Genomic DNA, 288,358 nt, shown 5'->3' with positions numbered 1-288,358 from the left:
GGGAGAATGTACAAACTCCGTATAGACAGCACCCATAATCAGGATAGAATCCGAGTCTCTGGCGCTGTGAGGCGGCAACTCTACCGCTGCGCCACTGTGCCATCTGTGCAACCATTAACAGCTGCAATATTTAACCTTGAACAAACAGAGCTGGGGTATTCATAGAAACAGGTGATTGGTTACAGAGGAGCAATTGGCACAGTGGTGCAGTGATAGAGTGGCTGTGTTACAGCGCCAAGGGACCTGGGTTCGATCCTGACTATGTGAGATGCCTGTATGGAGTTTGTATGTTCTCCCTGTGACTGCGTAGGGTTTCTCCGGGTGCTCCTGTTTCCTCCCACACTCCATAGACGTACAGGTTTATTGGTTAATTGGCTCTGGTTAAATTGTAAATTGTCACTAGTGTGTAGGATAGTGCTGGTGTATAGGGAGGTCGCTGGTTGGCACGGACTCGATGGGATGAAGGGCCTGTTTCCGAGCGGTGTCTCTCAAGTCAGATGAACTAAAGAGATATGCTCACTCCTGATGAGATGAGATCAGGGATGGCACTGAGGTGCTAGAGGATGATTAAGTAGTTTACTAGCACTAGTTCTGAATGTGCAGCGTGGAGTCATTGGGTTTATATATTTCCTGAAGAAACCTCAACCAGGGAAACAAAATTGAATCCGTACGCAATTTTTCAAAAGGTTTTTGTGAGCGTAAACAAGACAAAGTTGTGATCCGAAAGGAAAATGTTTTAGTAAATCATTTTTCATTCCTCTGGAGCTCACATTGCTATACTATATTGGTCGTCACTGACAGGAATCATTGTTCAATCTGTCTCGACTTAGATCAGGGCTTTCATCACACTGCTGCAGAAACATCATGAATTACACTCTGCACGGTGTCAAAATGCAGAATTAAGCAGCCAGAAGCAAGGTTATTTGTTAACAACTGGAACAACGCTGCTGCATATGGCTCATGATCATTCATGATTCACTGGCTGTCCTGAATAAATCAGGTAACAGACGGTCTGAGACAGGTAACTGAGGAATAAGAGAGCAACCTGGAGTATAGTTCTTAACCAAGTGCAAGAACCTTTGTGTCTCTTGGATGCACTAGAAGTGGCGTCTAGTTCGGTTTGCTCCGAAGAAGGGTCTCGACCTGAAACGTCAACTGTTCCTTTTCTCCAGTGATGATGCCTGACCTGCTGAGTTACTCCAGCATTTTGTATCTATTTTCAACGCTACCTGACAGTTTGCTTTCTGTGTGTCAGAAGTGGGATTCGAACCCATGCCTCCAGTTGGAGACCAGACCTCCTCAAGGTATGCCGACTTTGCAGAAGTTCTCCTCCTCTCTCCAACGGGAATTCTGCAACACCCTCTCTCACTGCACCCCCTCCGTGATTCCTGACCCACTGAGTTAAGCCCGTCCCACTTTCACGACCTAATTGGCGACCTCTGCCGAGTTTGCCCTTGAGTCATACTCGCAGCATGGTTGCCACGAGGTCGTAGGAGGTCTTTGTAACTCTTCCTCATGCTCGTGAGTGGTCTCCGCGTACTCGTGGCCTCAAGTAGGTCACACCGTTTTTTTGCAGCCTGATAAAAAATGTCCAAGGGAAAAAAAAGGTCGGCATGGAAAAAATTGATACTTTTTACTCGTAGGTAGGTCGTAGTCGGTAACTGGCCCGAGAAAAAAAAACGCAAACATGACATAATTTTATCATTTGATCATTTTCTACTCGTAGCTAGTCGTAGTTGGTCTTAGGTGTGGAAGACTGAGGTCGAGGGGGGTCATAGGAGGTCGTAGACATATCATAGGAGGTTGGAGACACAGTCTTAGGAGGTCGTAGACATAGTCGTATGAGGTCATAGACATAGTCATGAGGTTGTAGGAAGTATTTTACTTTGGCGAGTCAACACGACCTTGACATTTGTTTCAACGCGGCTAGGGTCTTCTAAACCCGTGGATTAGGTCGTCCAAGTGGGACAGGCCCTTTACTCCAGCATTTTGTGTCTATCTTCGATGTAAACTAGCACATGTAGTTCCTGCCTACATATCTGTTTTGGTTTGGTTTAGTTTTATTTAGTTTCATTTAGAGATACAGTGTGGAAACCCCTAGACTAGTTCTATCCTACACTCGTAACATTTTACAGAAGGCAATTAACCTTCGAACTCACATGTTTTTGGATTGTGGCTGAAACTGGAGCACCTGGAGAAAACCTATGCGGTCACAGGGAGAGCATACAAACTCCGCACTGACAGCACCCATAGACAGGAACAAACCCGGGTCTCTGATGCTGTAAGGCAGCAACTCTACCGCTAATCCATTGTGCCATCAGAAAATCTGCAGGTACATTTCCAAGCTAGCTTCATCCATATACCCACCATCCTCTGTGTTGCCCCAAAGTTCCCTTTTAAGTCTTTCCCCACTCCCCCTAAACCAATGTCATGTCCTCGAGTTTTAGACCTCTATCCTGTCGAAAAGACTATGGTTGTTCACCCTACCCATGCCTCTTCTAATATCCCTAAAAGATCACCCCACAGCCTTCTATACTCGTGGGAAAACATTCTTGCCATCCACTCCCTCTTTATAACTCAAACTTTCCACAACTTTCCTCATCAATATTTCTTAACCATTTCCTGTCATGGGAGAGTGGGCAGGAGAATGGGGTTGAGAGAGAAAAATAGATCAAATGGCGGAAAAGATTTGAGGGGCCGAATGGCCTGATTTTTCTCTTATGGTCTTATGATTTATAAATAACCTTGAGGGATATAGATAGGATATGGAGCAATATGAGCAAATACAGGCAATTATAACTAGCCTAGTGACCCAACTTGGTCATCATGGACAAGACGCCTGCTTTAATACTGAACAACTATCACTCCAAGGTTGTATTTTACCGCCTGTTATCTTTCAGTGTTTAAGCACCACTGGCTATGCTTGCATTTAATGCCCATCCCTTACTGCTTTTGAGGTGAGGGGTATCTCATTGAGATCTATCAAATAATGCAAGTCCTAGATAGAGTGGATGTGGAGAGGATGTTTCCAACAATGGGAAAGTCTAGGACTAGAGGGCGTAGCCACAGAATAAAAGACTCTCGTCTTCCCTAATCTTCCGAATGGCTGATTATTTAGTGACTGCCTGGAGAAGTGCGTCTTTGAACCCTTTGGTGCCCAGCATAGGGTGGGATCCAGGATTCAGCTGTGCCAGGTTTGCTGAGGAACATACCGTCTGGTTCTGACACATAAAACACTTTAATACTGTCCAGGATTTCATTTGGACTAATTTCACTATTTGTGTTGTGTTAAGGGCCCATCCCACTTGGGCGACCTAATCCGCGAGTTCTGGCGAGTTTTCCCTCAACTCATACTCGCAGCATGGTCGACATGAGGTCATAGGAGGTCTTTGTTACTCTCCTTCATGCTCGAGAGTGGTCTCCGCGTACTCGAGGCCTCAGCTAGGTTGCAGCATTTTTTTCAATATGTTAAAAAATGCCCATGAGTAAAAAAAGGTCGCCATGGAAAAAAATCAACGCTTTTTTTAACTCGTAGGTTTAGTCGTAGTAGGTCATAGTAGGTCGGCATGTTAGTCGTAGGTAATCGAGGGTCGTTGAAGGTAGTCGTAGTTGTTGAAGGTAGTCTTCATCATAGTCGAAGGGAGGTCATCTTCACAGTCCACTATTCGGTGTCAAATTTTCCCGAAGTTAGTCGTAGTTAGCCATAGCTAGTCGAAGCTGGTCTTCAACATAGTCGAAGGAGGTCTTCAACATGTCATTTTTTCAAACTCTTCTAAACTCGCCTATTAGGTTGCCCAAGTCAGACAGCCCCTTTAGTGCTTTATGCCAAAATAGTGAAGCCCATGAAAATATGATCCAGTCACATCCGACAACACATGTCTAAAGTACTTCCTTCACTTAAACTGTCCCTATAGCAGCATGGTGGTGCAACGGTAGAGTTGCTGCCTTACAGCGCCAGAGACCCGGGTTCAATCCTGACCACGGCTGCTGTCTGTACGAAGTTTGTACGTTTTCCCTGTGACCGTGTGGGCTTTCTCTGGGTGCTCCGGTTTCCTCCCACATTCCAAAGATGTACAGGTTTGTAGCTAATTGGCTTGGTAAAATTGTAAATTGTTCCGAATGCGTGTTGGATAGAGCTGGAACATGGGGATTGCTGGTCGGCTTGGACCGGGTGAGCTGAAAGGCCTATTTCCTCACTATAATCTCTAAACTAAACTCATTATATAGCTCCTGTATTAATTCAGTTCAGAAAAAGAACATTCAGAAGAAAGTGTATTGTCACATTGAGAACATAAGGATCAATGCCATTTAGATTGTTCACCAGAAAGTGACAGAAATCACACTTAAGAACAAGTTTATGTTTGCTGTTTGTTAAGTGCTTCTGCAGATCAATGCTTATTTTCATTTTTCACAGGTTAATACTTGATGGTAGCATATTGACATGAATATTATTTGGAAACAATATGCAAAACACATTTTGCAATGTTATCGTCAAGACACTGTTTTATTAATCAGTGCCTTTTTATAAAGTATGAAAACTGCACCTACCAGGCAGCCAGTGCCAACAGGAACTACAGATGCTTGTGTCTTGGTATCTCCAGGCTCATCGCTTGTTCGTCCCTGAAGACTGGGAACCAGAAAGGAGGGTGGAGAGAGTCGGCGATGGTGGTGGATACTGGACAAAGGGCTGATAAGAAGGACCTGGGGGATATTTTTCGCACCCTGCAGCACGAAGGCTGAAGGCGGCTGGGCAAGGTGAGGGACGACAGATCGCGGGAGGAGACAGCTGGGACTGTGAAAAAACCTGGCCACACTTGCCATGGACCCAGTGGGCTGTTTCTATGCATTCTGTACTTAAACAGGGATTGTACTTATGTATGGCAATAATCTTACTGATCTGTGTGCATAGAAAGAATTTCACTGTACCTTGTGATAATCAAGAACCATTGATCATGGGTGAAACACAGAGTGCTGGAGTAACTCAGTCTGAAGTATTCCAACCTGAAACATCGCCTGTCCATTTCCTTCAAGAGATGCTGTCTGACACGCTGAATTACTTACAGAGTCATAGTCATAAAACATGGAAACATGCTCATCGGCCCAGCTTACCCACACCAACCAACATTCCATCAATGGTACACAAAAAAGCTGGAGAAACTCAGCGGGTGCAGCAGCATCTATGGAGCGAAGGAAATAGGCAACGTTTCTGGCCGAAACCCTTCTTCAGACTAATAGGGGGTGGCGGGGAGAGGGAAGGAAAAAGGAGGAGGAGGAGCCCGAGGGCTGAGGGATGGGAGGAGACAGCCCGAGGGCTGAGGAAGGGGAGGAGACAGCCCGAGGGCTAAGGAAGGGGAGGAGACAGCAAAGGCTAACAAAATTGGGAGAATTCAATGTTCATGCCCGCAGGATGCAGACTCCCGAAGCGGAATATAAGGTGCTGTTCCTCCAATGTCTGGTGTTGCTCACTCTGGCCATGGAGGAGACCCAGGACAGAGAGGTCGGATTCGGGGTGAGAGGGGGAGTTGAAGTGCTGAGCCACCGGGAGGTCAGGTAGATTCTTGCGGACCGAGCGGAGGTGTTCGTCGAAACGATCGCCCAACCTCCGCATAGTCTCACCGATGTAGATCAGCTGACATCTAGAGCAGCGGGTGCAGTAGATGAGGTTACTGCATCTATATACCATAGATGGCACATCTATGGTACATCATAGATATGTCATCTATACTAGTTTCACCTGCCTAGATTTAGCCCATAGCCCTCTAAACCTGTCCTGTCCATGTACCTGTCTAAATGTTTGTTAAACGTTGCAATAGCACCTGTCTCAACTACGTCCTTTGGCAACTCGTTCCAGACAAGCACCATCCATTGTGTGAAAAGTTACTCCTCAAGTTCCTATTAAATCTTGCTCCCCTCACCTTAAACCTGCATCCCCTGCTTAAATGTGTTGTGTTTCACCAGGGAATACAAAAACAGTGCACGGAAAACTAAATCTTTCGTAACTCAATGCATCCAAAGTTGAGGTCTTAAGAAAGGTCTTGACCCAAACTGTTGTCTGTCCATTTCCTCCACGGGTCCTGTCTAAGTTCTTCCAGTACTTTGTGTTTTGTTCAAGTTTCCAACATCCGCAGTTCCTTATGACTCCAGCTGAGCACAGTTCTATTGACAAATACATTGCCTTGTTAATCCCAACATTCTGCAAGTAAAATCATTTGATGATGTCCAGTACTTTTTTTTGACCAATTTCATGATAATTTTAGCACAAATCAATGTTAGCACGATGCAACTACCACAGGTTTTAAGTAACATACAAGGAAAGTTATTCAGAGTTAAAGTGAACTTTACTTTGTTGTTGCACTCCAACTGAGCCATACATCGGCATGTGCATATATTATTGACTTATCTCATGGATCTACATTTTTGGATTCTGTACTGAGTTTGTTGAAAATTCTCAGTGTTCTCACAGTAGATGCACTGGGGAAGAAGGATTTGATGTTGAAGAGACACATGCACAATTCTGTCCAACCTCCTGCACTTTCAACCACAGTGGTGCAGTTGCTGCCTCACAGCGCCAGAGACTCGGGTTTGATTCTGAGTAGCAGTCCTGTCTGTAAGGAGTTTGCACGTTCTCCCTGTGACCACGTGGGTTTTCTCCAGGTTCCACCCTCATTCCAAAGATGTGCAGGTTTGTAGGTTAATTCTCTTCTGTAAATTGCCCCTGGTGTGCAAGATAGAACTAGCATATGGGTCGCCGCGGACTCGGATGGACTAAGGTCCCTTTCCTCACTGTATCTCTAGACTAAATTAAACTAAACCACATTAAAGGCCATTAACACACCGTGATGCTTGATTAGCTTGACCTTTGATAAAGACTTGCTTCGGTAAAAGCAAAATATAAAGGACTGTTGGGCTTTGCAGCATAAGGGACCATAGGTCAACAGGCCTGTATTGCCCACTGCAGATCTAGGAACCCCACCTGAAGAGGGAGCCGCCGAGCCCGGCCTCTGCCCCTCCCCGAAGACCGGAGATTTCGAGAGGAAGGAGGGAGGGTGGAGGGAGTCTGCGACGACAAAGGATGCCAGACAAAGGACTGGTAAGAAGAACTGGGGGTCTCAACTTGTGCGCCCTCAAGGTCAGCTGTGGAAGGCTCCCCCCAGGGCACAAAGACTGAAGATGGCCGGACGACTGTACCCAGAACGATCTGGATGGAGGAGACGGCTGCAACGGACCTTTATGGCCAGCTGTTGTTGGGACTTTGGAAACGGCACCAAAAATTGTCCTCTCTTACGTATGGATAGAGTGGGCTGTTTCAATGCATCCTGTACTTCCTCTAGGATTGTACTTCTCTATGGCAATAATCTTACTGAGCTGTGTGCATAAAAGAATCTCACTGTACCTTGGTACGTGTTATACTAAAGAACAATTGAACCATTGAATTTATACAGTCATAGAATCATCGAGCTATACTACCTAGACCACTCTAGTTGCTAAAAGGACGATTCTGTTGCCTTATAACAGCTGGGAAGAATCTGTCTCTGAATCTGGACGTACAGAAAGTATTCAGACCCCTTCACTTTTTCCACATTTTGTTACGTTACAGCCTTATTCTAAATTATTCACAATACCCCATAATAAAAAAGTGAAACAGGTATTTAGAAATTTTTGCAAAGTGATTAAAAATAAGTAACTGAAATATTATATTTACATAAGTATTCAGACCCTTTACTCAGTACTTTGTTGAGGCACCTTTGGCTGTGATTACAGCCTCACGGCTTCTTGGGTATGACACTACAAGCTTGGCACACCTGTATTTAGGTAATTTCTCCCATTCTTCTCTGCAGATCCTCTCATGCTCTGTCAGGTTGGATGGGGAGCGTTGATGCACAGCTATTTTCAGGTCCCTCCACAGATATTCAATCGGGTTCAAGTCCGGGGTCTGGCTGGGCCACTCAAGGATATTCACAGACTTGTCACGAAGCCACTCCTGCATTGACTTGGCTGTGTGGTTAGGGTCGTTGTCCTACTGGAAGGTGAACCTCTGTCCCAGTATGAGGTTCTAAACCAGGGGTGGAGAACCTGCAGCCGTAAGGCCGCATGCGGCCTTCTAGGCCATGAAATCCAAATTTTGTAGAACAAATCCTTTTATTTTTATTAATATGTTTTTGTTTGTCTTTTATTATTTTTTATATTAATCTTAAAATGAATGTATTTAAAATACCAAAGAGTAAAAGAAAATTCAACATAATAATCCTCCCCGACTGACGGCCACAATTAAAACATTAGTAAGTCGTGAGGGCTATTTTCACAAAATAATGTACATTTTGAAGTATATCAAATTGAATGCGGCTTCTTGGATGCGGCCCTATTAGATTACAGCTAACTTAATGTGGCATTCCAACATGACAAGGTTCCCCACCCCTGTTCTAAACGCTCTGGAGCAGGTTTTCATCAAGAGTTTCTCTGTACTTTGCTCCGTTCATCTTTCCCTTGATCCTGACTAGTCTCCCAGTTCCTGCCACTGAAAAACATCCCCACAGCATGATGCTGCCACCACCATGCTTCACCATAGGTATGGTATTGGCCAGGTGATGAGCGGTGCCTGGTTTCCTCCAGATGTTTTCAGGCCAAAGAATTGAATCTTGGTTTCATCAGCCAAGAGAATCTTGTTTCTCATGCCTTTTGGCAAACTCCAAGCGGGCCGTCACATGTCTTTTACTGAGGAGTGGCTTCCGTCTGGCCACTCTACCATGAAGGCCTGATTGGTGCAGTGCTGCAGATATAGTTGTACTTCTGAAAGTTTCTCCCATCTCCATAGAGGAACTCTGGAGCTCTGTCAGAGTGACCATCAGGTTCTTGGTCACCTCCCTGACCAAGGCCCTTCTCCCCCGATTGCTCAGTTTGGCCAGGTAGCCAGCTTTGTGAAGAGTCCTGGTGTTTCCAAAGTTCCTCCATTTAAGAATGACGGAGGCCACTATGCGCTACGGGACCTGCAAAGCTGCAGCATTTGTTTTATACCCTTCCCCAGATCTGTGTCTCAACACAATCCTGTCTCAGAGGTCTATGGACTATTCCTTCATCTTCATGGCTTGGTTTTTGCTCTGATATGCACTGTCAACTGTGGGACCTTATATAGACGGGTGTGTGCCTTTCCAAATCATGTCCAATCAATTTAATTTACCACTGGTGGACTCCAATCAAGTTGTAGGAACATCTCAAGAATAGTCAATGGAAACAGGATGAACCTGAGCTCAATTTTGAGTGTCATAGCAAAGGGTCTGAATACTGATGTAAATGTGATATTTCAGTTTTCCTTTTAATTACTTTGCAAACATTTCTAAACACCTGTTTTCCCTTTTTTTTTATCATGAAGTATTGTGTGTAGATTAATGATAAAAAAATGAATTTAATCCATTTTAGAATAAGGATTCTAAAGGCTGTAACGTAACAAAATGTGGAAAAAGTGAAAAATGTCTGAATGCACTGTATGCATTTTCTGACTTTTGAACCATTAGTTCTCGACGGCCCCCCCCCACGCCAGGTCCCTCTTTGTTCTCAGCGGAGCGGCTTGCCCCCCGGCCCGACACCCGGGACTCCAACCTCGAGACCCCGACTGCCAGAGAGAGAGAGAGAGAGAGAGAAAATGTGTGAAAGAGAGGAAGAGAGTGAGTGAGAGAATTTGAGTGCGAGTGCGAGAGTGAATGATCCCTCTTGAGATCACACTTGAGAGAGAGAGAGAGAGGAGGCAGAGAGTGATGAGAGAGAGATTAGAGAATGTTTTTTTCCCACAGAGAGAGAGAGAGAGAGAGAGAGAACCCTCAGAGAGATGAGAGAGAGCTGTTGCTGAGTTTGTAGAGAATCTTCTGTTGACACGTGAGAGAATGGAGAATCATTAGAGAATGAGAGCTTCCAGAGGGTGTTGAGAGATCAAACTGAATGTGCAGATGCGACAAAGTGCGAGAGAGAAAGTGAGAGAGAGTCTGGAGAGAGGGTTAGAGAGGTTTGAGGGAGAGAGAAGGAGTGCGAGAGAGTGAGAGGGAGAATGTGAGTGAGAGAGAGAGGTGAGAGAGGGAGAGAGAGAATGTTGATCTTTGAGAGAGAAAGGAAAGAGAGTGAGAGAGAATCACTCCTCGAAGAGCAGAGAGAGAGAAATATAAAGAGAGAGCAATTAATGAGAGAGATCGAGAGAAGTGTTTGAGAGAGAGGAGAGAGAGAACATAGAGAGAATGAGAACGTCAGGTAGGAGAGAGAGAAAATAGAGATTTTAATTCAGAGAGACCTTCTTATCCCAAAACCACAGATGACTAGAGAGAGAGAATGGAGAGAATTGCAGATTCAAAAGAGTATGAACATCAATTTGATTTGTTCACTGTTTGTTCACTGTAATGTTGATCTGGAATAGACTGAGTTGTTGGTGAGTGTATGAGACAAATGCAAGTTTAAAATGTGAGGCAGAGAGACGTGTGAGACCCGAGAGAGTGAGCAGAACTGACCAGCTTTGATGAAAGAAATTGAATGTGTTCGAAAAATAATGTATAGAGAGAGAATGTGAGAGAGGTGAAAAGGAAAGGGGAAAGAATAGTGAGAAAGATAACAAGAGCGAGAGGTAAACAGAATAGAATTAATAAAAGAGCAAAAGAGGGAGAGCTACAGCAAGAGAAAGAGAAAGATTAAGAAAGATTTGGGAAAGATTACATTTCATACTTTTATAGAGATACATTTTATTCAAGATTTCTGCTCAAGTTTGGTTGAAGAAAGTTTAAAGATGAGACACATTTGCAGGTCTGTGGACATTAGAAGGAGGGGGAGGGGGGGTATTCAAATGCCTTGTCAAATGGCTGGCAGTGACGATGGGCCAAATGGTTTCTCTCCCAGCTGGCAAGTGATTAAATGCCAGCAAACAGCAACTGAAGGAAGCAGACCAAACAAATGAGCAGCAGTAAAGTCACTGAGTGAGAGAGATGGTTCGATTGAATCCTGATTGAATCGGGATGTAGGTTGGAGCAGTAAATTCTATAAGAGGGCTTTGGAGAAAAATAATTCAGGAAATTTATGTGCTCTGTCCTGAACCTGGAAAATAAATAAAAAGGATTGGAAAATGCATCAGACATACTGTGCAATTTTGCCGATAAATTGTTTCACATTGCAGAGAATTGAACACCCCAGTCACCTTCTCTCCCACAATCAAAGCTTCAGGGCACAGTAGTGAAGGTTAGTGATTTGGTTACATCAATGGAGTCACTGACTCAGGCATATCCACTAAAGCCGGCCTCTCTGACATTCTCTCTCTCACTCTCTCTGAGATTCTCTCTCTCCAGCCCTCACACTCTCTCTCTTTCTCTCTCTCTCACTCTCTCTGAGATTCCAGCTCTCTCTCTCTCTCTCACACTCTCTCTCTCTCTCTCTCTCTCTCTCTCTCTCTCTCTCCGTGTCTCTCTCTCTCTCTCTCTCTCTCTCTTTCTCTCTCTCTCTCTCTCTCTCTCTCTCTCTCTCTCTCTCTCTCTCTCTCTCTCTCTCTCTCTCTCTCTCTCTCGGCCTGTCGCGTCTCTCCAAAGTCTCCCAAGCCAAGACCCTGGTCTCCTCTCTGCACCTCTCGTCTTTGCCGAGTCCTCACACCGTGTTCCGGATCTTTAAGGCCAAGTCGACTCTTTCAGCCTTTTCTCATCTCACATTGTTTCTATCTCACACCTTCTCTCCCTCACACTCTCCCTCACATTGGCCCCTGATTAGTCCTGGTCTTTTTTCCCGCTACCCCAAACCCCCACCCCCTACTTTAAGTCAGAAGCAGGGTCCCGACTCAAAACATCACCTGTCCTTTTTCTCCAGAGATGCTGCCTGGCCAGCTGAGTTGCTCCAGCACTCTGTATCAATCTTTGTTCTCCACTCAACCTCTTCTGTTGACACGTGACAATAATGTACCATTGAATCATTAAAAGCTTCAATGTGATGCTTCCAGTGGGTGTTGTGAGATCAAACTGAAGCCTCTGCAGATGGACACAAAGTGCTGGAGTGACAAAGTGGGTTAGGCAGCATCTCTGGAGAACATGGATAGGTGATGGTTTGGGTCGAGACCCTTCGTCAGACTGAGTCCAAAGCAGGATCCCAACCCGAAACATCACCTGTCCTTTTTCTCCAGAGATGCTGCCTGACCCGCTGAGTTACTCCAACACTTTGTGGTTATCTTTGTTCTCCACTCACTCTTCTCTGTCCCAAGGAAAGCAAACCCCTCCTCCAATCTCTCCTCGTAACCGAGACAGACCGAGAAAAATATAAACAGTTGCAATTAATAGTATTCAATATCGTTCTCGAAAGTGTTTGTTCCGAATGAATCATCAGAAGCAACATATTGAAAATGCAGCAACGTCAATTATCTTGTAATCAGGGCTTATTAAAATATATATTTTAATTCAGTATAATACCTTCTTATCCCAAAACCACAGATGACTAATTTATCTTAATGGAGTTAATTGCAGATTCAAAATGTGTATGAACATCAATTTGATTTGTTCACTGTTTGTTCACTGTAAATATTTGGTTGATCTGGATTAGACTGTGTAATCTCATTTTTATGTATTAACAATTGATTTACTTTAAAATATTGCTGGCAAGAGCAGCACGTAATCCTTGCACCCGGTTTGTTTGTGAGTCAGAACTGACCAGCTTTGGTTTGTAATGAAAGTATTGCTGATGTTGTTCGAACATAGAACAGTACAGCACAGGAACTGGCCCTTCAGTCCACAATGTCCGTACCGAACATGATGCCAAAATCAACTATTATCTGCCGACACATAATCCCTATTCCTCAATTCCCTGCTTATCCATGTGCTTAGCAGTCTGAAATAGAATCCCAATCCAAAATGTCACCCATCCTTTTTTCCCAGAGAAGCTGTTTGACCCGTTGAGTTACTCCAGCACTTTGTGTCTACCTTTGGTATAAACCAGTTTCTCCAGTTCTTTCCTTCTACATTTCATCGGCTCCACTGTAAAGTCATCTCCAGGAATGACTACTTTGAAGACGTTTTCCTCCTTGCTCTGACGGAAGTTCTGCAACACCCTCTCTCGCTGCTCCCCCTCAGTGATTCCCCTTTTCTTGCCTCCACCTCTTCACTCCTTTCCCCTTACTTTCTGAAAGAAGGATCCAGACTCAAAACATCGCCAATCCTTTTTCTCCAGAGATGCTGTCTGACCAGCTGAGTTATTCCAGCACTTTGTGTCTATCTTTGCCTATTCAAAAGCTTTGTAAACATCACCAGCATACCTGTCTCCATCACCACCTCTGGCAGCGTGCACTGGGCACCCACCACCCTCTTTGCAAAATAAATTGCCCAACACACATCCTTTAAACTTTGTCCCTTTAGCTTTAAAGTTCTGCCCTTTAGTCTTTGGATCTAAGACCCTTTCCACCCTGGAAAATAGGTTCTGAAGGTCTACTCTATCTATTCGTCTCATCATTTTATATACTTCCACCAGGTCTCCCCTCAGCCTCCGACACACCAGAGAAAACAATCCAAGTCTGTCCAAGCTCTCCTTCTAGCTAATGCCCTCTAATCCAGGAATCATTCTAGTAAACCTCTTTTGCACCCTCTCCATAGCCTGCACATCCTTCCTGTAATGGGGCGACATTACATTGAATTGGAGCACGCAATACTTCAAATGCGGTCTAACCAAAGTCCTATAAAGCTGCATCATGACTTCTTGCCTCTAATACTCAATGACATGGCCAATGAAGGCAAGCACACTATACGTCTCCTTAACCACTCTATAGAAACATAGAAACATAGAAATTAGGTGCAGGAGTAGCCATTCGGCCCTTCGAGCCTGCACCGCCATTCAATATGATCATGGCTGATCATCCAACTCAGTATCCCGTACCTGCCTTCTCTCCATTCCCTCTGATCCCCTTGGCCACAAGGGCCACATATAACTCCATCTTAAATATAGCCAATGAACTGGCCTCAAACTACCCTCTGTGGAGAGAGTTCCAGAGATTCACAACTCTCTGTGTGAAAAAAGTTCTTCTCATCTCGGTTTTAAAGGATTTCCCCCTTATCCTTAAGCTGTGACCCCTTGTCCTGGACATCTACTTGTCTACTTGTGTTGTCATTGTCGTGAAACTGTGGACTTGGATCCCAAGATTCCTAGGTACATTAGATTCCACGGTAAATTGTTGGATATGAGTTCCGGGATTTAGATCCAGCGATGATGGCAGACGGGCGAGTTAAGGCCCTGTCCCACTTACGTGTCCTTTGCATGCAAATTACGCAACCTTGTCGTCGCGTTGAGGTGCACGGGCATCGTATGGCCGTGTGGGGTCAGTCCCACTGAGAAATGCGGAGGGGTATGGAGTTGCGTGCGGTATCGCGCGGGGCTCCGAAATTTTGTAGCGAACTAAATCTTTGCGCGCCACCGGCCTGTCGCATAACTGACGGCCAAAGTGGGACAAGCCCAAGACCCTGGTGCGACGCAACGTCTCACCTCCAACAACAGCAGAAGCAGGCAAACGATCGCCGAGTTCAGCCTGGGGCTCACCTCCGTTGTGGTCCGGATCCGCCCCCACTTCTACTCCCAGAGCAGGGACCTGAAAATTGAAGATAGACACAAAATGCTGGAGTAACTCAGCGGGACCCGCAGCATCTCTGGAGAGAAGGAATAGATGATGTTTCGGGTCAAGACCCTTCTTTCAGACTGAAGAAGAGTCTTGACCCGAAACCTCATCCATTCCTTCTCTCCAGAGATGCTGCCGGTCCCGCTGAGTTACTCCAGCATTTTTTGTCTATCTTCAAATGACGTCATGCGCTCCAGACGGCTGTGCGGACGTGGGACCGTCACGCCTCAACGCAACTACGAGGTCGCGTAATTAGCGTGCCAAGGACACGTAAGTGGGACATGGGCTTTATGATGGTCTGCGATTTAAAACAAATCTTAGAGTTTTATGGCCAGTTGCAGGTTAGAATTTGAAAATAGCACCAAAATATAGGTCAAAGAAAGTGGCAATTTCCTCCCACATTAAATAAATATACATGTTTGTAGGTCTCAGTAAAACTGTAAATTGGTCCTAGTGTGTAGGATAGTGCTAGTGTACGAGATGCTCGCTGGTCGGCGTGGACACGGTAGGTCGAAGGGACTATTTCCACACTGTATCTCAAAACTAAACTCAACTAAAGTAAATTATTGTCACATTTGCCTGAGGTGGAGAGAGTGAACGTTTATGCTAAAGAGTAATAATTCTTTAGAGAGTTTAGTGGGATACAGCAAGGGAACAGGCCCTTCAGCCCACCGACTCTGCACCGACTAGCACACACCCTCGTACACTAGCTTTATCCTACACACTAGGGACAATTTACAATTTTACCCAAGCCATTTAACCTACAAACCTGAACGTCTTTGGAGTGTGGGAATAAACTGGAGCACTTGGAGAAAACCCGCGTGGTCACAGGGAGAACGTACAAACACCGTACAGACAGTGCCCTTAGTTAGGATCAATATCCTGTAAACTTTCCCTCTCTCACCTTAAATCTATGACCTCTAGTCTTTGACATTTCTACGACGGGGGAAGAAAAAGTTCCTGACCATCGATGCTATCTATATTTCTCATAATTTGATATACTCATGAATTAAAAATGATTGCATACTGATCCTATGCAAAATTAAAAAGAAAATTAATAATTTATACTATTAAGTCAGGACATGAAGAGTTACTCAAACTGTATTTGCAATAAAGATTTGAAATATTTGCAATGCTCTAAGTTGATTGTAGAGATTAGAAATTAATGTATAGTTATTATTCTTTCTTCAGAGCTTAAGTACATGGGCAGCACATTGGCGCAGTGGTAGAGTTGCTGCCTTACAGCGTCAGAGACCCGAGTTCATCCCAAAGTGTGGATTTGTCGGTTAATTTTGTTTAGTTTAGAGATACAGCATGAAAACAGGCCCTTCGGCCCACCCAGTCCATGTCAACCAACAATCACCCATACACTAGTTATATCCTACACACTATGGACAAGTTACAGAGCCAATTAATCTTTAGAGCATGGGAGGAAACCGGAGAAAACCCATGAGTTCACAGAGAGAAACTGCAAACTCCGTACAGACAGCACCTTTGGTAAGGATTGAACCCAGGTCTCTGGCGCTGTGGGGCAGCAACTCTACTGGATATACTGCACGGGATGTGCCACTATACCACCACTGGCCTCCGTAAATTGGTTTCTATTGTGTTGGCAGTGAATGAGGAGGTGCGATAACATAAAACTAATTTGAATGGGTGATCAATAGTTGGCGAAGAAGGGTCTGTTTTCAAGTTGGATCAATCAATCGATCAAACAATTGATCGATTGATCAATCCATCAATCGATCAATCAATCAATCAAATTACTAACTTTCCTCAACTCTCTGGAGCAGGGAACAAAAACAAATTCTGTCTTAAATGGGAGGTCCGATTTCCCCATGACCATCCTCTCAGTACTGATCTTGCCCAGCCCCTTTCAATCTGATGCAGTTCAATAAGATCGCCTTAGATCCTCATCAATATTTCTCAATTCTCTATATTTCCATATGGTCAGGTTGTTCAGACCGATTAACTAATTGAATTAATCTTTAACTAATTTTAAGGTGAGGAGGTAAGATTTTATAGGAATCTGAGGGGTAACACTTTCAAGCAAAGGGAGGGGGTATGGAACGAGCTGCCAGGGGAGGTAGATGAGACAGGGACTATGTTTAAGAAACATTTGGACAGGTACATGGATAGGACAGGTTTAGAGGGATATGGGCCAAATGCAGGCCAGTGAAACTACTATACATGAGACATGTTGGTTGGTGTGGGCAAGATGAGCTGAAGGGCCTGTTTCCACACGGTATGACTCTATGACTCTATGACTCGCGGAATCATAATGACTAAAACAAAATGTAAAACATTTTCCCCCTCAACCCCATTGCCTTCTCTTCATAACCTTTGACAGCATTCAACATATCAACACATGCTTTAATGACACCTGTGGCATCACAGGTAGATAGGGTGGTCAAAAAGACCTTTGGCACATTAGCCATCACTCAGTCTTAAGTATAGCTGTTGGGAAATCATCTAAATTTCTAGAAGTCAAATCTTGACCACTTCCTGTTTTACTGTTTCATGATTTTAGAAAAAACGCTGCCACTTACAGCTATGATTTTTTGGCCGTCTTACTCAGGGTCCCCCTCCGCTGTGCAGGACAAGAGGATATTTCCCATCAATGAAAAATAATAGAGTTATTAAAGTTTAAATAAATGTTGACATTCTCTCTGCTGCCCCTGCTGGTGGGAGGGGGAAGGGACTATAAAACACAGAAGTGTTGCGCTTCACTCAGTCTCTGCAAGATGGAGGTTGGTGGCTGGTTGCTTTGAAATGCTGCACTGCAAATGGCAGTTGGTGAGTGGTTGCTTTGAAATGCTGCACTGCAAATGGCGGTTGGTGGTGGTTGCTTTGAGATGCTGCACTGCAAATGGCGGTTGGTGGTGGTTGCTTTGAAATGTTGCACTGCAAATTGCAGTTGGTCTAAACTTGACAACTACTGTTTGCACTGTATATTGATTTTAGATAAAACATTACCACTTACGGCTGTGATTTTTGGCCATCTTACTCAGTCCCTCTCCACTCATCAAGTGCAGAGGATTCTTCCCATCAATGAAAAATAAAAGTGTTATTAGGTTTTAAAAAAATGTTGAGAATCTCTCTCCTGTCAATCACGCCATGAAGGCCATGCCCCATCCGGTGGGAGGGGGGAGGAATTATAAAACCCAGATGTGTGGGTGTGGCTCAGTCTCTGCAAGATGGGGGAGAGAGAGGTCACGACTGTCCGAGCTGTGAATCAACTGAACACACTGAATGTCTACTGAACTGTGAGTGTGGTGTTTATGTGGTGTTTTATGTGGTTTTATGGTGGTTTCACCCTGCTTGAAATGGTATGAAACTGCATTTGAATGTGGTGGCCTTGCACCCTGCTTGAAATGGTATGAAACTGCATTTGAATTTGGTGGCCTTGCACCCTGCATGAAATGGTATAAAACTGAACTTCAATTTGGTTGTCTTGCACTCTGCTTGCAGTGGAAGGAAACTGCACTTGAATTTGTTGGCCTTGCACCCTGCTTGAAATTGTATGAAACAGCACTAACATTTGGTGCCCTTGTACCCTGCTTGAAGTGGCATGAAACTGCACGAGTTTGATGGCCGTGCACCCTGCTTGCAGTGGTAGGAAACTGCACTTGAATTTGGTGGCCTCGCACCCTGCTTGAAGTGGTCGAAAACTGCACTTGAATTTGGTGGCCTTGCATCCTGCTTGAACTGGTAGGAAACTGCACTTGAATTTGGTGGCCTTGCACCCTGCTTGAAGTGGTAGGAAACTGTACTTCAATTCGGAAGCCTTGCACCCTGCTTGAAATGGAATTTTAAGGAATAGCTGTGAGTCAACAGCTAGCCCACCAGCCGTGCGTGAGCTGCCAGCACATCAGGCTTGAGTGACTGAGCTGTCACCCAAATAATCAATTTAGCCCACAATGTCCATACTAGCCCTCTGGGAACCAGTCCCTTCAGCCCACAATACCCATACTAGTGTTCAGAAAGCCCCCCCCCCCCTCCCCCGAGGTGGAATATTGTATTGGGGAACCAGCCCTCCCATGTGAACATGGGACCCAATGGATCCCACTTAGTCTAGTGTTACATATAAGACATTAGTGAGGCCACATTTATAGTATTGTGTTCACATCTGGTCACTATATTACAGGAAACACGTTGACAAGCTGGAAAGGGTGTAGAGATGATTTACGAAGAAGTTGCGGGGACTCGAGGGCCTGAGCTGTAGGGAGAGGTTGAGCAGGCTAGGATTTTATTCCTTGCAGCGCAGGGGAATGAGGGGAGATGAGATCTTGTAGATGTGTACAAAAATCAGAAGAAGAATTAGATCAGGTAGATGCACATAATCTCTTGCCCAGAATAGGGGAATCAAGAACCAGAGGACATACAGTAGGTTTAAGGTGAGGGGTTAGTAAGGGAGTCAAAGGTTATGGGGAGAAAGCAGGAGAATGGGTTTGAGAGGGAAAAGTGGGACAGGCAAGGCGTGCACATTGATCAGCTGGAGCGGAGTGCTTTGGTACATTGGATTCACCACGAGGCAGAGTAGATTAGTTTAACTTGGCATCATGTTCGACACAGCCATTGTGGGCTGAAGGTCCTGTTCCTGCGCTGTAGTGTTCTACGTTCTAATTCACGGCTTGCTGTGCTTTGGACTGGCGTGTTGGCAGCGTGCCATGGGATTTCCAAATTGTCGTGCCATGAAAACCCATTAAGGTAATGATTTGAGTGATCCACAGGATGTGATAAAGGAGAAATATTGTGTAATTGCTGTGATTTTAATTGTGATACCCACTGCTGATTTCTCCTAGACTTTATTTCCCATTAAATACCTTTTCATTAATTGTTAAGGCAGATCATCCTTAACGTATATAGGCACACAGTTTTTGTTTTATCTTCCGTGTCAAATACCAAGTCTTTGATAGTCTGCTTCTTGGGATATATCTTAATACCCACTGTTCTGGTAAATCCCTCTCTCTAATCCTACCCACATTCAAAACACCAGCTCGGAGGGAATTGCTTAAGGTCGATTCTGCTTGTTAATCAGTTTTTATTGTGAACAAATACTAGAGAGGTGGTTTTCAGTGTTACAAGTGCGTTAATTCGGCGACCGCAGTTTCAGACATTAATCTACTGACATTACTTGCCTGAAGCAATGTTAGCCCTTTAAGAAGGTTGATCCCAAGATATTTTACAAGTCTGTCGGAAGGAACTGCAGTTGCTGGATTGCACCGAAGATAGACACAAAATGCTGGAGTAACTCGGCAGGACAGGCAGCATCTCTGGAGAGAAAGAATGGGTGACGTTTCTGGTCGAAGTCTGAAGAACGGTTTCGACCCGAAATTTCACTCATTCTGTCCCGCTGAGTTACTCCAACATTCTGTGTCTATATTTTACTAGTCTATTGCATTTGCCAGAACCAATGAAGTAGCAAATGCCAAGAATACCATTTGGACAGGTACATATAGAATGGGAAAGGTTCAGAGGTATATGGACCAAACATGTGGGAGGTGGGACGGGTGTGGATGGAGCATCTTGGTCGGCATGGGCAAGTTGGATCGAAGGGCCTATTTCCTTGCGGTATAACTCTATGACTCTATAAGTAAGGAACCAAGAGCCCTGAATACATCAGCGGCATACAGCAATGCTACTGGGGGAGAGCTTAGTTTAGTTTAGTTTTGAGATACAGCTCAGAAACAGGCCCACTGAGTCCGCACCGACCACTAACACACACTAGGACCAAGTTACAATTTTACCAAGCCAATTAACCTACGAACCTCTACGTCTTTGGGGTGTGGGAGGAAACCGGAGATCCCGAAGAGAAGCCACGCAGAACACGGGGAGAACGAGCAAACTCCGTACAGACAAGCACCCATAGTCTGACACTGCAAGTCTGACACTGCAGAGCCACCGTGCCACCTGTTTATAGGGATATGGGCCAAACATGGGCAGGTGGGACTCGTGTGGATGGGGCATCTTGGTCGGCCTGAGCTAGGTGGACTGAAGGGCCTGTTTCCATTCTAATAATAATAATAATAAATTGAATTTAAATAGCGCTTTTCAGGGACTCAAAGGGGGGGGGGGGGGGGCGGGACTGTGGGGGGATTTGGTGCTGAGGTAGATCTGGGTGTCATCGGCGTAACAGTGGAAGTCCAGATTGAAGTGGCGGAGTATCTGATCAAGGGGGAGGATGTAGATGATGAAGAGGAGGGGGTCGAGTACGGAGCCTTGGGGAACGCCTTGAGTGACTGTGGCTGTAGCAGAGGTGTGGTTATGGAGAGAGATGAAGTGGGATCTGTTGGAAAGGTAGGAATGGATCCAGCTGAGTGCAGTACCTTCAATACCAAGGTCTTTGAGTCTGGTAAGCAGAATGTTATGGCTCACGGTATTGAAGGCTGCACTCATGTCGAGGAGGATGAGGATGTTGAGGGAACCGATGTCAGCAGAGGTGAGGAGATCATTGAGGACTTTGAGGAGAGTGGTTTCTGTGCTGTGGAGGGGGCGAAAACCAGATTGGAGGGGTTTGAATAGGTTATTGGCATGGAGATGGGATTGAAGTTGTGAGCTGACGATACGCTCCAGGGTTTTAGAAAGAAAGGGGAGGTTTGAGATCGGGCGGTAGTTGTTGAGAGAGGAGGGATCGACACCAGGTTTCTTTAAAATTGGGGTGACAGCAGCAGTTTTGAAGGCGGAGGGGACAGTTCCTTGGGACAATGAGGAGTTGAAGAGGTTAGTGAGGTAGGGCAGAGGACGGGGAGGCAGGGCTTCAGCAGGGGAGTGGGGAGGGGGTCAAGGGAGCAGGTAGTGGGTTTGGAAGAGCTGATGAGTTTGGAGATTTCAGGAGGGGTGACCGGGTCAAACTGGGAGAGGAGGCAGTGTGGAGGAGGGATCGGGAGGTCAGTGGAGATGGGGAGAAGAGGGGCCTTCGCAGGTGCTGGAGTAGATGCTGGGGGGGTCAGATACAGGGGATAAAGATTGATAAATGATGTTAATTTCATCAGCGAAAAAGTGGAGAAATGAGTTGCAGAGATCCAGAGGTCGGGAAAGCGATGGTTCAAGGCTTGAGGAGGTTGCCCACTGTGGAGAAGAGGGTTCTGGGGTTTTGGCAGGGGTCGGTGAAGATGGTGGAGAGGTAGGCAGATTTGGCAGCAATGAGGGCGTCTTTGTAGGCAGTGAGGTGGAGTTTGTAGGCTTCATGGTTGACTGTGAGAGATGATTTCTTTGTGAATCATTCAAGTTGGCGGCCAGTCTGTTTCAACTTACGGAGTGCAGGTGTGTACCTGGGAGAAGAGGTGTTAAAAGTTACAATTTTTGTTTTGAGGGGGGCCAGAGTGTTGAGGGAGGTAGACAAGGTGGAGTTGAGATGGTTTGTGAAATCATCAGGTGAGATGGGGGTTGAGTCCAGGGGGAGAGTGGTGGAGAGCAGGTCAGAGAGATGGTGGGGATCGATGGATTTTAGATTACGGAAAGTGATTGCTCTGGGGAGGCGGGGGCGGGGGGTGGTAGAAGGGATGGAGAACTGTATGAGTTTATGATCAGAGAGGGGAAAGAGGCATGGATGGAGGTCGAGCACCAGTTGATTTGTGGAGCAGACCAGGTCGAGGATGTGTCCTTTATCATGGGTGGGGAAGGTGAGAGTTGGGTGAGAGTGAAGTTGTCCAGTAAAATGGTGAATTCAGATGCGAGCTTGCAGGTGGGGGAGTCCATATGAATTTTTGTCACCAAGTAGCAGCAGACATGGAGAGAGAGAGATGAGGCAAGTGTGAGGAGTTCAGTGAAGTCAGATAGGAAGGAGGGGTTTGGTTTAGGTGGCTGGTAAATGAGGATAACTGTCATGGAGGAAAGGGTTTTGAAAGCGAGGAATTCAAATGATGATACTGGGGGGAAGGTGAGTTCTGTGGTCCGGAAGTTCTGATTGAAAATAACGGCGAGGCCACCTCCATGGCGGGAGGGGCGGGGTTTGGAGATGGTGTTAAAACCAGGGGGGGTGTTTGATTGAGGGAGAAGAAGTCATTGGGTTGTTGCCAGGTCTCAGTGAGCAGAAGGAAGTCCAGAGTGTTGTCAAGGATTAGTTCATGGAGGGCAAAGGCTTTATTGTTGAGTGATCGGGTGTTGAGGAGGGCAAAGTTGGCATTATGAGAGGGTGGAGGGATGGAGGCAGGTTGGAGAGATCTGAGGTTGTCCCGGTTAACAGTGCGTGCGGGAGGGGGTGTGTTGCAGTTGAGGGGGGGGGAGCAGTGAGTGGATTTGCAAATGATTGGACAGTGGGTAGTTCAGTTTTATTCAGAGGTGCGACAGAGCGTGCAGGTGACCAGATGGATGGAATGGATTGTCCGTGGTGGAAGTAAACAAACTTGCGGTGAGAGCCTCTGTGGATGTAACAGGGTCGACGTAGAAGTCCGAGCTGTTTGATGACTGGGATGCAAAATGGGATGGAGAAGTTGAAGAGTTCAATCAGCTGCAAAGTTGAATATTTGAACATGATGCCGAGCGGAGGGACTGAGAGCTCCGTGGTAGCGGTTAGCCATGGGCTAGGTGCACAGAGGTGAATGACTGTTGTGAGTGCCAAAATTATCCATGGCATGACAGGAGGAGATGTACATCCAGTCTTGGTCATGGCTCGCATCTGGTGGGGATTGCCTCTAAGAAGGACGGAGGCGATCAGGTTAGCCACTGTAGCAGTTAGCATTAGCCGCCACTCGTTGGCTGAACGAGGGCAGCCAGCAAGCGGCTAACCGAAGATGCAACAGTCTGGTCGAGGAGCCCGAGCGACTTCGGGAAGCAGCTGAGAGGCTGTCCAGTGGTGAAACCCACAGTGTTAGCCAGCTGACACCCAGAGGTTGACCCAGCCGGTGTTTGAGGGCAGCGGCAGCAGGTAACGATGGAATATCGTCGATGTTGGTGGTGTCAGCTGGTATGCACTTGGAGAGCATGTAGAGTTGATCTGGTAGGGATGAGATGAAGGAAAGAAACTTGCTTTCCTTCTAGGGTGCAGAGAACACAAACAAGAACACAAGAGGCAATAGCAGACGGAGAAGCGGCGAACAAACAGCGCCAGCGTCCTCTCCGTGCAGCGTCCTCTCGGCTAGTGGTGTAGGCCGCAGGCCGGCGGTTGGAGAGTTGGAGATTTAAAGTTTGCGCCGCAGCCAGAAGCACCACAGGCCGCGGGACGGCATTTGGAGCTTCTTCTTCTTCCCCCGGGTTCTGTATGACTCTATGACTCGAAACGTTGGTGCTAACTTGTGTTTATTGTATGTTTAGTTATTTATTATTATTGTGTATGACTGCAGGCAGGGAGAGGGAGAGGGGTGAGGAGAGGGAGATGGAGAGGGGGAGGAGAGGGGTGGGGTACGGGAGGAGAGAGGGATGGGGGAGAGAGAGGTGTGGGGGAGGGATGGGGGAGGGAGGGGAGGAGGGGAGATGGGGGTAGGGGAGGGAGGGGAAAGAGTGTGGAGAGGGGGGGGGAGAGGGGTGGGGGGAGGAGAGAGGGGAGAGAGTGGGGAGGGAGGGTAGGGGGAGAGGTGGAAGAGGGACAGAGGGGAAGGGGTGGAGGGAGATAGGGAAGGGGGGGGGGTAGAGAGGGAAGGGGGTATGGGGAGAGAGGGATGGGGTGGGGAGGAGGAGGAGGAGGAAAGGGATGAGGAGAGGGAAAGGGATGAGGAGAGGGGGATGGAGAGGGGGGGGGGAGGGGAGGAGGAGAGAGGTGTGGGGGAGGGGGGAGATGGGGGTACCACCATGAGGTACCACCTCCAGTTTAAATTCCATTTGGAATATTTTGGAGGACCAAGAAACCAAAAAAAACAAAAAACAACCAAAAACCAAAGCGAAGAACCAAGAACGCTGAGTATATCAGCTGCAGACTGCTGGCAGCCACTGATGAGGAGCTGGTTAAAGTTGATTGGAAAGGGACCCTAGCAGGAATGATGATGGAGCAGCAATAGCAGGAGTTACTGAGAGTAATTCAGAAGGTGCAGTATCTTTTCTTCCCAAAGAGGAAGAAAGATTATAAAGAGAGAATGAGTTGACCGTCGCTGGCAAAGGAAGTCAAAGACATAAAATTAAAAGAGAAGGCATATAATATTGCAAAGATTAGCAGTAAATATAAGGATTGGGAAACTTTAAAAAAACCTACAGAAGGCAACTAAAAAAAGCAATAAGGAAAGAAAAGATGAAATATGAAGGTAAGCTCACTAATAACATAAAAGAGAGCGTTTTAGAGATAAAAAAGAATAAAAGATAGAGATTTAGAGATAAAACAGAATAAAAGATAGAGATTTAGAGATAAAAAAGAATAAAAGATAGGCACGAGTGGACATTGGAACGCTGGAAAATAACCATGGTTTAACGGTGGAGGAGACTCAACGGGCTGAATGGTCTAATTCTGCTCATGATTTATGATTTTATGAACTAATGCCAACTAAAGTGGGAATGAACCTCATTCACTCATAGAGGAACACTCTGAGCTGACATACCATTCAATACATGCCTCCATCTTCCATTCATTCAACTCTGTGAGGACAATCAGCCTGCTATAATTAGGCAAAGATGAAGTGCAAGTGGAGAGGACATTTCCACTAGTGCAAGAGGAGCACAGGGCACATATTCAGAATAAGGGGACGTACCTTTAGAAAGGAGATGAGGAGGATATGTAAATGGTGTTTACATATTCACATATTCTGATGTGCTGCAGCAAGTAAGAATTTCATTGTCCCACCCGGGACATATGACAATAAAACACTCTTGACACTTGACTCTTGAAATTCAAATCAAGAGGCAAGAGTATTTTATTGTCATATGTCCCAAAACTGAACAATTAAATTATTATTTGCAGCAACACAGATTTATAAGTGTGTGATTGTGTGTGTATGTGTGTGAGTGTGAGTTTGTGTGTGTGAGTTTGTGTGTGTGAGTTTGTGTGTGTGAGTTTGTGTGTGTGAGTTTGTGTGTGTGAGTGTTTGTGTGTGTGTTTGTGTGAGTGTGGGTGAGTGTGTGTGTGTGAGTGCGTGTGTGAGTGCGTGTGTGAGTGCGTGTGTGAGTGCGTGTGTGTGTGCGTGTGTGAGTGCGTGTGTGAGTGTGTGTGTGAGTGCGTGTGTGAGTGCGTGTGTGAGTGACTGTGTGAGTGTGAGTGCGTGTGTGTGAGTGCGTGTGTGTGTGCGTGTGAGTGCGTGTGTGTGAGTGCGTGCGTGTGAGTGCGTGTGTGTGTGTGCGTGTGAGTGCGTGTGTGTGAGTGAGTGCGTGTGTGCGTATGTGTGAGTGTGTGTGTGAGTGCGTGTGTGTGAGTGCGTGTGTGTGTGTGCGTGTGTGTGTGTGTGTGTGTGTGTGTGAGTGTGTGTGCGTGAGTGTGTGTGTGTGAGTGCGTGTGTGTGAGTGCGTGTGTGTGAGTGAGTTTGCGTGCGTGTGTGCGCGTGTGTGCGTGTGCGTGTGTGCGTGTGTTTGTGTGTGTGTGTGTGTTATATAAATTTATATATAAAAGCCAAACAGACAAATAAATAGCCAGGGTGGTGAATCTGTGGAATTCATTGCAACAGACGGCAGTGGAGGCCAAGTCATTGTGTATTTTTAAAGCGGAGATTGATAGATTCTTGATTAAAAGGGTGTCAAAGGTTATGGGGAGAAGGCAGGAGAATGGGGTTGACAGGGGAAAATAGATCAGCCATGATTGAATGGCGGAGTAGACTTGATGGGCCAAATTCTGCTCCGATGTAATGATTTTATGATTAGTACCCTTTGTATAGTTTGGGTTATGAATTATATTTGCTGTGTTTCATAGTGGCTCTTTTGAACTAGACTCTGTAGACTGTTTGCTACAATGTTTGCTGAGCAAATAAACCATTTTTTAAATAGACTTTGTTTTCAGTGAATCATACTCCTCCTGCTACTGATTAGCAAATAGTGGGGAATAAGCATCCTGGAATATAAAGAAAAGATACAAAGTGCTGGAGTAACTCAGCAGGTCAGGTCGAATCGCTGAAGAACATGGATAGGCGATGGTTCGGGTCGGGAATATAATTGGGACACAAGGAACTGCAGATGCTGGAATTGAGCCAAACACAAAGTGTTGGAGTAACTCAGTGGGTCAGGCAGCATCTCTGGAGAAAATGGATAGGTGACGTTTCAGGTCGGCCAGGTTTTGTCCTTCCCCTCCTCTCTTCCAGCTGTCTTCCCCTGCCTACACACCCCAACTTCCCCTTCCCACTGAACAAGCAGTCTGAAGAAGGATCCTGACCCAAATTGCCATCTGACCATGTTTTCCAGAGATGCAGCCTGACCCGCTGAGTTACAATGGTACTTTAATTGTCACATGGACTGAAGTACAGTGAAATTCATTTTTGTATACAGTTCAGTACGTATCACTATACATACTTTACTCCAGCACTTTGTGTTTGAGTTTGAGTTTTGTTTATTGCTACATGCACCGAGGTACGGTGAGAAGCTTTTATTGCGTGCTAACCAGTCAGTGGACAGACAATACATGATTACAAGCAAGCCATTCACAGTGTGTACAGACATATGATAAAGGGAGTAACGTGAATAACCTTCAGTGCAAGATAAAGCCAGTAAAGTCCGATCAAATTTAGTCTGAGGGTCTCCAACAAGGTCAGACCTGGTCCCAGGAGGTCAGAAAATGGACAAATCTGAGAGGAGATTATGCAGAGCCTCGTTAAAGTAAGAAATGTTGCTGTCGGAGTAGAGATGTAAAAGATTGGAGCAATTGTAATGCGTGATTGCAGATCCACTACTGTCCGCGGCGACCCATATGCTAGTTCTACCTTACACACCAGGGGCAATTTATAGAAGAGAATTAACCTACAAACCTGCACATCTTTGGAATGTGGGTGGGACCTGGAGAAAACCCACGTGGTCACAGGGAGAACGTACAAACTCCGTACAGACAGGACTGGTACTCAGAATCAAACCCGAGTCTCTGGCGCTGTGAGGCAGCAACTCTACCGCTGCACCACTGTGGTTGAAAGTGCAGGAGGTTGGACAGAATTGTGCATGTGTCTCTTCAACATCAAATCCTTCCTCCCCAGTGCATCTACTGTAAGAACACTGAGAATTTTCAACAAACTCAGTACAGAATCCAAAAATGTGGATCTTTGAGATAAGTCAATAATACATGCACATGCCGATGTATGGCTCAGTTGGAGTGCAACAACAAAGTAAAGTTCACTTTAACTCTGAATAACTTTCCTTGTGTTTTAGTTAAAACCTGAGGTAGCTGCATCGTGCTAACATTGATTTGTGCTAAAATTATCATGAAGTTGGTCAAAAAAAAGTACTGGACATCATCAAATGATTTTACTTGCAGAATGTTGGGATTAACAAGGCAATGTATTCGTCAATAGAACTGTGCTCAGCTGGAGTCATAAGGAACTGCAGATGCTGGAAACTTGAGCAAAACACAAAGTGCTGGAGGAACTTAGACAGGACCCGTGGAGGAAATGGACAGACAACAGTTTGGGTCAAGACCTTTCTTAAGACCTCAACTTTGGATGCATTGAGTTACGAGAGATTTAGATTCCCTTGCACTGTTTTTGTATTCCCTGGTGAAACACAACACATTTAAGCAGAGGATGCAGGTTTAAGGTGAGGGGAGCAAGATTTAATAGGAACTTGAGGAGTAACTTTTCACACAATGGATGGTACTTGTATGGAACGAGTTGCCGAAGTATGTAGTTGAGACAGGTGCTATTGCAACGTTTAAGGAACATTTAGACAGGTACATGGACAGGACAGGTTTAGAGGGGTATGGGCTAAATCCAGGCAGGTTAAACTAGTATAGATGGCACATCTATAATGGACCATAGATGTGCCATCTATGGTGTATAGATGCAGTAACCTCATCTACTGCATCCGCTGCTCTAGATGTCAGCTGATCTACATCGGTGAGACTAAGCGGAGGTTGGGCGATCGTTTTGACGAACACCTCCGCTCGGTCCGCAAGAACCTACCTGACCACCCAGTGGCTCAGCACTTCAACTCCCCCTCCCACTTCGAATCCGACCTCTCTGTCCTGGGTCTCCTCGATGGCCAGAGTGAGCAACACCGGAAATTGGAGGTACAGCACCTTATATTCCGCTTGGGGAGTCTGCATCCTGCGGGCATGAACATTGAATTCTCTCAATTTTGTTAGTTCTTTGCTGTCTCCTCCCATCCCCCAGCCCTCGGGCTGTCTCCTCCCCTTCCTCAGCCCTCGGGCTGTCTCCTCCCATCCCTCAGCCCTCGGGCTTCTCCTCCTCCTTTTTCCTTCCTTCTCCCCGCCACCCCCTATCAGTCTGAAGAAGGGTTTCCTATTTCGTTTCCTATACCTGAAATGTTGCCTATTTCCTTCGCTCCATAGATGCTGCTGCACCCGCTGAGTTTCTCCAGCTTTTTTGTGTACCATAGATGGCACATGTTGGTTGGTGTGGGTAAGCTGGGCTGAAGAGCATGTTTCCATGTTTTATGACTCTATGACTCTGTAAGTAATTCAGCGTGTCAGACAGCATCTCTTGAAGGAAATGGACAGGCGATGTTTCAGGTTGGAATACTTCAGACTGAGTTACTCCAGCACTCTGTGTTTCACCCATGATCGATGGTTCAATGGTTCTTTTTTTAATTTTTATTTTATTTATTAGAAGTGAGTACAATGCATTGGCACAAAAACAATGTTAACATATTACATTCTCTGTACAACTTCCCTTTTTTTTAAAGAGAGAAGTGAGAAAGGAGAGAGGAAAATGTGTTTGTGAAAAGTGAAGAGTAGATAAATGAGCGTGGGTGAAAAACCAATAAGGAAAAAGTGAAAGAAAAGGAATAAGTGAAGAAGGAAAGCAGGAGGGAGATTATTCCATTACCACAGTGAGAAGTTTTTTTTAAATATTCTAAATCTTCTTTCACCCATACCTGAAACTGTTGGTTTTCGTGATACTATGTCACCACATGAATCCAACAAATCAATAAATGGGGACCAACTCCTTAAGAATAGGTCTTATTTGTCTATTAGGAGGAGTCTCATTTCTTCCAAATGTGCTGTGTCCAGCATACTACTGATCCACATTTTAAATGTTGGTATATTAGCATTTTTCCAAAATTTAAGTATACGTTTTTTCCCTGTTATTAACCCATAATTGAAAAATGAATTTTGTGTGTATTTAATTTGTTCCCATCTCTACTTACTCCAAATATAATCATTTCAGTGTTAGGTTCCATTATTGTCTTAAATAGCTTTGAGAATATATCAAATATATCACACCAAAATTTATAAAGTTTTGAACAAGAGACAAATGAGTACGTAATATTGGCATTTTGAGAAAGACATTTATCACAAATGGGAGAAATATTTGGATAAAATGTATTCAACCTAGTTTTGGAATAATATAATCTATGTAATATTTTTAATTGAATTAAGTTATGTCTAGCATTGATCGAACATTTATGTATATGTATCAAATATTTTTCCCATGTTTCTTTTGAGATTTTTATCATTAATTCTTTTTCCCAGTCTTCTCTAAATGCCTCTGTTGATGCTAATTCTATATTTAAAATACTGTTATACAAGTATGATATTAATTTTGTTGACTCCGCATTGATATTCATTACTTCTTCCAGTGGGTCTAAAATTATACTTTGGAATCTTGGTATATATTTCTTCATAAAGTCACATACCTGTAGGTATTTAAAATATTGATTGTTATTCAATTAACATTTTGATTTTAGTTGTTGAAATGATAATAAATTTCCCAATCCATACAAATCGCCTACCTTTTTAATTCCCACTTTTTCCCATTGTTTATATGTTTTATCCATGCCAGATGGTTTAAATACTGGGTTATTCACTATTGGTGTTAACGCTGATAAATTTCTTAATTTTAACGTTAATTTTATTTGTTTCCAGATTCGTATTGTATTTTGTATAATTGGGTTCTTCTTATGTAACATATTCTTCAGCTTTATTGGGGAAAAAATGATATCTGCTAGATCGTAGGGTGCGCAATCCTCTTTCTCTATTCTTATCCATTCCAACTGTTGAGCAGAACTGTCCAACCAATAAAGTATATTTTTGATATGCACTGCCCAATAATAATATAGAAAATTAGGTAATGCAAACCCCCCCCCACCTCTTTGGGTTTGCACAAGTGATTTATTTTAATTCTATGTGCTTTATAATCCCAAATAAAATTACGAATATTCGAATCTAATTTTTTTTTAAAGTGTTTTGGTATATATATCGGTATAGATTTGAATAAATATATTATTTGTGGTAGCGCTATCATTTTTATAGCGTTTATTCTGCCAATTAGTGACAGTGGGAGCGTTCTCCAAAATTTAATCAGTGAGTCAAATGTATTTAATAATGGTATAAAATTAGCATTAACTAATGATTTATATCTTCTAGTAACGAATACCCAAATACTTAATTTTTTCCGTTGCAATTTTAAATGGAAATTTTATAGGTGATTCGCTTTCTGGGGTTTTAATGACATAATTTCACTTTTATTCCAATTTATTCTATAACCGGAGAAAGAGCCAAATTCCTCTATTTGATTTAATAAATTTGGGATGCTCGTTTGGGAGTTTGTAATATTTAAAAGTATATCATCAGCATATAGTGATATTTTATTAATAGTATCCTTTGTATTATATCCCTGAATATCTGGATGCCTTCTTATCCTTTCAGCAAGCGGCTCTATCATAAGTGCAAATAGCAGGGGAAATAAAACACAGCCCTGCCTATTGCCCCTCGATAATTGAAATTTTGAAGTTAATCTATTATTAGTTAGTATTCTTGCCATTGGTTTATCATATAGTAATTTCACCCATCTGATAAAATTCTCTCCCATATTAAATTTTTGGAGTACTTTGTATAAATACTGCCATTCTACCTGATCAAATGCTTTCTCTGCATCCAGAGATATAACTGACAAGTCTTCCTTTTCCGTTTTGTATGAATACATTATATTAAAAAGGCGTCTCAAATTGTTAGATTATTGTCTTTTAGGTATAAACCCCGTTTGGTCCGGATTTATCAATTTATTAATGTACTTACTCAATCTTCTAGCTAAAGTTCTTGCTAAAATTTTCTGATCTGTATTTAGGAGTGATATGGCTCTATATGACTCTAACATCAAGGGGGCTCTAACATAAAGACCCGGTGTGCGACCTCGCATCACCCGGCATGGCTTTAATGGCCGCGGGACAATCGCCATCGCCAGCCGGGGGCTTTGACTTTGACTCTGACATGGGGGGGGGGAGAGTGCAGTGGAGAGAAGTTTTTTTGGCCTTCCATCACAGCGATGTGATGGATGTTTATGTAAATTATGTTGTGTCTTGGGTCTATTTGTTTGTAATGTATGGCTGCAGAAACGGCATTTCGTTTGGACCTCAAGGGGTCCAAATGACAATTAAATTGAATCTTGAATCTTGATCTTGATGAGCCCGGTTCTTCTAAGTCCTTATCTTTTTTAGGTATTAACATAATTTTGGATTCGGCTAACGTTTCTGGTAATTTATTTTCGGTAAAGGTATATTTGTATAACTTAAATAACCGTGGTACCATTAACTCCTGGAAACCTTTATAGAATTCATTATTAAAACCATCTGGTCCTGGCGTTTTCCCATATTTCAGCTTTTATTGTTTCACTTATTTCTTCCCTTGTGATCTGTGCTCCTATTTCCTCTTGTTCCAAAATAACCAATTTTGGCAGTTTACAATTATCTAAAAAATCTACAATTATATTGTCTTCTATTTTAGTTTTAGATGTATACAAGTTTTGATAAAATTGGGCAAACCTTTTATTAATATCCTGGGGTAACGTTAGTAGTTTCCCATTCTCTGATTTGATTTTAGTAATCGTCTTTTCCTTCTCCTGTTTCTTCAATTGTCTAGCCAAAGGTTTATGTGGTTTATCACCAAATTCAAACTGTGCCTGTTTTGTGATCTGAAATAATCTTATTACTCTTGCCGATAATATTCGATTAAGTTTAAATTTCAATAATGTGATCTTATTATGTTTATCTATAATTGGGTCTTTTGTGTTATCTAATTCTAATATTTTAATTTCCTTTTCTAAAGTCTCTTGTTCTATGGAGTTCTTTTTATTTTAGTAACTTTGATAAGAGATTATAACTCCACGTATAAATGCCTTAAAAGTTTCCCATAATAAAGATGGTGAGATGCCTGGTGTCTCATTTGTATCAAAAAATAATTTAATTTGTTGTTTTAAATACTCATAACCTTGTGAATTATTAATTAACTTGTATTAAAACGCCAAAATGATTTTATACCTGGCGTTCCCTCTAGTTTTAAAGTAAAAGTCAATGGTGAGTGATCAGAGATAATACTATAGTGATATTTAGGGTTAATCGTATAAGGAATTAATTTTGTGTCCACTAAAAAATAATCAATTCTCGAATAAGTTTTATGTACCACTGAGTAAAATGAGTATTCCCTTCCCGTAGGGTTGCCTATTCTCCATACGTCTGTTATATTAGTGTTTTTTATATATATGTTTAAAAATTCACTGGTTTTAGATTTAACCTTACTCTTCCTTACTTTTATTGATTTATCTAAATATGTATCTATAACACAATTAAAATCCCCCCCTAATATTACATTTTGGTAATTATACTCTACTATCATATCCGTAATTTTCTTAAAAAATTGGGGGTTATCAAAATTTGGTCCATAAATATTTATCGGAGTCAGTGGTGTAGAATAGCAGATCCACTGCTGTGACGAGCAAACACAGAGTTGCCTGGGTTGGGCGCCATCTTGCATCCAGGATTGTGAAGAAATCATTACATCTTCAGCACTGTTAGCAACTACTGGTTTGGGAATGGTTCATTGCTAATCGTATTAACGTGTTACATCTCCCTTTTAGTGCAATGTATAACAGCTACTTTCTTTGATATCTGTGTTGTGCTAATTTAATGTCTTATTAGAAGAGCCTCAAGCAATGCAGTCAATAGAAAAGGTTTGAATGTCTGATTCATCATTCCATACAATGCTTCTTCCTCAATTCTTACTAATTGCTGCAATTCTTACTAAATGACTGGCCTGAAGATAAGAGGTATCTTAGTTTAGTTTAGAGATTCAGCGCGGAAACAGGCCCTTTGGCCCACCGTGTCCACGCCAGTGATTCCCGTACACTAGCACTATCCTACACAGTAGAGACAATTAAAAAAATTACCAAAGCCAATAAACCTGCAAACCTGAACATCATTGGAGTGTGGGAGGAAACTGGAGCGCCCAGAGAAAACCCACCTGTCTCCCAAGGAGAACGTACAAACTCCGTACAAACAGCACCCACATTCAGGATCGAACCTGGGTCTTTGTTGTTGTCAGGCAGCAAATCTACAGCTGCGCCATTGTGCTGATCTGATAAAGTTGCATGAGCGGATTTGAGGACTTAACATATTTCTCTGTGCATTTATGACAAAAATCACCGCGGTGGCTGGAGACACAAATTATACACTTAGCACTCTGCGTCTCTCCTGCCTTAACACCATGATAGAACATAAAACATAGAACATGGAACAGTACAGTACAGGAACAGATTCCATCGGCTCACAATGTTTGTGCCAAACATGAGGGACGTCACGACCGCGGTGATTTATAGACCTCCAAATAGCTGTGACGCTGTTAGTCAGAACATAAATCTGCAAATAGTTGACGCATGTAAAAAGGGAACTGCTGTAATCATGGGGGACTTCAATTTTCATATTAATTGGGCAAACCAAACTGGGCAGGGTAGACTAGAGGAAGAGTTTATAGAATGTATTAGAGACGGGTTCCTAGAACAGTATGTCACAGAACCGACAAGGGGGGAGGCAATCTTGGATCTGGTCCTGTGTAATGAAGCAGGATTAATTAAAAATGTCATAGTTAGGGACTCGTTGGGAACAAGTGACCACAATATGGTCGAATTCCATATTCAAATAGAAGGGGAGCAGGTTGAAACTCAGGCTAGGGTGCTTAGTCTAAATAAGGGGGATTATGAAGGTATGAGGACTGAGCTGATCAAAGTTGACTGGGATAGCAGACTCAAGAATAAGACGGTACATGAGCAGTGGTGTACGTTTAAGGGTATACTGTATAATCTTCAAGAAAAATTTATTCCTATGTAGAAAAAAAGGAGTCAGGGTAAGAACAGTCAGCCATGGCGCAGTAAAACTATAAAGGATAGTATTCAGCTGAAGGCAAGGGCATATAAGGTAGCCAGAGATAGTGGGAGGGTAGAGGATTGGGAAGCATTTAAAGGTCAGCAAAAAATAACTAAGAGATTAATTAAGACGGGGAAAATAGACTATGAAAGGAATTTAGCGAACAACATAAAAACTAATAGTAAGAGTTTTTATAGCTATATAAAAAGAAAAAGGGTGGCTAAGGTGAACGTTGGTCCATTGGAGGGTGAGACTGGAGAGTTGTTGGTGGGGAACATGGAAATGGCAAAGGCATTAAACGAGTATTTTGTATCAGTCTTCACCATAGAAGACACAAAAAATATTCCAACGCTGGATAAACAGGGGGCGGTAGGAATGGAGGAGCTAAATACTATTAAGATCACCAAGGAGGTGGTATTAGGGAAATTAATGAGACTGAAGGAGGATAAATCCCCTGGGCCTGATGGATTACATCCAAGGGTCTTGAGGGAGATAGCGGTGGGGATTGTGGATGCATTGGTGATAATTTACCAAAACTCCCTGGAGGCAGGAACGGTCCCAGTGGATTGGAAAATGGCCAATGTAACACCTATATTTAAAAAAGGAAGTAAACAGAAGGCGGGTAACTATAGACCGGTTAGTCTAACATCGGTGGTGGGTAAAATGTTAGAGACAATTATTAAAGAAACACTAACGGGGCACTTGGATAAACATGACTTCATCGGACAGAACCAGCATGGTTTTGTGAAGGGGAAGTCCTGTTTAACGAATCTGCTCGAATTCTTTGAGGAAGTAACAACCCGGGTGGATAAAGGGGAACCGGTGGATGTGGTATACTTGGACTTCCAAAAGGCTTTTGACAAGGTGCCACATAAGAGACTATTGCTAAAAATAAAAAATTATGGGATTGGGGGTAATATATTAGCATGGGTAGAGGATTGGCTAACAAATAGGAAGCAGAGAGTGGGGATAAATGGTTCATACTCGGGATGGCAACCGGTAACTAGCGGGGTTCCACAAGGGTCGGTGCTGGGACCCCAGTTGTTCACAATTTATATAAATGATTTGGAGGAGGGAACCAAGTGTAATATATCAAAATTTGCGGACGATACAAAAATGGGAGGAAAAGTAGGGGATGAGGAGGATAGGAAGAGTCTGCAAAAGGATATAGATAAGCTAGGTGAGTGGGCAACAACTTGGCAGATGAAATTTAATACTAATAAATGTGAAGTCATTCACTTTGGGAAAAAAAATGATAGGGCAAGTTATTTTCTAAATGAGGAGGAGCTGCGTTGTAATGCAACGCAAAGGGATCTAGGGGTATTAGTACATGAATCACTGAAAGTTAGTATGCAGGTGCAGCAAGCAATCAGGAAGGCCAATGGAGTTTTGGCCTTTATTGCTAGGGGGATTGAGTATAAAAACACGGAGGTCTTGCTGCAGCTGTACACAGTATTAGTGAGACCACATTTGGAATACTGTGTACAGTTCTGGGGTCCATACTTAAGAAAGGATGTACTAGCCCTGGAGGCAGTGCAGCGAAGGTTTACAAGATTAATTCCTGCAATGAGGGGATTGACATATGAGGAAAGGTTAAGTAGGCTGGAACTCTACTCTTTGGAGTTTAGAAGAATGAGAGGCGATCTCATTGAAACATATAAGATCGTGAGGGGCCTTGATCGGGTGGATGCACCGAGGATGTTCCCAATGATCGGGGAAACTAGAACTAGGGGACATAGTTGCAGAATAAGAGGGGGCTCTTTTAAAACTGAGATGAGGAAGATCTTCACCCAGAGGGTGGTTAATTTATGGAATTCACTGCCCCAGGGAGCAGTGGAAGCAGAAACTTTAAATATATTTAAGACTAAAATAGATGGTTTTTTAGCTGCCAAGGGGATAAGGGGCTACGGGGAGAGGGCAGGGATATGGACCTAGGTATGGTTAGTATAGTAAGACCTGAGTGATCTCCTGGACAAGTGTCGATCGCCTGGATTGGGGTCGGAGAGGAATTTCCCAGATTTTTTTCCCGAATTGGACCTGGGTTTTTATCCGGTTTTTTGCCTCCCCCAGGAGATCACGAGGTTCTTGGGGTGGAGAGGGGTGATAGCGGTATAAGGGGGAGGGTAGTGTCTTGTGTTCTGTGTCTTGTGTCTACTGTTTGTGGGTAAGTGTGTCTGTTTAGTGTTCAGCCATGAGCGAATGGCGGTGCGGGCTCGACGGACCTGGTGGTCTACTCTCGCACCTACTTTCTATGTTTCTATGATGAAAGTTAAACTGATCTCATCTGCCTGCACATGATCCTTATCCCTCTATTTCCTGCACTTCCATATGCCTATCTAAAAACCTCTTAAACACCACTATCGTATTTGTCTCCACCACAACCTCTGGCAACGCGTTACAGGCCCTGTGTAAAAAAACTTGCCCCGCACATCTCCACTAAACTTTCCCCCTCTCACCTTGTGTACCCTCCAGTGTTGGACATTTTCACCCTGGGGGAAAAAGGTTCTGTATCTAAGCCTCTCATGATTTGATACACTTTTATCTATTCAAGTTCAAGTTCAAGTGAGTTTATTGTCATGTGTCCCTGTATAGGACAATTAAATTCTTGGTTTGCTTCAGCATACAGAACATAGTAGGCATTCACTACAAAACAGATAAGTGTGTCCATATATCATAATATAAATATATACACACATGAATAAATAAAGTGATAAAGTGCAAATAATAGAAAATGGGTTATTAATAATCAGAGTTTTGTCCGAGCCAGGTTTAATAGCCTGATGGCTGTGGGGAAGTAGCTATTCCTGAACCTGGTTGTTGCAGTCTTCAGGCTCCTGTACCTTCTACCTGAAAGTAGTAGGGAGATGAGTGTGTGGCCAGGATGGTGTGGGTCCTTGATGATACTGCCAACCTTTTTGTGGCAGCGACTGTGATAAATCCCCTCGATGGAAGGAAGGTCAGAGCCGATGATGGACTGGGCAGTGTTTACTACTTTTTGTAGTTTCCTCTCCAGGGCGCTCAAATTGCTGAACCAAGCCACGATGCAACCGGTCAGCATGCTCTCTACTGTGCACCTGTAGAGGTTAGAGAGAGTCTTCCTTGACAAACTGACTCTCCGTAATCTTCTCAGGAAGTAGAGGCGCTGATGAGCTTTCTTGATAATTGCATTAGTGTTCTTGGACCAGGAAAGATCTTCAGAGATGTGCACGCCCAGAAATTTGAAGCTCTTGACCCTTTCAACCATCGACCCATTGATATAAATGGGGCTGTGGGTCCCCCTCCTACTCCTTCCAAAGTCCACAATCAGTTCCTTGGTTTTGCTGGTGTTGAGGGTAGGTTATTGCGCTGGCACCATATGGACAGTTGCTCGATCTCTCTTCTCTACTCTGACTCATCCCCATCAGTGATATGTCCCACAACAGTGGTGTCGTCAGCGAACTTGATGATGGAGTTTGCACTGTGACTGGCTACGCAGTCATGAGTATAGACATTCGAGCTGCCTCCTGGTTTTGCCTTGTAGGAGGTGATTGCATTCAGGCCCCGCCACAGCTGCCAAACATCCGCCACAGCTGCCAAACATCCGTCTCATCCCGTTTGGAGCAGAAGTCCCTTTTGGCCTTTTTGATGGCCTTACCAAGGTCGTATCTGGACTTCATGTAGGCCACTGTATCATCGGAAGTGAATGCCCTGTGTCTGGACTTCAGAAGAGTGCGAATCTCAAAGTTCATCCAAGGTTTCTGATTGGGAAACACCCGGAAGGTTTTTGTAGGGATGCAGTCCTCCACACATTTCTTTACAAAGTCTGTAACGACTGTGGCGTATTCGTTCAAGTTCTTTGCCGAGTCCTTGAACATTGCCCAGTCTACAGACTCCAAACAGTCCTAGAGTTGTTCCTCTGCCCCCCCTCCAACCAGCTCTGTACTGTCCTCACCTCTGGGGGTACGCTCTTCAATTGCTGCCTGTAGGCAGGAAGAAGCAGCATGGTCGGATTTAACAAAGTGAGGGCGAGGGATAGAACGATAGGCATTCTTGATGGTGATGTAGCAGTGGTCGAGGGTGTTAGGTCCTCTGGTGCAGCAGGAGACATGTTGGTGGAAGTTAGGTAGTGATTTCTTTAGGTTTGTCTTATTGAAGTCCCCAGCAATGGTGGTAAATGCCTTGGGGTGTTTGTTGTCCATGGCATGCAGCTCCTCCAGTGCCAGACGAACGTCTGCCTGCGGTGGGATGTAGATCGCGGTCAGGATAATGGAGGTGAATTCCCTTGGGAGGTAGAAGGGACGGCTCTTCATCGGCAGATGTTCGAGGTGTGGAGAGCAGGAGTTGGACAGGACTGCCACATCTGAACACCACGCAGAGTTGACCATGTGGCTGACGCCCCCTCCTCTCCATTTCCCAGATGCCAGGGTATGGTCAATACGGTGGATGTAGAACCCTTCAGGCTGGACCGCTGAGTCTGGGGAGCTGGGGGTGAGCCATGTCTCTGTGAAACAGAACACAGAGCATTCCCTCAGCTCCCTTTGATAAAGCAGCCTTGCCCTTAAGTCCTCCACTTTGTTTTCAAGGGACAATGATCTATTGATCATTTCTGCATGACTCTGCGTCCATTAATTTCCATCAGTGGATTCTCACTCGGGCTTCTATCTATCTCTCAACAGTTAAGGAGCTGTCCCACTGCGGTGACCTAATTGGCGAGTTTAGAAGAGTTTGCCCTCAACTCAAACTCGCAGCATGGTCGACATGAGGTCCTAGGATGTTTTTGTAACTCTCCTTCATGCTCGAGAGTAGTCCCTGCGTACTCGAGGCCTCAGTCGGTCACAGTGTATTTTTCGACATGCTCAAAAATGCCCGCGAGTAAAAAAAGGTCGCCATGGAAAAATCTATATTTTGTTTACTCGTAGGTTTAGTCGAAGTAGGTCGTAGTAGGTCGGCTTGTTATTAGTAGGTAATCAAGGGTAGTCGAACGTAGTCAAAGGTAGTCGTAGACAGTCTTCAACATAGTCGAAGGGAGGTCGAAGGAGATTGAAGGAGGTCGTCTTCACTCTCCACTATTTGGTGTCCAATTTTCCCGAAGCTGGTCGAAGTTAGTCGAAGCAAGTCTTCAACATAGTCGAAGGAGGTCAAAGGAGGTCTTCTACATAGTCGAAGTAGGACTTCAACTTGACACTTTTTCAAACTCTGCTAAACTGTTCTAAACTCGCCAATTAGGTCGCCACAGTCGGGCAGCCCCTTTATATGCTGTGCATGACACCAAGCAGCATGGGCACTGGGATGTTATTCTGCAAAATAAGACATGGTGTGCTGGAGTAACTCAGCGGGTCAGGCAGCATCTCTGGAGGATTAGGATAGGTGATGTTTTGGGTTGGGACCCTTCTTCAGTCGGAAGATTGGAAGATTGAGTTGGAAGGAACTGCCGATACTGGATTAAACCGAAGATAGTCACATAGAGTGCTGGAGTAACTCTGGAGAGAAGGAATGGGTACTGAAGAAGGGTCTCGAACCGAAATATCACCTATTACTTCTCTCCAGAGAGGCTGTTAGTCCCGCTGAATTACTCCAGCTTCTTGTGTCTATCTTAGGTAATAGATCCAGGTGAGTGGGTTTTTTGACAGGCAGATGGTTGGACAAAGGGCAGAGTTTAAAAGACAGAAGTTAAGAGTCAGAAACATGGAAGAGTTACGAACTGTGAAGCTGGAGGAAGGAATGTTGATGGAAAAGGAGGGAGAGGGGAGAAACAAATGCAAGTCAGGCAGCACAGTTGTGCAGTAAGCACAGAGTTTCTGCCTTACAGTGCCAGAGACCCAGTTTCAATCCTTACTAAGGGGGCTGTCTGTGTGGAGTTTGTACGTTCTCCCTGTAATTGCGTGGGTTTTCCCCCGGTGCTCCGGTTTTCTCCCACATTCCAAAGACGTAGGTTAATTGGCCTTGATAAAAAATTGTAATTCGTCCCAAGTGTTTAGGATAGTGCTAGTGTACGGAGTGATTGCCAGTCAACGCGGACTTAGTGGGGGGACAGAGGGGCGCAGGGTCTTTTGGGGGACAGATGGGTGCAGGGTCTTTTGTTCCTGGGGATAGACACAAAATGCTAGAGTAACTCAGTGGATCAGGCAACATCTCTGGAGGAAAAAGTACTGTAGGTGCTTTCCCAGGTTTGGGGAAGAGTTGAAAGGCGAACGTTTAAGATGAGCGGGGAAAGATTTAATAGGAACCTTTTCACATAGAGCGTGGTGGATACAGTCATACAGAGTGAAACAGGCCCCTCGGCCTGCATTGCCCATGCCGACGAACATGCCCCATCTACACTAGCCCCACCTGTCTGTGTTTGGCCCATATCCTTCTAAACCTGTCCTATCCATGTACCAGTCTAAATGTTTCTTAAACATTGAGATGGTACCTGCCTCAACTACCTCCTCCGGCAGCTCATTCCATACACCCACCACCATTTGTGTACAAAAGGTACCCCTCGGGTTTTCATTAAATCTTTCCCCCCTTACCTTAAACCCATGCCTCTGGTTCTCGATTCCTCTACTCTGTCTTCTTCATACAGGAGTGGGGACTAAATCCCGACCATTTGGATTTGATGGTTTTTACAGGTCCTGTCTTGGCCCAGTCAGATTTCCATGTTGTATTTGTTACTCTGACCAGTATTGAGCCTGAAACGTTTCACAAGTTTTACAATAAGTCGGCAATTTTTAAAAATGCCCTGAGGCATCACAAACTTTTCTTGCAAAATCATTACTGGAAGCACGCCTAAAACGTTTTTTGCAAATTCTGCAAAAAATATATGTTGTTTTAAAAATTCATATCAATTAGGAACGTAAATTAGATGCTGCTCCTCCTAATGTGCAATAGTGATTTCATTTCAAAAGTCCTTTGTTGCTTGCTAGGCTTCTCGGGATGTCCAGAAAGGAATATGAGTGGTATTACTGGTAAAGAGATATGAGACCAGGAAGATGGGAGCAAGCGACAATGGACCCGATGGGCGAGGAGCGCGGCCGGTAGGAGAAGAGAGAGAACCTGGGTGCAACAGCTGCCCTAACATTGTATGCCGCTCTAACACTCTACATTAGTACAATCAAGCAATACACAGGTACCACAGGTACGCAGGCAGGTAGGACTAGTGTAGATGGGGCATCTTAGTCAGCATGGGCAAGTTGGGCCAAAGGGCCTGTTTCCTCACTGATTGCCTCCATGACTGTATGACTCCAACGGGTAGTGCAAGGAGAAAATTAGCGGTGTGCAAATATAGTGATACCACATTATAGTGTTACAGCTACAGAGAAAAATTGCAAGATCTGCAATGAGATAAGTTCGAAGATCGAGACTTATGAGAGGACAATACAATGGTCTTATAACAGCGGGGAAGAAACTGTTCTTTAATCTGGTGATACGTGCCTTTGAGCATTTGTATCTGCTGCCTGACGGGAGTGGGGAATAAAGGCAATGACCATTTGTGAAGATGGTCCTCGATTATGTTGGCTGCTTTCACGAGGCAGCGTGAAGTGCAGATGGAGTCGATGATGGGGAGGCTGGTTTGTGTGATAGTCTGGGCTATGTCCACAACTCTCTGCAACTTCCTGCAGTCTTGGGCATAGATATTGCCAAATCAAGCTGTGAGACATCTGCATAGGAAGATTTCTGCAGTGCATCTACAGATGTTGGTATGGAGTCGCTGGACACATGCCAAGCCTCCTTGGTCTCCTAAGGAGGCCGAGACATTACTGTGCTTCCAATGTGGTCGGTCTACAATGAGATCATCTCTTACCTTTTATACAATTCCACCACCGGCAACGCCTCAAATCTAAACAAAATTATGAGAATGCACTTAAAATCCCCCCGGTAGTCCACCCAAATCTCAATCTCAATGTGGACATCCGCACCGATACGATTCTCTGACCTTCTCCCTTTTACCTTTGAGACCCTCACTAATCAAGAACCTGGCCTCCACAGTGCTCCATGGCAATGAATTCCACAGATTCATCAACCTCTGACTCAAGGAATGCTTCCTCATCTCCTACTTAAAGGTAGTTTCTTTTATTCTGAGGCTCTGCCCTCTGGTCCTAGACTCTCCCACTAGTGGAAACATCCTATCCACATCCACTCTATCCAGGCCTTTTACTATTTCAATGAGCCCTCCACTGCCCCCTCATCGACAAGACAGCATGATGTCCTGTTTATAACATCATGAGGAGAATAGATAGGGTAAATGCACGGAGTCTCTTGCCCAGAGTAGAGGAATCAAGAACCAGAGTGAATAGGCTTAATGTGAGAGACAAAGCATGAATAGGAACCAGAGGAGCAACTTTTTTCACTTGGAGGGTAGCTGGACATAAGGAATGAGCTGCCAGAGGAGGTAGTTAACGCAGGTACAGTTGCAAACTTTAAAACACATTTGGACAAGGACACGGAGAGGAAAGGTTTGGATTTCCAAAGGAGAAAGAAGTTGATGTGGAGAGGATGTTTCCACCAGTGGGAGAGTCTGGGATCAGAAGCCATAGCCTCAGAATAAAAGGACGTACGTATGGAAAGGTAATGAGGAGAGATTTCTCGAATCAGAGGATGGTGAGGCCACGGCTGTGGAGGCCTGGTCAATGGATATTTTTAAGGCAGGGATTGACTGATACTTAATTAGTACTGGCGTCAGGGGTAATGGAGATAAGGCAGGGGTATGGTGTATATCCATGCTGATTGACTCTATGAGGCTAAAGCCTCTCCTGTGATTGTCTCCAGCATGATGTCCTGAGGTTGGAGAGAGGACAATAAGTATTTTAGTTTAGTTTAGTTTAGAGATACAATGTGACAACAGGCCCTTTGGTCCACAGAATCCGTACCGACCAACAATCCTCCGTGCACTAATTCTCTGTTATACCACTTTAGCATGCTACACACAAGGGGCAATTTACAGAAGCCAATCAACCTACAATCGCGCACATCTTTGGGATGTGGGAGGAAACCGGAGCATCCGGAGAAAACCCACATGATCACAGAGAGAATGTACAAACTCCATACAGACTGAACCCGTGGTCGGGATCGAATACAGGTCTCTGATGCTGTAGGGAAGGAACTCTACCGCTGCGTCACAGTGCCGTCCTAAGCATAATACTTAATCTTCACACAAGAGGCTGGAAGGAGAAATGAGTATGCAGGAACAGATAAACACAAAATGCTGGAGTAACTCAGCGCCCTATCTATATTACTAAAAGTAAGATCTTGACCACATTTGTCTCATTGCGATGTGATTTCCGAGAGAACGTGCCACTTATGGCTGTCATTTTTGCCACCTCGCTCAGAGCATCCCTCCGCCAGACTGGACTGGAGGATTTTTTCCATTGATGAAAAATCAGAGAGATATTAATGTTTTAAAACATTTTACCATTCTCTCTGCTGCCCTTGTTGGTGGGAGGGGGGAGGGACTATAAAACTCGGAAGTGGTGTGCCTCACTCAGTCTCTGCAAGGTGGAGGAAGTGAGAGAGTCACGTCTCTCTGAGCTCTGAATAACACTGAACACATGTCTACTCAATGGTGAGTGCCCTTAATGTGGTTTGAAAATGAAAATATGGTTGGTGTGAAGTAAAAAGGCACTGCAATTGGCTGTTTGGGGGGTTTTGGGTTGAAGTAAAAAGGCACTGCAAATGGCTGTTTGGGGGGTTTTGGGTTGAAGTAAAATGCACTGCAAATGGTTGTTTGGGGGGTTTTTGGGTTGAAGTAAAAAAGCCACTGCAAAGGGTTGTTTGAATTAAAAAATGCACTGCAAATGGCTGTTTGGGGGGTTTTGGGATGAAGTAAAAAGGCACTGCAAATGGTTGTGGTGGGAGGGGGGGGTGGAGGGGGGGGTTGGGGTTGAAGTAAAAAGGCACTGCAAATGGTTGTTTGGGGAGTTTTGGGTTGAACTGCATTTGAATTTGGTGGCCTTGCACCCTGCTTGAAGTGGTTGGAAACTGCACTTGAATTTAGTGGTCTTGCACCCTGCTTGAAGTGGTTGGAAACTGCACTTGAAATCGGTGGCCTTGCACCCTGCTTGAAGTGGTAGGAAACTGAACCTGAATTTGGTGGCCTTGCACCCTGCTCGCAGAGGTAAGAAACTGCACTTGAATGTGGTAGCCTTGCACCCTGCTTGAAATGGAATTTCGAGGAATAGCCGTGAGTCAACTGCCAGCCCACCAGCCGTGAGTGAGCTGTTAGCACATCAGGCTTGAGGCACTGAGCTGCCACCCCAAGAATCCATTTGGCCCACAATGTCCATGCTAGCCCTCTGGAGACCAATAGTCCCTGCAGCCAACAACACCCATACCAGCGCTCCAGAAAGCCCCCCCCCCCCCCCCCCCCACCACTGACCACCAATATTGGAATTGGTGGAGAGGTGGAATATTGCATCGGGGAACCAGCCCTCCCGTGTGAACATGGGACCCTACGGGTCCCACTTAGTCTAGTTGAAGGATATATTCCTGGGTAGAGGATTATCATTTTATGCATCAGCCAACGATATAGTGAATATAATTTTAATTCATTATTAGCCCGAGCTTACTTTGACATTGAATCATGAGATTTTTGTAGAAAGGTAATTTATAATATGTGCAAAGTAAAATGTTACTAATTATTATAAATGCAATACTATGTTTAAAGTGGACAGTTATTTATTTTACAAACCCTATTAATTGTATATGCTACTTGTCAGCAGCTGTTAGCATTCATTAATATTAATTATAACGAAAAGTGGTTTTTGAAAAAAAAAGTCTTATTTGCCAGCATGGAGCGGTGTAAAGCCATATTTTATGGAGGAGAATCAAAAGAAGAGACATTTGTACAAGACGTTGGTGAGTCCACATTTGGAGCATTGTGTTCAATTTTGGTCACACAGTTTAGTTTATTTAGTTTAGACATTTAGCATGGAAACAGGCCCTTCGGCCCACCAAGTATAGATGGAGTGGATGGGGGGTGTGGGGGTCTAGTCATTGTGATGGACAGGGCTGAGCCCACAGGTCTCTGCAATTCCTTGCAGAATAGGGCAGTCACAACCCAACCTAGTTGGCATCCCGACAGTCTATGCTATCTCTCAGAGAATCCACATCATCTTACTCTCTTGCTTATCCTCTTGCATCTTATTCTCCCTTACATTCTTCCTCCTTCTTGCCGTAGAAAGCATTTTATCGAGATGCATCACAGTATGGTTTGGGAACAGCTCCATCCAAAGCCGCAAGAAATTGCAGAGAGTTGTGGATGCAGCCCAGACCAACATGCAATCCACAATTCCACCCATTCCCTTCTTTCCAGAGATGCTGCCTGTCCCGCTGCGTTTCTCCAGTATTTTGTGTCTATCTTTGGTGCAAACCAGCATCTGCAGTTTTTCCTACACATTCAAAGCAACCTCCCTGCCATTGACTTCATTGCACTTTACACTGGGGAGGCACTAAACATTAAGTACCACCAGGGGCGCCAACAATTGGCAGCCCCGACAACAGTCTGTTTGTTTTTTCGTCTTTTTTTGTGTGCGTTTTATAAGTTTGTGTAAATGTTCTCCGGTTTGGTTTATGTGGGGGGTGTGGGAGGGAGAAACTTTTTATTTTCAGTTTCCTACCTTGCCGAAGAAGCGAAGTTTCCAGGTCGCGTCTCCGGTTGCTTTGCGGCCTATCATCGATGGAGCTGGAGGCCTCCTCTGACTGACCTCGGACTGACCTTGGGTGCGGACTTAATATCGGATCCAATCCCTTGCCTGGGATTGCTCCTGCGGATTGACTATCAAGAGCTTGGAATCTCGGGAGAGGCTCGACCAGCCCCGACGTGGGGTTCAATCGCCCAGCACGGGGGAGCTGACATCCCCTGATGCAGGAGCTGGATAGCCCCGACATGGAGGGCCCAAAACACTGCCGGCCACGGGAATGAAGATCATCCCGTCAATGGATGGCTTGAGGCACCCGACTACGGGAGAGCTAAGGGAAGAGATTGAACTTTGTTTCGCCTCCCATCACACTGAGGAATGTGGAGTTTCTGTGGTGGATGTTTATGTTAAAATGTGTTTGTGTGTTCTGTTGCTTTTTACTTGTATGACTGACTTGGCAAATGAAATTACTCGTATGTTGCAAAACATACCTGGCTTTTTGTGATTATTGTGATTGATTGATTCATGTTATTCCCTTTATCATGTATCTATACACAGTGATTGGCTCGATTGTAATCACGTATTGTCTTTCCGTTGATTATTAGCACACAGCAAAAGCTGTTCCTTGCACGTCGGTGAATGTGACAATAAACTGATCTCAATTAACAACTCCTGATTCCATTGCCCTTCACCTACACTGAGGGCAATTTGTAGCCGAAGGATCCCATTGTCAAAGAGCAGTGCAAATCAACTCCTGCTAATTAAATTAAACTTAGCTTGAAATCTTGGAGATGCTACAAACTCAAGTCTCTCCTTCCTTTCTTAATGGGATGTATTGGGATAAATATTTTGTAAGGTTTTGTTACCAGTGTGGAATCAGTATCTGCACGCCTGCCAGACTCCACAAATAATGCCAAGACTAGGGCTTAGCAAAGGTACCTTGGCCACTGCTTCCAAACTCTTACACTAAGGACTGTGAATTGATACAAAGTTCATTCTTTTTCCAATAATTATTGACTTCCTTTCCACTGAGCTGCTGTTAATTCCATGCATTAAAGAACATCACTATTTCCCTTGGACTTTAGACATTAGAGGTGTAGCGTTGGAACAGGCCGTTTGGCCTATGGAGTCGGCACCAATCAACAATCACCCATACACTAGCACGATCTTACACACTTGGGACAATTTACAATTCCTCCAAAGCCGATTAACAAACAAACCTCCAGAGTGTGGGAGGAAGCCGGAGTGGAGAAAACCCATGTGGTCACAGGGAGAATGTACAAACTCCATATAGACAGCACCCGTGGTCAGGATCGAACCCAGGCGTGTAAGGTTACGCCACCGTGCCACCTTTCTTCTTTGAACTTTAAAAATAAACTCAAGACTGTTACTGTCATCTCCGGCTTTATTTCTCCACAGAAATCGATGAATTCTTTAACAAGACTCCAAGTTGATCCTAAATCTAGCAGGTTGACTGTGATTTTAATCCAGATTCCTTCAATCACAGAACACGGAACAGTACAGGATAGGAGCGGGCCTTTGGTCAACAATGTCCATGCCAAATATGATGCCAAGTTAAACTAATTTCCTCTGCAGCCACGTGATCCACACTCCTCCCATTCCCTGCACTTGCATGTGCCCATCTAAAAGCCGCTGAAATGCCACTATCATATCTGCCTCCACCACCACCATCTCTGGTGATGTGTTTGAGACTCCCACCACCATCTCTGGTGATGTGTAGGCTCTCTCTCTGTAAAAAAGCTTGGCCCACACATCTATATTACTAAAAGTAAGTTCTTGACTGCTTTTGACACTGCGATGTGATTTCCGAGAGAACGCCGCCACTTACGGCCGTCATTTTTGTTCACCTAGCTCAGAGCCCCGCTCCGCGGGACTGGACTAGAGGATTTTTCCCATCGATGAAAAATCAGAGAGATATTAATGTTTTTAAATATTTTGCCATTCCCTCTGCTGCCCTTGCTGGTGGGAACGGGGAGGGACTATAAACCCAGAAGTGGTGTGCCTCACTCAGTCTCTGCAAGATGGAGGAAGCGAGAGGGTCACATCTCTCTGAGCTCTGAATAACACTGAACACGTCTACTCAACTATGAGTGCCCTTAATGTGGTTTGAAAATGCAAATATGGTTGATTTGAAGTAAAAAGGCACTGTAGATGGCTGTTTGGGGGGTTTGGGTTGAAGTATAAAGGCACTGCAAATGGTTGTTTGGGGGTTTTGTGTTGAAGTAAAAAGGCATTGCAAATGGTTGTTTGGGGGTTTTGGGTTGAAGTGATAAGGCACTGCAAAGGTTGCTTGGGGGTTTTGGGTTGAAGTGAAAAGGCTTTGCAAAGGGTTATTTGTCTAAACTTGACAACTTCCTGTTTGCACTATATTGATTTTAGATAAAACGCTACCACCTACGGCTGTTATTTTTGGCCATCTGGTGTGTTTATGGTGTTTTCACCCTGCTTGAAATGGTATGAAACTGCATTTGAATGTGGTGGCCTTGTGCCCTGCATGAAATGATATGAAACTGCATTGGGGGACCAGCCCTCCTGTGTAAACATGGGATCCAACAGGTCCCACTTAGTCTAGTCTTCTCTAAAGTTTGCCCCTATCATTTTAAAGCTATGGCCTCCAGTTTTTTACATTTCCACCCAGGAAAAATGTTCTGATTGTCTAGTATATTTATGTCTTTCATCATTTTATACGCCTCAATCAGGTCTTCCCTCAACCTCCAGTGAAAACATTCCGGGCTTTTTCAACCTCTCCTTATAGCTAATATCCTTTAATCCAGACAGTATCCTGGTAAACGTCTTCTGCACGCTCTCCCCCACATCCTTCCTGTAATGGAGTGCCCAGAACTACATACAATACTCCAAATGCAGCCTAACCAATGTCCTATAAAGTTACATCATGACTTTCGTACTCTTATACTCAATGCCCCAACCGATAAAAGCAAGCATACCATATGCCTTCTTTATCACTCTATTTGCTTGTGATGCCACATTCAGGTAGCTATTCACTTGGTCCCCAACTTTAGTTTAATTTAAAGATACATAGAAACAGGCCCTTCAGCCCACCGGGTCTGCGCTGACCTACGATCACCCGTGCACTAATACTATCCTACGGACAATTTGAAATTTTTACCAAAGCCAATTAACTTGCAAACCTGTACATCGTTGGAGTGTGGAAGGAAACCGGAGCACCCAGAGAAAACCCACGTGGTCACAGGGCAAACGTACAAACTGCGTACAGACAGCAGCCAAAGTCAGGATTGAACCCATGTCTCTGGCGCTGCAAAGCAGTAACACTACTGTTGTGCCACCATGTCACCCCAGTTCATTCAAAAATGATTACATTCCCTTCATTACCGTACTGATGTGCCTCAGATAGACAATTCATTGGTTTGGGTAGAGAAACCCAAAGACTCGGTACAGTAGGAAAATTAAATTATTCTTTAATTCTATCGTCAATGCACAATCCTACACTGGACATCCATAGATCATTAAAAGCACCATTAATATTAAGGGCTCACAGAAGCGCGGCTGGTAGTGCTGCTGCCTTACATCTCTTGAGATGTGGGTTCGATCCTTACCTCGGTTATTGTGCATGTGGAGTTTTTATATTTTCTTAAGCATAGTATTTTCTGATTTTATTGAATAGTTTTGTTTAGTTTATTGCCTCATGTATCGAGATACAGTGAAAAGCTTTTTTGTTGCGTGCCAGCCAGAGGAAAGAATATACATGATTGCAATCAAGCCACCTACAGTGTACAGGTATAGGATGAAGGGAATAATGTTTATTGGAAGAGATAGTCTGGCAAGGGCCGATTAAAGATAGTCTGAGGTTCTCCAATGAGGTAGATGGTAGATCAGGACTGCTCTCAGGTTAGTGATAGGATGGATTAGTTGCCTGATAATAGCTGGGAAGAAACTGTCCCTGAATCTAGAGGTGTGCATGTCACAGTTCAGTACATCTTGCCTGATGGGAGAGGGGTGAAGAAGGAGTGACCAAGTTGAGACTCGTCCTCGATTTTGCTGCTGGCCTTGCCGAGGCAGCGTGATGTGTAGATGGAGTCAATGGAAAGGAGGTTGGTTTGTGCGATTGTCTAGGCTGCGTCCGCAATTCTCTGCATTTCTGTATGGTGTTGGATGGAGCTGTTCCCAAACCATGCTGTGATCTATCGCGATAAACTGCTTTCTATGGCACATCTGTAGAAGCTGGCAGTGGAGCAGTCCAAATATAGAAACACTGAATGCCTTTGACTGTAGTGCAGGTGAATCACTGCTTCAGCTAGCAACACTGTTTAGGTCCATGGATGTGGCAAGGAAATAGGTGAAAGGATAAGTGAAGATGTTAAGTTCCTTGTAAAAGTACTATAGGTCCACCACCGATTTTCTGGCATCCTTGGTTCCAGGGCCTTTCTACATTATTCATTTGGCCGGACCAACAGATGTTGGAGCCTCTGAAAGGAGTCCAACGGTACTGGAACAATCTGCCTAAGCCACTGAGGGTATGAGATACTGGCCCGCAAAGTTGGCCTCGGAAGTGGACTATGGAAACGGATCTGCCATTCCAGGGCCCCGGCAGCAGGGGGCAAGTTTGACCCGCCGATCGGCCGCGGGAGGTCCAATGAGGTCGTGATCGGCTGCCTCACCCGGCCTAGGTGTCACATTTTTTTTGGATGGGAATTTCCGGGAGTGAGGGATTTCAAGTAGATATGTGAAAAGAAAGAGATTAGTTAAAACAAATGTAGGTCCCTTGCAGTCAGAAACAAGTGAGTTGATCATGGGGAACAAGGATATGGCGGACCAATTGAATAACTGCTTGGTTCCGTCTTCACTAAGGAAGACATAAATAATCTGCCGGAAATAGCAGGGGACCGCGGGTCAAAGGAGTTGGAGGAATAGCGTGAAATCCAGGTTAGTTGGGAAGTGATGTTGGGTAAATTGAATGGATTAAAGGCCGATAAATCCCCAGGGCCAGATAGGCTGCATCCCAGAGTACTTAAGGAAGTAGCTCCAGAAATAGTGGATGCATTAGTAATAATCTTTCAAAACTCTTTAGATTCTGGAGTAGTTCCTGAGGATTGGCGGGCAGCAAACATAACCCCACTTTTTAAGAAGGGAGGGAGAGAGAAAACGGGGAATTACAGACCAGTTAGTCTAACATCGGTAGTGGGGAAACTGCTAGAGTCAGTTATTAAAGATGGGACAGCAGCACATTTGGAAAGTGGTGAAATCATTGGACAAAGTCAGCATGGATTTACAAAAGGTAAATCATGTCTGACGAATCTTATAGAATTTTTTGAGGATGTAACTAGTAGCGTGGATAGGGGAGAACCAGTGGATGTGGTGTACCTGGACTTCCAGAAGGATTTCGACAAGGTCCCACATAAGAGATTAGTATACAAACTTAAAGCACATGGCATTGGGGGTTCAGTATTGATGTGGATAGAGAACTGGCTGGCAAACAGGAAGCAAAGAGTAGGAGTAAACGGGTCCTTTTCACAATGGCGGGCAGTGACTAGTGGGGTACCGCAAGGCTCAGTGCTGGGACCCCAGCTATTTACAATATATATTAATGATCTGGATGAGGGAATTGAAGGCAATATCTCCAAGTTTGCGGATGACACTAAGCTGGGGGGCAGTGTTAGCTGTGAGGAGGATGCTAGGAGACTGCAAGGTGACTTGGATAGGCTGGGGGGTGAGTGGGCAAATGTTTGGCAGATGCAGTATAATGTGGATAAATGTGAGGTTATCCATTTTGGTGGCAAAAACAGGAAAGCAGACTATTATCTAAATGGTGGCCGATTACGAAAAGGGGAGATGCAGCGAGACCTGGGTGTCATGATACACCAGTCATTGAAAGTAGGCATGCAGGTGCAGCAGGCAGTGAAGAAAGAAAATGGTATGTTAGCTTTCATAGCAAAAGGATTTGAGTATAGGAACAGGGAGGTTCTACTGCAGTTGTACAGGGTCTTGGTGAGACCACACCTGGAGTATTGCGTACAGTTTTGGTCTCCAAATCTGAGGAAGGACATTATTGCCATAGAGGAAGTGCAGAGAATGTTCACCAGACTGATTCCTGGGATGTCAGGACTGTTTATGAAGAAAGACTGGATAGACTTGGTTTATACTCTCTAGAATTTAGGAGATTGAGAGGGATCTTATAGAAACTTACAAAATTCTTAAGGGGTTGGACAGGCTAGATGCAGGAAGATTGTTCCCGATGTTGGGGAAGTCCAGGACAAGGGGTCACAGCTTAAGGATAAGGGGGAAATCCTTTAAAACCGAGATGAGAAAAACTTTTTTCACACAGTGGTGAATCTCTGAAACTCTCTGCCACAGAGGGTAGTTGAGGCCAGTTCATTGGCTATATTTAAGAGGGAGTTAGATGTGGCCCTTGTGGCTAAGGGGATCAGAGGGTATGGAGAGAGGGCAGGTACGGGATACTGAGTTGGATGATCAGCCATGATCATATTGGATGGCGGTGCAGGCTCGAAGGTCCGAATGGCCTACTCCTGCACATAATTTCTATGTTTCTATGTTTCTAAGTGCACTCATGATAATGTCGGGAGTAAAGAAGGTGCTGGACCACCAGTTGCCGGAACATAGGTGGATGACCTATACAGTCTTTCCACTGGCTGGTCAGCACGCAATAATAAAATGTCATTCTTATGCCACTAATTTTAAGAGGTAAAGGGAAAACTCCACAGAGGATTGTCAATGTTTAGCCCGTGATCAGCATCAGATTCTTAGACCATTATTAAATTGCTTTGTTTTGTAGAGAGTTTACACCAGAGACCTGGGCTTAATCCTGACTGTGGGTGCTGTCTTTACGCAGTTTGTACATGCTCTCCATGACCGCTTGGGTTTTCTCCGGGTGCTCCGGTCTTCTCCCACACTACAAAGGCAGGTTAATTGGAAATTGACCCCAGTGTATAGGATACTTTTTGTCTGCGCGGTGATCGCTAGTCTGCATGGATTCGGTGGGCCAAAGGGCCTGTTTCCACGCTGCATCTCTAAACTAAATTAAACTAAATTAAACTTAACTAAACTACTTCTAAGATTTAATTGGGTGGTTGGTATTTTGAGATGTCCTGAATGGTGTTTTATAATTGCAAATCTTTCCATCAATTAAATTAAATTGAACTAAAATAAAGTCATGAGACAGGTTCTCAGTGAAAACTGGAAAATAAAACTAATTTGAGTGTTAAAATTGAAACTCCAGACTAAATTACTAACCTCAAGTTTTGATAATACTAACATCCGTACAGCACATGCACAATAAACAGTTTAAATATCTGAATGTAATTGGATGCATTTGTAATATGACAACACGATGTGGCCATGTGTCACCATGTTGTGAAGCCGAGTTGGGAAATGTACCTCATTCTCATGTCTAGTTTAGAGATATAGGTTGGAAACACGGCCTTTGGTCCTCCGAACCCGCATCAACCAGCGATCCCCGTACACCTGCACTATGCTGCACACACTAGGGTCAATTTACAATTATACCGAAGCCAATTAACCAACAAACCTGGGAGTCTTTTCAATGTGGGAGGAAACAGGAGATCCTGGAGAAAACCCATGCTGGTCATGTAGAGAACATGCAAACTCCATACAGACAGCACCCATGGTCTGGATTGAACACGGGTCTCTGGCAATGTATGGCAGTAACTCTACTGCTGCGCCAGCATGCCACCCTTGTCAATTGGAAAAAAAGGCAGTCTGATTGTGATCCCTTGCTGATCACAATCTGGCAGTAATGTTTATGTTCACAAGTCACAGGAGCAGAATTAAGCCTTTCGGCCCATCGAGTCTACTTTACTGTTCAATAATGGCTGATCTATCTTTCCCTCTCCATTCTCCTGCCTTCTCCCAGTAACCTTTGACATCCTTACTATCAATCTCCGCTTTAAAAATAGCCAATGACTTGACCTCCATTGTCGTCTGTGACAATAGGTTTTTCAGATTCACCACCCTCTGACTAAGGAAATTCCTCCTCATCTCTTTTCGAATGGTACATCATTTTATTCTCAGTTTATCTACTTCCCCTTCAAAGAAGCAAAGACTAGAGGGCTTTAAGATAAAGGGGAAAAAGTTTAAAGAAGGTGTGCAGGGCAGGCTTTTTACACAGAGGCTGATGGATGCCTGGAATGCCATGCCAGGATTGTGATGGAGGCAGATATGATAGTGGCATTTAAGAGGCTTTTAGATAGGCAAAATGACACAAAGTGCTGCAGTAACTCAGCAGGTCTAGCAGCAACTCTGGAGAACATGGATAGTTGACCCACGCCGGAGCACGTGGATATGCAGGGAATGGATCATGTGGAGACCGATGAGATTAGTTTATACTGGCATCATCTTCACCACACACATTGTGGGCTGAAGGACCTGCTCCTGTGCTGTAGTGTTCTATGTTCTAAATTCTAATTTTCTATTTAAAAGTAATAATTTGAGTTACATTTATCTGGAAAATTGTGAGAGATGTGCATTTCTCCCCACTAATAACATTCAGTTCCACTATAATCAGAAAATGACAATTTTCCTCGTTGTTTAGTTTAGTTTAGTTTATTGTCACGTGTGCCGAGGTACAATGAAAAGCTTTCATTGCATGCTAACTAGCCAGTGGAAAGACTATACATGATTACAATCAAGCCATCCACAATGTAAAGGTACATGATAAAGGGAATAACCTTTAATGCAAGATAAAGTCCAATAAAGTCTGATTAATAATAGACCCAGGTTCTCCAATGAGGTAGATAGTAGCTTAGGAACTCAGTGGGTCAGGCATCATCCATGGAGGGAAATGGAGAGACAACATTTTGCAGTGCCGCTTTCCCTTCTTGGGTTCCCACTACATAGAAACATATGTTGAAACTGCTGATCGACGAAGAGTGAAATCTCTAATCAAAATTCATTCAATAATGAGAAAGATATTCCAAATTCTGGGACAATGCATTTATTTATCTTCGGTCTCAGATGCGTTGAAACGTCAAGTTTGAAGCTGATTTTTCATTGCCATGTAGATTCCCGATGAAATGTCAGCGTTGATGGAATCGTGTTTGCATCCGCTCGGTGCATGTTCTGCGTATTAAGCAAAAATTGAATCGTTTTCCAGTTGGTTCTCAGTAAACAGAAATTATTTTTGACCCAGAATGTATAATTAGTCAAAGTAAGTGTTCTTCCACATTACAGAGATGCGGCTCCAATTAATGCATACAGCAAATCTCAGCGAGGAATTTATTTAATGCTCCGAACTCAAAATGCCTTCTTGAGATGTGGCACTATTAACATTTGGCAGCTGTGTATACCAATTATCACATTCCAAATTTACTCAGCAAGCTATGGAAAGCTGCTACAGAGAAGCTGCAGATATTGATGCACTGTTTTTTGTTTGTCTCTTTGTGAAACAGGGAAACATAGATTAAACCTTAACAGGGAGAGCTTCTATACGCAGTGATGTATCTGGATGATGCCAAAGACTTCTTGACCCACTACATTCTCAGCTTCAAATGCCTGTTTTGTCTTTCACTTGCCAGTAATGGATGTGAAGCTTAGGTCTTTAACATTAATAGCATTTCCTTCCGGCAATTTTTGTTGAACTTGAGACACAAAATCCAACTGTGTAGCCCTAATGTATGGTCAGGGCATCTGAGTGAAGTAATTGATTGTTACAGCCAGCCTTGTTCTCTTTATAGTTCTTTCTCCTTTCAGCTTCTCAACATTTTTCCATATCTTTTGTGGAAAAATTTGTCATGGTAATAGAGGTTGCATAGCAAATGATTAACCCTTGGACTATTATCGCTGAACACAAAGACGCCTCTGACATGTTGGCATTAATGATAAAAGTTATGAGGAGGATATACAATGATGACTATAGTTTTGCGTCCATTAATTTGTCTGAAAACCCCCTAAATGCTAATTGCCACACATTAATTTCGGAATGCTCAGACATTTAGGATGTTTAAGGGTCTGGCATCTGCACAGCACCAATTAATTACTAACTAGATGATTACAAATGATAGTGTGGGGAAAACGATAACTAATAAAGCACTCATTATTAGTTCAATTACATGCCATATCCAGCTAAATATCTCCAATGTAGACACTGACAAGTTCCTATTTCATCAGTGCCAGGTGCATTGCAAATCGTACAAGACGTTGGTGAGGCCACATTTAGAGTATTGTGTTCAGTTCTGGACACCATGTTATAGGATGTTGTCAAGATGGAAAGGGTGCAGAGACGTTTTACGAGGATGTTGCCAGAACTCGAGGGCCTGAGCTATAAGGCGAGGTTGAGCAGGCTAGGACTTTATCCCTTTGGAGCGCAGGAGGATGAGGGGTGATCTTATAGAAGTATACAAAATCACGAGAGGAATAGTGAATCAAAGAACTGCAGATGCTGGTTTATGCCAAAGATCAACACAAAGTGCTGGAGTAATTCAGCAGGTCAGTCAGCATCTCTGTAGAAAAAGAATGGGTGACGTTTTTGGTCGGGACACTTCTTCAGGCTGAAAGTAGGAGGATTAGATTGCATAAATACAGTCTTTTCCCAGATTAGAGGAATCGAGAACCAGAAGAGATAGGTTTAAGGTGCGGGTGGAAAGATATAATAGGAACTGGAGGGATTTTACACAAAGGGTGGTAGGTATATAGAACAGGCTGCCAGAGGAGGTAGTTGAGGCAGGGACTATTGCAACATTTTAAGAAACATTTATCCAGGTAAATGGATAGGATAGGTTTAGAGGGATATGGGCCAAACGCAGGCAGGTGGGACTAGAGTAAATGGGGCATGCTGTTCGGCGTGGGCAAGTTGAGCCCATGCTGTATGACTATGACAAGGTATGATTGTGCTTATGTATAGTAAGTTTTTTTACTGAATTGTATTTGAAACTGAAAGTCACTGTACCTAGGTGACGTAAAGATCCATCGAACCATTGGCACCTAGAATCAAACGCACAGTGTCACGTGTAGGAATGAACTGCAGATGTTGGTTTAAACCGAAGGTAGACACAAAAAGCTGGAGTAACTCAGTGGGTGAGGCAGCATCTCTGGAGGAATAGGTGATATTACAGGTCGAGACCTTCCATTTCGGGTTGAGACCCTTCAGACAGTCTGACGAAGAGTCTCAAAATGTCACCTATTCCTTTTCCCCAGAGATGCTGCATGACCCACTGAATTGCTCCAGCATTTTATGTCTATACACAGTGTCAAGTTTGGGGCAGTCAAGATCTGAAGCAAAGGTTCTGTGAATGCAAAGCAGGATATAAATAACATGACTGAGCCTGCAGAAGGAAAATACTGTTGCACTTGAATTCAAGGAACTTAAGCAATGCAGATCAACACAATCGGGTTAAGAGCAAGAATGAAATGTACATCTGTTCCTCGTGAGGGGCAACATGTTTGGGTGAACTTGGGGGTTAGATGTCATAGGGTTAACTGGAACTAAAGGAGACAGTGAGGGAAGATATAATAGGAGGTTTGTAATTATTATGGCATTGTGGCGCAGTAGTAGAGCACCAGAGACCCAGGTTCGATCCTGACTATGGGTGCTGTCTGTACGGAGTTTGTCCGCTCTCCCTGTGACCATGTGGGTTTTCTCCGGGTGCTCTGGTGTCCTCCCACACTCCAAAGATGTACAGGTTTGTAGGTTTGTGGCTTCTGTAAAAGATTATAAATTGTCCCCAGTGTGTAGGATGGTGCTGGTGTGCAGGGATCGCTGGCCGGTGTGGACACGGTGGACCGAAGGGCCTGTTTCCGCGCTGTATCTCTAAACTAAACTGAGCTGAATCAACTACATTGCAACAAGATTGAATGAAGCAAAGTATTGACCATATCTCTACGGATTATTTTGTTTTACATTTTTTTTGTGTTGGAGCATTACATGAACAATAAAACATTAATGGGTAGCTCTTACCATTTAAAATGTGATTTTATACTGTTACCAGGGGCTGTAACAGAATTGGCGTTGTTATATTTTCTCAGTCAAAACTTACTGTGTCTATCATTTGCTTGTCCACTTCCTGAGACCTGGTCCATTAGAAAATATTCAGAACAGCCCAGCACTGAGAAGATTCAACGGAATACCATTGTAGTCCAGTTATAGAGCCCTATAGCATATTCATTAACAGGCCCTATAGCCCAACTTGCCCACGGACCAACATTCCTGATCTACACTTGTCCATCCTGCCTGCTTTTGGCCCATATCCCTCAAAACCTTGTACCATGTACACCTGCCTCAACTGCCTCCTTCTGCAGCTCGTTCCTTACACCCACCACCTTTTATGTAAAAATGTTACCCGTCAGGTTCATATTAAATCATCCCCTTCTCACCTTACACCTATGTCTTCTTGTTTTTGATTCCTCTGGGCAAAATTGCATTTAACTGATCTATTCCTCTCATGACTCTTGTATACCTGTATCAGATCACCCCCTCATACTCCTGCGGTCCAAGGAATAAAGTCCTAGGCTGTGTAAAATCATGAGGGAATAGGAAGGGTAAATGTACAGAGTCTTTTACCCAGAGTAAGGGAATCAAACCAGAGATCATAACAAATGTTTAAGAAAGAACTGCGGATGCTGTAAAAAAAAAGGTAGACAAAAATGCTGGAGAAACTCAGCGGGTGAGGCAGCATCTATGGAGCGAAGGAATAGGTGACATTTCGGGTCGAAATCCTTCTTCAGACTGATGTGGGGGTGGGCGGGCGGGAAGAAGAAAGGAAGTTGCGGAGACAGTGGGCTGTAGGAGAGCTGGGAAGGGGAGGGGAAGGCGGGAGAAAGCAAGAACTACATGAAATTGGAGAAGTCAATGTTCATACTGCTGGGGCAAAATATGAGGTGCTGCTCCTCCAATTTGTGGTGGGACTCACTCTGGCCATGGAGAAGGCCCTGGACAGAAAGGTCGGATATGGAATGGGAGGGGGATTTGAAGTGCTGAGCCACCGGGAGATTTGGTTCGTTAATGCGAACTGTGCGGAGGTATTGGGCGAAGCATTCGCCAAGCCCGCGATTGGTTGCATCGATGTAGAGCAGTTGACACCTAGAGTAGCAGATCCAATAGATGAGGTTGGAGGAGGTGCAGGTGAACCTCTGCCTCACCTGGAAAGACTGCTTGGGTCCTTGGATGGAGTCGAGGGGAGAGGTAAAGCGACAAGTCTAGCATTTCCTGTGGTTGCCCTATCCCTGAACTCTACCTCCGCTACATTGAATACTACATTGGTGCTACCTCCTGCACCCATGTAGAACTCACTGACTTCATCAATTTCACCACTAACTTCTAACCGGCACTCAAATTCACCTGGACCATTTCTGATATCTCCCTACCGTTTCTTGACCTCACCATCTCCATCGCAGGTAACAGATTACTGACCGATATCTACTACAAACCCACTGACTCCCATGGCTATCTGGACTACACTTTTTCCCACCCTGCTTCCTGTAAGGACTCTATCCCCTACTCCCAATTCCTCCGTCTATGCCGCATCTGCACCCAGGACGAGGTGTTCCAAACCATTCTTTAGGGAACGGGGGTTCCCCTCTTCGAATATAGATGAGGCTCTCACCAGGGCCTCCTCTATATCCTGTAGCTCCGCTCTCACTCCCCATCTCCCCACTTGTGACAAGTGCAGAGCCCCCCTTGTCCTCACCTTCCACCCTACCAATCGCCACATACAACAGATAATCCTCCGACATTTTTGCCACCTCCAACAGGATGTCAGCACTGGCCACATCTTCCCATCTCCTCCCCTTTCGGCTTTCCACAGAGACCGCTCCCTCCGCAACTCCCTGGTCAATTCGTCCCTTCGCACCCAATTCACCCCCTCCCCTGGTACTTTCCCTTGCAACCGCAGGAAATGCTACACTTGCAGCTTTACCTTCCCCCTCGACACCATCCAAGGACCAAAGCAGTCTTTCCAGGTGAGGTAGAGGTTCACCTGGACCTCCTCCAACCCCATCTATTGCATTCGCTGCTCTAGGTGTCAACTGCTCTACATCGGTGAGACCAAGCGCAGGCTTGGCGATCGCTTCGCCCAACACCTCCGCACAGTTCGCATTAATGAACCCGATCTCCCAGTGGCTCAGGACTTCAACTCCCCCTCTCATTCCGTATCCGTCCTTTCTGTCCTGGGTCTCCTCCATGGACTGAGTGAGGCCCACTGCAAATTGGAGGAGCAGCACCTCATATATCGCCTGGGTAGTTTTCACCCCAGCGGTATGAACATTGACCTCCAATTTCAGGTAGTCCTTCCTTCCCCTCCCCTTCCCAGCTCTCCCACAGCCCATTATCTTCGCCTTTTCCTTTCTTCTTCCCGCCCGCCCACCCCCACATCAGTCTGAAGAAGGGTCTCGACCCGAAACGTCACCTATTCCTTTGCTCCATAGATGCTGTCTCACCCGCTGAGTTTCTCCAGCATTTTTGTTTACTCGAGATCACACCAACGTGAGGGGGAGGGGCTGGAGTAGATAGGGCATGATGGTCGATGTGGGCAAGGTGTGCCCAGGTACATTCCCCTGCAATCGCAGGAGATGCAACACCTGTCCTTATACCTCCTCCATCGACTCCATCCAGGGACCACGACACTACTTTCAGGTGAGGCAGAGGTTCGCTTGCACCTCCTCCAACCTCATCCACTGTCTCTAGTATTCCCTTTCCAACTGATTGTCGTGAAGATGATGATGAAGATGATACAGTATTGTCACGTGTACCAAGATGCAGTGAATCTCTTTGTTTTTGCACACAAGGTGCACAGCAGAGTTGCCACAAAGGCATTGACAAAGTTACAAAATGTACTCACCCCTTCTTTATCTACGCACCCCCCATACCAGGTCCCCCTTTGTTCTCGGCGCCCCCTCCCCCACGCTGGGTCTAGCTTTGTTTAGATTAGCTTTTGTTTATTGTGACCTTTATCGAAGTACAGTGAAAAGGTATTGTTGTATGCTAACCAGTCAGCGGAAAGACAATCCATGATTACAATCGAGCCATCCACAGCGTACAGATACATGATAGAGGGAGTAACGATTAGTACGTTAAAGCCAGTAAAGTCCGATCAATGATAGTCCGTGAGTCCCCGTTGAGGTAGATAATGGCTCAGGACCGCTCTCTAGTTGTGAATAGGATGGTTCAAGTGCCAGATAACTGCTGGGAAGAAACTGTCCCTGAATCTGGAGGTCTGTGTTTTCACACTTCTAAACTGTTTGCCTGATAGGAGAAGGGAGAAGAGGGAGCGGCCGGGGTGCAACTCATCCTTGATTATGCTGGTGGCCTTGCCGAGGCAGCATGAGTTGTAAATGGAGTCAATGGAAGGGAAATTTGGTTTGTGTTCTCGGCGGCGCAGCCTGTCCACTTCGGCCCGACCTCGACCCGACTCGCTCCGACCTCGACCCGACTCGCTCCGACCTCGACCCGACTCGCTCCGACCTCGACCCGACTCGCTCCGACCTCGACCCGACTCGCTCCGACCTCGACCCGACTCGCTCCGACCTCGGCCCGGCTCTGACACAGGAACATCGACCTCCGACTGCCGGGTCATTGACCACCCGGGTCAATGCCGCGCCGGCTTCTCTTCCCTGTATGCCGCAGCGCCCTGTGGGAGCATCCCATGATATATGACTCTATGACTGCATGCCAGACCTTGTTAAGAAGGCAAAACCAATGGAACTGAGGTGAAGTCTGGACCCCGGAAGCGGGGCTGATGGCCACTGATATTTTGCCTGCTCTTGGAGATTAGCTTTGGTTTGCAGAGAGAGCCAGTAAAATAATTCCCTGACTGGGTAAGATGTGAGAATTTTTAATTTCCTCTTTGAGTTGGTTATTGAACCATTTGTTGGGAAGAGTAACGGTATCTTCCTCTCTCCACAAATGAACAAATTTGTTGCCTATGAATAATTTACAGAAAGTCGCAGGTACTAAAAGGCAATTTCTTCGGTCTGCCTCCATGACTTGAATCTTGGCCTTTGATTCTTCTGTCATCGTCAATTATGTTAATCCAATTTTAATCACACCATTTAATTACCAGGCCTCTTGTCTGCCGACAGTTCAATTCTTCATGCAGGCTACAACACAAGGTGCCATGGTAAATAAAAATGTTATCTCCACATTTCAGGCAGTTGGGGTCAAAATATTTACTCCATCACTGCAGGGTGTCCTGTGAGGAAGGAATGTTATGTAACTGTGCATGGTCGTCTAACATGTTCAACTGATGGATGGGTCGAAGTCAGTAGTTCCTCAAATGCACATAAAACCACACACTCCTTTGGCATTACAGTTTTGTCTGTGATTCACCTTATCAAACACCTCATTGTTTGCTGACAACGTTAGGCTTGAAGCTACAAGCTGAAATAATGTTATTGTGTCCGGCCTGCTAATAGGCAAAGTCTTATCTCGAAGGTGCAGCTCGCACAATAGCCGGGAAGATATAATTTAGTAATACTGGTTGCAGGGAGAGAGCATTCACATCTTGTTGAGAAATAGTCGTACTAGGAAGAAATTAGGGCAGCACTGTGGCGCAGCGATAGAGTTGCTGTCTCACAGCGCCAGAGACCACAGTTCTGAAGAAGGGTCTCGACCTAAAACATCACACATTCCTTCTGCCCAGAGATGCTGCCTGTCCTGCTGAGTTATTCCATCTTTTTGTGTCTATCTTCGATCCAGGCTACGGGTGCTGTCTGTATGGATTTTGTATGTCTTCCCTGTGACCTCTGCATGCTCCAGTTTTCACCCACAATCCAAAGACGTGCAGGTTTGTAGGTTATTTGAATTCCGTAACATAATTGTCCCTATTGTGTAGAATAGAACTAGTGTTTGCGTGATCACTGCCTGGCATGGACTTGGTGGGTTGAAAGGCCTGTTTCCACGTTGCAGCTTTAAACTAAACTAAACTAAGTTCTTTAATTTGTGGTGTTCAGTGGTATTAATATTAGAAACATAGAAACATAGAAACATAGAAATTAGGTGCAGGAGTAGGCCATTCGGCCCTTCGAGCCTGCACCGCCATTCAATATGATCATGGCTGATCATCCAACTCAGTATCCCGTACCTGCCTTCTCTCCATACCCCCTGATCCCCTTAGCCACAAGGGCCACATCTAACTCCCTCTTAAATATAGCCAATGAACTGGCCTCAACTACCCTCTGTGGCAGAGAGTTCCAGAGATTCACCACTCTCTGTGTGAAAAAAGTTCTTCTCATCTCGGTTTTAAAGGATTTCCCCCTTATCCTTAAGCTGTGACCCCTTGTCCTGGACTTCCCTAACATCGGGAACAATCTTCCTGCATCTAGCCTGTCCAACCCCTTAAGAATTTTGTAATATTGATTTCTGTAATTTTAAGTAACCCTTGCATTCCCTCTCTCTCCATCCCCAACCCCAGTTGTCCTGCTAGTTCCACTGTTCGTATCCCGTCATTATCACCTCTTCCACAGCCAACAATGGACCATTGTGGACACTTTGGTCATCGGTGACAGTTCTGATCAGTTCTGTACTTTTCCAGACCTCGAGTGTCCTTCCCCCTGACTCTTAGCCTGAAGTAGGGTCGTGACCAAAACTTCATCTGTTCCTTTTCTCCAGAGATACTGCCTGATCTGCTGTTACTCCAGCATTTTGTATCTAACTTCAGTATAAACCAGCATCTGCAGTTTCTTCCTACATTTATAATTCCACGTTTGGTTGCACTGTACCACAGGAGATAGTTGCCAGGAGATTCAAGAAACTAAATGCCGCATTTTTGAAAAGTTAAAATACTCAAGATGGCTTTCTAATTAACTGAACAGCATAAGCATTGAATCTCAGTATCACAAAGCGATCTGTTGGCAAAGGTTTGCCTTAGCATAGCAGTGACAGATGATACAGGATAGAATGCAAGGCTTCAGCAAGACAACACTGAACATCAGACGTGTTCACCTAATACATCCTTATAGAAATTCCTCTCAGAATGTCTTCACCTTTGAGGTAACAAGCTTGCAAATATTAGTCTGAAAAAAGGTCTCAAGGCCAAAACATTGTCCATCCATTTCCCTCCATGGATGCTGACTGACCTGCTGAGTTCCCATGAAAACCCATAATATCGCATTCCAGAATCAGGGACTGTTACTTCCAAGCTGTTATCAGGCAACTGAACCATCCTATCACCAACTAGAGAGCGGTCCCGACCTCCCATCTACCTCATTGGAGACCCTCGGACTATCTTTAATCAGACTCGCTGGACTTTATCTTGTACTAAACATTCTTCCATTGACCCTGTATTTGTACACTTGATTATAATCAGCTCAATTGGTAGCTGCGAATTGCCCCTTTCTAGGTGTGGTAATATGGAGAAAATAACATAGGATTTGATTAGTGTAAGATTAGTGTCAATGGTTGGTAGATGGTCAGTGTGGACTTGATGGGCTGAAGGGCCTGTTTCTGTGCTGTTTTTCCCTAACTCTAATAGGTAAATTCTAGTCAACTCTGGAAATGGTACCATGAGTTAAAAAACACTTCACTATTAATTTAGCAACTGCGATGTCAAAAAGGAATTAACTGCTAAATGATTACTGTCATAGGTAACACATGTCAGATTGTCGGAGAGATACAGTGCAGAAATTTTCATTCATTTCAAATGTAATCCTGTTCATCTTTGTAGCTGCCATTTTCATCAGCTTGTTAAGTTCCAAATTAAGTCATAAAAATATTGGAATTATAGACTTCAGCTCAATTACGGAGACATGGGGAACTGCAGATGCTGGAATCATGAGTAAAACACAAAGTGCCGGAGTAACATATTGGGTCAGGCAGCATCTGTGGAAGGGAACTGCAGATGCTGGAATCATGAGTAAAATACAAAGTGCAGGAGTAACATATTGGGTCAGGCAGCATCTGTGGAAGGGAACTGCAGATGCTGGAATCATGAGTAAAACACAAAGTGCAGGAGTAACATATTGGGTCAGGCAGCATCTGTGGAAGGAATGGATCGACGACTTTTCGGGTCGGGATTCTTCTTTAGATTTCTGAGTCTGAAGAAGAGCTCTGACTTGAAACATCACCTATCCATTCTCTCCACGGTCTTTGCCTGACCCGCTGAGTAACTCCAGTACTTTGTGTTTGACCTCAGCCCAGTTAGGGTCGCTGAGATAAAAAGATAAAAAGCTTTCAAAAAGATTTTAAAAAATATCAAAAGCATAAACTGCTGAGAATGCTCAATGGGTTGGACAAGTGTAATGGAACAGGGATGGATGTGGAGAAGATGCAGATGATCTATGATCTGATTCCGTGGTGGCCCTGGGTGAATGGGGCAAAATGGCTTAATCCCGACCTAACAAGTGCATAGCTGAAAGATGAACGATATTTATGAGATCTCAGATGCTGGAACCTGGAGCAAAAAAAAAGATTAGACTTTAAACTTTAGATGCAGCGCGGAACCAGGCCCTTTGCTCCACTGAGATCGCGCCATCCAGCGATTGCCCCGTACACCAGCACTATCCCACACACTAGGTCTTTGCTCCTGGAAGAAGCGGGGGGCCATTGAGACCTTCCTGGTGGGGATGGAGGTGTGGAGTTGCTGGACGTCCATGGTAAAAATAAGCGGACAGGGGCCCGGAAACTGAAAGTTTCTGATTTACAAGTTTTTTCCAAAGCCAATGAACCTATAAACCCACACGCATTTGGAGGAAACCAGAGCACCCACAGGAAACCAACGCAGTCACAGGGAGAATGTACAAACATCGTACAGACAGTACTCTAGCACCATAAAGTAGCAACTCTACCAATGCTCCACCATGCTGGGAATATCTCCGGATATATCTCCAATCTCTATGCCACCGAGTGCATTTTAAAGCAGGAACTTACCTTCCACCACGGGGTAATTTGACCGTTAATTGACAATACCATACCACTTCGCCGGCAAACTCAAGCCCACAAGCTTGTTATTTGTGCAAAAAATCCTTCAGTGTTTATTGAAGAGGTCAACTGGGTAGCTGAAAAATCTTATTGAGGTGCTGATCTTTTAAAGTAACACTTAAATCCACAGAAGACAACAATTCAGATCGGAAAGAGGTTTTCATTGAGCACGACCAGTCAGCACTTGTAGTCAGGATTGAACTGGGTCTCTGGTGCTGTAAAGCAGCAACTTCACCAATGCTCCACCGTGATGGAAATACAGGTTTTGTATCTCTTTACCCCTCAGGATTCTCATTATTATTTTTGATAGAACTTCACTCTTCACTGAAATTGACAGCAGCATTGTAAAACAATCTGATTCAAATCCTACTGTCTTCTGGCGCTGATCCAGTTATTCCTATATATTTTTTTCTGATAACTAATACCTTTAGCTATGAGTCTTCTTACTTTATGCACAGTATTGTACCTAGAGTAGGATAATTAAGAACCAGAGGACGTAGGATTAAGGTGAGGGGGGAAAGATTTGAGTTTGAGTTTAGCTTATTGTCACGTGTACTGATGTACAGTGAAAAGCTTTAGTTGCGTGATAACCAGTCAGCGGAAAGACCATATACAATTACAATAGAGCCATCCATAGTGAACAGATACATGATAAAGGGATATGATGTGAATAACATTTAGTACAAGATAAAGTACAGTAGAGTCCAATCAACAAAGAGTTACCTGAGGGGGTAACTTATTTACATAAAAGGTGGTGGGTGTATGGAACGAACATGTTGGAGGAGGCAGTTGAGACAGGTACTGACACATAGAAAACATAGAAAACATAGAAATGAGGCACATGAGGCCATTTTGCCCTTCGAACCAGCACCGCCATTCATTGGCTGATCATGGCTGATCATCCACAATCAGTAACCCATGCCTGCCTTCTCCCCAAATTCCTTGATTCTGCTTGCCCCTTGAGCTCTGTCTAACTCTCTTTTAAATTCATCCAGTGAATTGGCTTCTACTGCCTTCTGTGGCAGAGAATTCAACAAATTCACAACTCTCTGGGTGAAAACGTTTATCTGCACCTCAGTTTTAAATGGCCTCCCCTTTATTCATAGACTGTGGCCCATGGTTCTGGACACTCCCAGCATTGGGAACATTTATCCTGCATCTAGTTTGTCTAGTCATAGAAACATAGAAATTAGGTGCAGGAGTAGGCCATTCGGCCCTTCGAGCCTGCACCGCCATTCAATATGATCATGGCTGATCATCCAACTCAGTGTCCCGTACCTGCCTTCTCTCCATACCCCCCGATCCCCTTAGCCACAAGGGCCACATCTAACTCCCTCTTAAATATAGCCAATGAACTGGCCTCAACTACCCTCTGTGGCAGAGAGTTCCAGAGATTCACCACTCCATTCCTTTTATAATTTTATATGTTTCCATAAGATTCCCTCTCATCCTTCTAAATTCCAGTGAATACAAGCCCAGTGTTTCAAATCTTTCCTCATATGACAGTCCCGCCATCCGGGGGATTAATCTTGTGAACTTACACTGCACTGCCTCAATAGCAAGAATGTTCATCCTCAAATTAGCAGCCCAAAACTGCACACAATACTCCAAATGTGGTCTCACCAGGGCCCTGTACAACTGCAGAAGGACCTCTTTGCTCCTATACTCAACTCTTCTTGTTATGAACTGAGGAGGATGCTATGAGAATGCAGGTTGACTTGGACAGGTTAGGTGAGTGGGCAGATGCATGGCAGATGCAGTTTAATGTGGATAAATGTGAGGTAGCAAAAACAGGAAGGCAGATTATTCTCTAAATGGTGTCAAGTTGGGAAAAGGGGAAATGCAACGGGATCTAGGGGTCATTGTTCATCAGTCAATGAAAGTAAGCATGCAGGTACAGCAGGCAGTGAAGAAAGCGAATGGCGTGTTGGCCTTCATAACAAGAGGAATTGAGTAAAGGAGCAAAGAGGTCCTTCTGCAGTTGTATAGGGCCCTAGTGAGACCACACCTGGAATATTGTGTGCAGTTTTGGTCCCCTAATTTGAGGAAGGACATTCTTGCTATTGAGTTAGTGCAGTGTAGGTTCAAGTTCAAGTTCAAGTTCAAGTGAGTTTATTGTCATGTGTCCCTGTATAGGACAATGAAATTCTTGCTTTGCTTAAGCACACAGAAAATAGTAGGCATTTACTACAAAACAGATAAATGTGTCCATATACCATGATATAAATATATACACACATGAATAAATAAACTGATAAAGTGCAAATAGCAGAAAGTGGTTATTAATAATCAGAGTTTTGTCCGAGCCAGGTTTAATAGCCTGATGGCTGTGGGGAAGTAGCTATTCCTGAACCTCGTTGTTGCAGTCTTCAGGCTCCTGTCCCTTCTACCTGAAGGTAGCAGGGAGATGAGTGTGTGGCCAGGATGGTGTGGGTCTTTGATGATACTGCCAGCCTTTTTGAGGCAGCGACTGCGATAAATCCCCTCGATGGAAGGAAGGTCAGAGCTGATGATGGACTGGGCAGTGTTTACTACTTATTGTAGTCTTTTCCTCTCCAGGGCACTCAAATTGCCGAACCAAGCCATGATGCAACCGGTCAGCATGCTCTCTACTGTGCACCTGTAGAAGTTAGAGAGAGTCCTCCTTGACAAACCGACTCTCCGTAATCTTCTCAGGAAGTAGAGGCGCTGATGAGCTTTTTTGATAATTGCGTTAGTGTTCTCGGACCAGGAAAGATCTTCAGAGATGTGCACGCCCAGGAATTTGAAGTTCTTGACCCTTTCAACCATCGACCCGTTGATATAAATGGGGCTGTGGGTCCCCCTCCTACTCCTTCCAAAGTCAACAATCAGTTCCTTGGTTTTGCTGGTGTTGAGGGCCAGGTTATTGCGCTGGCACCATATGGACAGTTGCTCGATCTCTCTTCTGTACTCTGACTCATCCCCATCAGTGATACGTCCCACAACAGAGGTGTCGTCAGCGAACTTGATGATGGAGTTCGCACTGTGGTTGGCTACGCAGTCATGGGTATAGAGTGAGTACAGCATGGGGCTGAGCACGCAGTATTGAGGTGCTCCCATGCTGATTGTTATTAAGGCTGACACATTTGCACCAATACGAACATCACAAGGTTAATTCCTGGGATGGCGGGACTGTCATGCTGAGAGAATGGAGCGGCTGAGCTTATTTACCCTGGAATTTAGGATGAGAGGGAATCCTATTGAAACATATAGGATCCTAAGGAGCCTAAAATGGCGCCGGTGAGACGGCAGCCTGTCGCGTGCAGCTGTGTTGTAATTTCCTGTAAAGGATTATTAAAGGTTATTCAATTATTCAATATAAGATTATTAAGGGTTTGGACACGCTAGAGGCAGGAAACATGTTCCCGATGTTGGGGAAGTCCAGAACCAGGGGCCACAGTTTAATAAGGGGTAAGCCATTTAGAACGGATATGAGGAAAACACTTTTTCACACAGAAAGTTATGAGTCTGTGGAATTCTCTGCTTCAGAGGGCGGTGGAGGCCGGTTCTCTGGATATTTTCAAGAGAGAGCTAGATAGGGCTCTTAAAGATAGCAGAGTCAGGGGATATGGGGAGAAGGCAGGAACGGGGTACTGATTGTGGATGATCAGCCATGATCACATAGAATGGCAGTTCTGGCTCAAAGGTCTATTGACCTCTTTATTCCTGTACTCAAATCCTCTCGTTATGAAGGGCAACATGCCATTAGCTTTCTTCACTGACTGCTCTACCTGCATGTTTACTTTCAGTGACCAGTGTATAAGGACACCCAGATCTTGTTGCACTTCCCTTTTTCCAAATCCAACACCACTGAGATAATAATCTGCCTCCTTGTTCTTGCAGCCAAAGTGAATAACCTCACATGTATCTACATTATACTGCATCTGCCATGCATCTGCCCACTCACTCAACCTGTCCAAGGCACCCTGCAACCTCCTAGCATCCTCTTCACAGTTCACACTGCCACCCAGCTTTGTGTCATCTGCAACTTTGCTGGTGTTACTTTTAATTCCATCATGTAAATCGTGAATATATATTGTAAATAGTTGCGGCCCCAGCACCGAGCCTTGCGACACACCACTCGCCACTGCTTGCCATTCTGACAGGGACTCATTTATTCCTACACTTTGTTTCCTGTCTGCCAACCAATTCTCTATCCATGTCAACACCATACCTCCAATACCATGTGCTCTAATTTTTCCCACTAATCTCCAGTGTGGGACCTTATCAAAGACACAATGTTCAAAAGTCATTTGGACAGGTACATGGATAGGATAGGTCTAGAGGGATATGAGCCAAATGCAGGCAGTGGGCCTCGTGTAGATGGAAATTGTTGGGCGGCATGGGCAAGTTGCAGCCACGATGATTTGGGCCGAAGGGCCTGTTATTTGTGTGCTGTATGACTCTATGGGCGCCGAGATCTTCCACGTTTAGCGGTGGGTCTGTAGATGGGTCTCGACCCGAAACATCGCCCATTCCTTCACTCCAGAGATGCTGCCTCATCCACTGAGTTACTCCGGAATTTTGTGTCTCCCTTCGATTTAAACCAGCATGTGGAGTTCTTTCTTACACATGGCGATGGGTCAACTCCATTGCTTCTACACACCCAGCCGAAGTAGGGACCGGTAATTACCCCGTAAACTAGCACTATCCTACACACTAGGGACAATTTGCAATTTTTACCAAAGCCAAATTAACCTACAAAACCTGGACGTCTTTGGAGTGTGAGAGGAAACCAGAGCCGCCGGGGAAAACCCACGCGGTCACAGGGAGACTCCTGTACAAACTCCGTACAGACAGCACCTGTAGTCAGGTTCAAACACGGGTCTCTTGCGCTGTAGGGCAGCAACTCTATCGTTGCACCACCATGCCATGCTTGGCAACATCTTTCCTATAATATGGTGACCAAAACTGAACAAAATACTCTAAATAGCTCCATAAATATCTACAATCTCTATGCCACCGAGTGCATTTTAAAGCGTGAACATGCTTTCCAACACTGGGTAATTTGACCGTTAATTGACAATACGGTACCACTTCACCGGCAAACTCAAGCCCTCAATCTTGTTATTTGTGCAAGAAATCCTGCAGCATTTGCTGAAGCGGTCAAATGAGTAGCTGAAAAAACGTTATTGAGGTGCTGATCTTTTAAGGTAACATTAAAATCCACGGAAGACCTCAATTCAGATCGGAAAGAGGTTTTCATTGTGCATGACCAGGGGATCAATTGCAGTGTCAGTGTTCACTTTACAATATGAAGAAAATGTGAGTGGAGTTGACATGGGAAGGAAATGAAACAGAATTAGTTTGACAGGAAGTCTGAAAAGGTTGGTTCCTATAGATTAGTTTAGTTTAGTTTAGTTTGGAGATACAGGGCGGTAAACAGGCCTTTCAGCCCACCGGTCCTGCGCTGACCAGCGATTACCGATCACTAACACTATCCTACACACACTAGGGACAATTTACACATACACCAAGCCAATTAACCTACAAACCTGTACGTCTTTGCGGGAGTGTGGGAGAAAACCAAAGATCTCGGAGAAAACGCATGCAGGTCACAGGGAGAATGTACAAACTCCGTACAGACAGCACCCGTAGTTGGGATCGAACCCGTGCCTCCAGCGCTGCATTCTCTGTAAGGCAGCAACTCTATCGCTGCACTATCGTGCCGCCTATGAGGCAATTTTAAAGAACCCATGTGCTTTCTTTCTAAAATTATTGTCCTGACTGCCACCCTTCTGAAAAATGTAGAGAAATTCACGATCTGCGTTTGCAGACAAATCATAAAACACCTTCAAAATCCTTCCAAGTATGCCTGTTAGACTTTAGACTTTAGAGATACAGCCTGGAAACAGGCCCTTCAGCCCACCGAGTCCGCACTGACTAGCGATCACCCATACACTAGCACTGTCCTACACACTAGGGACAATTTACAATTTTTACCGACGCCATCTAATCTACAAACCTGTGCATCTTTGGAGCGCGGAAGGAACCTGGAGCACTCAGGTCACAGGGAGGCGTGCAAACTCTGCACAGACAACACCCATAGTCAGGATGCCTTCTGATGTAGTGGCAGCATAGTGGTGCAGCAGTAGACTTGCTGCCTTATGGCCCCAGAGACCAGCGTTTGATCCTGACGACGGGTGCTGTATGTACGGCATTCGTACATTCTCTCTATGACCATGTGTTTTTCCTCCGGGTGTTTCAGTTTCTTCTCACAATCCAAAGACGAACAGGTTTGTACGTTAATTGGCTTCAGAAAAATATGTCGTGTCCCTAGTGTGTATGATAGTGCTAGTGTTCATTTACTTTACATATCTTTGTAAAGACATGGTGACAAAAACTGAACACAATTCTCTAAATGAGGCCTTACCAATGTTTTATGATTTTGTACAACTCTATAAGATCACCCCTTATTTTGCTGCACTCCTAGGAATAGAGTCCTAGTCTGCACATCCTCTCCCTATAGCTCAGGTCCTCGAGTCTTGGCAACATCCTTGATCATCTTCTCTGCACCCTTTACAGCTTGACAATATCTTTCCTGGTGACATGGTTCCCAAAACTGAAACAATACTCTAAATGTGGCTTCACCAATGTCATACAACTGCAACATGACCTCACAGCTGCTATGCTCATTATTGTGACCGATGAAGACCAATGTGCCTCAAGCCTTCTTGACCACCCTATCTACCTGTGATGCCTATTTCAAGGAACTATATACCCGCATTCCTAGATCCCTCTGCTATACAACATCCCCCAGAGCCCTGCTATTCACCGTGAAGGTTCTGCCCTTGTTAGACTTTCCAAAATGTAATACTTCACACTTTGTATTAAATTCCATTAACCGTTCCTCAGCCAACCTGCCTAATTGATCAAGATCCTGCTGTATGTTTTGACAAACAACTTCACCATGCACAATACCAACCACTTTAGTGTCATCAACAAACTCGGATAGGTCTCACACAGACAGCTTTCAAATTGCCTCTCGATATAAACTCATAGTACTCAACTGCCATCTCAACATACCTAGACTATGTTAGAAGGAACTGCAGATGCTGGTTTATACCGAAGATGGAGTAACTCAGCAGGTCAGGCAGCATTTCTGGAGAAAACGAATGGGTGCAATTTCATGGAAACATAGAAAACAGGTGCAGGAGTTGGCCATTCGGCCCTTTGAGCCAGCACCACCATTCAAAATGATCATGGCTGATCATCCAAAATCACTACCCCGTTCCTGCTTTTTCCCCATATCCCTTGATTCTGTTAGCCCTAAGAGCTAAATATAACTCTCTCTTGCAAACATCCAGTGAATTGACCTCAACTGCCTTCTGTGGCAGATAATTCCACAGATTCACAACTTTCTGTGTGAAAACATTTTTCCTCATCTCAGTCCTAAATGGCCTACACATTTTTCTTAAACTGTGACCCCCTAGTTCCGGACTCTCCCAATATGGGGACCATTTTTCCTGCATCTAGCCTCTCTAATCCCTTAAGAATGTTATATGTTTCTATAATAATCCCTCTCATCCTTCTAAATTCCAGTGAATATAAACCCAGTTGATCCATTCATATGTCAGTCCCGCCATCCTGAGAAATAACGTGCTGAACCTACGCTGCACTTCCTCAATAGCAAGTTTTGGGTGAAACCCTTCTTCAGACCCAATCGGAATCATAGCCAGCAGGAATTCAGGATGATGTAGCTGCGACTGGCTTTGAAATTAGTTAGCAATGGATACTGTGTTATGACCAAAGTGGAGAATGATAACCTGTCTGTTATGCAAAGCAATAAAATCCTATGAACAATGCATTTATATTACTTGTCTTTGAAACCTAGATTAAAATAATTTTGTTGACTTCACTCCATGAGGCTATATTGTCTCCGATAAAAGTTTCCAAACTAAACTACGAAAGCATTATTATATATTGCTGGAGCTAATTTACTGGTATCGATTTTACTGTGTCATAGTGGTTGCTTTAATTTTCTATTGGAACATTAATCCCTGGAAAAAATAAGTGGTAAATGATTTAAAGAGGAGCTGAAAGGCAGGGTTAATATGCAGGTTCACAAGCGTAGAAAGAGTTGATAATGTCATTGTTAACAGTGAGACCCTTAACACCATTGGTACATAGAAGGATCTTAGGGTCAATAGACAATAGACAATAGGTGCAGGAGTAGGCCATTCGGTCCTTCGAACCAGCACCACCATTCACTGTGATCATGGCTGATCATCCACATTCAGTACCCCGTTCTCACAATATTCCCTGACTCCATTATCTTGAAGAGCTCTATCTAACTGCTGGGTCCTGGTCCATATCTCCCTGAAAGCGGCAACACAGGTAGATAGAGTGGAAAGAAGGCGTATGGTATGCTTGCATTCATTGGTCAGGACATTGAGTATAAGAGTTCAGGAATTGTGAGCGGCACAGTGGCGCAACGGCAGAGTTGTTGCCAGCGTCGGAGACAATGGTTCGATCCTGACTACGCGTGATGTCGGCATGGCATTTGCACGTTCACCCCATGACCACATGAGTTGCATTCAGGTGCTCCGGTTTCTTCCCACATTCCAAAGAGGTGCAGGTTTGTAATTGAATTGGCTTCTGTAAATTGCCAAAGTGCATAGAGTAGAACTAGCATGCAGGTGATCGATGGTTGGTGTTGGCTCGTTGGGCCAATGGGCCGGTTTCCGCTCTGTATCTCTAAACTAAACTAAACTAAACTAAGCTAAGCTAAGACTCGAGGTCCTCTAGCATTTTGTGTTCAGATCTATGTCACACTTCTTGTACCATCTGTAAAGCTGGAAAAAAAAGATTATTTGTCTTTGCATCTTTGTTTTCTGCCCTTTACCAAGTCTAGCTGTTCAATATAAAGGATAGACACAAAATGCTGGAGTAACTCAGCGGGTCAGGCAGCATAGGGAATAGGGTTTTGAGGTAAGACCCTTCTGCAGACTCAACCCGAAACCACCCATTCCTTCTCTCCAGAGATTATGCCTGACCTGCTGAGTTACTCCAGCATTTTGTGTCTATCTTCGGTGTAAACCAGCAACTGCAGTTTCTTCCGACACATCGTTTCAATATGTTGTCTTCTTCACCCTTCTCCCCCACCCTTTTCTACTTAGCTACCCTCTGAGTGCCTGAAGAAATTGTATGCATTTCCCTGTACTCAATCTACCCAATGTATCTTCAAAAAACTATTTTCTGTTTGACAAATTCAATTTTCCCTTCATAAAACCATATTGATTCCATCTAATCGTCAAAATTTTCCAAGTGCCATGTTAGAATGTCCTTAATGATCGATTCCATCATTTTATTAACAAAAGGTGCCATATTAATTGTTTGATGGCTCCTTATATTTTCTCTCTCTCCGTTCCTGAACAATAGTTTTCCATGGGTTTTTTTAAGGCCAAGATTGATCGATTCTTGATTAGTACGGATGTCAGGGGAAATGGAGAGAAGGCAGGAGAATGGGGTTGAGAGGGAAAAGTAGATCAGTCATCATTGAATGGCGGAGTAGACTTGATGGACTGAATGGTCTTATTCTGCTCCTAGAACTTATGAACGATGAATTCATGAACTAAGTGCTCCCTTCAAATCTGCTGGGACTCCTCAACCTGAAGAAGGGTCTCGACCCGAAACATCACCTATTCCTATTTTCCAGAGATGCTGCCTGACCCTCTGAGTTACTCCAGCATTTTTTGTCTATATTTGGTATAAACCAGCATCTGCAGTTCCTTCCTCCACAAACTTATATTGGAATGCGCGCGGAAACAAGAACACCCAGGCAAGAATCCGCAGTAACATGCAAACTCCATATAAATGGCCACGAGAGACCAGAATTGTCGCTGGATCTGTGAAGCAATAGCACTAGCTGCCACACATATTGGCATGCAGAGAGAACTTGCTGTTCTAGTTCAGCTGACAATAAGGCACGTGGTATTTTGATATTCATTGTAAAGTGTACTGGTGTAGATGGGGCATGTGGGCCAAAAACAGGCCGGTGGGACTAGTGTAGATGGGGTGTGTTGATTGGCATCAGCAAGTTGGGCCGATGGGCCTGTTTCCACACTGTATGACTATGACTATGAGTCCACCACCCTCTGCAGCCTCTTGCGTTCCTGCACTTTGGAATTGCCGTACCAGGCCATAATACGATGAGTCAGGATACTCTCTACAGTATATCTGTAGAAGTTTGTTAGAATATTCATTGACATGCTGAATCTCTTTAAACTTCTAAGAAAGTACAGGCATTCTTCATGTTTATATCTATGAACTGGGACTAGAACAGGTCATCGAAGATGGTGTACGCACCCACCAGCATTGTATTGTATTTTTTTCAATTTATTGTCATTATCTCATAAGAGACAACAAAATGGATTTTCCTTACAGTCAAGCAACATAAAAATAAATAATAAATAAATTGAACATATTAAAAACAAAACAAGCACAGAAGTCCACGACACAACATAACCTCACAGCGGCACCATAGTTAAGGAAGGTACCGTAGTCCAGCCAGCCTCTCCGCCGATCTTCCCAGATGTTCACCCGTGGTCGGGGCCTCCCGAGCACCCGCAGTCGCCGCCAAGGGCGGCCCGATGCTCAGGCCCTCACGCCGGGATAATGGAACACCGATGCTGAACCCTGACGGAGAACATCCTCAGCGGCCCGGACCTCCAGATCAGCCACCTCCCACCGGAGTCTGCAGCTCCCGAAGTCCACAGGCCGAGCCGGGCAGAGTCGCAGGACTCCGCGATGTTGGTCAGTGCCGCCCGCATTGGGAGCTCCGCGAACCACAGCTCCGCGATGTCGGTGCAGCAGGCCCAGCACTCAGGAGCTCCAAACGGCGATCCTCGGTGAGGCATCACCCGCCCCGCAGTGTATCCAGCGCTGCGCCGCAGCTGCTCGAGAGACCATTCCCCCCACAACTCCCTGGTTCACTCATCTCTTCCTACAGAAACCACCTCCTCCCCAGGTACCTTTCCCTGCAACCGCAGAAGATGCAACACCTGTCCTTATACCTCCTCCCTCAGCTCTGTCCAGGGACCCCAACAGTACTTTCAGGTGAGGCAGATGTTCAATTGCACCTCCTCTAACCTCATCTATTGTATTTTATTATGTTTCAGGTGTGGTCTCCTATTTATCGGCGAGGCCTAGTGCAGTTGTTTTGCCAAACACCTACGCGATCTTCCGTTTGCTAAACACTTTAACTCCCTCTCCCATTCCCACACTGACCTTTCTGTCCTGGGCCTCTCCCACTGTCAGAGTGAGGCCACATGCAAATTGGAGGAACAGCACCTCATATTTTGCTTGGGCAGCTTACACCCCAAGCAGTGTGAACATTGTGTTCTCTAATTTCAGGTAACCCCTGCATTCCCTCCCTCCACCCTCTTTGCTTGGTCCATATCCCTCCAAACCTCTCCTATCCATTTACCTGTCTAACTGTTTCTCAAAAGATGGGATAGTCCAAGCCTCAACTACTTTCTCTGACAGCTTGTTCCATACACCCATGAACCTTTGTGTGAAAAAGTCACCCCTCGGATTCCTATTAAATATTTTTTCCTTCACCTTGAACCTATGTCCTCTGGTCCTTGATTCCCCTACTCTGGGCAAGAGACTCTGTGCATCTACCCGATCTATTCCTCCCATGATTTTGTACACCTCTATAAGATCACCCCTCATCCTCCTGCACTCCATGAAATAGAGACCTAGCCTATTCAACCCCTCCCTATAGTTCACACCCCCTAGTCCTGGCAACATCCTTGTAAATCTTTTCTGAACCTTTTCAAGCTTGACAATATCTTTCCTATAACATGATGCCCAGAACTGAACACAATATTCTAAATGTGGTCTCACCAACATCTTATACAACCTCAACATGGCCTCCCAACTTCTATACTCAATATTCTGACTGATGAGGGCCAAAGTGCCAAAAGCCTTTTTGACCACTTTATCTACCTGCAACTCGACCTTCAAGTAACCATGCACCTGAACTCTTAGATCCCTCTGCTCTACAACACTACCCAGAGGCATACTATTTACTGTGTGGGTCCTGTCCTTGCTCGACGTCCTAAAATGCAACACACCACACTTCTCTGTATTAAATTCCATCAACCGTTCCTCCTCCCACCTGGCCAATCGATCCAGATCCTGCTGCAATTTTTCACAACCATCCTCACTATCTGCAAACCCACTCACTTTGGTATCACCCACAAACTAGCTAAACTTGCCCTGTATGTTCTTATCCAAATCATTGATATAGATGACAAACAGTAACGGGCCCAACACCGAACCCTGAGTCACACCACTAGTCACAGGCCTCCAGTCCGAGAAGCAACCTTCCACCATCACCTTCTGCTTCCTTCCATGGAGCCAATTTGCTATTCATTTAGCTATCTCTCCTTGGATCCCATACGATCTAATCTTCCAGAGAAGCCTACCATGCGGAACCTTGTCAAATGCCTTACAGAACTCCATGTATACAACATCTACAGCTCTGCCCTCATTTACCTTTTTGGTTATAGTCATAGTCTTACAGCATGGAAACAGACCCTTCGGCCTATATTACCTACATGTTCCATCTACACGAGTCACACCTGCCTGCGTTTGGCTCATATTCCTCTCAACCTGTCCTATCCATGTACCTGTCCAAATGTTTATTAAACATTGCAAAAGTACCTGCCTCAACTACCTCCTCCAGCAGCTCATTTCAATCACTCACGACCCTTAACATGAAAAGGTACCCCTCAGATTCCTATCAAATCTTCCCCCACACTCCCGCTCACCTTAAACCTACATCCTCTGTATTAAATTTGAACTCACAGTAAATGACGAAGGGCCACACAAAGGTCTACAGCCAATAAGAACCAATGGTACACTGTTGCCCAGCAGAATTACTATGTTTTTGTCAGGTAATTGGATGTTAACCCCTCACCAGTGAAGTAAAGATTTACTGCACCAATTTACCACAAAATTGCTCTGCAGAACAATTGCATTTAAGATTAAAAATGTGTATTTGTGTTAAGTGTGGCTTAGGCAGGAAGCTGTTTTAACAGTTACAAGTATTTAATTATTCTCTGAAATTTTATATAATACACCAGGATTTCTATTATCATTCGTGCCATGTTTAACACATTGTGGTTTCAAAGGAACAGTGCTCCAAACATTTGTGTTCAAGAAGGAACTGCAGATGCTGGAAGATTGAAGGTACACAAAAATGCTGGAGAAACTCAGCGGGTGCAGCAGCATCTATGAACTGAAGGAAATAGGCGACGTTTCGGGCCGAAACCCTTCTTCAGACTGATGGGGGGTGGGGGGGGAGAAGGAAGGAAAAAGGGAGGAGGAGAGCCCAAGGGCGGGGGATGGGAGGAGACAGCTCGAGGGTTAAGGAAGGGGAGGAGACAGCAAGGGCTAGCGAAACTGGGAGAATTCAACGTTCATGCCAACCGGACGCAACCAACCCAGGCGGAATATGAGGTGCCGTTCCTCCAATTTCCGGTGTTGCTCACTCTGGCAATGGAGGAGACCCAGGACAGAGAGGTCTGATTGGGAATGGGAGGGGGAGTTGAAGTGCTGAGCCACCGGGAGTTCAGGTAGGTTATTGCGGACTGAGCGGACGTTGCATTTCTTGCGGTTGCAACGGAAAGTACCCGGGGAGGGGGTGGTACAGGAGGGAAGGGAAGAATTGACAAGGGAGTTGTGGAGGGAGCGGTCTTTGCGGAAGGCAGACCTAGGGGGAGATGGGAAGATGTGGCGAGTGGTGGGGTCACGTTGGAAGTGGCGGAAATGGGGGAGGAAGAAATGCAACACCTGTCCCTTCACCTCTCCCCTCGACTCCATTCAAGGACCCAAGCAGTCGTTCCAGGTGCGACAAAGGTTCACCTGTATCTCCTCCAACCTCATCTACTGCATCCGCTGCTCTAGATGTCAGCTGATTTACACCGGGTAGACTAAGCGGAGGTTGGGCGATCGTTTCGCCAAACACCTCCGCTCAGTCCGCAATAACCTACCTGAACTCCCGGTGGCTCAGCACTTCAACTCCCCCTCCCATTCCCAATCCAACCTCTCTGTCCTGGGTCTCCTCCATTGCCAGTGAGCAACACCTGAAATTGGAGGAACAGCACGTCATATTCCGCCTGGGTTGCTTGCGTCCGGTGGGCATGAACGTTGAATTCTCAGTTTTGCTAGCCTTTGCTGTCTCCTCCCCTTCCTTAACCCTCGAGCTGTTCTCCCATCCCCCCGCCCTCGGGCTCCTCCTCCTCCCTTTTACCTTCCTTCTCCCCCCCCCCCCCCATCATTCTGAAGAAGGGTTGCGGTCCGAAACGTCGCCTATTTCCTTCGCTCCATAGATGCTGCTGCACCCGCTGAGTTTCTCCAGCATTTTTGTGTACCAGCGCTCCAAACATTGCTCTTCAATCTGTCTCAAGTGTGAATTAAGCCAAAGAGATCTGAAGAAGGCTCACAACCCGAAATGTCACCTGTCCATGTCTTCCAGAGATGCTACCTGACCTGCTGAGTTACTTCAGCACTGTGTTTTTTTGCAGCTTGTTAGACTTTAGAGATACAGTGCGGATCCTTGGCCCACCAAGCCCGCGCCGACCAGCACTGTACACTAGTACTTTCCCACACAAAATTTTACAATTTTATCGAAGCCAATCAACCTACAAACGTGCACATCTTTGGACTGTGGGAGGAAAAGGGAACACCCTGTGGTGGATGTTTGGACTTTTGGATTCCGTGCATTTTTATTTGTCTGCACTAGACTAGAATCTTATGGAACTCTTTTCTTATCGGATTCCAGAGCATCATGGATTACAAAGTTCAATACTTCAATACTGGGCTGCACAGTGGCACAGTGGTAGAGTTGCTGCCTCACAAAACCAGAGATCCAGGTTCGATGTATGGCGTTTGTACGTTCTCCCCTTCACCTGCGTGGGTTTTCTCTGGGAGCTCGGGTTTCATCCAACACTCCAAAGACATACAGGTTTGCAGGGTATTTGGCTTGGTATAACTATTAAATTGTCCCTAGTGTGTAGGATGTGTTAACGTACAAGGAAGTGAAGACAAGGAGACGTTTGTATGTTAAAGTTTGTAAGTTAATTAGGCTTTGTAAAATTGTCAATTGTCCCTAGGGTGTAGGACAGTGTTGGTGTACAGGGTGATTGTTAGTCGGTGCGGACTCTGTCAGCTGAAGGGCCTGGTTCCACGCTGTATCTCTAAGCTAAACAAAACCACAAAAGGTCACTTCTCCAACATTAATTGGATAGTTATCGTTATAATTGGTGCATAACATAAAAAAATCCTCCGGACATATTAGCTATTTGAAAGAAACAGCTACATTTTCCTCCCTCTAACAATGCATTCACCCTTAATTTGTTGCTTAAAAGATCAGACAGCTGAGAATCATTTTTCTCATCGGCTGTCGACAGTGATGGTAATTTGTGTGCATCATTAATCGTTTCTCTCAAGGAATCATAAATGCAAAAAGGCTGAATGACTTGTTCACATTAACTCCAAATGGATTTTACAGCAGAGGACATAGAAAAGTGCAGATAAAATGTAGAAACAAAGAACTATGGATAGCCACAAAATGCTGACGTTACTCAGCCATTTCTTGAGAAAAGGAATTGGTGATGTATCAAATCGAGACCCTCCTTTACACCTGAAGAAGGGTCTCAACCCAAAGCTCTGAAGAAGGGTCTCGGCCTGAAACGTCACTTATTCCTTTTTTATCCAGAGATACCTCCTCACCCACTGAGTTACTCCAGCATTTTGCGCCTATCTTCGGTGTAAATGAGCAGCTGCAGTTCCTTCCTACACAAAGAACTGCAGATGCTGGTTTATGCCAAAGGTAGACACAAAGTGCTGGAGTAACTGAACTGTGCAAGTAGTATCGGGTCGATAAACAACGTTTCGGGTCGGAACCCTTTAGACTGAAAGTAGAGGGGGGAGGAACTGGAGGTGAGAAAAGACCAGGACCAATCAGGGCCGACTTCAAATGACCTCAGGCAAGGTACTGCCTAGTAGGTCCATTGTTAAAGCTAGACCCTGTAGTCTAAATATTTGCACGCTGGGGGAAAAAAGTCTACTATTCAGTAGCATTTACATCCATCATCTGCCATTCCATGTTTCTACGAATAGACTAATACTAATGCCAATTAAGTTTAAAGTTGAGAGAACACATTTGCTCCCCAGTTAGACTACCAACCAAGGTTGATTTTTTAATTGACTGTGCTCAATAAACCTTGAAGATCTCTTTGCAAATCTCCAGTGCAAATTAACTTCCCGTGGTACAGTGAGGGTTGTTGCTACCAAGCAATAATTCACTGTGTTTAGTTTATTTTAATTTAGTTAATAAATACAGCACAGAAACAGGCCCTTCAGCCCACCGAGTCCACGCCTCCCAGCAATCACACTAGTTCTATCCTACACACCAGGGATAGTTTATAGAAGCCAATTAACCTACACGCCTGCAGAAATTCTACCACCACACCACTGTGCCGCCTCTGCATGACAGCAAACTGAAGAGTCATCAATATGTGTGGAGATTGGGCAAGGGCTGGATTGAGTGAAGATGTTCTTGAAGGTCTGAACACATGACCACTCATATCCAGGAGGCAAATACAATAGTGGTGATTAAGAGGCTTTTAGATATATGCACATGGGAATGCAGGGAATGGAGGGATATGGATCAGGTGCAGGCAGATGAGATCAGTTTAATTTGGCATCATGTTTGGCACAAACATTATGGGCCAAAGGGGCTGTTCCTGTGCTGTTCCAAGTTCCATTCTTATGCCCCATCCCAAACAAAGATTCAATTGTACTTTACTGCCACATGTGCCATCGATTGACCAAATGGTGCCAGCACAACAACCTGGCTCTCAACACCAGCAAAACCAAGGAACTGATTGTGGACTTTGGAAGGGATAGGATAAGGACCCACAATCCCGTTTATATCAATGGGATGGTGGTGGAAAGGGTCAAAAACTTAAAATTCCTGGGTGTGCATATTTCTGAAGATCCTTCCTGGCCCCAGCACACTGATGTAATTATAAAGAAGGCACATTGGCGCCTCTACTTCCTGAGAAGATTATGGAGATTTGGTATGTCAAGGAGGACTCTCTCGAACTTCTACAGGTGCTTAGTGGAGAGCATATTGACTGACTGCATCGCAGCTTGCTTCGGCAACTTGAACATCCAGGAGCGGAAATGACTGCAGAAAGTTGTGACCACTGCCCAGTCCATCATCGGCTCTGATCTCCCCACCATCGAAGGGTTCTATCGCAGTCACTGCCTCAAAAAGTCTGCCAACATCATCAAATACCCACATCATTCTGGTCACACACTCATCTCTCCACTGCCATCAGGTAGAAGGTACAGGAGCCTGAAATCTGGAACATCCATAATCAGGAACAGCTGCTTCCCCACAGCCATCAGGCTATTAAACATAACTACAAAAAGCTCTGAACAATAACAGTGTATTATTACTATTGCACTTTATCTGTTTATTTATTGTGTATATATATGGACTATGGTATATAGACACATTGAACTTTTATCTCCAGTTCTGTATTATGTTTACATATTCTGTTGTGCTGCAGCTAGTAAGCATTTCATTGTCCTAGCTGGGACACATGGCAATAAAACTCTCTTGACTCTTGACATTCTCATACACTGAAGTCAGGATCGAATTCAAGTCTCTGGTGCTGTGAGGCTGTAACTTAATTTGAGGTATCGCTTTGCCACCTTTTTGCAGCAAAGTATTTATGTGTAACAAATTTACAAGTCAAGCTACCAGTGAGATGTTGTGAGATTTTGCTAAAAATGTAACCCAGCAAAATAGAAAAAATACTCGCGATCCAGGGGACATGAGTTTAAGGTAGAAAGATTACAGGATTTGTTTTTGCCCCCAGAGAGAGATGAGTGTCTGGAATTTGCTGCCTGAATGGGTGCTGGAGGCAAAAGCTCCCATCACATTTACCAAGTACCTGGGGGAGTTTCTGGTATGTTGTAACTACACTGAACAATGGCACAGCGGTAGAACTTCTGCCTCACAGCGTCAGAGACCAAGGTTCAATTCTGACTACGGGTGCTGCTTGTACGGAGTTTGTACGTTCTCCCCGTGACCAGTGCGGGTTTTCTCCGGGTGCCCCGGTTTTCCTCTCACACTCCAAAGACGTGCCGGTTTGTAGGTTCATTGGCTTTGGTAGAGATTGTAAATTATCCCTAGTGTGTAGGATAGAACAAGTGTCTGAGATGATTGCTTGTCAGCGTGGACTGGATGGGCCAAAGGGACTCTATCTCCGCTGTATCTCTAAACTAAACTAAACTAAACTAAACTAAACTAAACTAAACTAAACTAAACTAAACTAAACTAAACTAAGGTAAACTGATTCAAAGAGCATCCATGCAATCACAGAGTGAACATGCAAACTCCTCACTGATATGCAGGAATATGGATGTGCAGGTAAAGGAGGTTAGGTTAATGGCATTATAATCTGCACGGACATTATGGGCCTAAGGGCCTGTTCCTGTGCTATACTATTCTATGTATTGCGGCTGGCATGATAAAATTCTTATTTCATGCAGCTTTGCAGGCACATTAAAGACAACAACACAACAAGTAAACATACAATTAATTATCCATGAATCTAGGTAAACGTGACCACTGTAATGCAAGCTAAAATATGTTACGGAACCTCAATTGATGGGAAAAATGTGTCACTTTGGATAAGTTTGGATGTACTCACCCATTTCACAGTCGGCAAAACTCACCAGTTAAGGAAAGGCTGTGTTAATAAAACACGGACAGTTATTAAATTGGCAAACCTATCTAGCTTGAGTTCCGTGGGAGTCTTGGGACAGTGTAATGTTATTGCCAATTAACATTTATGAAGTTTTACTCTGAAAACTGAGAGGCACTTGGCCTGAGGGATTTGCGATGTTGGTTTTCTTCACGGCACTAACAGTCCCTCATTCGAAGATGCAGAATTTGTGAAATCTAAAACAGGAGGTACAGGTAAAGACAACCTGAGGGAACGTGAGGGGTAACCCTTTTACACAAATGCGGGTGGGTGTATGGACCAAGATGCCGGAGGTACTATAAAAATAATTTCGAAGACATTTGGACACGTACATGAATAGGACATGTCTAGAGGGATATGAGCCAAATGTAGGCAGGTGGGACTAATGTAGATGGAACTTGTTGGTCGGCACTGGCAAGTTGGGCCGAAAGCTAGTTGCCATTCTGTATGACTCAATGACTCTAAATACGCAGAAGGTTAAAGACTCTTGGTGTTAAGAAATGGGGAGGTAACACTGTTGTTTCCTTGAAACAAAGCGTAACAAAGTTCAGTCTAATATGCAACAGAGCAGCAGTAGAGGACAAAGATTGACCAGGGCAACCCAGTGCTGCCACCAGGAAACGTGGTCAAGTTAAGATTCAACAATTTTAATATCTTTGAACTTGAAGGGTACAAGATGGTGCTGAAGACGAACTGGCATTGGAGAGGGTCCAGAGGTGGTTTACGAGAATGATCCCAGGAATCATTGGGTTAACATATGATGAGTGTTTGACCACACTGGGCCTGTACTCTCTACAGTTTAGAAGGAAGAGGGGGAACCTCATTGGAACTGAATAGTGAATGGCCTAGGTAAATTGAATGTGGGGAGAATGTTTCCACTAGTGGGAAAGTCTAGGACCAGAGGGCACAGCCTCAGAATAAAAGAACGTATCTTTAGAAAGATGAGGAGGAATTTCTTTAGTCAGAGGGTGGTGAATCTGCGGAATTCTTTGCCACAGATGGCTGTGGAGGCCATCAATGGATATTTTTAAGATGGAGATTGACAGATTCTTGATTAGTACAGATATCTGGGGTTATGGGAAGAAGGCAGGAGAATGCGGTTGAGAGGGAAAGATAGATCAACCATGATTGAATTGCAGAGTAGAATTGATAGGCTGAATGGCCTAATTCTGCTCCTAAAACATATGAACTCATGACCCTTGTACTGCCTCAATGTAATCTACTATTCTTACCCTCTTGTACATCAGTATGATTGTGCCTAAATACAGTAAGTTGTTATTGAACTGTATGCAAATAGAAATGTAACTGTATTTACTGTAAGTACATTTGGGAATAAAGTACTATTGAACCATTGAAGCATTATCCTTCCATCGGACAAATGTATCCAAATGCACCCTATCATATCTCTTGTGAAGGAAAGTGACATTTTAATATTTGAAAAACTGTTTAAATATTGATTAAAATACATCTACCAATCCATGTATTCACCTTCCGGCTCTTGTCTTTGAACAGTTTGTGTTGTGCTAGTTTGGATGGTTTTGGGAAACAGATTGGTGATTATGATTTTCATCATAATTATTAATTTCAGCCATTAACAATAATTACCTTGGCAGCAACCCTATTGAGTAAAATAGTTGTTGAATGATTTGGCTCAAAATGGATCAATTTCCCTCGTGTAATAAAGCTTGGCCTAATTGCAGTTATTCGAGAGCTGGGCACAATGAGATGCCCCGTTCGAAGACTCCAATGACAGAAATCAAGGAGTAATTGGAAAGGTTCAGAGGGATATGGACCAAATGCGGGCAAATAAGGCTTGCTTAGATGGGGCATCTTTGTCAGCATAGACTGAAGGGCCGGTATATGTGATTTCTATGTTCTATGTTTCTATGTTTTTATTTATGACTCCATGACAAAAGCAAAACACAAAGTGCTGTAGGAATTCAGAGGGTCAGGCAGTATCCATTGACTCCATCTACACTTCTCGCTGCCTCAGCAAGGCCACCAGCATAATTAAGGACGAGTCTTCTCCCCTCTCCCATCAGCCAAGAGGTACAGAATTGTGAAAACGCACACCTCTAGATTCAGGCAGGCACGGAATTCGCTATCAAATTATGGAGGGGACCGGGGGACAGGGGGGACACAATTTTTTGGTGGCCGCGCGCGCATGCGCACGCTCACACACACATTCGCGAGGCTTCGGAGGCTCAATCCAGCGTTAAATGCAGCTCAACTCTGCCTGTCTTGCCGGGTTAACCTACAAGCCCTGACTGGACTGACGGGATACCAGCGCTGCTTCTCCACGCTGGCCATATTTCGCGCAAGCCCAGGCAGGTTAACCTGGCGGGACAGGCAGAGTTGAGCTGGGTTTTGCGCTGCTTCTCTGCGCTGGCTGTGGACCTGGGGGTACAGCTCGCATCTGACTCCCGACCTCTCTGGCCACCCGTGGGGGGGGGGGGCACTCGGGTGGGTACGGGACAGTGCCGGAGAGCTGGCCGGGATTGATCCTGGCTGCGGATGAGGCGCAGGTCTGTGCCACGTCTCCCTCCTCCAATCACCACACTCTATCTTCAGTCCCCCCCTTCCACTCCTCCCTCCTCCAATCATCACGCTGAATCATCATGTCCCGCCCCCATTACCTGCTGAACGACGCCTCTCTCATCCAATCGGCGCCCTTGATCAGGAGTCCCACCTCCACTGTCTCGCGGAAAGCGGAGATTTTAATATCCGGATATCCCCTATTTTAATATCCCCTCTGCACCCCCCCCCCGGGTTTTCCGTCTAGTCCTGCATTATTATCTACCTCAATGAAGGCCCTCATACTATCTTTAATTGGACTTTCTGGGATTTTATTTTGCACTAAACATTGTTCACTTTATCATGTATCTGTACACTGTTAGTGGCTTGATTATAATCTTATGTACACTTTCCACTGAATAGATAGCACAAAACAAACTTTTCACTGTAGCTCGGCACATGTGGCAATAAACTAAACTAAACAAAACTAAACTAAATTAAACCACACTAAACATCTGGGGAAGGAATGGATTGCCAGCGTTTCAGGTTGGGATCCGTCATTTGTGGTTTCCTGTGTCTCCAAAAATGAGACAAAGCTGAAATGATCTTTGAGGTATTGGGCTCAAAAGTGGAAACACACCTGATATTTTTTTTAATTTAGTTTTGCAAGATTTGTTGGTGGTGATGGTGGAAAGGACAATCCCTTGAGATACTCAGTTCAGCTTAGTTTTGATTAACAGCATGGAAACAGGCACTTCGCCCCACCAAGTCCACGCCAACCATTGATCACTAATTCTCTCTCTAGTTCTATGTTATCCCACTTTCTCAACAATTCCCTACAAATGATTGGCAATTTTACAGAGGCCATTTAAATACAAACTCGCTCGTCTTTAGGATGTGGGAGGAAACTGGAGCTGGAGCAGGAGCAGGAGCACCTGGTCCAAACCCCCTGCTTAGCAATGGCCATTTTCCTCAATGTGTTATTCCCTGTCCCTCCTGTTCCCTGTTCCATCTGCCCATTATTCCTCACTTATGGGGTTCTTTCACAAGGATGGCACAACAGTGCAGCCACAGAGCTGCTGCCTTCCAGTGCCAGAGACCCAGGTTCTATCCTGACTACGGGTGCTGTCAGTACAGAGTTTGTACGTTCTCCCCATGACCTCATGCATTTTCCTCGGGTGCTCCTGTTTCCTCCCATGTTGCAAAGACATACAGGTTGTAGGTTAATTGGCCTGTAAATTGCCCCTAGTGCGTAGGATGGGATAACATAAAACTAGCATGATTGAGCGAAACAGCTTGTTTCCATGCTGTATCCATAAACTAAAAACTGAACTGTTGCAACAGGGCAGAACAGCACCTCATATTCTGACTGGGTAGTCCACAGCGCAATGGTAAGCTCCACACACCCTAAGCTGCTCTCTCTTTCCACCTAACTTGGCTCAGTTGCCCCTTTTTTTCTTCTGCTTTTCTGTCTCTATCTATCACCCATCTGTCTCCCAAATCCACCTCCCACCTCCCTCCAGCTCCATAAGGCCATCACCCCTTCCATTTGTTCTGAACCTTTTCAGACCTCTAGTTTTCCTCTCCCCTGACTCTCAGTCTGACAAAAGGTATCGTCCTGAAATACCACATATTCCGTTCCTCCAGAAATGCTGCCTGACCCGCTGAGTTACTCCAACATTTTGTGTCTACCCTCTTCATAAATTGGTTCCACCTATCACCTGCCAGCCCCTGTCTCAACCCTCACTCCCTCCTCTCTATCATGTCCACTTCCCCTCTGCCATCTCAGTCCTGATGCTGCAGGATCTCGACCTGAAATGGTGACCATCCCTCTGCCTCCACAGATGCTGCCTGTCCCATTGACTTCCTCCAGCAGTTTGCTTTTTGCTCCAAATGACCCCAAATGCAGTCTCTTGTGTCTGCACTCTTGAAAGGATGTGCCGGCATAACAAATGGAGAAACCCATTGCAGAATCTTAAGGCATGGACTATTGCACGGCGTAAGAAACAATTAGACAGGTGCATGCATAGGACAGGTTTAGAGGGATACGGGCAAAATGGCGGCAGTTGGGACTAGTGTAGATGGGACATGTTGGCCGGTGTGGGCAAGTTGGGCTGAAGGGCCTGTTTCCAAACTGCATGACTCTAAAAATGAAGAAACCTCTTTATCTTTAATCAAACCTATTAACATAGTCTGGGTTGCATCTGCTTTACAATTAAGGTGTTAATGTAGCTGTGCCTCACCTATTGTGATGTTACTGAGAGATAACGTAATTTAGTTGCTTCCAGCCCTCCTTATTCTGTCACTTGCATTTTGATCCTTTCTCACAGTTTATCATTATCGCCATGAAAATCAACTGAGACTTTTAAAGTCGATCACAGCAATTGCTCAGCCTTAATTTACAGTCATTAAATACACCTTGAACTCATCAAAATATTCATGACTTGCTTGTGTAACCAGTTTGGAGCAGTTTAATTAGAATTTGCACTTAACCTGGAGATAAAATTATGAAGGGAAAGAATATTTCATTTTTTTTCCAATGTGATCATTAAAAGATTAAGATTTATAGGTCTTGGTTTGGAATTGGATGACGTTAACTGGATAGAGTCATGTATAAGAGTCTGATTATTTCCCTTAAAGGAAACTAGGAGGCCATATGACATGAACATTACTAACCGAATTGAACATCAAATCCTCAACCACTTTTGGCGTAGACGAGTTAGGCCAAAGGGCCTGTTTTCATGTTGTATGTCATGTTGTGACTCATTGTTATTGCTTCATGGCATCTTTGGACTTTAGACTTTAAACTTTAGAGATGCAATGCGGAAATAGGCCCATCGGCTCACCGATTCCACGCTGACCAGCGATCAACCCGTACGCTAACATTATCCTACACACTACGAACAATTTACAATTTTACCAAAGCCAATTAACCTACAAACCTGTGGAAGGAAATCGGAGCACCCAGAGAAAACCCATGCAGCCACAAACAAACTCCGTACAGACAGCACCCGTAGACAGGATCAAACCCGGGTATCTGGCGCTGTAAGGCAGCAGCTCTACTGCTGCACCACTGTGCCGCCCTTACATGCAGCATGGAAACAGATCCTCAGCCCCAATTCGTAGGGCAATCACGGTGGTGCAGCGGTAGAGTTGCTGCCTTACAGCGCTTGAAGAGCTGGAGACCTGGGTTCGATCCTGACTACGGGTGCTATCTGTATGTTCTCCCCATGACCGCGTGGGTTTTCCCCGAGATCTTCGGTTTTCTCCCACACTCCAAAGACGTACAGGTGTGTAGGTAAATTGGCTTGGTAAATGTACGAATTGGCCCTAGTGTGTGTAGGATAGTGTTAATATGTGGGGATTGCTGGTTGGTGTTGACCCGGTTGGCCAAAGGACCTGTTACCACGCTGTACCTCTAAATTAAACTGAGCTTGTCCATGCCGACCAAGATGCCCATCAAAGGTAGTCCCATTTCCCTGTAGAAACTAGGAACTGCAGATGCTGGTTTACCAAGAAAAGGCACAAAATGCTGGAGTAACTCAACAGGTCAAACAGCATTCGCGGAGAACATGGACAGGTGACGTTTCGGGTCTGAAGAAGAGTTCTGACCCAAAATGTCACCTGTCTTTTGTCTCCAGGGATGCTGCCTGGAACACTGAGTTACTCCAGCATTTTGAATCTTTCCATTTTCCCTTCCTGTCCCATAACCTTCTCAACCTTTCCCATTCACATACTTGTCCAAACATAATTTAAATGCTGTTATTGTACATTTGCCAACCCTCTGGCTGCTTAATCCATGTACCCATTACCATCTTTGTGAAACCTTGATTCCTGTACCTTGGGAAAAAGTCCTTGTGCATTTACCCTATTTATTCTGCTCATGATCTTATCTCTATAAGATCATCTCTCAGCCTCCGGCTCCAAGAAATAAAGTCTTAGCTTGCTCAATCTCCCCTGGTAGCTAAGGCCCAGCTTCCCAAGAGGAATATGAGGTGCTGCTCCTCCAGTTGCCATGTGGTCTCACTGACAGTGGAGGCTCAGGACATCTTTTTGTGTATATCTTCGGTTACTAAAATAGGTTACTATTTTATTTTATTTTATTTTATTGTAATATAGAATCAAAGTGTTTAATTATATTCAGTAAAATGAAGGTAGTGTTACTCCAGTAATATCATCATTAATTTTAGGTCGATTAAACCTATCTGAAACATTTATCTTCTGAAGGAAAATGTATTCATCGTGGACTGAAATATGCCCATGGCAAATGATTCTCTTTTGAATGACTGGGAGGCCACACAATAGTTTTTTTTTCTAAAAATACTAAACCAAAACTATCTGCATCCATGTTTCGATGGACACAAAACTGCTAGAGAAACTCTGGAGAAAAGAAATAGATGATGTTTCGGCACGAGACCCTTCTTCAGGTTGAGAGTCAGGGGGAGGGAAGCTAGAGGTATGAAAAGGTTCAGAACAAATCAGAGCCGGCACCTATGACCAAGGAAAGGTGGAGCCCACAATGGTCCATTGTTGGCTGTGGAAGAGGCAAAAACGAAGGGATTAGGACAGTGAAAAGCGGTGGTTTGACTCTTGGTACGTGGAATTCGGGTGAGTCTGAAATGGGAGGTCTGGAAGTGGAGTTGGTGGGCCAAGTCACCAAAAGCCTTTGGAGCAAATCTGCTCCAATGACCTCTGAACTACAGCATTTAGATGAACCATATTATTTTTACCCACCCATTTAAGTTTTCTATATGATTCCTTCTCTCCAGATATGCTGCCTGTCCTGCTGAGTTACTCCAGCATTTCGTGACTTTTGTCGATTTAAGCCTGTATCTGCAGTTCTTTCCTACACATCGAACCAGGCCCTTTGGGCCACTGAGTCTACACCGCCCATCGATCACCCAATCACACTGGTTCTATGTTATTCCACGTTTGCAACCTCTCCCTACCAATTTTACAGAAGCCAATTAGGTAACAAACCCACCCGAGTTCAGGATATGGGAGCAAACCGGAGCACTCAGAGGAAACCCACATGGTCATGGAGAACGTGTAAACTCCACACACAGACAATACACAAGGTCAGGATTGAACCGGGGTCTCTGGGAAAGGGAGGCAGCAACTCTACCTCTGCACCTCTATGCAGCCCTTTGGTATCAATAGTTTGCAGAGGGGACCAGTCACAGCAAGGGTGACACAGTGGTGCAGCGGTAGAGTTGCTGCCTTATGGCACCAGAAACCCAGGTTTAATCCTGATTATGGGTGCTGTCTGCACAGAGTCCGTACCTTCTCCCTGCTCTGGTTTCCTCCCTCACCCCAAAGACATGCAGAGTTGTAGGTTAATTGGCTTCTGTAAATTGTAAATTATCCCTAGTATTGTATTGTATTGTATTGTATTGTATTGTATATCTTTATTGTCATTTCCTGAGTATTTGCATACCCAGAGGAAACAAAAAAACGTTGCTCAACCAGTGTCCATTCAGTGTACATGAAAAAATAAATAGAAATAAAAATAAAAAATACATGTCATGAACAAATTTAACACTCTACTAAACATTCAACAGCCGTTCCGACCGGCAGCGGCACAACAGTGGCTCTCCTGCAGTGTGGGGGTTTGTGCGCGATACTTGGCAGGGGGCAAAGTCCATTTAACAGTCTTATAGCCTGTGGGAAGAAGCTGAGGAGCATCCTGCTGGTTTTGCAGCTAATGCTCCTGTACCTCTTCCCAGATGGGAGGATGGAGAAAATGTCATGTGATGGGTGGTAAGGGTCTTTGATGATGGAGATGGCTCTGTTGATACATCTCTTCCTGTATAGTGTGCAGGATAGTGCTAGAGTATAGGGAACGCTGGTCAGTGAGGACTCAATGTGCCAAGGGGCCTGTTTCCACGCTGTATCTCTAAACTAAAACAAAAACTGGTGGATGTATGGATCAAGGAGGTAGTTGCCAGAGGAGGTAGTTGACGCAGGGACAATTGAAACATTTAAGAAACATTTTGACAGCCACAGGATTTACCATCATCCGCCGGGGGCTTTAACATCGGGAGTCCCAGTTCGCCTCAACGCTGCAGTTGGACTGCTGGACCGCAGGAGAAGAACAAAGGGAAGAGATAAGACTTTTTCCTTCCATCACAGTGAGGAGGTGTTGGAGATCCACTGCGATGGATGTTTATGTAAACTGTGTTAAGTGTGGGTCTTGGGGGTTTTGTAATGTAAAAACTGTAGAAAATGCAATTTTGTTCAAACCAAGTTTGAATGACAATAAAAGGCATTCTATTCTATTCTAGGACAGGTTTTGAGGGATATGGGCCAAACGCAGGCAGACAGGATTAGCATAGATGGGGCATAGATGGGGTATGTTGGCCAGCGTAAGCAAGTTAGGCTGAAGGGCCTGTTTCCACGCTGTATAACTCAATGGCTCTTTGGTCTCTGGAGTCTCTTTTGTCTCTTTTGTGGTTATCTGGAGGTCAATCAACAACTGCGATCAGCATGGTTTTTCTGGAGGAAGTTACATGTGACACTGAATTGAAATCTAATCGAATGAGGGGATGGCACTGAGTTACAGAATGTTTTTTGCTTCAATTCCAAAGGTTAACGCAAGAATGATCAGATCACAAACTCTCCTAACAGCTCCAACAAATCATTAGAATAAAGGGAAGAAACGATATGATGGTTAATCCCATTTTAATTGCTTTAAATATAAATGGGATTATGCTCCTGAGCGATGACTCTTTGCAGACACCTTTAGAATTCAGCCAATATTATGGCACCACGGCTTAAATGCAGGTCTCCAGATCATTTGAGAAGAACAACTGTTTTCATCAACTTTTATGGCTTATTAACGATCTCTCAGTCACAGACAGCTTTAAACTTGCGACCAAAGAATGCAATTTGTTCAAGGGAATAGGAAGGAGAAGCTTAACCAATGATAACACATCTGCCGATATAATCCTTTGGGTATTTTTTCATGTCACCAAAGAGCCTCCTTAGCAGCTGAAATTTGCATGGGGTAAGGAAGGTATTAAAGTATTAAAGAGCAGTGATTCCAATTAAGTGCATACACAGCAGAGCGGCTTAGAAAATGTACAACAAGGAAGAAATGGAGAGGGTCAAAGAAGCCTCTTTGTAAATCTCCAATCATAAATGGGGATTATATTCATCAGTCATGTTCTGCGAGTAACATTCTTGGTTCTGACTCCAGGCCGGTGGTTTAATTCTTTGTTGAAAAATTCAAGCTGAATTATCAACGTGCAGGTTCGGGTCACGAGTGGCTTTGTCTTCTGGGCTCAATGTCCGCACTCTTGAATGACATTTGAAGGTGCGGGTCCGCCGCCGATTTTCTGGCAACTGGTGGTCCTGCACCTCCTTTATTCTGGACAAAATGACGAAAGCGCAGTTAAAAATGCTCTGGGATGTTTCCCCACAGTACCAGGAGGATGCCGCTGGAGACAATATACGTGATGAGCAAGGGCTGGTAGGAGGGTGAACCAGGTTCATGTCTCCAGCGCCTTCAAGGTTGGCTGCAGGAGTCAACCCAGGGGCACAAAGTTGGTCGGGCGAGCAGAGGGTCGTCTGTTCGCGGGCTGATCCGGTATAAAGTGATGGAAGAAGGGGCTTACATGGATCGGGAACTGCTCCAGTAGACCGAGTGAATGGGGGACCGGACTTTGGAAATGGCGCCTAAAATAATGGCGCCTGCATGTGTTAATATGCAAAAATGATGTTACCTGTGCAGAAGCGCATGTGACAAATAAAGAACTATTGAACTCAGCCTGTTCCATCACGGGCAGAGCCCACCCCTGAATTGAAAGCATCCACATGAGGATCTTCGAGAAGGCAGCATCTATTATTAAGCAACCCCACCAGCCGGACCATGCCTCTTCTCACTGCTATCATCGGGCAGGAGGTACAGAAGCCTAAACTCCCACACCACCAAGTTCATTAACGGCGACTTTCCTACAACTACAGCTTCTTGAACCAACCTATCCTACTTCAGCAAGGAAAGACTATGGACCACCTCTTGCACTACCATGGACTTGTTTTCTAATTGTGTTTTGTACTAATGTCTTAGAGTCATAGAGTCTGAGAGTCATATAGTGTGGAAACAGGTCATTCAGCACAACTTGCCCACACAGACCAACATGTCCCTTCAACACTGGTCCCACCTGCCTGCATTTGGCCCATATCCCACCTAACCTATCGAACACATCCCAGGGTCCTCAGGGAGGTGGCTCTAGAAACAGTGGATGCATTGGTGATCATTTTCCAATGTTCATTAGATTCAGGATCAGTTCCTGCGGATTGGAGGATAGCTAATGTTATCCCACTTTTCAAGAAAGGAGCGAGAAAGAAAACGGGGAATTACAGACCAGTTAGCCTGACTTCGGTGGTGGGAAAGATGCTGGAGTCAATTATTAAAGAGGCAATAATGTGGCATTTGGATAGCAGTAAAAGGATTAGTCCAAGTCAACATGGATTTATGAAAGGGAAATCATGCTTGACTAATCTTCTGGAATTTTTTGAGGATGTGCCAAGTAAAATGGATGAAGGGGTGCCAGTGGATGTAGTGTATCTAGACTTTCAAAAAGCCTTTGATAAGGTCCCGCACGGGAGACTGGTGACTAAAATTAGAGCACATGGTATTGGGGGTAGAGTGTTGACATGCGATAGAAAACTGGTTGGCAGACCGGAAGCAAAGAGTAGGAGTGAACGGGTCCTTTTCAGAATGACTGGCAGTGGCGAGTGGAGTGCCGCAAGGCTAGGTGTTGGGGCCGCAATGGTTTACCATATATATTAATGATTTGGAAGAGGGAATTAGGAGCAACACTAGCAAGTTTGCGGATGTCACAAAGCTGGGTGGCAGTGTGAACGGTGAAGAGGATGTTAGGAGGTTGCAGGGTGACCTGGACAGGTTGAGTGAGTGGGCAGATGCGTGGCAGATGCAGTATAATATAGATAAATGTGAGGTTATCCACTTTGGCGGCAAAAACAAGGGGGCAGATTATTATCTCAATGTGGTTAGGTTAGGTAAGGGGGAGGTGCAGCGAGACCTGGGCGTCCTTGTACATCGGTCACTGAAAGTTGGCTTACAGGTACAGCAGGCAGTGAAGAAAGCTAATGAAATGTTGGCCTTCTTAACAAGAGGATTTCAGTATAGGAGTAAAGAGGTTCTTCTACAGTTGTATAGGGCTCTGGTGAGACCACATCTGGAGTATTGTGTACAGTCTCCTAATTTGAGGAAGGACATCCTTGTGATTGAGGCAGTGCAGCGTAGGTTCACAAGATTGATCCCTGGGATGGCGGGACTGTCATATGAGGAAAGATTCAAAAGACTAGGCTTGTATTCACTGGACTTTAGAAGGATGATGGGGTATCTTATAGAAACATATAAAATTATAAAAGGACTGGACAAACTAGATGCAGGAAAAATGTTCCCAATGTTGGGCGAGTCCAGAACTAGGGGGCCACAGTCTTAGGATAAAGGGGAGGTCATTTCAGACTGAGGTGAGAAAAAACGTTTTCACCCAGAGAGTTAAATTGAATTTATGGAATTCTCTGCCACAGAGGGCAGTGGAGGCCAAGTCACTGGATGGATTTAAGAGAGAGTTAGATAGAGCTCTAGGGGCTAGTGGAGTCAAGGGATATGGGGAGAAGGCAGGCACGGGTTATTGATGGGGGACGATCAGCAATGATCACAATGAATGGCGGTGCTGGCTCGAAGGGCCGAATGGTCTCCTCCTGCACCTTTTTTCTATATTTCTATGTTTCTATGAATCCATGTGCCTGTCTAAATATTTCTTAAATGTTGCAATAGTCCCTGATTCAACTACCTCCTCTAGAAGTTCCTTCCATACACACACCACCCTTTGTGTGAAAAAGTTATCCCTCAGGTTCTTATTAAATCTTTCCCACCTCACTTTGGTCAGCATGGGTAAGTTAGGTCGAGGGGCCTGTTTCTATGCTGTGTGACTCGATGATTCTCTAGAACAACCATGGTTCCTTACTGCCTGTGGAGAGACGACTATGCAAAATAGATCACCAGAAGGGACCTAGATGTGTAGGATGGAACTGCAGATACAGATTTATACTGAAGACAGACACAAAATGCTGGAGTAACTCAGCGTGTCCAGCAGCATCTCTTGAAAAAAGGAATAGGTGACATTTTGGGTTGGAACCTTTCTTCAGACTGAAAGATAGAGGTGGAGGAGGGAAGGTTGGGGGGGAATAGCTTGAAGCTTCTTTACACTCCTCCAATTTGTACTGGGCTTCACTCTGACAGTGGAGGAGGCCCAGGACAGAAAGTTCAGTGTGGGAATGGGAGGGAGAATAAAAGTGTTTGGAAATCGGTAGATCACGTAGGTTTAGGCACAGTGAGCAAATGAGTGTCCTGCTGTGAAATTGATTATTTCCCATTATTACATTGCCACCAGATCATTTAGAAAGTAGATAATTCCCAGTTATTGGAGATAAACTATTTTATTTTGTACACATATATAAATAGATATATAAATAAAAAAGTTATAAACTTTTCAGATTTAAAGGCAACAAGTATTTCATATGTAACCATATATGTTATCATTGATAGTCAGAAGCTAACAAAATCTAAAATATAAACATAGATGTTCTAAACCATATCATAATATGTTAAATAGTGAATATGTTTTTAATAGACACACATGAACTGCAGATGTGGGTTTACAAAAAAAAGACACAAAATGTTGGAGTAACTCTGCGAGTCAGGCACCATTTCTAGAGAACATGGATGTGATGATTCTGGTCAGGACCCAAATTCATACTGACACAGTGCTGGAGTATTTATCTTTGATCGCTGATGATAGACCACATGGATGATATCCTGGACAAGAGATGAGTTCAAGCAGTAGGTAACGCTCTTGAAGCCGCTGGTAATGGAAGAACTATTTCTTTCCCTGAGAACTAACCAAAAGATAAGCCAAGCCAGTAACAAAGAATTGAAGATGCTGGTTTACCAAAAAAAGACACAGAGTGCAGAAGTAACTCAGCGGGTCAGGCAGCATTTCTAGAGAACATGGACAGGTGACATTTTGGGTCAGGACCCTTCTTCAGACTGACCACAGTGTTGGAGTAACTCAGCAGATCAGGCAGCATCTCTGGAAAACTTGGACGGGTGGGTGACGTTTCAGATCTAAACTCTTTAAATCACTCTGGTAATGATAATCTGTGTATTGCCCATTATTCTGGAAACTATTTGCAATGATCCACTTTTAATTAAATTTAAACTGATGAGTTGGGATATTAATGTCCCCCTTTCCACACCAAGGATCCAAACTTCATACCACAAATTTTCGGTTTATATTTTAGATTATAACTTGAATTAAAAACCAACTTAAGTAAAAACTAAATTGAAGAGGGTTCACCTCAGTGCAGTTGGCAACCCTGCGGAATTACGCTGGGTGACGTGAGAGCATCAGATTTCATTGCTCTGTCTGTATATTCTAAATAAACACAAAATCACCTCTTAATTATAAACCATTCGAACTTATCCATACCGATCAGCAATCATCACGTACATTAGCACTATGCAACACACTTGGGACAATTTACAATTTTTACCAAAGTTAATCAACCTACAAACCTGTACGATTTTGGAAAGTGGGAGGAAACCGGAGCACACCGAGAAAACCCACACAGTTCACGGGGAGGACGTACAAACTCCGTACAGACAGCATCCATAATCAGGATTGAACTGGGGTCTCTGGTGCTGTAAGGCAACAACTCTGCTGCTGCGCCTCTGTGGTGGCCTAATATTGTTAGAATTGAATAAGCTGTGTACAAACTGACTGAAGTCCTTTCATAGCATATCCTTAAACATTTCACATAGTGAAGTCTGATTGTATGCAAAGTGCCTGCCTGGAACTGTGCAATAACAGCAATGGTTGCACAATTTTCTTTCTATTCATCCATTAGTTCAATTTCTGCAGATATTGAAATGATTGTTGGAAATATTTCCACTGGCAGTACTTATAAATGTCAGTTTATGGATTTTTGCCCAGTGGCTTTCTCAATGAATATAACTCCGTTAAAACGACAACTTAATAAAACCTTCATCTCAAATGGAACGTGTAAAGCAGATTCAACACTTTATAAGTGTTCATAAGTTCTAGAAGCAGAATTAGGCCATTCGGCTCATCAAGTCTACTCCGCCATTCAATTATGGTTGATTGATCTTTCCCTCTCAACCCTATTCTCCTGCCTTCTCCCCATAACCCCTGACACCCATACTAATCAAGAATCTGTCAATCTCCACTTTAAAAATATCCATCGACTTGGTCTCCACAGCTGTCTGTGACAATAAATTCCACAGATTCACCACCTTCTGGCATCACCTTTCTAAAGGTGAAACCTTTTATTCTGAGGCCCCTGGTCCTAGGCTCTCCCACAAGTGGTAACATCCTCTCCATATTCATTCTATCCAGGCCTTCACTTCGGTAAGTTTCAATCAGATTTCCCCTCATCCTTCTAAACTCCAGTGAGTAAAGGCCCAGTGCCTTCAAACGCTCATTGTATGTTAACCCAATCATTCCTGGGATCATCCTCGTAAACTTCCTCTGGACCCTCTCCAATGCCAGCACATCCTTCCACAAATATGGTACTTTGCTTAATCTTAGGTAGTTCTCAACTGCTGAGGAAGCCCACGTGGGTGATTCGTGCAAACTCCACACAGATAGCATCCGGTCAGGATCGAACTCTGGCCTCTAGCACTGAGGCAGCAACTTTACCCGCTGCACTAACGTGCTGCCCTGCTTATGCCAAGAATTTAGTTTAGTATAGAGAAACATTGGACAAACAGACCCTTTTTACCCATCGAGTCCGCGCTGAGCAACGATCCCCGCATGCTTACACTGTCCTGCACACAATAGGGGCAATTTACAATTTTACCAAGCCAATTTCCCTACAAATCTGTACATCTTTGGAGTGTGGGAGGAAATCCTGGAGGAGGAGATCGTGGAGAAATCGATGCAGGTTACGGGGAGAAGATACAGACTCCGTACAGACGGCACCCATAGTCAGCATCGAACCCGTGTCTCTGGCGCCGTAAGGCAGCGACTCTACCACTGCGCTGCCGTGCCACCCTACTGCTTATCGCCAAGTTTTCTTTAATAAACGGTGAGAGCGTGTTACCATTGGTTGGATGGACAGCAACAAGAGAGCAGTAAATTAAATCAGTCAGCAAATATAAAAGAAAAAGATTTTGATCAGAAGAGCTGTGAGATGAACAGTCTTTTCTTGTTAACTGTGAGGGCTGCTTACAACGTCAGTTTGTTCAATATCAGTGTTATTTCCTGGCTCGGACATTGATAAGTCATAAGCATCTCTAATAGGGTTCTAATCACTACTAAATTGACATTGTCACAACGGTGCAGTCAGGAGTGGCGTTCGGAGATTGGTTTGGTGCTGAGCAGGTTCTGCTGCAGTCTACGCGAGGCAAGGCCCCGCAATGCATGAGACAGGTGCTTCGTGCTTGAAATGCAAAGCCTCCAGTTCTGCTGAACATGCACAAAACTTCTGCGCAAAAGCAACAAAGCAAACACAACACAAGGCAGGGTGATTGAGAAACTCTGCGGCTAAGGTGGTAAGGCCCTTGCCTCGCAAATCAGCCGGTTAAGGATTTGAATCTCATGCCAGGGTCTACAGGTAGAGCGAAATTGTGTAGGAAGGAACTGCAGATGCTGGTTAATAGACACAGAATGCTGGAGTAACTCAGCAGGTCAGGCAGCATCTCTGGAGGAAAATAGTAAGATTAAACGAGAATTTACCAGTTTGAAGTTTGATCATTATTTTATGAGGAGTAACGTTGAGGGATTAAGTGAAGAACCCCGCCAGGACGCATGCGTGCCATTCTTCAAAGCAGCGGAGTGAAATCACAGATAACTGTAATGACGAAACATAGTAAGATTAGAGAAGAGATACCAGTTATTTATTTATTTATTATTTATTTTTATTATTTTTCTTGTGATTTTTTTTAACGATACTGCTGTACGGGAAATTCATTTCGTTGTCTCAAAGTGAGGCAACGACAATAAAATTTGAATACAAGAATACAATACAAGTTGAGTATGTGATCAAGGGTGGGAGCGGAAGGCACGTAATCCCTCAACGTTATTCCTCATAAAATAACAATCAAACTTCAAACTGGTAAGTTCTCGTTTAATCTTACTATTTTACTTCGGAGTCACATGAGTGACTACGTGAAGATTTTAAAGCTCTGTGATTTCATGCCGTGGAAACGAATCCATGCATCACATCTGCCTTGATGACTGTAGGAGGAATTGTGTCAACATAATTTAGACATGAATTCGACATTGAAATTCATAAAATTTATTAACACAAAATTATAACCCCTATTTATGGGGTAAATTAAATTACAGAACTTAAAATAGTTTCTGCAAACGTTCCAGATTTCATGACTGGTTTATGATAAAATAGTTGGATTGTTTTTTCCCCTGACCATCCTGCTGCCTTGAGGATTTGGTCCATTGGTACATCCAACTGCATAGCTGCCAATGTAGCTGCAGCCTTGGTGGAATGAGATTTAAAAATATTAGTATCCACCCCAGCCTGTGTTAGCACCTGTTTCAGCCATCTTGAGATGGTCTGGCCCATCACTCTTTTGTGTGGTTGCTTATGGCTGACTAAGAGTGCCTTTTCATTGCCTCTGATGATTTTCGTTTTCTCCATGTATAACGACAAATGTCTTACTATACAGAGACGATCATCTGTTGGGTATGACCTAAATTCGATATTAAGGCCTGCTGATCCCTGTCTGTTCTGCTTTACTAATTCATAAATATGAAACGTAATATTTTCAGATGTAGAGGTCATGTTGTCCAGTCTTAATTTATGTAATGACTGTACCCTTTGTGCCGTGACCAATGCCATTAGCATGATTGTTTTTAATGTCAATGTAGGGACAGAGCTGTTGCTGGAGATCAATTCCTGAGCATCTTCAGGACAATACTTACATCCCATATTTGGGAGTACCTGGTTCTTGGGGGATTGGTATTAAAAATTCCCCTCATAAGTTTTGTTACCAGTGGGTGATTCCCAACAGAGTGACGCTCTGTCCCTTGCCATAGGTAAGTTGATAGGGCACTTCTGGTGCAGTTGATGGCACTATAAATGAGCCCCTCATCATAATGGAGGCCTGCCAGATATTCCAGAACAGACGGGATGTTCATATCTCTGTAGGTGATGTTGTTTTTGTGACAGTACATCTCCCACTTCCTGATATAGACCAGATACTGCTTTTTGGTGGACTGTCTTTGGGCCGCCGAGATCATGTTCACTATTCGGTCCATCACTCCCAGCTGTAGTAGTGGTGTTTTTAAATGCTACAAATTTGTAAATTCAAATGGTTATGGCATGGGTGGCTATCCCTTGTTATGGGATGAAGCAATAAATCTGGTCTATGTGGGATGGTGATACATGGTTCTAATACCATGTTTAATACCACTGGGAACCATGGTTGAGTAGGCCAATCGGGTACTACCAAAATACCAGACGCAGAGTCTTGCTGTATTTTCCTTAATACCCGACTGATGAGGCAGAAAGGAGGGAATGCGTAAATAAACAATTTCCCCCAATGCAGCGAAAATGCATCTGTCACCGCTGCCCCAGGGTCTGGTTACCATGAAACATAATTTGATAACTGGTGATTAAGTCTGGATGCGAATAGATCGATATCTGGTGTTCCATATCGTGCTGTAATATCAGCAAATACTTTTTTATTCAACATCCATTCGGTGTTTTCATTAAATTTGCATGACCTGGTGTCTGCCACTAAATTTAGTCTTCCTGGTAGGTAAGTAGCAGATATCCAAATATCTCTCTGGATACACCATTGCCAAATTGTATTAGCCAGATTGTCACATGATGTTGATTTGTTTCCACCCATGTGGTTGATATATGCTACCACGGTGGTATTGTCGATCTGTAGTCTAACATGCTGGTGATATGACCCAGTACAATATGACTTTAGGCCATAGAATGCACCCAACATTTCCAGGTAGTTTATGTCCAGTGTGAGTAATAATGATGCCTCCTGAGCAGTCCATCTACCTCCACAGCTGGTGATGGAATTGGTGGCACCCCACCCAAGTGCACTGGCATCAGTTTGTAGTACCATAGAAGGGTTACTGACAATGATTGGATTGGAACAAAGCCAGATGTTATCTATCCACCATTTTAGTTCCATTTTAGCTTTGATTGATAGCTTCATAGGTCTGTCAAAGTGACCTGCATTGATTTTGAGTGCTTATATTTTTGCTCTCTGTAAGTTTTGGTAATGTAAAGATCCAAATTGTGTGGCTGGAAAAGCAGCCACCATTTTGCCAATTACTTTTGCTACCAATCTGATGGATGGTTTGCTGATGTCAATGAGGTTATTGCAAGCCTCTATTAAGTCTGTTGCCTTTCCCTTAGGCAAAGTCACCGACATGTGAACTGAGTCAATGGTGAACCCCAAATAGTCCATAATAGTGGAAGGCATTAATTTAGATTTAACTGGGTGGATAATAAATCCCAGTTTTTCAAATAACTGTTTTGTGGCTGTTTCAGTTTGTTTGGCCAATTCCAAAGTTTTGCACACAATGAGTATGTCATCCAGATATGCCATGACCATGTGTTTTCATTTCCGTAGAAACGCTAGGGCTGGTTTCAAAATTTTTGTCAACAGCCTGGGGCTGATGATAATCCATTTGGCAGTGCTTTATACTGCCAGGGCTGTCCCATCCAGTTGAATTTTAAGTAACATCTGTGGTAAATGGCAGGGGCCCTTCGGGTTCAAAGGAGGGGAGGCATGCACATGAGTGAAAACATTTCCTTAGAACAGGTTAGTCGGGAAGAATTGGGTAAATTGAATGGATGCAAAGGACCTCGTATAGGCACTGAATAGTAAGCATCTTTTAAATCGATGCTGGCCATGAAGTAACCTTTGGAAATTAATTATTTAGCAGTAACAAAGGTTTCCATTTTGAAATGAATATATTGTACAAATGTATTCAATTTGGTCAGATCTATGATGATGCGACAACCACCATGTTTTTTGTTTTTGGTAAATATATTGGACCCGAATTCAAGTGATTCGTGTTGGGTTTTTTCAATTACCCCTTTTGCGTAAAGCTGCTCCAGTTCAGCTTGCGCCTCCAATTTTTCTTTACCAGAAAGTACGAACATTCGGTTCGGTATATGTTGAACTGGAGGGTTGTACTTGTGTATAAATTCTATTTTATATCCCTGGATACTGCTTAAAATGTAAGTATCGGTTGTTAACATGCTCCATGCATTCAGAAATGAGTGTAATCTCCCCCCAACCTCCATGCTCCCTGTATTTTGTAGGGAACCAGACTCACCTACCTCCATAGTTACCAGCTGAAGGTATACTTATTTTTGTAAGTTCTTCGCTGATGTTGATACGCTGGTGTCTGGATTTGTGGTTTGGTTGGAGTTGGAGCTCCGCGTATCTTCCAAGAAGGACGGCCTGGGCCATGGCCTAAAAAAGACTCATGTTTTATATACCGGGCCTTCGAGCTTTCACCAGGCGGTCTTGCTCTACTGGTGGGTGCGTAGGGGTGCTGTCTATGGCTGTAGTGGGTTTTTGATGGAGTCCGTTTTATTAGTCCCAGGGTTTTTGCTTCCTCATTGAGCTCCTTGGCTTGCTTCGATACGTTGCCTCCAAATAGTAATATCGGTGGTTTTTTGTTTCCAGGTTTGCACAGACCTGCGAATTTTGGATTTAATGTGGGTTGGATGGCACTCTTCCTGATGTTATTTATCTCATATTGAGTGTTGCAAAGCAGTGCCAGTGCATCTTGTTGGACCTGGGACATGTCCTTGTTATCCACTGCACAGGCAAATGCTGTTATCCCTGCTGTTAGGAGTTTCAATACTTTTTGTAGTTTGACATCCACGCTTCTGACTCCTATTCCAATATGCTTCCATATACAGGTATTTACTACTGGAACATTCAGGGATATGCAGTTGCCCGGTGCCAGGTGTCTTGATGTGGTGTCCAGTACAGCTTGTTCTTGTAACTGGTTGAGAGACATATGGTCTATACTGGCAGCTAGCTTTTGCTCCAGGTTTTGGCCAGTCTGGTCTGGCTGTATAAAGTTGGACACCATGTCCAGTAGGTTTTCTTGTTCCTGCACCCCCTGCACACTTGACTTTTCTTCTGTGGCCCCTCTTCCAGGTCAGCTCAGAACTGATCCGCAGTGCTCCCCTCTGGTGAGGTAGAAGCACTGTGCAGCCCTTCAAGAGGTACTGCTGTGGGTTTGCCATAGAGCCCACTGTGACCCGACTCCAACTCCCGGAGCCTGTCACGTTGGAACAAATGCTCCACACACCGCTCCATCCGGCTCCAGCGCTCACGGTCGCTGGCCGCCCGCGGTTGCTCAAAGTCGGACTCCTCTGAGTCCACGACTTTGTTTGTTTTCTGTCTTGCCTTACCGCCCGGCCGCGTGGATCTGGCCAGTGCGGAGGCGACATCGGGCACAGCTGATCCCATTATCGGTGATCCAGGTGCAGCTGGCTGCTGCTGGCTGCCCGCTGATCCGCGTCCCTCCCTCACCAGCTTTATCGCAGCCCTTTTTGCTTTCTTCGATTTGTCCATGTTCCCCACCTGTAAGTTGGTATAGGAAACAAAAAAGACCGCAGAGTAACTCTTACCTGCTGGTTCCGGCTTTTAAACTGCCGCTGCGGGGGAATGCCGTTCCACCGCGCCTGACGTTTCGCAATGCGTGTAGCGATATGACACGCATGCGTCCTGGCGGGGTTCTTCACGTAGTCACTCACGTGACTCCGAAGTAAAATAATCGTTTGCCTTTTGTTCCAGTGAGAGAATGGATAATGCTTCTGTTGAGTTTTCTATTAACAAAACTCTCACCAAGGGTGCCGTAAGGTGACCAAAAAGGCTTTTGGCACACTGGCCTTCATCAGCAAGAGTATTGAGTGTATAAGCTGGGAGGTCATGTTACAGTTGTATAATACATTGGCGAGGCCACATTTAGAGTATTCAGTCCTGTTCATCATGTTATAGGAAAGATGTTGTCAAGCTGAAAAGGGTGCAAAGAAGATTTACGATGATGTTACCAGGACTCGAGGGCCTCAGCTAGAGGGAGAGAATGGACAAGCTAGGACTCTATTCCCTCGAGCGCAGGAGGATGAACGGTGATCTTATAGAGTTTTGCAAAATTATGAGAGGAATAGATTGGGTAAATGCACAGAATCTCTTGCCCAAAGGAGGGGAATGGAGAACAACAGGACAAAGATTTAAGGTGAGGGGAGAAAAGATTTAATAGGAATCTGAAGGGTAACTGTTTTATGCAAAGGACTGTGGGTGTATGGAACGAGCTGCCGGAGGAGGTAATGAGGCAGGTACTATCGCAACGTTTAAGAAACATTTAGACAGGTACATGGATAGGACAGGTTTAGTGGGATATGGGCCAAACGCAGGCAGGGTGACTAATGTAGATGGGACATCTACAGTATCTCAGCAGGTCAGGCAGCATCTCTGGGGGAAAAGAATAGATGACATTTCGGGTTGGAACCCTTGCTCAGGCTGAGAGAAGATGTTGGCAAAGGAGTAGAGGTGAAAAAAGGCCAGAACAAATCAGGGATGGCAACAGATGACCTCAGGAAGTGTGGAACACATTCAGACAGCACCCTTGGTCAGGATCGAATCCGGGCCTCTGGCGCTCTAAGGCAACAACTCTGTTGTGCCAATATGCTGGCCTTGTTGGAGCTGTTGCTTTTCAGAAGAATGGCTAACACAAAGCCAGACTTCTCTTTCAGATGGATCTAAAAGATCTCATGGTACTACTCTAAAGCAGAAAAGGGCAGCTCAGCAAGGTCTCTTGGTTAATATCTATCCCACAGCTGCAATCATACCTGGTTATTTTCACCTTGTTGTTTCCAGATGTTTCCCCTATGTGTGCAAGTTGGCCTTTGCAGTTCCTACATTACAACAGTGGCTTACGACACAAAAATAAATCTGAAGAAGGGTCACCTATACATGTTCTCCAGAGAAGCCACCTGACCTGCTGAGTTATTCCAGCACTTTATAGCCCTTTGTACAAAAATATCTCGCTGACTATAGGGACGGCACAGTGGCACAACAGCAGAGTCGCTGCCTTACAGCGCCAGAGACACAGGTTCGATCTGGATCGCGGGTTCTGTTAGTCCGGAAGTTTATGTTCACCCCTGACTCCAAAGACTTATGGCTTTGTAGGTTAATTGGCTTTGCTAAAGATTGTAAATTATACCCATTGTGTAGGATACTGCTGATGTAAAGGGATCGCTGGTCGGTGTGGTCTCATTGGGCTGAAGGGCCTGTTTCCACGCTGTATCTCAAAACTAAACTAAAAGACTGTAAAGTGCTTCAGGACATTCTGATGTAGTGAACAATGCCAGAAGAGTGTAGGTCATTTTAGAAATTGTAATGCCCCTGTCCCACTTAGGAAACCTGAACAGAAACCTCTGTAGACTTTGCACCCCACCCACGGTTTCCGTGCGGTTCCCGGAGGTTGCAGGTGGTTGCTGGAGGTTGCAGGTAGTGGAAGCAGGTAGGGAGACTGACAAAAACCTCCGGGAACCTCCAGGAACTGCACGGAAACCTTGGGTGGGGAATAAAGTCTCCAGAGGTTTCCGTTCAGGTTTTCTAAGTGGGACAGGGGCATATGGGTCTGTTACTCACTCTGTTATTTTGAGGGGAGAACTGATCGGAGCATAAAATGATGAGAGGCATACACAGGGTATTCAGACTGAACCTGTTCTCCCAGGGTAGAAATTTCAAAGACTAGAGGTCATAGCTTGAAAATGTTTAAATGAGGTGTGCAGGGCAGGTTTGTTTTTAACACGGTGTGTGATGGGTGCCTGTGACACGCTACAAAGGGTGGTGGTGGAGGCAGATGCTACAGTGCCGTTTAAGATACTTTTAGTTGGGTACATGGACAAGGATATGTTTCCACTAGTGGGAGAGTCTAGGATCAGAGGGCACAGCATAAGAATAACAGGACATACCTTTAGAGCGACAATGAGGTGGAATTTCTTGAGCTCGAGGGTAGTGAATCTGTGGAAATCATTGCCAAAGACTGCTGAGGACGCTGTCATTGAGTATTTTTAAAGCACAGGTTGAAAAATTCATGATTAGTACGGGTGTCAAAGGTTACAGGGAGAAGGCAAGAGAATGGGGTTGAGAGGGTAAGATAGATCAGCCATGATTGAATGGCGGAGTAGACTTGATGGGCCAAATGCTCTAATTCTGCTCCTATGAGCTTATTGTTTATGCAAGGAATGGAGAGATACGGATCACATGCAGGCAGAAGAGATTAATTTAATTTAGTAAGAATACACAGAATACTGGAATAACTCAACAGGTCAGGCCGCATCTCTGGAGAACATTGATAGGTGACATTTCGAGTCTGGACCCTTCTTCAGACTGATTGTAGGGAATGCTGGCAGCAAGAAAATGCCAGGACTAATCAATGCCGGCAACAGATGACCTCAAGCAAGGTGGTTCCGTTAGGCCAATTATTGGCTAGAGATGGTGTGATGCCAAGAGGGATACATTGTTGTGAACTGTGGAATTGGTTAACCAACTACAATCAGTCTGAAGAAAGGTCCCGATCCGAAGCATCACCCCTCCATATTCCCCAGAGATGATGCCTGACCCTCTGAGTTACTCCAGAACTTTGAGTCTGCCTTTGCTAAATTAAAGAATGAATATCTCTCCACGCAACTCGAAATCTCCTCAATCTGTCTTCCTTACAGTCATTCATGAACATCACACACAGTGATGTTTTCAATGATGGTGTAACGCCCATTGGTGAAGTTTTTTCCAGTGAGTGAATGGACAATGCTTCTGTTGAATATTGTATCTAACAACATCCTCACCGAGTGTGTCAAGGTAGTTCATGTATACATAACACTGGAGGTTACTGGAACCCACAGCCTTCTGACAAAAGATAGATGTGTCTCCAGCCAGCCATGGCGACTTCTAACTCTTGAGCTTAATGGAATGGAATGCCTTTGAGGAAGTTTGTGATTCAAATCATATTGATGGTCAAGACTTTATGCCAACAAATTCAATAATGGAACAGAATGTGAAATGAATCGCGTCATTCTGTCTTTAGTTTGCAATGTCCCAAGTCTTTGTCAGGTGAGAGCATGAGTCACCAGATCCACATTCTCCATGGGTCCTGTGGATATGCAGGTAATGGAGGGATATGGATCGCTTACAGGCAGATGAGATTAGTTCTTGGGAGTGATCTTGGCATCGTGTTCAGCACGGACATTGTGGGCCTGCTCCTGTGCTGTACTGTTCTATGTTCTATGTAGGTCGAACTGCAGGGCACATTAGCCTAGTTGGTGGTGGCGATGATTTTTCCTTTACCATCTGGATTACACCAAGTATTACAGGTTCAAAATGTTTTAAGATGGAGTAATCTTCTGATTATAGAATGGAGCAGAATTGTGTTTTGTCCTTGGAGAATGTGGGGATTGGCTGAGGATTTCTAGGGGCTTTGTAGGTGAACGTGATGATTTCAGAGGCACCAGGGTATCAGGAGGACTTTCACCGAGATATTTAATACTTGTCACCCCACTCATGAAACTGGCTCACAATTCCCGTACAGTTCTGCCAGCTTGTAGAAGCGTGGTCCCCAGTCTCTGAGATGATCGTAAGATAGGTGTGAAATGGAGGCTAGAGAGGACATGGAGCTCAGGGAGCTTGCCACGGAGCCGCTGCCCTCAAAGGCGTAGGTCTGCAGGGAGTCGAAGGGGAGGGCGGAGGGATCTGTGTCGGTTTCCCGCAACCTTTCCCTGATGAACTCTCGGAAGATGGCCGCGTCCGGGCCCATCCCGAGCGACCGCCTGTATGCCGACCGGACTCCCGCCGTGACATCCACGCGCACCTTGGGCCCTCCCCTGGCATCAGGCCCCCTCAGGGCAGCCATGTTGAAGGCCCGCGTGTCCTCCTCGCCGCCCCCTTCATCGTCGTACCTGACGATGTTCTCGCGCACGTCATCCACATCATCCGTGCAGTCGGGCTCCTTCCTGTGCTGTCGCAGGATGAGAAGGAGGAGGACAATGGCTGTGAGGGGAGGGAGGGAGGAAGCCAAGAGAAGAGACTTAGTCTGATAATAACTTGGTGCAAGATCCAAGAAGCAACAGTGTGCACTCACTTTACTATATAGCAACGTTTCACGGACTTTACATACAGCAACGTTTCAAAGAATGTTGCACAGGTACTGTACATGGAGAGGAAAGATAGACACAAAACGCTGGAGAAACCCAGTGGGTCAGGCAGCATCTCTGGAAAAAAGCAAGAGGTGGCATTTTGGGTCTGAGTTACTCCAGCATTTTGTGTCTTTCTTTGGCAAATCAGCATCTGCATTTCTTTGTTACTGCTTTGTCTTTTGGTTAATTCACTGGAAGAACTGATGTTCTTCCACTCCTACCAGCTTCAAGAGCATTACCTACTGCTTTCAATTTTATACTTTAGACTTTAGAGATACGGCGAAGAAACCCATCCTTCAGCCCACCAAATCTGCGCCGACCAGTAATCACCCCGTACACTAGTTCTATTCTACACCCAAGGGATAATTTACAGAAGCCAATTAACCTGCAAACCTGTACATCTTTGGACTGTGGGAAGGAACCTGATGGAGCATCTGGAAGAAACCCATGCAGACACAGGGAGAACGTGCAAACTCTGTACAGACAGCACTCGTAGTCAGGATTGAACCTGGGTCTCTGGCACAGTGAGGTAGCAACTCTACTGCTCCACCACTGTGCTGCCCCGACACGTCCTTGGTTTCACGGGGAGGCAGTGGGATCGCTCACCTAGTATCATCAGAATGCAGACGACCACCGCGATGAGGGCCCCCGTGCTGAGACCAGCGGGCAGCAGGAATGCATCGGTGTTGCACAGTTGCCCAACCCCATTGTTGCTGCATTTACACACGAGGACAGTCAGTGTGTTGGTGCTGCTGAGGGATGGATCCCCACTGTCCTCTATCACGATGGGCAGCAAGTGAACCGCCTGCTCTCGACGATTAAATCCAACAGTCCGTGTCAGGATAGAGGCGCTGTTATCTGAGACAAAAACAAATTATTTATTAATTAGAGAAGACTTTACACTTTGCAGACACAGCTCGGAAACAGGCCCCTTGGTCCATCGAGTCCGAATCAACTAACAATCACCCGTACACTACCCAGAGCAGTCTGAAGAGGGATCCCAACCTGAAATGTCACCTATTCCTTTTTCTCCAGAGATGCTGTTTGACCTGCTGAATTACTCCAGCATTTGTATCTTCTGTGTAAACTAGCATCTGCAGTTCCTTCCTATCACCTGTACCACTAGTTCTATTCTACATGCCAGGGACAATTTACAGAAGCCAATTAACCTACAAACCTGTGTCTTTGGAATGTGTGGAGGAAGCCGGAGCACCCAGAGAAAATCCACGCGCTCATGGGGAGAACATAAAAACTCAGTACAGGCAGCACCCATAGTCAGGATCAAACCCGGGTTTCTGGCATTGTAAGGCAGCAACTGAGAGTCATGGGAAAGGGAAATGAGAGATATAGAAGGTACATAGAACAAATGAATGAAAGAAATGCAAAAAGCAATGATGATCAAGGAAAGGTGGAGTCCACAATGGTCCATTGTTGGCTGTAGGGTAGGTGATGATGCATTATACAGACAGTGAAACCTACTGCACCTTGCAGAACTTATGGACTTAATTAACTTCACTACAAATTTCCATCCTCCACTCAAATCCTCTTGGACCATCACCAACTCCTCCCTCCATTGTTGGCATCTTGGCATCCCATCCTTATCACCCTGGCGCTATGACCCACGAATGGCCAGCTTGGCCGGGCCCAGGAGCAAACCAACCAGGGCATCCTCTGATCTACCCACTCCCCTACATATTGGGTGCCCAAAGATGAAGATGGTGGGACTAAAGTATAGCCAAAAAGCAAGGAGCAGCCCCTTCAAATACTTGAACAGAGGCTGCAACCTCACACACGCCATGTACACATGGAATACATACACTTCCGGCCCACTGAGATTGCAGCTTCTGAAGTGTTTGGCATCGCCAGCAGCTGAACGTCATGGTGGGTACACATGTCACAATTATTCTCCATCACATGGTGGAAGACAGGTCACTAGTATGCAGCAGCATTCAAAGTGCAATCTTGCACTAATGGTGGGGAGTTGCACGGAAAACCTGTGACGTAAGCAAACCTGATCACGTTGCAATGCCGGGCCGTGCAAGAAGAGGGACGAACGTTCAGGGGACAACCGGAATGGAGGCAACGGCTGCAACAGGCCCTCATAGCCGGCTGCAGCTGGGACTGTGAAAATGCACCAAATTGGCACCTGTAGACTTTAGACTTTAGATGTACAGTGTGGAAACAGCCCCTTTGGCCCACCGAATCCACGCCGGGCAGCGTTCACCTCAGACACTAGCTATCCTACACATGAGGGAAACTTTACAATTTCCAGAAACCAATTAACTACAAGCCTGCACATCTTTGGAGTGTGGGAGGAAACCGGAGCACCTGGAGAAACCCCACGTGGTCACAGGGAGAACGTACAAATTCCGTACAGACAGCACCCGTAGTCAGGGTCGAACCCAGGTTTGTAAGGCAGTGACTGTACCATTACACCACCATGACTTTTAGATTTAAAATAAACGCTTATTGCACCTCTTCTTCCCCCTCTTTGCGTATCTTGCTTAAAAACTCAGTTTGAGTTTAGTTCGAATATAGTTTATTTTCACCTGTACAGTGAACAGCTTGTGTTACGTACTAACCAGTCAGCGGAAAGACAGTACATGATTACAATCGAGCCATCCACAGTGTACAGACACGTGATGAAGGGAATAACGTGAGTAACGTTTCGTGCAAGATAATGTCCAGTAAAATCTGATCCAAGATATCTGACGGTCTCCAAATGTAGTCCGATTGTCTCAAATGCCACAGTGGGCTGTTCTATACATTACGTTCAAACTGGGGATTGTTCTTATACATGATGATAGTCTTGCTGATCTTTATGCAAAAAAGTATTTCACTGTCCCTTGGTACACATGATCAAAAGAAGCCATTGAATGTTGCAAGATCCTACCTTGATTATCGCTAACGGTGAAATTGGGATTACTGCCTACATCTGCCGCCAGTGTGAAGTGGAAATATTGTCCCTCCAGTGGGTCATCTTTGTCCACCGCACTGATGGTCTGAATGAGCTGAAGTGAGAAAGATTAAGAATCAGCTGAGAATCGAAATCAAGAGGCCTCACAAGTTCATGTTTATAAATTCTTGGAGCAGAATTAAGCCATTCAGCCCATCGAGTCTACTCCATTCAATCATAACTGGTCTATCTTTTCCTCTCAACCCCATTTTCCTGCCTTCTCCCCATAACCCCTGACATCCATGCTAATCAAGAATTTACAATCTCTGGCATAAAAATATTAGTTTACTTGGCCTCCACAGCCATCTGTGGCAATGAATAGTAAGATTAAACGAGAACTTACCAGTTTGAAGTTTGATCTGTATTTTATGAGGAGTAACGATGAGGGATTACGTGAAGAAGCCCGCCACGACGCATGCATGTCATTCTTCAAAGCAGTGGTGTGAAATCACAGATAACTGTAATGACTAAACATAGTAAGATTAGAGAAGAGATACCAGTTAAGTATATGATCAAGGGTGGGAGCGGAGGGCACGTAATCACTCATCGTAACTCCTCATAAAATACAGATCAAACTTCAAACTGGTAAGTTCTCGTTTAATCTTACTATTTTACTTCAGAGTCACGTGAGTGACTACGTGAAGATTTTAAAGCTCTGTGATTTCATGCCGTGGAAACGAGTCCATGCATCACGTCTGCCTTGATGACTGTAGGAGGAATTGTGTTAACATAATTTGGACATGAATTCGACATTGAAATCATAAAATTTATTAACACAAAATTATAACCGCTTTTTATGAATTTCAATTAATTTACAGAACTTAAAATTGTTTCTGCAAACGTTCCAGGTTTCATTACTGGTTTGTTGTAAAATAATTGGAATGTTTTTTCCCCAGACCATCCTGCTGCCTTGAGGATTTGGTCCATTGGTACATCCAACTGTATCGCTGCCGATGTATCTGCAGCCCTGGTGGAATGAGATTTTAAAATATTAGTATCCACCCCAGCCTGTGTTAGCACCTGTTTCAGCCATCTTGAGATGGTCTGGACCGTCACTCTTTTGTGTGGTTGCTTGTGGCTGACCAAAAAGTGCCTTCTCATTGCCTCTTAGGATTTTCATTTTCTCCATGTATAACGACAGATGTCTTACTATACACAGACGGTCATCTGTTGGGTATGACCTAAATTGTATATTAAGGCCTGCTGATCCCTGTCTGTTCTGCTTTACTAACACATAGATATGAAACGGAATATTTTCTGTTGAGGAAGCCATGTTGTCCAGTGTTAGTTTATGCAGTGACTGTACCCTCTGTGCCGTGACCAATGCCATTAGCATGACTGTTTTTAATATCAGTCTGTGTAGGGACAGAGCTGTTGTTGGAGACCAATTCCTGAGCATCTTCAGGACAATACTTACATCCCATATTTGGGAGTACCTGGTTCTTGGGGGATTAGTATTAAAAATTCCCCTCATAAGTTTTGTTACCAGTAGGTGAGTCCCAACAGTGCAACGCTCTGTCCCCTGCCATAAGTAAGTCGATAGGGCACTTCTGGCGCAGTTGATGGCACTGTAACTGAGCCCCTCATCATAGTGGAGGCCTGCCAGATATTCCAGAACAGACAGGATGTTCATGTCTCTGTAGGTGATGTTGTTTTTATGGCAGTACATCTCCCACTTCCTGATATAGATCAGATACTGTTTTTTGGTTGACTGTCTTTGGGCCGCCGAGATCATGTTCACTGTTCGGTCCGTCAGTCCCAGTTGTAGTAGAGGTGTTTTTAAACTCTACAAATTAATAAGTTCAAATGTTTATGGCATGGGTGGCTATCCCTTGTTACGGGATGTAGCAATAAATCTGGTCTATGTGGGATGGTGATACATGGTTCTAATACCATGTTTAATACCACTGGGAACCATGGTTGAGTAGGCCAATCGGGTACTACCAAAATACCAGACGCAGAGTCTTGTTGTATTTTTCTTAATACCCGACTGATGAGGCAGAAAGGAGGGAATGCGAAATAAACAATTTCAGGACAATACTTACATCCCATATTTGGGAGTACCTGGTTCTTGGGGGATTAGTATTAAAAATTCCCCTCATAAGTTTTGTTACCAGTGGGTGGCTATCCCTTGTTACGGGATATAGCAATAAATCTGGTCTATGTGGGATGGTGATACATGGTTCTAATACCATGTTTAATACCACTGGAAATCATGGTTGAGTAGGCCAATCGGGTACTACCAAAATACCAGACGCAGAGTCTTGTTGTATTTTCCTTAATACCCGACTGATGAGGCAGAAAGGAGAGAATGCGAAATAAACAATTTCCTCCAATGCAGCGAAAATGCATCTGTCACCGCTGCCCAAGGGTCTGGTTCCCATGAAACATAATTTGATAACTGGTGGTTAAGTCTGGATGCGAATAGATCGATATCTGATGTTCCATATTTTGCTGTAATATCAGCAGATACTTTTTTATTCAACATCCATTCGGTGTTTTCATTAAATTTGCGTGACCTGGTGTCTGCCACTAAATTTAGTCTTCCTGGTAGATAAGTGGCTGATATCTAAATATCTTTCTGGATACACCATTGCCAAATTGTATTACCCAGATTGTCACATGATGTTGATTTGTTTCCACCCATGTGGTTAATGTTTGCTACCACGGTGGTATTGTCTATCTGTAGTCTAACATGCTGGTAATATGACGCAGTACAATATGACTTTTAGGCCATGGAATGCACCCAACATTTCCAGGTAGTTTATGCCCAATGTGAGTAATAATGATGCCTCCTGAGCAGTCCATCTACCTCCACAGCTGGTGATTGTATTGGTGGCTCCCCACCCAAGTGCACTGGCATCAGTTTGTAGTACCATGGAAGGGTTACTGACAATGATTGGATTGGAACAAAGCCAGATGTTATCTATCCACCATTTTAGTTCCATTTTAGCTTTGATTGGTAGTTTCATAGGTCTGTCAAAGTGACCTGCATTAATTTAGAGTGCTTGTATTTTTGCTCTCTGTAAGTTTTGGTAATGTGGAGGTCCAAATTGTGTGGCTGGAAAGGCAGCCACCATTTTGCCAATTACTTTTGCTACCAATCTGATGGATGGTTTGCTGATGTCAATGAGGTTATTGCAAGCCTCTATTAAATCTCTTGCCTTTCCCTTGGGCAGAGTCACCGACATGTGAACTGAGTCAATGGTGAACCCCAAATAGTTCATAGTAGTGGAAGGCTTTAGTTTCGATTTAACTGGATGGATAATCAATCCCATTTTTTCAAATAACTGTTTTGTGGCTGTTTCAGTTTGTTTGGCCAATTCCAAAGTTTTGCCCACAATGAGTATGTCATCTAAATATGCTATGACCATGTGTTTACGTTTCCGTAGAAACGCTAGGGCTGGTTTCAAAATTTTTGTGAACAGCCTGGGGCTGATGATAAACCATTTGGCAGTGCTTTATAGTGCCAGCGCTGTCCCATCCAGTTGAATTTTAAGTACCATCTGTGGTCACCTCGTATAGGCACTTAATAGTAAGCATCTTTTAAATTGATGCTGGCCATGAAGTAACCTTTGGAAATTAATTGTTTAGCAGTAACAAAGGTTTCCATTTTGAAGTGAATTATTGTACAAATGTATTCAATTTGGTCAGATCTATGATGATGCGACAACCACCATCTTTTTTGTTTTTGGTAAATATATTGGACACAAATTCTAATGGTTCGTGTTGAGTTTTCTCAATTACACCTTTTACGTAAAGCCGCTCCACGTTCAGCTTGCGCTTTTGATTTTTCTTTATCAGATACTGCTTAAGATGTAAGTATTGGTTGTTAACATGCTCCATGCATTCAGAAAAGAGTGTAATCTCCCCCCAACCTCCATGCTCCCTGTGTTTTGTAGGGAACCAGACCCCTCCATAGTTACCAGTGGCAGGTTTACTTCTTTTGGTAGGTTCTTCGCTGCTGTTGTTGCGCTGGTGTCTGGATTTTCGGTATGGTTGGCGTTGGAGGTCCCCGCATCTTCCACGAAGGCCGGCCTGGGCCATGGCCTAAAAAAGACTCATGTTTTGGGTGCCGGGCCTTCGAGCTTTCACCAGTTCTGCTGGTGGGTGCGTAGGGGTGCTGTCTTTGGCTGTAGTGGGTTTTTGTTGGAGTCCCTTTTATTAGTCCAGTAGGTTCTCTCGTTCCTGCACCCCCTGCACACTTGTCTTTCCTTCTGTGGACCCCTCTTCCAGGTTAGCCCAGAACTGACCCGTAGTGCTCCCCTCTGATGAGGTAGAAGCACTGTTCAGCCCTTCAAGAGGTACTGCTGTGGGTTTATCATAGGGCCCACAGTGACCCGACTCCATCTCCCGGAGTCTGTCACGTTGGAGCAAATACTCCACACACCGCTCCATCCGGCTCCAGCGCTCTCGGTCGCTGGCCACCCACGGTTGTTCAAAGTCGGACTCCTCTGAGTCCACGACCTTGTTTGTTTTTGTGTCTAGCCTTACTGCCCGGCCGCGTGGATCTGGCCGGTGCGGGGGCGACATCGGGCACAGCTGATCCCACTATCAGTGATCCGAGTGCCGCTGGCTGCCCGCTGCTCCGCGGTCCTCCGTCACCAGCTTTGTCGCAGACCTTGTCTTCTCCACCTGTAATCAGCATGGGAAAACACAAAAAGATCGCAGTTCTTACCTGCAGGTCCTGGTTTAAATTGTCGCTACGCGGGAACGTCGTTCCACCCCGCCTCCTGCCGTTATCGACTTGTCAAAAGTCGACGGCCCCATTCTGAATAGTCTCCCGCCTGGCCGTGGTGTTCTGGACGGCGCGGGATCAGAAATCCGCACAGCTGATCCCTTACGGGGCTTGTGCCTTCAGCTGCTGCTGGCTCCCGCAACTTTGCGGTCCTCCCCAGCCAGCTTCACTCGCAGCACTTGTGGACACTATTTTGTCCAGCTTCCCCCCCCCCCCCTGTGTAAAAACAGCGCGGGGACAAACACTACCGCAGAGTAAATCACTTACCTGCAGGTCGCGGTTTCAAACTTACCGCTGCGGGGGAACGCTCCACCCCGCCTGTTGTTTCGCAAGCGTGAAAGTGATATGACATGCATGCGTCATGGCGGGGTTCTTCACGTAGTCACTCACGTCACTCCGAAGTAAAATTCCACAAATTCACCACACTCTGAAGAAATTACTCATCATCTTTCTAAAAGTATGTTCTTTTATTCTGAGGCTGTGGCCTCAGGTGCTACATCTTCCCATTAGTGGAAACATCCTTTCCACAGCCATTCTACCCAGGCCTTTCACTATTCGGTACGCTCACCTTCCCCTCTAGAACACAAAGGCAGGAGTAACTCAACAGGTCAGGTACCATCTCTGGAGGACATGGATAGGTGACGTTTCAGGTTAGGAGCCTTCTTCAGACTCCTCTGGAGAACAAGGGTCTGAACAGAACAGTACAGCACAGAAACAGGCCCTTCGGCCCACAATGTTTGTGCCGAACATGATGCCTAGCTAGCCAAAAAATGCTGGAGTAATTCAGCGGCTCAGGCAGCATCTCTGGAGAAAAGGAACAGGTGATGTTTCGGGTCAGAACACTTCTTCAGACTGAAAGATAGAGAAGACAAGATCAAAAAAAATCTGCCTATACATGCTCCATATGCCTCCATTTCTATGTGCCTGTCTAAAAGCCTCTTAAATGGAACTATTGTAGCCACCACCACCCTTGGCAATGCTTTCCAGGACCCACTGCTCTCTGTGTAAAAAACATATCCCACATACCTCCATTAAATGTTCTCACTCTCACCTTATAACGATGCCCTGTCATATTAGTCATTTCCACCCTGAGAAAAAGGTTTACGACTGTCTACCCTATCTATGCCTCACATACTCATTTAAGTACTTCTATCTGGTCTGCCCTCAACCTCCGACGTTTCAGAGAAAACAAACCGTCGAATTTCATTGTACCTTAATTGGTACACGTGCCAAACTGACCTTTGAAACTTTGAAGTAAATCCAACTCCCTGCAGCTGAAACAATAGACAATAGACAATTTTCCCCAAACCAGGCAGCATTTTGTTACGCCTCCCCTGCACTCTTCCAAAGCCTCCACATCTTTCCTGTAATCGGGCATCCCAAAGAATGGTCCCGACTTGAAACCGCCTATCCATGTTCCCCAGAGAGGCTTCCTAACCTGTTGAGTTACTCCAGCACCTTGCATCAGCAATTCCTTGGGTCTTCTTTTTGCTCTTTACATGCCACGAGGAAGTAGCCTGGAACATCGAGTCATGAAGCTGTTCAGCACGGGAACAGGGCCTTCAGCCCACTTTGTTCATGCTGGCAAAGTTGGCATTCTGTGCTAGTCCCATTTGCCCTCATTTTCCCTATAGTTGTTTAAATACCTCCTGTCCATATAACTGCCCTCCCATATGTCTTTTAAAAGTCGTATCGGCTTATATAGCTTTCTCTGGTAGATCGTTCCAGTTACCAGAATTCAAATTTAGGGGTAGCACAGTGGCGCAGCAGTAGAATTGCTGCCTCACAGCACTAGAGACCCGGGTTCAATCCTGGCCTCAGGTGCTGTCTATATGGAGCTTGTATGATCTCCCTGTGACCACGTGGGTTTTCTTTGGGTGCTCTGGTTTCCTCCCACAGTAGTTCTATCCTACACTTTAGATTTTAGAGTTGCTGTGTTTAGAGTTTGGCCCACCGAGTCCATGCTGACCAGCAATCACCCCGTACACTAGCATTATCCAGAACACTAGGGAAAATTTACAACCTTTATTGAAGACAATTAATCAACAAACCTGTCGTCAAACCAGCCCCTAAGGATGGAAGAAAAAAAGAGGAAAAAAAGCGCAGTCTGTGGAGACGGGGGTGGGTGGGAGGGGGGGAGGTTAATTCTCGTTGTGTAAAGTCATGAGTGGCTGGGATCAAGGACAATAAGGTCAGCGGCCTGAAACAAGGTCAACAACAAGAACAGATTCCCATGAGAAGAGGGTAGAAGGGTTGGCGGAGGAGGTAGGAGGAGGAAAATGGTCAAGGAGTCATACTGCTTGAAAACAGGCCCTTCGGCCCAACTTTCCTTTACCTAATCTACCAAAACTATCTCATCTTGTCTTTTTTCCATCCTTATTACTCTAAGTGTACACCTACACCTCTTACACTTAACCATGCATCTGATGAAGGGTTCCAACTCGAAACATCACCTACTCCTTGTCTCCAGAGATGCTGCCTGACCCGCTGAGATACTTCAGCACTTTGTGTCCATCTTCTGTGCAGTTCCTTCCTACACTCCTTATAGAGTCATAGTCATAATCTGGAAATATTGGAAATAGGCCCAATTTGCCCACGTCGACAAACATGCCCTATCTACACTTGTCGCATGTGCCTGCATTTGGCTCATATCCCTCTAACCCTGTCCTACCCATGTACCTGTCCAAATGTCTTTTGAATGTTGGTTATAGTATCTGCATCAACTATCTCCTCTGGCAGCTCATTTCATAAACACACCACCCTTTGTGTGAAAAACGTACTCCTCAGGTACGTATTAAATTTTTCTCCTCTCACCTTAAACCCATGTCCTCTGGTTCTTCATTTCAAATCACAAAATTATGTCGCTCCATGAGGGGTGGAACTCACTACCTGAGCTACTATCTACCTCACTGGAGACCCTCAGACAGTCTGTAATCAGCCTTTACTGGACTTGCACTTTACCTTGCTTATGGCACTAAACATTATTCCCTTTATCATTCCGCTGTACACTGTGGACGGCTCAATTGTAATCATGTATAGTCTTTCCACTGTCTGGTTATCACGCATCAAAAGCTTTTCACTGTACCTCGGTACACGTGACAATAAACTCAACACAAACTAATCACAGTGGAGCCTCACTTCATTCCTGTTGCTCCCTTTTAGTGCAGGAAGGAACGGCAGATGCTGATTTACACGGAAGATAGACACAAAATGCTGCAGTTTCTGGGCTTATTTTATTGCCCTGGATCATTTATAGGATTCTCTTCAACAAATGATACATGATAACTCGTGATGAAATTTTTCAGCTTTAACCAATAAAAAGTGATCAAGAAAAACGGCTCAGGGGACCGAACTGGACAAGTATTTTTTAAAAAACGATAAATCTGCTTGCCTGTCTTAAAACATTAACCTTGGAAAATGTTAGATTTTTCTTCCATTTGCTTTAAGAATAAAATGCACAGCTTGCAAAATGTTCAAACAGACGATCGATCCCTTTGGTCAGGGGGAGCGTGGTGGTCTGTGGTGTGATTGGAAGGAGCAGAGGGCAGGAGAGGAAAGGGCAGATGGTGAAGTGGTGAGGAACAGAAACCAATGGTGATAAGTGGAAAGTTTAGTTTAGTTTATTGTCATGTGCACCGAGGTACAGGGAACAGCTTAGTTTTGTGCTAACTAGTCAGCCGAAAAGACAGTCGAGCCATCCACAGTGTACATATACATGATAGAGGGAATAACGTGAATAGTGTTTAGTGCAAAGTAAAGTCCAGTGAAGTCCAATCAAAGGTAGTCCGAGGGTCTCCAATGCGATAGATGGTAGCTCAGGACTGCTCTCTAGTTGTTGGTTGGATGGCTCAGTTGCCTGATAACAGCTTGGAAGAAACTGAATCTGGAGGTGAGTTTTTCACACTTCTATACCTCTTACTTCTTGCTACCAGACAACTGAACAATCCTATCACCGACTAGAGAGCAGCCCTGAGTAACCTCATTGGAGACCCTTGGATTATCTTTAATTGGATTTCATTGGACGTGTTCTTGCACTGAATGTTATTCTCTTTATCCTGTAACTGTACACTGTGGACGGCTCTTTTGTAATAATGTGTAATTGTTGTGTTGACTGGAGAGCATGCAACAAAAAGCTTTTCACTGCACCTCGATACATGCGACAATAATAAACTAAACTAAACTAGTGAGTAGGGAGTGGATGCGAAAGTGGGATAGGATAGAACTGATGGGAAGGGATGATTGATGGTTGTCGTGGGCTGAATGGCCTGTTTCTATGCTGTATCTCTTAGTTTAGTGTGACTCTATGCCCAAAATACACAAAGGCCAAACCGATTTCACTGGCCATGGAACAATTAATGATGGGCACTGATGTCCAGGGGATGATTGGGTTAATGCACGATGATCATTTGACAGCACCGGGCCTCTATTTGTTGGAGTCTAGAAGGATGAGGGGTAATCTCATTGAAACTTACCAAATAGTGAAAGGCCTGGATAGAGTGAATGCGGAGAGCATGTTTCCACTAGTGGGAGTGTCTACGACCAGAGAGCACGTACCTTTAGAAAGGAGATGAGGAGGAAATTCTTTAGCCGGAGCGTTGTAAACCTGTGGAATTCATTGCCTCAGACGGCTGCGGAGACCAAGTCAATGGGTATTTTAAAGGCAGATATTGACAGATTCTTGATTAGTAAGGGTGACAAGAGTTTTGGGGAGAAGGCAGCAGTATGGGGTTGAGATGGAAAGATAGATCAGCCATGATCGATTGGCAGACTAAACTCGATGGCTGAATGGCCTAATTCTGTTCCTTTGACATGAACTTATATCATGACCAAGTGCAAAAAACCTCACAATCTGACGCTTGCATCAACTTCATTGCAACAGGTACAACCTCACAATTCTTGGCACCTCCTACCTGTCCGTACTTTGCATTTTCACATACAAACGTTTCGTAGGGAATGGGAAACACGGGAGGGTGATCATTCTTATCCAGGACGCCGATTTGCACCAAGACGGAGGTAACCTTCTCTGAATCACCTTGATAAATAAAAATAAACAAAAAAATAAATAAAATAAAGCAGCAGATAATATAGTAGGTGTTTACTATACCTGTGTATCTTTGTCAAAGTATAACCATTCAATTTGACTATATTACCCAGTCTGCCATTTGCTGACATTTATTAAAGAAGCAATTGCTAAATGATACTAATGTGTAATGTTTTATGTATCATTCTTAACAGTCACCGTATGTCATGTTGTCACTTGCGGGCGGAGCACCAAGGCAAATTCATTGTATGTGAATACTTGGCCAATAAACTTATTCAAACTTCAAATTCATACCATCAGGGGGAGTCGCACAATGGCTGCCTCACCAATGATCTGTCTTTGTCTTTTCCTTCTTTGTGAGTTTAGTTTGTTGTAAAATGTATATTTTAGTTTACCTTTAGTTTTGTATTTGTGGGGGGTGGTGGGGGAAACTTTTCTTATCTCTTACCTTGACAGAGATGCGACTTTTCCCCTGTGATGAGACCTAACATCGTGGAGCTGGCGACCTGTTGTTTGGGGCTTCCAGTGCTTCGAAACCGCGGAGCATGCGGACTTAAACATTATGGAGTGGGCGATCCCTTTGCCAGGGGTCGGCCTTTGGTGCTCCAACCTGCGGGAACCTTAACATTGTGAAACTCGCAGTCTCTGGTTAGCGGCCGACTTTGGAAACTCCAAGCCGCAGGAGTTTTGACCGCCCCGATGTGGGAGTTTAGACTGCCCCGATGTGGGAGCTTGATCGCCGCTGCTGATGGTTCGACTCCCCCGACCCCGGGAGGAGAGGAGGAAAGAAGATAAGACTTTATTGCCTTCTATCACAGTGGGGGACGTAGAGGAGCCGCTGTGGTGGATGTTTATGTCTAATTTTTATGTAGTTGTGTGGCTTGTTGCTTTTTTAGTATGACTGTTTGGCAAACCAAATTCCTCGTATATATCGCAAAACATAATTGGCTAATAAATTACGATTATGATAATTTGAAAAAGCTATTTGTAGAACTTTTGTAGAAAAGCTTTTAGGGTGGCACGGTGGCACAGCGGTAGAGTTGCTGCCTTACAGCGCCAGAGACCCGGGTTCAATCCTCACTAAAGGTGTTGTCTGTACGGAGTCTGTACATTTTACCTGTGATTTGCATGAGTTTTCACCGGGAGCTCCGGCTTCCTCACACATTTTAAGAACATACAGATTTGTAGGTTAATTGGGTTGGTAAAATTGTAAATTGTCCTTCGTGTGTGTGGGATAGTGTTGGTGGGTGAGGATCACTGGTTGGCATGTACTCTGTAAGTCAAAGGGCCTGTTTCCACTCTAAAGTTTAAAGGTATAAAAAAAGGGATCTCTATCATCAGATACAATCGCCCTAATTTTTTTACGTCGGGCAATATTATTTAGTGCCGACCAGCGATACCCGCACACTAAAGGGCCTGTCCAACTTGGCCGTCATTTGCATGCCATTTACGCGACTTCCAAAAATGTAGTTGGCACGTTTTGATGCACAGGTAGCGTGTGGGTAGCGTGGGGCAAGCGCATGGAGAGGCGTGGAGGAGTACGAAGTTGAGCGTGGTATCGCGCGATGCTCCAGGATTTTGTGCTGTACGAAATCTTCGTGCACCACCGGCGTGGCGTATCGCTTACGCACATGGACGTACTGCGGTCGCACGCTGACGTCCTGACCTCGCATGTGTAGTGCATGGTGACGCATGATTACGTCACCGTGCGTGACCATGCGCCGTCGTGCGCCGCCCATACGCAGTCGGCCACAATGAGAAAATAATTACGCCGCAATCATCAATGCTCTCAGAGTAATGCCTTCAGAGTAACACCTTAATAAGTATTTTTGAAAAATCCTCAGTTAAGGATGTTTCAAAAGTTAATATCCAGGTCAGGATTGCAGATTTTATATCCTAAAAGAACACTAGTAACCAAATTAGTTTTTTTTTTAAATAACCACCAACAATTTTACTTACACCATTTAAAGAAAAATTGCAAACTAATTCTTAAGCTGGGTTCAAACCCTCAAACTGCTATAATGGAATACAATTTTGTGTTTGTTGGGAGTATTTCAGAAAGTTTAAAAGTAAATTAATTTTCCCAGCAAACAATAATTTTATCAATGTTTCACTTAACAAATGATGTTAATGGAAACATAGAAACATAGAAATTAGGTGCAGGAGTAGGCCATTCGGCCCTTCGAGCCTGCACCGCCATTCAATATGAACATGGCTGATCATCCAACTCGGTATCACCGGCAGACTTTACTCAGAACTGCTGTAGATTTGGGAGCAACAGCAGCAGGAGATTAGCAAGAGATACGACTGATTGGCTCTAGCCCAAGTGGGAGGAGAGAAGAGAGGGATGAAAACAGTTGAAAAGTAGAGGCCAAGCACAGGCTGACTTTACTCAGAACTGCTGTAGATTTGGGAGCAACAGCAGCAGGAGATTAGCAAGAGATACGACTGATTGGCTCTAGCCCAAGTGGGAGTAGAGAAGTGAGTCAGTGCCGGGAAAACAGTTGAAAACTGAGGAATTTGGTTTGTAAATTGGTAAATCAGGCAATTTATCAGTCAATTTAAGCAAGACGGCTCTTAGGGAGCGGCAGTGAGAGAGCGCCCTTGTGAGGGAAGTGCCCTGTGAGTAAAATGTGAGTCTTTGGCAAGGAGGAGAGGAGATGAGACCACACACTATACGCTTGAGAGGTAGAGACGAAAGAAGGAGATGACAGGCAAGCTGATTTAGTGCGATGCTTGCAGTATGTGGGAGGTCAAGGACACCGCCAGTGCCTCTGGCTGCTACAAATGCGAGAAGTGCATCCAGGTAGAGCTCCTGAAGGGCCGTGTTGGGGAACTGGAGAAGCAAGTGGATGACCTCCGGTTCGTCTGAGAAACGTAGTCGTTCCTCGACAAGTCCTACAGTACGATTGTTACACCTAACGTACTGGAAGAGAGAAGGTGGGAGACAGTGAGAAAGGGAGGGAAGCATGGAATGCCAACGTCCCCGGGTGGTGTACCTCTTGTGAACAGGTTCACCCACTTAGAAGCTGTTGGGACAGAAGACGTGTTTACACTGAGCGGCGGACTGGCTTGCGATGCGAATAGGGCTGTTGAGCCAAAACCAAAAAGGCCTAAGGCAGGCAACGCCATTGTAGTGGGAGACTCCATTGTGAGAGGTACGGACAGGGGTTTCTGCGGCAACAGACGGGATGCGAGGATGGTGTGCTGCCTTCCCGGTGCCAGGATCCAGGATGTCACGGACAGAGTGCAGAAAATCCTCAAGGGCGAAGGTGAACATCCGGAAGTGGTTGTGCATGTCGGCACAAACGATGTCGGAAAGAAGGGGATGAATATTCTGCAGCGTGACTTTAGAGAGCTCGGAAAAATGCTGAAAAGCAGGACCTCCAGGGTTGTTATCTCCGGTTTGCTTCCAGTTCCTCGTGCTGGTGAGAGCAGGACCAGGGAGATACGGGACCTGAACGTGTGGCTGAGGAACTGGTGCTCGGGGCAGGGATTTAGATTCTTAGATCACTGGGATCTGTTTTGGGATAAGGGGGAACTGTACAAAAGGGACGGATTGCATCTTAACAGGTGTGGGACCAGCATTCTGGCAGGCAGGATTGCCACTGCTACACGGGTGGTTTTAAACAGAATAAGGGGGGTGGGGTGTCGAATGGGATAGTGGAGGATGGAATTAAAGGGAAAGGGTTTCTTAAATGTGTGAGCGTAGAGACAGAGGGGTGTAAAATAAGGGTAGCAGCAATAGGTAGCAAGGTGAAAAGTAAAAGTGGCAGGCAGACAAAACCAGGTCAAAAATCAAAAAGGGACACTTTTCAACATAATTATATAAGGGGTAAGAGTGTTGTAAAAACAAGCCTGAAGGAAACCCCACTATTGAACAACCCCACATTCAAACCTTCTCTCATCGACAACACATATCAAGTAAGGGATATGTATGAGGTGGGCAAACTGTTATCATTTCAACAATTAAAATTAAAATTTAAATTGAAGGATAACAATATGTTAAATGTATACAGGTATGTGACTTTATGAAGAAATATACACATAGATTTCAAACTATATTTTTAGACCCTTTAGAAGAAGCAATGAATATTAAGGCTGATTCACAAAAATTAATATCATACTTTTATAATAATATATTAAATAGAGAATCACCCTCAACAGAAGCACTAAGGGAAGATTGGGAACATGAGCTAATGATAAAGATCTCGAAGGATAGATGGGAAAAGTATTTGATGAATACACATAACTGTTCTATTAATGCAAGACATAATTTAATTAAATTCAAATTATTACATAGACTATATTATTCAAAAACGAGGTTGAATACATTTTATCCAAACGTCTCTCCCAGATGCGATAAATGTTTGTTTCAAAACGCTAATATAACACATTCATTTGTAGGATGTACAAAGATTTTGGAGTGATATATTTGATATATTTACAAAGCTTTTCAAGTCAAGAATAGAACCCAAAACAGAATGGATTATATTTAGAATAATAGGAGAAGATACCAATTTAAATAAAGACCAAAATGTTTTTTTTAATTATGGGTTAATAATTGGAAAGAAATTGATACTTAAATTTTGGAAAAATACAACCATACCAACTGTTAACATGTGGATTAGTAATATGATGGACATAGCACGCCTTGAAGAAATGAGACTCCGACTAATAGATAAATATGACCAATTCTTAAGAAGTTGGTCTCCTTTCATTGACTTTTTGGAATCATGTGATGCAGCGGTACCGTAAAGATTGCTGATTTCAGTTCATGACGTGGATAGATCTACATCTCCGAATACAGATTTGAAAAATTCTCTTTTAAGGGGCCTTCTCTTCTATTTCTACTTTCCACTTTTTATTTTTCTTTTTTATTTTTTATATACACACTTCACGTTTTTCTATTCTCTACCATCTATTTTTCCACTTTTTCCTCTTTCTATTGTTTTCTTTTTCTTGTCTTGCTTACTTCCTTTTCATAACATAAAACTAGAGGTTGTACATAGAATGGATTACGGTATGACATAGTTGGCACCTGAAATTAGGTTCCACTGTACTGTTTTGTACTGTATTAACTTCTAATAAAATAAACAAAACAAAATATATATATATTTTTTTAAAACAAGCCTGAAGGCTTTGTGTCTCAATGCAAGGAGCATTCGTAATAAGGTGGGTGAGTTGAATGTGCAGATAGCTATTAATGACTATGATATAGTTGGGATCACAGAGACATGGCTCCAGGGTGACCAAGGCTGGGAGCAGAACATTCAGGGATATTCAATATTCAGGAGGGATAGAGAGAAAGGAAAAGGAGGTGGGCTAGCGTTGCTGATTAGAGAGGAGATTAACGCAATGGAAAAGAAGGACATTAGTTTGGAGGATGTGGAATCGGTATGGGTAGAGCTGCGAAACACTAATGGGCAGAAAACGCTGGTGGGTGTTGTGTACAGGCCACCTAACAGTGGTAGTGAAGTTGGTGATGGTATCAAACAGGAAATTAGACATGCGCGCGACAAAGGCAAAACAGTTATAATAGGTGACTTCAATCTACATATAGATTGGGTGAATCAAATTGGTGCTGAGGAAGAGGATTTCTTGGAATGTATGCGGGATAGTTATCTAAATCAACATGTAGAGGAACCAACGAGAGAGCAGGCTATTGCATTGAGTAATGAGAAATGGTTAGTTAGCAGTCTTGTTGTACGTGCCCCCCTTGGGCAAGAGTGACCATAATATGGTTGAGTTCTTCATTAGGATGGAGAGTGACATTGTTAATTCAGAAGCAATGGTTCTGAACTTAAAGAAAGGTAACTTTGAGGGTATGAGACGTGAATTGGCCATGATTGACTGGCAATTAATTCTAAAAAGGGATATGCAATGGAAGACATTTAAAGACTGCATGCATGAACTACAAAAATTGTTCATCCCAGTTTGGCAAAAGAATAAATCAGGGAAGGTAGTACATCCATGGATAACAAGGGAAATCAGGGATAGTATCAAAGCGAAGGATGATGCATACAAATTAGCCAGAAAAAGCAGCATACCGGAGGACTGGGAGAAATTCAGAGACCAGCAGAGGAGGACAAGGGGCTTAATTAGGAAAGGAAAAATAGATTATGAAAGAAAACTGGCAGGGAACATAAAAACTGACTGCAAACGTTTTTATAGATATGTGAAAAGAAAGAGATTAGTTAAAACAAATGTAGGCCCCTTGCAGTCAGAAACAGGTGAGATGATCATGGGAAACAAGGATATGGCGGACCAATAGAATAACTACTTTGGTTCCGTCTTCACTAAGGAGGACATAAATAATCTGCCGGAAATAGCAGTGGACCGCGGGTCAAAGGAGTTGGAGGAATTGAGTGAAATCCAGGTTAGCCAGGAAGTGGTGTTGGGAAAATTGAATGGATTAAAGGCCGATAAATCCCCAGGGCCAGATAGGCTGCATCCCAGAGTACTAAAGGAAGTAGCTCCAGAAATAGTGGATGCATTAGTAATAATCTTTCAAAACTCTTTCGATTCTGGAGTAGTTCCTGAGGATTGGCGGGTAGCAAATGTAACCCCACTTTTTAAGAAGGGAGGGAGAGAGAAAACGGGGATTTACAGACCAGTTAGTCTAACATCGGTAGTGGGGAAACTGCTAGAGTCAGTTATTAAAGATGGGATAGCAGCACATTTGGAAAGTGGTGAAATCATTGGACAAAGTCAGCATGGATTTACAAAAGGTAAATCATGTCTGACGAATCTCATAGAATTTTTCGAGGATGTAACTAGTAGCGTGGATAGGGGAGAACCGGTGGATGTGGTGTATCTGGACTTCCAGAAGGCTTTCGACAAGGTCCCACATGAGAGATTAGTATACAAACTTAAAGCACACAGCATTGGGGGTTCAGTATTGATGTGGATAGAGAACTGGCTGGCAAACAGGAAGCAAAGAGTAGGAGTAAATGGGTCCTTTTCACAATGGCGGTACGGGATACATAGAAACATAGAAATTAGGTGCAGGATTAGGCCATTCGGCTCTTCGAGCCTGCACCGCCATTCAATATGATCATGGCTGATCATCCAACTCAGTATCCCATACCTGCCTTCTCTCCAATACCATCTGATCCCGTTAGCCACAAGGGCCACATCTAACTCCCTCTTAAATATAGCCAATGAACTGGCCTCGACTACCCTCTGTGGCAGAGAGTTCCAGAGATTCACCACTCTCTGTGTGAAAAAAGTTCTTCTCATCTCGGTTTTAAAGGATTTCCCCCTTATCCTTAAGCTGTGACCCCTTGTCCTGGACTTCCCCAACATCGGGAGCAATCTTCCTGCATCTAGCCTGTCCAACCCCTTAAGAATTTTGTAAGTTTCTATAAGATCCCCTCTCAATCTCCTAAATTCTAGAGAGTGTAAACCAAGTCTATCCAGTCTTTCTTCATAAGACAGTCCTGACATCCCAGGAATCAGTCTGGTGAACCTTCTCTGCACTCCCTCTATGGCAATAATGTCCTTCCTCAGATTTGGAGACCAAAACTGTACGCAATACTGCAGGTGTGGTCTCACCAAGACCCTGTACAACTGCAGTAGAACCTTCCTGCTCCTATACTCAAATCCTTTTGCTATGAAAGCTAACATACCATTCACTTTCTTCACTGCCTACTGCACCTGCATGCCTACTTTCAATGACTGGTGTACCATGACACCCAGGTCTCGCTGCATCTCCCCTTTTCCTAGTCGGCCACCATTTAGATAATAGTCAGCTTTCCTGTTTTTGCACTGACTAATTCTAGCAGAGCAGATAAAATATTTGAAGGCGCATGATGGCGGGTGATGACGCGCCAGACCGTCGCGCGTCAGTCACTACCGGCCTGTAGCGTAAATGACTTCACACTATCCTCACTCAATTTACAATTTTACTGAAGTCAATGAACCCACAAACCTCTACATGTTTGGAATGTGGGAGGAAACTGTGGATGACATATGCACGTGGCCCTGAATATAGTTACCTCATCACTACTAACCACTCCCCATATCACAAGTATAATTACAACATCCCCACCCACATATCGCTCTCTAGTTCCCGTGACAGACCACGTACAGCCAGTGCTCTCTGTAATGCCACAGTGTGAATGTAATAAAGAAGTAAAGTCACAGTGTGTCGATAACACTTCGTTACACGGTGTCAAAACTCTTACCACTTGCGCCTCATGTTTATTGTTTTTTTTTTTTTTTTTTTTTTTTAATTTAATTTTGACCCAGTTTTCTGTTACCCCCTCCTTGTTTCCTCGTTATGGCCAATTCTTGCTGCAAACCCGATGTGCTCGTTTTCGATGCAGACATTGCCCATCGATGGGATGTCTTTAGACGTGACTTTGACCATTATGTCACAATCGCTCATCCTGCCGCTACTCCGGCCGTCCAAGCTTCTCTACTTCTTAACCTGGCTGGTCCCGATGTCCTGGCTCGGTCAGACTTCTTCGTCTATGGTGTGGGTGAATCTGTTCGGGACCCGGTAGGTTTATTGGCTAAGTTTACCGCGATTTGCGACATTCCAACTAATTGCATTTTAGAACATTTCAAACTGTTCGGGCGGCGTCAGTGCCCTGGTGAATCTGCTGAAAACTATGTTGCTGCGCTGCGACACCTGGCCAGACGGTGCTGCCTTGAGACGCTGTCCCCTGAGGAGCTGACCAGGGACCTTCTGGTTTACGGTCTCTGCGATGAAAAGCTAAGGACTGAACCTTTGCGCAAGCCTGACCTGTCTTTCAACGAGGCTATGCATGCCTGCCGTTTAGCCGAAGCCGTCACTACGGCAGTGCCACCGGCTGATCAGGACATTAACTTTGCCGGTGTTACCCACCCTCGACAGAACCCTACCCCGCCACGACCCCCGAGGTCCGACACTGCTCCCAGGGGATGTTCCCAGCAAAGGTGCCCCAATTGTAACTTTGCCACTCATCAGTACAATGTATGCCCTGCTTTGGGCAAAACGTGCAATTACTGCAAGAAACTCAACCATTTTCTGCTGCCTGCTATTCCCGTGGGAAGCCACCTGCTGCTCCAAGGCGTATGTTAAACTACTTGGAGCAAACAGATAGCGAGCTCGGTTCCCAGTACCATCTCGACGATTTCCCTGTATCTGAATCTGGGTCCTCTCAGGGGGAGACCAGCATTTTTTCTGTGTTGGATGCACCTGCAGTGATAACAGACCCTTCAGTTCATGTAACTGTGAATAACTCGACCGTCACCGCTAAGTTAGATACCGGAGCAGTTGCAAATGTTATGTCAACAATCCTCTTCAAAAAGATTAGGACTAATGAGCAAGTTACTTCTGATCGCTCTACTTTGCATGTTTTCGGGGGAGGGGTTCTTGTTCCTGTGGGAAAGGCAACTCTGCCCTGCAAGATGCTGGACACCTCTCGGCCCCTCACTTTCTATCTTCTCGATTCCAACTGCGTTACCCTGTTGGGCAACCACGCATGCCAGGACCTGGGCCTGGTCTCTTCCCACCGTGACATCCACAAGGTGCAAGCCCTAATGGACCCGTTGGTTGAATATCCTGACCGCTTTGATGATGAGCTGGGCAAGCTGCCCTACAACTACAAGATGGCGGACTGCGGGGGTGATGCGCCGTCGTGTATGGCCGCTCCTCCTGCAGTCCGTCCTTTCTCCCTTTTTTATTTTTATTTTTAGTCCTTAGTTGGAAGTCTTCTTTTATGTGGTGGTTGGGGGGGGGGGAAGGGGGAAACTGTTTAAATCCCAGTCCTACCTGGTCGGAGAAGCGGTTTTCTTCCAAACCGCTTCTTCGTCCTCTCTGTGCGGCCTACCGTCGAGCTGGAGCAGCGCTGGAGCGGCGTTTCCTGCCGGGACTGCGGGGCTTCGCCGGCGGTACAGATGCTGGGACACCAACACCAACGTGGAGCGGGCGATGCCTTACCGGGTCGCCTTCGGGTAAGCTCCGGAGCACTGGGAACATCGCTGTGCTGCGGCTGCAGAGCGTCCAGCCGCGGGCGGGCGGCACTGGATTTCAACACCGCGGGGCCTGGTGTCCGAGTTCGCCAGTGTCAGCGGTCCGGCCAGCGCGGCCTGAGAACTTTGGACACTGCAGTCTTCAGGGAGGAAGCGGCCGCTTCAGTCCAGGCCGCTGAAAAATCGTTCACCCGACGGCGATGATCCGGCTTCGCGGCAGAGGGCCTGAGAACATCGAGTTGGCTGAGGAGGCCACATATAGACCCCGACCTCGGGTGGACTATGAGGGGGAGAACTGGATAATTTTAGTGCCTTCCCTCACAGTGAATTCTGCTGTGGGGGGACGTTTCTTGTTGATTTCTATAGTGTACTGTGCTGTGTCTTTTTTCTCTTTTTTTGTTTTTATGGATTTATTGACATTTGATCTGTTCAATTAATTTAATCAATCTCTGTAAAGCACTTTGGTTCAAATACTGGTTTTGTTGAAAAGTGCTATATAAATAAAGATTATTATTATTATTATTATTACAAGATTGTCGTCGACCGCAAGGTCGTGCCAGTGGTCCGAGCGCCACACCGTGTCTCCTTCGCCATGAGGGACAAAGTAGAATCGACACTGCACAGCATGGTAAAAATGGGCATCCTAAAGGCGGTCAGCGAACCCACCAGGTGGGTCTCCACTATGGTTGTTGCCGCGAGAAAGAACAAAAGCGAAATACGCATTTGCATCAACCCCAAAGACCTAAACCTTGCCATCAAACGCCCGCACTACCCCATGAGAACAGTAGAGGACGTCGCTGCGCAGGTTGGTCCGGCCACAATCTTTTCTGTCCTCGATGCCAAGAGCTCCTTCTGGCAGATACCGCTTGACGAGCATTCCTCCAACCTGACAACTTTCAGCACCTTCTTCGGCAGATTTAAGTTCCTCCGAATGCCATTCGGAATCAACTCTGCCAGCGAGGTGTTCCAATGGACAATGGAGCAGCTGTTTGCCGGTCTACCGTGTGCCATCATCGTTGACGACATCCTGGTCTACGGTAAGGATGCCGCTGAACACCTCATTTCAACCTCCGCCAAGTCCTAGACCGGGCCAGGAAGATCAACTTGAAACTCAACCCCAAGAAGTACCGATTCCCCGTCCCCGAGGTCACATATGTTGGACACGTATTCACAGCCTCAGGGCTGAAACCCGACCCACAGAAAATGGCTGCCATCTCCGAGATGTCATCACCCACTGATGTGCCCAGCCTGCAATGTTTCCTGGGCATGGTAAACTACCTGGGGAAGTTCATCCCCAACCTCAGCGAGCTCAGCGCACCCCTGAGGGATTTGATAAAGAAGGACACAGCCTGGGCTTGGTTCCCTCAACATCAAAAAGCTTTCGACATCCTTAAGTCCAAGCTGATCAGTACCCCCACACTCAAATTCTTTGACCTGCCACGTCCCATTATTATCACCTGCGACGCCTCTCAGTTCGGGCTCGGTGCCGCTTGTCTACAGCTCCATGACGGCCTGCAATTGCCAGTCTCCTACGCGTCCCGTACCATGACCCCTGCCGAACAGCGCTACGCACAGATTGAGAAGGAGCTACTGGCCGTGGTGTTTGCCTTCTTCAAATTCGAGGACTATATACTCTGCAACACATTGAAACAGATCACCAGCCGCTTGTCACCATCCTCAACAAGTCGATCCATGTTGTCTCATCCCACCTGCAGCGCATGATGCTGCAGCTCCAGCATTTCACTTTCAAAGTCGTTTTCCGGAAAGGCAAAGACATGTTCGTGGCCGACATCCTATCCCACGCCCCGCTAACATCCACCGATCGCCACCCCCATGAAATGTCTGACCTGATGGTGCTCAATGTCAATATTGTCCCTTCACAGCAGATGAAGTCCCTGGTCCAGCACACTGCCGATGATCCTGCCCTGCAACAGCTTGCTGCCATCATCCAGCAGGGCTGGCCCGTCCGTCATTCCGCTCTGCCAGCTGGCGCCGTTCCCTACTTCCTGGTCCGTGATGAGCTCGTACTCCACGACGGCGTGATTGTGAAAGGACACAAGGTAGTAGTGCCTGCTGCTCTGCACGACCACTATTTTCAGGCCGCTCATAACAGTCATCCTGGAGCCGAAGCCACCTTGCCTCATGCCCAGAGCCAGTTCTACTGGCGTGGTATGGCTCAATACATCCGGGAGAGGGTCTCTTCATGTTCCACCTGCAACAGCCTCGCCCCCCACCAGCAACGACAGCCGCTTCTGCAGCAGCCTGCACCCGAACTGCCCTGGATGGCGGTAGCTACTGACATTTTCGAGTGGCGAGGCAAACACTTCCTGGTACTAGTCGACTCCTACTCCAACTGGTTCGAGGTTGAACCAGCTGCATTCCTTCACCTCTTCGGCCGTTGTCGAAAAGCTGCGCCGCCATTTCTCTACCTTTGGCACCTCGGCCAGCCTGCAGTCGGACAACGGCAGCCAATTCACGAGCTCCGAGTTTCGGTCTTTCGCAACCAGCTGGAACTTCCGCCACTACACCAGCAGCCCTGAGTACCCGCAAAGCAACGGTCTGGCCGAGCGCGCCGTTCGCAGTGCAAAGAACTTACTGGAACAATGTCATTTGTCTAACTCTGATTTCTTTCTAGCCCTCCTCAACCTTCGCAACATATCCCGTGACCTTGCCATGGGCTCCCCTGCTCAGCGGCTCATGTCTTGCACTACCAGACCTCCGATCCCGGTGGCCCAGCGCACACTCGTCCCCTCTATCCTCAATCCCGCTGCTGTTCAGGAGCACATCGCCTTTAAGCGCGATGTTCAGAAACGCTCCCATGACAAGTCCTGCCGCCCACTGCCATGCCTTTTCCCCGGTCAAGTTGTCCGCATGCAGACCCCCACCGATCACTCCCGGCTCGCTACCATAGTCGCCACTGCTGGGTCGCCTCGGTCCTATCTCGTCGACCATGCAGGAACCATCTACCGCCGGTCCCGCCAACATCTGCGGCTTGTCAACGTGCCGCGACCACCACCAGCAGATCCTTTTGCTCCCCCGCTGAAATTTCAGCTTCCAGGTGGTGCTTGGCCCATCACTCCTCGCATGCCACGGTCTCTACCCTCACAGCTCTATCTATCCGCTCCTCCTCCAGTTCACCCTCCCTCACCTGCCCGCGCGCAGTCCTCTGCGAGTCCCACATCCCCTCATGCCCTTCTGCCCTTGTCTTCTCCGTCCCCACCCGGCTCACCTGTTCCAGTGCAGCCGTCTGCACCTGCCGCCATACTGCCTCCACTTGTTCCTGCAGGGAGGGGAGATGGCGAGATGCGAACCCGGTCGGGACGTGTTGTCAAGCCGCCTGTCCGCTATGGCGATTTTGCTTAACCATTTCTACTAAATTGATTGTCAGCGCATGAGACGTGGTCACCCTGTCACTACTTTGTTTCCAAGGGGAAGGATGTAGATGACATATGCATGTGACCCTTAATATAGTTACCTCATCACTACTAACCACTCCCCATATCACAAGTATAATTACAACCTCCCCACCCACATATCGCTCTCTAGTTCCCGTGACAGACCACGTACAGCCAGTGCTCTCTATAATGCCACAGTATGAATGTAATAAAGAAGTAAAGTCACAGTGTGTCGATAACACTTCTTTACAGAAACCTCTAGCTTACCGGAGAAAACCCATGTGACACAGGGAGAATGTACAAATTCCACAAAGACAGCACCCGTAGTTCAGGATTGAACCCGGGTCTCTGGCTCTGTAAGGCAGCAACTCTACTGCTGCGCCACCATGCCGCACAATTGTATCAGATGTTTGGAGATTGTTCCCCGTATCTGTAAAGTACTAATGTACCTGACCTGCTGACTTTCCCCTGCAAGTGTCTGGTGTTGTTTTGTATGGACTTACCTACTTCTGCAGCCAAGATGGATAAATTGTACCAGGCGACCTCCTCTCGGTCCAGGGATTGGGAGGTTGTGATGGTGCCATTGAAGGCATCAATGTGGAAAGTACTGTCCATGCCTGTCCCACGATCGATGGAATACCTGCACAATTTATAAAGAAGCAAACTACATCATTTGAAACCGTTTGAACTTTGCAGTGTGAATTCACCTACAAATGAATAAACAAACTCTCCAAAAGCATACAAGCTCAGCAAACCTCTTCCTTTGGATGAAGGCTACAACTTAGTTTAGGGTGGCAGGGTGGTGCAGCGGTAGAGTTGCTGCCTTACAGTGCCTGAGACCCGTGTTCGATTGTGACTATGGGTGCTGTCTATATGGCATTTGTTGACAATGTGCTTCACCGATTGAGGCTGTTTGATTTGCCAGCAGTATGATGCTGATTGTACCTGCAGCTTCCCATAAAATAAAGATCAAACTTCAAACGGTAAGTTCTCGTTTAATCTTTCTAGTAAGGGCAGCACAGTGGTACGGGGAAGCTGCCTGAACCACCGAGTTACTCCAGCACTTTGTTAACATGCTGTTAACCAGCATCTGCAGTTCCTTGTTTCTACACTTTGCAAGTCAAAACACTTCCAATGTAAACTTTTGAATTCTGTTAAGAATTAAGTGAAAAGATAATGGAAACTAATAATAGTCGCTGGCTTAGCTCCTCATCTATTCTGTCCTACCATTGACATTGTGTTGACTTTTTATAAGAAAGGAGATAGCAAGGTTTAAGTGTGCAATTTCCTCTCTGTTGTCAGAGAGACAGCAGAAACTCTTGTAATCAGTACTGATAGGGGAGTTTCTGCACTGCTTGATGGAATTGGCAATCAGATGCACAGTTTCAAGCATCACCAACCTGATTGAATTGCTTGCTGCATCAGGGTCCCTGGCGGAGACCTTTCCCACAGGGGCTCCGGGCTCTCGATTCTCCTGAACCCTGAAGGTGTAGGTGGGAGAGAGAAATAGTGGTGGCTCGTCCACATCCAGCACACTGATCTTCACGTTGGTCACATCTTTAAACGGTCCCAGCTGCAGAAACCTCGGATCGATGTGTTTGTTGATTGCCTGCACCCTGAGGCTAAACCACCTTTTGCTCTCGTAGTCCAGAGCCTGAGGGAAATACAGACAGGGTTCGATCAGCCACTGATCATTACCAATTCCAGAAACGTCAGGATATTGATCTTACGCAAGGTCTGAGATGGATCACTTGCACAGTATCTGATTAATCCCATGTTTGTTTTTTTAAGTAGTGTCTTTTCACTGGTTTAATTAACACTGAGGCCCTGGGCATCAGTCTCATTAGTCAACCAGCTCCTGGAATTGGCACAACATGCTGGAGTAACTCAGCGGGACAGGCGGCATCTCTGGAGAGGAGGAATGGGTGATGTTTCGGGTTGAGACCTCTTCAGCAGTCTGAAGAAGGGTCTCGACCTGAAAGGTCACCCATTCCTTCTCCTCAGAGTTGCTGCTTGTCACGCTGAGTTACTCCAGCATTTTGTGTCTATCTTCAGTGTAAAACAGCATCTGCCATTCTGTCCTACACAGCTGCTGGAATAACTCAGTGATTGGTAAGGTTGGTTAGCAGTTAATCACCCGAGTCATAGAGCCATACAGCACAGGAACAGGCCCTTCAGCCTAACTTGCCCACGCCGGCCAACACACTCCTTCTACGTTAGTCCCAACTGCCTGCTTTTGGTCCTCATCCCTCTAAACCTTTCCTATCCTTGTACCTATCCAAATGTCTTTTAAATGTTGTTATAGTAGTCAAGAGTTAAGACTGAAGAGTGTTTTATCATCTTATGTCCCAAAACAGAACAATGAAATTCTTACTTGTAGCAGCACAACAGATATGTAAACATACTCTGTATAACCCATAATAAACAACAAAGAACGTTCTGTATCTATATACTGCCTCATCTGCCTCAACTACTGCTCTTGGCAGCTTGTTCCATATACCTACCATCATCTGTGCAAAAAAGTTGGCCCTCGGGTCTTTCCCCTAAATCTTTCCCCACTCATCTTAAACCCCTGTCCTCCGGTTCTGGTTCTTGATTCTCCTATTTCTGCGCAAGAAGACTATTCACCCTATCTATTCCCCTCATGACTTTATACAACTCTATAAGATCACCCCACAGCCTCTTGCGCTCCAAGGAATAGAGTACAAGCCTGCCCAACCTCTCTCTATAGCTCAGGCCTTTGAGTCCCAGTAACATCCTCATAAATAAGTGCAGGGCTTCATATCTCAGAGAAGGGTGACAGGAAAGGATCATCAACAGGGAGTTAACAGGAAGTTAAGCCTTAACTTGACAGGTAAGGGCAACATGGTGGCGCAGCGGTAGAGTTGCTGCCTTACAGACCCAGAGGCACATGTTTGATCCTGACCATGGCTGCTGTCTTTACAGAGTTTGTAAATTCTCTCTGTGACCACATGAGTTTTCACTGGGTGCTCCGGTTTCCTCCCACTTTCCAAATTCGTACAGGTTTATCGGTTATTTGGCTTCTGTAAAATTGTAAATTGTCCCTCGTGTGTAGAATAGCGATGGTGAACGGTGATCGCTGGTTAGCTTGGACCGGGGTCGAGGGGCCTGTTATCAACGCTGCATCTCTAAGTCGATAAGTCTAAAGGTCTTACAGACTCCAGGTCATAATTGATAGATATCTTTTCCTTATCTTTTTTTTCATTTTGCAGGATGAGGGACACACTAACAGAACCAGCAATTGACACATCTCTGTAAGATTACTCATCAGCCTCCTGCACTCTAAAGAACAAAGGCCCAACCAGCCCAACCTCTCCGTGAAACTCAGGACCTCGAATCGTCAACATCCTCGTAAATCTTCTCTCTGCTCTCTCCAGCATTCTATCCGGCAGCACAGAAGCAAATTAACCAGCAAACCTGCACGTCGTCAGAGTCTGGGAGGAAACCGGAGCAGCAATTGATAGATTCTTGATTAGTAAAGGTGTCAAAGGTAAAGGGGAGGAGGCAGGAAAATGGGGCTGAGAAGGATATATAGATCAGCCATGATTGAATGGCGGAGTAAACTGAATGGCCTAATTCTGCTCCTATATGGTCACCCAGAGAAAACTCACGCGGTCACAGGGGAGAACGTATACAATCCATACAGACAGCACCCAGAGTCGGGATTGAACCCAGGTCTCTGGCACTGTAAGGCAGCAACTCTACCACTGCGCCACCATGCCATTCTGTAGTTGAACCGTTTCCAATGAGAGGCAAAAGTCTATGGCCAATCGTTTAACAGTTGCAGTCTGTGCAATGCTTCATTTCAATTGTGCTATTGGGAAATTCCATCAATAAGTAAAATTGCTGCACTGGTTTTTGGAAGCTTGAACTATTTATCCGGAGATATGAGTTCAATTCCCACTACAGCAACAATGGAAGTCAATTCAGTGGATTAAATAAATATGGCAGTATCAATCTTGAAGCAGGAATATTTATTTTACTGATTTGAAAGACTGTTACTGGCAAGGGTCACATTTACTGTCATACCTTAATTGATTTTGAATGGTGGAAGCAGTTAGGAACCAACTACTTTAACCATAAGCATAATACAAGGTGCTGGAGGAATTCAACAGGTCAGGTTTCAAGCTGGAAAGGGAGCAGAAAAAGATTTACGTTGCCAAAACTCGAGGGCCTGAGCTATAGGAAGAGGTTCAGCAGGCTGAAACTCTATTCCTTAGAGAGCAGGAGGATGAGGGGTGATCTTATAGAGGTATACAAAATCATGGGAAGAATAGATCGGGCAGAAGCACGGAGTCTCTTGCCCAGAATAGAATCGAGAACTAGAAGATACAGGTTTAAGGTGAGGGGGCAAAGATTTAATAAGAACCTGAGAGGTAACCTATTTACGCAAAGAGTGATGGTTGTATGAAACGAGCTGCCGGAGGAGGTAGAGGAGGCAGAGACAATCAAAATGTTTAAGAAACATTTAGAAGGTACATGGATAGGACAGGTTTATTGGGATATGGGCCAAATGCAAGCAGGCGGGACTAGTGTAGATGGGACAGGCTTGTCATTATGGGCAAGTTGGGCCGAAGGCCTGTTTCCACGCTGTATATCTTTGTGACTAGGTAGCACCAGGGAAGGGAATGGATAGACGATGGAGCCCCTCTGGAACAGTTAACCATTGAGCACATGGCGCTAAACTGGAAGTAGAGACAAGGAACTACAGACACTGGTTTACACAAAAAGACACAAATTGCTGGAGTAACTCAGCGGGTCAGGGAGAACCTCTGGAGAACATGGATAGGTGGTTACGGTTTGGGAGACTCCTTCTGGTAGGTTCATCTGCCTCCTTTCAGGCACACGGGCATCTTTCCCACATAGAGTCATAGAGTCAAACAGCATGGAAACAGGTCCTTCTGCCCAACTTGTCCACACCGACCAACATCTCATCTACACTAATCCTTTTCCTCAGCCCTCCTGGCCAACCGATTATGATCCCGCTGCAATTTTTGATAACCATCTTCACTATCAAAATAGGACGTACATGGTAAATGGTAGTGATTTGAGGAATGTAGTTGAACAGAGGGATCTAGGAATAACTGTGCACAGTTCCCTGAAGGTGGAATCTCATGTAGATAGGGTGGTAAAGAAAGCTTTTGTTGTGCTGGCCTTAATAAATCAGAGCATTGAGTATAGAAGTTGGGATGTAATGTTAAAATTGTATAAGGCATTGGTGAGGCCAATTCTGGAGTATGGTGTACAATTTTGGTCGCCTAATTACAGGAAGGATGTCAACAAAATTGAGAGATTACAGAGGAGATTTACTAGAATGTTGCCTGGGTTTCAGCAACTAAGTTACAGAGAAAGGTTGAACAAGTTAGGGCTTTATTCTTTGGAGCACAGAAGGTTAATGGGGGACTTGATAGAGGTCTTTAAAATGATGAGAGGGATAGACAGAGTTGACGTGGATAAGCTTTTCCCACTAGGGAAGATTCAAACAAGGGGACATGACTTGAGAATTAAGGGACAGAAGTTTAGGGGTAACACGAGGGGGAACTTCTTTACTCAGAGTGGTAGCTGTGTGGAATGAGCTTCCAGTGGAAGTGGTGGAGGCAGGTTCGATTTTATCATTTAAAAATAAATTGGATAGGTATATGGATGGGAAAGGAATGGAGGGTTATGGTCTGAGTGCAGGTAGATGGGACAAGGGGAGAATAAGTGTTCGGCACGGACTAGAAGGGCCGAGTTGGCCTGTTTCCGTGCTGTAATTGTTATATGGTTATCTGCAATACCACCCACTTTTGTATCATCTGCAAGCTTGCAAATCTTGCCATGTACATTCTCATCCAAATCATTGATAACAAACAGTAGTGGGCCCAACAGCAAACCCTGAGGCACACCACTAGTCACAGGCCTCCTGTCCGAGAAGTTACCTGCTTTGGGGTGACCAAAATTGAACACAATATTTGCCAAGCAGCCAGATGTCCAAACGAGGACCATAACACTCCTAATCTAGTCTATATGTAGCCCCAAACCTACCAATTATGGTTGACTCAACTGCTTTCTGTTTGGGGTATTTAAGAATGATGAAGGAGGATCTAATCGAAACCTATTGAGCAATGATAGGTGAAGATAAAGTGGATGTGGAGAGGATGTTTCCACTAGCGAGAGAGTCCAGGACCCGAGAGCGCAGCCTCAGAATAAATTGACGTACCTTTAGAAAGGAAATTACGTGGAATTTATATAAGCCAGAGGGTGGAGAATCTGTGGAATTCATTGCCACAGGTGATGATGGTAATATTAAAGCAGAGATTGATAGATTCTAGATTAGTCAGGGCATCAAAGGTTACAGGGAGAAGGTTGTGATGAAAAGACAGATTAGCCATCATGAATGGCGGAGTGGACACGATGGGCCGAATGGCCTGATTTTTCTCCTGTGTCTAGTTTAGTTTAGTTTAGAGATACGCCGTGGAAACTGGCCCTTCAGCCCACCGACTCCGCGCCTGGCAGCGATCCCAGCACACACAAACTAGGGAATATTTTTACCAAGCCAATTAACCTACAAACCTGTATGTTTTTAGAGTGCAGGAGGGAACTGGAGATGCCGGAGAAAATTCACGTAGGTCAGGGTGAGAATGTACAAACACCGTACAGACCAAACACTCGTAGTCAGGATCGAACCCTGGTCTCAGGCGCTGTGAGGCAGCAAATCTATTGCCGCGCCACCATGCAGCACAATATCTTATGGTCTTATGGACAATAACTATTAACAATATCCACATCTGTGAATGAATTGAAAACAAAAATTCAGAAAATAAGCATGCAAGCCAAACCTTCTTCAGAATGATGATGCCTTCCTGGGTCTGGCCATCTGCAACTATGTTGAATAAATCTGAGCCATCACTGCCTTCTACACTGAAGACCATTTCTGCATTTTGTCCAGTGTCGGCATCTGTGGCCAGCACTCTCCCCACTGTGGTCCCTATGTCGGTGGATTCCAGCACCGTAAAGTGGTACAACTCTGGAAAGGCGAGAGAAAAGCAACAATAGGGTCAGAAGTCCACTCTCAGCTTTTAACGATAGCAGGAAGGTACCAAAGAAAGAAAAGAAAGAATTAATCCACCCTCCCTGGTTCCCCACAGACAAACCAAACCCTCCACCCCCACCCCCCTTCCTCTGGCTTCATAATTTGCAACACTCTAATCGTTTTGTCTCACACCTTCCGTTTTTTTCCATCTCTGGTCTTTCTCCAACTATCTGCCTATCAAACACCCACCTCCTCACCCGTGTTCACCCATTACCTGCCACGCTTTTTTCCTGCTTTGTCTTGCACCTCCTCTCTTCGAAATTTCTCATCACCATCTCTCACCCCTCCCCCCACTCCCCCACCCCACCTTAAAATCAGTCTGATGAAGAATCCTGACCCGAAAAGTCACCTATCCATGTTCTCCTGCCTGACCCACTGAGTTATTCCAGAACTTTGTGTCCTTTTTTGGCTCCAGGACTGTTAACATCTGAGAGTGCAAGGCATAACATCCTCTCAGTAATAAGTGGATATTTGTATATTGATGTGGAAAAGTGCCTTCACGATCAATTGGGTGATTAGGTATTTGGATGTGCAATGCCCTGAACACTTCACCGATGAATACATGTTTACATTCTCTTTAAGCGATGGGTTTCTAGTGTTCCTTGTGGATCATCACTGCTTCTCTCAATCCATCATGGTATTTACTTGACATTATATTTTCACTTGCTGTGGAGTGCCATCTGCTGCAAACTCAAGGGAAAATATAACAGTGAGTTCAGACGGTGATAACAAGCTGTCACTGGCCGGATGAAAGCAAGCCGGGTGCATTGTATTGCAAGTGGACTGATCCTCAGGGCAGGCATTTTTAGACCGTGACTGTAATTAGCTAACTTGTGCCGGGAGTCAGTGCGGCACGGTGATGCTGCGGTCGAGTTGCTGCCTTACAGCCTCAGAGACCCGGGTTCGATTCTGACGATGGGTGCTTGTCTGGATGGAGTGTGTACATTCTCCCTGTGACCTGCATGTGTTTTCCCCGGGATTTTCGGTTTCCTCATTCCAAAGACGTACAGGTTCATCAGTTAATTGGCTTTGGTATAATTGTAAATGGTCCCCAGTGTATGTAGGATAGTTTTAATAGCGTTAAACCCAGCCGTTTTGCCACTGTGCTCCCCCCACCCCTCCCAACTCCAATCAGTCTGAAGGAAGACCCCGACCCAAATTGTAACCGAGCCTTTATTTCCAGAGAAACTGCCCGACCTGCTGAGTTACTCCAGCACTTTGTGTCCTCATAATATGATGTTCCTAATTGCATGCGTATTTGATTAAAGAGATCTGCATTTAAATAGTGACTTTTTGGTTATTAGATTGTGGTTTGGAGGTAATTAAAGGTTTCTGAAGTGTCATCATAATTGATTGGAAAGATATTAGCAGCCAATTCTCCCACAAAAACCTCCCAAAGACGGGGACGAGAAAATGACCAAATAATCTTTTTTGTAATCAGCATAATTTGTCGAGCTAATTGCGAGACAACTACCGTTGAGGACACAGATGTACACGGCACATTTATCTATATGCATCTCAACATGGTGTGGCAACAGTTCCAGCTAAGACTGCATGAAATTACAGAGGATTGTGGACCCCGTCCAGACCCATCACACAAACAAACCTCCCTTCCACTGACTCCATCTACACTTCACGCTACCTCGGCAAGGCCAGCAGCATAATCAAAGACAAATCTCATCCTGGTCACTCCCTCAGCTCCCCCACTCCCATCAGGCAAAAGGTACAGAAGTTTGAAAACGCACACCTCAAGATTCAGGGACAGTTTCTTCCCAGCTGTTATCAGGCAACTGAACCATCCTATCCCCATCTAGAGAGCAATCCTGACCTCCCATCTACCTCATTGGAGACCCTCAGGCCATCTTTAATCGGACTTTACTGGACTTTATCTTGCACTAAATGTTATTCCCTTTATCTTGTATCTGTGTACTGTTGATATCTCGATTGTAATCATGTATAGTTTTTCCGCTGACTGGAGAGCACTCAACAAAAAGCTTTTCACTGTACCTTGGTAAAGTAAACTAAACTAAACTAAACTAATCTAAACTAAAGTAAACTAAACTATAATAGAATAAGTCCATTCATGACAGTTGGGGTTGAATTAAAGCAAAATGCTGCAGCTGCTGGAAATTTGACATCAATCATACTGAAGAAGGGTCTCGACCTGGAACGTCACCCATTCCTTCACTCCATAGATGCTGCCTCACCCGCTGAGTTTCTCCAGCTTTTTGTCTACCTTTGATTTTTCCAGCATCTGTAGTTCTTTCTTAAACATAAAATCAATCAATAATATTTTGCAGACACATGGGACTGTAGATGTTGGAATATCGAGCAAAACACAAACCCAACAGGTCAGGCAGCATCTGGAGACCATGAACAGTTTTTGTTTGAATGCCCTCCAATTAAATCAGATAATACTATGCAAGCGTACATTCAAGTCAAACTCAAGTACAGCAGGTAGTAAAAAGAGGTAATGAGGTAGGTTGGAGGATTGGGACAACATACTAGCTGATGTTTAGATTTCTGGAAACAGGCCCATCGGCCCACCGAGTCAACATCGACCAGCGACATCGACCAGCTAACACCCCCAAACACTAACACTATTCTATACACTAGCTACAATTTACAGAAGCCAATTAGCGTACAAACCTGCACCTTTTTGGATTGTGGGAGGAAACTGGATGGCCTGAGAAAACCCACGCGGTTACAGCGAGACTGTACAAACTCCGTACAGACAAGCACCGGTAGTTAGGATCGAATCCAGTTTTCTGGAGCTGTATGGCTGCAGCTTTACCACTGCGTCACTGTTCCTTAATCTGGTGTTACATGCTTTTAAGCTTTTGTACCTTCTGCCCAACAGGAGAGGGGAGAAGAGGTAATGATGTGGGTGAAAATGGTCTTTGATTATGTCGACTGCTTTCCCAGTGTCAGCACTAATTGTAGATGGAGTCGAAGGTGGGCAGTCTGGTTTGTATTATGGACTGGGCTACATCTACTGCTCACAGAGGTGGCATGGTCGCGCAGCAGTAGGGTTGCTGCTTTACAGCGCCAGAGACCCAGGTTCGATCCTGACTATGGGTGCTCTCTGTATGGAGTTTGTACATTCTCCCTGTGACCGCGTGGGTTTTCTCCGAGAGTTCCACTTTCCACCCACGCTCCAGACACGCAGGTTTGTAGGTTAATTGGTTTGGTAAAATTAAAAATTGTCCCCAGTGTGTAGGATTGTGTTAGTATGCAGGGATCGCCGGTCGGCGCTGACACGGTGGGCCGAAGGGCCTGTTTCCACGCTCTATCTCTAAATTATACTAAATAAAGGTGTTTCGTAAAGTGGTCACCTACACTTGACGTGTGGAGACCATATTGTGAGCAGATAAAGCAGTACCAGTGAATTGAAAGGAAAGCAAGTAATTAATCTGGACCCTGTGTATTAAGCAATAAGGAGAAAATATCAGCTGAATAAAGGACTTGTTAAAATATAAATTAAAATGCAGGGGCTTCCTGGTCTATGAATAATTTCACGTACAGAAACTTAATTTTATGCAAATGTTTGTTATACATTTTTACAGTTGTGTTCAAGATAGCAATAATACTAGCAATGAAATGCTTTAATTGTGGTGTTCATCAATAACTGGATGCAGTGTATATTCCATGAGTTTTATCATGGGTAATGTTTGGGTGATTAATCAACTAAACAGTAAAGATTTACAGTAGGTGTATGTACAACGATAGATACAATATGGGTGCAAATAGAAAATGGATGTTTCGGACTTACTTTCTATATAACTGTAACACTGTTTACTGCACTCTGGTATTTTTCTTTTTGCACTACCTCCGGTGCCAGAGTATGGCTTGATTACATTAATCTCTGGTATAATTTAGCAAAGCACAAATTGGTGGAGGAACTCCATGGGTTGGGCAGTATGAGGTGCAAGAGTTTGAAAATGCATACATACCTCCAGATACAGGGACAGTTTCTTCCCAGCGGTTTAGCTTAGTTTAGTTTAGCTTAGAGATGTATTGTGGAAACATTAGACAATGGACAATAAGTGTTGGAGTAGGCCATTCAGCCCTTCAAGCCAGCACCGCCATTCAATGTGATCATGGCTGATCATCCCCAATCAGTATGCCGTTCCTGCCTTCTCCCCATATCCCCTCACTCCGCTATCTTTAAGAGCCCTATCTAGCTCTCTCTTGAAACAGGCCTTCGGCCCACCGAGTTCACGCCGATCAGTGATCCCCGCACACTAACACTGTCCTATACACCCGAGGGGGCAATTTACAATTATACCAAGACAATTAGCCAACAAAGCTGTATGCCTTTGGAGTGTGGGAGGAAATTGGAGATCCCGGAGAAAGCCCACGCAGATCAGGGGAGAACGTACAATCTCCGTACAGACAGCACCCGTAGTCTGGATCGACCCTGGGTATCTGCCGCTGTAAGGCAGCAACTCTACCACTGCACCACTCTGCTGCTCCAGTTATCAGGCAACTGAACAGTCCTCTCAATAGCTAGAGTATTGTGCTCACCTCCCATCTACCTCATAGGATACCTTTGAATTTTCTTTAATCGGACTTTATCGAACTTCAATGTTATATCTTTGCACTAAATTTTGTACCCTTTATCCTTTATCCGAGTACTGTGGACGGCTTATTTGTATTTATGTATTGCCTTTTCTTTGACTGGGTAGCACGCAAACAAAAGCTTCTCACTGTATCTCAGTACATGTGAAAATAATAAACCAAATCAAACAAAACTAAAATGACGATGTTTTGGGGTAGGACATTTCTTGCTCAAGATTCCAGCATTTGGTGTTCCTTGTGTATCTGTAGTATGATTTGATTGGAAAAAGTTTATATAGGAAATACCAATACCAATACCAATATCAATACCAATAACAAGATCAATACCAATACCAATACCAACATCAATACCAATACCAATACCAATATCAAGATCAATACCAATACCAGCATCAATACCAATACCAATATCAATATCAATACCAATATCAATATCAATACCAATACCAATACCAACATCAATACCAATACCAATGTCAATACCAATAACAAGATCAATAATACTAACAATACCAATACAATACTGTCACCCATCCATGTTCTCCATAGATGTTGCCTGGCCTGCTGAGATACTCCAGCACTTTGCTTCATTGTTTTGCAATCCAGCATCTGAAATTCATTGTTTCCAACACAGCAGACAATTAGTTTTGCTAGAATACCTCGTTAAGGCACTGACAACCTGGATTTTGGAACATTGATCCAAAGACAAGAGTTTAAATCCCACTATCACAACTGGGGAATTTAAATTCAAGTTTTTCTTTGTTTAGTTTAGAGCTACAGTATGAACAAATAAAGTCACAGAAGTTGTGGGCTGAAGGGCCTGTCCTGTGCTGTACTGTTCTATGTTCTTTACTTTAGACTTTAGAGATACAGCGCGGGAAACCGGCCCTTTTGTCCATCGAGTCCACGCCAACCAGCGATCCTCCCGTACTCTAGCATTATTCTACACACCAGAGACAATTTACAATTTTACCAAAGCCAATCAACCTACAAACCAGCATGTTCCTGGAGTGTGGGAGGAAACATGAGTGCCTGGAGAAAACCCATGCGGTCACGGGGAGAATGTACAAATTGTGTTCAGACAGTAACCGTAGTAAGTTCTCTGGCACTGCAAGGCAGCAACTCTACCCCTGTGACACAGTCACACCATCTAATTTCTATGGTGACAGGAAATCATTAAATCAATGGATATTTTTAAGGTGGAGATTGACAGATTTTTGATTAGTTACGGGTATCAGGCGCAAGAGAATGGGGCTGGGAGGGAAAGGTAGATCAGTCATAGTTGTATGGCAGAGTAGACTTGATGGGCCGAATGGCCTTATTCTGCTCCTAGAATGTATGAACTATGAATTTATGAACTTATCTCATCTTCAACATTTATACCTCATGATATGGAGAGGTCCCCCTGAGGTTGGAGTGTACTTACTGTGTTGAAACTTTGGCCCATTGTCATTCACATCAGACAAGGTGATGGTCACCGTAGTTGTCCCTGAGAAACCACCTTTCAGTCCAGCCATGTCCATTGCTTCAACAATAACCAGGTGATGCTCTTTGACTAATCTGTCCATATTCGGCATAGCTACTCGAATAATTCCTGTGGAAAATATTCCTCTGTTGATTAAAAAGGAAACAAACCTTCTTGTACAACACATTGGATCAGCGACCCAGGGAGAATAAAGAATAACGAATAAAGTGGACATGGGTTTAAGGTGAGAAAGGCAATATTTGATAGGAACTCGCTGGACACTGCATTTGGAGTATTGTGAGCATTTTTGGGCTCCATATCTGAGGAAGGATGTGGAGAGCATTGGTGGGGGTCGAGAGGAGGTTTACGAGAATGATCCCTGGAATGATTGGGTTAACATATAATGAGGATTTGACGGCACTGGACCTGTACTCGCTGGAGTTTAGAAGGATGGGGGGGGGGGGGGGGGGGGGGGGGGAACATAATTGATACTTACCGAATAGTGAAAGGCCTGGATAGGGTGGATGTGGAGAGGATGTTTCCACTAGTGGGAGAGGCAAGGACCAGAGGGCATAGCCTCAGAATAAAAGGATGTACCTTTAGAAACTAGATGAAATGGAATATCTTTAGCCAGAAGGTGGTGAATCTGTGGAATTCATTGCTACAGACAGCTGTGGAGGCCGTCAATCGGTATTTTTAAGGCAGAGATTGACAGACTCTTGAACAGTACAGGTGTCAGGGGTTATGCGGAGAAGACAGGAAAATGGGGTTGAGAGGGAAAGATAGATCAGCCATGATTGAACAGCAGAGTAGACTTGATGGGTCAAATGACCTACTGTAATTTTTGTAACTACGATAGCCTATGAACCAATGAACCCAAGGGGCACCATTGTAATTCAGAAGGCAGTAGGTATATGGAACGAGACGCTAGTTGAGCCAGATACTGTAGCAGTATTTAAAGGATTCTTGGACAGGCACATGGATAGGATAGGTTTAGATGAATATGGAACAAACACAGGCAAATGGGACTAGCTAAGACGGAGCATGTAGGTCGGCAATAGTGCTTTATTTGTCACTAATGCTACCCCAGAGTGAAATTCTGTTTGCATATATTACACATGCAGGCGCATGGATAAGTTAAACTGAAGGGCCTGTTTCCATGCTGAATGACTCGATGAATCTCTTAACCAAAAATACAGTAGCACAATTTGCAATTGGTTCTATTATCTCCTGTAAGGCATTTCTGAGGGATTTTCCCATGGGATAATATGTGAGAGGCACAGAAAGGTAATTTCTGTCGGTGTAAGTAATTTAAGGTTCTTTCAATTCCAAAAAAATGACATTTCAGCTCGCTTAATCAGGGCAAACCTACTTTGTTGAATGTTTCTATCTGGGACACTTAAAGCGTGGGAAAAATGTGTGTCATCTCCAACAGATTGACTATCACCGTCTTTTTAATATCAGAGTGGAAGGGTTGGGGAGGGCCTTGTATCCATTTGCACCGGAGATAGACACAAAATGCTGGAGTAAGTCAGCTGGTCAGGCAGCATCCCTGGAGAATAGGTAAAGGTGATGTTTCGGGTCAGGACCTTTCCTCAGACTGAGAGTCAGGGGAGAGGGAATCTAGATCTATGAAGAAGTACACAGAACAAATGAATGAAAGGTATGAAAGGGGATAAATCAAAGCAACCTATTGAACACCATTTATTTGCTCTTTGTACCTCTTTTAGATTTTTAGTTTAGTTTCGTTTTGAGATACAACGTGGAAACAGGCCCTTCGGCCCATATTCTTCATATCTCTAGTTTCCCTCTCCCCTGACTCCCAGTTTGAAGAAGGTCTAGACGTCATCTATTCCTTTTCTCCCGAGATGCGGCCTGACCCAATGAGTTACTCCAGCATTTTGTGTCTGTCTTCAGTGCAAACCAGCATCTGCAGTTCCTTCCTATCCATTTTCACTTGTGGGACTTATTGGAGTTGGGTCAAATCCATGAAATCAGAGTGCCGTAATCAAACTAGAATTCCCTAATTTCTTCCTTGGGCAAAGATCTCTCTGTCGCTCATGGAACTGGGCTCAAGCAAGCTCATCAGTGGAAGTGATTGAGACCTTTGCCTCGTAGTTTCTCTGCAGCGTTACAAACCTGAGGGGTGTGAAACAAAAGACCATAAGACCTAAGAGTAGAATTTGGCCATTCGTCTCATCGAGTCTCTTCCGCCATCTATCTTCCCCTTTCAACCCCATTCTCCTGCCTTCGCCCCATAACCTTTGACACCCTTATTAATCAAGAACCTGTCAATTTCCGCTTTAAAAATACCCAATAACTTCACAGCTATCTGTGGCTTTGGGTGGGCGGCGCGACTCATGTTGCAGCGGCCTCTGCAGTCCGTCTGTCATTTTTATTATTTTTTGTCTCCTTTGAATGTAGTAGTTTTTTTTTTTAAACTGGGTATGTGTGGGGGGCGGGGGGTGGGGAAACTATTCAAATCTTTTCCCTGTAAGGGGAACCCAACCTTTTCTCTGTCGGGTCTCCGTTGTCGTTGGGGCTGAGCACCGTGGAGCAGCCTCCAACCGGAATGACCTGGGGCTCCAGTCGCGGAGCTGCGGACCTACTTACCATCGTGGAGCTGGCCGAGTTCGGAGCGGGAGGAGCTGTGGTGGCGCACGGCTGCGACCCGACCCCGGAGATTCGGAGGCTTACCGCAGGTCTGGTAGACAGTAACACCGGGAGCCCGCGGGTCCCTGCTGGGAGACCGCTTTTCGGGGCTTCCGCAACGGCGACTTCTCCCGCCTGAGTTGTGGGGTTGAAGAGTACCTGGAGCGGGGCCTTACATCATCGCCCAGCACGGCTTGGAATGGCTGCGGGACTTACTAGCGCCCGCCGGGGGCTCCAACACTAAGCCTTGCATCGCCCGGCGCGGCTTTAATGACCGCGGGACACTTACCATCGCCTGCCGGGGGCTTTGACTCTGACATCGGGAGGAGAATGGGGAGTGTAAGGGAGAGAGAAGTCTTTGCCTTCCATCACAGTGAGGAGGAGATGCGCTGTGATGGATGTTTGTGTAAATTGTGTTGTGTCTTGGATCTTTTCCTTGTGTGTATGACTGCAGAAACCTCAATGAGGTTCAAATGACAACAAATAAATTGTTTTGTATTGTATTATATTGGCAACAAATTCCATAGATTCACCACCCTCTGACTAAAGAAGTTTCTCCTACTTTCCATTACAGATGGCTGTGGAGGCCAAATCAATGGATATTTTTAAGGCAGAGATTGTCCAATTCTTGATTAGTATGGGTGTCAAGGATTATGAGGAGAAGGCAGGAGAATGGGGCTGAAAGATAGATCAGCCATGATTGAATGGCAGAGTAGACGATGAGCTGACTGGCTTAAATCTACTGTAATTTATGAACATGAACATTCTAAAGGTACGTCATAGAGTTTTGGGCACGTAAAATGCTCTCTGTTTTTAAAAAAAAATCCCTGTTAAAACTTCCTCACAACTTGAATCTATGCCCTATTGTTTTTGATACTTCGAGCAAAAAAGGCTTTTGGCATTTACCGTATCAATGCCCCTCGTGATCTAGTGAACCTTTGCCGCAGTCCATCTGTGGCAGGTATATCCATTACTGGGAAATAGAAATAGTGGGAGGACCTTTAGGGCAGTTGTGAGACTGGGATGTTAGTGACTGGGATGGTGGTGATGGATGGACAACTGTGAAAAAGGCAACAGATTCAGGCATGTTACAGTAATGGGAACAGGCCACTGTGAAGCAACCTCCTCCAATTATTTTGGCCGCAATCATGCTTTACATCTCCACCTGGTTTGTCGGTTGTTAGGGCAGGGAATAGGACACAGAATATAGGGCAGTACAGTAGGAAAGGGGCCTCAATGTTTGTGCAGAACATGATACAAAGTCAAACTGGTCTCATCTGCCTGCACGTGATCCATATCCCTCTATTCCCTGCACTTCCATGTGCCTATCGAAAACCTCTTAAATGTCACTATTGTATCTGCCTCCATCACCATCCTTCGCAATGCGTTCCAGGCCCCGACCACTCACAGTGTAAAACACTTGCCCCGCACATCTCCATTAAACTGTCCCCCTCTCACCTTACAGCTATCCGGTGGGCGGCGCGACTCTCGTCAGCAGCGGCCTCTGCAGCCTGTCCGCGTTTTATTATTTTCTGTCTATGTTTTTATGTAGTTTTTGTTATTTTTTGTTCGGGTGTGTGTGTGGGGGGGTGGGAGGGGGGGGGGGGAAACTTTTAAATCTCTCCCTGCACGGGAGGCCCGACCTTTTCTCGTCGGGATTCCGTTATCGCTGGGGCTGCAATGAGGAGCGGCCTCCAACAGGAAGAGACCGGGGACTCTGGTGCCGACGACTCACCATCGCCGTTGCGGGGCTGGCCGAGTCCGGAGCGGGTGGAGCGGTGGAGGAGCGCTGCTGCTGCTGCTGCTGCGCCCGACCGGAGAGTCGGAGGCTCCAACGGCAGGTCTGTGGACGGCGGCACCGGGAGCCCGCGGGTCCCTGGAAGGAGACCGCTTTTCAGGGCTCTCGCAACGGCGACTTCCCCCGCCCGAGTTGCGGGGTTGAAGAGCTCCTGGAGCAGGGCCTGACATCACCGCCCCGCGCGGCTTGGAATGGCCGCGGGACTCTGCGAGCGCACGCCGGGAGCTCTAACATCAAGAACCCGGTGTGCGACCTCGCACCACCCGGCGTGGCTTTAATGGCCGCGGGACAATCGCCATCGCCAGCCGGGGGCTTTGACTTTGACTCTGACATCGGGGGGGGGGGGGGGGGGGGAGAGAGTGCAGTGGAGAGATAAGTTTTTTTGGCCTTTCATCACAGCAATGTGATGGATGTTTATGTAAATTATGTTGTGTCTTGGGTCTATTTGTTTGTAATGTGTGGCTGCAGAAACGGCATTTCGTTTGGACCTCAAGGGGTCCAAATGACAATTAAATGTATCTTATCTTGTATCTTATCTTATTTCCACTAGTGTTGGACATTTCCACCCTGGGAAAAAAAGGTTCTGACTGTCTACCCTACCTATGCCCAACCATTTGGGCAAAGGAAAAGTCATAGTCACACAGAGTGGAAACAGGCTCTTCGGCCCAACTTGCCCACACCGGCCAACATGTCTCATTAACACCAGTCCCACCTGCCTGCGTTTGGCCCATATCCCTTGAAGCCACGTCATTGTGTTAAAGAAATGTAATGAGACACTGGAGGAACTCGGTTGGTCAGGGGGAATCTGTGGAGGGAATTGGACAGTCTATGTTTCAGATCATGACCTATCGCCAGCATCTGCAGCCTTTTGTGACGTTGTGTTCAAGAGCAAATCCTTCTCAGGTTTAGGGAGCAAACCTTGTTTAGGTAAACCAGCAACTAGATAGGAAATAGAACAGTACAGCATGGGAACAGCCCCTTTGGCCCACAATGTTTCTGCTCAACATGATGCCAAGTTAAACTGCTCTCATCTGCCTGCACGTGATCCACATCCATGTACTCCTGCACTTCCATGTGCCTATCTAAAAGCCTCTTAAACACCACTATCATATCTGTCTCCACCACCACCCCAGTCCATTCGTTCCAGACTTCCACCACTCAGTGTAAAAAACCTGCCCTTCACAACTCCATTAAACTTTCCGCCTCTCACCTTAAAACTACGCCCTATATTGTTGGACATTTCCCCCCTGGGAAAAAGGTTCTGACTGTCTGCCGTATCTTTGCCTTTCATAATTGTATATACATCTATCAAGTCTCCCCTCAAGCTCCGATGTTCCAGAGAAAACAATCCAAGTCCATCCAACCTCTCCCTGGAGCTGAAATTCTCTAATCCAGATAGCATTCTGGTAATAGACACAAAATGCTGGAATGCCTTAGAGTGTCAGGCAACATCTCTGGAGTTGGTGGCGGTTCGCTTGGAGACGGGAGCAATTCAAGTTTGAGAGGGAAATCGACCATACGTGGAAAAATTGAACTAGTGTAGATGGGGCTTCTTGGTCGGCATGGACAAGTTGGGCCGAAGGGCCTGTTTCCAAGCTGCATCGCTCCATGACTATAACTATTGGGGAGCAAAAAGATCCCCAATAGAATTTTCCTATTAAGGTACCCTATAGTGGAAGCTGCTCAGGGGTGGATTACTACAGGTTAAATCAATAAATGAAATACCCATGGCGTTTATGACTTCTGAAGTAAAATTAGCATTCTAAATTAGATGAAAAAATTCATGTCTTTGGAATGTGTGCAGATGCTGCTGTCATTTGTATTCAGCACCTTCCTTTGAAATACACTGTAACAATTCATATTCCCCTGCTGTGCTTCCCACTGCAAGTTTGAAAATGGCAAGAAACTATTTAAAGAAAACCACTCTTTCTTTCCCTGAGGGATTGCTGCAGAGAAAAGAAAGACTTGTATTTTTTATTATTTCAAATAGTTTTAACTCCACTGGTTAGATCACACTTGGGGTATTGTGTGCAGTTCTCGTCACCACACCATAGGTCGTTGTGCCCTACCTGGACTCGCAGCATTTTCTCCTCTTCTCCCACCCCCTCCCCCTCCACCTACATTCCCTCCTCTGGCTTCACAATTCTCTGCTCTTTTATCCTAATCTCATCTTTTATCTTTTCATCTTTAACTTTGTCCAATCATCTGCCTATCAACTCTCCCCTCTTCACCTGTAACCACCTATCACCCACCAGGAATTGTCCTGGCCTTCATCTCTCTCAGCTTTCTTCCCCCCCCCACCACCCACCCCACACCACCACAACCAGTCTGAAGAAGGGTCGCAACCTGAAGTAGGATCACCTATCCCTGTTTTCCAGAGAAGAGGGTTATTGATTGGGGACCATCAGCCATGATCACAATGAATAGTGGAGCTGGCTCGAAGGACCAAATGGCCTCCTCAGGCACCTAGTTTCTATGTTTCTATGTTTCTAAGCACAAATAGGACAGATTTGGAGGTAAGTGGGTGGGACTGATGTAGACGGGACATGTTGGTCGGTGTGGGCAAGTTGGGCTAAAGCATGTATCCACACTATATGACTCTATGCTGCCTAACCCACAGAGTTACTCCAGCACTTTGTATCTTTATGTTGCTAAAACAGCATCTTCACTTCCTTGTGTCTGCATTTCACCTGGATGTTGCCTGGATTGGAGGGTGTAAATTATAAACTCATAAATTCATAAATCATAGGAATAGAATTAGGCCATTCCGCCCAGCAAGTCTATTCAGCCATTCAATCATGGCTGATCTATCTTTCCCTCTCAACCCCATTCCCCTGCCTTCTCTCCATAACCCCTGATCCCCTTACTATCAAGAATCTGTCAATCTCTGCCTTAAAAATACCCAATGACATGGCCTCCACAACCACCTCTGGCAATGAATTCCACAGAATTCACCACACTCTGACCCTCTGACTGGGGGCAGTCACAGTGGCACAGCAGTAGAGTTGCTGCTTTACAGCGAATGCAGCGCCGGAGACCTGGGTTCGATCCTGACTTGTCTGTACGGGGTTTGTATGCGATCTGCATGGGTTTTCTCCGAGATCTTCGGTTTCCTCCCACATTTCAAACACTTACAGGTTTGTAGGTTACTTGGTTTTGTAAATGTAAAAATTGTCCCTAGTGGGTGTAGGATAGTATTAATCTGCAGGGATCGCTGGTCGGCACGGACCCGGTGGGCCGAAGGGCCTGTTTCCATGCTGTATCTCTAAACTAAACTAAACTAAACTAAACTAAACTAAACTAAACTAAAGAAATTCCTCCTCATCTCCTTTCTTAAGGTACAGTACAACCTTTTATTCTGAGTCTGTGAGGAGAGATTGGATAGGCCGGGCTTATGTTACCGGGAGTGATGGAGACTGAGGTATGACCTGATAGAGGGGTATCAAATTATGAGGTATAGAGATAGGGTAGATAATCATAATCTTTTTCCATGCCAGGAGTATCATAAATAAGGCATAAACTCTCGGTGAGAGGAAGGAGCTGTAAAGGTGATTAGAGAGGAAATGTTCTTAAATAGAGAATTTGAATTTGAGTTTAGTTTAGTGCAGTGAAAAGCTTTTTATTGCATGTTAACGAGTCAGTGGAAAGATTATACATGATTACAATCGAGCCAACCACAGCGCACGGACACACGATAAAGGGAATAACGTGAATAACATTAGTGCAACAAAAATCCAGTAAAGCCCGATCAAAGATAGTCTGATGGTCTCCAATGAGGAAGATAGTAGCTCAGGACTGCTCTTTAGTTGTTGATTGGATGGTTCAGTTGCCTGAGAACAGTTGGGAAGAAACCGTCCTTGAATCTGGAGGTGTGCGTTTTCACACTCTTGCCTGATGGGAGAGGGGAGAAGAGGGAGTGACCGGGGTGAGAATGGCCTTTGATTAAACCGATGGCCATGTTGTGGCAGCATGTAATGAACTGATGGGTTAGAGGCAGCGGGAGACCAGGTGTCTTGTGGAACCTGCTCCACTTTCTAATAAGAACTGATTGCAATCTGGACCATGCAACCTCATCTATCTCTGCTGACCTTTCACTGCCCTGCCCTGCTTATCAAGAATTTATCTACCTCTGGCATAAAAATATTCAAAGACTACTTCTACCGCCCTTTGAGGAATAGAGTTCTATAGGCTGACAAGCTTCTGAGGGAATGAAATGTTGCTTGATTCCTTATTTTTATACAGCATCTACCTAGTTCATGTTATATTGCATCAGCAATCCAAATTTTGATTAAGGAAGAGAGGAATTAGTGTAAAAATGCCTGAAGAAGGGTCCCGAGCCAAAACATCATCTCTCCGTGTTCTCCAGAGATGCTGCCTGACCCGCTGAGGTACTCAGTACTTTGTGTCTTTCTTTGGTATAAACCACCATCTGCAGCTCCTGGTTATTATACATAGAGTGTAAATTACTGTTGGGCTAGAGTTCGGCCAAAGGGCCATTTCTGTTGAATGACTCTATGACTTCATCTCCGAGCTTTTGTTGTTGTTGCCAGAGCTAGTGTCCACCCCACATTAGCCTTCAAACAACTTCAGGATTTCAAATATTCCAATCAAGTTTGTTTTTTACTCTTCTGATTCAAGCCTGGCTATATCTCATATCATTTGGATGTGCATGGCTACACATGTCATTTAATTTGCTGCATCAGGGAAACAAGGTTGGAAAGGGCCCTGAATGTGACAAAGTCCCGCAAGGTTTGCAGGGGGAAAGCCGCCAAGATGGTCCCTGCTATTTCCCTGAAGACAGGGGGACCGGAGAGGAGGGAGCCGGTGACGACGGACGCGAGGAACAAGGACTGGTAGGAGTGTGAACTGGGGTCTTACCTTACGCGCTCTCAAGCTCGTCTGCAGGAGGCGCCCCAGGGCCACAAAGGTGAACGTGCAAGGAGAGGGACGTCAGTTCGCTGGACAATCCAGGCGTCCAAGGACGATGAAGGCTGGAGGCCCTGCAGCAGTCTGGGGCTCACCTAGATTGGGCACCGCTCCATATGACCTAAACCATGGACTGGATTTTGAAAATGGCGCCAATACAAAGTCTAAATGGACTTTTTCTGTACACTTTACTAATTGGGGATTGTGCTTCAGTTTGGCAATACTCTACTGGACTGTTGGTACGAAAATAATTTCACAGTGCATTTGCACATGTGAAAATAAAGCACGTAGCACATAGAGACCGGTGACTTGCCCAGTCATTAGTCAAATCCAGCCTGATATAAGAGTACAACAGACCTTACGAAGCACAGCATGACCATGGAGTCATAGAGTCATTCAGCAGAGAAATGGCCCTTAAGCCCAACTCGTCCAATAATAATTTACACTATATCCATTAATCAGGAACTGCAGATGGTGGTTTACATGAAAGATACAAAATGCTGGAGTAACTCAGCAGGTCAGGCAGCATCTCTGGAGAACATGGACAGGTGACATTTCGGGTTGGGATCCTTCCTCAGGTATTTCTACACTCATTGTCTCTTCCTTAATCAAATGTTAGATCCTTAATGCAATCTAGGTAGAAACAAAGAGCTGTGGATGCTGGTTAATACACAAAAGCACATAAAGTGACATATTTGGTTAATTTTAGTTTTGTTTAGTTTAATTAGTCACCGAGGTACAGTGAAAAGTTACAGTCAAAGGAAAGACTACACATGATTACAATCAAGCCATCCACGATGCACAGATAAAGGATAAAGGGTGCAACATAAAGTCCAATAAAGTTCAATTAAAGATAGTCCAAAGTTCTCCAATGAGGTGGTTGGGAGGTCAGGACCGCTCTTTAGCTGAGCCCTAATGAGACCACACCTGGAGTATTGTGTGCAGTTTTGGTCCCCTTATTTGAGGAAGGACATTCTTGCTATTTAGGGAGTGCAGCGTAGGTTTACAAGGTTAATTCCCGGGATGGCGGGACTGTCACATGCTGAGAGAATAGAGCGGCTGGGCTTTGTACACTCTGGAGTTTAGAAGGATGAGAGGGCATGCTAGAGGCAGGAAACATGTTCCCAATGTTGGGGGAGTCTAGAACCAGGGGCCACAGTTTAATAATAAGGAGGAAGCCATTTAGAACGACGATGAGGAATCTTTTTCACACAGAGAGTGGTGAGTGTGGAATTCTCTGCCTCAGAGGGCGGTGGAGGCAGGTTCTCTGGATACATTCAAGAGAGAGCTAGATAGGGCTCTTAAAAGATAGCGGAGTCAGGGATATGGGGAGAAGGCAGGAACGGGGTACTGATTGCGGATGATCAGCCATGATCACATTGAATGGTGGTGCTGGCTCAAAGGGCCGAATGGCCTACTCCTGCATCTATTGTCTATTGTCTATTGATGAGAGGACCATTCTTTCATACGGACTCATTATTTCTGTACACTTTACTTACCGGGGATGCGCTTAGGTATGGCAACATTTTACCGGATTGTTTGTAAGAAAATAATTTCACTGTGCGTTTGCATGGTCACGTCCCTATCGAAAGTAGATGAGGAGGAATTCCTTTTGTCAGAGGGTGGGTGAATCTGTGGAATTCATTGCCACGGACAGCTTCGGAAGCCAAGTCATTGGATATTATTTGGCGAAGATTGAAAGATTCTTGATTCGTAAGGGTGTCAGGGCTTATGGTGAGAAGGCAGGAGAATGGGGTTGAGAGGGAAAAATAAATCAGTCATGATTGAATGGCGGAGTAGACTTGATGGGCCGAATGGTGCAATTCTGCTCCTGGAGCTTATGAATGAATTAACATGTGAGAATAAAAGCCCCATCGAACCACTGAACCATTGTGGTATCTGTATCTGCTGTCTCTTGTATTCTATCTCTTTACCTGTAGTTGGTTCAACCAGGAAGTATGGTTGTCCTTGAAGGATGCGGTATACAATCCTGGCATGGCTCCCATATGAGGGGTCGTCAGCATCTGTAGCTGTTACTTGGGTAACGGAGGTCCCTGCGCAGAGTTGAGGGAACATGTTCAATAAACATTTATTGCACACTCTTTTCTCTTCAAACTCTTTTCTGTTAAAAGCAATATACAACGTCAAACATCACATCTGTGGAACTCTATCTCAGAGACCTCAATCACTATTGAGGTAATGAAAGCCTAAACTAAACTAATCTAACCTCCAGTCTTCTTTACATCTCTACTTAAGGCAGACTGATTCCTGGGATGTCAGGACTTTCATATGAAGAAAGACTGGTTAGACTTGGCGTGTACTCGCTAGAAATTAGAAGATTGAGGGGGATCTTACAGAAACTTACAAAATTCTTCAGGGGTTGGACAGGCTAGATGCAGCAAGATTGTTCCCGATGATGGGGAAGTCCAGAACAAGGGGACACAGTTTAAGGATAAGGGGGAAATCTTTTAGGACCGAGATGAGAAAAACATTTTTCACACAGAGAGTGGTGAATCTCTGGAATTCTCTGCCACAGAAGGTAGTTGAGGCCAGTTCATTGGCTATATTTAGGAGGGAGTTAGATGTGGCCCTTGTGGCTAAAGGGATCAGGGGGTATGGAGAGAAGGTAGGTACAGGATACTGAGTTGGATGGACAGCCATGATCATATTGAATGGCGGTGCAGGCTCGAAGGGCCGAATGGCCTACTCCTGCACCTATTTTCTATGTTTCCATGTTTCTAAGGGCAGCACAGTGGCGCAGCGGTAGAATTGTTGCCTTACAGCGCCAGAGACCCGGCTTAGAAACATTGAAACATAGAAAAATAGGTGCAGGAATAGGCCATTCGGCCCTTCGAGCCAGCACCACCATTCAATATGATCATGGCTGATCATCTAAAATCAGTAACCTGTTCCTGCTTTTTCCCCATATCCCTTGATTCCTTTAGCCCCAAGAACAAATTTCAACTCTCTCTTGAAAACATCCAGTGAATTGGCCTCCACTGCCTTCTGTGGCAGAGAATTCCACAGATTCACAACTCTCTGGGTGAAGATGTTTTTCGTTATTTAGGTCCTAAATGGCCTCCCCTTATTCTTTTTTTAAAAATATTTTATTTATTAGAAGCGAGTACAATGCATTGGTACAAAAACGATGTCAACATATTACATTCTCTGTACAACTTCCCTTTTTTTTTTAAAGAGAGAAGTGAGAAAATGTGCAAATGGGAGAAATATTTGGATAAAATTTATTCAACCTAGTTTTGGAATAATATAATCTATGTAATTTTTTTAATTGAATTAAGTTATGTCTAGCATTGATCGAACATTTATGTATATGTATCAAATATTTTTCCCATGTTTCCTTTGAGATTTTTATCATTCATTCTTTTTCCCAGTCTTCTCTAATTGCCTCTGTTGATGGTAATTCTATATTTAAAATACTGTTATACAAGTATGATATTAATTTTGTTGACTCCGCATTGATATTATACTTTGGAATCTTGGTATATATTTCTTCATAAAGTCACATACCTGTAGGTATTTAAAATATTGATTGTTGTTCAATTTAAATTTTGATTTTAGTTGTTGAAATGATAATAAATTTCCCAATCCATACAAATCACCTACCTTTTTAATTCCCACTTTTTCCCATTGTTTATATGTTTTATCCATACCAGATGGTTTAAGTACTGGGTTATTCACTATTGGTGTTAATTCCACAGATTCACAACTCTCTGGGTGAAGATGTTTTTCGTTATTTAGGTCCTAAATGGCCTCCCCTTATTCTTAAAATGTGACCCGTGGTTCTACACTCTCCCAACATTGGAAACAATTTTCCTGCATCCAGCCTGTCCAATCCTTTAAGAATTTTAAATGTTTCTATAAAATACCCTCTCATCCTTCTTAAATTCCAGTGAATACAAACCCAGTTGACCCATTCTTTCAAGTCAGACTTTGATCCTGACTATGGCTGCTGTCTGTTCAAAGTTTGTACATTCTCCCTGTGACCGCGTGAGATTTCTATGGGTACAAAGACAGAAATTGCAAATCGTCTCGAGTGTGTAGGTTTGTGCTGGCATTTGGGGATGGCTGGTCAGTGCGGACTTGGTGGTCCGAAGGTCCTGTTTCTGCACTGAATCTCTAAACTAAGCTAAATTAAACTAAATTAAACTAAACTAAACTGAACTCTAAACTGCTCAACATCCTGCACTCCAAGGAATCAGTGGCGGATGGCGGGGGGGGGGGGGGGGGGGGGGGGGGGGGGGGGGGGCAGTGGGGACACGTCCCCCCTCTTTTTTGTAATCCGCATTTCAAAACCCGGTGAAATCTCCGCTTTCCGCGAGACAGTGGGGGTGGGACTGCTGATCGAGGGCGCTGATTGGACGAGAGAGACGTCAGTCAGCAGGCAATGGAGGCAGGACATGATGATTCAGCGTGATGATTGGAGGAGGGAGATGTAGGGGTGTGGGAATGAAGGGCCTGTCCCACTTACGAGCCAATTCACGAATTCCCCCGAATTCTTCCGAGTTTTCCCCTTGATTGAAACTCGCAGAATACTTGGGGCATTCTCCCGACTATCTTTTTACTCATGGACATTTTTTATCAGGCTGGAAAAAACGTCCTGACTTACCTGATACTCGAGTACCTATGGCTGGCATAACGAGCCACTACGATATATCTACAGGCTCCTACGGCCTCCTACGGACGAGTTACGAATATTCTGCGAGTTTGAATCAAGGGGAAAACTCGTAAGAATTTGTGAATTACCTCGTAAAGTGGGACAGGCCCTTTAGGATAGAGCACGGTGATTGGAGGAGTGAGATAACCATATAACCATATAACAATTACAGCACGGAAACAGGCCATCTCGGCCCTACAAGTCCGTGCCGAACAATTTTTTTTCCCCCTTAGTCCCACCTGCCTGCACTCATACCATAACCCTCCATTCCCTTCTCATCCATATGCCTATCCAATTTATTTTTAAATGATACCAATGAACCTGCCTCCACCACTTTCACTGGAAGCTCATTCCACACCGCTACCACTCTCTGAGTAAAGAAGTTCCCCCTCATATTACCCCTAAACTTCTGTCCCTTAATTCTGAAGTCATGTCCTCTTGTTTGAATCTTCCCTATTCTCAAAGGGAAAAGCTTGTCCACATCAACTCTGTCTATCCCTCTCATAATAGATCCCCTCAGGTCCCCCCTTAACCTTCTGCGCTCCAGAGAATAAAGACCTAACTTATTCAACCTATCTCTGTAACTTAGTTGTTGAAACCCAGGCAACATTCTACTAAATCTCCTCTGTACTCTCTCTATTTTGTTGACATCCTTCCTATAATTGGGCGACCAAAATTGTACACCATACTCCAGATTTGGTCTCACCAATGCCTTGTACAATTTTAACATTACATCCCAGCTTCTATACTCAATGCTCTGATTTTTAAAGGCTAGCATACCAAAAGCTTTCTTTACCACCCTATCTATATGAGATTACACCTTCAAGGAACTATGCACGGTTATTCCCAGATCCCTCTGTTCAACTGTATTCTTCAATTCCCTACCATTTACCATGTACGTCCTATTTTGATTTGTCTTGCCAAGATGTAGCACCTCACATTTATCAGCATTAAACTCCATCTGCCATCTTTCAGCCCATTTTTCCAAATGGCCTAAATCACTCTGTAGACTTTGGAAATCCTCTTCATTATCCACAACACCCCCTATCTTGGTATCATCTGCATACTTACTAATCCAATTTACCACACCTTCATCCAGATTATTGATGTACATGACAAACAACAAAGGACCCAACACAGATCCCTGAGGCACCCCACTAGTCACCTGCCTCCAACCCGATAAACAGCCATCCACCATTACCCTCTGGCTTCTCCCATTCAGCCACTGTTGAATCCATCTTGCTATTCCTGCATTTATACCCAACAGTTGAACCTTCTTAACCAACCTTCCATGAGGAACCTTGTCAAAGGCCTTACTAAAGTCCATATAGACAACATCCACTGCTTTACCCTCGTCAATTTCCCTAGTAACCTCTTCAAAAAATTCAAGAAGATTAGTCAAACATGACCTTCCAGGCACAAATCCATGTTGACTGTTCCTAATCAGACCCTGTTTATCTAGATGCTTATATATATTATCTCTAAGTATCTTTTCCATTAATTTGCCCACCACTGAAGTCAAACTAACAGGTCTATAATTGCTAGGTTTACTCTTAGAACCCTTTTTAAATATGTGCCCAAGTCATAGGATCACAACGGCAGCCCTGGACACAGACCTGCGCCTCATCCGCAGCCAGGATCGATCCGGCACTGCATTCGCTGCCGAACCGCCACTGGACCATCCCCGTCCCACCCCGAGTGCAAGCTCCCCCCCCCCCCCATGCCCGGGGGTGGCCAGAGCTGTCGGGAGTCAGCGAGGCACGGTGCCCCCAGCCAGCGCAGAGAAGCAGCGCTAATCCCAGCTCAACTCTGCCTGTCCTGCCAGGTTAACCTGCAGCCCTGCCTGGACAAGGGAAATATGGTCCAGATTAACAGCCAGCACAGAGAAGCAGCGCTAGCTCCACGACTCCAGACTGGTATTCTGTCAGTCTAGGCAGGGCTGTAGGTTAATCCGGCGAGACAGGCAGAGTTGAGTTGCATTTAGCGCTGGATTGAGCTGAAATTACCGTTCGGTCACCAAGAAATTGTGTCACCCCTGTCCCCCGGTCCCCTCCATATTTTGATAGCAATTTCTGTCACTGCAAGGAAAAGAGTCCTAACATGCTCAACCTCTCCTTGTAGCTCAGGCCCTCAGACAAGGAGAGGTTTTCTCATTCAGAGGGTGGTATATTTTTGTAATTCTGAATTTGTCTTGGGAGATTCATCTGCTTCTCCCTGAATAGCTGGAGTCTATCTTATTTGGCATTAAAGGGATTGAAAGCCCTGCTTTCATCATCCTTATGGGCGATGCAGAGGCTCAGCGGTAGAGTTTCTGACTCACAGCGCCTATCCAATTTATTTTTAAATGATACCAACGAACCTGCCGCCACCACTTCCACTGGAAGCTCATTCCACACCGCTACCACTCTCTGAGTAAAGAAGTTCCCCCTCATGTTACCCCTAAACTTCTGTCCCTTAATTCTGAAGTCATGTTCTCTTGTTTGAATCTTCCCTATTCTCAAAGGGAAAAGCTTGTCCACATCAACTCTGTCTATCCCTCTCATCATTTTAAAGACCTCTATCAAGTCCAAATCGACCCGATCTCGACCCAAAACGTCACCTAATCCTTTTCTCTGGAGATGCTACCTGACCCGCTGAGTTACTCCAGCATTTCGAACAGGAGAGAGATGACTGGCTTACTCTCTCTCTTTATTCTAATATTGTTTTCCACGCTTACCGTCAGGCGACATCTCAGGGACGGTGGCGACATACGGCCCGTCTAGAAACCTGGGTTCATTGTCGTTGATGTCTTGGACCTTAATGTTGAACTCTGACTCGGGCTCAACGTACTGATTGGTAGCTCTGTTCACCACTTGTGCACGGAGTGTGTAGGACGGCTTCTCCTCGCGGTCTAGCTTCTTCATGACGTAGATGTCTCCCTTATCCTCATTGATGGTGAATATGGTGCCAGCTCCCTCACCGCTCAACGTGTACCTCAACGTCCCATTGCCCGTATCCGAGTTGGAGTGTATCTGTGGGTGTTAATTGATCCGTTTCATTAATGTAATGCCATTTCCATGGTAAGCGAGCTGGTCCCCCATGGTTGACCCGGTGGATCGCGGCATCAGGGTGATCCCACCCAGCTTGCCTGGAAAAGGCACCACTCATAAGAACTGGAGCATAGACTTTTAAAATTGAGATTAGTTTAGTTTAGAGATGCAGTACGGAAACAGGCCCTTTGGTCCACCGAGTCATCGCCGACCAATGATCCCCATACACTAGCACTATTCCACACACTAGGACCATTGTGGGCTCCAACTTTCCTTGGTCATTGGTCATCTGATTTATTCTGAATCTTTTCATATCTCTAGTTTCCCTTTTCCCTGAGTCCCCGAGTGGTGAATCTCTGGAACTCTCTGCCACAGAGGGTAGTTGAGGCCAGTTCATTGGCTATATTTAAGAGGGAGTTAAATGTGGCCCTTGTGGCTAAGGGGATCAGGGGATATGGAGAGAAGGCAGGTACGGGATACTGAGTTGGATGATCAGCCATGATCATATTGAATGGCGGTGCAGGCTCGAAGGGCCGAATGGCCTACTCCTGCACCTAATTTCTATGTTTCTATGTTTCTATGTTTCAACCTGAAGAAGGGTCTCGACCCAAAACAGCACCTATTCCTTTTCTCCAGAGATGCTGCCTGGCCTGCTGCATTACACCAGCATTTTCTGTCTATCTTCGGTGCAAACCAGCATCTGCAGTTCCTTCCTACAATCTCTGCTTCGCTTTTGTCCTCCAGCAGATGACAGACCAACCTCTTTAAGATCAACCCTCATCCTCTTGCGCTCCAAGGTTTAGTGTCCTAGTGTGCTCAACCTCTCCCTGTAGCTCAGGTTACAGGGAGTAAGGGTGACATGCCTCATTGACTATCGACCTGTGGCATAACGCCTGTGGTGATGAAGTGCTTTGAGAGGTTGGTCATGGTGCAAATCAACTCCTACCTCGACAAAAACCTGGACCCACTGCAGTTCGCTTACACACACAACAGATCAACTGTGGATGCGATCTCGCTGGCCCTCAACTCCGCACTGGACTACTTGGACAACTAAAATCTTATATGTCAGGCTGTTATTCATTGATTACAGCTCGGCATTTAACACAATCATCCCCTCCAAGCTGGTTACCAAACTAGCAGAACTGGGTCTCTGCGCATCCCTCTGCAATTTGATCCTCGACTTCCTCATTCTCAGACCACAGACTGTTCGTATTGGTGGAAATGTGTCAGACTCGATAACAATCAGCATGGGAGCACCCCAAGGCTGCGTGCTCAGCGCCCTGCTGTACTCACTCTATAGTCATGACTGCGTAGCCGGTCATAGTGCGAACTCCATCATCAAGTTCGCTGACGACACCACTGTTGTGGGACATATCACATATCAGAGTATAGAAGAGAGATCGAGCAACTGACCAAATGGTGCCAGCATAATAACCTGGCTCTCAACACCAGTAAAACCAAGGAACTGATTGTGGACTTTGGAAGGAGTAGGATGGGGATCCACAGTCCCATTTATATCAACGGGTCGATGGTTGAAAGGGTCAAGAGCTTCAAATTCCTGGGCATGCACATCTCAGAAGATCTTTCCTGGTCCGAGAACACTGATGCAATTATTAAGAAAGCACATCAGCGCCTCTACCTTGAGAAGATTACGGAGAGTCGGTTTGTCAAGGAGGACTCTCTCTAACTTCTACAGGTGCACAGTAGAGAGCATGCTGACCGGTTGCATCGTGGCTTGGTTCGGCAACTTGAGCGCCTTTGAGAGAAAAAGACTACAAATGTAGTAAACACTGCCCAGTCCATCATCGGCTCTGACCTTCCTTCCATCGAGGGGATCTATCGCAGTTGCTGCCTCAAAAAGGCCGGCAATATCATCAAGGACCCACACCATCCTGACCACACACTCATCTCCCTGCTACCTTCAGGTAGAAGGTACAGGAGCCTGAAGACTGCAATGACCAGGTTCAGGTATAGCTACTTCCCCACAGCCATCAGGCTATTAAACTTGGCTTGGATAAAACTCTGAACATTAATAGCCTATTATCAGTGATTTGCACTTTATCAGTTTATTTATTCATGCGTATATTAATGGTATATGGATACACTAATCTGTTTTGTAGTCAATGCGTACTATGTTCTATTGTGCTGAAGCAAAGCAAGAATTTAATTGTCCCATCAGGGACACATGGCAATAAACTCACTTGAACTTGAGTCCCTTGAATCCTGGTGATATCCTCGTAAATCCTCTATGAAACCTTTCCAGTTTGACAACCTCTTTCCTATCACAGGCCCTTTCATGCCGACCAGGTTGCCTCAACTAAAGGTTAAAATAAATATAAACCGAGTCAGATTAGATTAGTCAGATTAGATATAAACTGAGCGAACTCTGTAAACATATTACAGGTTAGACACAATATGCTAGATTAACAGCAGGACAGACAGCATCTCTGGAGAGAAGGAGAGGGTGGTGTCTCAGATCGAGACACATCTTCTGAAGTTTGTATCTAATCTGACTAGTTTGTATGAGGCATCTTGGTCGACATGGAGGGAGGGCCTGTTTACTTGCTGTAAACTATGACAATGCCTCTAAAGTTAACGGCTTACCTTCCCGATGCGGAGTGGTTCTTTTTCGGTGTTCTCTTCAACCGCAAAGAACTGGTTCCACACCCACTTGCGCTTCACACGATGGATTCGGGGATGTTGAGTCTCGGCTCGATGTTGCTCCGAATAGACAAGGGTGACCAGCCAGCAATCCACCAGAGCACATCCCATTAGACAAGTCCACCAGCTGCAGTGGTTTAACATCCCCATCGAGGGAGGAATGCTTTGCACGTACGGAACAGCTGGGGCAGACCTGTGAAGGCCAGTCGCTCTATATCGAAACAGCAAGCTGCACAACTCTGATAGAACGCAGATGGTCTTTTTCTTCTGTCGCCGACTGAAAGTCAGTTTGACGCCTTTTATTTCTGGAAACAAAGAACAAGCTAATTGATGAAGTCATAGTCATTGAGTCATCAGGGCATAAATAGGTCCTTCGGCCAATCGAGCCTGCACTGACCATTGATCACACACGGGTTTTCATCTCATTATTGCTTGTCCTGGTGTATTAAACGTTACACATGGAGTTACACAGTCAGGATAGGCACAAAATCAGGGCGGCACGGTGGCGCAGCGGTAGAGTTGCTGCCTTACAGCGCCAGAGACCTGGGTTTGATCCTGACCACAGGTGCTGTCTGTGCATTCTCTCCGCGACCCGCGTGGGTTTTCTCCGGATGCTCACGTTTCCTTCAACACGTCAAAGACGTACAGGTTTGTAGGTCAATTGGTTTTGGTTAAAATGATAAATTGTCCCCAGTATGTAGGATCTTGTCAGGGTACGGGGATCTCCGGTGGACAAGGATTTAGGGCCAAAAGGCCTGTTTTCACGCTGTATCTCTAAACTCAATTAAACTAAACTAATTAAGCTGCCGGTCCTCCCCTTTCTGCGACCATGTTTCTGTGACTGAAATAACATGATTATTCCAAGGGCTGGTTCTTTCCACCCACTTATATTTCGTGCTCCTCAATATAACACGGAGCAATGTGATACCAGGAGCAAAGCCGATCAAGGCAGTAGCTCAGCTGTAAATCTTTTCACAGGGATTAAATATTATCTTGCAGTTAGAATGCAATCGATATTCAGAATACAAAACTTACATTAAGGTTACATTAGCTTCTCCACAGGCTGTGTTTTGTTTTACATATCGAATAGGATAGAAATGGATCATGGTCTTGTGGTCACTTTGCTATAGATAGGCCAAGACTCAATGTTAATGGATGTTTTTGATGGCATCTTCCACAAAATTAATCATAATGATGCTAATGTCCATCAGTTTCATGTCTTCCGTGGCCAACTAGCACATCGCAGCAAGCTCCACCATCATTTTAGTTTAGTTTAGCGATGCAGGATGGAAACATGCCCTGCGGCCCATCAAGTCCGCCCCGACCAACGATTACTGCACATTAACACTATCCTACACAGCCTAGGGACAATTTACAATTCTACCAAGCCAATTAACCTACAAACCTGTACGTTTTTGGAGTATGGGAGGAACCCAGAGAAAACCCATGCCGGACATAGGAAGAATGTACAAACTCTGTACAGACAACACCCGTAGTCAGGATCGAACCCAGGTCTCGGGTCAGTGGTTTGAATATGTGATGCATCCATGGAAGAGGGGCTTGCCAGTTGGACCTGTTGTATCTCAGTAGGTGCAGAACATATCATCATCATCATCAGCAACCTTTATTGTCATCTTGCAAAGCAACAGTTGTACAGTGCAAAATGAGAAGACGTTTCCCCAGGAATACCAGAGCATCGCACATAAAACGTAAACATTTCACACATAAATAAAAACAATAAAAACAATCCAGTCCCTGATAAAAACAATACGAATAGTTAAAAAGTGCTGGTAAAAAACAGCAACATTAAAATACAAGTAAAAACACTCATAAATTGTCCAGGGCAGCTGATTTAAGTGGCCAGTGCAGAGTTGTTATTAAATTGCCAGTGCAAAAAAGCAGCAGAATCAGGTGGAGTGACTGTTTAGCAGCCTCACAGCCTGTGGAAGGAAGCTGTTTAGCAGTCTGGTTGTCCGGACTTTGATGCTGCGGTATCTCTTGCCTGGACGACAGAGATGTGTGGCGCGTCCGTCACCGTTCCCGTTGGAAGCACAGTCTCTTGCTCAGATTAGGGGAATCGCGAACCAGAAGACATAGGTTTATTTAAGCTGAGGGGAAAAATATTTTTTTACACAAAGGGCATGGTGGGTATATGGAACGAGATGCCAGAGGAGGTAGTTGAGGCAGATACTATCGCAATGATTAAGAAACATGTAGACAGGTATATGGATAGGACTGGTTTAGAGGAAGATGGGCCAAATACAGGCAGGTAGGATGAGTGTAGATGGGACATGTAGGTTGGTGTGGGCAAGTTTGGATGAAGGGCCTGTTTCCACGCTGTACACCAACTGCAACTGCTCAGACAGGAAGGCTCTGCAGAGAGTAGTGAGGGGAGCAGAGAGGATCATTGGCTTCTCCCTACCCTCTGTACAAGAACTGTCCCAGAGCCACTGCCTGTTAAAAAGCACTGAGCATAGCAAAGGACACACCGCACCCCCTGCACACACATCTGGATCTCCGCTGGAAGTATAGGATTTTGGTGTGTGTGCTTTATCATCATTCCTTACAATGCTATGTACAACAATGATCGCAACTTCTACTGAAGTGTGGATGCCCGTTGGCTCGCTAGAAGCTCATCCGCCCTTTGACAGGTCTTGTTTTTTGGTCCTGCTGGGAGTCCACAGCCTCCTCCTCACCTGGCAGACTAGGTGGGGGAGATGGTTTAATCACCGGCTATTTGACCATGGAGCAGGTAGCAGGGGATTACAAGGCGGGGTGCACTCCCTCCGACCTGACCTGAAACGTCACCAATTCTTTTTCTCCAGAAATGTTGCCTGGCCCGCTGAGTTACTCCAGCATTTTATTTTAGTTTTGATTAGTTTAGTTTAGCAATACAATGTGGAAACAGGCGCTTCGGCCCACCGAACAGTGATCCCCAAACACCTCTACGATTCGACACACACCAGGGACAAATTCCAATGTTACCAAAGCCAATTAACCTGTAAACCTGCACATCTTTAGAATGTGGAAGATAAGCATTGCACCCAGAGAAAATCCACGCAGGTCACGGGAAGAATGTGCCAACTCCATACAGACAGCACCCGTGGTCAGGATCAAACCCGGGTCCCTGGCGCTGTAAGGCAGCAACTCTACCGCTGCGCCACCGTACGACCATTTGTGGTTATCTTCGGTGTAACCCGGCATCTGCACTTCCTTGCTACGCACCAGCTGTACTTGTCTGCTTTCGAGACAGTCAGAATTAACAGGCTCATCTCGTTCTGTGCCAGACGTTAGTCAATGATTTTTATAATAGACAGGGAGAAAAAACACATCCCGCGAAGTTGCTCCTCTGTCTGTCAGTTTAATTGATGGTGCAAGCTGTCCTGTTGTGAACAGAGCTTTTTAGAGGATTTGAAAGTAATATCTTTGGTGGTGAGTGACTTCTCTATTGATGCAATCAATACGCTGTCCATCTGACTTAAACCAGTTTAGCTCCGACCTAAACAGCACAAAGTGCTGAGGTAACGCAACGAGTCAAGCAGCCTCTGCGGAAGGAATGGAAAGGTGACGTTTTGGGTCGGGATCCAACTTTGTTCCCGCCACAGATGCTAACTGACCTGCTGAGTTACTCCAGCACTTTACGCTTTTGCTCAAGATTCCAGCATCTGCAGTACCTTGCAGCTTAGACATTGTTTAACACGGTCTTCCCATTGCCCCCGTCCCACACCCCTCCCACAGCACCCCACTACTTACCACTGCTCCTTTTACATGGCTTGGTCCCCCCAGCCCCACCCCCTACCCTATCCCCCTCCCCCTATCCCACCAGGGTCTTGGAGTCATACTGCTCAGAAACAGTTCCTTCGGGCCACCTTGCTCATGCTAACTGTTGTAAATAAATTCATATTCATAAATCATAGGAGCAGAATGAGGCCATTTGGCCAATCAAGTCTACTCCACCAATCATGGCTGATCTATCTTTCCCTCTCAATCCTATTCTCGTACCTTCTCCCCATAATCCCTGACATCCGTACTAATTAGGAATCTGTCAATTGCAGCCTTAAAAATATCCATTGATTTGGCCTCCACAGCCGTCTGTGGCAATGAATTCCACAGATTCACCTTCTCTGGCCATAGGCCTGGATAGAGTGGATGTGGAGGATGTTTTTCCTCGTGGGAGAGTCTAGGACCAGAGGACATAGCCTCAGAATAAAATTACGTGACTTTAGACATATGAGGAGGAATTTCATTTTGAGGTTATGGGGGAAGGTAGGGGAATGGGGTTAAGAGGGAAAGATAGATCAGCCATGATTGAATGGCATGTACACTTAATGGGCTGAATGGCCTAATTCTGCTCTTACAACATAAACTTATGAACAAACCCTATCCCGATAGACACAAAAAGCTGGAGTAACTTAGCAGGGCAGGCAGCATCTCTTCAGACTGAAGAAGGATCTCGGCCCGAAACATCACCCATTCCGTCTCTCCAGAGATGTTGCCTGTCCCGCTGAGTTAGTCCATCTTTTTGTGTCCATCTTCAGTTTAAACTATCACAATCACATTCACAATAATACTTTATTAGCGAAGTATGTTTTGCAACATACGAGGAATTTCATTTGCCAAGTCAGTCATACACTAAAAAGCAACGGAACAAACAAAATACATTTTAACATAAACATCCACCACAGTGACTCATCCACATTCCTCACTGTGATGGAAGGCGAAAAAAAGTTCAAATCTCTTCCCTTCTATGCTCTTCCGCGGTCGGGGGCCTCGAGCCCTCCATTGACGGGCCCTCCACATCGAGTTGATCAGCTCCTGCATCAGGGGGATGTCAGCTCTGCGCGCTGGCGATCGGACCCCGGGTCGGGGTTGGTCGACCCACTGGGCCGCTGGAGCTCCCGACTAGTCTCTCCCAAGACAGCAAGCTCCCGATGTAAAGTCTGCAGGCCACAGTTGGAGTGATCCCAAGCAAGGGATCAGCTCTGATGTTAAGTCCACGCCCAAAGTCAGTCCGAGGGGGCCTCCAGGTCCATCAATGGTAGGCCGCAGATCAGCCGGAGATGCGACCAGGAAAATAACCACATGTCCGGCAAGGTAAGAAAGTGAAAAAACGTTTCCCCCTGCCCCCTCCCCCTTTACCCACATAAAACAAACTGGAGAACATTTACACAGACATGTAACACACATTAAAAATTTAAAAATGACAAAAAACAGGCAGACTGTTGGCGGGGCTGCCAATCGTTTGGCATCTCTGGTGGAACTGTTTCTGCAGTTCCTTCTTACACAAGCCTAATCACGTCCTACCAATATTGCGCTGACCAGAACTGTGTGTGGTACCACAGCTATGGCTGAACCAAACAGATTCTAAGTATAGTGTCGATGGGGCATGTTGATCGGCATGGGCAGGTTGTGCCGAAAGGCTTGTTTCCAAGCTGTATGACTCTCTGACTTTAAACAAAATATTCATTTGCAAATGTTGTCAGAGATGTCTTTGAAGCAATTGTTTTTACTGATTAAAAGATACAGCATGGAAACATGTGCGTCGATCCACCGAGTCCACACCAACCATCAATCACCTGTTCAGGCTAGTTTTATGTTATCTTGATTTCTCATCCACTCCCTACACACTCAGTGCAATTTACAGAGGGCCAATTAATCTTCAAACCCACATGACTTTGGGATGTGGGAGGAAACCAGAGCACCCAAAGGAATCCCAGACAGTCAGAGGAAGAACATGCAAATTCCACACAGACAGCACCCGAGGTCTAGACCAAACCCAAGTCTTTGGCACTGTGAGGCCGCGGCTCTAAAGGTTTGGAGGGATATGGGCCAAATGCAGGGAGGTGAGTCCAATGTAGATGGGGCACCTTGGTCAGCATGTGAAAGTTAGGCCGAAGGACCTGTTTCTGTCTGTATGACTCAACCTAATTTATCCCTAGTCACTAGGGGTGCTGCATTGGCATCAGCCTCTGCCTACAGCCCATTTGTTTATCAATTAAAAAAAAAAATTAGTCAGTTTAAAGCACGTTTTGGGGGGAATCTTTGACTTTTAAATGTGGAGGATTAGGGCAGGGTAAGGGGGAAACTGCTTCCCAGTCGCTTCCTGGCGGGGACGCGACTATTTATCCGAGTCGCGTCCTCACCCCCCTCCTCGCGGCCTACCACCTGAATCGGAGCGGCCTTTCCTGCCGGGGACCGGGGACCGGACCAGAGCTACAACAGCGGCGGTGCAGCACTGAATTCACCATGGAGCGGACGATGCCTGGATCGCCGTTTGAAGCTACGGAGCGTTGGGCCACTGCTCCAACAGTGTGGAGCTGCGGTTTGGGAGAGCTTCCGACGCGGGCGGCGCTGACCGTCATCGAGGGGTCCTGGGGCCCTTTGCCAAGGGCCGCCAGCATCTCTGCCCAGCTCGGCCAGCGGACTTTGGGAGCCACAGACTCCGGTCGGCGGTGGCCGACTCGGATGTCCAGGCCGCTGAGGAGGTCCCCCCAGCCCCGACATTTATTGACAATAACTCATGACTGTTCTTTTGAAGACTTGTTTATTTTGCACAAAGTTTTTTTTTCTTTTAACTGTCATGCAGAATTTAATGTGTAATTTATTTATAATTTATATTTCTGTGTGTTATTTATGTCTGTGTGTTGTCCATGCCTGTGATGCTGCTACAAGCAAGATTTCTTCTGTACCTGAATCTCTCTGTACTTGTGCACATGACAATAAACTCGACGGGACAACTAATTACCTGTCTATAGCACTCATCACAACCCTTTCTAGATAGCAGGATGCATTTAATAGAAAGATTAAACGAGCTTACCGTTTGAAGTTTGATCTTTATTTTATGAGAAGTTAAAGTGAGGGATTACGTGAAGAAGCCTGCCAGCCCGCATGCGCGTCAATCTTCAAAGCAGCTGTATGAAACCACAGAATAGTTGCTGACCTAAGCTATAGGAAGATTAACGAGATTAGAACTACCGAATTATCTTTGTGAGAAGTACGGTTGGGAGTGGAGGGTACGTAATCCCTCACTTTAACTTCTCATAAAATAAAGATCAAATTTCAAACGGTTAGTTCTCGTTTTATTTCTATTTTATATCGAAGTCACGTGAGTGACTACATGAAGACTTCAAAGCTCTGTGGTAACTCAATCTGTGTGGGAACACTTAAACAGATAAACCATTAATGGTAGGACAAAACATGAGTTATTAATATCATGATGCTTAACTTGCATACATGGCCATTGTTCTTAACCGGACCGTAGTCCCAATAACTGTAGAGTTTAGACAATAACTCATGCAACACTGTGCAGAATTCTATCTGCAAATACCCAGACATATTTAACAACATTTTATAATTTATTAACCTGCACTATGTAAACCTCATGCTGTATGATGAAAGGGAAAAACCATTCTATTGGCTGCCAATGAGCCATTAGCAATATTTTGAGACTATTGAATAACCAAAGAACTATCTTCCAATTCATAGGTACTAGCGAACTGAGTGCACTTGTATACCTAATGACATCCCCAATCTCTGTGCTGGTGGGTATGTTGTCAACTTCAAATGTACGCAATCCTGCTCATTTGCTTATGAGATCATTCCCATAACAAGCTATCCTAATGTCAGTTATGACATAGAGACCAAGCCAGAGATTGAGCAAAGGCTGTGTTCTTTATGCTGAGATCAGTTGCTGAAAGCATAATCATCTTAAATAACTGGTCCCATTAGGAAGAAAAATGGAAGAATATTTGCATAATAATTTACTGATATACATTGCACACTACAATGAGTGTAGGCTATTGGAGTGGTCAAATAAAGGACACCCTGCATAACGTTAGTGAAAGTGGGTGAATAGCCAATCAGTTATTGTCCCACATGATACTACAGAAAATGACAAAGCAGCACAAGTAATGTCAATTGTGTTATCACATAAACACTTCTCTAGGCTCAAACTGGAGGCCACACAAACCTCTGTTACTTACGTTTAAAATTAACTCACATATGTTGTTCACAAGCTTCTTATACAATCATGCAGAGCTAGCTGCCCGAGAAGACAGGCTGCCCCAGTCATCACTCGTAACTGAGTAAATAAGAGTTGCTTCAGCCGCCCACCATGGCGTGAATGAATAGGCAAATTGGCACTGTTAAATTTCCTGTTGCCTCATTTGCAATATTGCAAAAGGTATCTACTGATAACCCGCAAGTTGTATCAGCTGCAAATTTGCATATTACCTAAAACTCGATGACACAATGCCCTTTAATCTGAGTAGGGCAGCATAGGCTTTCACCACTAGCTTTGTTATCAAAACATCCAAATCTGTGCCTCATGTGTATAGATATGGCAGAGTATGCAACTACAAGATCGATTCTCTGAATCAGTTAAATTGAAGAAACCCAGTCATCCATCTAAAACTGGGAAAGTAAACCCATAATCCGATTAGCCAAATGCTAACCCGATTCGGCCTGTACCATATTCCTGTAATCTTGAGAAGTATCAGAAATATACCCTTCTAGTCCTTGGCCAGACCACTCTTCCTCGGATGAGCTGTCACTGATTGTACTCGGAACCCCTGTTCCTCTATTGATCCTACGGACGGAAATCCTTTCGCTTTTCTACCCGCGGAAGATGCATTATCTAGTTATTCATAAATTGCACTGATAACATATAAGCAGAACCTAACGACTAGAGCTAAAACCAATGTCTCCCTTTGAAATGGGAATACGAGTTCCCTGTCAACTCTTGACTAAATCACCACGAATAATCAGCGTTTCCCTCAGAGTGGAAATTAGTATAATGCAAAGTTGAATCAGGAATTACCTCGCAGTCCTTTGACTGAAACCACAAGTCCAAGTCGCCAGAGTGCACAACACAATCTCTACGTCCCGCCACTCAATCAGGAATACTGGTATCTATGAGAGCCTGTGGATTATTATCAATACATTGTTGACTCACAACATGAACCTATAGGTTAGATAAAAATATATTATATGCTAGACCAGCTTCCTGCTGGTAACTACCTATCCCAAAAAGGATGGTAATGATGATTCCAAAGAACCAGCAACTCTACTGACTGAGGAGAAATAAACCATATGTTGAGGAGGACTACAGCTACTTCATTCTACTGAGCAGTCTGATAACCTCAATCACAAATGATGAGGCAGTGCTTCCCTGGTCACTATGACCCCTATGGCCAGCCAGTTCCGTGATGGTCTACCCTGACCAGGGTAACCAAACTGTTCCTACTTGAAACTTACAGAGGGTACTATGCAAGTCACTCTGCCAATGTCTCTACATCAACCTAATCTATCCCAGAGATATTGAAACCACTAGGTAAACCACCAGTAAACCCAACCTGGGCCGACAGACTGCTCCATTTCGGAGTTTACGGAGGTTAATAACGAGACATTACTTCCCATCGTCTCTGACCATGGGTTGATTTGCTCGTTGGAGCTTCAGCAAGGTTCTATTTTCGGGCCTTGTCTGTCATGCTTGTCATATCTGTTAGATAGCTGATGTCGCTGGCCAACTCCTCTTGTTGTGGTTTGTCTGTCCCCGAGGGAACAGCAAATTTAGAGGCAAGAGGAGGCAGCTCTTCCTGATGCGATTCTCGCACATCATGCATTAAAGCATGGGATTCAGGCACATGGTCATGTTCATAGAAACATAGAAACATAGAAAATAGGTGCAGGAGTAGGCCATTCGGCCCTTTGAGCCTGCACCGCCATTCGATATGATCATGGCTGATCATCCAACAGTATCCCATCCATGCCTTCTCTCCATACCCCCTGATCCCTTTAGCCACAAGGGACACATCTAGCTCCCTCTTAAATATAGCCAATGAACTGGTCTCAACTACCTTCTGTGGCAGAGAATTCCACAGATTCACCACTCTCTGTGTAAAAAAAATGATTTTCTCATCTTGGTCCTAAAAGACTTCCCTCTTATCCTTAAACTGTGACCCCCTAGTTCTGGACTTCCCCAACATCGGGAATAATCTTCCTGCATCTAGCCTGTCCAACCCCTTCGGGGTCATGTTCGGAGTCAGATCCATACTGATCTCTGCCACATGCATATACCTCAGACTACCTGTGCATGCTTCCATAACCCAGAGCATATTTTGTGACACCATCTCCGATAGTCTTTTGGGTGCCATCACATCATTCATCCTAGTGGGAGGACTTATGCAACCCTGACCCAGGAGCTCCCTCCAGCATGTGTGCATATACTTTAGCACCATCTCCATCACTCCGTTCTTCCGAGTGGGAGGAATATTGCAACCCTGAGCCAGGAGTTGCTTCAGGCACATGTGCAAATACTTTGGCACCATCTCCACCACTCCTTACATCCGAGTGGGAGGAATATTACAACCCTGAGCTAGGAGCTGCTGCCTGACATGCCTTTGTAACATGGAGCATTTCTTGTGCCACCATCTGATACATCAGATGTTCTAATTGAGACAAATGCCCAATCATATCTGCCATAGATGTCCCAAATCATCCGACAAGACTTGTCCCACAGACTTGGCTTTGACTTTTCCCCGACTCGGGGTTGTCAGGCTGCTCCCTTCAGCAGCCGACCGGGACTAGCTGTGCAGATCAGTGCTCTGTTGGTAAAATCTTTATACTTACCAGACAGGTTGCACCTGCTAGTGATCCGAGTCCTTACTCCCTTCTGGAGCCCCAAAGGAGTATTACAGGGAAGGACTGGAGCACCTCTGGCCCCCATATGACTATTGGATGAGCCGGCGTTATAATCCTGATAGTCCACTTGACATAGTGGGATAAATACTGCAACCCTGCCAGGTGTTGTCATAGGCAATTACGTTCATATGATTAACAGAAGCATATCCTCATAAAATCAGAGATTCGACTACTTTATTGATATGCAGATAGTTGGAATCTCTTATAAAAGAATCTCCAACAGTCCCCTCTAGTGAGCGGAAATTACCATGACGCTACCAGGTGTAGCTCCCACGGGTCTCTGATAGGCACAGCTCAAAAAAGGCTTCCTAAGCCAGGAGCTTTGGACTGCAATGGCAAGACAAATTTCACTACACCATTGATGTATGTGATAAAAAATGTCCTTTGTAATTATCATTTACTATAAACTTTATTGGCATGATAAGATATATCTTTATACTGCCAAAGAATGAAACATGACCTTTGAATGCTATCGACTGCAATAGACCGAGTGGCAACCGCTATTGATGCCAACTCTATTTATAGCTGCCTAAAATAAACATAAACTGTATGCTACTGTAGCATAGCTAAACCCCTCAGTTAAGCAGCAACTATGTTAAAATTGCTCGGTGCAACAGCAGCTGAGCTTACCTTAGCGGTAGCTCCTAAAACCTCCTGCTGCAAATAATGAAATTCTGGCTCCTTACAGAGCCCCATAGCTGCCTTCAAATCTGGATGCCTGCTCCCATTCGGAGCGGATGCCGGCAGCCGTCATCCCAGCTCCTATGGAGCCCCAGAGTGGCCTGCAATTTTGGCCGCCTGCTCCCATTCGGAGCTCGAGCGGCAGCCGCTGCAATCCCAGCTTCTATGGCCACTGCGGTCTCCAAATTCAGCCGCCTGTTCGCGTGCAGAGCTCGAACAGCGGAAACCGCAAAATTATACTCTAGCTCCTTATGGAGCTTCCAAGGCGGCCCAAACCCCGGCCGCCTCCATCAGTGGGAACAAACTACTTCGGGCCTGCTATCGGAGCGGCCCGCTGGAAATAAAATTGACTTACCTGCTGGAGCAGTTCGAACTGCTCCGGCACGCGCGCCATGCATTAGATGCATTGACGCGCAAGCGGGCTGGCAGGCTTCTTCACATAGTCACTCACGTGACTTCGATATAAAACAGCTTTTGGACGTTGTATAGCATCAGAAAGAGATACTCTGAACACATGGGATTACATTCAGAATGGAGTTGAGGCCGAATTTCTTTAGTCAGAGGGTGGTGAAACTTTGGAATTTCTTGCCACAGATGGCTATGGAGGCGAAGACATTGGGTATCCCTGGTCAACTCATTCCTTTCCACCCGGAACACCCCCTCTCCGGGCACTTCCCCTTGCAACCATAAGAAATGCTACAGTTGTCGCTTTACCCCCCCCCCCCCCGACTCCATTCAAGGACCCAAGCAGTCTTTCTAGGTTCACCTGCACCTCCTCCAGCCTCATCTATTGCATCCGCTGCTCTAAATGTCAGCTGCTCGACATCAGTGAGACCAAGCGTAGGCTTGGCGATGGCTTCACCGAACACCTCTGCTCGGTTCGCAATAACCAATCTGATCTCCCAGTGGCTCAGCACTTCAACTCCCCCTCCCATTCCAAATCCGACCTTTCTGTCCTCGGCCTCCTCCATGGCCACAGTGTGGATCACCATAAATTGGAGGAGCAGCACCTCATATTTCGCTTGGGCAGTTTGCACCCCAGTGGTATGAACATTGACTTCTCTAATTTCAGGTAGTCCTTACTTTCTCCTCCCCTTCTCAGCTCTCCGTCAGCCCACTGTCTGCACCTCTTCCTTTCTTCTTCCCTCCCCCCCTCACCCTCACATCCGTCTGAAGAAGGGTTTTGGCTCAAAACGTTGCCTATTTCCTTCGCTCCATAGATGCTGCCTCACCCGCTGAATTTCTCCAGCATTTTTGTCTACCTTCGGGTATTTGTAAGGCGGAGATTGATAGATTCTTGATTAGTAAAGTTGCCAGAGGTTAAGGGGAGAAGGCAGAAGAAGGACATTGGGAGGGCAAGTTCGATCAACCATGATTGAATGGCAAAGTAGACTCGATAGGCTGAATGGCCTAATTCTAATCCTATGACTTATTAACCTCAACTAACAAAATTCTTCCTCATCTCCTCTCTAAAGTCAGATGTCCCAAAATGGAACAATAACATTCTTGTGTAGAAAGGAACAAAGGAGGCTGGTTTATACCAAAGATAGACATAAAGTGCTGGAGTAACTCCGGGTCAGGCAGCATCTCTGGAGAAAATGGATGGGTAACATTTCGGGTCAGGACCCTTCTTACTTGCAAAAGGGTGTCAGATAAGGAGAGGAGAGGTGTGAAATGTAAAGGGAGACACAAAACGCTGGAGTAATTCAGCTGGCCAGGCAGCATCACCGGAGAAAAGGAAAAGACCCTTCTTGACTTGAAACGTCACCTATTATTTTTCTCCCGAGATGATGGCTGACCCGCTGAGTTACTCCAGTTTTTTTGTGTCTATCTTCAGTGAAATGTAAAGCCGGAGGGAGGGAGGGAGGGAGGGAGGGAGGGATGGGAAGAGGGAGAAATGGTATTGTAGCCATTAAATGATAGATTGAAAAGTTTTTAATTTGCAAAATTGATGGAACAAACACCTCATGGACTAAAGTCGTGAGAACATATGAGCCCTCTCAAGGTAAACAGACACGAACTCCAATCTAACCGATTCGAAATAACCTTTTCAGAATGCAAATGGTTTGGCTTGACAGAGGCACTTAAGGTGATCGGTAACAACTGTAGGCTCACTGATGGGGAACAGCTAGAATTCAGAGCACTCTTTAATGGCCCATGTGTAAATCTGCACTAAAGAAATGTTTATTCCAATTTCTTCACTGCAAATAACATCAGCATTAGGCAGCGCTGAAGAATATGCCTTATTATTATCCTTTCGTTCCTCCCCAAAACTTCAATGCAAAAAAAAGATTGGTGTTTATGGACAATCACACTGTAAATGAAGTGACTGGGTTAAAGCCGAACATCCTGAAAGAGGTAAAAGAAGAGAAAATAAGGGATAAAAGGGGGAGAGGGGGCAAGGAAGTGAAGGCACGGAGATGTATAGGTTTGTATGTTAATTGGCTTTGTAAAATTGGCAATTGTCCCTAGTATGATGGACAGTGTTAGTGTCCAGGGTGACTGCTGGTCGGCATGGACACAGTGGGCCGAAGGGCCTGTTTCTGTGCTGTATCTCCAAACTAAATTAAACTAAAGTCTGATAAAGGCTTTTTTTTCCTTCACTAATCCTCAGTTGCTGATTCATATCCTGATCTGCTACTAAATTTTCTGATGATTAGTTGGTCTCTTGTTCTTTTTTTTTTTTTAAACCAAAAATGTTTCGATTTATAGACCCAATGGCCCAAACCTGCAGGAAAGATTTAAGGCTTTCTTTAAAAAAACCTGATGCTGAATAATGAAAGTAATCGCTGCATCCCATTTTTAGCTTCCACAATGATTCGTTGCAATGCGTCTTCCATTTCAGAATGGTTTTATTGATTCTAAGAGAGAAGACTCTTTTAAATGCCTCCAGCAAGCAATGGTTAGAAGCGAGGAAGCAAAGAGTATGGATAATGGGTATTTAAGCTGTCAGGATGAGTCTTTAGGGAATTTTCGAAATTTTATCCCGCGACATTTATCAGTGTCAAAGAGTGATACAGTTTGGAAACAGGCCCTTCAGCCCAACTTTCCCATACCGACCAACTTGTCCCATCTACACTAGTCCCACCTGCTTGCGTTTGGCCCATATCCCTCTAAACCTGCCTTATCTATGTACCTGTCTAAATGTTTCTGGAATGTTGCAATAGTCCCTGCCTCAAACTACCTTGTTCCATAGATCCAACACCCTTTGCGTGAAAAGGTTACCCCTCAGATTCCTATTAAATCTTTCCCCCTTCATCTATGTTCTCGATTCCCCTACTCCTGGCAAGAGGCTTTGTGCATTTACCCGATCTATTCCTCTCATGATTTTGTATATAAGATCACCCCTCATCCTCCTGCACTCCAAGGAATAGAATTCTATCCTGCTCAACCTCTCCCTATAGCTCAGACGGTCGAGTCCTGGCAACATCCTCGTAAATCTTCTCTGCATCCTTTCCAGCTCTTGACAACTTCAGTGGCTTTGGTGAAAGGACAGAGGAATATACATCCACGTTTACAGATGGCACCCTGTTAGGAGGCACAGTGTGGACGGTTGGGGAAGGTTTTGAAAATATGTTGAAAGGGTAAATGTGTGGGCAAGATAGTGCCTGATTAGTACGGGTGTCGGGGGTTATGTGGAGAACACAGAGGAACGGGGTTGAGAGGGAAGGATAGATCAGCCATGATTGAATGGTGGAATAGACTTGATGGGCCAAGTGGCCTAATTCTGCTAACGCTTATGAACTTACAGTATGAACAAAGTAGCTTTGAGAGAAAATAGTAAATTTGAATGTTCATGACTTCAGCAAAGATCAGCAAACAGAACAAACAGGATGGAATATAGTGTTCTCAGAAGCACCATTAACGTGTTTACCCAGTAAGTCACAAACAAAAAAAATCATGCTTATATATTAATTTTATGTGTCAGTTTGCAGCAGAGAGAAAGAATTGCAGAAGCAAAAAATGTGATTTTATTAATTCTGGTAGAGTCTTCGAGTTGCCTGTGCAAAAAATTGCAATTACAGTTTTAATGAAAATAATTATGTCCTAAGTTTATTCGAACGTAGCATTTGATGGATTTGCTATGTTAATGGCACTAATTACTCCTGTCCAGCATTGTCATTTCATTATGAAATACTTTTTATTTAAGACTAGTTGATCTTCACGATGTTACCCCATGGATGCTTAAACATCATTTTTAAGAATTATATGGAGCCATTACAAAATAATCTGTTTGACATTACCCAGTTACTTGCTTTCCCAGAATCAAATTGTTTTTGATTTTTCTATGCTTGTTCATAATGGATTCACAATTCACAGCTCCTACTTCTTTTCAATGTAATCATCTTCCTTTTGTGAGCATTCTATTTCCTTCAAGTAAATTTAATATGATTTTAGCTTGGCATTTATCAAGGTGAACCTCTTTGAAACAAGATTTTCACAGAGAGAAAGAATCTTCCCAACTAGTTATTTGCACACTAGAATCTTCTAACACCATTATTTTGCTTACCTACCAACATGCACCTTGAGAAGAAATGTCGGAAGAAGGGTCCCGGTCCGAATGGTCGCCTATCCTTGTCCTCCAGAGATGCTACCTGACTGCTGAGTTACTCCATCACTTTGTGTTTTTGTTTTGTGAACCAGCATCCTTGCCCTGCCCCCTCCATTCTTTCAGCTTTCCTTCTCTCCCCCATGACAATCAATCTGACGAAGTGTGGGGATTGGTATGTGTGTTAAGGGTTATGGGGAGAATGCAGGAAAATGGGATTGAGAGGGAAAGAAAGATCAGCCATGATTGGATGGCGTAGAAGATTTGATGTCCCAAACCGCCTAATTCTGCTCCGAGAACTTACGAATTTATGAATTTATGAAGGGTCTTGACCGGAAACGTTTGTCCATGTCCTCCAGAAATGCTGCCTGAGTTACTCCAGCACTTTATATTTTTGTTTTGTAAACCTGCACCTGCATTTCCTTGTTTCTCCATCTTTAGTGAATATATAAGCAATTTTAAGAACATCAGAATGCGAAGCAGGAATAGGTCATTCAATCCCTAGTGCCTGCTCTGCCACAGAATAAGTAGACCATACAGCATGGAAACAGGCACTTCTGCCCACCTTGTCTAAGCCTCCCATGTTATCATATATTTATTTTTAGAGATACTACATGGAAATAGGCTCTTTGGTGCACTGAGTTAGCACCGAATCACCCGTATGTTTATTCTATTCTACACAGGAGAGACAATTTTAAAGGGCCTGTCCCACTTACGTGTCCTCGTCGTCACGTTGAGGTGCATGGGCATCGTATGGCCACACGTGGCCGGTCCCACTGAGAAATGCGGAGGGGTATGTAGATGTGCACGACATCGCGTGGGGCTCCGAAATTTATTGTAGCAAATGAAATCTTTGCGCGCCTGTCGCGGAACTGGCGGCCAAGGTGGGACAGGCCCAAGACCCTGGCACGATGCGACATCTCACCTTCAACAGCAGCAGAAGCAGGCAAACGATCGTCGAGCTCAGACTCCCAGAAAACGCACACCTCCAGATTGAGAGACGGTTTCTTCCCAGCTGTTATCATCAACCATCCTATCACCAACTAGAGAGTGGTCCTGAGCTACCATTTACCTCAATGGAGACCCTCGAACTATCTTTGATCAGGCTTTACCGGACTTTATCTAAACGTTATTCCCTTTATCCTGTATCTGAACACTGTGGATTGCTTGATTGTAAACATGTATAGTCTTTCCGCTGACTGCATAGCACGCAACAAAAAAGCTTTTCACCTTGGTATTAGTGACAATAATAAACTAAACTGAACTAAACTAAATTAAACTAAACTAAACGAAACAAAAACAAAACAAAATAGTAAGATTAAACGAGAACTTACCAGTTCGAAGTTTGATCATTATTTTACGAGGAGTACGTTGAGGGAATACGTGAAGAACCCCACCAGGACGCATGCATGTCATTCTTCAAAGCAGCGGTGTGAAATCACAGATAACTGAAATGACTTAAACATTGTAAGATTAGAGAAAGAAATACCAGTTGAGTATATGATCATGGGTGGGAGCGGAGGGCACGTATTCCCTCAACGTACTCCTCATAAAATAATGATCAAACTTCGAATTGGTAAGTTCTCGTTTAATCTTACTATTTTACTTCGGAGTACATATCTCTGTAGGTGATGCTATTTTTGTTACAATACATCTCCCACTTCCTGATAGAGACCAGATACTGTTTTTTGGTGGACTGTCTTTGGTCCGCCGAAATAATGTTCACTGTTCGGTCCGTCAGTCCCAGCTGTAGTAGAGGCATTTTTAAAATCTACAAATTAATAAATTCGAATAGTTATGGCATGGGTGGCTATCCCTTGTTACAGGATGAACCAACAAGTCTGGTCTATTCGGGATGGTGATACATGGTTCTAATACCATGTTCATTATCACTGGGAACCATGGTTGAGTAGGCAATCAGGTACTACCAAAATACCAGATGCAGAGTCCTGCTGTATTTTCCTTAATACCCGACTGATGAGGCAGAAAGGAGGGAATGCATAAATAAACAATTTCCCCCCAATGCAGCGAAAATGCATCTGTCGCCGCTGCTGCAGGGTTTGGTTCCCATGAAACATAATTTGATAACTGCTGATTAAGCCTGGATGTGAATAGATCGATATCTGGTGTTCCATATCGTGCTGTAATATCAGCAAATACTTTTTATTCAACATCCATTCGGTGTTTTCATTAAATTTGCGTGACCTGGTGTCTGCCACTAAATTTAGTTTACCTGGTAGGTAAGTAGCTGATATCCAAATATCTCTCTGGATACACCACTGCCAATTGTATTAGCCAGATGTCACATGATGTCGATTTGTTTCCAACCATGTGGTTGATATATGCTACCATGATGGTATTGTCAATCTGTAGTCTAACATGCTGGTGATATGACCCAGTACAATATGACTTTAGGCCATAGAATGCACCCAACATTTCCAGGAAGTTTATGCCCAGTGTTAGTAATAATGATGTCTCCTGAGCAGTCCATCTACCTCCACAGCTGGAGATGGAATTGGTGGGACCCCAACCAAGTGCACTGGCATGAGTTTGTAGCACCATAGAAGGGTTGCTGATAATGATTGGATTGAAACAAAGCCAAATGTTATCTATCCACCATTTTAGTTCCATTATAGCTTTGATTGGTAGCTTCATTGGTCTGTCAAAATGACCAGCATTGATTTTGAATGTTTGTATTATTGCTCTCTGTAAATATTGGTAATGTAAAGGTCCAAATTGGAAAAGCAGCCACCATTTTGCCAATTACTTTTGCTACCAATCTGATGGACGGTTACTGATGTCAATGAGGTTATTGCAAGCCTCTATTAAGTCTATAGCCTTTCCCTTCGGCAAAGTCACCGACATGTGAACTGAGTCAATGGTGAACCCCAAATAGCCCATAATAGTGGAAGACGTTAATTTAGATTTAACTGGATGGATAATAAACCCCAGTTTTTCAAATAACTGTTCTGTGGCTGTTACAGTTTGTTTGGCCAATTCCAAAGTTTTGCCCACAATAAGTATGTCATCTAGACATGCCATGACCATGTGTTTTCATTTCCATAGAAACGCTAGGGCTGGTTTCAAAATGTTAGTGAACAGCCTGGGGGCTGATGTTAACTAATTTGGCAGCGCTCTATACTGTCCCATCCAGTTGAATTTTAAGTAACATCTGTGGTCACCTCGTATAGGCACTGAATAGTAAGCATTTTTTAATCGATACTAGCCATGAAGTACCCTTTGGAAATCAATTGTTTAGTAGTAACAAAGGTTTCCATTTTTAAATGAATATATTGTACAAATGTATTCAATTTGGTCAGATCTATGATGATGCAACAACCACCATCTTTTTTGATTTTGGTAAAGATATTGGACACGAATTCTAGCGATTTGTGTTCGGATTTTTCAATTACCCCTTTTGCGTAAGGCCGCTCCAGTTCAGCCTGCGCTTCTGATTTTTCTTTACCGGAAAGTACGAACATTCGGTTCGGTATATGTTGAACTGGAGGGCTGTACTTGTGTATAATTCTATTTTATATCCCTGGATACTGCTTAAATATAAGTATCGGTTGTTAACATACTCCATGCATCCAGAAAGGAGAGTAATCTCCCCCCGCCCCCACCCTCCCAATCTCCATGCTCCCTGCAATTTGTAGGGAACCAGACCCACCTACCTCCATAGTTACCAGTGGCAGGTTTACTTATTTTTGTAAATCCTTCATTGTTGTTGAGGCGTCGGTGTCTGGGTTTGTGGTTTGGTTGATGTTGGAGGTTTGCGTATCTTCCAAGAAGGCCGATCTGGGCCATGGCCTAAGAAAGACTCATGTTTGGTGTACCGGACCTTCGAGCTTTCACCAGTCAGTCTTGTTCTACTGGTGGGTGCGTAAGGGTGCTGTCTATGGCCATGTGTTGCAAAGCAGTGCCAGTGCATCCTGTCGGTCCTGCGACATGTCCTTCTCATCCACTGTGCGGGTGAAAGCTGTTATCCCCGCTGTTTAGGAGTTTCCATATACAATTATTTACTACAGGAAACATTCCGGGATATACAGTTACCCAGTGTCAAGTGTCCTCCAGGTTTTGGCCAGTCTGGTCTGGCTGTATGAAGTTGGACACCATGTCCAGTAGATTTTCACGTTCCTGCACCATCTGCACACTTGATTTCTGTTCTGCAAACCCATCTTCAGGATCAGCCCAGAACTGACCCCCAGTACTCCCCTCTGATGAGGGAGAAGCACTGTGCAGCCCTACAAGAGGTGCTGCTGTGGGTTTTACATAGAGCCCACAGTGACTCGACTCCATCTCCCGGAGCCTGTCACGTTGGAGCAAATGCTCCACACACCGCTCCATCCGGCTCCAGCGCTCATGGTCGCTGGCCGCCCACGGCTGCTCAAAGTCAGACTCCTCTGAATCCACGACTTTGATGGTTTTTTGTCTTGCCTTACCGCCCGGCCGCGGAGTGGATCTGGCAGGTGCGGAGGCGACATCGGGCACAGCTGATCCCATTATAGGTGATTCAAGTGCCGCTGGCCGCTGCTAGCCCACCAGCTTTGTCGCAGCCCGTTGGTTTCTCCACCTGTAATCAGCATGGGAAAACACAAAAAGACCGCAGCTCTTACCTGCAGGTCCTGGTTTAAATTGTCGCTACGGGGGAATGTCGTTCCACCCCGCCTCCTGCCGTTTTCGACTTGTCAAAAGTCGACGGCCCCATTCTGAATAGTCTGCCGCCCGGCTGTGGTGTTCTGCCCAGTGCGGGACAAAAAGTCAGCACAGCTGATCCCTTACGGGGCTTGTGCCTTCAGCTGCTGCTGGCTCCCGCAACTTTGCGGTCCTCCCCAGCCAGCTTCACTCGCAGCTACTTGTGGACACTATTTTGTCCAGCTTCCCCCCCCCCCCCCGTGGAAAAACAGCGCGGGGACAAAAAACTACCGCAGAGTAAATCACTTACCTGCAGGTCGCGGTTTCAAACTTACCGCTGCGGGAGAACATAGAAACATAGAAAATAGGTGCAGGAGTAGGCCATTCAATATGATCATGGCTGATCATCCAACTCAGTATTCCGTACCTGCCCTCTCCCCATACCCCCTGATCCCTTTAGCCACAAGGGACACATCTAACTCCCTCTTAAATATAGCCAATGAACTGACCTCAACTACTTTCTGCGGCAGAGAATTCCAGAGATTCACCACTCTCTGTGTGAAAAAAGTGTTCCTCATCTCGGTCCTAAAAGATTTTCCCCTTATCCTTAAACTATGACCCCTTGTTCTGGACTTCCCCAACATCGGGAATAATCTTCCTGCATCTAGCCTGTCCAACCCCTTAAGAATTTTGTAAGTTTCTATAAGATCCCCCCTTAATCTTCTAAATTCTAGCGAGTACAAACCGAGACTACCCAGTCTTTCTTCATATGAAAGTCCTGACATCCCAGGAATCAGTCTGGTGAACCCTCTCTGTACTCCCTCTATGGCAAGAATATATTTCCTCAGATTAGGAGACCAAAACTGTACGCAATACTCCAGGTGTGGTCTCACCAAGACCCTGTACAACTGCAGTAGAACCTCCCTGCTCCTATAATCAAATCCTTTTGCTATGAATGCTAACATACTATTCGCCTTCTTCACTGCCTGCTGCACCTGCATGCCTACTTTTAATGACTGGTGTACCATGACACCCAGGTCTCGTTGCATCTCCCCCTTTCCTAATCGGCCACCATTCAGATAAGGACCCGTTCACTCCTACTCTTTGCTTCCTGTCTGCCAACCAGTTCTCTATCCACATCAATACTGAACCCCCAATACCATGTGCTTTAAGTTTGTATACTAATCTCTTATGTGGGACCTTGTCGAATGCCTTCTGAAAATCCAGATACAACACATCCACTGGTTCTCCCTTATCCACTCTACTAGTTACATCCTCGAAAAATTCTATAAGATTCGTCAGACATGATTTACCTTTCATAAATCCATACTGACTTTGTCCAATGATTTCACCACTTTCCAAATGTGTTGTTATCCCACCTTTAATAACTGATTCTAGCAGTTTCCCCACTACCAACGTTAGACTAACTGGTCTGTAATTCCCTGTTTTCTCTTTCCCTCCCGTTTTCAAAAGTGGGGTTACATTAACTACCCTCCAATCCTCAGGATCTACTCCAGAATCTAAAGAGTTTTGAAAGATTATCACTGATGCATCCACTATTTCTGGGGCTACTTCCTTAAGTACTCTGGGATGCAGCCTATCTGGCCCTGGAGATTTATCGGCCTTTAATCCATTCAATTTACCTAACACCACTTCCCGGCTAACCTGGATTTCACTCAGTTCCCCCATCTCATTTGACCCCCGGTCCCCTGCTATTTACGGCAGATTATTTATGTCTTTCTTAGTGAAGACAGAACCAAAGTAGTTATTCAATTGGTCTGCCATGTCCTTGTTCCCCATGATCAATTCACCCGTTTCTGACTGCAAGGGACCTATATTTGTTTTAACTAATCTTTTTCTTTTCACATATTTATAAAAGCTTTTGCAGTCAGTTTTTATGTTCCCTGCCAGTTTTCTTTCATAATCTATTTTCCCTTTCCTAATTAAGCCCTTTGTCCTCCTCTGCTGGTCTCTGAATTTCTCCCAGTCCTCTGGTAGGCTGCTTTTTCTGGCTAATTTGTACGCTTCATCTTTTGTTTTGATACTATCCCTGATTTCCCTTGTTATCCACGGATGTGCTACCTTCCCTGATTTATTTTTTTGCCAAACTGGGATGAACAATTGTTGTAGTTCATCCATGCAGTCTTTAAATTACTTCCATTGCATATCCACCGTCAACCCATTAAGAATCAATCGGCAGTCTATCTTGGCCAATTCACGTCTCATACCCTCAAAATTACCTTTCTTTAAGTTCAGGACCCTTGTTTCTGAATTAACGATGTCACTCTCCATCCTAATGAAGAACTCAACCATATTATGGTCACTCTTGCCCAAGGGGCCTCGCACAACAAGACTGCTAACTAACTCTTCCTCCTTACTCAATACCCAGTCTAGAATAGACTGCTCTCTCGTTGGTTCCTCTACATGATGGTTTAGAAAACTATCCCGCATACATTCCAAGAAATCCTCTCCCTCAGCACCCTTGCCAATTTGATTCACCCAATTTATATGTAGATTGAAGTCACCCATTATAACTGTTTTACCTTTGTTGCATGCATTTCTAATTTCCTGTTTGATGCCATCCCCAACCACACTACCAGTTAGGTGGCCTGTAACCATATAACAATTACAGCACGGAAACAGGCCATCTCGGCCCTACAAGTCCGTTCCGAACAAATTTTTTTTCCCCTTAGTCCCACCTGCCTGCACTCATACCATAACCCTCCATTCCCTTCTCATCCATATGCCTATCCAATTTATTTTTAAATGATACCAATGAACCTGCCTCCACCACTTCCACTGGAAGCTCATTCCACACCGCTACCATTCTCTGAGTAAAGAAGTTCCCCCTCATATTACCCCTAAACTTCTGTCCCTTAATTCTGAAGTCATGTCCTCTTGTTTGAATCTTCCCTATTCTCAAAGGGAAAAGCTTGTCCACATCAACTCTGTCTATCCCTCTCATCAGAGGAGTCCGACTATCAGGTCCCCCCTTAACCTTCTGCGCTCCAGAGAATAAAGACCTAACTTATTCAACCTATCTCTGTAACTTAGTTGTTGAAACCCAGGCAACATTCTAGTAAATCTCCTCTATACTCTCTCTATTTTGTTGACATCCTTCCTATAATTGGGCGACCAAAATTGTACACCATACTCCAGATTTGGTCTCACCAATGCCTTGTACAATTTTAACATTACATCCCAGCTTCTATACTCAGCTGTACACAACTTCCACTAGCATTTTCTGCCCCTTTGTGTTTCGCAGCTCTACCCATATCGATTCCACATCCTCAAAGCTAATGTCCTTCCTTTCGATTGCGTTAATCTGCTCTCTAACCAGCAACGCTACCCCACCTCCTTTCCCTTTCTGTATATCCCTCCTGAATATTGAATATCCCTGGATGTTCAGCTCCCAACCTTGGTCACCCTGGAGCCATGTCTCCGTGATCCCAACTATATCATATTCATTAATAGCTATCTGCACATTCAACTCATCCACTTTATTACGTATGCTCCTTGCATTGAGACACAAAGCCTTCAGGCTTGTTTTTACAACACTCTTATCCCTTATACTATTATGCTGAAAAGTGGCCCTTTTTGATTTTTGCCCTGGATTTGCCGGCCTGCCACTTTTACTTTTCAACTTGCTACCTATTGCATCTACCCTCATTTCACACCCCTCTGTCTCTACATTTAAGAAACCCTTTCCCTTTAAGTCCATCCTCCACTATCCCATTCGACACCCCACCCCCCTTATTCAGTTTAAAACCACCCGTGTAGCAGTGGCAAACCTGCCTGCCAGAATGCTGGTCCCACACCTGTTAAGATGCAATCCGTCCCTATTGTACAGATCCCCCTTACCCCAAAACAGATCCCAGTGATCTAAGAATCTAAATCCCTGCCCCGTGCACCAGTTCCTCAGCCACACGTTCAGGTCCCGTATCTCCCTGTTCCTGCTCTCGCCAGCAAGAGGAACTGGAAGCAAACCGGAGATAACAACCCTGGAGGTCCTGCTTTTCAGCCTTTTTCCGAGCTCTCTAAAGTCACGCTGCAGAATATTCATCCCCTTCTTTCCGACATCGTTTGTGCCAAAATGCACTACCACTTCCGGATGTTCACCTTCGCCCTTGAGGATTTTCTGCACTCTATCCATGACATCCTGGATCCTGGCACCAGGATGGCAGCACACCATCCTCGCATCCCGCCTCTTACCGCAGAAACCCCTGTTCATACCTCTCGCAATGGAGACTCCCACTACAATGGCGTTGCCTGCCTTAGGCCTTTTTGGTTTTGGCTCAACAGCCCTATTCACACCGCAAGCCAGTCCGCCGCTCAGTGTAAACACGTCTTCTGTCCCGACATCTTCTAAGTGGGTGAACCTATGCACAAGAGGTACAACACCCGGGGACGTTGGCATTCCATGCTTCCCTCCCTTTCTCACTGTCTCCCACCTTCTTTCTTCCAGTACCTTAGGTGTAACAATCTTACTGTAGGACTTGTCGCGGAATGACTCTGTTTCTCGGATGAACCGGAGGTCATCCACTTGCTTCTCCAGTTCCCCAACACGGTCCTTCAGGAGCTCTACCTGGATGCACTTCTCGCATTTGTAGCAGCCAGAGGCACCAGCGGTGTCCTTGACCTCCCACATACTGCAAGCATCGCATTGAATCAGCTTGCCTGACCTCCATCTTTCGTCTCTAACTCTCAAGCGTATTGCGTGGTCTCCTCTCCGAAGACTCTCGAGCCAAAGACTCACACTTTACTCACAGGGCACTTCCCTCACTAGGCCGCTCACTCACTGCCATTCCCTAAGAGCAGTCTTGCTTAAATTGACTGATAAATTGCCCAATTTACCAATTTACAAAGCAAATTCCTCAGTTTTCAACTGTTTTCCCAGCACTGACTCACTTCTCTCCTCCCTCTCGGGCTAGAGCCAATCAGTCTGATCTCTTGCTAATCTCCTCCTGCTGTTGCTCCCAAATCTACAGCAGTTCTGAGTAAAGTCTGCCTGTGCTTGGCTTCTACTTTTCAACTCCACGCTCCACCCCGCCTGTCGTTTCATAAACGTGAAAGCGATATGACACGCATGCGTCCTGGCGGGGTTCTTCACGTAGTCACTCACGTGACTCCGATTTTAAATCTTTATTCTCTGAGACTGCAGTTTAACCAACCTCTTTTGTCTGAAGTAAGTTCCCGACCCAAAACATTGCCTCTCCATTCCCTCCTGGAACCATTGAGTTCCTCCACCACTCTGTGTTTTTGCTCAAGTTTCCAGCATCTACAGTTCCTTGTGTCTCGAGCTTCTTTTGTCTTCTTCCCAACTCTGACCTGAATCATTATCTTGCCGCATATACGGCCTGGCTGACTGAGTTTTCCAGCATTTTCTGTTGTTATTCAGTTGTTATTAAACCTCCACGTCTCCTGACAGGGAGGGAAGTTAGGCAAATATAAACGATGTCCTGAATTTGGCCAACAATGGATAGAGGATAGACACAAAATGCTGGAGTAACTCAGCGGGTCAAGCAGCATCTTTGGAGATAAGGAATAGGTGACCTTTCAGGTCGAGACCCTTCTTCAGACTGAGAGTCAGGGGAAAGGGATATAGATGGTGGTATAGACAGATAGAAAACAAATGAACAAAATATATGCAAAAAAGTTAAAAAGCAACAATGAGCAAGGAAAGGTGGGGCCCACAAGGATCCTTTATTGGCCGTGGGCTAGGTGATGATGAGTTATACAGACATTGAAATTCAACAGGACAACAGAGAAAGGGGGATGCATCAATTGCTTTAAGTTAGAGAAATCAATATTCATAACGCTAGGTTGTAAATGGCCAAACAAAATACGAGGTGCTGCTCCTCTAATTTGCATTTGGCATCACTTCTGGCAGTAGAGGAGGCCCAGGACAGAATGGTCAGTGTGGAAATGGGAATGGGAGCTAAAGTGTTTGGCAACCAGGAGATCACATAGGCCAAGGGAATCTGAGCGAGGGTGTTCAGCGAAACAATCGCCAGTCAATGCTTGGTTTCGCCGATATATGAGTCCACACCTGGAACAACGGATACAAGAGATGAGGTTGGAGGAGATGTAAGTGAACCTCTGCCTAACCTGAAAGGACTGTCGTGGTCCCTGGACAGAGTTAAGGAAGGAAGTATAGGGACAGGTGTTGCATCTTCTGCGGTTGTAGGAGAAGGTACCTGGGGAGGGAGTGGTTTGGGTGGGCAGGGATGAGTTAACCAGGGAATTTCAGAGAGAACGGTCTCCGCGGAAAGCGGAAAGGGGCGGGTATGGGAAATGGATGATGAATTGAGGAATTTGAGTAAGTGAATGACTTAACTGTTGTGGTTATGATCTTTTTAATCAATGATAGATAGTGAAGGCTGTATCTTTGTTTTACTGTAATTGATACACTGTAATAAACCAGAGTGGTATGTTTGGAATTTGAATGACACAAATATTAAAGTTGGATACAGCTGGTTGAATACAATTCACAGGCATGACAGAAAAGGCAAATGAGAAAATGTGTAGGAAGGAACTTCAGATGTTGGTTTAAACCGAAGATAGACACAAAAAGCTGGAATAACTCAGTGGGGTCTAGAGATGGTCCTAGGCCAATCTGAGGAGTCCAAGAGGAGGGGGACCGGTGGAGACCACTGAGTTACTCCAGCTTTTTGTGTTTATCTTCGGCAAATGACAAAAGCTTCAATCCACCCATCAGAATGTAGAGGAATAGGAGTTATTGCTTTCAGTAAATGCAACCAATTTGGTTAAGTATATGAGAAGTTTATGGTGAGCGATTCTACTTTATTCCGAAGAGCAAGGAAAGGGGAAATCGCCATTTTATGTGCTGAAAAGGCACAGTCACCAGTAGTTTAGTTTAGTTTAAATATACTGCACGGGCAGGCCCTTTGGCTCAACAGGCCCTTCGGCACACCGAGTCCATGCTGACCAGTGATCCCTGTACACTAACACTATCCTGCACACTAGGGACAATTTACAGACATGTACCTCTTTGGAGTGTGGGAAGAAACCAGTGTCCCCTGGGAAAACCCACGTGGTCATGGGGAGAACTTACAAACTCCACACAGACAACATCCGTAGTCACGATCAAACCCTGGTCTCTGGCGCTGTAAGGCAGCAACTCTACTGCTGTGCCACCGTGCCGCCCTAAGTAATATAATGAATTACCTGTAAGGTAACCAGTCAGGAGGGTATTAGGTATAACGAGAGATGGGACAAAGTCATAGAGTTACAGACTCATGTAGCGTAGAAACAGGCCCTTCAGCCCAACATGCCCACGCCGACCAGCATGCCACATCAACACTAGTCCCCCACCTGCCTTCATTTACCCATATCCCTCTAAACTTGTTATATCCATGTGCCTGTCCAAATGCTTTATTAACCTTGTGATAGAAGTGGTAGTATCGGCAACTATAGATAGACTTGGATTTTGTGTTGTTGGTAAACCAGTACCCGCAGTTCCTTGTGGTTCCAAAGAATTGCATGTTGTCGGATTGACTGGCCATGGTAATGTCCCTAATGTATTGGTGATGGGTTGAAACTGAGGGGAGTTGATGAGAATGCAGGGTGAAGGTTGATTGGCTTCTGTAAATTGTCCCTAGTGTGTAGGATAGAACTAGCACATGACTCTGTGGGCCGAAGGGCCTGTTTCCACGCTGTATCTCTAAACTAAACTAATCAACTAAACTATCCATGTTCTCCAGAAGCTGCTGCCTGTCATAAGTTCATAGGTTCTTGGAGCAGAATGAGGCCATTTGGCCCATCAAGTCTATGCCATTCAATCATGGACGATCTATCTTTTCCCTCTCAAATCCATTCTCCTGCCTTCGACCCATAACCCCTGACATCTTTTACTAATCAAGTATCTGTCAATCTCTGCCTTAAAATATCCATTGACGTAACCTCCACAACTGTCTGTGGCAATGAATTCCACAAATTCACCACCATCTAACAAAATAAATTCCTTCTCATCTCCTTTCTAAAGGTACATCCTTTCATTCCGAGGCTGTGGCCTCTGGTCCTTGTGGAAATACTAACGGAAACATCCTCTCCATATCTCCTCTATCCAGGCCTTTCACTGTCTCCCTGACTTACTCCAGCACTTTAAGGCTGTCTGAAGAAGGGTCATAAACCGAACCTAAACTAAACTAAACTAAACTGATTAGATAGCATGCAAAACAAGGCTTTTCACTGTACATCAAGGTACAATAATAAATCTAAACCTAAACTTAAACCTAGGGAATGGAATAAAAAAGAACTGCTGATGCTAATTCATAGCAAAGATAGGTACAAAAAGATCAAGTAACTCAGTGGGTCAGACAGCATCTCTGAAGAAAATGGATGGGTGATGTCTTGGGTCAGAACCCACAACTACAATACAGGAATGGCAATGAATGGCCAGTTACTTTATTGTCACATGTACTTGGTATTCTTTGTTTTGTCTACAGTACGCAAGATATGCAAAGAGTCACCCCCCCCCCCCCCCCGTCATGTTCTTCTATGTTCTCCCAGGACCCTCCCCCCCCCCCCCCCCCCCCCCCCCAGGTGCTGTTCCCATGTTCCCGACCGCCTCGGTGTTGTTCTTGGTGTTGGAAGTGAAGCTGTCAGAGTAACTGCAGTGCACTGCAGCGTAATTTGTAGCTGTTGCACGCTGCATTCCTTGTGCTCTGGTAGCAAAGGGATTGAATGTTCGATGTGATGATAGGGGCGTCAATCAACAAGCCTGCTTGGTCCCGGCTTCTGTCAAGATCTTACGTTTTATGGAGCAGTGCCTATCCAGGCAAAGGGATGAAAGTCACCGTGAAGCGAATTGCATTTTGAGATTTTGATGTTCGTCGATCTGTAACTCAACGTCAAGTGTGTGATTTTACAGGTTTCACAAAGCCACTTAGATAAAACAATAAATATATCCTTCAGACTTTAATAAGAAGTGAATCCTATACAACTCAGATTAAATTCAACACTTAAATAAACGATAACTTTCTGACAAGATGTTTCCGTAGCAATGTGTCAACCACTTTCTGACTGAGTGGAGCTTTTAACTCCAAGTGAGTATGTTACCCATTCAAGATCTACTCTCGAGACCTGCCTGTGTGTGCCTAGGCTGCTAGTGTTGTACTGAAGGGGTTTGCAGTCTGCTACCTGTGGCTCATAAGTGAACCACCCATCCTGCTTCTCCCTTAAGTTCAAGTTGTAGATGAAGACTTTCCAGTGACTACAACAGAAATTGCAGCAGAAACAGAAAGACAATGTGCTGAAGTGGGTCTATGAACAGACATTGAATGGTTGGACTGAAATCGATAGTGGATTGAACTCAGTTCTGAACTCAGAGCTGAAGCCTTTCCATAATCAATGCCATGAATTATCATATGAGCAGGGATGCATTAAGTGGGGTTACAGAGTGGTTGTACCAGAGTCTTTGAGAAACAAAATTATGAACGAACTTCATGCCGAACATCCTGGCATATTAAGCATGAAGTCAATTGCTAGAGGTTTTGTCTATTGGCCTGTATTGACAGTGACATCGAGTCACTGGTGAGCGAATGTAGTGTCTGCCAAAATTGCCAGAGTAAACCACCAAAAACACCACTGCAACCCTGGTCATGGCCAAGTAGACCTTTTCAGAGAGTTCATGTAGATTTTTGTGAAAAGGGTAATGATCACTGTCTGGTACTAGTCGATAGTCATTCCAAATGGATTGAGGTTAAACATATGGGGTCAAGCACAACTACTGAGTGTACCATAGATGAGTTGAGATCAATTTTTGCATGCCATTGTTTACCGGAAGAACTTGTTTCTGATAACGGGCCTCAGTTTTATTCAGAACGGTTCAAAGAGTTCATGCAGCGGAATGGTGTAAAACACACATTTGTTCCCCCATACCATCCAGCCTCCAATGGGGCGGTGGAAAGGTCTTTAGAATCAAGAGCGGAACTCGCTATCAAAACATGGAGCGGACGGGGGACACCATTTTTTGGCGGCACGTGCGCATGCGCACACTCACACACACGTGCGAGGCTTCGGAGGCTCAATCCAGCGCTAAATGCAGCTCAACTCTGCCTGTCTCACTGGGTTAACTATAGCCCTGTCTGGACTGACGGGATGCCAGCGCTGCTTCTCCGCGCTGGCCATATTTCCCGCAAGTCCATCCAGGGTTGTACGTTCACTTGGCGGGACAGGGAGAGTTGAGCTGTGTTTGGTGCTGTATCTCTGTGTTGGCTGTGGGCCTGGGGGTGCAGCTCGTGTCTGACTCCCGATCACTCTGGCCACCTGGGGGGGAGGGGAGGGGCGCTCGGGACAGCGCCGAAGTCCCGGCCGGGATCAATCCTGCCTGCGAATGAGGCACAGGTCTGTGCCACGTCTCCCTCCACCAATCGCCGCGCTCTATCCTCAGTCCCCCCCCCACTCCTCCCTCCTACTTTCATCATGCCCTTGATCATCAGTCCCACCCCCACCTCCTCGCGGAAAGCGGAGATTTTTAAATCGGGATCACAAAAACTTGGGGGGGATGTCCCCAACCTCTCAAAACATGGGGGGGGGGATGTGTCCCCTCTGGCCCCCCAGGGTTGTCAAAAATGCTCTCAAGAAACAAGTTTTGCAGGGTAGTTCAAAGCTCAGCATGAAACATTGTTTGGCTAGTTTCTTGCTGAAGTACAGAACCACACAACACACAACAATGGGTTACTCACCTACAGAACTGTTGATGAAGAGAAGGGTGAGAATATGCCTAAGTCTAGTTCAACCCAATTTGGACTTGAGAGTTCAGCAAAAACAGTTAAGTCAAAAACGCCATTTTGACTCCCACAAAGAGGAGAGGTACTTCAAGCCAGATGAGCAGGTTTGTGTTCTCAGTCTTCCCAACAAGTCCAATCGAGACAAATGGGATGTTGGGAAAATAATGGAAGTGTGTGGAACAAAAAGATACTTAGTTAAAGTTGGAGATAGGATCAAAAGTGTTTATGTTGATCAAATGATTCCAGCAAAGATGAACCAAAAACTGAACATGAAGTCCTAATCCCTGAGTTTGTCTATGAATGTGAGTTGGAAGGGACCACTGTGATTGAAACACAATGTTCAGTTAGTAAAGCCAAAGAAACAGATTCCTCTGGTCAAATCAGGGTATTAAAACAGAGCCAAACAAGCCTAAGGTTGAGTCAACACCTAAACCTGTTACACCTGTTACTGTTAGACCATCAGGCAGGATCCGTAAACCAGTAGTCAGATTAGGTTTGTAAGGGGGGAATAAGAAAGGGAGAGGAGGAGCCAGAGGACTGAGGGAAAGTTGAGAAGGGGAGGAGACAGCAAGGGCTATCAGTAATTGGAGAAGTCAATGTTCAAGCCGCTGGGGTGCAGACTGCCCAAGCGGAATACGAGGTGCTACTCCAATTTCCGGTGGTGCTCACTCTGGCAATGGAGGAGTCTCAGGACATAGAAACATAGAAACATAGAAAATAGGTGCAGGAGTAGGCGATTCGGCCCTTCGAGCCTGCACCACCATTTGATATGATCATGGCTGATCATCCAAATCAGTATCCCATCCCTGCCTTCTCTCCATACCCCCTGATCCCTTTAGCCACAAGGGCCACATCTAACTCCCTCTTAAATATAGCCAATGAACTGGCTTCAACTACCTTCTGTGGCAGAGAATTCCACAGATTTACCACTCTCTGTGTAAAAAATGATTTTCTCATCTCGGTCCTAAAAGACTTCCCTCTTATCCTTATTAAACTGTGACCCCTAGTTCTGGACTTCCCCAACATCGGGAATAATCTTCCTGCATCTAGCCTGTCCAACCCCTTAAGAATTTTCTAATTTTCTATAAGTTCCCCCTCAATCTTCTGAATTCCAGCGTGTACAAGCCGTGTCTATCCAGTCTTTCTTCATATGAAAGTCCTGTCATCCCAGGAATCAGTCTGGTGAACCTTCTCTGTACTCCCTCTATGGCAAGAATGTCTTTCCTCAGATTAAGAGACCAAAACTGTACGCAATACTCCAGGTGTGGTCTCACTAAGACCCTCTACAACTGCAGTAGAACCTCCCTGCTACTATAATCAAATCCTTTTGCTATGACAGGTGTACCATGACACCCAGGTCTCGTTGCATCTCTCCTTTTCCTAGTCGGCCACCATTCAGATAATAGTCTACTTTCCTGTTTTTGCCACCAAAGTGGATAACCTCACATTTATCCACATTATACTGCATCTGCCATGCATTTGCCCACTCACCCAACCTATCCAAGTCACCTTGCAGCCTCCTAGCATCCTCCTCACAGCTAACACTGCCCCCCAGCTTTGTGTCATCCGCAAACTTGGAGATGTTGCATTCAATTCCCTCATCCAGATCATTAATATATATTGTAAATAACTGGGGTCCCAGCACTGAGCCTGGCGGTACCCCACTAGTCACTGCCTGCCATTCTGAAAAGGACCCGTTTACTCCTACTCTTTGCTTCCTGTCTGCCAGCCAGTTCTCTATCCACATCAATACTGAACCCCCAATACCATGTGCTTTAAGTTTGTATTCTAATCTCTTATGTGGGACCTTGTCGAAAGCCTTGTCGAAAGCCTTCTGAAAGATATAACACATCCACTGGTTCTCCCTTATCCACTCTACTAGTTACATCCTCGAAAAATTCTATAAGATTCGTCAGACATGATTTACCTTTCATATATCCATGCTGACTTTGTCCAATTAATTCACCACTTTCCAAATGTGCTGCTATCTCATCTTTAATAACTGACTCCAGAATTTTCCCCACCACCGATGTTAGACTAACTGGTCTGTAATTCCCCATTTTCCCTCTATAAAAATTTTTGCAGTCAGTTTTTATGTTCCCTGCCAGTGGCGAGTGGGGGGATGGGGAGAGAGAGCAGTGTTGCTGGGTATTGAAGAGACCCTGGTGAGAGGCAGGGAGGCAGGTTTGTGAGATGATCTGGGCTATGTCCATAATTCTCTGCAATCTCTTGCGGTCTTGCATGGAGCTGTTCCCAAAACATGCTCTGAATTCATCTTGTACATAAATGGTGTTCGTACAACATGTTCTCAGTTCCTGTAAATTAATTCTGTAAATTCTGTAAATTAATAATAATTGTTCTCAGCTTCTGCTGTGCTTTAGTTATTATTGTTACCAGCGCAACCACGCAGTCCTAGCATTGTTACAGTTTTTTTTAGTTCAGTTTAGGTTAATTTAGTTTAGTTTAGAGATACAGCGTGGAAACAGACCTTTCGGCCCATACCGAGCAGTGTCACCAAGTACATTAGCACTATCCAGAACACCAAAGACAATTTACAATTTAATTGGAGCAAATCAATACGTCTTTGGAGTGTGGGAGCAAACCAGAGCACTCAGAAAAAGCTCATGCGGTCACAGAGAGAACGTACAAACTCTGTACAGACAGCACCCATAGTCAGGATCGAGTCCGGGTCTCCGGCGCTGTGAGGCAGCAGCTCTACGCTATACCACTGCGCCGCCCACTATCCCACTCTCCCCTCCAAAACACTGCTCCTCTCCCAAACATCTCACCGCAAGACAGCAGAATCAGAACTAGAGCATGGAAACACAGAGAATTCCCAACACAGAAAGAGTTCAATCATCTATTTGTTGATGTGCAGTTCAAACACAATAAAGAACTACCCAAAACATCCCTAGATCCCAGCACCAGGTCTGTACCTATGCAGATCATACATCTTCAAGTATAGGTCAGCCATGATCGAATGGAGGAGCAGGCTCGATGGGCCGAATGTAGCTCAGCCCATCACGCAAATTTCACTGACTCCATCTACACCACGCTGCCTCTGCAAGACCACCAGCATAATCAAGGATCAGTCTCACCCCGGCCACTCCCTCTTCTCCCCTCTCCCATCAGGCAAGAGGTACAGAAGTGTGAAATCACCCACCTCCAGATTCAGGGACAGTTGGCATCATGCAACCAAACCATCCAATCACCAATTAGAGAATGGTCCTGACCTCCCATCTGCATCACTGGACACCCTTGGACTATCTTTAATCAGACTTTACTGGACTTTATCTTGCATGAAACTTTATCCCCTTTATCCTGTATCTGTACACTGTGGACAGTTTGATTGTAATCATAAACAGTCTTTTCGCTGACTGGATAGCACACAACAAAAAAGCTTTTCACTGTACCTCTGCATATGGAATAACAATAAACTAAACTAAATTAAACTAAACTAAATTAACCCATGGTTTAAATGTGGTGAAGGTATCGTGCTCTACAGTGAGATCCCGACCCTAACCACCCTCTTTGGAGAAATTGTACTTCCCTCATCCCCCTTCTGATCATTCATTTAATCACTAGAAATCCATGATCCTGGCTATTGACTCCCTCGATAAGGAAAATCGGTTCTTCATATTCACTTCTCATCCAGGACTCGTAACTAATAAACTAATCAAAACTGACTCTTTATGTTGCAGCATTATTCAACCAGGAGATCTATCTCTCCTCCATACTCTGACTGATCACCACCCATGGTCCAGTTGACAAGAGTGGTTTTGCGGATGAATGCTTGGATGGCATTAGAGTGGTGCTTAAGCACATGGACATTAATATAAAAAGAGTAACGAAAACTGGGCTCCAAGCATGCAGCCTGGATCTGAACTTGTGTTGATGGTGAGTGAGAAGATGTTGTTACCAATCTGAGGTACACAAAAAAGCTGGAGAAACTCAGCGGGTGCAGCAGCATCTATGGAGCGAAGGAAATAGGCAACGTTTTCCGACACTTCCCTACCATTCCTTGACCTCACTATCTCCATCGCAGGTGATAGACTTCTGACCGACATCCACTATAAACCCACTGACTCCCATGCCTATCTGGACAAAAAAAAAAACCCTTACCCTTACAATCTGCACTGATTGTAGTCTGCTGACGTTTATCTGGTTTATCTTGCACTAAACATTATTCCCTTTATTATGTAACTGTACACTGTGGAAGGCTCGATTGGGACCATGTATTGTCTTTCCGCTGACTGTTTAGCAAGCAACAAAAGCTTTTCACCGTACCTTGGTGCACGTGACATTAAACTAAATTCAAACTAAAAACTAAAACTAAAACTGATGAGGACGTCAAGGATGTAACTAGGAAAATGGACAATGGGGAGCCAGTAGATATAGTGTACCTGGACTTTCAGAAAGCATTTTATAAGGTCCCACATAGGAGATTAATGGGCAAAATTAGAGCACATGGTATTGGGGGTTGGGTGCTGACATGGATAGAAAAGTGGTTGGCAGACAGGAAAGAAAGAGTAGGGGTTAACGGGTCCCTTTCAGAATGGCAGGCAGTGACTAGTGGGGTACCGCAAGGCTCTGTGCTGGGACCGCAGTTATATACAATATAAATTAATGATCTAGATGAAGGGATTACAACATTAGCAAATTTACAGATGACACAAAGCTGGGTGGCAGTGTGAACTGTGAAGAGGATGCTATGAGGATGAAGGGTGACTTGGGCAAGTTGGGTGAGTGGGCAGATGCATGGCAGATGCAGTTTAATGTGGATAAATGTGAGGTTATCCACATTGGTGGCAATAACAGAAGGCAGATTATTATCTAAATGGAGTCAAGTTGGAAAAAGGGGAAGTACAACGGGATCTGGGGGTCATTGTTCATCAGTCAATGAAAATAAGCATGCAGGTACAGCAGGCAGTGAAGAAAGCGAATGGCATGTTGGCCTTCATAACAAGAGGAGTTGAGTATAGGAGCAAAGAGGTCCTTCTGCAGTTGTACAGGGCCCTAGTGAGACTACACCTGCAGTATTGTGTGTAGTTTTGGTCTCCCAATTTGTGGAAGGACGTTCTTGCTATTGCGGGAGTGCAGCGTAGGTTCACCAGGTTAATTTCCGGGATGGCGGGACTGTCATATATTGATTGAATGGAGCAGCTGGGCTTGAATACTCTGGAATTTAGAAGGATGAGAGGAAATCTTATTGAAACATATAAGTTATTAAAGGTTTGGACACGCTAGAGGCAGGAAACATGTTCCCGAAGTTGGGGGATTCCAGAACCAGGGGCCACAGTTTAACAATAAGGGAACAGAGATGAGGAAAAACTTTTTCACACAGAAAGTTGTGAGTCTGTGGAATTTTCTGCCTCAGAGGGCGGAGGAGGATGGTCCTCTGGATGCTTTCAAGAGAGAGCTAGACAGAGCTCTTAAAGATAGTGGAGTCAAGGAATATGGGGAGAAGGCAGGAACGGGGTACTGATTGTAGATGATCAGCCATAAACATATTGAATGGCGGTGCTGGCTCGAGGGGCTGAATGGCTACTCCTACACCTATTGTCTATTGTCTATTGATACAGTTGCAAAGCCAGGCAAACAAAAAGACACAGTATGCTGCAGAAACTCAGCAGGTCAGGCAGCATCTCTGGAGAATATGGATAGGTGAGGTGACATGTCGGGCCAGGATCTTTCTTCCGACTGAGGTCAGTTGCCTAGGTCTTAGAGCTTGTTTATAAGATTGGAGGGGGTGATTATGTTGAATAGCGAGCTGTAGTTGATGAACAGCAACCTGACGTATGTGTTCCTGTTATCTAGATGGTGCAGAGCTGAGTGGGGAACCAGCAAAATAGCATCTACTGTTGACCTTGTTGTGTCGTTCGGTGAACTGGAGCAGATCCAGGTTATTTCTGAAGCAGGAGATCATTCACTCCATAACCAACTTCACAAAACACTTCATTACAGTGGATGTAATTGGGATGATATAGTGATTCAGACAAGTCATCATGATCTTCTTAAGCAGACGGTATGATAGATTACTTTTTAGTTTAGTTTATTATTGTCACGTCTGCCGAGGTAGAGTCAAAATGTGTAGGAAAGAACTGCAGATGCTGGTTTAAATCGAAGGTAGACACAAAATGCTTGAGTAACCCAGCGGGACAGGCAGCATCTCTGGAGGGAAGGAATGGGTGACGTTTCGGGTTGAGACCCTGTCAGGGGAGTGGGCGGAACAAAGATAGAATGTAGTCGGAGACAGTAAGACTGGTGGGAGAACTGGGAAGGGGGAGGGGATGGAGAGAGAGGGAAAGCAAAGGGTAATTGAAGTTAGAGAAGCCAATGTTCATACCGCTGGGGTGTAAGCTACTCAAGCAAAATATGAGGTGCTGCTCCTCCAATTTGTGCTGGGCCTCACTCTGACAATGGAGGAGGCCTAGCACAGAAAGTTCAGATTGGGAATGGGAGGGGAAGTTAAAGTGCGTTGCATCGGGAGATCAGGTAGGTTAAGGCAGACTGGAGGTGTTCAACGAAATGATGGCTGAGCCTGTGCTTGGTCTTGCCGATGTAAAGTTGACACCTGGAACAGCGGATACAGTAGATGAGGTTGGAGGACGTGCAAGTGAACCTCTGCCTCACCTGAAAAGACTATTGGGGTCCTTGGATGGAGTCGAGGTGGGGAGGGGGTAAAGGGGCAGGTGTTGCATCTCCTGTGGTTGCAGCGGAAAGGACCTCGGGAGGGGGTGGTTTGGGTGGGAAGGGACGAGTTCAGCAGGGAGTTGCGGAGGAAACGGTCTCTGCGAAAAGCAGAAAGGGGTGGAGATGGGAAGATGTGGCCAGTAGTGGGATCCTATTGGAGGTGGCAAAAGTGTTGGAGGATTATATGCTGTATGCGACTGCTAATGGGGTGGAAGGTGAGGATAAGGGGGACTCTGTCCTTCTTGCGAATGGGGGGAGGGGGAGTAAGAGCGGAGCTGCGGGATATTGAGGAGACCCTAGTGAGAGCCTCATCTATAATGGAAAAGGGGAACCCTCGTTTATTAAAGAATGAGAACGTCTCCGATGATCGAGTATGGAAAACCTCATCCTGGGCTCAGATGCGATGTAGACGGAGGAACTTGGAGTAGGGGATAGAAATGGGAGTCAGAAGGTTTGTAGTAGATGTCGGTCAATTGTTTGTCTCCTGTGATGGAGACGGTGAGATCGAGAAACGGTAGGGGGATGTCGGAGATGGTCCAAGTGAATCTGAGTTTAGGATGGAAATTAGTTGTGAAGTTGATGAAGTCAGTGAGTTCTGCATGGGTGCAGGAGGTAGCACCGATGCAGTCATCAATGTAGCGGAGACAGAGTTCGGGGATAGGGCCAGTGTACACCTGGAACAGTGATTGTTCGATGTACTCTACAAAGAGGCAGGCATACCTGTGGCCCAAGCGATTGCCCACAGCTACACCTTGGATTTGGAGGAAGTGGGAGGAATCAAAGGAGAAATTGTTGAGAGTATGGACCAGCTCTGCTAGGTAGAGGAGAGCATTAGTAGATGGAAATTGGCTGCTTCTGCAGTCGTGGAAGAAACGGAGGGCTTTAAAACCTTCCTGGTGGGGGATGGAGGTGTGGAGTGACTTGACATTCATGGTAAAGATGAGGGAATGGGGGCCTGGAAAACAGAAGTCATTGAGGAGGTACAGTGGAAAGCGTGCAATCCAGTTGCGTGTTATCCAGTCAGTGAAAAGACTAAACATGATTACAATCAGGCTGTCTATCGTGTACAGATACAGGAGAAAGGAAATAACATTTAGTGCATGATAAAGCGAATAAAGTCTGATTAAAGATAGCCCGAGTGTCTTCAATGAGGTAGATGGGAGATAGACACAAAGTGCTGGGAAGTAACTGAGCGTTTCAGGCAGTTTTCGGATCAGAACCTCAGACAGGATGGTCTTTTGAAGCAGATGGGAATTTCAGATTGCAAAAATAAGAGATTAAAGATATGTAGAAACAAGGAAATGCAAATGCTGATTTACAAAAAGGACACAAAATACTAGACTAACCCAATGGATCAGGCAGCATCTCTGGAGAGCATGGACGGGACGTTTCTGGATGGGATTGAAGAAGGGTCGAAATGTCACCTATCTATGGTCTCCAGAGATGCTGCCTGCCCTGCTGAGTTACTCCAGCACTTTGTGCCCTTTAGGTTAAGATATCCTTGAATACTCCATCCAGTTGTTCTGCAAGGGTCTTTGACACTAACCAGGAACACTGTCTGGGTTGGATGCTTTGCATGGATTCTTACAGGGTGCTCTGACGTCGGCCAAAGAGACTACGATTATAGGGTCGACAGGGGCTGTGTTGGGCTTGTGCAGGTGTGTCATTGTTTTCCCTTTCAAAGCCTGCATAAGAAGCATTGAGGTAGTGGAGCCAAATACAGTAGTGACATTCAAGGGACAATTAGTGGGGCACATGGATATGTAGGGAATGGAAGGATATGGACCTCGCTCAGGCAGAGGAGATTAGTTTGTTTTTTTAATTAATAATTTTATTAGAAGCAGTGTACAGCGGCATATGACAAAATACATTTAATGTACATCTTCCATTTTAAATGTAACAAAAAATTAGAACAAGAGAGAAAGAGCGAGAAAGAGAGAAAGTGAAAGAAATAGTGAATGTGTAAACCCCTAGACTACCAATAGTGCAGTCCAGGAGTGAATAAGTAAAAGCCTATAGAAGACTAAGAAGACAAAAACAAAAAAATAATAAAGGAAAAGGAAAAAAGGGACCATTACGTGTTGATATACCTGCTTCATTTCTCACCACACCCATCACCCTGTCCGTAAATCGGTTTAATTCCGAAGTTGTGGTGCACCATACTATGCTTGTAATGAATCAATGAAAGGAAGAGGAGATTAGTTTAACGGCATCATGATCAGCATGGATCACTGTCAGGAAGAAGATAGAGGAGTCTGAAAACTGTAACATCCAGGTTCAGGAACAGTTTCTTCCCTTCAGCCATCAGGCTATTAAACAATACACCCTCCAAGGAAGCTCTGAACTATATAGACTTGGGGACATTATTCTTGTCTTTGCACTCTTATTGTTTGTATGTTTATATATATTGTATATACATAAGAAGTTTGTTGAGTATGTATATATTTATCCTGTATCTGAACACTGTGAACGGCTCGATTGAAATCATGCATAGTCTTTCCGCTGACTGGTTAGCATACACCAAATGCCACGGAGTGCTGTGGAGGCCAAGTCAATGGACATTTTTAAGGTGCCAGATTGACTGATTCTTGAGTAGTTAGGGGTGTCAGGGCTAATGGGGAGAATGCAGGAGAATGGGGTTGAGAGGGAAAGATAGATCGGCAATGATTGTATGCCGTAAATCGCCCGGCATGGCCTAAAATGGCCGTGGGACTTAGCATCGCTCGCCTGGAGCTTGGACATCGGGAGAGAAATGGAGAACAGGGGAGAGAAAATATTTTGCCTTCCATCACAGTGTGTTCACTGTGATGGATGTTTGTGTGAATTAAATTGTGTGTATGTCTGTAGGAAATTGTCTTTGTTTGTATGGCTGTGCAAACGGAATTTCGTTTGAGCCTCACTGAGGCTCAAGTGACAATAAATGGTATTGTATTGGATTGTATTGGAGTAGACTTGATGGACCAAATGGCCCAATTCTGCTCCAAGACCATCTGAAAAGCTTTGCAATGTGCCTCAGTTAATGTGACAATAAACTAAACTAAACTACTCATCCCTGAGCCTCTTGTGCTCCAAGTAATAAAGTCCTACAATTTTAAATGTTTAGAAGTTTATACTGAAAGTCTTGGGTCCTTGTGCTTTCTGCCATCTCTGACACTGGGTCACAATGCCCGCTTACATTTAGGGTCAATAAATTGCAGTGGTTGGGGGCAGTCTTTTGCAACTGGAAAGGATGTTAAACAGATTTACCGGCTCTAATTGGGGTTGGATGTTTGAGTGCAAAGGAGAGGCCAGGCCAAGATTTGTTTCTCTGTTGTGTTGAAGGCTGAGAAATGACCTGATTGGAGTATATAAAATCATGTGGGGGCATAGATAAGATGAATAGCCACAGCCTTTCCCATAGGGTGGAGGAGTCTATATTACAAAAAAGTGGGTATAGGTTTAAGGTGAGAAGAACATTTTTTAAATGGAACTGAGGGACAACATTTTTGCAAATTGGGTGGTGGATATATGAAATGAGCTGCCAGAGGAAATGGTAGGAAGGAACTGCAGATGCTGGTTTACACCGACGGTAGACACTAAATGCTTAGTAACTCAGTGGGTCAGGCAGCATCTCAGGAAAAGGCAACATTTCGGGTTGAGACCCTTCTTCAGACTCTGTAGAACTCTCACCAGAGAGAGGAGGAGAACATGTCTGAGAAATCCAGTTCAAAGAAGGTTCTCGGCCTGAAATGTCACCTATTCCTTTTCTCCAGAATTTCTGTCTGACCAGCTGAGGTGCTCCGGCATTTTGTGTCTATCTTAGGTTTGTAGGGATATGGACGAGGTGCTGGTAAGTGGAAAAGCTTGATTTGGCAATTTGGTTAGCATGGAAAAGTTGGGCCGAAGGTCCTGTTCCCATGCCGTTTAGTTCTGTATCTCTATGACTTTATAACTATGTTCATTTTCACAGATGCGCCTGTGCTTTTCGGTGCACTTTACCTCCTACCAAGACAAGTATGTTAAAAAACCCATGTGTGCCGCAGTTAGCCACAGCTTGGTTTGGGAACAGCTCTGCCCAAGACTGCAAGATATTGCAGAGAGTTTGTGGATGTAGCCCAATCCAATACACAGGTTCCTCGCCATTGTCTCCATCTACACTTCCCGCTGCCTCGGAAAAGCAGCCAATATAATCAAAGACTTATCCCACCCTGGTCATTGAAAGCATGCACCACCAGACTCAGAAACAGCTTCTTCCACTCAGTTATCAGGCTTCTGAATGGTCCTTTCATAAGCTAGGGTACTGTCTGATTCATCTCAACCCCATTACGAACATTGGACTTTGTCTATGGAACTGATGCGCTACAATGCTGAGAACTATATTCTGCACTCTGTATCTTCCCCTTTTCTCTATCGATTGTATTTGAGTTTGACTTTGATTGTATTAATGTTTTGTATTATCTAACAGTTCGGACAGCATGCAAGACAAAGCTTTTCACTGCACATCGTTACACGTAACAATAATAAACCTAAATCTAAACCTGAAAGAATTAAGTGGCTCGGTATAGTTGCTCCGTCGGTTTAAATGAATACCGATTGCTCTAACTTCAAGTAACCCCTCCTTTCCCTCTCTGTCCATCCCTCCCCCACCCTAGTTCTCCAACTAATTTCACTGTCGTCCTGATTCATTTTACTGATTGGATTCCTCGTTGTCAATTTCCCCTCAGCTAACAATGAACCATTTAACATTTCCTTAACATTGTCTGCTTTGATCTGTTGTTTTTACACCGTACCCTGCCTTGTCTCTAGTCTCCCTCTCTGCTGGCTCTCAGTCTGAAGAAGGGTCTCGACCCAAAACATCACCCATTCCTTCTCTCCAGGGATGCTGCCTGTCCCGCTGAGTTACTTCAGCACTTTGTGCCTGTCTTCAATGCACCTGTGTTGGAGCACCTGGACAGATAGTGTGTGGGATTTCTGAGAAGCTTATTTTCAGTTAGATGAATAAAACTGCACCAAGTCCCCGCTCTTAAGCACATCAAGGAAGACCTTTTATTTAATAGTTTTATATTATTCGACTTGCTGATTTGGCCAATGATTTTACATTGTTTATTTATTTTAGACATTATAGGTACAGTGTGGAAAACGGGCCTTTCAGCCCACCAGTGCCGACCAGTGATCGCCCCGCACACTAGCACTATCCTACACACGTTATAGACAATTTCAGACACACTTCGGATGTTTTGGGTCAGGACCCTACTTCAGACTCGATTTTTCAGACTAGTTTTGTTTTGTTTAGAGATACTGTACCCTTCGACCCATCGAGTCCGCGCCGACCATTGCTACACCAGCACTGTCCTACGCACTTTTTTAACCTACAAATCTGCATGTCTTTGGAGTGTTGGAGAAAAACGGAGCACCCGGAGAAAAACCCACATTGTTATGAGGAGAACGTACAAACTCCGTGCAGGCAGTAGCCGTCATCAGGATGCAACCCGGGTTTCTGGCACTGTAAGGCAGCAACTCTACCACTGCGCCACCGTGTGTTACGCTAAAACTTTTAAAGCGATCTAACCAAAGCAATTTCAAGAAAAATTTGGATATAATTTTCTGATTACACTCGGAGAAGTATTGTACCTCTGACTCATTTTCACACATTAGTTAATAGCACATCAGGTGTTCATTTTATGTGTTGTTAAATGTACATTTAGTGGACAAGCTGAGATTTCAGTGCTGTTTCCACACACCACATGTTAGCAATGAAGGTACTAATCAAATATAAATCAAATCTCTGCAATATATCTGCCAAAATAGAATCTTTGTCCTAATTATATTAACATTTATGGTTGTAATTCCTGCATAAATTCATGGAAAAGCAGTCAAATATTTCAACTTAAATCATCTATCGCCCACTTGTGTTTGGAGAGCCTAATTTTGTGCCTCTTTGAAAGTTAACTGGTCTTAACAAAACAATACACAGCATGTTAATGAGATCTCGACAATTCCACATTATGAATAGTAATATTATAATATTGCAGCAAGTATTTAAAAAGAAGTCTGAAGAGTAGTTTACCTTCAATAGGAAGTGCAGCACTCTGTCCCTGTCCATACATGAAACTCGTACAGGCAGAATTGGTTTGAACCTTCTTTGTGAATTATTTTTTTAATAGAACTTTCCGCTTTCGAAAGTCACTCAACTGAAAAGTCCCAGATCTCCCAAAAAACGTCCGGACTGAACACCTATCTCAAAATTATTCCTGGTGGAATTTATTTTTTCTTCTGATCAGCAGCTCTTGCGCCCTGTGAGAAGTACTTGGCAGTCAATGAAGAACTTTTGTCTCGCATGAGTCAGCCACTGTTGATTGTAATGCAGGCAACTCAAGCCAAGTCCAGTGCAAATGGGGCTCTCTGAGAAAAACCTAGAGCTCATCGGGAGCGAAAAAAAAGCAAGCTGGTCCTGCAAGGAGGCAATTCATCTTTGTGTTGAAGCATTTGCAAGTGCCAGGAATGTGCCTTTCATTTGCTGATTAGTCAGGGAGGCAAGCAACCACTTTAGAGACCGGGTGTATAGCCTTCAAAAGCAAACGGCAGTAAACCTTGCCTCTCCTCCTCCAACACTCACACCATTATTTCCCTCCGTCACATAATCATCAATCCCTCTTCATAGCCCCATGAATGCCTGACCATGAACTGGCTTGTTTTCATACAGCCTCCACTTACACGGGTCTTTTTAGAAGCAGCACACTAGTTTCAGTATTTAAATTCATGGCCACACTTGGAATGTAAACGCACGTGGTTAGTAGGTATGTCCGTCTGGTTGAGGACTGCGGCAACTATGAATTCTGTGATTGAACGGGATCAAATAAATGTTTGTGTTCTTTCCTGCATTATGTTTAAGGCTAAGATTTGCTGGTTGAATGGTTTTTGCTTTCATCAATGGAATGACAGGGGCAGCACAGTGGTGCAGCGATGGCACCAGGGACCGGGGTTTGATCCTGACATCGGGTGCGGTTTGTACGGAGTGTTGAATGACGTTCTCTCCGACACCTTCATGAGTTTTCTCCGGGCGCTCCGGTTTCCTCCCACACTCCAAAGACGTAAAGGTTTGTTAGTTAATTGGCTTCTGTAAATTGTAAAATTGTCCCTAGTGTGTAGGATAGTGTTATTATATAGGGTGAATACAAAAGTGAAGTAACATGGAACCAGTATGAACGGGTGATCGATGGTCGGCGTGAGTGTGGTGGGCCGAAGGGCCTGATTCTATGCTGCATCTTTCATTCAGTTATTAAACCTATTCCCTTCAGTCTTGACCAGTGTAATCCAGACCACAACATTAGAAAGCAACACAAGCCCCTCTTTATCTTCTTTCTGGTACTTTATCCATTTATCCCAAGACAGCGTCCCATAGTCCCTCCTGGCACTGAAAAATGGTTTCTGCTGCTGCAGACATGATGGACTGAATGGCCTCTTTCTGTACTATAACATTGTGAGGTGGCATTTGCGGTGTTATGTTCTGTTTTGTTCACCACACTATAGGAAAGTTGCCATTGTTGGAAACAGTGCAAGGAAGGTTTGCCAGGACTCGAGGCCCCAAGGTACAGGGTGAGGTTGGGCAGGTCAGGTATCATCTCTGGCGTCTTGGACTTTGGAACAGTGCGAATAAGGTTTTCCTACCCACAATGTCATCTGTCCATGTTCTCCACAGATGCTGTTTGACCCCCTGAGTTACTCCACACTTTGTGTCTTCATTTGTAAACCAGCATCTGCAGTTCCTTGTTTCTACAAGCAATTTACTGGAGCAGAGTTTCTAAAGTTCATCTATTCTAGTAGCAGAATTAGGCCATTTGGCCCATTATCTAATCCGCCATTCAATCATGGCTGATCTATCTTTCCCTCAACCCCATTCTCCTGCAGTCTCCCAAAATCCTTGACCCTCATACTAATCAAGAATCTACCAGTCTCTGTCTGAAAAATATCCAATGGTGGCCTCCACAGCCTTCTGCGGTGATGATTTCCACATATTCACCACCCTCTGACTAAAGAAATTCCTCCTCAGCTCTTTTTATTCTGAGACTATGGCTATGTTTCCATTTGTGGAAACATCCTCTCCATTTCCACTCTATCCAGGCCTCTCACTATTCAGTAAGTTGCAATGTGGTTTCCCCCTCATCCTTCTAAACTCCAGTGAGTACAGGCCCAAACTACAGATCCAAAATGTTGACCATTGAAGTTCAGAGGCAGTCAGAAGCATGGCAAGTCCGTACACCATCCCGACTTAGAAATATAGCCCTGGTCCTTCTGACTTTCACATTTCATCAGTAGATTTTCTTATGACATAGCTTTGTCGAGGTTTATTATTATCATCTGTAGAGTGAAAAGCTTTGTTTGGCATGTTGTCAATGAAATCAGGTAATACCATACATATATGCAATCAATCAGACTCAAAACAATAGATAGAGTTAACGGGAAGATACAGAGTGCAGAATATAGTTCTCAGCATTGTAGAGCACCAGTTCCATTGAGCCCAATTTCCACAAAGGGATAGAGGTGAATCGGACAGTCCCCTTGCTTATGGAAGGGCCATTCAGAGGCCTGTTAACAGAGGGGAAGTTTAATCCGACTTAACATTACACCCTTCACCCTGCATCTGTATTCTGTGGACAGCGTGATTGTAATCATGTATAGTCTTTTCACTGACTGGATACCACGCAACAAAAAGCTTTTAACTGTACCTCGGCCAACATGCCTCTTAAACATTTTTAACATATCAGCTTTCACCACATGATCGTCTCTCCTGGCAGTGCATTTCAGGCACCCACCACTCACTCAGGGTGTTTAAAAATTGCCTTATAAACCTCCTTTAAATGTCCCCCTTCTCACCATAACACTCTGACCTCTAGTTTCCTCCCTGGGAAAAAGACTGTCCAGGGTGTCTAACTACTACTAATTCTATCTCCATTCAAAGGTGGACAGGACTGAAGAAGGGTCCTGAGTCAAAACGTCACCTCTAGTTCGTTCACATTTATTGTCACGTGCACCAATTGGTACAGTGAAATTTGAGTTACCGTACAGCCATACGAATAAAAAGAACAAAATACACGATAGAGTTTATCATAAATATCCACCACAGTGGAATCAATGTTTCTCACTGTGATGGAAGGCAATAAAGTTCAGTCATCTTCCTCTTTGTTCACCTGTGGTGGGGCCTTTGAACCCTCTGCAGTCTCCACTATGGACGACCCGATGTACAGGCCCTCTCGCTGGGATGATCAAAAATCTGGCGTCGGAACGGATCGGAACACACTTTGCGGATTGGAATTTCCTAATCGGCCACTTCTTACCGAAGACCGCGGCTTCCAAGACTACAGGCCCCGTTGGATGGATCTCCAACTCTGGCGATCCTCGGCAAGGGATCACTCCGCTATGCGATGTTAAAGTCAGCACCATGCCCACGGCTAGAAGCTCCGAAGACCACAGCGCCACGGTATTAATATCAGCAGGCCCAACACTCTGGAGCTCCAACACTGGCGATCCCCCGCTCCGTGATGTCAATTCCGCCCTGCATCTGCTATTCCCTCCAAAGATGCTTCCAGACCCATTGAGTTACTTCAGCACTTTTTTGCATTTTGCTTAATATTATATCAACTTCAGTTCCTTGTGCACCCATAATGTAGTTACATTGACCTCAATTGCATTTGGAGATTCCTGTTGAAGTTTTTTTAGGTTACAGCTTAGAGTCACAGCCTCAAAAAAGACCCAATGGCCCTCCATCGATCACCCGTTTACTGTCGTCTGAAGAAGGGTCCCAACCCAAACTTTTGTGTTTGTTTTCTAGGTCTGCACAAAACTTGACAGTCTTCAAATTACAACAGAAGTCTTTAATGCATCACTCAATGCTGGCAACAAGACAACTCAAAATGGCTGCACACACACTGTCTACAGACAGGATAAACTATATACAAAACGTCTCCCTTTGTCCTGTGCAGCGCCACCTGCTGCATAGGAGGAGCAATGGGTCCTCCCACCCCACATGGTCCACCAAACATCACATTCCCCCTTTCCAGTTTGAACATCTCCATTTAGCTGAACTTCACTTCGCTCTTTTTTTACAGCCTGTTTTGCGTTTCACTACTCTTGTTAAAGACTCAGAATCAACAGAGTTTTCCTCAGTGTTCTCTTTTGAAGAGATAACAGTATTTGCTTTATCTGTATGCTGTTCTTTCTCCACTTGACTATAGTTTTTCTCTGCGGTCATCAGCGTTTTGGATGCGAACGCGATTGGTTCTTCCTTGCCGTTCGGCGCCGTTTGTGAAATTACTGCTCCAAAACCAAACGGCGATGCATCGACAGCCAGCGAGATCAGCTTCGATGGGTCATAGTGGACCAAATGCATCTTCTGGGTGAGCATCTCCTTCAACCTGGTGAATGCCTGGTCACACTCTTTGGACCAGTGCCATTTGACATCCTGTTTTCACAGGTTGTTCACGCTCTTGCTGACCATGTTGACATCCGTGGTCGATGACAATGCCACAGTTGATCCATCGTAGATCAAGGCGTTCATGCCAATCTTGAAAGCATCGATCCAGTCGATGGCGCCCAGGGATGTACCTTCTTTACCAACGACGATCAGCGGCAACATCTGTGTCATACCATTACAGGAAACGGCAACAGTGCATTTGCCTTTCGTGGGAATGGGCTGTCGTCCATATCCGAAAAAGCGGATGTTGGCCTGTTTCAGTTTCAGGCAAAATGCCCGGTCAGAAAGGAGATTAACTAAAACTACCTACGGCTACCTCAACTACCTACAACTACATGGCGACCCCACTACCACTTGCACCTATGACTATAAAAGTATTGATTTTCTCCATGGCGATCAAATTTTGGTCACAGACAATTTTTCAACGTTACTGAGGCCACGACTAGTTCCCAGAATGCGAGAACGCCTCGTGACCATGAAGTAGACTCACCAGCGACCATCAGCGAGCATGTGGCGACCATGTGGCGATCATGAGGCGAGTGCAGTCTTCTGCACTAGCCTAAAAAGTCACCTAAGTGAGACAGGCCCTTAAGGGGAAATATATCTAAGCTGGTAATTCATTTTGCAGGAGCTCCCTTTCTTGCTGTTAAAGTAATCAAACTGTGTAAAAATACACAGCAATAAATAGCAGCAAGACATCCAAGTTGCTCTTCAGCTGCTCCGGCTGTGAATTCCAGGAAGATGTCATTATTTTTTCCGTTATCTTTTCACCAGACAAGTCAAAGCGAAGTTAACGAGACTTTTGGGATCCCATGAGTATTTTCTCTGGTTAAGTAACAAAACGAATCTTCACAAAATATAGAAATATAATATAATTCCTTTGAAACAAAAGAGTTGCTGCGTTACAGCGCCAGAGGTACGGGTTCGATCCTGCTTATGGGCGCTGTCTGTACAGCGTTTGTACATCTTCCATGTGAGCACCGGGTTTTCCCCGGTTTCCTCCCACACTACAAAAACGTACCTCTAGTTTCCCTCTCCCCTGACCCTAAACGTCACCTATTCCTTTTTGCCCGAGATGCTGCCTGACCCACTGAGTTACTCCAGCATTTTGTGTCTTTCTTCGGATTGTAAGTTACTTGGCTTTGGTACAATTGTAAATTGTAGGATAGTGGTAGTTTACTAGGTTCAGTGGGCCCAAGGGCTTGTTTCCTTGCCGTATTTCTAACAAAATATCTGTGAGAATCATCACTGCTAGCTTTAGTGTTTACTTTAGACTTTAGACAGACTTAGACGTTGAACCACCGAGTCCATGTCGACCAGCGATCATCACGTACACGAACACTATCCTACACACGAGGGACAATTTACGATTTACAGAAGCCGATTTACTTACAAACCTGTACGTCTTTGGAATGTGGGAGGGAACTGGAGCATTCGGGGTAAACCCATGTGGTCACAGGGAGAACGTGCAAACTCCGAACACACAGCATCCATAGTCAGGATTGAACCCGAGTCTCTGGCGCTGCAAGGCAGCAACTCTACCGCTACCACTCTATCACTGTGCAACCCCAACTGTATTACAAAATTATATTACATAACTATATTACCTGTATTCAAGGACCAAAGTCAATGCTCCATTCCACTTAACTGGCTCGAAAAGTTGTTAAGCTGGATTACGGAGAAGATTGATGAAGATTTTGCCAGGACTTAATTGCCTGAGCTAGAGGGAGAAGTTGGGCAGGACAAGGCTTTATTTCTTCGAGCTCAGGAGGATGAGGGGTGATTTTATAGGGGTGTACAAAATCATGAGGGGAATTGACAGGGTAGATGTTCATTCTTTTATCCAGAGAAGGGAATCAAAAACCAGAGGACATAGGTTTAAGGTGAGAGCGGAAAGATTTAATAGGAACCTGAGCGGCAACATTTTCACACAGGCATATGGAATGAGTTATCAGAGGAGGTAGTTGAGGCAGGTACTATTGCAATGATTAAGAAACATTGAGACAGGTACATGGATAGGACAGGTTTATAGGGATATGGGCTAAACACAGGCAGGTAGGACTAGTGTAAAATGAACCATTGTGACTGGTGTCGGCAAGTTGGGCCGAAGGACCTGTTTCCACACTGAATTACTCTATGTTACCCTCATCCAAGCATCTGACGACTTGTTATGCCTCTTGTTCAGTGGAAGATCAGTAAGTCAAACCAATAATGGGACTTTAGAAAACGTACTTTATGCAAAGCAGCATTTCTTCCGGAGGTTTGGTTAACCTCGAGAACCTTCACAAACATAATGTTTCAGCTTGTACATTCGTACAACATGCCCAGAGAAGAGAAGACAGCTGGCCACAAGGCACGATTATTAATGGAGCATACACCCAATATTACGTAAACCCTTCATAAACCTCTTTAATATCACCCCTCAGCCTGCTGCACTCTAGTGAGAACAATCACAGCCTATCTAATCACAATTAAATGGATTGAGTTGTAAAGAGGGGCTGGATGGTTGGGACATTACGGCCTGGAACACAGGCAAGATTCCTGGAAAGATTCTGGTCAATCTCATGTACACTCTTTCAAGCGCTATCACATCTTTCTTATAATGTGGTGCCAGAACTGTACACAATATTTCCAATGTGGCCAAACCAATGACTTGTACATCTGCAAATGGACACAAAGTGCTGGACTAACCTAGCAGGTCAAGGAAGTATCTCTGGAGAATACAGATAGGTAACGCTTCAGGTCGGGACCCTTCTTCAACGTTGTATAGCTGCAATGTGACGTCCCAACTCTTATCTGACAAACTTACAAAATTCTTACCTTAAACTTACAAAATTCTTAAGGGGTTGGACAGGCTAGATGCAGGAAGATTGTTCCCGATGTTGGGGAAGTCCAGAACAAGGGGTCACAGTTTGAGGATAAGGGGGAAATCTTTTAGGACCGGGATGAGGAAAACTTTTTTCACACAGAGAGTGGTGAATCTGTGGAATTCTCTGCCACAGAGGGTAGTTGAGGCCAGTTCATTGGCAATATTTAAGAGGGAGTTAGATGTGGCCCTTGTGGCTAAAGGGATCAGGGGGTATGGAGAGAAGGCAGGTACAGGATACTGAGTTGGATGATCAGCCATGATCATATTGAATGGTAGTGCAGGCTCGAAGGGCCGAATGACCTACTCCTGCACCTATTTTCTATGTTTCTATGTTTCTATGTTTATACTCAACACCCCTATCTATGAAGGTAAGCAAGTTAAACGCCTTTTTTCAATACCCTATTCACACATCTTGCCATTTCATGTGTCAATATTCAAGTGTGTTTTATTATCATATGTCCTGAAACAGAACAACTACATTCTTATAAACTAAATATATATATCATGTGTGTGTGTGTGTGTGTGTGTGTACTGTGTGTGTGTGTGTGTGTGTGTTTCTGTGCGTGTGTGTGTGTGTGTGTGTGTGTATGTGTGTGTGTGTGTGTGTATGTTTGTGTGTGTGTGTGTGTGTATATGTATGTGTGTGTCTGTGTATATGTGTGTGTGTGTGTGTCTGTGTACATTGTGTATGTGTGTGTGTGTGTGTGTGTGTGTGTGTGTGTGTGTGTGCGTGCGTGCGTGTGTGTGTGTGTGTGTGTGTGTGTGTGTGTGTGTGTGTGTGTGTGTGTGTGTGTGTGTGTGTGTGTGTGTGTGTGTGTGTGTGTGTGCGTGCGTGTGCGTGTGCGTGCGTGTGCGTGTGTGTGTGTAGATACAAGAAATAATTGTAACCATCAATGCTCAATTCCCATGTCTATGAAGGTAAGTAATAACAGCAACAGTAAGTAATAGTAATGGTAACAAATGCAGAAAACAGCATAGACCTTGGGAGCAAGTATGTATACTTTGGAGTGAAATGTTCCTTGAATTTCCGACTGTTTATATATAGATATATAGACATTGCAAAAGGATTTGAGTATAGGAGCAGGGAGGTTCTACTGCCGTTGTACAGGGTCTTGGTGAGACCACACCTGGAATATTGCGTACAGTTTTGGTCTCCAAATCTGAGGAAGGACATTATTGCCATAGAGGGAGTGCAGAGACGGTTCACCAGACTGATTCCTGGGATGTCAGGACTGTCTTATGAAGAAAGACTGGATAGACTTGGTTTATACTCTTTAGAATTTAGGAGATTGAGAGGGGCTCTTGTAGAAACTTACAAAATTCTTAAGGGGTTGGACAGGCTAGATGCAGGAAGATTGTTCCCGATGTTAGGGAAGTCCAGGACAAGGGGTCACAGCTTAAGGATAAGGGGGAAATCCTTTCAAACCGAGATGAGAAGAACTTATTTCACACAGAGAGTGGTGAATCTCTGGAACTCTCTGCCACAGAGGGTAGTTGAGGCCAGTTCATTGGCTATATTTAAGAGGGAGTTAGATGTGGCCCTTGTGGCTAAGGGGATCAGGGGGTATGGAGAAAAGGCAGGTACAGGATACTGAGTTGGATGATCAGCCATGATCATATTGAATGGCGGTGCAGGCTCGAAGGGCCGAATGGCCTACTCCTGCACCTATTTTCTATGTTTCTATGTTTCTATACACACACACACACACACACACACACACACACACACACACACACACACACACACACACACACACACACACACACACACACACGCACACATTAATATATATATATATATATATATATATATATAGTCAGTCGAATTATGCAGTCGAATATATATACATACCAGTCGAATATATATATATATATATATATATATATATATATATATATATAAACAGTCAAATATATATAATACAATGTTGAAAGATATTTGGACAGGTACATGGATCGAAATTGTTTCGAGGGATATCGAAGGGATTCGAGGGATATCCAAATATCTTTCAACATTGTAATGTAACTTGCTTCTACAGCTTCATCTTGTAGCTCATCAAAAATATCCACTACCTTCCACGTGAAAATAAATTCTCCTTGTCCCATTGAAATCTTTCCCCAATGCACCAGAACTGAACACAATGCGGCCTCACCAACATCTTATATAACTGCAACATGGTCAACTTCTATACTCATTACTCTGATTGATGAAGGCCAAGGTGGCAAAATCCTTTATGACCACCCTACCTACCTGTGACTCCACCTTCAAGGAACTATGTACCTGCATTTTGAGATCCATCTGCTCTACAACACTCCCTTCAACATCATCCAATCAGTCCTGTCCCACCTCTCTTTACCAATCTACAGCCCTGTAACTTATTTTCTCACACACACACACAGCAAAAATCAACTCTGCACTGGTGCTGTTTGCCATTTGCCCATGCCAGCCATAGTTTACAGTGGCCAATGCAATATATCAGGGAACTAGAACAAACTGCAGGAACCCCTCACAGTCACAGGGAGAACATGCAAGCTCCATTCATTCAGACTACGCCCACAGTCGGGATCGAACTAGTGCTTTGTTCATCTGTCCTAACAAAATCCATATATAACGCTGTCAAATTTTGTTTAATAACACCCCTTAGAACACCTTTCAACAATAATATGTACGTCGGTGTTGTCAGAATTAAGCAGGGAGGCCAGCATTACCCGACAATGCCAAAAGAACTTCAGATTCTTAATTGAAGAACATGTTAGCCCAAATAGATAAATCACTAGGTGTATCAAATTTAATTAGATGTTATGCAACAACAGTTAGCAAAGAAAGAACACAGGAGAATAACCAGGAGAATCATTTGATTGAAATCTGCCTTCACACGGTGTTGTGGGCATTACTCCCTGATAATCTATACCTTGGAGATGATAACTTGTTACTGACTCTGACAGCTTGGGATCAACCCAGCCGGGGACTGTGATTTACTCAAATTGAAGGTTTGTATCCAACTCAGCAGAAGTTATAGTGGAAGGAAATGCAGATGCTGGTTTAAACCGAAGATGGACACAAAAAGCTGAAGTAACTCAGCGGGTCAGGCAGCATCTCTGGAGAGAAGGAATAGGTGATGTTTCGGGTCGAGACCTTTCTTCAGACTTAGCGTCAGGGGAAATTTTGCCGATTAAGATGCCCCATCTAAGCTCATCGCAAATATCCGCGGTTGTCCCAGTTCCATCTAAATCGTTTCTATCTGTGTACCAGTTCAAATGTCTTTTAAATTTTGTTATAATGCCTGCCTCAACTACCTCCTCTGGCAGCTCGTTCCATACACCCACTGCCCTCTCTGTGATAAAGCTTTCTACCCCAGGTTCATATTAAATCTTTCCCCCCTCACCTTAAACCAATATCTCCTGGTTCAGGTAGGTGGGACTAGTATAGATGGGATGGGCAAACTAGTATGTTGGTTGGTGTGGGCAAATTGGTTCCAAGGGCCTGTATCCACACTACAATGCAATATGATACGATAGAACTTTATTCATTCCAGGAAATAAATTGGTCTGCCAACAGTCACAACACGCAACAGGGCACATGAAAACTTGAAATTAAAATTAAATTAAAAGTGAAAAAAAAGAAAAGGACAACACTGTCTGGCTGCCGTGCACACAGCGCCTTCACTGGAGCAAATCAACAAACAAACAAACACAGACTTATCCCCTGGGCAGAGTCTCTAAAACAAGTGCCTCCCCTCTCTACCACACCGGGTCCCCCTTTGTTCTCCCACCATCCCTCACAGCATTCCCCCTATGCCGGGTCCCCATTGTCTTCCCCTCCCCCCGTCATCGTAATCGACCACTGATCATGGGTCGATCGCGAAGCCCCACTGCTACCGAGCCTCCCGTTGCCGTCGAGGTCCCACCATCGCTGAGGTTCACACTGCTGTCGAGGCTCATGCTGCCGCTGAGGCTCCTGTTGCTGCTACCGAGTCTCCCATCGCCGCCGCTGCTGAGGCTCCTTCGGCCCAGACAGGCCACGTCTCGCCGGCTTCTCCACAGTCCTCTGGGAGGCATGTAGAGTGAGTCGGGCTGACCGGGGTGCGTTTCGGTCAGCGGTGCGGTTGTTTGGCAGTGGATCGTGCAAGCAGGAGGCTGAAGAGTGATCTTATACAGATGTATAAGATCATTACAGGAATAGATTGGAATAAATACTATTTTACCCAGAGTTGGGGAATCAAGGTTTGGCTCATGGGTTTAAGGTGAGAGGGTAAAGATTTCCAGGTATAGTGGTGTTTAAGAAACTTTTAGATAGGCACATGGAAGTGCATGGAAAAGAGGGATATGGATCATGTACAGGCTGCTGAGTTCAGTTTGACTTGGCATCATGTAAGCACAAACATCATGGGCCGAAGTGCACGTTCCTGTGCTATATTAATCTATGTTCAATGTTCTATGTTCCATATTCTATGTTTTATGTAGAACATAGACCAGTAAGCAGAGGAACAGGCCTTTCAGCCCACAATGTCTGTGCCGAATATCAAGACAAGACCAACTAGTATTTCCATGCACATGATCTATATCCCTTCATCCCCTGCATATCCCTATGCCTATTCAAAAGTCTCTAAAATGCCACTATTGCATCTGCCTCCGTCACACCCCCAGAGGCTCACCCTAATATTTGACCCTAATATCTCGTCAAATATCTCCTATTCCTATATCTATTCATATATCTCAGAATTGCTCTTATGGTACCTACCTCATTTACCTCCTCTGGCAGCTCGTTCCATATAACCATCATCCTCTCAGTGAAATGTTGCCCCTCAGGTTTGTTTTAAATCTTTACGTGATATTTTCATCCTGGGAAAAAGGTTCTGACTGTCTACCCTATCCATGCCTCTCGTAATTTTGATGATTCATGTGATTCATGAGTGTCACGGTGGCACAGCGGTTGAGTTGCTGCCTTAGAGCACCAGAGACCTGGGTTCAATCCTGACTACGGGTGCTGTCTATACGGTGTTTGCACATTCTCTGTGACCTGCGTAGGTTTTCTCCAGGTGATCTGGTTTCTTCCCACAGTCCAAAGACATAGAGTTTTGTAGGCTAATTGGCTCGGTAAAATTGCAAATTGTCCCTAGTGTGCATAGGATAATATTAGTGCATGAGGATCGCAGGACAGCGTGGATTTGATGGGCCGAAGGGTGTGTTTCCATGCTGTATCTCTAAACTAAACTAGACTAAAAATGTGCTTGATCAGATCAGTAAACGGTTTGAAAGTACCTGCCTCCACGACCCATTCTGGCTGGCAACCAATTGCTCCACTGAAATTGTTTGAATATAAGCCAAATCATTGGAAACACAGCAGACTTCACAGGCAGAGAAGGGCTGTCATGACAATTGGAAAAATAAGAATAGAATAGATGATACACCTTGTTGACTTTGGCAAGCTTCGCAATCTCCAAAATGGCTCTGATGGGAATGGGTCTCATGCATTTAAATTGGTGTCTTGGTGCAGGCTGGGTGATATTCACTTCTGCCTGAAGTGGTGTGTTTTTAAAATGGTCTCACACAAAATAGGATCGCAGAGCAAAATATCCAACACAGTTGGATCCCTTGGAGTACGCTCGGTATTCGGACCACTTTATTTCTCCACATGAATCTGTTATCTTTGCTTCTTTTGGGTTTGGGAACTGTTTTTTTGCATGTACCAGAAGGATGTTTATTGTTAATGGGTGAAATGAATGAATGAATGAATGTAAACTTTATTGTCATATGTGACAAGTCACAGTGAAATTATTTGCTTGCACACCTTGCCGAGGTATGCAATAGTCGCACATGGTGCTTACAAAGTTGACGTCAGTATTGTCGAAACCCGGGAGATGCGATGAGGGAGAAGAAGATACTTTTCTTCGGCACGTCTAATTTAGAACATAGAACATGTTCATAAGTCATAAGTGATAGGAGCAGGATTAGGCCATTCAACCCATCAGGTCTTCTCTGCCATTCAATCATGGCTGATCTATCTCTCCCTCCTAACCCCATTCTCCTGCCTTCTCCCCATAACCCATAACACCTTTACTAATCAAGAATATGTCAATCTCCATCTTAAACATATCCATTGACCTGACCTCCACAGCATCTGTGGCAATGAATTCCACAGATTCATCACCCTCTAACTAAAGACATTCCTGCTCACCTCCTTTCTATAGGTACCCCCTTTTATTCTGAAGCTATGGCCTCTGATCTTGGACTCTCCCACTAGTGGAAACATCCTCTCCACATCCCCTCTATCCAGGCCATCCACATGAACCAGTACAGTACACGATTGAGCCCTTCGGCCCACAATGTTTGTGCCGAACATGATGTCAAGTTGGGTTTCGGCCCGAAACGTTGCCTATTTCTTTGCTCCATAGATGCTGCTGCACCCGCTGAGTTTCTCCAGCTTTTCTGTGTAACCTTCGATTCTCCAGCATCTGCAGTTCCCTCTTAAACATGATGCCAAGTTAAACTGATCTCATCTGTTTGTACATGATCCCTATCCCTCTATTCCCTGCACTTCCATGTGTTTATCTAAATGCCTCTGAGTTACTCCTGCATTTTGTGTCTATCTTGTGTTACCTTGGGAGAGAATTTGCTGTGTTAAAAGCACAGTGCAAAAGGCAATGTCTGCCATTATCTCTCAAAACCTTTCCAGTCCCTGTTGAGAGTGAGTGATTTTTAGGCAAAGCATTCTAATAGTTGCAAGATGCCTTCTTCATTCTAGTTCCGGTCTCAGCTCAGCCTCCTGGCATCATTACTGAAGCTAAAATGTCAGCATACAATGGGAACTTTATTCGGCCATTTCTCTTCTGGCAGAACTGGGTGGTTGGAACTTGTTTAATGTCAGGTTTTGCAGCACAATAAGCCAGATGTCATGTTCTCTGGGTGACCAGATCCAGCTGTATAAACCAGCAAGACAATCCAGCCTTTTCAAGTAGATGGAAACTTTCCCTAATGACGATGTTGTTTAGAGATAATGAACTCAAAAGCAAGTTTCCCAGCCCTCCCCTTTCCACCCCACTGCCACATGGTCTTAAAAAGAGCAACTTCAAGTTGAGTATAGAAGTATTGCAGCATGATGGCGCAGCGATAGAGTTGCTGCCTTACAACGCCAGAGACCCAGGTTCGATTCTGACTGCTGGTGCTGTCTGTACGGAGTTTGTACATTCTACCTCTGACCACATCAGATTTCTCCGGGTGCTCCAGTTTCCTCCCACACTCCAAAGATTACAGGTTTGTAGGTTAATTGGCTTGGTGAAATTGTGTGTAGGATGGGGTGAGTGTACAGGGTGAACGCTGGTCAGCATGGACTCGGTGGTCCGATGGGGCCAGTTTCCACTTAGTATCTCTAAAGTTTAAAGTTGGGAGGTTATGTTTCAGTTCTACCAGACATTGGTGAGGCAACATTTGGCATATTGTGTTCAGTTTTGGTCACCCAGAAGTTGTTAAGCTGGAAAGAATACAAATAAGATTTTGAGGATGGTGCCAGGACTCAATGGCCTGAGATATACGGTGGGGTTGAGCAAGCTAGGATTTTATACTGAGGAGCACAGGAGGATGAAGGGTGATCTCATGGAGGTGTATAAGATTATGAGAGAAATAGATAGGGTAATTGGACCGTGACCACAGGAATCAAGAATTATAGAACATAGGTTTAAGGTGAGGGGGAAAGATTTAATAGGACCCTGAGGGGCAATTTTTTTTACAGAAAGGCTGATAGGTGTATGGGACGAGCTGCAGGAGGAGGTAGTTGAGACAGGGACTATCACAAAAAACATTTGGACAGATACATGGATAAAGTAGGTTTGGAGGGATATGGGCCAAATGCAGGCAGCCGAGACTAGTGTAGATGGGACATGTTGACTGGCGTGGGCAATCTGAGTCGAAGGGCCTGTTTCCCTTGTGTGACTTAATGACTACAAGTGGAGTGGGAACTAAGGGACTAGACAGTAGTTCATTAAGTCAAGGATTTTGCAGACACGTTATAGTAAAAGTTGGATTAAAAAACAAGGCACCTTTAATTGTGATCAGTTGATTGGCAGAAATTGATTGCAATGGTCATAGCATGGAAACAGGCTCTTCGGCCCAAGTTGCCCGCGGCGACCAAAATTCCCCATCTACACTAGCCCCACCTGCCCGTATTTTGCCCATATCCCTCCAAAATATTCCCATCCATTAACCTGTCCATTGATTGATTGAAAGATATAGTAAGGAAAGAGGCCCTTCAGAACTGTTCATACTAATTCTATGTTATCCCATTATTGCATCCACTGGGGGCAATTTTCCAGAGGGGCAATTAACCTGCAGATCCGCACCTCTCTGGGATGTGGGAGGAAACCGGAGCACCCTCGCAGTCACATTGTGAGGTGCAAGGGGTCAGATCCAGCAGCCGATGTCAGGATCGAACTCGGTTCCCTGGTGCCACGAGTCAGCAGCTCCACCATCTGCGCTACTCTGCCCCCACTGAACGTAAGGCATCGGAGACTATTAGTCTTCGGCGACAAGGTCATCCAAACAAGAAGTCGGCAGCTTCAGTCCGCAGTTCAGTTCCTGATCTTCAAACTCACATTAAATGCTCAACTACTGCGAGGATTGACAGCGGAAAGCTAAGCTAGAAGCCTAGGCTCTTCGGGCATGGATATAGACCACTGATTTCCAGACAAAAAGCCTCCCAGCCTCTCCTGATGATGCTTTCAGCTCAGTGTCAGCGCTCGATCCATCTCATAAGCCCCTGTAGAATCTCACCCATGCATAGCGCAAATATAATTACGCCACAGTTCCCTGACTCTTGAAATCCATGCATAATTCCCGGGACCAGACAGATTAAATGTAGGCATTGAAATCACCAATTTGTACAGTGATCTGTGCATAAGACAGCAACATACACGCCAAGGCTTTAACAACATTAAATTTAATTTCCATCAAATGTGAGTATATTGGATTTTAAATCCTTACCGAATTTTTAAAAAGTCTTGTCAGAAGAAATGAAGAATGTGTAATGGAAAATGTTAATCTCTCTTCCCTTTTAACCTCCTGAAAACCATGGTATTGTTTCACACTGAAATAGGGAAAACAAGGCAGGAGGAATTTCATTTATTCAGAGAACTTACAATGGTCACTGAATGGATCTAGCACTCTCTTATTCCGCATTAATACATCTCACTGCTCTTCACACATAGAAGGCTCTTTCAAATCTATTTTTCTTCTGTTTGGTGCTTAATCAAGTGAAAGGGCAGTGGTTTAAAAAGGCTACAAGCACAAAGTCTTGTACAAAGATATTCTGTACAAGGAGATGGCTCCAGTCCAGATACTTTCATTCAGACTATAAACTCTGAGACTCCATGAAGAAATGGATGGGATGGAAGGAACTGTGGGACTAAGACTCCAATGGGTGACAAATCTCAATGTAGACTATTCGGTCTGCTTTCAAGCAGAACCTTTCGCACCCCCCTGTAGATGTTTAGCTATTATGAATGAAGTTTTGTGAATTATGAATAGGTTTATGAATGAGTTAATTGGGCAAGTATTCACATACAAGGAATTTGCCTTGATGCTCCCCTCACAAGTGACAACATGACATACAGTGACAGTTAGGAATGACACATAAAAATTAAACATTAATAATAAAACATCATTGATTAAACATGTGATTTAAATAAAATACCAGAACAAACGGAGGCTACAGATGTTTGGCTATTGAGTAGAGGTACTACTCGTGGAAACAAAAACTGTTTTTATGTTTGGCTGTGGCAGCTTTGACATTCCGGAGTCGCCTTCCAGAGAGAATTAATTCAAAGAGTTTGTGGTCAGGATGAGAGGGGTCAGAGGTGTTCTTTCCCACTCGCTTCCTGGCCCTTGTAGTGTACAGTTTGTCAATGGAGGGAAGGTTGCAGCCAATAACCTTCTCAGCTGATCGGATGATTCGCTGCAGCCTCTGGATGTCGTGCTTGGTGGCTGAGCCAAACCAGACCACAATGGAGAAGGTGAGAACAGACTCTACGATGGCCGTATAGAATTGGACCATCATTGCCTGTGGCAGATTGTGCTTCCTCAGCTGCCGCAGGATGTACATCCTCTGTTGTGCCTTTTTGACTGTGGAGTCGATGGTAGCCCCCCATTTAAAGTCCTTGGAGATGAAAGGAGATGATGGTTCCCAGGAACTTAAAAGACTCCACAGATGTGACTGGTGAGTGGGGTGAGGGGAGGGGGAGCTCTCCTAAAGTCTACAATCAATTCCACTGTCTTAAGAGCATTGAGCTCCAGGTTGTTACGAAGGCACCAGGACGCCAGCTGTGATACTTCCTGTCTGTAGGCAGATTCCTCCCCATCCTGGATCAGTCCAATTAGGGTTGTGTCATCCGCAGACTTGAGAGCTTGACAGAGGAGTCAGTGGAGGTGCAGTCGTTGGTGTAGAGAAGGTAGAGGAGAGGGGAGAGTATGCAGCCTTGTGGTGCTCCTATGCTGAGGGTCTGCGGGTCCGAGATGTGCTTTCCCAGCCTCACATGCTGCTTCCTGTCTGTCAGGAAGCTGGTGATCCACCGACAGAGGGGTTCAGGCACAGTCAACTTGGAGAGTTTGGAGTGTAATAGCTCTGGCACAATGGTGTTGAATGCAGAGCTAAAATCAACAAACAAAATCCTCGCATTGGTCCCCTGGCGATCGAGGTGCTGGAGGATGAAGTACAGGCCCAGGTTGACTGCATCATCCACAGATCTATTGGCCCAATATGCAAACTGCAGAGTGTCCAGTAGGGGGTTTGTGATATTTTTCAGCTTGGTCTGCACAAGCCTTTCAAGGGTCTTCATGACTACACAGATCAGTGCGATGGAGTGCTGTTTAAATCACTGGCTGTTTATCCAGTGACCTAGACTCAGAGTGTAGGTTTTAAATTAAATGTTGTTCATTCAATAAGTCCCAGAAGTTAAACCAAATCTAATAAAGGGAGGCACGGTGGCACAGCGGTAGAGTTGCTGCCTTACAGCGCCGGGTTTGATTCTGACTACAGGTACTGTCTGTACAGAGTTTGTACGTTCTCCCTGTGACCGCATGGATTTTCTCCGGCTGCTCCAGTTTCCTCCCGCACTCCAAAGACGTGCAGGTTTGTAGGTTAATTGGCTTCTGTAAATTGTCCCGAGTGTGTAGGATAGAACTCGTGTACGGGGTGATCGTTCGCCCATGATGCCAAGATTAATTAATTTCCTATGTCTGTGTGTGCAACATATCCCTCTATTCCCTGCATATCCATGTGCTTCCAAAAGTGTCTTTCGTGCCACAGGTTTGTGTTTGTGAGTAGGAGGTGTATGGTGTGTGTGTGTGAGTGTATTTGTGTGAGTGTGTTTGTGTACAGTAAGTGTATGGTGTGTGTGTGGGAGAGGTGTATAATTCCCAGTTAAGGGAATGGTAAAGCATATCGGATATTGAGGTTCCTAATGTGATACAAAAGCAGGTTAGTTACACGAATTTGTACAAAACACTGGTTAATCCGTGACTTTAACCTTCTGGGTTTCGTCCAGTCCTCCAGATTCCTCCCACATCCCAAAGACGTGCTGGTTATAGGTTAGTGGGTAAGTCTACCTGGTTTTGGCAGATGGTGATTGAATCAGCAGAGAATTTATGGGCATGCAAGATATTGCCAGGGGCATTATCAAATACTCTAACCTTTCCTCATATTTTATTTATCTTTCATTTGATCTGATTTATTCCTGCTCTTTACAATATTGCTGTTGTGCTAAATCACTTGAAGCTACATCTTTCAATGGCCTTGAACGGTATACAGTGGCGCAGCGGGCAGAGCTGCTGCCTCAAAGCACAAGTGATCCAGCTTTGATTCCGACCTCAGGTGCTGTCTCTGTGGAGTTTGCACGTTCTCCCTGTGACTGCGTGGTTTCCTCCGGTTTCCTCACAAGTCTCAAAGACGTGTGGGTCGGTAGATTAATAGACCACTTTAAATTGCCTCCAAAGTGTACGAGGAAGTGGCGAAACCTCAGGGGATCTTGAATGTGAGGAGGATATGAAGGGATTAGTGTAAATGTGTGCTTGAAGGTTAGTATGGGCTTCGTAGACTAAAGGGCCATTTACTATGTTGGATTACTCTACAACTTGTTATAGGAAAGATGTTGTTCAGCTTAGAACAGGTTTAGAATGATATGGGCCAAACGCAGGCAGGTGGGACTAATATAAATGGAACATATTGGTCTGTGTGTGCCAGTTGGGTCGAAGGGCCTCTAGAGTCATAGACGCTCTGACTCTATGGCTGCATGTCTAAGCTGGAAAGGGTGCAAAAAATGATTTACAAGGATGTTGCCAGGACTCGAGGGCCTGAGATATAGGGAGAGGTTGAGCAGGCTATTCCTTGAAGCGCAGGAGGATGAGGGGTAATATTATAGAGGAATAGACAGGATACATGCACAAAATCTTGAGAAGAATAAATCAGGTAAATGCACAGAGTCTTTTGCTCAGAGAAGGGGAATCGAAAACCAAAGGACATAGGTTTAAGGTGAGGGGGGGAATGATTTAACAGGAACCTGAGGGGCAATTGTTTTACGCAAAGGGTGGTAGGTGTATGAACAGGTTTCTGGAGGAGGTATTTGAGGTAGGGACTATCACAATGCTTTAGAAACATTTAGGCAGGTACATGGATAGGACAGGTTTAGAGGTGTATGGACCTAATGCAGGCAGTTGGAATTAGTGTAGATGGCGTGTGTTTGTCAGCATGGGCTAGTTGGGCCCAAGATCCTGTTTTTACACTGTATGTCTCTATGTCTCTCTATGACTTCATAATTTCAACTTGGCCTGTGTACTTCAAATATTAAGGCCAATTTACTGTCCCAATCCATCACTGTACAGATTTATCTGCATCGCTAATTAGCTATTTACACAGATGCTTATTTTGGACTATTTCTCTCATTGAAAAATAAAGCATGGAAACAGACCCTTCAGCCCACCCTGTCCATGTCTTTCATGCTATCCCACTTTCCCATGTACTCCCTACACACTGTGGGCACTTTACAGAGGGCCATTTAACCAACATCTGTGGGATGTGGGAGGAAACCAGGGCCAGCGGTTCTACCCGCGTGCTACCATACCATCATTGAGAAATATCCTTCGCTTTCCGAAATGAGCCGGGTTTGTTTTTATTTGTTTTGTTTTTTGTTTTTGTTTTTTTTTTATTTATTAGAAGTAAGTACAGTAATGTGGCACCCAGGTGCCAAATATATATTGGCATGTTACATTTTATATACAGCTTCATTTATTTATTTTTAATAATAAAAGAGAGAAAGAGAGAATAGATAATAGAAAATAGAAAAACGTGTGATGTATGGTGTGTGAAAAAGAAAAGGGAAGAAAGAGAGAAAGTGAGAGAAAAAAAAAGAGAAAATACATATTGTTTTAAAAGGAGAGAGAAAGAGAAAGTAGAAAGTAGGAGTTAGGAGATAGGTATTTATATTCGACCATCCTTCACCCAGTCCTGAAACAATTGGTGTTTACGATTTTGTTGCACCATATGCTGTCAAGAAGTCGATAAATGCCCCTTTTCCGGGGTTACGTCCGTGCCTGGGTGGGGTTAGAAAGGGAATACGCCCTGTCTGTGGGCACCCTGAGGGAGTTCCGGGACCGCTGGGCTCCGCAGGGTGTTGAATGTATCCTCAATAAGGATTGTATCATAATTGTATAATAGTTTATTATGGATATATGTTTGTATTGTATTTATGGTGGTGGGTTCTGGCTTGTTTTATTGTAGTGTAAATATTATTTTTTAATAATTGAATACATTTTTTGATTAAAAAAAAAAAAGAAAAAAAAAAGAAGTCTATAAATGGAGACCAACTCGTTAAGAATTGGTCTGGTTTATCTGTTAGGAGCAATCGCATTTCTTCAAGATGTGCCGTGTCCAACATGTTTATAATCCACATTTTAAGCGTTGATGGGTGTATTTTTTCAAAATGAGCCGGGTTTGTAACGACAGGATCAAAGGTTATGTTGAGCGGGACCAAGCCTCTGAACGGTCCTTCCATAAGCTAGGGTACTGTCTGATTCACCTCTACCCCATCACGGACATTGAACTTCTGTCCATGGAACTGCGTTATAATGCTGAGGACTATATTCTGTATTCTGTATCTTCCCCTTTGCTCTATCTATTGTACTTGAGTTTGATTTGATTGTATTTATGTATGGTATTATCTGATTTGATGGGGTTGGAGATTGCAACCTTCACGTGGTCCGCCCTGTTTCGACAAATGCAATCAACCCGGTGTGCACAGTCAAATAAGATCAAATAGAACAAGTTGTCCTACAACTTTAGGCTGTGCACGCCATACGCAAGAAGAAGATCTGATTTGATTAGATAGCATGCATAACAAAGCTTTTCACTGTACCTCGGTAAAGGTGGCAATAATAAACATGAACCTAAATCAAAATAAAGGACAAAAGACCTTGTAAGAAAACTGACCACTTTCAGAATTATTAATGTTTTGGTATGATTTAAAAGCAACAACTCTCATTGACAGTAATGTCATCAAATGGCACATATTAAAGTTGCTATATGAATGGAGATGGGGAGGCATTTCTTTAGCCAGTGACTGGGGAATTGTGGAATTCATTGCCACAAACGGCTGTGGAGGCCAAGTCATTTGGGTTTCTTCAAAGTGTAGGTTATTAGGTTGTTGATTAGTAAGGGCACCGAAGGTTACGGGGAGAAGACAGGAGAACGGGGTTGAAGGGGAAAAATAGATCAGCCATTAGTTTAGTTCAGTTTATCCCGTCAGTGAAAAGACTATACATGATTACAATCAAGCTGTCCAGCGTGTACAGATACAGGATAAGGGAAGAATATTTAGTGCAAGATAACGTCCACTAAAGACCAATAAAGGATAGTCTGAGGGTCTCCAATGCAGTAGATGGAAGGTCAGGACTGCTCTCTAGTTGGTGAGAGGATAGTTCATTTGCCTGATAACACTGGGAAGAAAATGTCCCTGAAGCTGGATCTGTGTGTTTTCACAGTTTGTACCTCTTCCCTGATGGGAGAGGGGAGAAGAGGGAGTGCCTGGAGTGAGACTTGTCCTTGATCGTATGGCATGGCAGACTCGTTGGTCTGAATGACCAAATTCTACTCCTATGTCTCACGGTCATATGGTCTAAATGCAAATTGCCACTATTTCTTTTAAAGCTGAATAAGGCATAGGGGTGGTACGGTGGCACAATGGCACTGCAGTAGAATCGCTGCCTTACTGCGCCAGAGACCCGGGTCCTGACTATGGGTGCTGTTTGTACAGTGTTTGTATGTTCTCCCCGTGACCGCGTGTGTTTTCTCCGTGTATTCCAGCTTTCTCGCACACTCCAAAGACTTTGTAGGTTAATTAGCTTAGTAAAATTGTAAATTGTCCCCAGTGTGTGTACGATAGTGCATCGATCTGCGGGAATTGCTGGTCGGTGCGGACTCAGTGGGCAAAAGGCCGTGTTTCCACACTAAACTAAACTAAACTAAACTAAGGCATGCGGGTTTGCAGGTTAATTGGCTTCGTTAAATATTGTAATTGTCCCTGGTGTGTAGAATAGTGCAGGATTGCTGGTTGGCGCGGACTTGGTGCGCCGAAGGGCCTGTTCCCCTGCTATATCTCAGAATTAAACCTAACTAAATTAAATTAAATACCAAAGGTAGACTCAAAATGTTGGCGTAACTCAGCGGGTGAGGTAGCATCTATGGAGAGAAGGAATAGGTGATGTTTCGGGTCAAGACCTTTCTTCAAACACCAACCTGGTGCAGATAAAGTATTTCTAAATAAAGCTGGAACTTCCTGAACTCTACCTCCTGGGATCTTCAGTATTGCTGCAGCTATTAGCTTGTACATCTAGCCATGTATCAAAGATGTTCACTATGCTTCACGCAATTCCCCAGCCTTGGCTTTACATTCAATCAGTTTAACTGAAGTTGACTCAAGGTCTGACTGCTGCTTATCTACATTAATACACCCGCAGAAACATTCTGCTTTCATCGTGTAATCTCAGCATTACATCGTCACGTGGTCATCGTCGCTGGGTGGCGGCATTGGCGTTGGCAGCCTCACCAACGGTACCTGGACATGGTGCCGACGGACGAGAAGCCAAAGCAAAGAAGTGGAAGCCAAATAACCGAATGGAAACGAAGCCGAAACGCAAACTAACCGAAAGGGCGGGACGCCTAAAAGCCAACTAACTGAAAGGAAGCATCACTTAAAAACAAACTCACCGAATGGCCGCTCTGCCGAAATGCCACCTACCTGAAAGGCGGCGTCACCTACAAGCCAACGAACCGAATGCCGCTCAACAGAAAAGTCAAATAACGGACATGATGTTGCCGGGGGGGTGGGACTTGTCAGCAATTGGTCCAGACCCCCGTGTCCATCACATCACTGTGGAGGGAAGAAAACATTGTCCCACACCTCCGCTCCACCCGACCCACAGCCCGCGGAGGGTGGCTGTGGGAGAGTGGGGGCTGTCCTGATGGATACGCACCTTCGGCCGCTTACAACTTGGTGCTTGGGTTCAGATTGCCCAGTCACCTATGGCTTGTGTGGGAACATGGCCCCCATCCTCCTGCCAGTGGAGACCTTTCTCTTACCTTTCCGGAGAAGCAATTGTTTTCCAGACCATATCTCCGGTCGCTCTGCAGCCTAACATCCTGGAGCTGGCAGCGTTGCTCGAGACTGACTTTGAGCCCATCTATGGGTCCACAGGCTTACCATAGGAGTCTGCAATCCCTTGCCTAGGATTGACGCTCCAACCGCGGCTTACGGATTTCAACATCGAGGACTGTTGCAGTCTCGGGTAGAGACTGATGTCTGGAAGCTCCAAAGTTGCAGGAGATTTGACCAGCCCGGACCCGGGGTCCGATCGCCCGGTGGGGAGGGGAGCTGAGATCCCCCCGATGTGGGAGCTCGATTGCCCCAATGCGGAGGGCCTGACCGCCGGCTACAGGAGCCAAGATCGTCCTGTCAACGGAAGGCTTGAGGCGCCCGAACGCGGGAGGACCAAGAAGGGAAGAGATTGAACTTTTTTTCGCCTTCCATCACAGTGAGTGAGGTGGAGGAGTCACTGCGGTGGATGTTTATGTTAAAATGTACTTTGTGTGTCTTGTTGCTTTTTATTGGTATGGCAAATCAAATTCCTCGTATGTTGCAAAACACACTTGGCTAAGAAAGTATGATTACGATGATTATAATGATGATGATATCTGTGGAGGAACAGAGAAACTAGATTTCCCCTTCCCATTCCTACACTGACCTTTCTGTCCTGGGCCTCCTCCATTATCAGAGTGAGGTAACACGCAAAATGGAGGAACAGCACCTCATATTTTGTTTGGGCAGCTTACAACCCAGCGGTATGAGTATTAATTTATCTAATTTCAAGTAACCCCTACATTCCCTCTCTCTCCGTCCCTCCCTCACCCTACACGTCCTGCTGGTTTCACTGTTCAAATCCCATCATTTTCACCTCAATTGTGGGCTCATCAGCCATCAGTGCCGGCTCTGATTTGTTCTGTACCTTTCCATATCTCTTGTTTCTCTCTCCGTTGACTCTCAGTCTGAAGAAGGGTCTTGACCCGAAACGTCACCTATTCCTTTTCTCCAGAGATGCTGTCTGATCCGCTGAGTTACTCCAGCATTTTGTGTCTATCATTGGTGTAAACTAGCATCTTCAGTTCAAACCAGCATCTGCAGTTCCTTCCTACAGAGATAAATTAGTTTAGTTTAGTTCAGTTTAGAGATACAGTGTGGAAATAGGCGCTTCAGCCCACCGAGACCACGCTGACCTGCATCCACCCATCACTATTTTTTATGTTTGCCAGTTTTGCATCCTTGTAAATTCCAAAGATTCACAAGCTTCTGCTCATCTCAAATCTGAAATATTAGTCTCTGATTAGATTAGTTTAATTTAGAGATACAGCATGGAAGCAGGTCTATTGGCCCACTGAGTCTGCGCCGACCAGTAATCACCCTGCATACTAGTTATTTCCTATAAGCTAGGGACAATTTACAGAAACCAATTAACCTACAAACTTGCACATCTTTGGGATGTGGGAGGAAACCAGAGCACCTGGAGAAAATCCACGTGGTCTCATCGAGAACGTACAAACTCTGTACAGACTGCACCCGAGGTCAGGATCAAGCCCGGGTCTCTGGCGTTGTAAGCCAGCAACTCTACCGCTGCGCGACCGCGCTGCCACACCAAATGCTCTCATCATTTGTTACATCTAGCTATAACTTACAACACAAGGTTCTTGATAGCCAACCTTACTAAAATAAATACAAATAAAGGTTAGTTAGTTTATTTAGTTCATTTGTTACATTTACTGAGGCATAGTGAAAAGGTTTTGCTGCGTGCTGACCAGTCAGCGGAAAGACAATACCTGATTACAATCGAACCATTCACAGTGTACAGATACATGATGAAGGGAATAACGTGAATAACATTTAGTGCAAGATAAAGCCCGTAAAATCAGATCCAAAGAGAGTCTGAGGGTCTCCAATGAGGTAGTTAGTAATTCAGAACTGCTCTCTAGTTGTTGATAGGACAGTTCAATTCCCTGATTACAGCAGGGAAGAAACTGTCCCTGAACCTGGAGGTGTGCGTTTTCACACTTCAATAAAGGAGTGAATACTAGATACTATTAGATATCTAGTTGTACTAGATATCAGTGTTTTTGAGAATGTATTGTGATCGGTGATAACAAATTAGAGAGTGCGCATGATTTCTAGGATCAAAATCAGTATAAAGGCTGATAGTTCGGAGTGAAATTTCAGAGCAGTGTGGTAATTGGGATTGTGCTGCTCTCCTTAGTGCACAAGTAAATAATGTGTGTCTGGAAAATGCATGCAAGTTGTCAGAGCCCAGTTGATCGGCGATGATACACATCTTCTGTGTAAAAAAAACTGGCCATGCACATCTCCTTTCAATTTTGTCCCTCTCACCTTTAACCTATGCCCTCTAGTCTTTGACATTCTCTCCCTGGAAAACAAGGCTCTAACTATCCTGCATTTGTCCCATATCCCTCTATTTCTTTTCCATCCATGTACATGTCCAAATAACTTTTAAACATTGTAATGGTTCCCACCTCTACAACTTCCTCTGGCAGCCCGTTCTATATATTCACCACCCTCTGTGTGAAAATAAATTGCCCCTCAGTTTATTTTAAAACCTTTCCCCTCTCGTCTCTACCCTGTGGAAGCGGCTGCAACCATCCATGTTATTTGTTCCTTTGTGATTGAATATCTTTCACTTTGTGAGGGAAAACAAAGGTATAGAGGCATTGTTTCGAGTTTAGTTTAGGTTAGTTTATCGTCACGTGGGAAAAGGTACAGTGAAAAGCTTTTTTATTACGTGCTATCCAGTTAGCGGAAAGGCTATACATGATTAAAATTAAGCTGCCCAAATTAAAATTTTATATTCTAACCCAACAGCTAGAATATTAACAAACCAAATGTTATCAACTGAATTTAATCTTTCTCGAGGTTGTAGACAAGGATGTCCACTATCCCCACTATTATTTGTTCTTGCAATTGAACCATTAGCAGAAAATGTTAGAGCCCACCCAAAAATACACGGGTATAACACTAAAGCCACAATGAATAAAATCTCTTTATATGCAGATGATGTATTAATATATATTACAAAGCCAGAAACTAGTATTCCAAACCTATTAAATCTAATAACTCAATTTGGTCAGTTTTCAGGATATAGAATTAATTGGAATAAAAGTGAAATCATGCCAATAACAAAACTCAATTTACATACATTACAACAATCCCCTTTTAAAATAGTTAAAGACAAACTTAAATATTTAGGAATTTATGTAACTAAGACATATACTTCTTTATTTAAATTAGACTTCCCACCTTTACTGAATAAACTACATAAGAATATTCAGTATTGGAAAACACTTCCCATTTCAATGCTTGGTAGAATTAATGCTATAAAAATGATATTTTTACTGCAACGACTGTACCTATTTCAATTAATTCCGATAGATATCCCAAACATTTTTTTTAAGTCGATTGCATTGTTACAAGCTTCATTTGGGATTATAAGAATCATAGAATAAGCAAAAAACATTTGTGTAAATCAAAGGTAAATGGAGGTTAAGCCTTGCCAATTTTTTTGTTTTAGTTTTGTGCAGTCCATATTAAAATCATGAATTTCTGGCTGGAAGAAATGGAACAGCAACCAGACTGGTTAAGGATGGAAAAGGAAAACTGCTTACCTTTTGAAATCGGTTCGATTATGTTTGCTCCCACAAAATTGCACAAAAAATCCTATAGGGAAAACCCTATAATACATAGTGGAATACGAATTTGGAAACAATTTAAAAAAGCTTTAAAATTGGATAATATATCACTATGTCTTCCCATTGTAAACAATCCTTTATTCAAACCATCCATATTGGATAAAGGTTTCACACAATGGAAAAATTACGGAATTAAAAAGATTGGACATCTTAATAGGAAAGGCATTTTTCTTTAATTTCAAGAGTTACAACAAATCTATGGACTACACTCAAATAATTTCTTCAGATATCCACAAATTAGAGATTATGTTAAACCTAATACTCAAGATTATAGGACTAGGGAACCAGAAATTATTGATGAATGTTTGAATAAGCATCCTAACACTGAAAAATTAATAACTTATATTTATAACACCCTCTTAGATAGCGAGGTACCATCGATGGAATTATATAGATACACATGGGAAAATGAGTTAGATCAACCTATAACGAAAGATATTTAGGACGAAAGTCTACAATATATACATCAATGCTCGTTAAATGCCAGACATGCTTTTATAAAACTAAATAGAATTTTCCCACATATTTCTCCTATCTGTGATAAATGTCTGTACTTAGAGGCCAACTTAACACATACTTTTGCAAATTGTACAAAAATTAAAAATTTCTGGGTTGACATTTTTGGAATAATTTCTGAAGTTGTTAATACTAAATTGGATCCAGACTCAAAATTAAAAATACTTGCTATATCAGAACAAAGTTTAACACTCACAACACGCCAAAGAAAGTTTCTCGACTACAGTATAATAACTGGGAAAAAATTAATATTAAAATTTTTGAAAGGTCCTATAACCCCCACAATTAAAATGTGGATCGTGGAAATGTCTGAGACCCTACATCTGGAAAGAATTAGACTTGTCTTAATGGACAAACAAGAACTTTTTGTTAAAATATGGTCTCCATTCATTAACTACTTGAAGGGGTAGATTGGCTCGGCACGGAAACCTAACTGAAGCTTGAAAAGTTATACTTTATAATTTACGAACCTATCTCCAATGAAGTATTATTAGTAATTCATTCCACTCTTTGTTCTTTTTTGAAATTTGTAATTTTTTTCTCTCTCTCTCTTTCTCTCTTATTTATTATATATATATTAAAAAAAAAACTAGAAGCAGAATCAATCCACAATTGAAAATTTTAATAATGTAAAATTGATGTACATGAAAAGTTTTTAACTATAATATGTAATTATATTTTACCATAATATGTTTGCTTCTAATAAAAAGATTTAAAAATGTTTTTAAAAATCAAGCTGTCCACTATGTAAACATACAGGATCGAGGAAATAACATTTAGTGCAAGATAAAGTCCAGTAAAGTCCAATTAAAGATAGTCCCAGGGTCTCCAATGAGGTAGATGGTATGTCAGGACCGCTCTCCACCCTCATCTGCTCCTTACGGTGCTCTCTAGTTGGTTATACTGTAGGGTGGTTCTGTTGCCTGATAACAGTTTTTCACAGTACTTTGGTAAATATGACAATACACTGAGCTAAACTGGAAAGAAACTATCCCTGAATCTGGAGGGTTTTTAGATCAGAGATTATCGATTTCAGACTTGAGATGAGAAGAAGCTTGTGAATCATTGGAATTCACTACTCGAGAGAGCTGGGAACATGCTTTAAGCTACAATAGATTTGTTGCATGTTCAAGAAATCTATGGTTTTGGGGATAAAGCAGCAATTTAGAGTTTGGGACTAAAGATTAGAATAGCCTTGATTTTATTGACTGATGGAGCAGGTTTGAGAACTTGTATGACCCACCTCTGCTCTTATTTCTTATGTTCTTATCAAGAGATTACAACGTTCACTAACAATCTTTAAAAAACATATGGACAGCTACATGGATGGGAAAGGTTTAGAGGTGTGTGGACCAAGCTCATGCATCTGCAGTTCCTTGTGTCTAGTCAAATGGGGCTAGGTTCGACAGACACAGTGGTCGATTTCATGGTGGTGAATCTGTGGAATGCATTGCCACAGAAGGCTATAGAGGTCGTTAATGGATATTTTTAAAGTGGAGATTCATAGATTCTTGATTAGTGTTGTAACAGGTTATGGCGAGAAGGCAGGAGAATGGGCGGCATGGTGGTGCAGCGGTAGAGTTGCTGCCTTACACCAGAGACCCCGGATTGATCCTGTGCTATCAGTACGGAGTTTGTTTTTTTCTCCATGGGACCACATAGGTTTTCCCCAGGTGCTCCAGTTTCATCCCACCCTCCAAAGATATACAGGTTTATAGGTTTATTGGCTTGGTAAAATTGTAAATTGTCCTTAGTGTGTGTAGGATAGTATTAGTGTACGGGAATCGCTGGTCGGCGTGGACTCGATGTGCCGAAGGGCCTGTTTCTGCACTGTATCTCTAAACTATACTAAACTAAACTCTCCTTTGCTTCCAGCCTTGTAGGCTTTGACAGTAGTGTATTGAGCACTAAATACCAAAGACTCAGTCAGGAGACTAGAATTGAATCCAAGAATCTAACCCTGACATTTAAAAGCTTTATTATTAATAAACAGCAGCGAGATTATCACCTTGTATTCTACATCCGTGTCTTGCCGCTACTCTGTTTATGTTGCTACTACAGTTATAAATTGAAAGATGTGCAATAATTATACACAATTTGCATTCCTTAAAAGGCTGAGGAAGCTCGGCATATCCCCAATAACTGTCACCGACTTCCACAGATGCGCCGTAGAAAGCATTTTATCGGGATGCATCGGAGCCTGGTTTGGGAACAGCTCGATCCAAGACCGCAAGAAATTGCAGAGAGTTGTGGCCACAGCTCAGACCATCCCGGCTGGGTGGCGTAGTGGTAGAACTATTGCCTTACAGCAGAGATCCGTGTTCGATCCTGACCATGGGTATTTGTCTGTACGGAGTTTGTATGTTCTCCCTGTGACTGCGTGGATTTTCTCCGAGATCTTTGGTTTTCTCCCACACTCCAATGACATACAGGTTAGTGGGCTAATTGGTTTGGTGTAAGAGCCCCGGCCGCAGGGGGCAAAGTCAACCTGCCGATCGGCCCGATGAGGTTGAGATTGGCGGCCTCACCTGGCTAAGGCGCCATGCATGTCCGAGGGATCTTCGGGGGGAGGTGGCGGAATTTCAAGTGTGCTCTCATAATTTTATTCCGATTAGACCACCAGTTGCCATCAAATCAGTGGTGGACCTGTAATAATTTGCGTTTCAGAATGAGTTATTCTGCAGGGAAGTCTCTGGCGACTATGTGCACGGACATGGTGTCTCTTTGCTCTCACTTCACCCCCTCCTCCCCAGGTCGTGAACAAACTAACATTGAATTCTTGTGTAGGAAGGAGCTGCAGATGCTTGTTTACCTCGAAGATAGACACAAAATGCAGGAGTAACTCTGCCGGTCTGGCAGCATCTCAGGAGATAATGTAGAGGTGACATTTTGGGTCGAGATCTTTCTTCGAAGGATTGTCTCGACCCGAAACGTCACCTATTCCTTTTCTCCAGAGATGCTGCCTGACCCGCTGAGTGACTCCAGTATTTTGTATCTAACATTGAATGCTTGTCAAGATTTTTGTGCGAGAGAATCTCAGTGAAGGAGAGGCCTGTACATAGAATCTGATGGAGGTTGACCCACGGGATCACTGCAGCAAACTGAGCAAGAAACAAAGTGCTGGAGGAATTCTGCAACATCTCAGGAGGGAAATGGACCGATGATGTTTCGTGTCAGGAAACTTCTTCCTCTTTCTTCTTCAGATCTCTGCTGAGCTCAGTGTGTGGAAGGGGGATGGAAATATTTGCCTTTGTAGGAACTGAATAAAAATATAAGAACTTGAAGCATCTAACCCTTTAACGCTGGCTCTGCCATTTATCAAAAGCACGATTGATCTTTTGGAGCTTGGCTCCATCTTCTTGGTTTGATCCTCGTTTCCCTTAATATTCAGATATCTGTTAATATTCAGATAACCGTGTTTTGAAAGAACTCCGTGACTGAACCTCCACAGGCCTCGAGCGCAGAGAATTCCAAAGATCCGCCTGCCTTTCACTGCGGAGATCTCTTCATCTCAGTCCTTTATTTTATCTTTGCAAACTTCCCAGGCATCCGAAGGGCACTCGCTGTGAAAGGAGACAACCAGCAGTGTAGTTACAACATCTGAGCCCACAGTAAACTGGCAGCCTTGTCAGGACGGAGACTGCCTATGTAGTTAGGTGGGAGATACAGATGACAGATCACAGGCAAACTCTGTGCTAAATCACCGCCCCTGCCTTCATGTTGACATCTTGGGGAGGTTTACGTTGAACCAGGGAGGGAGTGTGGGTTTAGCATAATTCAGTTCCATGTCCAAAAAGGATCAGTAAGAATATCGTAATGACTCGTGTTCTCACATCACAGCCCATCAGCTTGGGAGGAACTCAACACTAACCTCCTCAAGATGTCATATCTAAGGTTAGCTTGAGCTCCTTCATCTCAACCGTTTCTTTATTGTCATGTGTTCCAGATATAGTGAAACATATTTTTCAGCGCAAAGCTCAGAAAAACTATCCCCGAACATAAACCCAATCACCCCGATCAGTACAGTATGCACAGCCTTAGTGTTCTCGTCACCTTGGTGTTCCTTGCAATCCCAGTTTATAGATCACTGAAGGTGGCAGCACAGGTAGATAGGGTGGCAATGAAGGCGTATGGCATGCTTGCCTTCATTGCTAGGGGCATTGAATACATGAGTCAGGAGGTCATGATGCAGCTCTATAGGACATTAGTTGGGCCACATTTCGAGCAATGAGGGCAGTTTTGGTCACCCCATTAATTTAGTTTAGTTTAAATTAGTTTTAGTTTTGAGATTCAGCGCACAAACAAACCCTTCAGCCCACCAAATCCACGCCAACCAGCGATCCCTGTACACCAGCACTATCCTACACACTAGGGACAATTTACAATTTTACTGAAGCCAATTAACCTACAAACCTGTACGTCTTTGGAATGTGGGAGGAAACCAGAGCACCCGGAGGAAACCCACACGGTCACAGGGGGAATGTACAATCTCTATACAGACAGCACCCATAGTAGACAGGATCTAACTCAGGTCTCTGACGCTGTAAGGCAGCAACTCAATCGCTGCACCATTTTGCCGCCCACTCTGCCGCTCTATAGGGCTTCAGTTAGGCCACATTTGGAGTATGTGTGCAGCTCTGGTCGTTCCATTACAGGAAGCATGCGGGGGCTTTGGAGAGGGTTCAGTGGAGGTTTACTGGATTAGACGGCTTCAGCTCCAGGGAGAGGTTGAATAAACTTGGATTGTTCTTACTACTACATGGGAGGTTGATGGAAGACTTGGTAGAAGTCTATAAAAATTATGAGAGGCATTGTTAAGGTAGACAGTCAGAGCCAATGCAAAAAATGTGCTTCACACATCTCCATTAATCTTTTCTCCTCTCAATTTATAGATATGCCCTCTAGTGTTGGACAGTTCTGACTGGCTACCCTATCTCTGCCTCATAATTTTATATCCTTCTGTCAAGTCTCACCTCAACCTCTGACTTTCAAGAGAAAACAATCTAAGTCTATCCAACCTCTACCTGTAGCTGAAACTCTCTAATCCAGGCAGCATTCTGGTTAAAAAAAGCATGGATCTAGTGTGAATGGGTGATCGATTGTCAGCATGGACTCAGTGGGCCAAAGGGTTTGTTTCCATGCTGTATCTCTAAACAAAAATGTGCCCATCACCGAAGAAAAAGCTCAGCTGGAGGGTAGAGCAGAACAACTGAGCATCTCAAACTTGGTGCAGCGGTAGAGTTGCTGCCTTACAGGGCTCAAGCAGCTGTGACTCACCTGCAGTCCGTCTGTCTTTCTTCTTTTTGTCTTATCATGTATGTTTTTTAGTCTATTTTTAGTTGTGTATTTTTAGTTGTGCATTATGTGGGGGGTGGGGAAACCTTTTTTTAAACTCTTTCTTCAACAGAGATGCGACCTTTTTCAGTGTCGTATCTCCGTTTGCGCTGAGGCCTAACATAGTGGAGCTGGCGGCCTCCAACTGGAATCAACCTTGAGGGCTCCAGTCATAGAGCAGAGCTGGCTGACTTCGGAGGCTGTGGTGGCGTTGTGGCTGCGACCTGACTTCGGAGCTTTGGAGGCTTCGGCCGTGAGCCCTGTGGACGGTTGCATTGGGAGCTCGCTGGTCCCTGGTTGGTGACTGATTTTCTGGACCTCCCGCAGCAGCAGCTTCATCCGCCCCGAATCGCTGGGTTTGATTCGGCTTATTCGCAGGGCCTTTCATCGCCCGGCGCAGCTTGAGGTCAGCCACGGGATTTAACATCGCTCCCGGGGGTTTCAACATCGAGAGCCTCGATCGCCTCGACGCAGCAGTTTGACTGCCTGACCGTGGGAGAATTAGCAGGAAAGAGATAAGACTTTTTGCCTTCCATCACAGTGCCAGGGTGCCTAACCTCTCCCTATAGCTCAGTCCAGCGAGATTCACGGTGATGGATGTTTGTGTTAAATTGTGTTAATTGTCTGTTTTGTTGCTTTTTACTGTCATGACTGCATGGTACAAAATTTTGTTCAAACTTGTTTGAATGACAATAAAGGAAATTCAATTCAATTCAATTCAATTCGATCCTGACTATGGGTGCTGTCTGTACGAAGTTTGTACGCTCTCCATGTGACCATGTGGGTTTTCTCCAGGTGCACCGGTTTCCTCCTGCATTCAAAGGACATGCAGGATTGTAGGTTAATTGACTTCTGTAAATTGTTCCTAGTGTGTAGGATAGAACTAGTGTACGGGTGATCGCTGGTCAGCGTGGATTCGATGGGCCGAAGGGCCAACGATCACCCAGTACACTAACACTATCCCACACATTAATGTAAATGCAAATCACCTGTCCACAATTCTTGACTATTTAGAGGTCTGCGGAAGGATGGATTTGCATTTATGGTTGTATTATCGTCATGGAGATCAGCCACTTATAAAGCAAACAGTGGAGCTGCCTGTCCATCTGTTCTATGCCCTTTCATTCTGGTATGCAACGCTCCCTGGCTCCAGAGCTGAAAGCCTCCGCCACAGCAGGGTACAAGGATATCCACGTTAGGGGAGATAACTCTGTGCAATGTAATTCCAGTCAAGGAGCATCCTTGAAACCTTACTGAACTACTTGCTAATTCCCTCCTGGAGATGAACTTTAAAAAAAAAGCCGCACCTGCTGGAAATATGAAACCAAGTTAGATAATGCTGGAGACACCCAGCAGATACCACCAGTAAGTGGCGCAGCATAGTGATGCTGCCGCTCAGCGCCAGAGACCCTGTTTCGATCCTGACTACGGCTGCTGTCCATATGGAGTTTGTCTGTTCTCCCTGTGATCGTCGACACAAAATGCTGGAGTAACTCAGTGAGACGGGCAGCATCTCTGGAGGAAAGGAATGGGTGACGTTTTGGACTGAGACCCTTCTTCAGTCTCGGCCCGAAACGTCAACCTTTCCTTCTCTCCAGAGATGCTAGCAGCCTGTCCCGTTGAGTAACTCCAGCATTTTGTGTCTACCTTTGATTTAAACGAGCATCTGCAGTTCTTTCCTACCCTCCCTGTGACCGCGTGCGTTTACTCCAGGGTCCTTCTTCAGACTCAAAATGTCACCCATCCCTTTTCTCCAAAGTTGCTGTCTGACCCACTGAGTTACTCCAGCACTTTGTGTCCATCTTCGTTATAAACCATCATCTGCAGTTCCTTCCTGTTGTGTCCTGGTGTCACCACTAGAAGGCCCTGGGTCAAAATGAATGTTTCCTCTGGGAGGCACACAAAAATGCTGGAGAAACTCAGCGGGTGCAGCAGCATCTATGGAGCGAAGGAAATAGGCGACGTTTCGGGCCGAAACCCTTGAACGGTTTCCTCTGGGTCTGGAGGGTTTTAGTGACCCTGGGGATCTGGAGGGTTTTAGTGGCAGCCATGTTTGGCTTGTAATAAATACACTTTGGGTTCTGGACACCAAGTGTAGTTTGTGAATTATTTAGCCCTCGAATACAACACTTCCTACATAGATCTTCAAGCTTGTTCCACGCACACACAGCAATTACACACAAAGTCAATTACACTGTTCATAAAAACACTACGTTTATAACAACAAGGGTAGAGATGAAAGGAAATATTCATATGGGCGCTGAGGAAATAAGGGACGTAAAATTATTTTCTCATGTCATTGTTGGGTCGCTGGGTTTTATCAGAACTCCCGGGTGTGATAAATAATGGTGGTTTGCAGGTTTGGTTACATTTTCTAACAAGGTGAAACAAAGCAACTCTGAACAACAATGAAAGACTAAAGTTAAGTGCCCTTTGCAAATGTCAGTCAGAAAACATCTTTACATTAGACTTCAGAGATACAGTGTGAAAACAGGCCCTTCGGACCAGTGAGTTCGTGCCGACCAGCGATCACCCCATACACTAACACTATCATACACACTATGGACTATTTACAATTTTATCAAAACCAATTAACCTACAAACCTGTATGTTCTCAGTAACAATCTTCAACACCAAGTGCTGGAGTAGCTCAGTGGGTCAGGCAGCATCTCTGGAGAAAATGGTGATAGGTGAAGTTTCGTTTTGGGACCTTTCTTCAGACTGTCATTTCGGGTCGGGACCCTTCTTCAGATTTGAAACGCCATCCATCCATGTTCTCCAGAGATGCTGCCTGACCCGCTGAGATACTCCAGCATTCCGATTCAGATTCAGATTCAGATTCAGATTCAATTTTAATTGTCATTGTCAGTGTACAGTACAGAGACAACGAAATGCATTTAGCATCTCCCTTGAAGAGCGACATAGCAAACGATTTGAATAAAAAAAAATAATAATAATAAGTGTCCGGGGGGGGGGGGGGGGTGATTGGCAGTCACCGAGGTACGTTGTTTAGTAGAGTGACAGCCGCCGGAAAGAAGCTGTTCCTCGACCTGCGGGTTCGGCAACGGAGAGACCTGTAGCGCCTCCCGGATGGTAGGAGGGTAAACAGTCCATGGTTGGGGTGAGAGCAGTCCTTGGCGATGCTGAGCGCCCTCCGCAGACAGCGCTTGCTTTGGACAGACTCAATGGAGGGGAGCGTGGAACCGATGATGCGTTGGGCAATTTTCACCACCCTCTGCAATGCCTTCCGGTCGGAGACAGAGCAGTTGCCATACCATACTGTGATGCAGTTGGTAAGGATGCTCTCGATGGTGCAGCGGTAGAAGTTCACCAGGATCTGAGGAGACAGATGGACCTTCTTCAGTCTCCTCAGGAAGAAGAGACGCTGATGAGCCTTCTTGATCAGAGTAGAGGTATTGTGGGTCCAAGAGAGGTCATCGGAGATGTTGACTCCCAGGAACCTGAAGCTAGAAACACGTTCCACCTCCGTCCCGTTAATGTGGATGGGGGTGTGCGTGCCGCCTCTGGACTTCCTGAAGTCTACAATGAGCTCCTTGGTCTTCTTGGAGTTAAGGGCCAGGTTGTTGTCAGCGCACCATGCTGCTAAGTGCTGGACCTCCTCCCTGTAGGCCAGCTCATCGTTGTTGCTGATGAGGCCAATCACCGTTGTATCATCTGCATACTTGATGATGGTGTTAGTACCATGTACAGGTGTGCAGTCATAGGTGAAGAGGGAGTAGAGGAGGGGGCTCAGCACACAGCCCTGAGGAACGCCGGTGTTTAGGGTGAGGGTTGAAGAGGTGTGCTTGTCTAACCTCACAGACTGGGGTCTGTTGGTTAGAAAGTCCAGTATCCAGTTGCAGAGGGAGGGGTCGATGCCCAGGTTACCGAGTTTGGTGATCAGTTTTGATGGAATAATGGTGTTGAATGCTGAGCTGTAATCGATGAACAGCATTCTTACATAAGTGTCTCTGTTGTCAAGGTGGGAGAGGGCGGAGTGAAGTGCCGTTGAGATGGCATCCTCCGTACTCCTGTTCTTGCGGTAGGCAAACTGATAGGGATCCAGTGTGGGGGGTAGGCAGCTTTTGAGGTGTGCCAGGACCAGCCTCTCGAAGCACTTGGTGATGATGGGGGTAAGTGCAACTGGGCGGAAGTCGTTGAGGCTTGCCGCAGTGGAGTGTTTTGGCACTGGCACGATGGAGGTGGCTTTAAGGCAAGTGGGGACAACTGCTTGGGCAAGTGACAGGTTGAAGATGTCAGTCCAGACGTCTGTCAGCTGCGCAGCACAGGCACTGAGCACGCGCCCGGGGATGCCGTCAGGGCCAGCAGCCTTACGTGCATTAGTCCTACTCAGTGCCACGTACACGTCGTAGGGGGTGAGTGTGAGGGGTTGGTGATCGGCAGGTAGCACAGCCTTGATGGCTGTCTCTAGATTGTCCCTGTCGAAGCGGCCATAGAAGTGATTCAGCTCCTCAAGGAAGGAGGCGTCGCTGGATGTGGGGGTGATGTTGGAGGGTCTGTAGTCCGTGATGGCCTGGATGCCTTGCCACATGCGTCGGGGGTGGGAGTTGTTGTTGAAGTGCTCCTCAATCCTGAGCTTATGGCAGTGCTTGGCCTTCCTGATGCCCCTCTTCAGGTTAGCCCTGGATGAACTGTAGGCTCGAGCATCGCCTGACCTGAAAGCGGTGTCCCGTGCTTTCAGCAGTAGCCTGACCTCGCTGTTCATCCATGGCTTCTGATTCGGGTATATGGTCACCTGTTTGAGGGAGGTGACACTATTGATGGTGGAGTTTATAAAGTCCAGAACAGAGGATGTATAGGAATCAATGTCCGTGTGAGAGTCAAGGGTGGCCTGGGCTGCAAACGCCTTCCAGTCAGTGTTTCCAAAACACTGCTGAAGTGTGAAGTCCGCTTCCTCTGACCAGACTTTAACTGTCCTTACAGTTGAACCCGTCTGATGAGTGGGGAGTACTTAGGGAGCAGGAACAATGAGACGTGATCAGACTGACCAAGGTGGGGGAGGGGGATGGCTTTGTAAGCTTCAGCCATATTGGTGTAGACTTTGTCCAGTGTCTTGTCTACTCTAGTGGGGAAGGATACATGTTGGTGGAATTTGGGGAGTACAGTCTTCAGGTTGGAGTGATTGAAGTCACCCGCAACAATGAAGGCTGCCTCGGGGTTGTGCGTCTGTTGTTTGCTAATGGCAGTATGCAGCTCTTTCATTGCAAGCTTGGCATTAGCATCAGGAGGGATATAGGCTGCAGTCACAACAGTGGAGGTGAACTCTCTGGGCAGATAGAACGGTCTGCATCTAACCAAGAGGAATTCAAGGTTAGCTGAGCAGTGACTCTCGATGATGGTGGAGTCCGTGCACCATGCTTTGTTTACATAAATGCACAGACCCCCCCCCCTCTGGTCTTACCAGAGTCTGATGTCCTGTCCGCTCGGAGTAAATGACGCCCCAATAGCTGGATGGCGCTGTCAGGAACGTCAGTGTTGAGCCAAGTTTCAGTGAAGATCAAGATGTTGCAGTCCTTGATCCGGTTGTGGGAGGTGATCCTTAGCCGGAGTTCATCCATTTTGTTTGCCAGTGAGCGCACGTTGGCGAGGAAAAGGCTAGGAATCGCTGCCCTGTGTGGGGCTAGCTCTAACCTGGCCTTTAACCCACCTCTGCGTCCCCGGCGGTGTTTTCGTACCCGTCGCCGTCTGTTGGTGCTTCTGGTGGGCCGAGCTGGCTTGGTGCGCGCTGGTGTTCTGCCGCTCCGTTGCTCCGCGTCTGCGTTACTCCGCAGGCGGTCTTCAGCCCCGCGGCTCTGCTGATGGTCTCCAGCCCCGGGGCTTACCTGGCGTTCTCCAGCTCCACGGGTCGGGTGGTGGTCTCCAGCTCCACGGGTCGGGTGGCGTTCTCCAGCTCCACGGGTCGGGTGGTGGTCTCCAGCTCCACGGGTCGGGTGGTGGTCTCCAGCTCCACGGGTCGGGTGGCGTTCTCCAGCTCCACGGGTCGGGTGGTGGTCTCCAGCTCCACGGGTCTCCAGCTCCACGGGTCGGGTGGCGGTCTCCAGCTCCACGGGTCGGGTGGCGGTCTCCAGCTCCACGGGTCGGGTGGTGGTCTCCAGCTCCACGGGTCGGGTGGTGTTCTCCAGCTCCACGGGTCGGGTGGTGGTCTCCAGCTCCACGGGTCGGGTGGTGGTCTCCACCTCCACGGGTCGGGTGGTGATCTCCAGCTCCACGGGTCGGGTGTCGGTCTCCAGCTCCGGGACTCACCTGGCGTTCTCCAGCTCCGCGGGACGGTTGGGCTCCGGGGATCGGGTGAGTACCGGGAGTCGGGCCAGGGCCGGGGGTCGGGTCAGGGCCGGGGATCGGGTGAGGAGGGGGTCCGGGGCCGGGGATCCGGTGAGGACCGGGGGTCGGGTCAGGGCCGGGGATCCGGTGAGGACCGGGAGTCGGGCGAGGACCGGGGATCCGGTGAGGGCCGGGAGTCGGGCCAGGACCGGGGGTCGGGTCAGGGCCGGGGATCGGGTGAGGACCGGGCGTCGGGCGTGGGCCGGGAGTCGGGCGAGAACCGGGAGTCGAGCGTGGGCCGGGAGTCGGGCGAGAACCGGGAGTCGGGCGAGAACCGGGAGTCGGGCGAGAACCGGGAGTCGGGCGAGGGCCGGGAGTCGGGCGAGGACCGGGGGTCGGGTCAGGGCCGGGGATCGGGCGAGAACCGGGAGTCGGGCGAGAACCGGGCGTCGGGCGTGGGCCGGGAGTCGAGCGTGGGCCGGGAGTCGGGTGAGGGTCGGGGGTTGGGTCAGGGCCGGGGATCGGGCGAGAACCGGGAGTCGAGTGAGGGCCGAGGGTCGGTTGGGCTCCGCGGGTCGGATGGCGGTCTCCAACCCCGCGACTCACCTGGCGGTCTCCAGTCGGGTGCTCTGTTGCTCTGATGAGCTCAGACGGAAGAGGGAGATTGTCCAAAAAGTTGTTGCAGCCGCAGGAACCGAAGTCCAGAAGTTCCTGTCGGCTGTACGAGATGAGTACAAGGCTGCTCCGAGTGAGCAGCCTTGAAGCAGGTAAGGGGATCGTTGCTATTTTTCCCATTCTAGGGAGACACAGGGCGTCGCGGTGTGCCCGCGCTCTGCCATTCCGTGTCTATCTTTGGGATATACGAGCATTTGCAGTTCCTTTTTATTACATTCTGTGATCTTCCTGTAAATAGGCACAACCATATTTATGTACAAGAGTGTGGAAATAGTAGATTTCAGTAGGCAAGAGTCACCATTGCTTCTGGCACTATTTTAAATTTTGTTTAGTTTATTATTGTCACATGTACCGAGGGACACTAAATGTCATAGTGTGAAATGTTTATATGGGGTAGAATTTGTCAAGTGTATTCAGGAGACCTTCCTCTGCCAATATGTAGAGGCCCCTACATGGGAGAGGGCAACGCATAATCTGGTCTTGGGGAATTGGGAGAGGCAAGTGGATGAAGTGTTTCTATGAGCCGTTTGGGACAAGTGACCAGATTAGGTCTAAGATAGATATGGATAGAGTCAGAGATGGCGCATGAGTTAAAATTCTACATTGGGGCAAAGCCAACTTTGAGGGTATGAGACAGGGTCTTGATCAAGTTGATTGGAGTGGGTTGCTTGAAGGAAATGACATAGATTAGAAGGATGTGCATCATATACAGGCACATGAGATCAGTTTAACTAGACATCATGTTCAGCACAAACTGTGGGCAGAAGGACCCTTCCCTGTGCTGTACAGTTCTATGTTATAATGTTTTCTACTTATGAATCAATTGCAAAATAGTAAAACCATTGGTGATGAATCTGTGGAACTCATTGCCACAGAAGGGATATTTGGGACAATGAATTATTTTAAGATAGAGATTGATGGATTTCTGATTAATTTTGATTGCTTATGGGGAGAAGGCAGGAGAATGGGGTTGTGAGAGAAAGATAGGTCAGGCATAATTGCATGGCAGAAGAGACTTGATGGGCTGATTGGCCTAATTTTGCTCCTAGAACTTATGAAGTCCAAAGAAAGTGCAATGTAGTAAATGTTGCTCTAACCATTTTATACTGTCACTTTACCTGCTGCCTGTAATGCAGGGGTGTGGCCAGGTTACTGAATATCATGCAGTTGCCTGTTTTTTTGATCTGTGGATATTAGTTCAAATCCCTACACGGCTACTGGTAAATTTATGCAACACACGAGCTAAGCATGAAATGACTGGATTGTTGTAAATATCCATCTGTTTCACTGACGTCCTTGCAAGAATGGAGTTCACTCTCCTCACTCGACATGGCGTGGAGTGCTTCTCATAGGGGCAGCATGGTGGCGCAGCGGGTAGAGCTGCTGCCTTACAGCGCCAGAGACCCGGAATCGATCCTAACTCCAGGTGTTGTCTGTACGGAGTTTGTACATTCGCCTGTGACCTCGTGAGTTTTTTCCTGGCGCTCCAGCTTCCTCCCGCACTCCAAAGACGTACAGGTTTGTAGGCTAATTGACTTTGTTTTATGGTAAATTTTCCCTCGTGTGTGTAGGATAGTGCTAGTGTACGGGGATCGCTTGTCGGCGCTGATTCAGTGGGCTGAAGGGACTGCTTCCGTATCTCTAAATAAAACTAAATTCATCAAGGATCTATAAATGTTGGAATCTTGAGAACAAAAACAAAAATGTGCTGGTATGACTCAGGGGTCAGGCAGCATCCGTGGAGGGAATGGACAGATAATGTTTCATCTTTGGACCCTCCTTTAGATTTTACTAAAGTTAAGTGACCTTTGCAAAGAACAGAATGTCAGTCAGAAAATGCCTTTACTTTAGACTTCAGAGCTATAGCATGGAAACAGGCCCTTCGGCCCATCGGGTTCATGCCGACCAGCGATCACCCATACACTAGTTCTATCCTACACACGAGTTACAATTTACAATACAAATCTACATGTTTTTGGAGTGCGGGAGGAAACCGGAGCACCCGGAGAAAACCCGTTCAATCATGGGGAGAACGTACAAACTCTGTACAGACAGCACGCGTAGTGAGAAAGAGAGAGCTAGATAGGGCTCTTAAAAATAGCGGAGTCAGGGGTCATGGGGAGAGGAATGGGGTACTGATTGGGGATGATCAGCCATGATCACATTGGAATGGCGGTGCTGGCTCGAAGGGCCAAATGGCCTGCTCCTGCACCTATTGTCTATTGTCATCTGGGTATTTTTAAAGCCGAGTTTTATAGGTTCTTGATTAGCAAGGATGTCTAAGGTTATGGGGAGAAGGCAGGAGAATTGGGTTGAGATGGTCAGCCCTGATCGAACGGGGGAGCAGACTCGATGGGCTGAATGGCCTAATTCTTCTCCTATGTTATATGTCTCATTAATGTCTTGTACAACTATTCAGGACTCGAGCGTCTGAGCTGTAGGGAGAGGTTGAGCATGCTGGACTCTATTCCTTGGAGCGAGGGAAGATGAGTGGTGATCTTATAGAGGTGTACAAAATCATGAGAGGAATAGATTGGATAGTCACACAGTCTCTTGCCCAGAATCGAGGACCAGATGACATAGGTTTAAGGTGAAGGGGGAAAGATTTATTAGGAACCTGAGGGGTAACCTTTTCAAACAGAATGGTGGGTGTATGGAACGAGCTGCCAGTGGAAGCAGTCGAGGCTGGGACTATTGCAACTTGGATAGGACAGGTTTGGAGGGATATGGGCCAATCGCAGGCAGGTGGGACTCATGTAGATGGAACATGTTGGTCGGTGTAGGCTAGTTGGGCTGATGGACTTGTTTCCATGCTGTAGGACTCTATGACACTATAACTACAACACAATGTCCCTACTTCTATACTCAATGCCCTTACTGATGAAGGCCAGCATGCCTGAGTCTTCGTCATCACTGTCTACTTGAGTTACCACTTTTGGGGAACTATGATCTCCTTCTTCCAATTTGTTACATTCCATGCTCGCAAAGTGGCCTCCTCTACTTTGGAACTGCCAAGTACATGTTGGGTGAGCAAACTCTTCCATTCAATCCACAGAAACGACCCTGACTTTCCAGTTACTCACTGTAACTTTCCATCCTACTTCAATTCTGACCTCTCTGTCTTGGCCCCTCAGGTTGCTCGGACAAAGCCCGATGAAAGCTGTGGAACTGACTTCTCATCTCTGCACCAGGTTCGTGAGATCATTCACTGGGTGGTTTGGCTTTGCTTTCAAGTATTCATTTGAACTAACTCAAGGGACATGGTACAGATCGCAATAGAGCACAACGAGTGCTGGCGATTGGTTTAAAAGCATGTTGGTGTTAGAAAGCAAGCTTCATCCAGAACAATTATGCAATATTTATCAATGACTATAGTCACAGTCTGTTCCTTGCTATCTTGGCTGCCTACCCCATGATACACTCCCTCTTTTCTCTCTATCCTGTTGATGTTTCTCTCTCCCTCTCTCCCTCTCCCCTTCTTCCTCTCTTCCTCTCGTCCCTCTCCCTCTCTCTCCCTATATTCCCCTCTTCCCTCTCTCTCTCTCTCTTCTACACTATCTCCCCTCACACACTCTCCCTCCCCTCTCTCCTGCTATCTCCCCCTCTCTCCCTTTCTCTCTTCTTTCCCTCTCTCTCCTCCCTTTACCCCTCTGTCCCTCACCCTTCCTCTCCATCCCTCTACCCCTCTGTCCCTCTCACCCTTCTTCTCCCTCACCCTACCCCTCTGTCCCTCCCCCTCCCCCCTCCCCCTCCTCCCCTCCCCCCCCCCCCCCCCCCCTCTCTCTCTCATTCACTGCGTTCCATGCCTGTTCTCACCGGTTCCATATTATTCCATGTTCACATCAATTTCCTACAAACCTGGGTCAATTTACAGGGGCCAATTAACTTGCAATCCCTGGTCTTTGCGATGTGGGAGGGAACCAGAGCACCTGGAGGAAACCTACGCGATCACAGGTAGAAAGTGCAAACTTCACACAGATAGATTCCAGAGGACAAATTCGAACCCGGGTCTTTGGTGCTGTGAGGCAGCAGCTCTAGCAGTTCCACCACTGTGCCTCCCTTCAATAACATGGCCCATTAGCTATTTCAGATCACCTCTCCGTTCCATTTTGCTATATGTCATTCGGTGTCTTGCTGTTAAATTACTTGTTTCGATTTTTACACTCTGTTAGCATGTTGCCAGTGAAGGTAATGTATTGGTTCTGACCCAAGTTCTCTTTCTAAATCTGAAGTATTTATTTCGAGAGGACTAGAATACAAAAACAGGGAGGTAATGCTGAGGCTTTATAAGCCACTGGTCAAATCGCATTTGGAGTATTGTGAGCAGTTTTAAGCTCCATATCTGAGCAGGGATGTGCTGGTGCTGGAGAGGGACCAGAGGAGGTTTATGAGAATAATCCCAAGAATGGTTGGGATGATGTTTGATGAGCGTTTGATGCACTGGACCTGTACCCGCGGGAGTTTAGAAGGATGAACGGTGACCTAATTGAAACTTATTTAGTAGTGAGAGGCGTAGATAGAGTGAATGTGGAGAGGATCTTTCCACTAATGGGAAAGTCTATGTCCAGAGGCCACAGCCGCAGAATAAAAGGACGTACCTTTAGAAAGGAGATGAGGAGGAATTTTTTTAGTCAGTGTGGTGAATTTGTGGAATTTATAGAAACATAGCAAATAGATGCAGGAGGAAGCCATTCAGCCCTTCGAGCCAGCACCACCATTCATAGTGATCATGGCTGACCATCCACAAAAACACAGGGAGGTATAGTTCAGTGGTAGAGCATTTGACTGCAGATCAAGAGGTCCCCAGTTCAAATCTGGGTGCCCCCTCACCAATATTTGTGATCAGCCATGATCATATTGAACCTGCACCTATTTTCTATGTTTCTATGTTAATCAGTAACCCGTGCCTGCCTTCTCCCCATACTTCTTGATTCCACTACCCCCTAGAGCACTATCTAACTCTCGTTTAAATTCATCCAGTGAAATGGCCTCCACTGCCTTTCGTGGCAGAGAATTCCACAAATTCACAACTCTCTGGGTGAATTCATTGCCACAGACGGCTGTGGATGCTAAGTCAATGGATATTTTTAAAGCGGAGATTAACAGATTCTTTTTTAGTATGACTGTCAGGGTTCATGGGGAGAGGGCATGAGAATGGGGCTGAGAGGGAACTATAGATAAGCGCATGATTGATTGGAGGAATAGACTTATGGGCCGAATGGCCTAATTCTGCTCCTCAACCTCAGTTTCAGCACATTCTTTCTTGTTAACATTGTCTTGACTTAACATCGTCATCATGTTTTGCTTTCCAAGCTCATGGCTGCTGTTAATATGTTAGTATTTACTTCACAACCCTTATTGTAATGTCAACTCCTCCATTTGTCTATGCTAACAAACTTCACCACACTGTTCCATCATAATATTAAAACTATGATGCAAAAGTATTTTAAAATAGGCTTATGTATTTAAAACATATAATGATATGTTTAAATTGCTTCAGTGTCCTAGGGCCATGGAAGCAGGCCCTTTGGCCCGACCTGCCCATGCCGACTAACATGCTCCATCTAAACTAGTCCCAACTGTCTGTTGTTGGCCTATATTCCTCTAAACCTACCCTATCCATGTACCTGTCCAAATGTTTCTTATATGTCGTTGCAGCACCTGCTTCAACTATCTCCTCTGGCACTTTGCACTTCAAGCACCAACATCAAATTCAACTATTGCAGATAACCAGCCATTCCTGTTTATGTCACCACGTTAAAGGAAAGATGTTGTGTAGCTGGAAAGGGAGCAGAGACGATTTACAAGGATGTTGTCAGGACCCGAGGGGCTGAGCTATGGGGGGAGGTTGAGCAGACTACGACTTCATTCCTTGGAGCGCAGGAGGATGAGGTGTGATCTTATAGAGGTGTATAAGATCACGAAAGGCGTAGATTGGCTGAATGCACAGAGTCCTTTACGCAGAGGAGACATTGCAGGCTTTGTAGGCTAGAGGCGAGTTTTGGTAAATGGGTTTAGTAGAAGGAGCTTAGACTTAGACTTGGACTTAGATATAAGTGTAGAAACAGGCTCTTTCACCCACCTAGTCCTCGCCGATCACAGATCACCCCGTACTCTACAACTATCCGACACTAGGGACAATTTACAATTTACAGAGCCAATTAACCTACAAACCTGTACATCTTTGGAGTGTGGGAGGAAGCCTGATTACCCAGAGAAAACCCACACGATCACAGGTACAAACTCCGTACAGGCAGCACCGATAGTCAGGATTAAACCTGAGTCTTGTGCTGTAAGGCAGCAAATCTACCGCTGAACCACTGTGCCGCCTTACTTAAACTAAACATCATGCTGTTTATCCTCCACCTGTACACTGTGGACGGCTTGATTGTAATCAAATATAGCCTTTTCGCTGACTGGGTATGCAAGAAAATGTTTTTCACTGTACCACAGTATTAGTGATAATAAACTAAACTAAACTGAACTTGGCGCGGCATGGTGGCGCAGCAGTAGAGTTACTGCCTTACAGCACCAGGGACCCGGTTTTGATCCTGAATACATGTGCTTTCTGTACAGAGTTTGTAATTTCTCCCCATGACCTGGTGAGTTTTCTCTGGGTGCTCCTGTTTCCTCCCACACGACATAGGCGTATAGGTTTGTTGTTTAATTTGACCAGTAAACATTGTAAATTGTCCCTGGTGTGTAGGATAGTGTTATTGTACAGGATCGCTGGCTGGAATGGGCTCAGTGGGCCGAAGAGATTTAGAGATCCCTGCTGGATCTCTAAACTAAACTAAACTAAACTAAACTAAACTAAACTAAACTAAACTAAACTAAACTAAACTAAGCAAAACTAAGCGTGGACTTTGTGTGCTTGTATGACACTTTGACTCTGTGAGAACATAATCCAAGCCTTTCTAAGTCACGAGAAAGCTGAGATTTAAATATAAAAAGTTACAAACAATTTCTAATTCTGAATGTCTAATTCATGTTAGAATGAATGCATTTCCTTAAAAAATGTGATTGTTCTGTTTTACTGTCCGAGTAAAGAAGCTAATGAACATGTTAAAGACTTTGATATTTTTCAATAGTTGCTGAAGTTCAGGAGACGTTTAGTTTCTGATTAAAATGTATCTTCATTTTTATGGCAAGTATTTAGTTAAATTACTTTACATAATCCACACATTTAGTAACAGATGGCAGAAAGATATGTTGAAGTGACTATGTGTCTGACAAATGGGTAATGAGGTTTTGTTTATGGGATTTTCTTAGTAGTGTGTACCTGAGATGTTTAGTTTGGTTTAGTTTAGAGATGCAACGTGGAAACAGGCTCTTCAGCCTACCATGACCGCGCCGACTAGCGATTCCAGCACACCAACACTATCCGACACACTAAGGACAATTTACAACTATACGAAACCAATTAGCTGCTAAATCCGTATGTCTTTGGAGTATGGGAGGAATCCGGAGCACCTGGAGAAAACCCACGAGAAGATACAAACTCCGTACAGACAGCACCTGTAGTCAGGATCGAACCCGGGTCTCTGGCGCTGTAAAGTAACAACTCTTTTGCTGCACCACTGCATTGCCCACAGACCATCCGTTGGTGAAGTGACTGTTGTAGAGTGGATCTTATTGTTGTGGAGAGGATCTGAGCAAGTGGAGAGACAGGAAGTGTGATGTGTAGGAAGGAACTGTAGATGCTGGTTTATGATACGATACGATATGATACGATAAACCTTTCTTCATCCCCGGAGGGAAGTTGGTCTGCCAACAGTCACAATAAGGTACATGAAAACGTGAAATTAAAATTAAATTAAAAGTGGAAATAAAGGAAAGGACAAGCGACTGTTGTCTGGCTGCCGTGTACACAGCGCCTTCACCGGAACAGATCAACAAACAAACAAACACAGACTTCTCCCCTGGACAGAGTCTCTCAAGCAAGAGCGCCTCCCCTCCTCCCCCACACAGGGTCCCCCTTTGTTCTGCCATCGTCCCTCATGTTGGTCCCCCCACGCCAAGTCCCCACTGTTCTTCACGGCGATCCCTGCACTCTGTTTACACTGAAGATAGACACAAATTGCTGGAGTATCTCAGTGGGTCAGGCAGCATCTCTGGAGGAAAGGAATAGATGATGTTTTGGGTCAAGACCCTTCTTCGGACTGAGAGTCAGGGGAGAGGGAAACTAGTGATATGAAGAGGTACAAAGAAGAAATGAATGAAAGGTATGAAAAGAACATTGGTTTTGAATGGTCCTATTTACACCTTTGGCAAAGCTTTTCACTGGACCCCTGTACACGTAACAATAATAAACCTAAACCTAATCCTAAACATTCTCTGTGTGACCATGTGGGTTTCCTCTGGGTGCTTTGTTTTCTCCATACATGGTTTGCATTACAGCCTGGGAATATGGTTTGGAACAGCTCCATCCAAGGCTGCAAGAAATCGCAGAGTTGTGGACATAGCCCAGACCATAACACAAACCAATTTCCTTTCCATTGATTCCACTCAAACTTCACGCTGCCTCGGCAAGACCACCAGCATCATCAAGTATGTCTCAACCCGGTCACTCCCTCATCTCCCCTCTCACATCAGGGAAGAGGTACAGAAGTGTGAAAACGCACACCTCCAGCATCAGGGACAGTTTCTTCCCAGCTGTAATCAGGCAACTGAACCATCCTCTCACTAATTAGAGATTGGTCCTGCCCTCCCACCTACTCCATTGGAGACCTTTGAACTATCTATAATCAGACTTTACTGGACTTTATCTTGCACTAAACATTATACAGTTTTTCCTGTATCTATACACTGTGGATGGCTTATCATATATTGTCTCTTTTGTGGATTGGATGGCATTCTACAACTAAACTTTTCACTGTACCTCGATACATGTGATAATAATAAAATAAAATAAATGAAACACATCCCAATGATATGTGGGCTTGTAGGTTAATTGGTACATTGCCCCTGGTGTGGTGAGCATGGCTGGGAAAGTAGTTCAACATTACTTACCTCTCAATTATTATCAATGCCTGATGGACTGTTTGATAATCTTCCCTTTGCAATCCATGGATGATTATTGGCTGGCATTCTTTTGATACAGGGAGAGGTCGAGTAGCCTGGGACTCTACTCCTTGGAACGCAAGAGGTTGAAGAGCGAACTTATAGAGGTGCAGAAAATCATGAGAGGAATAGATCAGGTAAATACACAGAGCCTTTTGTCCAGTGTAGGGGAATCGAGGACCAGAGGACATAGGTTTGAGGTGACGGGGAAAAGATTTAATAGGAATCTTGAGGTATAACTTTTCACACAAAGGATGGTTGGTGTATGTGGAATGAGGTTCCAGAGATGGTAGTTAAGGCAGGGACTATCCCAACATGTAAGAAACAATTAGACAGATACATGGATAGGACAGGTTTAGAGGGATATGGGGTAAACGCAGGCAGGTGGGACTAGTGTAGCTGGGACACGTTAGCCGGCATGGGCATGTTGGGCCGAAGGGCCTGTTTCCACACTGAATGACTCTATGATTGCTCTGCAGTTTAATAAATACATCAATGAATAAGGGTGTTTAGGAATGCCACATAATTATAAATATCATAAAACCACTGAAATGTAATATAATGTAAGCATAGATGCTGCTGCACCCGCTGAGTTTCTCCAGCAATTTTGTGTACCTGAAATGTAAGCTCATTCCTTGCAAGCTTTATGTGAAGAGACCTAAATGGTTCATAAATTACCTGTGTTCATTGGATCATGATTTATGTTTTTGTGGAGTAATGAGGCCATGCATTAAAACATGATGCAGCCCCCAAGTAGCCATGTGGGAGTCTCTCGAAGGAAACAGTTAAACTGCAAAAGTTTTGAGGATGCTCCAGGAAGAATATTCTCGCTGTTTAAATGCTGCAATGCACCATTTGATTGTTGCAGAGGCTTGACAGGCTGGGCACGGAGTGTAGCCTGATCTCCCAAGTGTGCAGAATTGAACGCCTTCTATCAGGAGTCCTGCCTCTGCTGTTTAGCTCCTGGCTTGTTTGGGTTCCGTGTCTCGTTAATGGCGGTGCAGAAATTGCAAGTCGAATTTGGAAGGGTCTGTGCAAACTAAAAACTGCAAATGCAGGTTTATCAAAAAGTACACAAAGTGCTGGAGTAACTCAGCAGGTCAAGAGTCATAGATTCATGCAGCGTGGAAACAGGCCCTTCGGCCCAACTTGTCCACGCTGACCAACATGTCCCATCTACACTAGTCTCACCTGCCTACATTTGGCCCATATGCCTCCAAACCTGTCCAATCCATGTACCTGTCCTATTTTTCTTAAACATAGCGATAGTACCTGCCTCAACCACCTCCTCTGGCAGCTTGTTCCATACACCCACCAGCCTTCATGTGAAAGTCACCAGGCAAGAGTCAAAACCTTAGAATTTACTTTAGACATTTAATGTGGAAACAGACCATCCAGCCCACCAAATGGGTGCCAACCAGCGACCACCCCATGGACCAGCACTATTCTACACACTTGGGACAATTTTATAATTTTACCAAAGCCAATTAACCTACAAACCTGTACATCTTTTTGTTTTAAAACAAAAATATTTATTCAAACATTAAAATAGTATTCACAACACAATAAGACAAAGCAGAACCCACCACCATAGTAGAAGACAAAACAAATATACCTAGTAAACTATTAAACAACTACCTTGTCCAGGATAAACCTATACATCTTTGGAGTGTGGGAGGAAATCTGAGAACCAAGAGAAAACCCATGTAGTCACAGGGAGAATGTACAAACTCCGTAGTCAGGATAGAAGCCAGGTCTCTGGCGCTGTAAGGCAGCATCTCCACCGCAGCGCCACCGTGCCACCTTGATTTCTCTCACACCCACTCTGGCGATCCATCAGTACTTTCAATTACCACTCAGTGTTTTCCCCTGAAAATAAACAGCCACAGAAGGTCATGCTGGTATAAGCTAAGAGCTGTAATCAGCCTTCAGGCAAGAGAACCACGGTTAATTTTGGACGCCACTCTCAGACGGAAGAGGCACCAGGGAAACACCTCTTCCTGCTGAAGCAAAACAAATCATAGTAACCAAGACTGTGAGGAGTGGATAATGGGTTATTGTGCATCTTGATTTCAAACCCCAACTAGGAAATGCTGCAGGGAGTTCTGCTGAGACCAGAACACAGTGGAGTCTTTAGACTGTAGAGGCCCTTCAGCCCACCGAGACCGCGCTGACCAGCGATCACCCCGGACACTGACACTATGCTACACACCAGGAACAATTTACAATGTACACAAACCAATTAACCTACAAAAACCTCTTCGTCTTTGGTGTGTGGGAGGAAACTGGAGCACCCGGAGAAAACCCACATGGTCACAGGGAGAACTTATAGTACAAACTCCACATAGACAGCACCCGTAGTCAGGATCAAAGCCAGGTCTCTGGTGCTATAAGGCAGCAACTCTACCGCAGTGCCATTGCACCACACTAGTCAATTGGACACAAAAAGCCGGAGTAACTCAACGGGACAGGCAGCATCTGTGGAGAAAAGGAATAGGTGATGTTTCAGGTCAAGACTCTTCTTCAGACTGAATAGTCAAAGCCTGAAGAAGGGTCTCGATCTGAAACATCACCCATTCCTTTTCTCCAGAGATGTTGCCTGACCCGCTGAGTTACTGCAGCATTTTGTGTCTATCTTCGTTGTAAACCAGCATCTACAGTTCCTTCCCACACACTTCATATTTATAGATGATGGTCGAGGAAATTCAATGGGACTAGTTTAGTATGAAGTGAATTGGGACGAATGAGGAAATCCTAGTGTCCCACCTCACTATGAGAAGACTTAATGGGAAGCGACTTGTGTGATGGGGTAAATGCTATCTGCGCTGAGGAAAATGCATTTGCTTATCTGCCCTTGTTTAGCCCAGCAAGACGTAAACTGTTTGTGACAGGCAAATAGAATTCCCTGGCAGTCTGAAGCACAACTTGCCTCATCAATGTCCGAACTGGTCCTCGTAATTAAACCTTGAGAACATGCTCATTTGCCATTTTATCAAGTTGTCAGAGGGCATTCCTAAAGGGGGGAATATTTTGTTCCGGTTAGCGAAATCTCTATGATAAATATCTCTCGTGAATAGGTGTTGTCATTTTGAATGGACTGTTGAGTTCATGTAGCCTTGCTGCCATTTATACATGCGAATAACTTTCAAACATGAGTAGCCGCACTAAAGTATCGGTGGCGTTCTCTTCTATTCTAGCATTCACACAGTCATGATTCAATAGTGCTTTATTTGTCACACGTACAACTGCACAGTGAAATTCTTTTTGCTTATTAACACATGCAGGCGCCACCATGTTTTGGCACCATTTTAAAAGAGCAAATTCCGGTCAGCCCGAGCACTTGGTCTACTGAGGCGGCTCCCGATCCTGGTAAGCCTCTGGCTCCTCTGGGTCCTGACAATCGTACTGGGGTAAAAGATTCTATGCATTCACCCTATCAATCCCCATCATGATTTTATACTCTGCTACACGGTGGCGCAGCGGTAGAGTTGCTTCCTCACAACGCCAGAGTTTTGATCCTGACTACGTGTGCTGTCTGTACGGAGTTTGTACCTTCTCCCCGTGACCTGCGTGGGTTTTCTCTGGGTGCTCCGGTTTCCTCCCACACTCCAAAGACGTGCAAGTTTGTAAATTAATTGGCTTTGGTACCAACTAGGCCAGGCACCAACCTGACCCTCGTTCCTCCATTTGCTCCATTTTATCTGTCACTATTGATTTGAGATAACGGGACAATTAGATTCAAATAATAATTGACAGTGTTCAAAAATGTCACTAAGTTGGAAAATGTGACGAGGTTTATGTTCATACAGTAAGTCATAGGAGCAGAAATAGGCCATTCGGCCTGTTGAGTCTACTCCACCATTCAATAGTGGCTGATATTTTGCTCTTAAACACATCTTCCCCAGAATCTTTGATACCCTTACCAATCAAGAACATGTCAATCTCTGTTTTAAAAATACACAATGATGGTCTATGGCAATGACAGCCGTCTATGGCAATAAATTCCACAGATTTTCCACCCTCTGACTAAAGAAATTCCTCCTTATCCCCTTTCTAAACCTATGTCCTTTTTAAAGATACAAGGATTTTGCCAGGAGTTTGAGCTATAGGAAAAGAATGGGCAGGCTGCGCCTTTATTCCTTGGAACGCAGGAAGGTGAAGGGTGAAGTTTAATTTAGTTTAGAGATACAGCACGGAAACAGACCCTTCGGCCCACCGAGTCCACACCAGCCAGCAATTCCCATACACAGGAATTATCCTTCACAATAGGAACAATTTCCAGAAACCAATTAACCTACAAATAGCATGTCTTTGGAATGCGGAAGGAAACCTGAGCACCCGGGGAAATCGCCACAGGATCGCATGGAGAACATACAAACTATTTACAGACAGCATTGTAGTCAGGATCGAACCCTGGTCTCTGGCGCTGTAAGGCAGCAACTCTATCGCTGCGCCACTGTGCTGTAATCACTCAGGATAGCATGGAGGAAGCAACTCAGGAAATGGGCTTAATTCAGGAGGAGGGAATTAGAAATGTCAGACTAGTGCAGCAAAGCAGAAACACTACCATCTCAACTCAGTCACCTGCGTAATATGCTGCCAGCCTTTAAATATCCAGCCTTTGTGGATTTTTTCATAACATTTGCAATCATCACTGGCTCAGTTTCAATACATTCCTAATTCCTGGTTCACAATTGTAGGCCGCACAGTGGCGCAGCGGTAGAGTTGCTTCGTCACAGTGCCAGAGACCCGGTTTTGATCCTGACAATGGGTGCTGTCTGTACAGTTTGTACATTCTCCCTGTGACCTGCGTGGATTTTTTCCAAATGCTCTGGTTTCGTCTCACACTGCAAAGATAGTGTTAGTGTGCAGGGATTGCTTGTCAACACAAACTCACTAGGCCGAGGGGCCTGTTTCCGCCCTGTATCTCTCAGATCTAAAGTAACTTCTAAAGTCTAAAACTCCAGAAAGAGGAATAAAAGAATGGATTATTTGCCTGTATTTCTAAAGTCTAAAGCATAGTTTGATGTAGCTGGCTTGTATTGGCATGTGGGCCAAGGCTGGTGCAATTTAAAGAAGGGTCCCTAGCAGAAAATTCACCTATTCCTTCTTTCCAGAGACAGAGATGTTGCCTGTCCCACTGTGTTACTCCAGCATTTTGGGTCTACCTTCGATTTAAACCAGCATCTGCAGTTATTTCCTACACATCACCTATTCATGTTCTACAGATATGCCATTTGACCCGTTGAGTTACTCCAGCATTTTCAGTCTATCTTTGGTCCCCAATGGACAACCTGGCATCAGGTCCTGGCCACATCTACAGACGACTGACTGGATATGGCCAGGTTATGGTAGATTCCTGCTGGATATTCTCCAGGGAACTGGTCACAATTCCAAGACACACCGTGTTGGAGTTGGCGTTCAAAGAAACGGGCGATTTATTAAAACTGGTGGGCACCAGGAGACCAGTGAGAGCTGATCTCCTGAGCATGACTGAACTTTTACATTTTCAGATGACAAGATTACACAGAAACTTGATTAACAGTAAAATGAGGTCTTGTTTACAGAATGGGGGTTACAGAAAGACTTAATTAGTATCAAACAGAATAATATGATTATCTACAAGTATAACTATAGAAGTTGGGAGGTCATGTTGCAGTTATATAAGACGATTTTGTGAGGCTGCATTTAGAGTATTGTGTTCAATTCTGCGCACCATGCTGTCGGAAAGATGTTGTCAAGTTGGAATGGGTACAGAGAAGATTTACGAGGATGTAGCCAGGACTTGAGAGTCTGAGCTGTTGGGAGAGGTTGAGCAGGCTGGGACATTATTCCTTGGAGCGCAGGAGGATGTGGGGTGATATTATAGAGGTGTATAAAATCATGAAAGGAATAGATTGGGCAGACACACAATGACACAAAGATTTTATAAGAGCCTGAGGGTGGTGGGTGTATGGAATGAGGTGCCAGAGGAGGTAGTTGAGGCAGGGATTATTGCAACTTTTCAGAAACATGGACCAAATGCAGGCAGGTGGGGCTAGTGCGGATGGGACATGTTGGTCGGGTTGGCAAGTTGGGCCGAAAGGCCTGTTTCCACGCTGTATCACTCTATGACTCCAACTTAGTTGACAGTAGATCCAATTTTCTGTTACAATGAGATCCCCTCATCCCCTCCTAGATCCCCCCTCAACCTCCTAACTTCTAGAGAGTATAAACCAACCGAAGCACCCAGGGAAAATCCACTCGGTCACAGGGAAAAGGTACAAACTAGATACAGACAGCACCTGTAGTCAGGATTGGACCCGGGCCTCTGGCTCTGTAAGGCAGCAACTCTACTGCTGTGCCACTGTGCCGCCCCCAACGTGCACCTGTTGGGCAGTAGACAAACTGCAGTGGGTCAAGGTGGCCCAGTAGACTAGATTTAATGCGTTCCCGAAACAGCTTGTCTAAACATTTCATGATGATGGACGGTGGATAAGGGCCAAGGGCAGGTGGGAGGGACTAGTGCAGATGGGGCGGCTTTGCCAGCATGAGCAACGTGGGCAGAAGGACCTGTTTCCGAGACTCTGTGGTTATTTACCCTGCATTTTGCTAACACCAACCCAGCATCTTGCTAACCTGCACTGCAACCACACAGCAGATCGAACCCAATAACTCGGAGCAAGAACACATTTATCCATCTACCTGACAACTGTGTGGCCTCAGTTCCCATGATCTACAATTAGCAAAGAACAAACAAAGAGGATGACAAATCTTTCCAGCTGCATGTGATTAGACCACAGACTCCTCAGCATGAGTACCCGAGATATTTCAAAGTGGCAGCCATGGCAGTTCATAAAAAAATATCAGTTCTGCTACCTGAAATGGAAAATAACAATTGCTTGGAATCTCATCATTGAAATTTATAATTGGAACAGTAACAATACTTCCATTAAAAACCACGAGTCTGGCAAACGTACAATTACAGAACTCTCAACTTGGCTTATTGTATTTCAAATAAGCATATTAATTTAACTCCATTTGTGCTGACTTCTTTGGAAAAAAATCCCATGTGAGCCTTTACGAGACAAAAGCATTCTCTGTACTTCCTTTGTCGTTTTCACCAGTGTTCATGGAATGGAGTTGCACCATTTAACATGCAGGTTAAGAGCAGTATTATTACAGAGTCCAAAGATTAGTTTAAGCGGCAGTGCGTTAAATAAAGCAACAAAACCCAGCTCTGCCTCATTCACATTGCTGGTGCCTTTCTCCAGTTATATCACATTAATTGCCAGATGCGTAATTTACACCACAGGTAACATGGGCAGATATGACAGATTTTTTTTTATTTTCACCTCCTTTGTGCTTTTCTACTTTCTCAAGCATGCTTTTATATCCTGACGGCTTTAAAATCTGCAGTGTAAAAGTTGGGATACGAGGCAAGAGAAACCTCCAGATTCAGGGACAGTTCTTCCCAGCTGTTGTCAGGCAACTGAACCATCAACTAGAGAGCCTGACCTACCATACACCTCATTGGAGACCCTCGCACTATCTTTACTTGGACTTTACTGGACTTTATGTGCAGAAAGGAACTGCAGATGCTGGTATATACCGAAGATAGCGACAAAGTGCTGGAGTAACTCAGCGGTTCAGACTTACTTCTTCAGGTCCGGACCCATAACGTGAGTCTGAAGAAGGGTCCCAACCTGAAATCACACCCATTCTTTTTCTCCAGAAATGATGCTTAACCTGCTGAGTTACTCCAATGCTTTGTGTCTCTTCATTGGATTTTATGTTGCACTAAACATTATTTCTTTTATCCTATATCTGTGCACTGTGGACGGCTTGATTGCAGTGATGCATAGTCTTTCCACTGACTGGATAGCACGCAACAAAAAAAGCTTTTTACAGTACCTCAGTATATGTGGCAATAAACAAAATTAATCTAAACATTCAGGCCCTTGAGTTCTGCAGTTCCGTAGCGGCACTGTTGATCTTATTTTGGCCTGCTTTACTGAAGTCTAAAAAAATCTTAGCCATCACATTCTTCCAATGAGGAGAAACTCTCCTTGTCAAAGACTAGGCAACAGCTCTGCCCAAGCCCACAAGAAATTGCAGAAAGTTGTAGATGCACAACCAAGACCAGACTCCTCCCTATTGACTCCATCTACATGGTCATAGAGTCATACAGCGTGGAAACAGGCCCGTTGGCCCAACTTGCCCACACCGGCCAACATGTCTCATCTACATTAGTCCCATCTGCACGCTTTTGACCCATATCCCTCCAAACCTGCCTTATCAATGTACCAGTCCAACTGTATCTTGAATATTGGGATAGTCCCTGCCTCAATTACCATCTCTGTCAGATTGTTCCATATACCCACCACCTTTTGTGTGAAAAAGTTACCCCTCAGATTCCTTTTAAATATTTTCCCCTTCACCTATGTTCTCCGGTTCTCGATTCACATAGTCTGTGCATCTTCCTGATCTATTCCTCTCATGATCTTATACACCTCTATGGAATCACCCCTCATCTTCCTGCACTCTAAGGAATAGAGTCCCAGCCTACTTAACAGCTCCTTATAGCTCAGACCCTCGAATCCTGGCAACACACACTAGGGACAATTTACATTTATACCAAGCCAATGAACCTAAAGACCTGTAGTGTGAGAGGAAACCGAAAACCTATGTGGTAACAGGGAGAATGTACAAACTCCAGAGGCAGCACCCATAGTTGGGATCGAACCCAGGTCTCCGGCGCCGTAAGCACTGTAAGGCAGCAACTCTACCGCTACGCCACCGTACTGCCCTAAAGGACGTTCCAGTGTATTTACTAGGAATAGAATCCTTCAGGAGAGAGCATATTACGTTGTGGGCCTGCTTACTCTATCAGGTGTGTAGAAATATACTATTTCTAGTATTCAGGCAAAGCACCAAAGTGAAATGTCTAGCTGCTTGTCTGGGCTCGGTGCACTTGTCTTTAAAAGCTAACTTTCTTTGCAAGTATATATTTTTATAAGAGGAATAATTGTGCTCAGCTGAGTGAGTAATATCATTCAAAGTCAAGGAATTTTATTTTAGATGCTGATGCTTCTAGGATTTTGAAGAAGAGAGTCAAGAGTGCTTTATTGTCATATGTCCCAGATCGAACAATGAAATTCTTACTTGAAACAAGGAATTGCAGATGCTGGTTTATACCAACGATAGATACAAAGTGCTGGAGTAACTTATCAAGTCAGGCAGCATCTCTGGAGGAAAAGCATGGGGGACGTTTTAGGTCACTTGGCCTCCACATCCATCTGTGGCAATGAATTGCACAGACTAAAGAAATTCTTCCTCATCTCCATTTTGAAGGTGCATCTGAGGTTGTGCCCTCTGGTCCGAGACTCTACCATTACTGGAAACATCCTCTCCGCATCAACAATAAAGAAATTCCTCCCCATGGTCAGAACAGAACCATTAATCTGAATGAGCTAAGCAAAGAGACAAAGTGGAAAGTGCCATGCTCAAGTGAGGAAATGGGTGAACGCAATCTCCCAGCTTCAAAACATTTTAACTCCCCTTCCCATTCCCAAACTGACCTTTCAATCCTGGGCCTCCTCCACTGCCAGAGTGAGGCCACATACAATTTAGTGGAACACCTCCTCATATATCACTTACAACCCAGTGGCATAAATATTGATTTCTCCAATTTCAAGTAGCCCCTGCATTCCTTCTCTATCCCCTCCCCCACCTGAGTCATCCTACTAGTTCCACTGTTCGCATCCCTGCATCCTTTCATTATCACCTCTACCCCTGCCAACAATGGGCCATTATAGGCTCCATCCTTCCTTAGTCATCTGTTGCCGGCCCTGCTTTGTTCTGGCCTTTCCTTACCTCCAGTTCCCTCCCCTCTACTTTCAGTCTGAAGAAGGGTCCCAACCCGAAACATCACCTGTCCTTTTTCTCCAGCGATGCTGACTGACCCGCTGAGTTACTCCATTACTTTGTGTCCCTCTTCAGTATAAACCAGCATCTGCAGCTCCTTTCTAAACAATAGTTGAATACCTATCTTACATGGTTAAGTTTAATTTAGTTAAGTTTAGTCTATTATCACATGTACCAAGGTACATTGAAAAGCTTTTGTTACGTGCTAATCAGTCAGCGGAAAGACAATACATGATTACAATCGAGCCATCCACAGTGTACAGATAAATAATAAAGGGAATAACGTGAATAACGTTGAGTGCAACATAAAACCAATAAAGTCCGATCAAAGATAGTCTGAGGGTCTCCAATGAAGTAGACAGTAGTTCAGGACTGCTCTCTAGTTGTTGGGAGGACGGTTCAGTTGCCTGATAACAGCTGGGAAGAAACTCCCTGAATTTGGAGGTGTGTCTTTCATACTTCTATACTTCTTACCTGATGGGAGAGGGGAGAAGAAGGAGTGACTGGGTGAGACTGGTCCTTGATTATGCTGGAGGTGACGTGAACTGTGGATGGAGTCAATAGAAGGGAGGTTGGTTAGTGTGATTGTCTGGGGCTGCGTCTTTTGCAACTCACTGCAATTTTTTGCGGTCTTGGATGGAGCTGGTCCCAAACAATTTTCTTTAGCATTGGAGCATTTCCTTTTTAAAATAAAATCCATCAAAATATCAAAAGCAGAATAAAAGGTATAGAAAAAAAAATAATGACATTGTTGGCAATGAGGGTCTGAGGATGGAGAAAAATGATGGGAACAGCAGGGTAGGGGACAGCTAGAGTCTGCCTCTCTCCACCTAAATAATATGAGGCAGTGCAGTCACTGTGTCTGTATTAAATAGCAATGTTACAAAATTTTGAGATTTTTAAAATCAAGTCTACAATTTATCTCATCAGATAAAGCATAAAGGGAAGTTTAATTTGACATCTAATTCACTTTTATATCCAGTATTAAAAAAGTTATGGCCATTTTCATACTCGGAAATTAGTATCTTGTTCCCTATTGCTTTTCCATTCTTAACACAAAAGCCGTGATCGAGGCAGTCAAAGCCCATAACTTTCTTAAAAATTAAGAGAACTGAATGAAATTTTGAGTTATTATAGATTGAAGCATTCTGAAACAAATATAAAACATCTTACTTGGATGACCTAAAATTAAATCATCTAATTAGTTAATTACCTAATTGTAGTTAATTTCAAAATTGACTGTTGTGATGGAAATAGTAATAAACACCCAGACTGCCTTGAAAATTCAAAAATGTGATATTCTCAAGATCAGTACTTTAATATTATTGTATTATATGCTGTAAGTCCGTAACAGATAGGTAAATAAATTACAATTTCTAGCAATAGATCAAGTTTATGGACAAGATCAGTTGCTAGCTCGTACATTGGCATATCATAATCAGTAGCATCATCATACTCCTCAGATTATAACCAATAAGCAACTCTGTACACCTTGTTTTTCCTCAACTTTTCAATTTTGACATTGCAAACTACAATTTTTTGCTCTTCATACCACGCATGACATGCCTTTCTGCCCACTACTTTCCCATTAACAATGTCCTGTAGATTCCATTTCTTAAGAAAAGGATATATTTTTTAAATAGCCTAAGTATCTAAATAACAAACAAATCCCATTCACACAAGAATTCACAATATAACATGATTTTTAAATCTCACTGTCATGAATGTATATGCCAGATGGAAGGAATTTAATGTTTAATTCCCATATATTAATCTAGAAACATACACCCAAAATATAATCAAATAATTGTTTTTTGCACAAAACATGTGACTCAAACTGTTGTGAATATTTAGTTTAAAAACAATGATCATGGAGAGAGAGAATAACACAAAATATAGACAATTTAGATGGCTTATCTCCAAAGAAAATGGGCATTTTAATCATCTTGCTTCGGGAACACGATCGATTGGAACGTTACATTTGCGGTGAATTTGAACCCCATATCGGCAGGAAAAACATTCCTGGTTCGTATGGGGTCCAAATCACATTTTCGCTTATAGAGGATTGATTAAAGTCATCCCAAGAACAAAGTTTATATGTAAAATACACGACTTACACCATGTTTTGTCCTGTACTTGAGATCCACCATGTTGTAGGCGTTGACGGCGTTAGAAGTAGCTTTTTATTTTAATCCAGCGATTAAATTATCGAGCAATTTAAAAAAAAAACATATTCAAGAACGGAAGTCCGGTCAATTGTCCATCAGCATCTGGCAGCTCGAGGAAATCCGCCTCCGACAGGCAGGAGAAAACGGCATTTTAATCCCGCCACCTCCTCCCCTCAAAGGCGCCAAAGTCGCGCACACGGCCAGTGGCAGAACTGCAGCGCCGCTGAAGGTAAGTTTTGTAACATCGCTATATTAAAGCCTGTGAGGGGCTTGACTGGCTCTGCAACTCCCTGGTTAACTCATTCCTTCCCACCCAAACCACCCCCTCCCCAGGTACCTTCCCCTGCAACCACAGGAGATGCAACACCTGTCGCTATACCTCCTCCCTCGACTCCGTCCAGGGACCACAACAGTCCTTTCAGGTTAGGCAGAGGTTCACTTGCACCTCCTCCAACCTCATCTACTGTATCGTTGTTCAAGATGTGGACTCTTATACATCGGCGAGACCAAACGTAGACTAGACGATCGTTTCACGGAACACCTTCGCTCAGCCTTCGTGAACCAACCTGATCTCCCGGTTGCTGGACACTTTAATTTTCCTTCTCATTCCTACACAGACCTTTCTGTCCTCGGTCTCCTCCATTGTCAGAGCGAGGCTAAATGCAGATTGAAGGAATAGCATCTCATATTTCGCTTGGGCAGCTTACAGCCCAGTGGTATGAATATTGATTTCTCTCACTTCAGGTAGCCTGGCATTCCCTCTCTCTCTCTATCCCTCCCCCACCCAAGTTGCACTAGCTTCTCATTTTCACCCTACAAACGGCTTATAATGTTTCCTTTATCATTGTTACTTTTTTGCATATCTTTCATTCATTGTTCTTTATCTCTCCACATCACCGTCTATATCTCTCATTTCCCTTATCCCTAACCAGTCTGAAGAAGGGTCTCGACCCGAAATGTCACCCTATCCCTCTCTCCAGAAATGTTGCCTGTCCCGCTGAGTTACTCAGCTTTTTGTGTCTTCGGTTTAAACCAGCATCTGCAGTTCCTTCTTACACAGGTCCATGGATGCGACAGGCTTAGAGGGATATGGCCAAACGCATATTGTAGATGGAACATGTACGTCAAGTTGGGCCGAAGGGCACGTTTCCATACCGTATGACTAAACTTTATAACTTCAAACATAGAAAATAGATCATAGAACATAGAACAGTGCAGCACAAGGGCAGGCCCTTTGGCCCACAGTGCCTATGCCGAACATAATACCAAGACCAACTCTTATCTGATTACACATAATCCATATCCCTCTATTCCCTGCACTTCAATGCACAATCCTAAATCCACTTAACCTCCACTATCATACCTTCTTCCTGTGTGGAGTTTGCACATAATCCCTGTGAACGCTTTTGTTTCATAAAAAGTAGAACACAGAACAAAGAGTAATACAGCACAGGAACGGGCCATTCGGTCAACAATGTTTGTGTCAAACATGATGCCTAGCTGAACTGATATCATCAGCCTGCACATGATTCATATCGTTCTATTCCCTGCCTGCCATGTGGCTATCCAAAAGCCTCTTAAACGCCACTATCATATCTGCCTCCACCACCCCCCCCCGGCAAGGCGTTTCCACTCTGTGTAAAAAACCTGCCCTGCACAACTCAATTAAACTTTCCCCCTCTCACCTTGTAGCTATGCCTTCTAGTGTTGGACATTTCCACCCTGGGAAAAAGGTTCTGACTGTCTACCCTATCTATGCCTCTCACAATGTTATATACAGTACTTCTATCAGTTCTCCCCACAACCTCTGACGTTCCAGAGAAAACTATGCAAGTGTATCCAACTTCTCTCTGTAGCTGAGATCCTCCAATCCAGGCAACATTCTGGTAAACCTCTGCACCCTCTTCACAGCCTCCACATCAGGGACCGAATACAGAAATGTTTACATAAGTGTGAGTTTATGTAAGTCGGCTGTTGCATAAGTCGGGAAGTGTCTATGCTCCAAATGCAGCTCAACAAAAGGCCTTTAGAGATACTGCGCAGAAACAGGCCCTTTGGTCCACCAAGTCCACCCTGACCAGCCACACACTGGGGACAATGTGTACACTGGCCACACACTGGGGACAATGTGTACACTGGCCACACACTAGGGACAATTTGTACAATTTTTTCAAAACAAATTAACCTACAAACCTACACGTCTTTGGAATGTGGGAGAAAACCGGAGTATCTGGAGGAAACCCACAAGGTCACGGGGAAAATTTATCATCTCTATTCAGCCAGCAACCATGGTCAGGATCGAACCCGGGTCTCTGGCACTGTAAAGCTGCAGCTCTACCGCTGCACCACTGTGCCACCCAGCTCCTATAGAGCTGCATCATGACTTCCTCTGTTCAAGGGTCTCCTACCTGAACCATTAACAGCTTTTCTTTCCACAGATACTGCATGACTGAGTCAAAAAAAAAAAAAAAAAAATGAAATGATTCAATTTATTGTCATTGTCAGTGTACAGTACAGAGACAACGAAATGCATTTTTAGCATCTCCCTTGAAAACCATTCAGGAGCAGCATGCGTAAAAAGATTGTCACCCGGATGGAAACAAACCATTGAAATTTTCCAACTACGACAGTTATGGCCACTCATTCAATGCAAGGCATGTTCGATTTTTTTATATTAAAGACATCACGTGCTCTGAGAATAGTGCAGGAAAGTGCTGCTCAGGGAAAAGATCAGCCATGATCATCTGGAATGATATATCAGGCACAGTGGGTGGCACGGTGGTGCAGCTGGTAGAGCCGCTACCTCACAGCACCAGAGACCCAAGTTTGACACTGACTGCAGGTGGTCTTGATACGATACAATACAATAAGATATCTTCATTTATCCCAGGAGGGATATTAATCTATCAACAGTCATTAAACACATGATACACTAAATGCACAAAATACATGAAACACACAAAATAGTAAGATTAAACGAGAACTTACCAATTTGAAGTTTGATCTGTATTTTATGAGGAGTTACGATGAGGGATTATTTGAAGAGCCCGCTCAGCACGCATGCGCGGCATACTTCAAAGCAGCGGTGTGGAATCACAGATATACTCAGTTATTGAAATAAACATAGTAAAGAAAAGGAGACATCAGTTATCAGTTTGACCCAAATTATTGAGGGTGGGAGCGGAGGGCACGTAATCCCTCATTGTAACTCCTCATTAAAAGTGAGTGACTATGTGAAGATTTTAAAGCTCTGCGATTTCAAACCGTGTAACAGTTATTACTTCACTCACTGCCAAAGTCCTTGAGGGAGGAAGTGTGTTATCGTAATCTACCAATTAATCTGTTTGTAGAAAAACACAATGGTATTTTTTAACAATAGCAACAAAGAAATTAATTTGCTCTCCTGGGCTTAAATTAAATATTTGCAGTGTAAAAAATGTTCTGCAAATAAAGCAGGTTTTGCCAACGGCTTATTATAAAATTTCTGAACGGTCTATCCCCCGACCATCCTGCTGTAGCCAGGATGTGGTCTATAGGCATGTCCATTCTTTTAGCCGTCGACGTGGATGCTGCCCTGGTGGAGTGAGATTTGTACATGTTAGTGTTTATCCCAGCAGCTTTAGCCATCTCGAAATGGTTTGGCTCGTCACCCGACCATAAGGTTTTTTTTATGACTGACCCACAAGGCTTTTCCTCTCCCTTGAATATTTTTGATTGTGTCTATGTAGGACAGTAGGTGGGTCATGGCACATAACCATGGTTCTGGCGGGTAAGCCCAGAATTCCACGACTGGATTAGGTGTTCCTGGTCTGCTCTATTTGATCAGTCCCTGGATAACGACAGAGATCTGGTCTGGAGCTGTGAGCATGCTGTTCACTCGCAAGTGTAGTGACTGGACCCTCTGTGCAGATACAAGTGCCATCAACATGAGTGTTTTGAGCATAGATTGTTCCAGGTTGAGGGATCTGGCTGGTGGCCATCCCCTGAGGTATGTCAGGACCACACTGACATCCCATATATGGGTGTACCTTGGTCTAGGGGGTTAGAGTTGTAAATACTCTTCATTAGTTTGACCACCAGCGGGTGGGACCCCATGGCCTGTTGTCCTGGAGCTGGTTTTAAATAGACAGACAGGGCACTTCTAGCTGTGTTGATGGCTCTGTAACTGAGTCCTTCATCGTGGTGAAGGTTCGCCAGGAATTCCAGTACGTTGGTAACTGTAGCGGTTGAGTAGGTGGTCCCTGTATCCAAGCAGTACTTCTCCCATTTTTTGATGCTGGACAAGTGCTGTTTTTTAGTGGATGTTCGGAGGGATGCTGACATGGTGTCGACGGTTTGTTCTGATAATCCCAGTCCCAGAAGTGGTTTGTGCAGAATCTGCAACCCAGGAGTTTGATTTTTTTCCATGGCATGGGTGGCTTGTGCCCGACACTGGGTGTTAATAACTCTGGGTCACTGGGGAATACCATTGGAGTTTCAACAACCATGTCATGGAGTATTGGGAACCATGGCTGCGTAGGCCAGTCGGGTACTATCAAAATACCTGAAGCAGAGTCCATTTATACTGTGCGTAGCCCCTGACTGATGAGGCAGAAGGGAGGAAATGCATAGAAGAAGAATTTCCCCAATCCAGCGCGAACGCATCTACCGCTGCTGCCTCAGGTCTGGTTCCCAAGCGACATACATAGGTACCTGGTGATGCAAATAAATCGATATCTGGCGTGCCATATTGCTTGATAACTTTTGCAAATTTTTGGGGATTTAACATCCATTCGATGTTGTCATTAAATTTACGTGACCTGGTGTCTGCCACAGTATTTAGCTTACCTGGCAGGTAAGTTGCTGATAGCGAAATATGTCTTTCGACACACCATTGCCAAATTGTATTGACCAACTTGTCGCATGATACCGATTTTATGCCGCCCATATGGTGAATGTAGGCCACCACGTAGTATTATCTATTTGTAACCGTACATGTAAGTGATGCATATTTGATACATATGCTTTTAAACCATAAAAGTCACCCAACATCTCTAAATAATTAATGCCCAGTGAAAGTGGTAATGATGACTCTGGGTTAGTCCATCTATTACCTGTGCTGGATATAGAGTTAGTTGCTCCCCAGCCTTGAGCACTGGCATCTGTTTAAATAACTAACGTAGGTTAGTGATGATAATAGGGCTGAAACTATGCCAATCGTATTTTGCCCACCACTGTAGTTCTGATATTGCTTCAGTGGATAACTTCATGACACGATCATAATGACCTGCATGTCGTTTTGGTGCCTGTACCTTTGCTCTTTGTAAGTTTTGACAGTGCAAAGGTCCAAATTGTATAGCCGGAAATGCTGCTACCATTTTCCCAATTACTCTGCTACTTGTCAAATAGTTGGTCGTTCGTTGACTGTTAAATTGTTCCATGATTGTGCCAATTCATCTGTTTTGTTTCTTGGCAATTTTACAGTCACGTAGAATTAATTGTGAAGCCCAAGTAGTCCATGATTGTGGATGGCTTCAACTTAGATTTATCTGAATGTAAGACAATCCCAGGGTTTCGAACAACTGTTTGGTAGCTGATACAGCTGACATAGTCAATTCCATGGTCTTGCCTACTATTAAGATATCATCAAGATATGCCATGACAATATGTTTTTGTCTTCATAATATTGCCAGAGCTGGTATTAGTATCTTGGTGAATAATCTTGGGCTGATATTAACTCATTGGGTAAACTGCCATAGCTGCCCCATCCAGGTAATTTTCAGGTACTGCGATGATCCTTGTGAATGGTACTGAATAGTAAACATCTTTAAGATCAATGCTTGCCATGAAGTATCCTTTGGAAATTAGTTGTATTGGCAATAACAAACATTTTCATTTTGAAATGTATATACTTAACAAACATATTTAGTGAAGTTAATTCAATGATGATGCGACATCCACCATCTTTTTTGGGTTTAGTGAATATATTTGATACGAATTCCAACGGTTCATGGTTTGTTTTTCCAATGATACCCTTTGTAATTAGTCTCACCAGTTCAGCTTGTCCCTCTTGTTTTTCTTTAACTGAGAGGGAAAATACCCTCTGGGGTGAATGTTGAACTGGTGGCAATTTTTCTAGTATGAATTGTATTTTGTATCCACTAATGCCATTGAGTATATACTGATCACTCATGATAGACTCCCGTGCTTCATTAAACAGGTGTAATCTCCCTCCTGTTAGTATTAAGCCCCTATTTTCTAGACGCTGTTAGGAACCAGACCCACCTACCTCCATGGTTATGGGTATTTCTTCTGTTTCCTGCCGGTCCAACGAGTCTTGCACGTTGTCTGACGTGGCGGTGATGTTGGGGGGTGGCACATTTTCCATGGGGTCCACTCTGGGGGCCCTGGTCTAAATAAGACTTCCGGTGATAGAATGCGGACCGCGAGCTTTCACCAGTCCCATATGGTAGACATCGACTGGTGGATGCGATGAGATGCTACTGCTTGTGAATTATTGTTTTTGGTTTGCTCGTCCCGGGACCTGCCCTCATGAGACTGAAAGTTTTTTAAGGCCTCTTCCATATCCTTCATATGCTTTGTGAGGTTTTTGCCAAAGAGCAGTGTGTCTGGCTCAGTGGCTGGGGTTTTGCACAACCCGCAAATTTAGGATTTTATGCCCCAACGTGCCCCCAGTTTTGGCTGTTTACAGCCGGCACTTTAAGGGACTCACAGTTCTCTGGAGCTGTATACGTTTCTAAGGCCTCATTGACCATCTACTCCTGTAGGGGCCTGTTGGAGAGGTGGTTAATGCTGGCCGCTAGTTTGGCCTTTAACGGCCTCCTGCACATGGGGCTGCCACCACACCCAGCAGCTCTTCCTGTTCCTGCACCCCTTGCATACTCCCGACATCTTCAGCCAGCATCCCCTCTTCTTGGCCAGCCCAGTCCTGGTCACCAAAGCTACCCTCGGGTAAGGAGGAAGCAATGGACAGTGCACAAGACACTGTGGAGGGAGTGCCTGAACTCCCCCTGTGAGAGCGCCCCTCACGAAGCGCGTCTCGCTGGAGCTCCTGCTCCAGGAACCGCTCCACGCGGCTCAGGCAGCTGTCTCTCTCCCGTGCGGGTGGAGAGACGTCCCCGTCCGATAAGTCGGAAGCCACCGGCTGGACGCTTCTTCGGTAGCTTTACTTCCAGCCCGCTGCTCAGGCGCTAGCGGGCTGGGCTTGACACGGTGTCAGGGATAGCGGAGCGCCCGGTAAGCGGTCCTACCGCCTTGTTGCTGCTCCCCCCACCCCCAGATGGAACGCTCCTCCGTGGAGTCAAGCAGGGGACAGGTTTGTCCAAGAGCCTTTGTTCTCTGCCTGAAATAAAGCAGAAGGCTCCCTGTGAAAGAAAACCAGACCTCAGGGTACTTACCTGATGGTCCGTTCTTTCACCCTGTAGCGGGAGCGCCTGACTCCCGATGCGGCCGCTGTTGCACTGCTGAACACAATGCCGCACATGCATGCTGAGCGGTCTCTTGACGTAGCCACTCACGTGACTCCAAAGTAAAATACATGAGTTTGCACGTTATACCGTGACCTGTGTGAGTTTTCTCCGGGTGCTCTGGTTTCCTTCCACACTCCAAAGACGTGCAGGTTTGTAGGTTAATTAGCCCGCTGTAAATTGCACCCTGGGTGTAGGATAGTGGATGTGAAAGTGGGATAACATAGAACTAATGTGAACGGGTGATCGATGGTCGGCATGGACTCGGTGGGCCGTAGGGTCTGTTTCAGTGCTGTATCTTTCAATTCAATCACTGTTGATAGCTAAATGGCCTACACCTGCTATTATTTCTTACATTCTTATATTATATTGCGAAGCTGAAGATGAATAATTGCAATAATCAGTGAATTGATGCAGAGTAACGATTACTTTACATGAGCTGTGGGTAAAGTCAAGATTCTATTTTGGTAAGTTATTTCCATTTACAAAAGCACGTCACCATGAAATGACATTCCAAGATCAAGACTGTAAGATCAAATCAAATGTTTAACCTACAGTTTTGCCTGTGGCAATTTCATGTCAAATTATTTCATCTTTCTTTCAGACCAATGTATCGAGATGTTAGCTGCAGACTATGAATCCAGAGTCCTTTATTTTGTATTTCGACATAACGCCCATAAATAATTTATATTTTCTTCCATTTATTTTTTTTATGGATCGGTTTCCTTTCTCAGGAGGTAAGATCGAAAGAGAGAGTTTAGCATTATTTGAGTTTAGGTTTAATATTGTCACGTGTAGCAAGATGCAGTGAAAAGCTTTTGTTTGCATGCTCTCTCGGCAACTCACTGTCTGAGAAAGGGCGAGTTGCTGCCTCACAGCGCCAGAGACCCGGGTTCGATCCTGACTACGGGTGCCGTCTGTGCAGAGTTTGTACGTTCTCCCTGTGACTGCGTGGATTTTTCTCCGATTTCCTCCCACACTCAAAAGACATGAGGGTTTGTCAGTTAATTGGCTTCTGTAAATTGTAGCTAGTGTGGGATAGAACTTGTGTACATGGATCGCTGGTCAGTGCAGTCTCGGTGGGCCGAAGGGCCTGTTTCCACGCTGTATCTCTAAACTAAACTAAGCTAAACTAAAATAATACAATGCATGAATAAAATCAAGCGTGACAAGAAATATATCAGAGTGAGGAATACAGTTTTTCAGCATTGTAGAGTAACAGTTTCAGAGAAAAAGTCTAATGTCCGCAATGAGAGGTTGGAAGGACCGTTCAGGTCTGATAACAGAGGGGAGGAAGCTGTTCCTGAGTCTGGTAGTGTGCGCTTTCAAGCTTCTGTATCTTCTGTCCAAAAGGAGAGGGCGAGGCGGAGGGAGAAACAGCATGGAAACAGGCCCTTCAACCCATCGTCCACTGACCAATAACCTCCTGTTTCCACAAATCCTGCATTCATCCCATTTAGTTTAATTCTCCCCACATTTAGAAACATAGATACATAGAAAATAGGTGCAGGAGTAGGCCATTCGGCCTTTTCGAGCCTGCATCGCCATTCAGTATGATCATGGCTGATCATCCAACTCAGTATCCCGTACCTGCCTTCTCTCCATACCCCTGATCCCCTTATTCACAAGGGCCACATCTAACTCCCTCTTAAATATAACCAATGAATTGGCTTCAACGACCTTCTGTGGCAGATAATTCCAGAGACTCGTCACTCTCTGTGTGAAAAATGTTTTTCTCATCTCGGTCCTAAAAGATTTCCCCCTTATCCTTAAACTGTGACCCCTGGTTCTGGACTTCCCCAACATCGGGAATAATCTTCCTGCATCTAGCCTGTCCAACCCCTTAAGAATTTTGTAAGTTTCTATAAGATCCCCCCTCAATCTTCTAAATTCTAGCGAGTACAAGCCAAGTCTATCCAGTCTTTCTTCATATGAAAGTCCTGACATTCCAGGAATCAGTCTGGTGAATCTTCTCTGTACTCCCTCTATGGCAAGAATGTTTTTCATCAGATTAGGAGACCAAAACTGTACGCAATACTCCAGGTGTGGTCTCACCAAGACCCTGTACAACTGCAGTAGAACCTCCCTGCTCCGATACGCAAATCCTTTTGCGATGAATGCTCACATACCATTCGCTTTCTTCACTGCCTGCTGCACCTGCATGCCTACTTTCAATGACTGGTGTACCATGACACCGAGGTCTCATTGCATCTCCCCTTTTCCTAATCGGCCACCATTCAGATAATAGTCTACTTTCCTGTTTTTGCCACCAAAGTGGATAACCTCACATTTATCCACATTAGACTGCATCTGCCAAACATTTGCCCACTCACCCAGCCTATCCAAGTCACCTTGCAGACTCCTAGCATCCGCCTCATAGCTAACACTGCCCCCCAGCTTCGTGTCATCCGCAAACTTGGAGATATTGCCTTCAATTCCCTCGTCCAGATCATTAATATATATTGTAAATAGCTGGGGTCCCAGCACTGAGCCTTGCGGTACCCCACTAGCCACTGCCTGCCATTCTGAAAAGGACCCGTTTACTCCTACTATTTGCTTCCTGTCTGCCAGCCAGTTCTCTATCCACATCAATTATGAACCCCCAATACCGTGTGCTTTAATTTGGCATACTAATCCCTTATGTGGGACCATGTCGAAAGGCTTCTGAAAGTCCAGATATAACACATCCACTGGTTCTCCCTTATCCACTCTACTAGTTACATCCTCGAAAAATTCTATAAGATTCGTCAGACATGATTTACCTTTCATAAATCCATGCTGACTTTGTCCAATGATTTCACCACTTTCCAAATGTGCTGCTATCCCATCTTTAATAACTCTCTAGCAGTTTCCCCACTACCGATGTTAGATTAACTGGTCTGCAATTTTCCATTTTCTCTCTCCCTCCATTTTTAAAAAGTGGGGTTACATTCGCTACCCTCCAATCCTCAGGAACTACTCCAGAATCTAAAGTTAAGTTTTGAAAAATTATCACTAATGTATCCATTATTTCTGGGGCTACTTTCTTAAGTACTCTGGGATGCAGCCTATCTGGCCCTGGGGATTTATCGGCCTTTAATCCATTCAATTTACCTAACACCACTTCCCGGCTAACCTGGATTTCACTCAGTTCCTCCATCTCATTTGACCCCGGGTCCCCTGCTATTTCTGGCAGATTATTTATGTTTTCCGTAGTGAAGACAGAACCAAAGTAGTTATTCAATTGGTCTGCCATGTCCTTGTTATCCATGATCAATTCACCTGTTTCCAATTGCAAGTGGCCTACATTTTTTTAACTAATCTTTTTCTCTTCACATATCTATAAAAACTTTTGCAGTCCGATTTTATGTTCCCTGCCAGTTTTCTTTCATAATCTTTTTTCCCTTTCCTAATTAAGCCCTTTGTCCTCATCTGCTGGACTCTGAATATCTCCCAGTCCTCTGGTAGGCTGCTTTTTCTGGCTAATTTGTATGCTTCATCTTTTGTTTTGATACTATCCCTGATTTCCCTTGTTATCCACGGATGCACTACCTTCCCTGATTTATTATTTTGCCAAACTAGGATGTACAATTGTCGTAGTTCAGCCATGCAGTTTTTAAATGGCTTCCATTGCCTATCCACCGTCAACCCTTTCAGAATCAATTGCCAGTCTATCTTGGCCAATTCACATCTCATACCCTCAAAGTTACCTTTCTTTAAATTCAGAACCCTTGTTTCTGAATTAACAATGTCACTCTCCATCCTAATGAAGAACTCAACCATATTATGGCCACTCTTGCCCAAGGGGCCACGCACAACAAGACTGCTAACTATCCCTTCCTCATTACTCAATACCCAGTCTAGAATAGCCTGCTCTCTCATTGGTTCCTCTACATGTTGGTTTAGAAAACTATCCCGCATACATTCCAAGAAATCTTCTTCCTCAGCACCCCTGCCAATTTGATTCACCCAATCTATATGTAGATTGAAGTGACCCATTATAACTGTTTTACCTTTGTTGCACGCATTTCTAATTTCCTGTTTGATGCCATCCCCAACTACTACTGTTAGGTGACCTGTACACAACTCCCACTAGCGTTTTTTGCCCCTTCGTTTTTGCAGCTCTACCCATATCGATTCCACATCCTCCAAGCTAAGGTCCTTCCTTTATATTGCGTCAATCTCTTCTCTAACCAGCAACACTACCCCACCTCCTTTTCCTTTCTCTCTATCCCTCCTGAATATTGTATATCCCTGGATGTTCAGCTCCCAGCCTTGGTCACCCTGGAGCCATGTCTCCGTGATCCCAACTATATCATATTCATTAATAACTATCTGCACATTCAACTTTTCCATCAACTTCTTTCAGCCACTCACTCACACACAATTAACCTACCTGCCTGTGCGTATTTTGGATGTGGGAGGAACCGGGACACGTGGTCTAAACTCATGAGGTTGCAGCGTGAATGTGCAAACTCCGCCCAGAAAAGAGAGAGAGAAGGGAAAACAATTATGTTGAAGGCTACAACAAAGGCTGAATAACTCAAAGCTGCAGAATTCTACGTTGGGTACAGACGTCTGCAATATGCCAAGTTAGCAGTAAGGTGTTCATTGATGTAGATAGAGTGGTCAAAAAGGCCTTTGGCTCATTGGCCTTCATCATTCAGAGTTTCAGTATAGAAGTTGGGAGGTCATGTTACAGTTGTATAAGACGTTGGTGAAGCCGTCGTTAGAGTATGGTGTTCAGTTTTGGCCACCTTGTCATAGGAAAGATGTTTTCAAGCTGGAAAGGATGCAGATAAGATTTATGACAATATTGCCAGGACTCGAGGGCCTGAGCTATAGGGAGCGGTTGAACAGGCTAGGACTCCATTCCTTGGAGTGCACGAGGTTGAAAGGTGATCTTATAGAGATATACTAAAAAAATGGGAGGAATAGATCGGGTAGACACACAGAGTCTGTTGCCCAGAGCAGGGGAATCAATAACCAGAGGACACAGTTTATGGTGAGGGTGGAAAGATTTAATAGGAACCTGAGAGGTAACATTTTCATACAAACGGTGGTGGGTGTATGGAATGAGTTGCCAGAAGAGATGGCGGCAGGTACTATCACAATGTTTTAGAAACATATGGACAGGCAGAAGGATAGGGCAGGTTTATAGGGATATGGGCCAAATGCAGGCAGGTGGGACTAGTGCACAAGAGACATGTTGGCTGGTGTGGGCAAGTTGGGCCTAAGGGCCTGTTTCCACGCTGTATGACTCTGTGAGTTACCCTCATCCAAGCATCTGAAGACGTTTTATGCCTTTTGTTCAAATGAAAGATCAGTGATCTGAATTTGGCTTCTTGCTGCCAATGCTGCTCCATATTTCCAACATTTTCTCCTTCAGCTCCCCAGTGTGTACAGTATTTATTTTGTGGATGTCATTGAGTGACACAGCTGGTTCTCACTGTGGCTCCCCGGACAGTAAGATTGATATCAGATATTCTCCATGCACACTTCTCCT

The 288,358-nt window shown here is 44.8% G+C and overlaps 1 protein-coding gene and 1 non-coding gene across 2 annotated transcripts; one reads left to right on the top strand and one right to left on the bottom strand.

Moving 5' to 3' along the window:
* Window positions 1-104,477: 104,477 nt before the first annotated feature.
* Window positions 104,478-218,510, bottom strand: LOC129696445 (cadherin-7-like). The gene is made up of 12 exons (XM_055634341.1): window positions 213,850-218,510; window positions 169,734-170,095; window positions 166,817-167,111; window positions 161,360-161,479; window positions 150,011-150,178; window positions 143,750-143,937; window positions 138,311-138,564; window positions 137,414-137,550; window positions 123,422-123,543; window positions 113,711-113,828; window positions 111,424-111,675; window positions 104,478-110,671 (listed from the first exon to the last, which is right to left on the bottom strand). The coding sequence occupies exons 1-12, from the start codon at window positions 213,887-213,889 to the stop codon at window positions 110,184-110,186; spliced, it is 2,544 nt and encodes an 847-aa protein (XP_055490316.1). The 5' UTR covers window positions 213,890-218,510; the 3' UTR covers window positions 104,478-110,183.
* Window positions 218,511-259,025: 40,515 nt separating this feature from the next.
* trnac-gca (transfer RNA cysteine (anticodon GCA)) lies at window positions 259,026-259,097 on the top strand. The gene has a single exon. It is a non-coding gene; the product is annotated as a tRNA-Cys (tRNA).
* Window positions 259,098-288,358: the final 29,261 nt, after the last annotated feature.

The sequence above is a fragment of the Leucoraja erinacea genome, chromosome 4, assembly GCF_028641065.1.
Source record: "Leucoraja erinacea ecotype New England chromosome 4, Leri_hhj_1, whole genome shotgun sequence".
NCBI lineage: Eukaryota > Metazoa > Chordata > Chondrichthyes > Rajiformes > Rajidae > Leucoraja > Leucoraja erinaceus.
The sequence above is the reverse complement of the archived record's forward strand: the minus strand, read 5'-3'. Positions and strand labels throughout refer to the sequence as shown.

Bases quoted from the DNA above. Each gene is read 5' to 3' on its own strand.
- LOC129696445 (XM_055634341.1), bottom strand. From the start codon at position 213,889: ATGTATGGACAGGGACAGAGTGCTGCACTTCCTATTGAAG. The intron at 138,565-143,749 runs GTTTGGCTTGCA...TATTTCCCTCAG, and splicing joins GCATCATCATTCTGAAGAAG to GCTCTGGACTACGAGAGCAA. The intron at 137,551-138,310 runs GTTGGTGATGCT...TAAATTGTGCAG, and splicing joins GCAGCAAGCAATTCAATCAG to GTATTCCATCGATCGTGGGA.